This window comes from Pygocentrus nattereri, chromosome 15, assembly GCF_015220715.1.
Source record: "Pygocentrus nattereri isolate fPygNat1 chromosome 15, fPygNat1.pri, whole genome shotgun sequence".
Lineage (NCBI taxonomy): Eukaryota > Metazoa > Chordata > Actinopteri > Characiformes > Serrasalmidae > Pygocentrus > Pygocentrus nattereri.
Window position 1 is genome coordinate 6,706,756 of NC_051225.1, and position 280,000 is coordinate 6,986,755.

General features: G+C 40.1%; 13 protein-coding genes across 26 annotated transcripts in view; 5 read left to right on the plus strand and 8 right to left on the minus strand.

The window, feature by feature from the left end:
- Positions 1-13,435: 13,435 nt before the first annotated feature.
- vcam1b (vascular cell adhesion molecule 1b) lies at positions 13,436-24,664 on the minus strand. The gene is made up of 10 exons (XM_017701265.2): positions 24,415-24,664; positions 23,383-23,655; positions 22,379-22,684; positions 21,451-21,711; positions 20,349-20,621; positions 18,403-18,675; positions 16,980-17,291; positions 15,522-15,797; positions 14,999-15,259; positions 13,436-14,595 (listed from the first exon to the last, which is right to left on the minus strand). The coding sequence occupies exons 1-10, from the start codon at positions 24,461-24,463 to the stop codon at positions 14,438-14,440; spliced, it is 2,442 nt and encodes an 813-aa protein (XP_017556754.1). The 5' UTR covers positions 24,464-24,664; the 3' UTR covers positions 13,436-14,437.
- Positions 24,665-28,617: 3,953 nt separating this feature from the next.
- gpr88 (G protein-coupled receptor 88) lies at positions 28,618-31,239 on the minus strand. The gene has a single exon (XM_017701235.2). It carries the CDS (start codon positions 31,222-31,224, stop codon positions 29,812-29,814), a length of 1,413 nt encoding a protein of 470 aa, XP_017556724.2. The 5' UTR covers positions 31,225-31,239; the 3' UTR covers positions 28,618-29,811.
- Positions 31,240-32,295: 1,056 nt separating this feature from the next.
- On the minus strand, positions 32,296-104,792 carry cdc14ab (cell division cycle 14Ab). Of its 7 annotated transcripts, none has more exons than XM_037545340.1 (16): positions 104,246-104,792; positions 103,165-103,255; positions 102,776-102,851; positions 95,084-95,176; positions 84,365-84,444; positions 72,545-72,611; positions 62,292-62,354; positions 60,056-60,143; positions 58,560-58,790; positions 57,644-57,782; positions 54,710-54,878; positions 54,015-54,118; positions 52,949-52,996; positions 45,201-45,332; positions 43,150-43,585; positions 32,296-36,125 (listed from the first exon to the last, which is right to left on the minus strand). In XM_037545340.1, the coding sequence occupies exons 1-16, from the start codon at positions 104,340-104,342 to the stop codon at positions 36,096-36,098; spliced, it is 1,944 nt and encodes a 647-aa protein (XP_037401237.1). In that variant the 5' UTR covers positions 104,343-104,792; the 3' UTR covers positions 32,296-36,095. The 7 variants fall into 7 exon arrangements, with proteins under 7 accessions (XP_037401237.1, XP_017556757.2, XP_017556762.2 ...); XM_017701268.2 differs by having other exon boundaries at positions 45,201-45,335; XM_017701273.2 differs by lacking the exon at positions 52,949-52,996.
- An 8,231-nt stretch (positions 104,793-113,023) lies between these two features.
- rtca (RNA 3'-terminal phosphate cyclase) lies at positions 113,024-119,226 on the minus strand. The gene is made up of 11 exons (XM_017701278.2): positions 118,760-119,226; positions 118,316-118,416; positions 117,539-117,682; positions 116,596-116,719; positions 116,364-116,422; positions 116,123-116,264; positions 115,846-115,967; positions 115,675-115,733; positions 115,110-115,204; positions 114,878-114,982; positions 113,024-114,109 (listed from the first exon to the last, which is right to left on the minus strand). Exons 1-11 carry the CDS (start codon positions 118,802-118,804, stop codon positions 114,011-114,013), a joined length of 1,095 nt encoding a protein of 364 aa, XP_017556767.1. The 5' UTR covers positions 118,805-119,226; the 3' UTR covers positions 113,024-114,010.
- dbt (dihydrolipoamide branched chain transacylase E2) lies at positions 117,613-128,363 on the plus strand. Of its 2 annotated transcripts, none has more exons than XM_017701276.2 (11): positions 117,613-117,733; positions 121,341-121,464; positions 121,569-121,644; positions 121,823-122,004; positions 122,142-122,263; positions 125,090-125,336; positions 126,175-126,341; positions 126,432-126,509; positions 126,622-126,813; positions 127,017-127,088; positions 127,176-128,363. In XM_017701276.2, the coding sequence occupies exons 2-11, from the start codon at positions 121,347-121,349 to the stop codon at positions 127,341-127,343; spliced, it is 1,422 nt and encodes a 473-aa protein (XP_017556765.1). In that variant the 5' UTR covers positions 117,613-117,733; positions 121,341-121,346; the 3' UTR covers positions 127,344-128,363. The 2 variants fall into 2 exon arrangements, with proteins under 2 accessions (XP_017556765.1, XP_017556763.2); XM_017701274.2 differs by lacking the exon at positions 117,613-117,733 and adding an exon at positions 120,309-120,401.
- Positions 128,364-129,300: 937 nt separating this feature from the next.
- Positions 129,301-131,538, plus strand: LOC108429480 (tctex1 domain-containing protein 1-B). The gene is made up of 2 exons (XM_017701236.2): positions 129,301-129,457; positions 130,343-131,538. Exons 1-2 carry the CDS (start codon positions 129,452-129,454, stop codon positions 130,877-130,879), a joined length of 543 nt encoding a protein of 180 aa, XP_017556725.1. The 5' UTR covers positions 129,301-129,451; the 3' UTR covers positions 130,880-131,538.
- Positions 131,539-133,627: 2,089 nt separating this feature from the next.
- On the plus strand, positions 133,628-140,452 carry lrrc39 (leucine rich repeat containing 39). Its single transcript, XM_017701281.2, has 9 exons — positions 133,628-133,893; positions 135,069-135,256; positions 135,896-136,001; positions 136,095-136,251; positions 136,363-136,499; positions 137,628-137,773; positions 138,030-138,182; positions 139,891-140,030; positions 140,171-140,452. The coding sequence occupies exons 2-9, from the start codon at positions 135,129-135,131 to the stop codon at positions 140,242-140,244; spliced, it is 1,041 nt and encodes a 346-aa protein (XP_017556770.1). The 5' UTR covers positions 133,628-133,893; positions 135,069-135,128; the 3' UTR covers positions 140,245-140,452.
- Positions 138,437-148,199, minus strand: trmt13 (tRNA methyltransferase 13 homolog). 3 transcript variants are annotated; one of them, XM_017701280.2, is made up of 12 exons: positions 148,064-148,199; positions 147,854-147,903; positions 147,444-147,510; positions 147,247-147,309; positions 146,325-146,394; positions 144,984-145,090; positions 144,747-144,914; positions 142,870-142,942; positions 142,638-142,712; positions 142,127-142,541; positions 141,837-142,041; positions 138,437-140,447 (listed from the first exon to the last, which is right to left on the minus strand). In XM_017701280.2, exons 1-11 carry the CDS (start codon positions 148,196-148,198, stop codon positions 141,873-141,875), a joined length of 1,392 nt encoding a protein of 463 aa, XP_017556769.1. In that variant the 5' UTR covers position 148,199; the 3' UTR covers positions 138,437-140,447; positions 141,837-141,872. The 3 variants fall into 3 exon arrangements, with proteins under 3 accessions (XP_017556769.1, XP_037401299.1, XP_017556768.1); XM_037545402.1 differs by having other exon boundaries at positions 138,437-142,041; positions 144,747-144,890; XM_017701279.2 differs by having other exon boundaries at positions 138,437-142,041.
- Positions 148,200-148,800: 601 nt separating this feature from the next.
- Positions 148,801-187,731, plus strand: osbpl1a (oxysterol binding protein-like 1A). Of its 4 annotated transcripts, XM_017701283.2 has the most exons (30): positions 148,801-148,935; positions 149,056-149,112; positions 155,765-155,890; positions 156,063-156,148; positions 156,227-156,301; positions 157,731-157,842; positions 158,517-158,602; positions 161,427-161,571; positions 163,681-163,748; positions 164,880-164,924; positions 165,438-165,511; positions 165,674-165,737; positions 165,838-165,933; positions 166,076-166,198; positions 166,531-166,612; positions 167,270-167,376; positions 168,261-168,426; positions 171,554-171,743; positions 174,907-174,982; positions 175,362-175,496; positions 176,882-176,979; positions 177,351-177,533; positions 179,149-179,256; positions 179,512-179,601; positions 179,700-179,826; positions 181,006-181,119; positions 181,308-181,431; positions 184,179-184,269; positions 185,210-185,230; positions 186,754-187,731. In XM_017701283.2, the coding sequence occupies exons 3-30, from the start codon at positions 155,767-155,769 to the stop codon at positions 186,854-186,856; spliced, it is 2,913 nt and encodes a 970-aa protein (XP_017556772.1). In that variant the 5' UTR covers positions 148,801-148,935; positions 149,056-149,112; positions 155,765-155,766; the 3' UTR covers positions 186,857-187,731. The 4 variants fall into 4 exon arrangements, with proteins under 4 accessions (XP_017556772.1, XP_017556771.1, XP_017556774.1 ...); XM_017701282.2 differs by having other exon boundaries at positions 148,801-149,112; XM_017701285.2 differs by having other exon boundaries at positions 148,801-149,112; positions 165,438-165,499.
- Positions 187,732-191,801: 4,070 nt separating this feature from the next.
- ttc39c (tetratricopeptide repeat domain 39C) lies at positions 191,802-216,281 on the minus strand. Its single transcript, XM_017701287.2, has 14 exons — positions 215,604-216,281; positions 211,310-211,358; positions 205,972-206,100; positions 205,648-205,762; positions 203,860-204,229; positions 200,680-200,848; positions 199,788-199,881; positions 199,598-199,705; positions 199,265-199,374; positions 199,032-199,155; positions 198,329-198,426; positions 196,590-196,694; positions 196,040-196,078; positions 191,802-195,803 (listed from the first exon to the last, which is right to left on the minus strand). The coding sequence occupies exons 1-14, from the start codon at positions 215,753-215,755 to the stop codon at positions 195,714-195,716; spliced, it is 1,752 nt and encodes a 583-aa protein (XP_017556776.1). The 5' UTR covers positions 215,756-216,281; the 3' UTR covers positions 191,802-195,713.
- Positions 216,282-218,709: 2,428 nt separating this feature from the next.
- On the minus strand, positions 218,710-254,818 carry lama3 (laminin, alpha 3). Its single transcript, XM_037545603.1, has 38 exons — positions 254,368-254,818; positions 252,659-252,772; positions 251,407-251,525; positions 250,203-250,283; positions 249,919-250,016; positions 249,360-249,404; positions 247,668-247,819; positions 247,472-247,582; positions 246,823-246,934; positions 245,801-245,959; positions 244,256-244,452; positions 243,668-243,784; positions 243,392-243,546; positions 242,174-242,315; positions 241,959-242,058; positions 241,631-241,747; positions 240,536-240,706; positions 240,106-240,257; positions 238,586-238,771; positions 238,228-238,376; positions 237,952-238,114; positions 235,907-236,034; positions 235,657-235,795; positions 235,055-235,159; positions 230,536-230,690; positions 228,843-228,957; positions 228,046-228,186; positions 225,884-226,014; positions 225,510-225,644; positions 225,228-225,384; positions 224,050-224,159; positions 223,723-223,903; positions 222,251-222,406; positions 221,277-221,442; positions 220,775-220,905; positions 220,309-220,402; positions 219,958-220,077; positions 218,710-219,168 (listed from the first exon to the last, which is right to left on the minus strand). The coding sequence occupies exons 1-38, from the start codon at positions 254,548-254,550 to the stop codon at positions 219,026-219,028; spliced, it is 5,130 nt and encodes a 1,709-aa protein (XP_037401500.1). The 5' UTR covers positions 254,551-254,818; the 3' UTR covers positions 218,710-219,025.
- A 5,867-nt stretch (positions 254,819-260,685) lies between these two features.
- On the minus strand, positions 260,686-265,015 carry cts12 (cathepsin 12). Its single transcript, XM_017701228.1, has 7 exons — positions 264,839-265,015; positions 264,372-264,494; positions 264,102-264,266; positions 262,764-262,985; positions 262,445-262,613; positions 261,169-261,274; positions 260,686-260,821 (listed from the first exon to the last, which is right to left on the minus strand). The coding sequence occupies exons 1-7, from the start codon at positions 265,013-265,015 to the stop codon at positions 260,722-260,724; spliced, it is 1,062 nt and encodes a 353-aa protein (XP_017556717.1). The 3' UTR covers positions 260,686-260,721.
- Positions 265,016-267,978: 2,963 nt separating this feature from the next.
- ankrd29 (ankyrin repeat domain 29) overlaps positions 267,979-280,000 on the plus strand; it is a 13,858-nt gene continuing 1,836 nt past the window's right edge. The window contains exons 1-9 of one of the 2 annotated variants that reach the window (XM_017701290.2): positions 267,979-268,196; positions 268,766-268,876; positions 270,013-270,111; positions 272,258-272,356; positions 275,915-276,013; positions 277,155-277,253; positions 278,649-278,696; positions 278,971-279,066; positions 279,207-279,305. In XM_017701290.2, coding sequence (XP_017556779.1) covers positions 268,185-268,196; positions 268,766-268,876; positions 270,013-270,111; positions 272,258-272,356; positions 275,915-276,013; positions 277,155-277,253; positions 278,649-278,696; positions 278,971-279,066; positions 279,207-279,305 — 762 coding nt within the window. In that variant the 5' untranslated portion in view covers positions 267,979-268,184. Of the gene's footprint in view, positions 268,197-268,765; positions 268,877-270,012; positions 270,112-272,257; positions 272,357-275,914; positions 276,014-277,154; positions 277,254-278,648; positions 278,748-278,970; positions 279,067-279,206; positions 279,306-280,000 lie in introns of both variants that reach the window. The other variant, XM_017701289.2, reaches the window with a different exon arrangement.

Below are 280,000 nucleotides of genomic sequence, written 5' to 3' on the forward strand. Positions count from 1 at the left end.
CTAGAATTGTTTATTTACACTGTAAAAAAAAAGTTTTCATTTTAAAGAGTTAGAAACTGGGCTTCCTTCAAATTCTGATGTAGTTGAACATCTAATAGTAAACACAAAAAAAATCTGTGAACTTATAAATAAATAAATAATTAAGTTATTTGAACAATGGATTTAAAAGGTATTTGTAATAAGACTTGGCCATGTAGTAACATATTGTGGCCACAAGTTAATATATTGAACCCACAAGTTAATATACTGAGGCCATGAGTTAATATACTGAGACCATAAGTTAATATATTGAGGCCAAAAGTTAATATACTGAGGCCACAAGTTCATTTTCTCATGGCCACGATTTAGTAAATTGAAACCATGAGTTAAGTTTCTTGTGGCTACATGGCCTCAATATATTAACTTGTGGCCTCAATATATTACTTTAAGGCCAAATCCTATTAAAAAATAATCACCATGTCACCTTAGGGGTTCTGAAAGTATCTGCAGCCAAGTTAGTTTCATAGAACTGAAAACTTTTCAGTTCAGACTTTTGAATGGTAGTATATTGAACCATCAGTAGGCCATGACTTAATAAAGTGTGGGAATGAGATAGGTAAGTTGTGGCCAACGTTCACAACTTAATCGTCTCCTTCCCAGGAGTGCTCCCTATGGGTCTATAAGGCTGGTGGAGCTCCAGTGAATGGAAGTAGAAGTTTTCTAGTAAAGCAAAGAAAGAAAGAAAGGAAGAAAGAAAGAAAGGAAGATGGGAAAAAACAAAGAAAGAAAGAGAAGGAAGAATGGGAAAAAACAAAGAAAGAAAGAGAAGGAAGAATGAGAAAAAAACAAAGAAAGAAAGAGAAGGAAGAATGGGAAAAAACAAGGAAAGAAAGAAAGAAGGAAAAGAGAAGGAAGAATGGGAGAAGCAAAGAAAGAAGGAAAAAAGAAGGAAGGGGAAAAAACAAAGAAAGGAAAAAGAAAGCTATAAAGAAAGAAATGAAAGCAGGATGAATACTTTAGATAGCAAGTCATGGCCATGCCTTAATAAAGCGTGGGAATTTAATGACACACCAACAGGAAATGGACATAGCAACACACAAACTCAGGGGTGAGGTCACCACACAAACCCACAGAACTAAACCCACACTCCAGCACAGAACATCACAACAGACACAAGCAAATCACATTCTTCACTTGTGATGGAAGTAAATACAGAAGAAGTTTCTTTGGACCATTTCTGTTCATCATGTAAGTTCAACACATTATAAAGGGCAACAGGCCTTTTTCAAATTATGTGAAAAAATGGAAAACAGCAAAAATGGAGATGGGTTTTGACCCGACAGCAGGGAGATACGTGTATGTATATATATGTATGTTTTTACTATCTCGTTTCCAAAGTCCTCTAATGCTAGTTTCTGATATTTAAATCTACATTATGTAAGGCATTAATATACATAATTGAATTGAACCTGATACACTTGAATATCTGACTGTGCACTAACTGTCTATACGTCCAATACACCTATAACACTTGCCTATGCACATCTGGTCTACGTTTGACACCTGTACCTACTGACCATCACTTTATCTGTCTTTTACTGTCTTTGTCTTTGCACTGTTTACTATGCATCTTTTATTACTGCACTGGAAAGTTAGCCGGATAGTGTTTCGTTATACTGTACTGCCCTGTATTGTATAATGACAATAAAGTTGAATTGAATGTTACAAATAATATAGCTACGAGTACTGATTCCAAATATTTGAATGGTGGTATCAGAAATAAAGATATGTGCATACATATTTGCGTAGTATTTTACTCTATGAATCAATGCTTTCCACTTAAGTGCAGCAAAACAAGCTGTGTGTTTCAGTGGGAGGCGATGCTGAGGGTCATAACGTCCAAAACAAAATGCCTGTATAATGAAAGAACTGTTTGTACAGAACAGTGATCTGCTGAGGTTTGCAACATGTGCCAAGCATTTCTTCATCTCTGCATCTTTAAAAATGCCTCAGGAGATGCACGGTGAGGCCATAGTACGCGGTCATATGATGGGTTCAAACAGTATGCTTGAGATATCCATTGTGTTAAAATTGCACTTCCTGTCTCTCTGAATGAAATCTTGTTGTTCATGTTAACTTCTTGCGGGCCCCCATGCCAGGGCTGAACTGAAGCCAAGAGGAGATTAAATGAATGTTTCCCTTTTGTTCTACAATATCCGGCTCTTCCAATATATTCATCTTCTGCTGTTCTCATTTGCAAAAATTGTGTTTGTCCATTAGGAAATTCTAAAGAAACAGTTTTACTGAGACGTCTTCCCTGAAGCACCGTCTTGTGGCTGCAGTCAGTGCACAGTAAAAGTTATTTTTTCCTGTTTTCAAAATATCTACTTGGTCTTGGCATGAGTCCAGTGTTAAAGTACATGGACTAAGACTGCTGTGTTAGTTTGAAGTGTTTTTCCTGTTTGGCAGTGTTCTACATGAAGCTACACTCACGCTTTTGGCAGAAATCTACATGATAAAGAGAACTACACAGAAACGAGTAAAGCTGTGGGCTAAACCACATCAGCTCCTGGAAGGCCGTACGGTCCAGCACAGTTTCGTGACACCCGTGCTGAAACTCAAATCTAATATTAACGCTGTACCTTGTTTTGCAAGGTGTTTTGGAATAAAATTGAAAGAAGGAGCATTACTGAGACAGGAGACAAAAAAGAAACACACTAAAATAAAATATGGTGTGTGGGCTGCTGCGAGTCGCCCTGTAAAGCCTGAAATAATCATTCAAAAGTCAGAAGCAGCAGATCAGAGTTTTTGTGTTCACCTACATGTTGCATGCAATCACACCTTTCCACCAGAGAGGGCTCCAAATCCCCTAGTCTTACATAGTGTACAGTAAAAAGTGAAAAACATCCATAAATGTAAATTGAGTTTTTATTTTCAGTTTCAACACTTCAAACTCTGATGCTAAAAATCCCAAACTTCACTACAGGCAAATACTTAAGGTGTTTAAAGCAAATGCCCCTAGAGTTTTAAGACCATAGTGCAAGACATAGACCTAAACCACACATAGTGCAAGACCAAGACATAGACTATATACAGTGCAATACCAAGACCTAAATCATACACAGTGCAGGACCAAGACACAGACTACATATGGTGCAATAACAAGACCTTGTCCAGTGGTTCCTGCCCAATGTCCAGTTTTCAGGTGCCCCCAAGATACTCCGCATTTTTGCTTCAGCCCAACGTGCAACACATAGGGATGAAGATAAAGAAAAAAGATGGACTGTCTGGGGGCCCAATGACCTAGACTATACGTAGGTCAAGATAGTGTATTACCAAGACTTTGTACAGTACAGACCAAGACTGTATATATGCAAGACCAAGCCTTAAACCATGCATAGTGCAACACACATATCGCTGCTCTCTGAACAAAACCTTGTATCTCCAACATGGTAACTTTACAGGAGAAGGAAAGAAATATACTTTACTTTTACTGTAAATCAATGGAACCAGATGATTTCTAAGTCATTTTGGGCTGTTTCTTTTGGTCCGTTCATCGTTAAACAGGAGTTTTCAAATTATGTCTAAATTTGAAAATCGACAGAAATGGACATACAAGCATTGAGATGTGTGTAGACCAATATATGTGCACTAAGATTATATACATGTATGTTGCAACACCATGACTTAGATTATATACTATTATGCAGTCAACAAATGATGTTTGATGTAGATGCATGTGGATTGCAAGTACTAATAAAGTGCATTTCAATGAAAATAAAGGGGAGGCTGGCCTACAGAATCAATGGATATTCACTATACATTCATTTGCTTCCCAGGCATTCATGTTATTTCTGAAGTCGCTGTTTAAGATGTATTTAGGATGAGATTTGTCAACTTCATGGATGAGGTGAGCGGATCTTTACTTGATGCCATTCCTCTGAGAAGCTTCCCACATATGGATGCTGAACTCAGGCCTCGTGTTAGTTAGACCCTCTAAAGTTCAACACAAAAAGGCTCTTGTATCAGAGAAAGGCAAAATCAAACAATGGCCCGAAATTCCACGTCAGTTTATTTTTTGCGGAAGAATGTCTGGTGTGATTAAACTCAAAAAGTCAAAACAAACTTTGTTTTGCCAAGAGACTCTAGGATTACAAGCTCAGAGAGAAGAGAATTATTTTTCAAACCTATGTGGACGAGAATGTTCGTCCAAGCAAAGCTCAAAGCTGGCCACATGATCTGAGCTTTCACAAACTGGATGATCATCTGTTTTGAATGGCAGGAAAGGATAATAACCCACTCAGGGGTCTGTCAGGTCTCTCAGAAACATGTTGACATATGACATGCAATAAACCTCAGCATGTCCGTATGATACACTTGGAGGACAGCATGCCTGCTTATGAAAGTGTGCTTGTGTTTAAACACTGCAAGTTTTGAAGTAATACTCGTATTTTATTGTTAAAGTTTAGGTTTTAGTTGGAAACAAAAGGTTCAAGCTCATTAAAATGCCAAACAGATTTTTTACTTTCCATTTAGCTTTAGTCAAGCTCTCTTTCTCTCAGACCTTCAGGAGCTGAACCAGAGACCTAATGGTATATGTCCATTTGCCACATCCTATTCTTTTCAATGAATTGCTCTGCAGAATCGCACGGTGCAGCAAGATCTGCCTCACCTTGCAGCAAAAACACAATTTTTTCAACTTTATGCAAATGCCCTACACACTGCATTTAAGTGATACTTTTTTAATCCCACAAACGGGGAAATTCCACCACCGCATTTAACCCATCCGTGAAGTGAAATACCACATATGTGCTAGTGAATACACACACACTAGGGGGCACACTTGCCCGGAGAGGTGGGCAGTCCTATTCACGGCACCCAGGGAACAATTGGGGGTTAGGTGTCTTGCTCAAGGACACCCCAGTCATGGACTGTCGGCACTGGGGATGGAACCGGCAACCTTCCAATTACAGGGCCAGTTCCCAAACCTCCAGCCCACTTAGCCAATCGGGTAATTACAGACTGTCTTTCGTCACAAATGCCAAACCTAAATTTGTCTGATAGCTGAGAAACTGTAGTTTCTATCTGTTCACTGAAACCATGACATTTTTACAAATAATGAAAATATCTGGTTTTATTCAGACCTGCTGACTCAAGGATTTGGAGGGAAAACATTTGCTTGGTTTGAGCAGGAAGGCAGAGTTTAAATCCTGCAGAGCTTATTTGCTGAGATAGCTAGTTTGCTAGTGAGACGGAGAGCACTAACTTTCTAACTTGTGTGGATGAGAAAATAATAAAAGCATTAATAGCATACGTTTGTATTTGAGTCTCATTGCAAGCTTCTTTATGAGAGCAAACAGCATGTCAGACTGTTTGGTGCCCCAGATACGTTCAGTATGGTTCCCTCATTCCCATAACAACCTATATATAGACACCAGCGGTGAGTGGAATGCAGTGAGAAGAAGTGCAAATGGACATATTTACACATTAGATCAACCACCGACATACAACAACAAGAGGAAGTGGAGTCAAAAACTCACATTTAGGTTTACAACTGAGAAGATCACTAAATATGGAAATATTGAAAGTGACTATGCCAGAGCTCTTGACTGAAAAAGTCTCGCCTCACAGCAAGAATGGCCTGTGTTCGATTCCCCGGCCAGGACTCCCACAGTCCAAAGACATGTAGTCAGGCCAATTGGACACGCTAAAACGCCCCTAAGTGTGAATTGTATATATCTGTTTGCCTCACCTGCGATGGTCTGGAAGCCCGTCCAGGGTGCCTTCCACCCAATGATTGCTGGGATGGGCTCCAGGACCCCCTGTGACCCAGAAGGCTGTTTATATAGTGTGTGTGTCTGTTTTAAATTCCAAACGTCAAATGTCCATAATTTGAAACAGCCCAAAAAAGTTTATGCGTACCATCTTAAGCTTAATGCTTAAGTACTATTAGAAATCCCTAAGGAATCCTAGCAGAAATGATTTGATATCTGTGACCTGAACTGAAGGCCTTGTGCTAACAGTCATGGCTCTAACTTGGCTAGTCCACTTGTTCCTTCAGCATTAGTGCAGTACTTTGAACATGTCACAATAACTTTAAAATTGACAAAAGAATTATTATAAAACTTCTAGACTGTTCCAAATCTTTGTTATGTCAGTGTGTACACATGTGCATGCCAAATATTGTCAGCGTAAACAAAGCAGAGATCAGCATGGAGAGTGTTGAAAAGCTGCTGATAGCCGCAGATAGCTCTGCGTGAGTACGAGGGACCCTGGGTCATACGCCATCTGCTCAACCTGGGGGTTCTCCTGCTCCATAAATATTCTGTTATTGTTCAGCGGGTAATCAGAAAGGGGAGCACACGGAGGAGGCGGCAGCGCAAAGGACAGTGTCTCAGCAACCACCGATCACCAGGAAATACCAGCAGCTGGAAGCGATTAAAAGTGACAGGACGCAGCACAAATCACTGTACGCTGTCGTTTTCTGCTGAACATCTTCCTCTGAAGACTTACATAAGGGAGAACTCACTCAGGGGTCAAAGATCAGGTCCTACACAAATGCCTGACAGAAAGGCTTTAAATACAGACAAACAATACAAATTGTTGAGCTACTGCCTCTCATTTGAGTGTTTTAGTGGGAAAATGCACAACACAATGAGGAGACAAGGGGTCAAAGGTCACAACTGACCAAATCGTTGCTTTGAGTTACTGTTTCTCATTCGTTTGAGTGATTTAGGGGGAAAAGGCACAACACAACGTGCTGTCCCCCCCCACGCTCGACAGCTAGAGAGCAACGACCCGGCCAGTTATGGCGTCCACCATAAGCTCTGCTTTAGAGTTTAAACGCAGAGTGTGCCATTGTGCAAGAGTCCAGTTCACCAGTGCTCTGTAACACTCAGACTAATGCTGAGGAAATGTGCTGGGGAGGATAACCGGCACTTGATGGCTTGACCTTGTCTGATGTGATAGTGAAGCTGAAAAGCCTGAGAGCCCTGGACACACTCACATCTGAGCTAAAGCACACAATGTCCTTCAGAGGCTGCAGCAGGACCGAGATAAAGTCCAGACACAGTGGACAGAGTGAGAGAGACAGACAGACAGACAGACAGACAGACAGACAGATAGACAGATAGATAGATAGATAGATAGATAGATAGATAGATAGATAGATAGATAGATAGATAGATTTGAAAGTGGTGTTTAATATATAATGTCATGTTTATTGTCGTGGTCCCACCATGATAGACAGAAGAAAGAAAGGGGGGGCGGGTCAACACCATGAACCTCACAGTATCGCCAATAAAGGTCATTTTGACAAAGATTTGTCAGCACTGTAACTAAATATAGCTAGAAGTGTGAGATAGAGGAAAAGATAGATAAAGAGAGAGAGTGAGAAAGCTCCCTCTCTCACTCTTCTCTCAGTGAAGTGTTACTTCAATAATACACACAATGCTCTCAGATGTGGGTGTGTGTGTGTGTGTGTGCGTGGGTGTGTGTGATAAAAGCCCAAGAATACACTCTCATCTACACCTCCACTGCAGCACCTCATCTCCTCCCTCCACTGCAGTGGCAGAAAAAACGACCCGCTCTCTCTCTCCAGGGGCAGGAGAGCCAGCCCATCTCCATGACAACAGCCTGTTAGAGCACCATCGGGACGAGCGATCAATAGACACTAAAAAAAGGAGTGAGGAACTGGATTCAGGCTTGTTAGAACACTTTTTACCCTCATTTGTTTGCTGAGTCTAAAATAGAGAGAGAGGAAAAAGGTGTGATCTGTGTGTGCATTTATAGGCACTGCACTCCTTCAGCAGCGGAGGAAAGAGAGGAGAGCAGTGAAGCACCTGTTGCTTCCTACATCGTTATTGTAAAAATGACAAAGAGAAATCTCATTCATTCTCACCTGTCAGAGAAAATCATGCCCCCTGAAATACTAACAAGCTGTATTAAAAGGGAAGAAGGAAAGAGTTTGCAGTAGAACGTAAACATTGTCTTGAAGATGCAGTTTCCTCCCCAGCACATACACAGAAACTAAGCTCCACATCCCAATATAATGTTGATTTTCCATCTGAGACCAGAGTAACTCGCAGCAGAGCACACACACCATATTATAGCGTGTTCATGTTTCTTCATACTCAGTAATTCTACCAAAAATATGACATAGTGCAGCTTTAAATCTTTGTAACAAAACAAATGTGAGCAGTTATTACCATAGTAACGGGTTATGTCTCTAATAGTGCAGCTCTTTAATGCGTATCTCTACCACCCACCTCTGGGAATAGCTTGCATGTTGTTAGATTCCTGAGGTTTTTCGTTTAATGTTATGTTGCTGTGACATTTTGAATAATTTATAGTGTGAAAATGGGAAAGACCCATCACCGAACTTAGCGGCTTCTCTGGTTCACAAATGCCAGAACATTGAAGGTTCCCTTTGGCTTTCTCTTCATCAGACATGATTCATCCAGATGGAGACAAAAACACAGCAGACGGCTCATCGTTACTTTTTTTGTGCTACATTATCAGACTGCCTTTTGGACTCCGGCCTGCAGGACATTTCACAGCCTAATGTCTTCAATGTCTCCATCTAAACTATCTTTTACAGAAACATAACACTGAAAACATCAATGACACTATTTTAGTACAGTGTTGGCATCTAGTAACTGGGATTAAGTCGTTTCACTTGTCAATTCCAATTGTCAAAGTCTACAATCTCAAAGTTCTCATTTTATACCAGCGCAGCGAGAATGTGCTCTTCTAGTAAATGAATATGTTTCAGGCACATTTCATGCTGCTGATTATTTTTCTTTGCAGGCATACTGGAGTTTGCTTATTTGAACAGTGGAATAATGAAAGCCCCTTGCTAATTGTAGACTTCCCCCGGTTGGGCTGTTTAAGATCCGCGTCCTGTTCCAAATGACTCCACCAAAAGTAGCCCCCCGCTGCCTTTCATAAACAAAAATCTCTGATAGCCAAATTCCCAGAAAAAGAACCTAGAAGTAAAAGTGAAACAAAAATATGTATCCCAGTGGGAAGTTGGTAGGAATTTCCCCACCTCTGTAAATTCCAGCCAGATTCTCCCTACATCACGTAAGATCATAGCAAATACAACAGTAGGGCTGTCACAACTGCTCGGTTAATATCAACTGCTTGATTAAAAACAAAAAAAGCCATGTTTATCTGATTCTGAACTCTGAGGTCTTGTCTGTATGCCTCACTGAAAGAGAGGAAACTCAGCAGCACACTTGTAGTTACAAACTGTATAGATGTGAAGTCAAAATAATGGTTTGCTGAAACAAGTTGCATGTATATGAAGTCTTTACATTTAAACATAACAGGAGAACAGACTACTCCAATAATATACATTTAGTCTTTACCAAATTCACTGTAAAACTGCAACATACAGCATAAAGACTATTCCACCTAAATGTCTGTCACAAGCTTCAAATGCTTGAAATATTCACACTAAAACAGAACTGGTAGTACTACATCCAGTGTGGAGAAGTGAATGTACACCATCGTTAGCTTGGCACTAGCAGAAATTATGTAGAAGGATCTAGTTTAGATTTTTATCTTATTTTTGCTTTTAACAGAGACATGGTTAAACTCATATAGTGCTGATATTGTGTTAACTGAGACGGCTCCACCAAACTTTAACTTTTTAAATGTTTCACGCACCGGCAAGAAAGGTGGAGGTGTAGCAATGCTGTTTAATGATACTTTCCAATGCAAGCAGTTACCACTTGGTGATTTCACATCTTTTGAATATTTAGGTGCGATTTTAAAAGGGGCACAAAGAATATTACTAGTAACTGTCTACAGACCTCCAAGGTACAATGCTAATTTTATTGATGACTTCACAGATATGTTATCTTTTATTTCTACTGAATTTGATCATTTTGTTATTGCTGGTGATTTTAACATTCATATTGATAATCCCAAGGATAATTACGCCAAAGAACTCTATGATGTACTTGAATCTTTTGAACTTTCTCAGCATGTGACTGGAAGCACACATTGCCATGGTCACACTTTGGATGTGGTTATCTCAAAGGGTCTTAACATTTCAGCCTCTATTAAGGATGTCGCTGTTGCATTGTCTGATCACTACTGTGTATTTTTTTAAATGTGGACTTCAATCCACAGCAGTGCCAGGCAAGTTAGCTTTAAGAAAAGACAGATAAATGACAGGACAGCTGCACTTTTTGTTACCAAAATGTGCTCTTCACCTTGCCAACCATCTGGCTCTGTTGATACTCTGCTGGAAAGTTTCAACTCAAAAACTGCCAGTGTTTTGGATCAGATTGTACCAGTTAGAGTTAAAACCATGCAATGCAAGCAGAAAGCTCCATGGAGAAATGATGCTGCAGTTCAGCACCAAAAGAGAGAATGCAGAAAGGCTGAGCGCAGATGGCGTAAAACGAAACCTTCACATACATAAAGAGATTTTCAAAGATAGGCGGCGTGATTACAATAGAATAATGTGCAAAGCTAGACAATCCTTCTTCTCTAGCATTATTAACAATAATGTTAACAATAGCAAAGTGCTTTTCACTATGGTTGACAGACTAACAAACCCACCTACATATATGGCCCCTGAGCTAGTTTCAACTGAGAAATGTAATGAGTTTGCAAAATTTTTTAATGCTAGTATCCACACCATCAGACAAGCTATCTGTACGCCTACATCTACCAACGAGACGATTTTCTCTCCAAAACCACGCAAAAGCATGTTCAACATGTCCCAGTTTAGTGTTATTAATGAAGAAGGTTTAATTGATACAGTGAGTCATCTCAAATCATCCACTTGCAGTCTTGATACATTACCAACCAAGTTTTTAAAGAATGTCTTTTCCTCAATATTAGTGAACATTCTTCAAATAGTAAATTCCTCACTCATGTCAGGTGTATTTCCGAGTGCATTAAAAACTGCAGTTGTGAAGCCTCTCTTGAAAAAGAAAACTCTAGATACAAGCCTGTTAAATAATTATAGACCAATTTCTAATCTACCATTCATTGAAAAAATGGTCTTCAAGCTAATTATGCACTTTCTGTCCACAAATAGCTGTCTAGACAAATTTCAGTCAGGCTTCAGCCTAATCATAGTACTGAGACTGCACTAATTAAGGTTATCAATGACATTCGCCTAAATACAGACTCAGGAAACATGTCTGTTCTACTACTGCTCGATCTCAGCGCTGCCTTTGACACCATTGTCCACAAAATTCTCATAGATAGACTTGAGAACTGGGTTGGACTGTCAGGAACTGTCCTAAAATGGTTCAGTTCATACCTTCAAGGAAGGAACTTCTTTGTGGAAATGGAAGGTAATGTTTCTGAGACTGTGCCAGTGACCTGTGGTGTACCCCAGGGTTCAGATCTTGGGCCACTCTTATTTAATTTATATATGATTCCTCTAGGTGAAATCATGCATACTTATGGGATATCTTACCACAGCTATGCAGATGACACTCAGATCTACATGGCTCTCTGCCCAAATGACTACGGTCCTCTAGACTCACTGTGCAAATGCCTTGAGCACATAAACAAATGGATGAAACACAACTTTCTGCAGTTGAATAAAGATAAAACAGATTATTTTATTTGGGAATAGCAATGAAAGACACAGACTAGCTGCCTATCTAGATTCGAGAGGCCTAAAATCTAAAGAACTAGTACGTAACCTCGGTGTACAAATGGACTCACTTTTAACAGTCAAGTCACCAAATCAGCTTTCTATCACCTCAAAAACATCAACAAAATCAGAGATTTTCTGGCTAAAGCAGACCTGGAGAAACTCATCCACTGAAATGGAACCAGTTGACAGAGAGCATTAGAAGAGCCCCAACACTCGACACTTTTAAATCCAGAATGAAGACCTTCATGTTTGAGCCTTTAGCTCAGTTTAATCCACTTTTATCCTGTAACGGCACTCTTATCCTCATTCATTTAACTTATTTATATCTATTGTTTTAATCATGTTTCTTATTTTTATTCCAATTTTTTATCTCCTTCTTTTAAATTTGATTAACTTCTTTTAAATCTATTGTTTTAATTATGTTTTTTAAATTTTTAAATTTACATAAATTTTATTTACATTAATTACATTTTTCTGTATTTTTTCATTTGTAAAGCACTTTGAATGACCGTTGTGTATGAAAGGTGCTATATAAATAAACTTGCCTTGCCTATTTTTACTTTCAGTATTATACATTTTGTCTGTATAGTAACAAGTAACAAACTGTAAAACCATGTTAATTACCCAGGTTAATTACTTGCTGGTTAATTCTCTTCTTGTTACTTAATTTCATGCCTTGCTATTCCTTTGATCCTGTAGCACTGAAAATTTCCCCATTGTGGGACTAATAAAGGATTGTCTTATCTCATCTTAAATTAACATTATCGTAGCGGTGATACTGGGGCTGCTTATTAAGTAAAGATTTCAGAATTAAATACTGAAGCTTTACATTTTTTCATTTAAAAGCAATTTAAACCTTTTTCTGAGGTCCTGTTACAATGTTTGTATTGTTACATTTAACAAAAAAAATCATAATGAGCTCTGCTCTGAATGGCTCCACCCTATTCAGGCTGAAACCTTATTACTAATGGCTAAACCAATATGATCAGGTAAATATGTGTAAATGCATTGGGTTTTTATTGATTTGAAAGCAGGCTGTATGTATGGGGACACTGTGGTCATAAAGGGATGGACATGGTCAGCAACAATACTCATCTAGGCTGCGGCATTTAAACGATGCTCAATTGGTGGGGCCCAAAGTGTGCCAAGAAAATACCATTTTCACTTCTTGGCAACATTTTTCCAATCTTCTATTGTCCAATTTCGGTGAGCCTGTGCAAAGTGTAGTCTCAGTTTCCTGTTCTTAACTGACAGGAGGTCTTCTGCTGCTGTAGCCCATCTTCTTCAAGGTTTGACGTCTTGTGCGTTCAGAGATGGTATTCTCCATTCCTTGGTTGCAACAAGTGGTTATTTGAGTTACTGTTGCCTTTCTATCATCTGGAACCAGTCTGCCCATTCTCCTCTGACCTCTCACATCAACAAGGCATTTTCGTCCACACAACTGACCGCTCACTGGATATTTCCTCTTTCTCTGACCGTTCTCTGTAAACCCTAGAGAAGGTTGTGCGTGAACATCCCAGTAGATCAGCAGTTTCTGAAATACTCAGACCAGCCCGTCTGGCACCAACAACCACGCCACGTTCAAAGTCCCTTAAATCCCCTTTCTTCCTCATTCTGATGTTCAGTCTGCACTTCAGCAAGCTGTCTTGACCACCTCTACATACCTAAATGCATTGAGTTGTGGCCATGTGATTGGCTGATTAGCTATTTGTGTTAACAAGCAATTGTATAGGTGTACCTAATAAAGTGGCCAGTGAGTGAGTGAGTGAGTGAGAGTGTGTGTGTGTGTGTGTGTGTGTGTGTGTGTGTGTATTCCACGTAATATAATAATGTAATAAATATTTATTAGAGTGAAGACATTTTCCATTTACACTTACTTTTATAAAGGTATGACATGAACATACACCAACAAAGGAATCAGACATTCTAAACAGTAACTAAGACAATCATGACAATGGATTCTGAATATTACCAATCATTTCTGCTATTACATGTGTGAACAATGAAGGTCTTGCTAAAACATAAACACTACAGTAAAAACAGTGTCTATCATGTCTATTTCGTACTGTGTCTTGTGTGAAAACTCTGACTAAATTAGCTGCAATAGGAAACAATTATCTTCTGCAAAATAATATGTACATCATTTTCTCTGTTTCACATACTTCTGCTCAATCACACTTTCATTCTCTCGCTCTCTCACAAACAGAAATACACAAACAGTAATAATAACATGCGGCTCCTCGAGCGGACGCATGCTGTGCAGCATTCATTATCTCTCCCAAGCTGTCCTCTAGCAACAGCTGTCCACCACTGGAGCCTCATCAAACTTTCAGCTTCACAACAATGGAAAAGCAGGCACTGACAGTGCAGTTCAGATCAGAAGAGTCTGATTTATTTAGTGCCTGACTCCATTCAGTATTGTGTGTTTCAGTTAAGAATAGTCTACAGCTTTTCAATGTGGAGTCTGATTCACTTCAGCACAGGCTGAATTAGTTCAGCAGAGTTTGATTCAGCTCAGCGTGGAGTTTGATTCAGTTCAGTGGAATCTGATTCAAGCAGAGTCTGACTTAGTTTAGTGGAATCTGATTTTGGTCAGTACGTCTGATGAGCCTGATTCACTTAAGTGCCGTCTGATTCAGTTCAGCATGGAGTCTGATTCAGTTTAGTAGAATCTGCATCAGTTCAGCAGTCTCATATGGTGTATCATGGACTGATTCACTTCAGTCTGATGTCTGATTCAGTTCAGCAAGGAGGCTAATTCTGTTCAGTGTGGAGTCTGATTCAGTTTAGTAGGGTCTAATCTCACTCTGCATTTGTCCACACAGTCTACACAGTGGCTGGTTCACACTTGCTCAGTTGATAGAAGCCCTTGAGCCGCGCTCTCCTGAGATAGTCCAGCACGACGGCTGCTGAGGTCAACAGTCCCAGACCAATAAATGGAGTAATAAAGACATTCCACCTGGGTGGAGGACTGGAGAGTCTCTCTAAAAAGTAAACAAAAAAAGAGGATAAAGAAGTTAGAAATGACTTAAAACACTTTAACACTGTTAAAGCTTCCTCATTACTAAAACACTATTTTAAAGTGAGTTTGCCCAAAATCATCTTAACTAGAGCTGGTCAAGAAAGTAAATAACATGCAAGCACGGTAGTCATTCTGACAGACTGCAATACACTCCAGGAAGCACAGGGGGCGACAGAACTTCTGTTTTTCATCGTAAAAGTGTAAGACAATAATGAAACTTTGAATGTTGCCATCGTGATGGGGTAAAGTTGATTAATCAAATGACGGCTGATGTATCAACTGCTTGTTTAAATAATCAGTGATCGTAGCCTTAAGACAGCCTAAATCTCATTGTACATTCAGGCAATTCTTCCAGTGTCTCTTACCCATTACATGAATGCTGAAGACCTCAGTCTCGTAGCCCAGGGCGTTGGTGACATTGATCTGGTAGAGACCTGTGTCATTGGGTGTGAGGTTGATCAGTGTAAAGGTGCCGTTGGGGGAGTAGATATCTATCCCACTGTCCAACTTCCTGAGAATGATAGCAGGTGGGGGGAAGCTGACCGAGTGGCAGCAAATAGTGATGTTTTGACCCTCCTGCACCGATGTGGATGGTAACACCTTCACTGTAGTGTTTCTGGGAGGTGCTGTAGGTAAGATATAACAAGACAAGAGAAGGTCAGAACGGTCCACGTATGACTGGGCATCTATTTCTTGCATGTGAGATGAAATAGCCTGTTTAGAATAGTGTTTCCCAGTCCAGTCTTGGGAAGCCAGATTTCAATGATCAATGCTCTGTGTTTTTGTTCTTAATTATAACCACAGCATGATCATTATAGAAAAGGTGAATAGAAATCTCATATCCGGGAAGGTGTGAAGAGAGTATGTGGGCTGGTATATCACTCTTACCTTGTACACTAATCTGGGTGCTGGCTCTATGACTTCCGTATTGATTGACAGCCTCACACACATAGTCTCCAGAGTCAGACAGCTCAGCAGAGTGGATTGTGAAGAAGGTTTGAACCCCCACACTGGATGAGACTTCTGTTTCTTCACCGTCCAGCACCTTCCTCAAAATCACACGTCCCTCTGGAGCGCTGTCGGTTAGACAGGAGATGCTGATGGACTCCCCTTCCTTCAGCTCCTTCTGTGGGCTCACAGTGATGGTGGTCTGCCGTGGGGCATCTACAAAAACAGCAATACTGTTAGGCGTGACCAGTGTAAAATGATTTCCATGGTTACACTACACCCATTTCCATAGTTCGTTACACTCATTTTTATGATCACCCTACATCCATTTCTATGGTCACCGTACACCCCTTTCCATAGTTATGCTATAACCATTTGCATGTTAATGCTATGCTCATTTCCATGGTTACACTACACTCATTTCCATAGTTTGTTAGACCCATTTCTATGGCCACCCTACACCTATTTCCATGGTTAAAATACATCCATTTCCATAGTTTACTACACTCGTTTTCATGGTCAGCCTACACTTATGTCCGTGGTTACACTCCCCCTCCTTCCATGGTTATGCTACACCCATTTCCATAGTTATGCTACCCACATTTGCATGTTAATGCTATGCTCAATTATTACACAACACACATTTGCATAGTTTGTTACGCCCATTTCCATGGTTATGCTACACCCATTTCCATAGTTCGCTACAATCATTTCCATGGTCACCCTACACAATTTTCTCTGGTTACACTACATCTTTTTCCATGGTTATGCAACAGCCATAACTATAGTTGTGCTACAGCCATTTGCAAGTTAATGCTATACTCAATTCCATGCCTACACTACAGCCATTTCCATGGTTATGCTATACCATTTCCATAGTTTGTCACACTCATTTCTATGGTCACCCTAAACCCTTTTCTCTGGTTACACTACATTTATTTCCAAGGTTATACAACATCCATTACTATGGCTGTGCTACACCCATTTCCATGAATACACTACATACATCTCTATGGTAACACTATGCCAATTTCCATGGTCTTGCTATAGCCATTTTCATGGTTTCACCACACTCATTACCATGGTAACACAATGTATTCCCATGGTTATGCAACATTGATTACTATGGTTATGCTACACCCATATAAGCCTCTAAGCCAAGCCTATAAAGTTGCAAAGTGGCAGAAAAAACTTATTGGCCCCCTCCTGGTCCCCACTGAGCCAAAACTATGCCCCTTTCATTAGCCTCAGCACATCTGTGACACACACTCTTTATCAAGCAGCTTTATGCTACTAGTTCACCTCATGGCTTGCTCTGATGTAATTCTGGACATACAGTATGACCCATATGCATTTGGAACAGCACCTCAAACTCCCCAAAAGACTGCATTCACTCACAGTGCACTGGCAAGGTGATAAATGCTGTCTTCTCCACTAGCGCAGCAGGCACTCCATCCATCTCCAGTGAAACCTTACAGCTTATGTTCTTATCATGGCCACCCCCATTAGGTTTGTAGGAGAAGACTGAGCTAAGGTTCTGCAGTCCATTTGCAAAAGACCATGTCTGGGAAAACAGTTCCATCTCTCCATCCAGCCACTGCGTACGGAAACGGTCAGCAGGGAACACGTCATGAACCGTGCAGGTCAAATTGGTCATCTCACCCTCCAGAGAAGGTCCAGAGCTTTCAATGGTAGGATGCGAGGGGAAGGCTGAAGCAGAAAATGAGAAACACCAAGTGTGAACTTAAGGAGGAACCTGACCTACACAACCTGAACCACATCATTCTGCTGGAAAACGTAAACAAGCTTGCTCTTTCGTAAAAAGTGTGACCTCATTGCGGTTGGAGAGAAAGAACAGAACATTTCAAGAGCGATTCAGTGAGCTCAAACACAATAATGCTAAAGTTAGAATCGTAATCATGTAATACTGATGGCTGCTCCCACTTCAATAACCTTGAAGATGCTTTAATCACTGTTTCTCTCCATCCTCCCTATAAACTGCATCAGTGGCTGCTTCTTATCAATTCTGGAGTAAACTGCTTTCAGAACTATCAAACGGAGTGAATGTGTGATTACGTGTGTACTTATTCAGTGCTGTGCAGCAAATGTTGTCCTCTAGCTTAAGGCTGTTTTACTGAAGGCACTGATTTTGACCACAAAAAAGACACTGATACATTTCAGTAGATTACTTTAAATTACTTTATTTTCATTACTGTACTTTGTTTTAATGCAACTGTTTAGTGAAAAACTGTAAGCAAATTTATAGAATTCTATAGAGTCCTGACCCCAAACGTAGTCAAACAGACCCCAAACAAGCCCTTCATAGCTGTTTAGCTATGCACCCATACATCCATTTTCACTCTACACTATGCTCATTTCCTTGGTTACGCCACACCCATTTCTAAGGTAATGCTACTGTGGTTTTAATACATATGCTGCATCCATTTCCATGGTTATAGTATGCTCATTTCCATGTTTATGCTATGCTACACCTGTTTCCATGGCTACACTACGTTCATTTCCATGGTTACACTACTCCTATTTTCATGGTTACATTACACCCATTTCTATGGTTATGCTACTCCTATTTCCATGGTAACATTACACCCATTTCCATGGTTACATTACATCCATTTCTATGGTTACGCTACTCCTATTTCCATGGTTTGCTACACTCATTTCCTGGTTCCTCAGCTAATCGACTACACTTGGAGGTCATTGAGTGAGGGGTCATTGCTTGCTGAATGTCCAGTTCAAAACAAATACCCATGTTAATGATTTCCTGTCAACTCTAAAATAGTAACACTTCAACAATACTTACAGAAAATTTTCACCTCGGTGCGTTTGGACTTCACCACAGAGCCACACTTGACTTCACAGATAAAAGCTCCATCGTCTTTCGGCCCCACAGGCCCCAAGTTTAGCTGGGCCGTCTGAATGTCATTCCTCATGTATCTTGGCTTATCTTCCAGACCCTTCCACGTGAAGTGTGGGTGAGGACAGCCTGAGGCCTCACAGGACAGTGACAGGACTGACCCTCGCTCTAATGTGATCATGCTCAGGTCTGGCTCCAGGGTCACCTCCAGAGGATGAGCTGAAGAAGGTAAAAAAAGGACAGTATTTAGTCTGGGCCTTGTATATGACGATTATACACTGTTTAAAACTGGTGCACGGGTCAAAAAGATGAAAACAAAAGAAAACAAGCGCCTCACATGCCCAAACAGAGGGCCAGACTGAGCTGAGCTATCAAATATTATTAGCCAGACATGGTGCACAAGGCCAGGTTTGCTAAAACTGTAATTAGGGTCAGTTTTCTCAACACACAACACACCCTGTCCTGGGCTTGTTCTGGATTTTCACTGGATAATCCAAATTCACAGCATGATCTATTCCAAGGCTTAGTGTGCCTTTGGAAAACTGTTGGAAAACACAGTCTGTTTTGTCGCAAAGCTGAAAATCACACCACAGCTGTTCGCTTGGAGCTGACAGACTCAAGCTCACGATCACAGGCAAACTCGGACACATCATAGATCATTTGAGATGTGTTGCACAGAGTATCGTTACACAACATGGTAACAGGGTTGCTTTCTGTTTAGAAACAAACCAAATTGAGCATGTTCATTTCACTGGGACGTCCATTAGCAAATAAAACATCCAGCTTTATTCAGTGACATGTCACCACACTAGATTTTTAATGTACGTTTATTTTATTGTATTTTTCTACAGAATTTTTCAATTGCTATCAAAATGCTATTAAGATTTCATGATAAATGACTAACAGAAATGTTCCAAAATGACCTTAAAATAAAATCTTGTTACATTAACTCAGACAGTAACTTACAGTAAGCCCACTGTCAGTTTAGAGGACGACGCTTACAGTGAAAAGGCAGTTCTGCTTTTCTTAAAAAGGTATTCTAGCCCAAAAATTAATACTTAATATGTCACGTTATGTAATATTCTGCAGTGCAGCAGGGCATATGGGTTTAAGACAATTCACGGTCGTGCATCCTTTTGGTGTTTTTGTCCATCAGTGTTTGCTCAATACAATAACCAGCATGCATTACGCAAATATGTCATGTAACGAGTGGCAATCTTCCCCCGAAAAATCCATAGATGCACCACTGATGTATGAGATATTTGGTTTCCAACCAGTAAAATTAGCTGGTGTCTGGTGTCCCTCTGCGTTAGCCAGCTAGGGAGTATCATTAACCCATCCACCCTCTCCCACCTTCAAAATACACATTAGAAGTGTGTTTTGTAGTCTTTAAACCAAAAGCCCCACTCAAAACGATTGTAGCACGGCTGAATGAGGTGTGTAGGCATGTTTACAACTGATGCAATGACCATAATGTTCCATTTATGATTACGGCCACTGCGTCCCTTTAACGTAACCATGCGTCCAAATGTAGTGACGCATGCAGCTGTTTGAGGCACATTCCAGAAATCAAACCATCTTTGCTAAAGCTTGGCCATTTAATACTTTCCTTTTGCACTTTTCATTTCACTGCTCATGTACTTTTTATTTCATTTGGCTATTTTTCCCTACAGCGCAGCAGCATTCACTTTTTTTTGATAATAGGGCAAAGCTCAAAGCTAATGAAATATGTGGTATTAAAAGCTGTAGACATTTTCCCAGACAGAGATTAAGCCCGGTTTACTCCATTCATGTAATTCTCTATTGTACACTAATTTAGCTGCAGGACAACATTTACTACCCATGCATAAAAAAATCCCTTAGAACCATTTCAATACTGCCAAGAGACTCACCTTGAACAAGAAGCTGGACGCTGGCCTTCTGGCTGCCATAATCATTGAAAGCCTTGCAGATGTAGAGGCCTGAGTCATTGGCGCTGGCAGAGCTGTAAGGGAGGGAGATTCGAGGCCCTTTGTCAGACACCAGCTCAGTATCTGCTCCGTCCTGGAGCTTACTCAGGACCAGACGGCTCTCTGTAACACTGCTGCTCACGCAGGAGATGGTCACAGACTCGTCCTCCTTGGGCTCATTGGGTGACACAGATATCGCAGTGTTTGTTGGAGGACCTGCAGAATGAAGCACCAAATGAGTGAACCTCAAAGCACAGCAATGGGCCTGAATTGAACTAAATGAAGCTGATGTAGTGATTTAAAGCTGACAATTCGTTTAAAGCTCTGTGAATCTTAAAGTGAGTGTGGCGAAATGTGAGAGTCCATGGAGTTTTAAACTCTAAGCTCTGAACAGTCATAACCAATTTGACTGATTGTGTGGTCAGAGATTTGAATCAGCTTTAATTAAAGGGATGCTCCAACCAAAATGTAAAATTTAACCATCCTACTTCTGTTGTAAACATGGCTATTCCCCTCTTGCAGTGGTGCAACAGTGGTCTTTAAGTGGAATTTTCCGGTTTAAAGATTGGAAAATCCCCTTCTGATAATGCATCTCGAAGGTGGAAGTAGACCACAATACTTGGGGGCAGCAGGTGTAAAACGTTTTTCGCTAGCCAGCTAACTAATCAATTTAACAAAGAAAACAGGTTAATGCTATATCACATCACAAATGCTTGCAAGCACCACAGATATATATTCAATAGCCTCCATATCAGTGCCTAGCAGTCAGTTCTGGAGGGGTTCCCAGTGACAGTATGACTGTGTAATGCATGTTGGGCATTGTAGTGAAAGAACATAAATGGGCAAAAACACAAAAAACGAAGCAAAATTTTGAATTCTGTCAAACTGACAAGGCTGAGGGGTGCTACAGATTAATACAAACAATGTTAAATGCCAGATTTAGGCTGGAATTTAACATAATATTACTAAAGTAGAAGCTTTGCCTCAAGTGACAGTACAAATGCAAATGTAAGGTAGGCAACGGTACAGAAATGTTTCCACTAACCGGGAATGGTAACGGTCACTGTGGCTGTCCTTTTCCCAATCTTGTTACTGGCCTCACACTCATAGTCCCCTGCATCTGACAGAGACACGTTAAGAAAGGAAAGCTCCCGCGTCTCTCCTACTCTAACCCTCTGTCCATCAGGCCTGAGAAAGGTCCAAGAAAACGCCGGCTCCGGACTGCCGTCCGCTTCACAGGTCAGAGAGAGAGCAGAGCCAACCGGAACTGTGGTTGACCCAGACACTCTCACAATGCTGGGTGCAGCTGAGGAAAAGAGCAGAGGGCGAGAACATGAGCATCCTGTCCAACAGGAAAAACCAAATCTTAAAATGATCCAACCAATCTAAACAGTTTTACCCCTTCACTCCAAATATAGTCAATCAACCAAGACAGGTTTAGCGTCTGAAGCGCTTTAGTTCCTGCACTGGAGCTATGAGGCTAATACATGCTAATGTATGCAGATATATTTCAATATTTTGTTGCTGTCGGAACAAAACCTTGCATCTCTATGTTTTACAGAATTTTAAAATGCCTGTTACTCTTATATTGTTTGTAAATTTCATGATAAATGGACCAAAGGAAACGGCCCAAAATTACTTCGGGGAAAAAGTCTGGTTAAGTTGACTTACATTAAAAATAAAGCATGTTTTTTTCCTCCTCCTGTAAAGTTACCATTTTGGAGATGAGGTTTATATATATATATATATATATATATATATATATATATATATATAGATATATATATACACACACACACACACACACACACATATACACACACCTACATGGATTAAATATGTATAATGTCGATTTATAGAAAAATATATAAGGTGGTCACTTCAGACACCAAACACAATTACAAATGTGATTTCCACCCAACTGCTGTTTTAAGGCTTTGCTGTTAACAGTAAATTTGGGTTGATGAACTTACACAGTATAGTCAGGGATATGGTGGTCTCTCTGGTACTCTGATCTGGTGGTATGTCTTGTATCCCGAGTGAGGCCCGGCAGGTTATCTGCTCTCTGTCATCCTCTCTTTGTGGTGTGAAAGTGTAATAGGACCGAACAGTCTGCGTGTCAGGCTTGCCCTCCTCTTTGTGCAAGACATTGTCTCCCCGCAGCCATTCCACTTCCATATACTCCGGTGGATAGACATCAGTGACCTCGCAGGACAAAGTGCTCTCCACTCCTAACACTAAGCTGTCGTGCCCTGAGACGACTGGGTCCTTTGCGAAAGCTGAAATATCAAACCAAAAGCAGTCAGGGTTGCAGAAAGACAAAAATCACCAGGCTTAGTCATCAGGTTCAGTTTAGATGAACTTCTAATTAAAGAGGAATTCTGCTGATTCTTCCAAATGTCTGCAGAATTCAATCAATGAGAAAGTCGTTCAGAGTGGTCTGATGTAAAGTGGTTCACTGCGGAGAAACTTAGATTCAGATTTCTTTATAGCTGTGGTGGAACCAGGGGGGTCATGATGTCTCCAGCACAAATATAGCCATTTTTAAAAAATTCCATATGCACATTTCTCAAATTGCTTCTCAAAACTGCCATATGACAGTGTATTTAGTGCAGTCGTAGTCATTTAATGTGCTAACTTTCTGTGATGGATCTTTACAGGCATTTACCACTGCAGACATCTGGTTCCTACCACTGCTACTGTGAATAATTCTGACTCAGCAAGTTTCTCTAGAACAGAGCATTTCACATCAAACCACTCTGAAGGAATCTGCTCACATCTTAAACGTGCAATTACGCAGAAATCTTGAGAAAACAATAGAATTCCACTTTAACTGCAGGAGGTGGGTGGTAACATCTTCTTTTGCTCAAACAGCTGCTTTTACTTATTGTACTAACAGCACTTTTGCTGGGCTGTGCTTTAACATTCCTGCCTCCACCTCTGCAGCTGATTAATAATGATAAACTTATAGACTTACAGTACACTCTCACTGTTGCTGTCGCCTGTTTGGACACGTCCTTGCACTTCGCTGTACACTTAATTATGTTTTCGTGGTCTTTGGTCACGCTGTTGAAGATCAGAACTGATTCTTTTGGGGATGTTTTATAGTTAGCATACAGAGGTTTGTCTTCCAGAGAACCCCAGGAAAATTTCACCTCCTCTGGACATTCGCTCATGCTGCACTTAATTTCTTCTCTGTCTCCAACTTTGTACAGCACCATCCTTGGACTGAGGTTCACCTGCAAAGCAGCTACAGAAGAAATACGAGCATTTTCAGCATCGGGTTTAGAAGGTGGATTATTCTATTATGTCATACGACATTATGCACCACTGAAACGCTGAAAATCCTAAAGAATCCAGAAGTAAGCTCACGTTATTACACTGAAAACAGCAATGCATTCAATTTACTTGAGCCAAACTGTGATACAATGAATTCAAACACCAGCCAAAGGTATGCAAACTGAAATACAAAATTGTGTTGAGGTAAATTAGGCCTACACACTCAAAAATGATGGTTCTTCAAGGGATCTTTAGTAAAGATACAGAACCATGCACATTCATTGAACCCTTTGCATGATTACACATTCTGTGCATGATAGATAGATAGATAGATAGATAGATAGATAGATAGATAGATAGATAGATAGAACTAAAACAACAGCAAAAATATAGCATGCACTGCAAAAGAAAGAGTTCTACAAGAGTTATTTTCAGAAAGGGTCTACAAAAAAACATCTACAGCACATTGTTCATCAGTCTGAAGAACCCTTTCATGATGCAAGGAACTCTTTAACCATGCCAAGGATTCTCTGAGTGTTCATGGTTTTATATGGAACCCTTTTCCTTACTGAAGAACCCTTGAAGAACCATCAGTTTAAAGTGTGCATATTATTATTGTGTAAATGATACACAGACATTTAAATCAAGTAAATTCATCACCTTTTCAGTAACGTTTTCAATTGTTATTCACATTTATGTTCAGTAAGAACAAGAGAGTTCTGCATCTCACCTGCAAGTGGCAGAAGAACTGTCAGAGTCACACTTAGAGCTGGAAACATCCTGAAATACTGACAACTCCACTCAGCACAGAGATGCTCTGATGATTGAACGAGTTACTGCACCACAGACTCACTTCTCCACTGTCCTCTTTATACCCCCCATTAGGCAGTATTTGGGACGAAGGGGGTAGGAGCAGAGGAACATACGCCCCCGTAATGGCCAAATAAGTCGCGGCTGAATTCCCCTGGCCTCCATTCCTTTTCCACTGGGGAAGAATGGGAAAGGCACTCTAAGCGGGAGCTCTGGGGTGCGCCCTCTGCTGGTGAGCAGCGGGACTGCTCTCCCCAACTTCAGAAAAAGCGACCAAACTGCTCTTTTTCCACAAATTTGCCTTTAGTGGACACCGAAGAACTTAATTAAATGTTGTAAGCTTGTTTAAACACTGCGTGTAACACTCTCTCATGACTTTCACTTTAAAATCAGATCCCGGTCCTTCTCAGAAACGCAGCGTTTAAAGGAAGCCTGAGCTCTGCCCCTCCGCCTGAGGGGAGAGAGTGAGTGGGATTCTTTCAACGCGTCGTTGAATTAGGAGTGGAATTTTTTTTTTGCCAAAACATTTTCATATCTTAGAGAATGAAGGGAAACCCCAGCTTTCTTTGAACAATAATGCCTAGAGATACTGAGAACAACAGGTTTTCAACTCTGTTCTATACGACGACGACCAAAACACATTAGCATTAGAGCTGCATTAGCATTAGAGCTGCTAGTCAGCGAGGCGCTTCATATCTCACCACATAGTGGTCACCTTTCATTTGGGACACCTCAGTCACGTCCTGCCGGCTCAGGGGATCGAACCGGCGACCTTCACGGCCTCAGGGCGTTTTGTTTAGCGCATTTTCTGGGCGGCCCATCGGCATTTATCAGATTATTGGACAAAATTCCACTTATCATTGCTTATTTTCCCACTCACACTGCAATTTCCTTATTATTCCCTCCTTTCTTTACACTGCAATTTCCTTATTATTCCCTCCTTTCTTTTGATATTCTTTGTGAATGACTTTAGTAAATCATTTTAATCTAGCACAGTGTCAGAAACATTTTCTATACAATCCTTTTATATCAGGTTTCTTCTCCCCCAGTTGTCTCAATATTTGTCTTAGTTTATTTTCTAAAATAAAAGTCTGTGCGTTTCACAATCAGGATCAGAATCAGAAACCTTTATTGATCCCAGAGGGAAATTGTGGTTGTTACAGTTGCAACCATTTATGTAAAAGAATAAACACTTTATTTACAGCATTTTTTTAGCAGACGTTCTTATCCAGAGCGACTTACAACTTTACCCAGTTAGGTCAAGGTGGTGTTAGGAGTCTTGCCCAAGGACTCTTATTGGTATAGTGTAGGGAGCTTACCCTGTAGGGGATTGAACCCCAGTCTACAGTGCAGAAGGCAGAGGTGTTACCCACTACACTATCCAACCACATAATTTAATAATTATTATAATAAAACAAAGAAATTTGCAATATGTACACAAGATTTAAGTTCTTATGAATACAGTAAAGTGATGGTGACTGTGATAATACATATTAAACATCTAGTATAAGGTAGTTCAAATGATTGTACCTCTGAGTTATTGCACACAAGTATTATTACACATATGAACTGTTTGGTATTGAGTTTTGCACAGATGATCCACACTTTGTGAATCACACACCGGGGGATTAGCTATAGAGTTTTATGGCCACAGGTAAGAATGACCTCCTGTGGCGCTCTGTGGTCATTTCAGTAGAATGAGTCTTGCACTGAATGAGCTCCTGTGTCTCATCACGGTGTCAGAGAGTGGGTGAGAGCCATTGTTCACAATGGCCTGCAGCTTAGACAGCGTCCTCCTCTCCGACACGGCCGTCAGCGAGTCCAGCTCCACACCCACAACATCACCGGCCTTGCAGATCAGTTTGTTGAGTCTAAGTTTGTTGAGTCTAAAGTCAAAATAATTTAATAATCTGTTTGAGGAGATTAAAAACTAAGTAGAGGCTGTATGCAGGACAGTAATCCAGATGGTCCGAGGGCGGACCAGCAGTGACAGTCAGCGGGGTGCCGACCTTATCAAGCCAGCAGACAATATATGCTCACTGTCCGAGGAAATTACATATAAAATGGCCAGTAAAGATGTCTGGAGGTCCGTTCACCATGCTCCATGGTCAGTGCCACCCTGAAATGAAGCACGGCTACACATCTGGCTGTCCCAGTTATGGAAAGTGAGACCATCAGCCATCATTAATAAAGCATTAGTTGTGCTTTAGTAGTGACCAGTAATGACTGTCTGATGACGCTGCATTTAATAATGAGCGTATCTTGCTGTGAGAGGCTAATTTACAGTAAACAGGAGAGTGAATGTGAGTCCCTTCAGCAGTGCTGCTCTGTGAGCTGCATTACCACCCATCAACAAATAGTCAGCTACAATGGTTTTTCATGCTGACCAATTTTCTTCTACTGTTTTTTGCAGGTTCCTTTATACAGTGCTGCCTGGCTGGCTAGCTTTCTAATCATTAATCGTTTCAATACACACACACCTTCTAAGCCGCTTCTCCTTCTGGGTTGCGGGGGGTACTGGAGCCTATACCAGCTGAAATCAGGCAGAAGGCAGGATACACCCTAGACAGGTCTCCAGTCCATCGCAAGGCAGACAGACAGACACAATCGCTCATACCTAGGGGCAATTTAGCATGGCCAGTTGGCCTGACTGCATGTCTTTGGACTGCGGGGGGAAACCGGAGAACCCAGACAAAACCCACACAGACACAGGGAGAACATGCGAACTCCACACAGAAAGGACCCTGGTTGCCCGGCTGGGGAATGGAACCCAGGCCCTCCTTGCTGTGAGGCGACAGTGCTACCCACCATGCCACCGTGCTGCCCCAGTAAAAGCCCTTGGTCTTACCAGGCCATCCAATTCTAAATTTTCTAGCTATGCCCCTGCCCCCTGTGCTACGGCTCAAGTGCTCCATCCACACTGCTGGGGGTTGTGACCTGTTCTATTGTCCCTACGGTCTTCATGAGCAGTCATATTAGGCCACATGCAACCTATTCTATAATAAGACAAAGACAAATTTTCTCGATTTCTTTAACTTTATAATTGATCTGCTAACACAAGGAGGGCAAGGTTGTGGTCAACAGTGCAGCTCGGGTACTACATTTTGAGAAATTTGAGTGTGAGCTGTGTGATATGTTGTATCTGCTAACCTAGTGTTGCCATTCATCCTGTAGTTTTGTTGCTAGACACACACTGTCATTGCAATGCTGCCCAAAAACAACCGGCAACATTAGGCTGTGTAACTGACATCTGTTAACCTTAGACTGCCATGTAAACATAGCAACCTGCTGAATTTAGCAAATACCAAGCCACTGATCAAGCAGCCAGGACTTTCATGGGGCTGAGGTGCCAACCATAAGTCCACAGCGAAATCAAAACTAACTTGTTAGTTCATTCCTCAAGCATGACTCATTGTAGCTTTAAGTCATTTCAAAGAAAAATTTCATGTTTTGCTCTTATCTTCTATTGAAATATAATTACTTTTTCCTGCCTCTAAAACCTTTTTGGCTTTTGTTTAATAAAATCTGCTCCGGGCTGGGAGCAATAATATCAACTAATAATATGTTTCACCTCCCCCTCCCACCACCCCATCTGACACGGAGCAGAAACACTCAGAGACCCTCACTGATATGGTGTTTTACTTGGAAACGTGTCATGATACAGGAGGAAAATGCATTGAGATTAACATGAATGCCTGATTGAACAGAGGCCTGCTAACGTTTTCTAGCTGGGAATATGGCATCAATTCTTACTATTCAAAGCTGCTATACAGGCTGCTCCCTACTAGCAAAGGATCAGCACTTTTGGCCTTCAGTTCTACCGACTGCTGACAGTATGTTTTTCACAGTTTAGTAAGCAGGAGGCTATAACCATCTGATTTAGCACAAATGAGTAGATCTGAGCAGGTTTACTACGACTGAGAGGAATGAGTTAAGCATTCGCTGTAAGGCAGGTTATTTTATCTTTCAGCTCTGACACACATTGACCTGATTTGCCTGCCAGCTCTATTTAAAATCAGCCTGTAGTAAGGACACTATTACACATCCTAACCTGAAACAACCCAAAGATTCCCATTCATGAAAATACATGCAAGCACAGGGCAACAGACACGAGGACAAAATGAATCATTTTACAATTTATTTCCAACATGTTCATACAAATGTAGTTTCGCTTGAAAAAGCAGCAGCAGCGAATGGACTGTTTAGCAAAAATCCTCACAAATCTTACATTGTGCGTACAAAACAATACTTAAAAAACACTGGCTGAGTTCTGACACACAGTCATTGTCAAACCGCATGCAGTTGGTACAAACAGTGCTTAGGCCCAATGTGGCGTCCTAGCTGAGGCTATAATACTTGTGTTTGTAGTGTAAATTCCCTGTGAAGTTCAGTTTAGCTGTTGTAGTTTTTAAAAGGAGGAATGTTATTTTATTTTTAGCTGTTTTGGTCGTAGTAGCCTCCCCAGTATCCAGCCTTGAAGCCAGTCATATACAGGATACACCACCTATTAGCATTTCTTTATCATCATTTCTTTATCTAATGAGATTTTCTCTCATCAATAACAGAAACACATGTGCACTAGTAGTGAACAAGCACTACACTGTAAAAATAAGTTGTTTTAATAAAGCCTGTAACAAGCTTCCCTTAAACTGTTAGTTCATTGAAAGTCCAATAAAGTAACACAATCTTAACAACATCACAAAGGAAGTTGACTTAAGCAGAAAATGTACCAAAAAAAAAATATATATATATACTTATACAGTTTTAATTCATTTGAAAGGCATTATTTTCAATGAGTATCATTCTGTTTAGTAGCATTTACTTTCTTTTCTTTGTGGTTTTAGTGAAAAAATAGTCCTATTCAAATTTTTGAACATTCTGTCATTTTTAAGTAAATATTACTCAAACACATCCGCTACAGAGAGCAACCTAAAATGTATTATGAGCATACAAAATATACCATAACTTTCGCACAGGACACTTTTTATGTTTTCATTTTTTCCAATACTTTAAATTCAGCAAATAAACATTTGACTGGGGTGACCAAACTTTTGCACATGACTGTATGTACTAAAATACAGTAATAAAATTATCAGTCATTATTATAATCATCATTACTGTCATCTTTACTACCAGCACCATCGCCATCATTATTATATCCTCATTAACAATTTTAATATATATTATCTTCACACCACCATCATCATCACCATCATTACTATTATTACCATCATCATCACTATCAGGATTATCATCTTCATCCCCATCAGGATAATGATCATTATGAACGCGACTGAGTGGTACTGCAGGACTGGGCTCAGTTAGCCTGGCTCAGAAAAGCCCTGCGGCTACTCTGGCGGGGCAGCAGGTGCGAGATGCTGCTGACCGTGCTGGGCTCCACTCCCACTGTGGACCCCCTCCACAACTCTCCCCTCACCACACACCTCAGAGACCGCCGGAACTCCTCGTTCTTCCATGTGTACAGGAATGGGTTACACACGAACACAGTGCAGAAAAGGAGCCAGGAGAAGGTCCAGAGTGGCCCGGGCACACGGGTGAACATGGCAGCTGCCAGCGTCCAGCAGACGGGCTGGGTGGTTAGCAGGAACACGAAGCACACAGCCAGTACGCAGAGACCCAGGCGCCTGTCCTTGCGGGGGAAGGCACAGGGGAGACTGTTGACCAGCTGGAAGTTCAGGACGCTCACACGCTTCACGCTGTTCTGGACACGGCGGAAGATTTTGAAGTAGCAGTACAGGACCACGGCTGTCTGCCCCAGGATGGTCAGGGCAAGGGTGCCGGCTGAAGGTGGATGGGCCAGGAGCGGCAAGCCTATGGTGAAGGATGCTGATGAGGATGCTGGTGCTGATGCTGAGGATGCTGGTGCTGAGGATGCTGCTGGTGGTAGTGAAGCTGGTGACAGTGATGTTAATGCAGGTGATACTGATGCTGAAGATGCCAATGATGAAGATACTGTCGCTAATACTGATGCTGATGACAGTGATGTTGATGATATTGATGCTGATGCTGCCGTTGCTAAGGACGATGCTGACACTGACGCTGATGATAAAGATGCCAATGCTGATGGTGCAGCATCCCTGCATCCCTCATCCCTGGACCCAAAGCCCGTGATCCAGGGCAGCAGGGAGGCGAGAGAGATGAGCCACGAGGCCGCTATCATCCACTCCGTGTGCCTCTTCTGGTAGAGCGCCTGATACGTGCCGGGGCTCTTGGTGATCAGTACATAGCGGTTGACAGCGATCAGCGAGTGCGAGAGGAGTGAAACGGTGATGCCCAGCAGCAGCAGTGCCTCACGCAGCGCGCGCAGGGCTGGGGGACCCACCCCGCCCCCGGTGGAAACGGCCACGGCCTCCTGCGGCATCCACACGGCACACACCAGCAGGTCCGCCACGCAGCCGTTGACGATGAAGGCGTTACTGGCCGTGCGCAGCTTCCTGAAGCCCCCCACCACGCATACCACGGCCAGGTTGAGTGCGAGGCCGCCCGCGCACAGCAGCGCGTAAACTGCTGCCAGAGAGAGGCGCGCGGCACGCCCGTGCAGGCAGTCCGGAGAGGAGGAGTTCCGCATGGCAGCGCGCGTGAGAGAGAGCGGGAGATACAGAGGCGCGCGCCGAGCGCCGTCAGGATAAAGCACACATTTGCACCAGGAGGCGGAGGAGGAGGGAGAGAGACAGAGAGAGACCATACCCAACTCCCTCTCCCTCAACATACACGAGGGAGGTGGTGAGAGAGAGAGAGAGAGAGAGAGAGAGAGAGAGAGAGAGAGAGTGTAAGAGAGAGAGAGAGAGAGAGAGAGAGTGTAAGAGAGAGAGAGAGAGAGAGTGAGAGAGAGAGAGAGAGTAAGAGAGAGAGAGAGAGAGAGAGAGAGAGAGAGACAGAGAGAGAGAGAGAGAGAGAGAGAGAGAGAGAGAGAGAGAGAGAGAGAGATTCAGGTTTCCATGAAGGGGATGCTTCAATCGGCGCTGTTCACCATTAGTTTGTATGTATCGTTATATTAGCTCCTCTGTCAGTCACTAATTGTGATATGCGCGCTTCTGAACTCTCAGTGAGGAAAAGGAAAGAAAAAAAAATAAAGAAATCTCTTTTATTAGATGGTCTACAGCACGAAGTCCAGGCTGTAGCATATCCAGTTACGAGCAAATGTGATTAGAGCAGCTGTTCACTGCACCTGTGGGGGAGAGACGCTCCAGCTCCGGCTCATTTAGGCAGAGCCGGTCGCTTGGCTGAATTATGCTGGGAGTACTGGAGCAGCGTAAACTCATTAGATACAAGCATTTCAGTTCTGTGAAACTGAAGCTGTTGGTGCCTATTAAATGCTTAATATCAGCACACTGCATGTTTAATAGTGTGGTATGACTACTTACAGCAGAGGGATTTCTTTGTATGCCACAGAGAAAATGAGACACCCAACAACCCCTAGACCACTGATAGCTGTTAAAACACCAATTAAAGCCTTCATCCTTTAGAGAAAGGAGAAAAGCAAGTGCTTACGGGTCTGAAAGGATGTGTAGCTGTCAAGAGGCCCTCACTGGCTATATTTACACAGAATGATTTTTGCTGATCCGATAGAAAACATTCCGATTATAGATTAAGACTGAGGTGTTTATACACTATACTGCCAAAAGTATTCGCTCATCTGCCTGCACGTGCATATGAACTTGAGTGAGATCCCATTTTTAATCCATAGGGTTTAACATGTTGTCGTCGCCTGACTTTTACACAGTACTGTAGTGCATTTAATTCCCAAAAGCAAATGAATACACAATACACCACTTTTGCATAGAATGTCAAAAATTAGTCTTTTATTTTGTTCCTTCCTTTTAAAACCTATACATTTTTTGCCTTTCTGTGCCCGTTCACTGTATGCAATTATGAAATGCAAAATACTGATCTACATATAATAGCATAGTTAAATGCTATTTATATACTGCTCCAAAAATATATATATATATATATATATATATATATTTATATATACTGTATATGCAAGAGAGTATTTTACAGCTGTTATTTGTAGATTTCAGAGAGGTAGAATACTTCCATTAACAAGATTCTCCCAAAAACGTAGAAACGTAGAAAAAGCACTACATTGTCTGGAATGTACAGAGTGCTACAGGGCCAAAGAGGGGACAACAGTAATTTGTTACAGTCAGACGTAACACATAATTCAAAACAGACAAGAATAAACTGCACAATAAAATATCGCTCCACATCATCTCACAGACGTAAAGGCCTCCAAGAGCCAGTCTGACTCAAACATCAATGGAAAGTCACTAAAACAGTCTGTTATACATTGACTGGGCTTAAACCATTAGTAGGTCCAAGGTGTTAATATCTTATGAAAAACCATAGCTGCTGTCCATAAAGTGTACATCATATGACATTCAGTGTTACAAACACTCAAATTATCCTTTAACTGACATACAAAACATCTTCCACTGAAGTAATTCTTTCTAGGCTTCGTCATAGAGGAGTTTAGGAACAGTCTCCGCGTCTACTAATAGCTACATCCATCAGGTGCACTAAAAAACACAATCGGTGAATAACGTAGCTGGCTTTAAAGGAGCTTTCTTAGCATCCTAATGAGATCTGTGTGGGAGTTCAAATTACTGCCATGGAGATGGAGCGAGCCTAAAGCTTACTTAGTGCTGTTAAAGTAACACTACCTTATACACTCGGTGGACATGTGGGGACTGAACACTGCAGAAGCTTTCCAAAAATGAAGCATCACCATCGCAAACAATGATTGTGGTATGCAAAGGTTTGAACACTCCTGGTCAAATTACACATTGTGTTGATTTTCTGATTGAAAAATAGTAACACATCCTCTATAGGGATTTAAATATGGCTTTTTTTGCATTCTTAATGCATAATTTCTATTTATTTGCCAGGTTATATTTGCCACAGTTTTGCATACAGATGTATCTTGGCATGTGAAACAGCTGAAACTACACATCTAGACAAGTTTTTACATCTAATTAAATATTTATTCCATGTTTCATTTCAAATAATTTTGCTCATTACCAGCATTTCCTAATAACATGCATTATAAATAAAATTGAAATGTGTAGCAACACAGTGGGATCCAAAGGTCTAGAGATCACTAACAAAAATTTTCTGACATAATGTACGATTTATCAGTAGAAAAGAGTGAAAAGTAGAATCTTTCTAATATTTTCATGAATTTTTGATTTTGCTAGTATGAGGCCCCTCTTTTGCTTTAATGACAGCGTGCCTTTGGCCTGGACTCCACAAGTTTGTACAAAAGCCTCTGATGAGGAGATTAAGTCCACCCGAGAGTCGTCTGAACACGAGCTTCAACTGAGGAGAAGAAAAATCTGACCTTTCTATACGAAGGTCTTATGTTTTCAAATGCACAGCATTTTGAATAGTGAGCCGGAAACGGTGCAGAATTTCAATTATTTCTTCTTCATTTGTCATTACAGTTCTTTGTTCTTTTTTTCCTTAACCTTTATTTCTTTCCAGGTTTAAATAAATAAAAATCCCAGAATGTGATCTCAGACTTCTGGATGAAAACGTACACACATTTCCCCTCAACCTGAACGTAGTCAAGTTGCAGTGTTATGTTTGGTGTCTGCAGTTTTCCTCTATAGGTTTGCACTGGATATAACAGGCTTAGAGTGACTGACCTACATTACTTGCTAGACATGTCAAAGTATCCAAAATTTAGCTACTTTAAGGTACACCCACTGCTGATATAGGCTCTGGGTAACACAAGCACAGCTCATATAAACTCCACTGACAAGCACTGCTGAAGGAATGGAGCAGCCACAGATGAGCCCAAGGTCATCATGACCAGTACCAAGCGTCGACAAAGGGGTGTAAAGCACCCCAAGACTGGCCTGTGGAGCAGAATTCTCTGGAGTGATGTAGCTCCATCCAATAGCTCTGGCCTGAGCTGGAGTGATCCAGAACTGGTCATCCTTTTTGTTGCCTTTCTCCTGATGCTGCTGCTGTACAGACTCAAATTATTTAAAATCATAGCCACTGCTGTTTTTCTCCTTTTCTGTACTTTAATATTTAATACTACATGTTAAAACCTTATCCTCTGTTCATTTGCTCTTGTTCTGCTCTCCGGTGTCAACCAGCAGTGGATGGGTTCCTCTTTCGAGTCTTGGTTCCTCTCAAGGTTTCTTCCTCTCGCCCTTGCCACTGTCGCCATTGGCTTGCTCATTGCTCATGTTCTGTAAAGCTGCTTTGAAAAACTCCTGTTTGTAAAAAGCACTTTATAAACAAACTTTGACTTGACTTGATCATCCAACAACAGTACCTGACCTAACTAATGCTCCTGTGGCTAAACACAATCAAAATCCTCACAGCAATGTTCCAACATTTAGTTTAAAGCCTTCCCAGAAGAGTACAGGCTAGTACTGCAGAAAAGGGAGACCAACATCCAATTAATAGTCTTGATTTCAGAAGAAATGCAGGATAAGCAGATGTCTACATCAGCCTCATAACTTCAGCATAAAACTAGAGTAAACCTTAGACACCAAACATAACCTGGCCCAGTTACATTTGGGGTCAAGGGGGAAACTGTACAGCTGATTTTTTGTGGAACCATTAATTATCCTTTGAGTATTTCACTTGCCAAGACATCATTTTTTGCAGTGCACCACTTCAACAACAGTTTAAAATCCCCCAAAACAGAGATACAACCAATTTACATTATTCTAACATTCATGAACACTGCAGACTGGAACTCATTAAGAGGCTTGGAGGAAATTAGTCCATCCAATTATTTCATACAAACGTTAACTCCAAACATTTCACCCACGCAGAAAGTTAAAGAGTCATGCTGTGCGTTTTCCCTCGCAGATGGGAGCGGTCTCAGCAGGCTTCTACATATGCCATTATGTTTTTTCCCCTCTGAAGGTCTACAAGTCTGCATAAAAGCAACAGAGCTCCAGCCTGCACCTTAGTACTGCTTTTCACAACATGCTTTCGAAATATTATAGAAATTACTCTGCTATAAATTAACTTAGCCCTCATACTTCAGGATTGATATGTTAATTACACTCAGGTGATAGTAGCAAAAATAATGTTACCATAGAATAAATTTCCTTAAACCAAAATACAACATATACACTACACATATTTTAACAAAACGTTGATCAAACTTAAGATATGGATCAGATAAAACAGTATGGACAAATATAGTTTTTAAAAAATCCTTTCCTGTTATCTAAAAATAATAATCTTTCTTTAGTACAACTATATGGTCGTATATGTATATACAGACTACATCTATTTTAAAATAGAGAAAATGAGCTAAAAGCTGATGAGTGGAGAGCGTGCTTGACAGGATGGGAACAGTTTGTCCAGAGCAAATGGCCAGACTAACATATAGGAATACAGTCGGTAATAACCTGAGGCTACTCCAGAGGTCTCCTCATGTTAAAACATGCCTACAGAGAAGCAGCCAGCGTCCAAACAGCAGTATCAACAAGAACCTCCAGCATCACTCGCTTCCCTTTGTGTTCATGCGGCAGGCTGGAGGTCAGCGGCGGGTGGACGGAGGGCAGACAGCCGTAGGTCCGGGATCAGCGCAGGGTTGCTGCTTTAGTACTGAACATACTCTGACTGAAGGGACTGTGAAATGAAGTAAGAGGAGAGATAAAACAGTTACCAAGTGGAACATAATGACAGAAAACTGCATATCAAGATGCAGCTAAATGTTAGGCTGAAATGCCAAGCTTTGAGGCATTTCACGGCTTGGCTGGGGAGAGGAAAAAAAAAGAAAAGAAAAGAAAAAAGGAAAACGGATACAGTCAACAGAAATACATTTGCATTAAATATGTGCAAATTCTACTCTCTAACAAACCAACAATGGTTCTGAATATAGAAGTTGCTGAATACAGATGTACAACATGCATAACTGAGTGGTAAAAAAGACTGGAGAAAGTGTTTTTTTTGGGGGGGGAGGGTGGCTGATGGAGAGCATGGGAAGGGATTTAGGCTTCGAGAAATGGTGGACATCAGCAAACTTGTGTGGAGGGGAAAAAAAAAGGAAAAAATGAGAATGTAACAATGATAAGAGAAAGGGACCAAACAACAAACAAAAAAATAAAAATCTACATCTTGAATGGGTAAAAATGATTAAAAGCATGGCATACAGTGTCAGAAACCACATACGCAAGTCTACTTCAGATTATTTCACAAGGAAAGTATGAGGCAAGTATGTGTTTCCACAATCCTAATAGCTGAGGTATAAGCTTCCATTACTGGTCAGCTACATTAGCCTCGCAGCGCCAGTGCAACACTACAGAAGCAAATAGTCTTGTTTGCCTTGGGTAGGAGGAATTGGTGAACTGGACTTTGAAAACTGCCCTAAACCACAGCTTTAATTCTCAAAATGAATCCTGTAGCCTCTTTATGAGATGAAGACAGGGATGCTCGCTGGAGGTGCAACAGAACACAAATTGCTCCGAGGTAGAAGCCTGCGATTCAAAACACGCCGCTGTGTCACTGTCTTTTCGTTGTGTTCTTCTTCCCTGAAGCGTGTGGGTGGTTTTATCCTTTGAGGTCCTGTGGCACAACAGCAATGCTGCAAAACATCCAAATGCCTCCTCTGTCGGCCACTTGCTGTCTCATAACTAACGCCTCCAGTCTAGGAATGTCTCCATAATGGCAAAAACAGGGTGCAGTAGTGTCTCAGGACAAAGGATGTAGGCTTAAACTGGCTCTAAAATCAGTCTGCAAAGGGGGAGGAAAGCGTCAGGAAAATGAAGGGGATTAATCCAATATTTCCCTGCTGGCATAATTGCAAGGGGGTGTTTTATTTTTGAAAGAAACAGGAGCAACAACAAGCTGCTCAGGGAAAGTAAAAGGGGAAATTCACTCCTGGCCTTTCCCTCATGCCCGGAAGACCTTTTGTCAAGCACCTTTCGTCACGCCTAGTCTTTCAGGATATTCTGGTGCCCTAACAGCCTCTAGAGCACCAGCTGCACAAATTCAGCTGCTCCAGTTCAAGCCCTGTTACTTCCCTTCCTGAATTTACTACTCAGTTTTTGAAAGTGTGACTATTACATTACATGTATAACTAAGCAAATTCATAGGCAAAACAAAAGCTGCGAAGAGGTTGAAGTTGTCTGCACAGACTTTTGCTAATCATGTCTTGAGGTGAATTCAACTGTAGTAAACACTGAACGCTAACTGATGCCCGAAAGCGTCGCTAATACGCTACTCGCTGTGCATTTCATTCATTCGTTTAAATTGTGTGTGCATTTGTCAGCCACTTCCCAACTATATATAGGATTGTAACCAGAGATTCTTGAACTTTGTGACCGGAGGACCCTATTGATCCCAGACGGACACTGACCGCAAAGTGACAGAAAAAGTTATTACTACACTGAGATCAGGGAATACCTTGGCACCATTCCACATAAACAATGCAGTGGCACTCTGGTCTCAATTAAAGAGAGAAGAATCAGTTCTTGACTATGTGAATGTTTTATTATACAAATAAGAAAATCTGGAAACAACGGCGACCTGCTGTTCCTCCCTCATCTGTCAGCTTCTTATTTGTCCTGTCCATCATATCAGCTCTGTTGTTTCCTATGTTTTGATTGGCTGGAGCTGGAATTATTCATGAGATTTGTATCGTAGAACCGACGGTGCTGTGTACTGTGTTAGACAGCGTTTCAAGACAGCATGGGACATTTTACACACAAACTTTTCCATTGATTTCAATGAGCTTTTCTTGTCACTCTACATTCATCAAAGGTTCTTTAGTAAAGAAAATGGTTCTATATAGAACCTTCATGAAACGGGTTCCATACAGCACCAAAAAGGGGTCTTCTATTGTTACTACGTCAAGCTAAATAAAAGAACCCTTTTGGTCCTATATAGAACCCTTTGCAAATAGGTGCCATTTAGAACCCTATACAACACATTCTCCAACAATTTCAAGAACGATTTCACCAGGCAAAGAACCTTTTCAATCATGCAAATGGTTCAAGCGGCTTGGAAAATGGATGGATGGATGGATGGTTCTCTGAGTGTTTACAGTTCTATATATAGAACCATTTTCTTTATGATAAAGAAGCATTGAAGACCCATCTTTTTAAAAGTGTATAGTGTAGGGGAAAATAGCGTGGGACGAAGTGTTTCACTAGTGTGAACTGTTTCCAGTAGAACTTGGTTTTGGTCATCAGCACATTTTCACAGATGTTTCCCCAGATTCTCTCTGAAAACTGTTTTTATATTATAAAAGTAACGTATTTCATCATAAACGTTTCTGATTACTGAGCTGTTTCAGTCCCGTAATTCACTCCTACATTATTTCATTTCATGATGGCATATAGCAACATTTAGAAGCATTAAAAAAAAAAACAAAAAAAAAAACAAAAAAACACAGTTTTAGTTTGATGCAGGTATTTTTCCTGTATTTTGTTGGGAAAACTCATCAGGTTCAAACAACACAATCTTATTGAATTCATTGTGATCTACATAGAACCATCTACAGCACATTCTCCATGAATGTGAAGATCCCTTTCAACATGCAAAGAACCATTTAATCATGCAAAGCATTCCTTAAGTGTTTATGGTTCTACATAGACCCATTTTCTTTACTAAAAATCCTTGAAGAACTCTCTTTAAGTGTGTGAGTGGAGGGAGAAGAACTGTTTCAGCGATACTGCTCCATGAAGTTACTTCAGTCAGTGGCAACAAAGCTTCAATTTCCTTTAGTGGAGAGACGCATGTTAAGAGAGCTACGAGGGTGACTTGCAGTTCTGCACTATTTGCATGGACTGCAGGTTTAGCTTCTGACATCTCACACATCAGACCATTGTTCTTTTTTGTTTTTTGGCACAAATACACCAGAAGTAACATGATATACAGTTGCATGAGTAGGACTTAAAGTGGAACATACATGACAAGTTTCATATTGTTCAGGATTTGGTTCTTGGTCAGAAGCACACAGAGAGCCACCCGTTCTTCAGGAGCACCTTTTTTTGTTGCCAATACAGATTAAGGAGCTAAAATTTCTGAAAGACACCGGTTAATATAATTATATATGGTCAAAACTGAAACAGAACCACATTATGTTAGGTAAACAGAGCTTTACTAATGGTCAAATATGAAAGTCGATTTACGATCACAGTCACAAACTCGTAATATAAATACTGCAGCATCAGCATTCTTAATAGTCCTGTTCACTTCTGTTACTTTATGTCTATGCTAAATATTGCCTCTTATCCGGGATGCTCGTACTGGATCACCTGAATCAGTTGAGTAACAAGCTGAGGAGTAAGCTGTAAAAATATCTGCCTAATGATAAATATGATTGGAGGAGAGAGACTCTGCCAAATGTGGCAAATTTATTTTTCACCAAAAACTACAACATAAATTATCATGATCAAACAAATATTTTATTGGCATGACGTCTACACACATTTCTGATCAATCTGTACATAAAAAACCTCCAAAAACTAACCGTGTTGAACAGCCATTCATGTGACTTGGAGGCTATACTTTAGTCTGACTTGCTGTTTAGATGCTTCAAAACAGATCTTTATAACAACTGAAGTAACCAGTGAAGTATAAACATTGTAGTGCCGAAGTGGAGTGTCTCAGCATTCAGATTTCTATTCAGGTCTTATTATTCAAATGGTCATGTAAACAGCATACTCCAATTTCTTAAATTGGAGTAAAGTTTAGAAATCTGATTAAGAAATCTGATAAAGAGAGCTGGATTTTAGCTCAGTAGTCAGATTTCTCAGTGCGCATGAGCGAAAACAGACTGCAGTACTGGAAATAAGCAGGAAGAGTTGCTGTGAGATGCAGCAAAACACTTTTGGAGTAGCACTGAAACTAAATACATGCTTAACATAAGTAAATAAAGGATTTAAATCTTCTAGATGATGTATGCTCTTATTTTCAGGTAAAGTGGCTCAATTTAAAAAAAAAAAAAGAAAAGAAAAAAGCTGTGGCATGAATTTTGAGTTTTACATCATATTTACGTCACATCTTATTATGTGGCCAGTTATAAAGCATAAATCCAACTGCTGCCTGACTCATGTAGACCTGGAGTTCACATTAACTGATTACTCAAGTGCATGTAAACACGATCAGATTACTGACAAAATCGAATTTTCTGCAGTTATCAGATTATTAAGTGCATGTAAACACACTCAGTGATATTACCTCCTCACATAAAATTATAAATATAAAAGTATAAATATTCTAATGCAAAGTTTGAGCTTCACACAATTATTAGCAAATATGTTGATTTCTGCTGTTATGCTCAGCCTAAAAGGTAATCAGGGATGCCTTTTATCAGTGATGCTGCATGAAGTTGAATGTTTGTCCTGCTCAGCTGAAAGGAAAATATGCTTAATTTCACTTCTGGACATTAAATATTTATTGCCTGTGCAGAGAATAGAGCCCCTTCATAAGTCTGATGTGTGTGGGTTTATTTATAACATGAAAATGCTCAGTTTTAAAGCCATTTCCAGCTATTAACTTCAGCACATGGTCAACTATATGCAAAAAAATTAGACACAAGTCATCAGTATTACTGTATTCAGAAAGAGCAGAGGCGCAGATCATTCTGACTGTAACAAGTCCAATCCAATGAGTGATGACCGATACACTGAGACCTTTGGCTCAAACAAAGATTACAAACTAAATGAAAATGTTTGCGATCACTTACTATAAAATTTTTTGTTATTTTGATCAAAAGCACATCTTGTGCTCAGGCCTGGAGTACATTACATAAACAAGTTATAAATATCGTTGACAACAGTGATAAATCCATATAACCTAAACTAGTCGATGCTATATTAGCTAATCGCCGCTGAGGACCGACTATTAGAGCGCAGCTACTCACTGACATTAATTAAATGTGGATTCGGAAGCTTTGCAGTCACTGCGTTTAAATAAGCGCCTCTTGCAGCCTACGACACTCCCAGTGCATCTAACAGCAGCATGGGACCAGCTGTTAGTCCTGTTAGTGTTGGAGATGCATTAAGAGCAAAGACCCAGCGTTTAAGCCTGCACCACTCTGACAGAGAGACAGATTAGCTGAAATATACTGCTTTGTCGAGTGAGCGTGGGATGCACTCAAAACGGAGCGGAGAAGTTAAAAGGTACTGCATATCAGAGCGCAGCAAGGAAATCAGAAAATTAGTCTCAGCGCCGCAATCAATTAAAGCCCACTTGATGATGGCAATTAGGTCTATATTTGAACGCATTAATGAGCACTTCATTAGCAGGCATAAGAGAAACACACAGAGGGACATTATCAGAGGCATTAGAACAAGACTGTACATCTCTGAAATACGCAAATTACACAACAGAAAAGCATTCAGATCACTTAGAACGAGGTGGTTAGATGTAAGATTAAGCCTAGTTAAAGGCCAAATTCCATTATTAATATTGTCACTGTCTGAAGAAAACATGCCATCTCCATTTTTTCGATTTTCATTTTTCTGTATCATTTGATCATTTTTTTCCATTTTAGAGAATTAAAGCAAATGTTTAGTCTTAAATGAAATCAACACAACTGTTCCCTAACCCCAAAAGTAGCTGGCCATATATCGTAGTCCTAGACCAGCTCTCCTGGTAAGTAGCTTAGTGTGTAACTCCCTCCACGTAGAGGGTTGGGTTCGATTCCCCGCCCAGGCAACCACAGCATTTCATTAATCCTTTATTTTTTGCGACACAACATTTATACATCTGTATAGCATGATTAAGTCTACTTAAGACTGTCTCTGTCAAATGTATAAATGTAGCTTGCAAAAGAGAAAAAAAAAAAAAAAAAACATGAAAAAGTAATATTTCTCATTTTGAGACTGATTTAAGAATTTCACAATATTGTTAAATCTACTTCTACACATCTAAACTGGTGAATTGCCTTTTTATTTATGACTTATTCCACTGGCAGATGATCTTAATTGTTTTGACCACTCTTGTTTTAATAATGCTTAAAACAAGCAGAATCATCTGCCAATCGAATAAGTCGCTTCATACTAGATAAAAGTTATTTAAAACAAGTACAAAATAGAAATGGACTGAATATTTTTATAATTGCATGGACAAATGTAACAATTTCATATATATCATTAAAAATATTAGATATACCGACTAGATTTGAGTGATTTTCACTGGCCAAAACATAATTTGGAGCGTATGAAGTTAACGAAAGATTATAGTAACAGTTAGCATCATGCATACTGGATGCCTAAAATCCCCTTTTGCAATACCCATGCACAAAAATTTGACAAAACTGTTACATAATAATTAATAATAATACATTTTTATAGACAAAAGTATGTAATGGAGGATGCATGTTATTTGCTAACTACATTAACCTTGCAGCACCAGTGTAAAAATACAAAAGCAAAACACCAGGCATCATGTCTTGGCTGGCCAGCTACATTTTGGGGAAAATTTTGTGAAAACTTCATTTTAGGCTGAATGATGGCTTGAATTCAAATCTACAAAACAAACTCTCAAAGTATGAAGACCAATTCCAAGTAGTGGCATCAGTAAGTTTAGAATTAGGCTAGAGAACAGAGGAAGAGAAAGAAAGGGAGAGAGAAAGGCTGTGTAAGTGAAGGAGGATGCTGCTGTTGGGTGTGTAGGAGTGTGAATGGAGGAGCTCACTTACGGGAATGGAGCGGCTGAGGTAGCGGGCTGAAGGCCGGTTCAGACCGGCGGTGCCTTGATTCAGAGCTGATTCCTCAATGCCAAATCTGCCAGAGGTGGAGGACGCCCCTGCTGGGCTGCCGTGGTTGTGGTTCTGGTTGTAGTTGGTGTACGATGTTGTAGTTGGTGTACGACTTTTGCCTGGGCCGACCCCGTTGGCGTTAGAGCCATTGGAGCTGGAGTTATACTGATTGTTGTTGACCTCGTAGTGATAGTTGTGAGCAGCCAGAGCAGACGTGCTGCTCAAGGTTACACAGGGGGAAGAGGAGGAGGAGGAGGAGGAGAATGAGAAAGAGGAGGAGGACGAGGTCGAAGGCTGCTTTCCAGGGCTGTTACGGTCTCCGTCTGTCTCATACAAGTTGCCCAGAGAGGTCGCTAATCTGGAGTTTAGAGAAGAGCTGGGGGTGGAGGGTACACAAATACAGAGGGGTAGTAGGGGGGAGGATGGTGGACGCATCACTGCAACACAACCAACAGGTCTTTTTCATGCACATTTGTGGGTTTATCCCAGTTTGCTGGGGAAAATAGCTTCCAGTTAAACGAAAGGATGTTTCAAGACCTCCTTGAAGAATGTATTAACATTCAAATGTGGTTCAGCTGGTTTAAATATAATCTTCTACAGCAGTGGTTCGGTTCTGAAAGTGTGTTCACATTTTAGTTCTACCTGCTGCAGGTTTGTTAGCAAAAATCTGGACTGTCTAGGAGTCCTTGAGAATCGATTGAGAATAGAGCACCAGCAAAGTTGACTAATGGTATAAAGTTTTCCCCAATAATTAGTCATCTTTAAAGCAAGCCGCCTGTATGTCACATTAAGATTTTCACTAAAAGGCTTATGCTCATTAGGCCTAATGTGCTAGACAGATTCTTTGAATATAACTGCTACGCATGTTCGAATGTGGTTAACATGGTGGTCTTTTTTGTTTATCTTTAGTGATGAGCAAAATGTTTGCATGACTCACTAAAGAGGCTAACATAGCAGAGTGCAAGTGCATGTGCAAGGGGGGGGTGGTGCTCTTCACAGCCCCTTCCTCCTCTTGTGCTATTAGTGGCCACTTGTGTAATGTAGCCATGATGCACTTGCAAGTCCTGACTTGAAGTGATGTGCTGAACCATGACACACAGGGTTTATCTATTACAGAGGCTGTGATAGTTTAGTTCCAGCTTGCGTTTAACTGCAAGTTATTTTACCCAACAAACACATCGAACGCATGCACGAGTCTGCGTGAAAAAGACAATATACACCTGACAACCTATGCAACAAAAACAGGCCCATACAGACCACAGAAGCTTCTGTTTTTTTTCTGATGTCTACAGTGTGCGAGCAAATCTGCTTGTATGCGCTTTCCCAGCTTTAGCACCATGTTGGTCAATGTATGCTTTGTAAATGACAGATGACAGCTGATCAGATTGATTCATCAAAAAAAAAAAAAAATTAATTAATCTTGCCACAGCTGTCAGTTATGTACTCGGAACCAAAATAGAACAAATACACTCGTAACACGGATCTCAAGAGGCTGGTTTGTACAGAGAAAGGGGGGCAGAGAGAGGGAGAGAGAGGGAGTGTGCATGTGTAAGAGTGAAAGCAAAAACAGAGCGTGGTCCTGGCTTCAGCTCTCTCTCTATTAGATTGGCAGGAGGGAGTGAATCACCTACCGCATTAAGCGAACTGTCTCTATTGTACCTATTCTAAAGCGTGATATTAGAGCATGGGGTAGTCACAGAGAGGGAGAAAGACCACAAGAGGGCTGAAGGGAAAAAAACAAAACAAGAGAAAAAAGAGAAAAAGACAAAAGGGAAAGGAGTTAAAAAGAATTTAGAGTAAACAAGGAAGGAAGGATAGTCATTAACAAAGAGGCAGGAAACAAGAACGTGGCCAAAAATGACAGAAGGATGGAAGAGGGTGGGAGAGATAAGGGAATGGAAACGTGGGCCTAAAGCCCAAACAGGACAAGGGAACAGAATGGAGGAAGACTGAGGAGTTTGAAAGTAGAAGACGGCCATGGAGTGGCTCACCTTTTGAGTCTGGATGAGGAAGAGGAGTCCCGGCCGATTCTCTTGGCAGAGGCAGAGATGGAAGAAGAGGATGACACTTTGGAGGCTTTGAGGGGTGAAGTGGGACCCTGGGGGCTGGATCCCGCACTCAGTCTGCTGCGGAACACAGAGAAAACACCAGCTCTGTTGTAACTACTACAAAACAAAACTATTTTCTTCTGGTTTTCAGCTTTAACACCATTTTAAAACAGCTGCTCTTAAGATGTTGGGTACATTTCATAATGAATGAACCAACAGATATGCTTCAAACTACTTGCATATATAAAATATGATAAATATACATTGTTGTTTAAAAAGGCTGGAATCAATTGGTCATTAAAATGAAAAAGGCTGCAGATAAATGTGTGAAATGATCACATTACAATTCTAATTTGCACAGAGATGTAGAAGATACCAAACTGACAGGATAGCTGTAAAACACTAATAAAATTAACATCCACCATGCCTTGTATTTAAAACACAGTGATTAGATCTCATCATTTAATGCTCTCAAAACTTGAACTACTGAATATAACATCATGTAGCACCTTTTGGGATCTAGTGTGAATAAGAATATTCATAAGTAACTTAACAAGCGAGTCCAAACTTTTGAATGCTTGTAGATATAAAAGAAATATAGTCTTGTTACATTTACGGGTTACATTTAAGGTTAACAGGGTTTTTTCCTTCTCTTATAAAGTTTTCATTTCAAGATGCTAGGTTTGGTTACAGCAGTGAGCACATTTACATGCACTTAATCTGATAACTGCAGAAAATTAGCTTTTGACAGCAATTTGATCAACGCGTACATATGCACTCAAGTAATCAGATAACGGGAAAACTCTGGGTCTACATGAGTCAGACAGTAATCAGATTTCTGCTTTACAACCAGCCAAAAAACTCGCACCAGACGACGTGATGTAAATGTAATGTAAAACTCACCTCATGCTGCAACCACATTACCTAAGATGCAGTGGTGGACAGTAACTAAGTAAATGTAATTTGTTTCTGTACTTAAGTAGTTTTTTCATGTAGCTGTACTTTACTTAAGTATTTCCATTTTGGATTACTTTTTACTTTCACTCCACTACATTTCAAAGTCAAATATCAGACTTTTTCCTCCACTACATTATTCAAAATCTGTCGTTCCTTTTGTTTTTTGTGTGTGTAAAAACGTAACATGTCAAAACAAAAGAAGCGCAAAGCAAGAACACCAATCAGGGCCCAGCGGTCACTCTGTTCTGAGCTATTTTTGGTCTGTTGGTCATATCGACCCAGTGCAGCACACGGTTCAACATCAGTGCAGCAGCGTAAAAATGCATATGTCTACCTAAATTATGGAATTAACTCAACTTTGCGTAAATAGTCGTGACTGTATGAATTCAGAAAAAAGAAACATGCCAAACACTTTCATTTTATAGTAAATTAGTTACGGTTAGTTTATGTTTATGAACAGAGGCCTACAGATCAACATAGTAAAGGAAAACTTATTTGTGATCCTGAGTTTAAAGCCAGTTTTTATTTAACTTGTAACTAATTTACAAAGTGATCTTAAACTGAAACTTTGCTTGTGTGTAAAAAGTGATTTCAGAGCCACTCGGTTCTCCCTGATGGAAACTGTTTACCTTCAGTGTTTTGTGCTTCTGATCATTTTAATAGACGTCAGCGTCACTAATTAATGACGTTCTATTAAAAGACTGGTTTACCAAGAGAGACGCTGGAGGACTTTCACCTGAAATGAGTTCATGAAGCCAGTCTTGTTATAAAAATGATAACAGGACCAGATCAGAGCCAGAATTACTCTTTTAGTACTTTTACTTTATACTTAAGTACATTTGAAGGCAAATACTTTAGTACTTTTACTCAAGTGGAGGTCTAGAGTAAGGACTTCTACTTTACTGGAGGAATATTTTACCTTGGGTATCTCTACTTTAACTCAAGTACATGGTTTGTGTACTTCGTCCACCTCTGCTAAGATGATGAAGAATAGAAGACTAGAAGATGAATACTTAAATCCTTCATTTTGTCAAGCATGTATTTGGTTTCAGTGCTGCTCCAAAAGTGTTTTACTGTGTCTCGCACCTACGCTGCTTGCTACTACTTCCGGCGCCGGCGAGAGCGGCAGCCTGTTACAGCAGCTCCTGCTTACTTACGTGTTTTCCTACTTTTTCTCTCTCTGTTGTGAATTTCCCCGCTGTGGGACTAATAAAGGATCCTCTTATCTTATCTTATTTCCGGTACCGCTATCTGTTCTTGTGCATGCGCAGACTGAGAAATTCAGTTCTTTCAGAGTATACAATCACCCATATGTCCGGCTGGACACTGAAGGACGACCGACTGCCGAGCCCTCCTGCTACCCACTTCAGACCAGCTGCCCATGCCCCAGCTGCCACCACCTGCCTTGGACGAGCTGCCCACCCTACGCTGATGTTCTCATAGACTCCTAGTTATTCCTAATACCAATATTACTGCTATTAATATTAGTAATATAATCACTTGTAGGTAGTTTGACCAGAGGAGGATGGGTCCCCCTTGGTGAGCCTGGTTCCTCCCAAGGTTTCTTCCCGTTCTGAGGGAGTTTTGCCCACCGGGGGGGTTTCTGTACATTCTTACAGTCCTGTTGAAACTTAGTCTTTTCCGAAATTCTGTAAAGCTGCTTTGTGACAACATCCGTTGTAAAAAGCGCTATACAAATAAATTTGATTTGATGTGAGAAATCCGAAAGAAATCAGAGTAAGGAGCCCACATGCACTGAGAAATCTGATTATGGAGCTAAAATACAGCCTCTATCAGATTTCTAGACCTTACTCCGATCTTGGAAATCTGAGAACGCTGTTCACATGACCATTAGAATAATCAGGTAACTGCAGAAATTCAATTATGAGCGGATTATTGAGTGCAGGTAAACACACTCAGTGACAAAACACATATCTCCGGAAAGAGCCACAACTAAGACAGGGCTGCCCAATCAGCAGATTTTGCCTATGTGGATCCGTAACCACTGAAGTTTTTAACTCTATTCCAGCTCCCAAAACAGCTGAGCCAGGTGAACACTGGCTCTGGAACCGATTGACCCAGGTATGCCATAACTTAGAATACAAAAGCAGTATAGACTGAAAAAGTGAAAACCCAGAAAAGCATCCTCAAGAAAAGGATGCTAGAATGGCTTAAAAGGGGTCCCAGTGCTATTAGCTCCCAGTCTTCTACAAACTGACCCATTAGACAATGCAAACATGCTGTTTCAGCAGAACTACAAGAGACATCAAAGCAGATAATGCGCCTCATTCTGCACTACTATAAACAAAACAGCTAACTAAACATGCATGAAATGAGCTTAGTCCCGTTCTGGATTTTCCCCAGCAGCAGCAGCGTTGCGCGTCACATATCAAAAGACAAAACTTCTTATCAAAGTCTGAGAGTTTCCAATCTCACATCAATTAAACGGTGCCAAATGAACATCCTACAAAATAACAAATATACTATATTTGCCAGCTACACAAAACGTGCCTGAGAGCACTGGAGCCAGTGGGTTTGCCTACAACATGCTGAGAGGAACTGAAGTATGCATGGAATGGTTAAAACGATTACAAGATTCTTTCAAGAGGTCCTGATTTGGCAGGAGAGGGCTTCAAAAGAGCCAGAAATAACTGGGGAGTTCAGGGAAAGAACAGCAGCACTGGTAACAGGGTCAAATGCAGGGTCAAGGCTGCTTCTCTCTCCTACTCCTACTAAGGCCTGGGCAGCAACTCTCTACTGTAAAGCGCTGTGCTCTCTCTAATCCACTCACTTCAAGGAGAAAAAAAAGATAAATGGGGTTTAAACAAAAGAGCCTGACTGATTCATAACACTGATTTATCTATGGCTTCTCCATCATAGATTTATCTGCATTGATGGAAATTGAGCTGACAGAGCAAAGATAACTGTTGTATAAGAAATGTTATATAAGATTTCTAATGTTATATAAGAATTCAGGAACGTGAAGCTATTCTGAACAACCTACAAGCATCAGGAAAACTCAGTTTATTTACCTGTTATTTACCAGTTTTTGCGCTTTGCATTTTTTCTGCCAATAACTGATCAGATATATTTCAACGGAAACATATGATTAACAAAACTGGATTTTCATTTTAATTGGTGGGCAAGCAAGTTTAAAAGTGTGGTATGGTATAAAAATGGTTTTCTTTATAGTGGCAGCTGTACAGGATTGTTTGATATGAAGAAAGTTGCAGATGTGCTTCGTTTCATTTCACCCCGATTGCTTACTAGCAGCTCAACACCGAGTCAGAGCATTTTGCACACACACAGAGAGCCAACTGCACTCTCAGAAACAAAGTTAGTAAACTGTCACTTTGGCCTTCAAAGGCACATATAAGTATCTTTAGCCAGGGAAAATAATTGTACCAAAATCCACTGAATCCACTAAAACATTCGGTTATGAAAAGGTACAAATACAAACTTTTCACCTGGAAAAACTTAAGGTTCACAACTGGGCCTTAAAACCACTGCTGTACCTTTGAGGGTACCTTTTAATATTTCTATTATTTATTTACGTTTTGGACTTTTGCACAATTTAGTTGTTTCCAATTGCACCTGCTAATTAGGGCTCCCCCAATCATGTGATACTACCAACACTAGGACAACCAAGGCTAGGCTTCCTTCGAGACCTGTGAAGCGCCACCCCATCTTTCTGAACTGCCACAACACCACTGGACAGCCAAACGCGCTCGGAGGAAAGCGCAAACCGCCAAATCTGTTACATCAGCTAACAGACGTGATGGTGTGGGGTGGGGGGGGTGGGGGGTGTGGTTCATCCTACCCACCTAGAGAGAGCGAGGCCAATTGTTCTCTCTTGGACTCATCGAACTCACGATCTCCTGGTGACACAGCCAACGCTTAGACGGTTGTGCCACCCAGGAGCCCAGAACCTTTATTTCCAACACTGTGTGTGTCCTAGTTAATCTGATAACATCTTAAAACTCAAAACACTTCATTTTAATTAGGTTAAATCATTTCTGAGTTCCTTTCTACTTCAACTGTGGAACAGACAGAAATTGGTTAAGATATAAAATTGTTTATAAGCGGCACATTTTATAATTATTATTACATATTGTTTTGTGCTTACGTAAATAGAGTTGCTGTTTGGGGTATTTAGATATTTGAAAACTGACAATTAAATCATTACTGGCCAATGTTATTACCACAGGTCTTAACTGCTTAAAATTAGTAGTAGATATCAAAACATTTGTATTGACTGGACTGATAGGCAATTAAACATTAAACAGATAGCCACAAAGTCCCAGCGTGCTCACATGTCTCTATCCACCCATCTCTCTATACCCCCTTCATTCCTCATTCATATAACTGCTCTTCATTCATAAATCCATCCTTTTGTCTATGGCTTCACAATACATTCTACAGGGCCCATTCATTTTCTCGCTCTCTTTTCTCTAATAAACAAGTTTGGTGTAGTATGAAAACATGGTTAAACCATACAATTCAATCCCCAGCACGTGTGGTCTATGAGGAGTCATGGACTGACTTTTGACCAAGGGCACAAATACATGGCAGCCAATCAGACAGAACAGAGGTGTGTGAACCTCAGGCAAAAATAAGATGCAGAATACGGACCCTTTAACCATTATTATAACAGTGGCATTTATCACAAAAGGATGCAACAAGCTGAGCATTCTGACCAATGTAAGATATTCTGTGGCTTTATGTTGATGACATTTTAGCAAGTCATATTAAGGTCATCTACTGCAAGAGACATAATATTTATATGTAAGAGCAGAAGTGTGATACGGCATTATGTCCACATTTCACAGACATACACTTTGTCCAGTCTTTTCTCAACCCTCTCCCCTTTTTACTTCCTCTAACTTCCACTCCCTCACTCTCTCTCTCTCTCTCTCTCTCTCTCTCTCTGTGTACTCAAAAGAGTGGGAGGGCTGAGAGCTCTCTTCTCTCGCCACTCTTTGTGGAAAATTAATTAAGGGCCCAACCCTCATTCAAAAGAGGACGCTGTATTTGCATCAGAACTCAAAGTGCTAAAAAGCAGCCCGTCTGCATCATCACTAGCATCATATGTATCTGCATGCGATTGTTCTGCTTTCAGAGCGGGCGCTTTCAGAGTTTTATGCTGTGTTTCTTGAATTCAAGGGGCACAATAAGGACACTGTGCTGCATAATGTGTGTCTAAAAAGGGAAAGAGGATGCAGACAAGTACCTTTAAGGTGATATTTGTTTGCCCACACTGCGGAGAACACTGGCCTGAGCCAAAAAACGGTCCTGTTTATACCAGGACGCAGACTGCATTGTTACTTTTTTCAAGGCAAATATAGATTTAAATTGAGTTTGATAAAAAAATAAAATGGAAAAAAAAAACCTGTACTTATCTTGCATAACAAACAGTAGTGTCAGTCATCTTGAAGTCTGAATGTGTTCATACTTTTGTCCATTTTTATACATACACTAATCATACAGTGTCAAATAGTATTCCAAAAGTTTGTCTCCTGCTATTAGGGGCTCCACGTTGGCTGGCTACTCTACAACACAATGGACACGCTGCATCGCCTCACGCAGTGTCCAAAAATTTTAAACCATTGTTTTTAATGGAGGTGCACACACCGACGTGTGCCAGCGCACCGTCATTCTGAGCACTGTTCATCGTCTCAGCATGTCACAGCGTGCTAGATAGCATTTTGCCATCAGTACATTAAATTAAAGCCATGTTAAGACCACAGAAAGCCAAAGTAAATCACATGGCTAGTAATTTACACAAAGAAAGGAAGGCAGTCTTTCAGATAAACAAGTTACCTCAGCTAACATTGCTATTCCAGCCTTTTTCAGCTCAAAAACAGTTTGTGAAAAGGTGGTTAACTGATACCAAGTGTGATGGGTGATGCTGAGTGCTTTATTTCGTTCAAGTTGTACACGTAGAGTGTAAAAATAAAGCACCAAGCTACAAAAAAATTGGAGGTCCTCATCCACACGCAGCGTGTACCCCGAATCTGTATCTGAACATCCAACAGACAGCATAACATTCATAGGGTCCAACAGGTTAATTCAGCAAACCTGCATTTCGCCCCTTGCACGTAAACAAGTCTAATTCAGGTTACTCCACCTGAATGTGGTTTGAGAGGATGCTGAATGTGGCAAGTGCGAGACGAATTAGGCATGCAGTTTGTACGATGATAATTGGCAGGGTAAAAGCTTCCTTTTAGAGATGGCACAGACCCTTTACCAGATATCAGTGCCTGTCTTCTATTAGTCTGGTTTCACTCTGATAACAGCCAAAAATGCTGGATCATATCAGTGATGTGATCCTGTAACAAGTCTCCCACACTATGTGATGTGGAGGTGTTAGATGTGTAGTTCTTCCTGTGGGGTAGCAGAATGACAGTAGTTTGAGCATGAATGCCTACTTTTAGATGCTCCTCTTACGTGAAGTGCCTTAATTAAAAACAGCTCATTTTAAAAGACAAATATATGGGATCAGCTTGAATATCAGTATTAGAAAAGAAAATGTACCATGCCATATCTAGTTCCTTCACTTGTTAATTACTACAGACTACATTTAGGGTAAAGAAAATGCTGCGTAAATGGGTTTTCACTGAACCATCGCTTTAAGTGTGTAACAGATTTAAAAAAAAAAGGAAGGAGATGAAGAGAAGGAAAGGGAAGAAGTGAAAGAGGACGAAGAAATATTGTGATTGAATAGGGAAAAACACCTGAAAGGCTGTGATGGGGACCTGGTGTGCATTTTCATGTCTTCAAGTCTGGAGAGTGAGAGAACATTGAAAAGCTATTAGACGAAACCGAAACAAACAACGTGTTTAAACCATCAAACGGAAATTCTCCTTACAGACAAATTACACGCTCAACATACAGCAGCAGCTGCAAACGTCTATGCTTTTACACACACGTCCTAAACAGAGTCCTGCTGTTTACCAAATTGCTTGTGTTGCCTAGATAAAGCCTTAACATTGAATCAGGAAAGAAAAATCAAAGCGATAAGAAAATCAAATGATCTGTGAAGGTCCACCTGTCCTAAAGGAACAAAGGCAACGTCTCTATGAGACAAGTGACACTGTGTTTCTATGCCAACCACAGCTCTGCCTGCAAATCACACAATACAACGTCCTGTACCTATGTAATTATTTTAGCTCACATCTCTTCTTAGAGAGGCTAAAAATGTACAACACTCGCCTGCGTTACTAAAAGATAATGGAAGTTGACTGACTTGCAAATGAATGGAGAGCAGGGTTTAAAAAGAAAAACAAAATAAAAAAAAGACAAACAAAACAGCAGAGCATTAGCTCTTTCATGCAAAGCTTCCATACATCATGTTATATGAGCTTATTTGACCTACATGTATACATTAAAGCATCTGACTCCTCTGCTCTTTTTTAACACTACAACTAACAGAATTTGTCTACAAATACAGATTTATAGTAGTGATATTCTCTGGGAAGGAGTACAGAAGAGCATCATATTCATAAGCCTTTTATGACGACTGACAACCTAAAAAACACAAAGGCTGCTTTTGTGCATTTTGATATTTCACCCGAGCAAGTGTTATAAATGACTGGCGCTTGTTGCAATAAGGTTTAAGCCCATAAACTCCAAACTTATTATTCAGTTATTCATCTTAAAGCTTGTGATAACAGTTTTCCCCAAAGAGTATAGTTCACTCCTTTTCTTCTGCCTTCTCTACCCAGCCAGAGAGCAAAGCTCTTGACTGTCTGACTGTAGGAGGCCCTTTACCTCCTCAACTCATAGGAAGGAAGGTCTTACCTCAGAGCCCCTGTGGTTGCTGATCTGGGCTGCCTCCGGCCCTTTAAGGCACGCAGTTTGTCTCCTTGAGTCATGCTGAGACCATTATCACCATAGTCATTATTCTGTTCGAAAAAAGTCACACATCACTTGCTGGAGCTGTGCAATAAAGCTCAAACAGAATACTGGGATTTATGCATGTTGAATTATTCACACCAGTAAAATCCCTTCACATTATCAGGAAACCCCCAAACATTCAGTCAATCCCCACAAATTACCCAGAATATCAAGGGAGACAAAGTTTAATAATGTTTTAAAAAATACATGAACTAATGATTTTTGGTGTCCGACAGACTCTAAGAGTGACTCATCGGATTCAAGTCATGATTATAATGCAAAGGAGCATGAAGCACTGAGCAAGTGCTAGAAAATGTAAACGAATTTAGACAGCATCAGTGTATCTACAGTCTGACTGATTTCCTGATTTCCCTCTTACTCCAAATAATAAGTGACCCATTACTTAATTACAGACCCAGAATCACTGGCCCTCCAAATGAGAGCCTGGCCCATGGATGAGCACTTAAATCTACTATCAGTAGCATGAAAGTATGTATATCTGTATTGTTTACTCAGTCAAAGGCCTGAAGCCTGTACGTAAGCGGTGCTGAATGGTGCAGATGGAATGGTGGGCGTTTGGGCTGTTAGAGAGGACTGACCTCCTCCACCCGGTCCAGGCTGCTGGCTTTGAGAATGCTGGTGCTGATGGTCATGTCACCCATGCTGGAGATGAGGTGAGGCACGCCCACACTGCGCTCTTCATACACGCGCACCTTCTGCTGCTGAGAGCGATACACTTCACCCTGAGCCCACAGACTCACCTGCTTCCTATGAACGACAAACACACAGAGAGAGAGAGAGAGAGAGAGAGAGAGAGAGAGAGAGAGAGAGAGAGAGAGAGAGAGAGAGAGAGAGAGAGAGAGAGAGAGAGAGAAATAAACACAGGAAGATATTAATAAAGAAAGGAAGTGAGATGAAATACAGGCAGTAAGAAAGAGGGAACAGATAGGCAGAAAGAAAGACAGACAAAGAAGAAAACAGACAGACATATAAATAAAGAAATAAATACTGAAAAAGTAAGAAAGACAAAATAACTGACAAAATTTAAACACACAAAAACTTTAGGAATAAAAATATCGTAATATTAAGCAAAAAGAAAGCAAGACAGACAAAGATGGATAGACACAAGAAATGAAAAGACAAAAGAAAAAATGAAAGCCAAAGAAAGTAAGAAGAAAAAAGGGCAATGCAAAGAAATAAAAGAAGACAGACAGACTGGATGGATGGATAGATCTGAACATTATGTGCTCATCTCTCTTCTCACGCTGCTGAGTCCTCAGGAGGAAAGTATGCTGTCAGATAACATTCTCCTCTCGGCTACAAGCGCATTCTGACTCCTCACAATCTGCAAGCCTTTGTTCCAGCCATGCTTCGCAACACTTCAGCAAGGGCAGGCCTGCTTTAACTCACCACTGACAGAATCGGAGTGTGACCTGGCCTGCATGGTCAACACAAGCACGCACAGTCTAATAAGTCAAGCTCAGCTGAACGAACCACACTGGATCAGGGCCCAGAGTGTATCAGGCATATGCATCTGAGGAAAATTCTGACCCCCAATAACAAACCCAGAACGTGTCTAGGATCTGACAGAGCTTCCTCCTCTCCCCTGCAGGGGAGTGTGTTCTCATTCACTTACATAAGAGTCTTTCCTGTAAATGGCAGCATTAACAGCCAAAACTCCACATTTTTTTTTAACAGGAGATAAAATATTACAACCCAAGAAAAAATGCTGAAGGGGAATTTTCAAGAGGTTTCTGAGCACAAACACCTCAAAGCTGCAGGAGAACAGTGGGAGTCTTTCAATGGTCCAGGGACTGTGGGTTATCTGGGTTATAATGGTTGGTACAATGTGTCAACAATATAGCATCACATAATGTGGAAATGAGTTCTTGATACTCAGCACATACTCTAAAAGTTCGTTTTGCCAAAAATATACTAGTGAAAGTCAACCTGAAATCAAAATGGACCTCGATTTTCCTGCTCAGTCATATTAAGCGAGATGAAAATCACCCCATCATCTCATACCATTTAAAAGATAAACTTGTTTTCCCAAGAGTTGCTGCACAATTTGAACAAATGTAATACATTAAGACCTCAGTGTAACAAAAAATAAATAAAATACTACGTTAACCGGCACAACTATGCACACACTATATCATGGCATATATTAAAAACGTATTTTATGCAAACAGATTGGTGGGGGGGGGGGGGTCTTTATTATTAGTTCTTCTGACATTTAGCCCTTGATCAGTGGTCAGATTGACTATTCTGGAAATATAATAAATACACAACATGTATTTCAACATGGCCTTTAGGCATTATCTGACAATCTAATTAGAGAGGTCCTGATTGTGTTTTTTGCCACCCAATCTATTCAAAATCATTTAATACTGAGTATCCGTCAAAACAGAGTCCGATCTACCACACAGGTTATCATCATAATATTGCTACACCATTAAGATAAGACTATTCCAATTAATAGTTCCAATTACAATTAATACTACGGCAAAATCTATTCATTTCAGTGTGAGGATAATGTGACAATCAGGACTGATGTGTTTTTCCCCCTACTTTTTCAAAAGGACCATTTTAGAATGTGTTTACCGGCTTACGATTAAATTCGCTTATAACAGTCACAATTCTAAGAAATTATTATGAGACAATAAGTCACTTTTATGAGATTCAAAAGATATTATTGTGAAAAACTTTCTTTTTATTATGACAACTTCTTCCCCCAAGTGGCGGAAACAGTCTTCCACAAACATTTCAGCCATCATCGGTTTTAAACTGGAAATGTTGCACGCAGCCATTAAAGCCTAATGTTTCCACAAAGAAGTACAACCAGCTGTAACTTGAGGGTGAAAAATATTGTGGAAGGGTTTTTACTTCATGGTTTTTGGGGTCTCTAGCAATGCGCTCACATTTACACAGCCATATTTACACAAACGACGGCCAATTAAAAAAAAAACAAAAAAAAAAACGAAACACTGGAGCTACAAATATTACATATTTTAAGTGTCCTCTTTACAACAGTTCAACACTGCAGATGTTGAAACCCCTTAATTATCTACTGAAAAACATGCCTCACAGCTGCAGGCTGTGGACAAAGAAGTAAACAACAACAAAAAAGAAAAGAAAAAAAAAAAAAAAGAACAAAGGGTCTGGACTGGTTCAAGCTTATTTTAGCCAATAACTGATCCATTAATATGTGCCTGGACATCCCTAATTTTCAAATCTAGTTTCAATATCTATTTTAAGACACAACATTTTTTAAAATCTGCAGGAACCCTGTTTCTCCACCTGCACAATGTTTCATATCTTCCCTCCCCCTCTAGCTTTCAAAAGAAACCTGTCAGCTAGCTCAGAGACAGATGCAGTGTTTCACTAAAACCCGTCATGCTACAGAAGGAAAATGAGTTATGATCCAACTTGAGTATACAGTCGTTTAGTGTGAATGAAGTACTGTAGATAACTGATACACTCAACAAAGAATGACATATCACCCCTAATAGGAAACAACTAATTCTACTCACTCTTCTAGGAAGTGTTGCTGTGGGCCGATAACGGAGCCGGGTCTGGAGATACGGATCCACGCTATGGCTTCAGCCGCAGTGAACCGGTAGTGCTTCATCAGGTAGCAGCCAATCAGAGTGCCTGTCCTGCCCAAACCCGCTGCACACAGCACAGAACCGCATGGTTGAAATGGTTGGTTATGGGAAAAATCTAACTCAAAGAGGCAAAAGCCCAAAACAAACATAAGTTGTGCGATTGCGATATGCCTCAAGTGTCAATGTGTGTGTAGATTAGAAGTGTTGAGAGCAGTGCTTCTGCTGGGTAATCTAGGCGTCACTTGGTGCATTCCAGAATGACTTCCAGAAAAAATGAGTGAGAAATAATTCACACAAGTTATGGGATATTTACTGTAGCTTCTAAAGGTTAAGAATGCTGAAAATTCTGGTAAAAGGTTACCAAGGTCAATGTTGAGCAAAAAAAAAAAAAACCCATTGTGGCCTACACAGCAAATTTTGTTGCTTTTCGTTAAACAAGCTAGCTGCTGCTGCTTTATTCCATCTGAATGCCCATTATCTATTCAGGAAATGTATATTAATCACAATTTATTGCAGTTATTTTTATTGGCAAAAAGGTTCATCACCCTCAAGCAAGCATATAAACTGTTGAGAATTGTATTTGACACTGGGACTTAGATCCTTTTTATTCACTGTGGGGAAAACATGCATACAAACACAAAAAAAAAAACAGATGGAAGATAAAAGCTAAAAATAACAATAGACCTTTAAGGGTAAAAGCAGAATGTCTTAACTGGACACAATCACAAGTGCTTGGTCAGTTGTATTTGAATTCTGAGCCAACACTGCCACCAACTGGACAAAACTGTCATTCATCAGGGGAAAAAAAGCAGCTGGAGGTCAGAGAAAGAGTGGAACGCACCTTTGCAGTGGACGGCCACGGCACCGTCGGTGCTCTCGCAGATATGCAGGAAGCGGCGGGTGATGACATCACTTGGCGTGCTGCCGTCCACGAAGAACAGGTCGTAATGGTCGAAGCCGGCATCTGTGAAGCGCTTGGCATCATAGATCTTCTTATTCAGGCGGATGATGGTGGTGACGTTGTGCTTGCGAAAGTAAGGGAAATAAGCCTCAGGTGCGTGAAGAGGATAACCTGGAATAAAACAGAACCATTCGTCTCTGTGAGCAGGAAAAATCTCTCTAAATTTAGCTCTGAGTTTACCTGGCGTAAGAGTTTTTTAGAGGACATCTCATGGGTACAGAACTTAAGTTGGAACTTTGCTGGTTCTACTGTTTAGCTTATGGGGGTTATATTATACAGAGCTATTCTGAGGTGCCAGTTTAATGTGTACATCTCCATTGTTTTTTAATCCCTATTAGATCAGAAACTTAAAAGACGCCCATCTCTCGCCTCCAGATGGAGAACACAGTTTATAAAACGGTGAGCTTTGTGTGGCTTGATATTTGAGTGTCCAATTTAGGATTTAGGGCCGTTAATGCTGTCTTTTGAGAAAAAAAAAATACATATACACCTGTTATCTTCTTGAAAAATAGTGTATTTAAAAATGTAATAATGTTAATAACAAACAAAATAGAGGAAAATTGTATTTCTGAGCCAAGTGTACATGGTGTTTTATAAAACCCAGCATTGCTGTTATGACGTTTGTAACTGTGCCCTGTCATTGTCCCTGCTCTGAGAAAGGTCCACCACCCAAATGGTCAGCGATGGTTCCTTTCCATTGACAGGGCGCCCCAAGTCAAATACGTTTGTTCATTTTTTTTTTGTAAGTTATATAATAAGATAATATAATAATTATCTTAAGTTAACATGCTTCTGCACAATTTTGGTGCACAATTTACAGTTTATTTGCTGAATTTTACATATCGTGGCCTGTGCAAAAGTTACGGCACACTACACTTCACGTTCCATTCTTTCCCCAAACAAACAGAAATGAAAATAAAAAGAAACTGTGCAGTAAAACGTGTTGTACTTCGAGTTTGTTCCCTGTAGAGGATGAGTTAACTTATTTTCAACTAGAACAACAAAACACTTAATTTGACCTGAGGTTTTCAAAAGTTTGCACAGAACTGTATGATGCTGGATAACAACACACAGGCTTCTCTCAATACCTGTAAACCTTCAAAGTGCCTCTATATGGTAGGTGTTACTGACAAATAACCAGTGAATATAACCAGTTCACCCTAAACTGACAACTCTATTCTTGCACCCACAGCTCCATCTAGTGGTAAGCACAACACAAGACCCATAAACAGGAAATCCAGTTTTTTGTTCATGTTGCACCACGAAAACAAAGACAAATGTTACAACATATTTGTTCTCTTAGGTACTGTTGTGCACATAAAGGCAAGGAACACAGTGAACAGGTGGAGCTGTAGTTGTGGAAACGTGCGGCTCACCGTTTTCTACTTTGCTCTTTGGGTGCGGCCCGCTGAATGCCAGGAACTTGCCGGGGACAATCCAGTTAAAGTCTCCATTCTCCACACGCTAAAGAGGGGACAAAGAGAGAAAGAGTGAGAGATGCAGGTGTTAGAATGTTACGAAAGGTGCTCAAGGAACGAAATGTGCTTCCATGCTGGGTTGCACAAGGCTGGCAAAGCCTTTTATGAAAGGGGCAGTGGTAAAAGCAGGTAGGGCACAGCAGGTAAAGGAGAAACGAGGTGGCACATCTTACATAAGCTGATGGCAAAACCACCAGGCAGAAAATAATGCACTCGACATCACCATAATAACTCGGAGAGCCACATCAGACTGGCAATCAGATGAGCAAGTTAGGTGTGTACAAAAGGTTTTGCTTTCAGAAGAGATAAACCTGATGCATGTTTCTGATTAAACTGCTTACAGCCAAGCTTCTCGTTGGGTTAAAGCTTCATATCAGAGCACTGGAGTGGACGTGGTTATGTAAGGGGTTTGGGAGCTGCTGAACGGGTTTTCTGGGCGCCCTGCTGTTCATCTGATTAGTGAACAAGTGTCCAACTATATCCAGTTCTAGACCCAACATCTCTAGATGTGGTTTTAGGCCTGGGCCCTTGAATATCACTGAATGCAAAAGCGCTTACAGAAGTGCTGTAGACAGTGCTAGGCCTGCAGTTTCAGAGCACCGCTGTGATTTTAGGTTCATGTTCTTTAATGTCATGGAAAAAGAGCAGCAGCTCAAGGTCTACAATTTCTGTCTGTGTGTGTGTGTGTGTGTGTGTGTGTGTGTGTGTGTGTATGTGTGTGTGTGTGTGTGTGTGTGTGTGTGTGTGTGTGTGATATATATATATTTTTTTGTTTGTTTTTGGTTCGGTTTACGTTTGTGCCCCCTAACGCCAAGGTGAGCTACAGCACTTATGACAATAAGTTTTTAAACAATTAATTCAAAACCTGCCATTTGTTTATCATTAACGTACAAGTAAATAAAACATCTAGCATTAACAATCATGTACTTTTCAACTAGATTACCATGGCACAGAATCTAGGCACTGAACTTTACACAGAGGACCAAATAAAACAATTAAAATGGATATTTTCACTTCACCTTTATATTATACAGCGTTACTTCAACTAATATGGATATTTCATGATGGCTTATCTTCAATGTGTAGAAATGGCTCTTTGTGCAGAAGTGTTTTCTCTGCAGAGAACGTTAAAAAAAAATTCAAGGCGCCCAAACTTTTGCATATAGCATGGTTGGAGCATGCGGCCGATGGTTGGTGGTTATAACTGGAAGCAATGTTCACTATGGAAATCACATGATTTTCATGTTCACACAATGGAAATGCTACAGAGTTACGGAAAGTAATAAAGACATTCTGATGAAGCTTATTTAGTCCTACAACAACATGCACTGCTTGTTTTTTTAATCAATTAATTACTAATAACTAGCTAGAATAATGTGATTAATCATGATTATTTGAATCGTTTGGCAGCCCTAAAGCCTACACATTCCAAAAAGCTAAAATACCGGAAACATTTCCCAAAGGAAAAAATGTTCGATTGTCTCAGAAATACAAAATCAGATCTCAACGTTGTATCAACGCTGTATAAAAGTATTACCGGTTTTCTAATTCTCTCTCATACCCCACCCAATGAAATAATTAACATTAATATAAGAAGCTCTGCTGAGGAACTGAGAAAAGCCTGATCATCTTCTAGACTGACAGACTGTGGAATGATGACACACAAAATAGAGCTATGAGAAAACGATACGGTCTTGAACTTTTCTTATGTAAATATTACCTAGATAGGACTGTGGTGAGACCAGTCGTGCATGAGATAATGTACTGAATACAGAGAGAAAATCTGAGGGTTGTTTCTCAGGAACTGAAACTGTCTCAAAAGTCTCACACGGATTTAAAAAAAGAACTCAATGATCTTAAGACATGAGCTTTTGTTTTGTTCAGTTCTATCTTTTGGGTTTAATACGTCATCCTAGACAATATGAATTGATTTCATCTTTTTCTTTCTGAAACATTCATGAAAGGAACATCACGATTTCAGATCCATATTACACCTCATAGTGTTAGAGGACACGAGCTTAAAACCACAGCATGACCTGAAACCACAGCACACAAACTGCAGACTTGGAGCTGCAGTGCAGCAGATGGACGTCTGAACGTGTGAAAACGTGAGCATTTCAAAATGAACAGTTACCTCATAGTGCTCGTACTCAGTCACATCAAACGTGTCGAAGTTCAAGAAGCCGTGCTGCAGGGCCTAAAACACACAACATAAAAACATTTTCCAAATATCACACGTCTATCATGTAAGAATATGGACATATCCGGATTGACAGGAGGAAAAAAAGCACAATTAGTGTTAAAAGCTGTGTATTTCTGTATCACGCCCACACTTGAGAACTCTCCCAAAGCTCGAGTTACACAGAAACAACTCGTGTCCAAAATAATGACAGCTGTAAATGAAAATAAGTTAACACTTCTTCTACAGTCAACAAACGTATATTAATTTAGTTCACAATTTCTATTGATCTATTCTATACAAAGTTTAACACACTGGACTGAATCTAAAATGTGCCACAACCTTTGCTCAGGCCATATTTTACACTTTTTCTTGTAAAATGTTCAATTTAGCAAAAAACAAAAAAAAAAATGTGCATGTTTTAACTTATTTTAACTTAGAAAATCAACAAAACATGTAATTTAATCAGGGGTGCACAAACCTTGGCATACAACTGTATATGGACTATTGTACTAAATTAGTTCAAAGCGTGGCTCCATAGTAAAAGTTTTTCCCCAACGTTTTGACATGTTTTTGGATTACTTTTAGTTTAAAGATCTAAATTTATCATGAGTTTTTTTTTTGTTTTTTTTTTAAAGGCTGGGCCTTATTTTAGCCACACCACTGCATTTTATTGCATTTTATAGCAGGAAGTGAGACTGTATCCCTGTCCCTCATGGCCACATGGTGAGCAGTTGGGTCCCATTGTTTAAGTAAATGTATCAAGAAATCTGAAAATCAGCGTGCAACGTTTAGAACCATCACAACCGAAAAACATTGGTGTTTTAATGAAAAATATTACTTTTTTTTTTTAAATATTACTAACTGTTCAAAAGTGTGTTTGCTAGTCGTGTTTGAGTTCTGCTCAAAATGGTCACTAGAGCTAAATGGTCACTACTGAAATATTTGGTAAAGTTTTGTTGTTTATTTTATAAAAACTAGTTATTGAACACTCCATTTTGTTACTGCCAAAAACACACATAATTAAGGTTTAGAGTCACTCAAAGCAAGAAGGATTTTAGTCTAAAGCCCATTCGAGTTAAAAATCCAAAATACATTTTGAACTCTGACTTCGAACCAGTTCAGCAGAACGATCCCTATACATACATATCTGAGTACTACAAGCTTCTAATTATAACTCAAATCTCAATGGTGCTTCACAATCATTATAGCACATGATTAAAGTGCAGAGCCCTCAGTTAACTTGATGTTCTGCCACTTTCCCACCTACTTTTCTCCAGGGTATAATTTTCTACTAGGCCTCTGAGTAAGCGTACTTGTGAGAAAACACTAACGCGCAGCATAAACGCAACTTCCTCGTTATCACTGAAATCACTATTGCAGCCACAGTACACATGCAACCTAACACAAAATCAGATCAGCAGGGTGTGTGCTTCAAACCGTATGACCACACCTCCACTTTCGTTATAACTACAGGCTAGACATGGCCAAAGTACACATTCTACACTGCAACAAGGCAGCTGGCAACTGAGTGAACAGGGCGGCACAGAGGGACACAATTTACGCAGTATAAGAGCGAAAGAATTAAGAATAATTTGCACACTACAAGCTACGGTCATGTGCAAAATTTTGGGCAACTTCAAAGTTCTAAGTGAAAGTAAGTTCATACACTCATACATCTTATTCATACACCAGGGAACAAGCGTAAATATGGAATTTTCTGTAAATTTTTAGAGCATAATTTTCTTTATTTGCTGAGTTTAACAATATTAGTGGGGAAAAAAACAGAACATAAAATAATCCTCCACTGCATTTGCTCTCACACCCAGAAGCACAAGCAGACACACTTACAAACACAGTGACAGCATTTGAGTTGAAGGTCCAATAGGAGAATATCATGAAAGAGTAGTTCAATAAAAGTTGCAGTCTTAGTACATTGGCATCTTTCATCTGGCCACAAAACTGTAATTAGCACAGTAATAAAGGCCGGAACTGCAATGGTCACACAAACTTTACCGTTTAACACTTTGGTGTCTGCAGCTTCTTAGCTTTGCTGGACTGTATGAGAGCTGAGACACTGATTGTGCTTTCCGAGAGACATTAAGCAGTTTTGTCTGATGCTTTCTAAAACAAGCAATGCAACTTAAGCGGCTTTGTACGCAGACATGATATGTGCTTGCACATCGAGCGCGTTCAACCAGTGCAGCTCAACAGCTGCGCTTCTAGAACAACCTCATGTATTATGTACAACTAATTATTTATGCAGGAAATCACATCACCTGACAAAAAATAAGTTAAAAAGTTATCTGGGATCTATTACTGTGGTAACTTGTTTAACTTGGACTTGGAGCCCTCTCGTCAGCCCCCTTCTCAGAGAGGATGAATCTGATTATTGCGATCGTGCTGAAAAGCAATTCAAAAGAGAGCTCGCTCAAAACTTCGCAAAGGAGGTGTCTTCCAAGGGCGCGAGTGAATAACCTACTACTGTCATCACATCTTCATCAGTACAACGCTGATTTTGCATTTGAGACATAAACACTGAACCAGACCTTCTTTTTGTGACGTTATATGTAAAAGATGTATCACGTGGTGTGAAAAATCTGACCTGACATCACTTTTAAACAATTTTTAGGTTCAATGGGCGACTCAGGCAACAATAATAATAATAATAATGAAAAAAAAAAAATCATAGCGTAGCTTCAAGACTGATCAGTCAAAAAGTTATTTAAAGTTATTTAAAGTTAAAAATATAAAGATATATGATAATGAACTGACTTAACATACCAGGGGGTCTCAAAGTCAGCCCTGGAGACCCCATGTTCTACACACTTTTATATTTTCTCCACTTTAATAAACACAAGAACATGCACAGCATACGGTTGGCAGAACTGCGAACTGAACTATACACTGGTTATTGTTTATAATTAATCTCTTTCATGACGCATGCAGATGTTCAGTTTCCCTATGACAATCATAAATGCATATTGTGAGCTAATTTATCACAGCAATAACATCATATTCCCCACCCATAGGGCAGATTTCAGCATTTACATGCATTTACATTTGCATTACATGCTCTGTGGTAATCGGGGGAAAGGGGTCAAACACCTCAGAGCTGCAGAGAGATCCCTTCGGCTGCTGGTGGATGACTCATGGGTTAAGTGAGGCTAGCAGGCTAATGTCATCGATTAGTGTGGAGACTGCAGACAGGGATGAATGGGCACAGAGGACGTGCTCTTAAAGGGACAGCTCGGCTAAAAATGCCAAGACGGCCAATAAGCAAAAAACATGCAGGCAAAAAAAAACACACAAGCCCACACTTGTTCACACAGCAGGTGGCAATGTATGGCTCCTTTAATCCTCTCTGTTTTAACAGCTGTCTATGTATCAGGTACTGAAATATACACCCCCCTCCCCCCACCCGCCAGGCTGTACTGGTTATGTAATCGTTCTATGGTCCTGGGCAACTCTAATGGTCTTGGCCCCGCTGTTCTCCTCGCTCCAGTGGTAATTGGACTAAGAGCTTACAGAGAGAGGCCACTAGTGCAGTATGAATGATAGAGGGGCTTTTCTTAATTACAGCACACATGCTGTAAATGCCAGTCTGCTACTACTGCTCCAGTCATCTCAAGCCAATGCTCAGACTCAGCCTGAAGCACTGCTCAGGAGGGCCAGCACGACCTTTTCTAATGTCCATCACTCAGCCCTGGAGAATTTGGACAGAGAAATACAAAATTACAATCCTCAGGTAATCGTGAGGAGGGTGGGGGGGGGGGCGCAGAAGATGCTGGCTCAGAATTTGGCCTAAGAATTTGTCCAGGACATCAGCCAAGACATGTTTGGAGTCCAAAATTTCCTGTTTAAGTTCTGCACTGGAGCTACAAGGCTAATGTAATCAGGCCCATACATAGACATTTTGAGAGGCAGGGGCTTGATGGGGGTGGTGGGCGGAGAAGAGGCTGAACATGGACAGCAATTTTCAGAGGAAAGCAAGTCTAGTGATAAAGGGGAACGCCACCAATTTGGCAAAAAGTACATAATAACTCAATGGTTTAGATGTAAACAAAACCACTAAACCAATAAATAATAAATAATTTTGCAAAATTGGGGGAGTTCCCCTTTAAGAGTTTTCCAAGGCATACAAAAGCACTCTTTACATTCAAACACAACAGGTCAGAATCACAGAGATGTACTTTTCACAGGCAGTTGGTGCTGCACCAGAGGGGGCACCTGAGAGCTAAAGCTAAAGCTTGAGGAATCTGAGACCACCCCTATCCTGTGATGAAGCTGAGCCTCTCCTTGCTGAACTAGATCTTGAAGAATGTCCCTACAAGGCATAATTACACTACATGCTGAACAAAAAGGCATTTATATGGTCTGAGGGCAAAAGGAAAGCAGCTCAACCCCCCCAGGGTCCCTCTGTGCACATTCAGACATACTGTTATCTATAAAATGGACAAATGGATGTTGCATAGCGTAACAGTAGTAGCAGTCATGTCAAAGCCTTGAGTTTGTCCATACTTTGGCCCATTGACAGATAACAGCATGTCAAAGTGCAAAAAGCCATGTAAGAAACTCCACCTGAGGCTATTTAAAGAAATGGTTGCAAAAATGCTACTAAAAATCTCCAAAATCACTACAAGTCATTACAACAATCATTTCTGTAAATGATTAAATCCAGGCAGCCTCCAGCCTGTTGTCTAAAACTTCACTTCAGCGGTGAAGTTCTGTTCATTTTCAAAGCTCACTTTCAAGTCTGTGTGACGTTAATGCAGACCTGGATGCTGGTCTTCTAGGGTTGAGTGGGTTGAGAGAAATTTTAGGGATGTATTTACAGAAAAGATTTGGGTGACAGTCACGGTCAGTCACATGACTCCAGTTAGAAGCAAAATTTGTACGCCAATCAAGTTTTAGCTCATCATCAACATGTGGGATAAATGAAAAATTGGCATAAATGTGATGTTTAGCCAAACTACTGCTTTAAATAATCTCAAATAGGCTTAAACTCAAATGCCACAGTATAGACAAAAATTCAGGCTTCACAGTGGTGGCTATTACTGGGTAGCTTTGCGACAAAAAAAGAGCTAAATTTGAACACCTGGCAAACAGACTTGCCTATGTGGTTTCCAAATCTGCATGACGTATTATTCCCTATTAAAATGGGCCACATCATGGACAAAATTCAGCTTCATAGTGGTGGCTATTACTGTTTAGCTTTGCAACATACACTTTTAAAGATAACAGCATGTCATGCAGTGTCAGAAACCACATAAGTCTATATTCTTTAAAAATGCATTTAGCTTGACACTAACTGGTGGGGTATTTGGGTTTAAGGGAAACTGATTTTAACCAAACTATTCAAGGGTCAACACACATCAGCACTGAAAGGTGAGACGTATTCCGCAGTATTGCAAGTCCATTTCTCAGCCTACATTTTCAACCTTTCAAAACTGCTGTGAGGGACCATTAACAATCATAAGAAAAGCTTCAAATCTGGCAGTACTATTCACACTCCGCAACACCTGCTGGCTCACAATTAGTGCTTAATCATGTGGATAAAAGCTCAGGCACTGAGAGCTCTGAATGTTTCATTAATGGGCTGTGGTGTTACAGCGACTGATTACAGTCACTAATCTGCTAATGGTCTGTTAATTAAAGCTGGAGACAAAGCAACTGCCATGCTTTCTATAGAAAAAGAGTGTGATCTGAGCCAGGTTAGTGCGATAGCACACAAAAAAAAAAAAAAAAAAAAAAAGCTCAGAAGCTTGTTTGGCACGTTCACTGGTGGTAATAAGTGTGGTATGTTTTAATAAAGTCAGGAAGGAGGAGGAGGGGAATTATTCTGGGCTGAAAAGACTTGTTTTTCTTCATGGGTGCACAGTTGAGTTTCTCTGCGTTCTTTTCTGACAGAGATTGAACAAGTCCTTCCTGCACGGCAAGATGTGCTCACATGAAACCGCTGTGAGGGTGTCACCAGCACGTAGAAACCACCTCAGCGCACAAAAGCAAAAACAAAGATATGCCTTGAAGGGAAAACGTGCAGCTTTTTGACTTGGAAAAAAAAAAAAATACTATTAAAATCGTACAGTAATAATTCATATAGAGCAGCTATTCATGAATGACTATTTTCTCAGAAGTCAAAGAAAACTTGCATTTCCAAACTAATATCTGTGGATATTGGAGTTATTATGGAGTAGTAGAAATGGCTGGGCACTGTGAGCAAAATATTTTGCCTACAGTCCAAAATTAATACCTGCCATGTAACATACAAAGAATGTTGTGGCATGCGTCCAGCCCCACAATGATGGCCACGAGCAGGAAGGCAGGAAGGCGGGGCCAGAACACCCAGAGGTGATGAACCTCGGCGAGGACGGCAGGGAGAGAAGTGTATGAGAGTTCAAACTGATAAACAATGTGCGGTAAAGGGAATGGAAGTGAAAGAACCCATTTGGGTGTTGTACAGAACCCCTTTCAAAAAGGTTCTATATAGAACTGTCTAACACATTCATGCATATTTACCATCAATCTGAAGAACCTTTTCATGATGCAAAGAACCCTATAATCATACAGAGGGTTCTATTAGTGTTCATGGTTCTATACAGAATCATTGTCCTTACTAAACAACTCTTGAAGCACCATCTTTAAGAGAGCATTTAAGAAAATCTGTGCTTTTGATGGAATATATGGATATAATGGAATATTTACTTATAGGACAATTATAACAGGATTACTGTCACCTGTGGTCATTTATACACGGTTCATTTTATAGCAGATAAAAAGTTTGCTGGGATCTTTATTGACAGATAAGAGAATGCAGTCTGTAAGATTAAAAAAAAAAAAAAAAAAAAAAACACCACACACCTAAGTGTGGAGGGGGTGGAGCACAAAGCCCTAGCTCCCCCAACCAATGCAAGTCACGAGAGTGATAGCGGGAGGAGGAGGACGAGCACGCTGGTGCACCACAAGAGGCACCAGAGCAAGGAGCGAGGCTCCGAGCTCCGCCACCCAGGCCTCGCCCCATGTTACGCAGCAAGGACGCTTCACTACACCTCACGGTCGATGCGGGCGGCCAAGCTGCCAGCTGGGGGCGGTAACGAGGAGGCGGAGCTGCAAGCTCTCGTTCCCTCTCGGCTCTTTTTAAAAAAAAAGGCGCTTACCTGAGCGCCCGAGCCAAGAGGGAACGAGAGCTCACCCCTCGGCCTCCTTGTGGTGCATGCCACAAATTTGTACACTGAAAAAAATATCTTGCCAAGGATTGATTCAGCTCATATTACTCATTTTGAGACCGCTGTAAAATAAGATTATTCGGTTTATTTCTAGATGTGTCTTACTCCTTGTAAGTCCTTTGTCTCATTCAACAGGCAAAAATTGTGGGTGTCTAAAGCATAGTTTCATGAAATAAACAAGATTATCTGCCAACAGAATAAACCAATTCCTCTAGATAAATGGCTTAAAACAAGTAAAAACATCTGAAAATAAACTAAATCTTATAACAATCTATAAAACTCAACAAAGCTGCACATTACATAACAAACCAATGTTAGTTAAATCCTATTGGGTGCAGTTAACTAAAAACACTGAGTGCTTGAGAGGTCCATCCCGTTTTTGTGCATGAGGGCACTATTTTAAGCTAAAAACAAGTCGTTTGGCGACCTCTAAATAAGAATGCTGTCAGCAATCACATATCAGCAAGCAAAATCTTGTCCAAACTAAAGTGTCATTTCAGTGAAACGAACAAATGTTTGTCACTGTGACAGATGACATCGTCACTGAGGGCAAAGCACCTTGGCTAATTATTGTTCAGGGAGTGGGAAAAAAAAAAAAAAAAAAAAAAAAAAAAAAACCTGACACCAGCTCACAACAACGACAAAAGGCAATTACGCACTGTCATTCATCACGCATGTATGACAATGCTGAAAATTCTGTAAAGCTGGGCGTGAACTTCACAACTTAAAGTCTTCTAAAACGGACAGCATCACAAATGAATATGGGGTTGAGAAACACAGGCATCACAGTAAGAGCTGGAGAATTTCACTAAACTGCCAGCTGATTTATTTTGTGAAGAGAGTGCCTTGACATTGCGATTGACATAATTCATTATAAACATAACAGAATTATAAACAGGATAAAAACTCTTCTTCGCCTTCATAGGGATCTTTTTGTTCTCTCTCACACTACAGGACTTGAAAGTTTTGAGTCCTAAAAATTAAACATTGGCCTCCAATCAACCCGGAGCCTGACTGGAAGGCTAAAGATTGACCTGTTTCTCCTCCAATCTAATCTTCCGTGCTGTCAACTGTTTCTGATTGAGCTCCCATCCTGTCCGATTGTGATAAATTTGTCTGAAGGGGCAAATTCGGGGTAAAATTGGGCCAAAAATCGTGTAGCATGAGAGCAGCTTGAGGCAAAAGCATCAGAACTGAAAATACTTCACAAACCTACTAGTTTATAGAAAGGCCTCACTTTCATGCTCATTTCCAATAGTTAATTGAACTGAGGTCCATACAGGGCCAAAACAACCTGGCCATGCTCCACCCACAAATGTTTTTTCTTAGCTACTGTTGCTAGGTTGGACAAGCTCTACAGACTAAAGGCAAAAATCCTATTCAATCTAAGAGTCATCGTAGGACAAGACAGGGGGCAGTTTTCTGTTGTGTTATTGAGCTATCGTTAGTACGGTGACATTTCAATTGCAGTCTGACTAGTTTCAAGTAGCCACAATCCACCCAAAGGAGAAATGTCTCTCTGAAGATCAAGTTCTCGTTATCTGAAGGAAAAATAAAGTATTTTGTTGAAGGAACAGTTCTGTGAAAAATCTAATTTAACCAATTTCCCCACTTACTCCAGATGTAGGTCTGACATGTCTGCCTGAATTTGTTCAATTTACAAATTTTGCTTCTTTCGTTTAGGACTGGAGCTGCAAGGCTAACGCTGCTAATAAACAGTAGAACTAGTAGTCAACCAAACAGCACAAATAATTCCTGTAAAAATGTGTCAAACATAACCAAGATATCTTTCAACACACTTGAACTGCATCCATTTCCACATTAATGGCATGCAGACTTGATGTGGTTTAGGGCTCAGCATGACTTGCTGTGGGCTCTGAAAATGAACTATACACTTGTCTCGGCTGATCCGGTACGTCTGGGTTAAGTAAAATATTGTGTACATTTTTTTTTTTTTGCCAAACCATTCCATTAATGAAGGATCACTGTGTTCTGAAGTCTCTCTCATCAACCCACCTTAGGAGAAACAAAGGGATTAATATCAGCATTTTCTTCCAAGAGGTTCTGGAGACAAGAGTAGGAGTTCTCCTTTACAGAGACAGACAAGGGGTTCTCAACTTTTTTTTCGGTGCACTCCCTTTTTTTTAGGGTTAAAATATCTTGGCGACACCCAGACCCCCTCTCCCTTCCGCTGACCTGGTGGGCCACCTCACATGCACACAAGTAGACGCAAGCACAGACGCAAGCGGAACCGATTTGGGGAGGTTTTGGAGGGAACATGCAGTCCAGCAGGCGATTATCATTGGCTGGTTAACAAGTTTGTTTTTTGCAACTGTAAGTGACAAGTGACCATCTGTTGACTGAAGAATGCTGAATCCTCCATTCAGTATTTTTCAGAAAATCGTGGCATTTGTCCTCTTGTTTAAAATCAGCTGATGCTTCCCATGTTCGTGACCTCACACGGTTAAAGTTCACCTAGACTTAACGCTAAACTGCAGATACACGTTTCCCCACATTCTTGCGTCCTTTTGCCCCCCAAGCATACTGGCTATTTTGCCAGGCAGATTTTAGTAGTGTTCTGCTGACTGTAGTGTCACGGCCCCCTGGTTAAGAACCCCTGTGTGAAAGATCGATTTCCGATCATGTAGAGGAGCCATATACGAAAATTATGAGATTCATACTTTTGCGATGGAGATATTATTCAACTGCAGTGGGCGAGTTAAGAAAATGATGCCATCTGTGAGACAACTGTCTCATACGGAGTTCAAACAAGACTCCAGCCACATCTCTGAAGTGAATGAGGTTAATGGGATCTTATCACAGAATATTTCTTTCCAAGATGCAAGGGTTTTGTCTACGTTCAGTAAAGACTGTCCAACCTATAAACAATACATTATCATGACAGAATCTTTTTCCAGAGTAAGGATGTGTCAATTTATTTCTCTTATGACGTCCACTCTTATGCAAAGAAAGACATCTTACCTTCCTGATTCCTTGCAAGCAGTCAAGAATAGTCAGGTTGTATGTGCAATTTCCAAATGACGCGTCCCTGAAAAGAGAGTAAAAAGAACACGTGAGAAACAGAGAAACCCGAGATTGAAAGTATAAGAGAATGAAAAAGAAGGAGCGATAGAAGTGTGAAACCGAGTACATGAAAGCACTTCTGCGTCTGACATCATGTGTGCTTTGCAGACAGTGAAATCTTTTTATTCACTTCAGCAGCCAGAGGTCACAGGTTTGTTTCTGTGGACTCTCGTTTTCCCCCCGTGGGAGCAAAAAGAAAAGAAAGCCTGGCCACATGAACAGTAAATGCACAGGCCTAAAAATAGACCAGCAAACACTGTGAGGGTTTATACAGCCGACCCAGATCATAAACAGTACCTCACTTTTAAAGAAAGTAAACCAGCACTCGCCCACAAATGCAGGGAAATGGGTCACAAGGTCTCATCTACAGATGTGGGCGTTAGTATATACACAGAGAAAGAGACACAGACAAAGACACAGAGAGAGAGAGAGAGAGAGAGAGAGGGAGGGGGAGAGAGAGAGAGAGAGAGAGAGAGAGAGAGAGAGAGAGAGAGAGAGAGAGAGAGAGAGAGAGAGAGAGAGAGAGAGAGAGAGAGAGAGAGAGAGAGAGAGAGAGAGAGAGAGAGAGAGAGAGAGAGAGAGAGAGAGAGAGAGAGATTATTTATTTGAAGAAAAAGGAAGCTTGGTGTAATTTTACTGTCTGTACCGCACTGCAGTACAGATTGCGAATACAGCGCTGTTTGTTTCAATAATTCTGAATCAAACCAAAATAATCAAACCACTGCACAATCTGAGATTGATTCATCAAATAATTTGCTTAAGAATCAGAACTAAACAACATCTGTTGTCACGTTTACACGCCTATAACAAATATATGACTGCTCTATTAAATCAAACGGTAAAGCACAGTGCAGTGGTGGCGAGTGGTCAGCTCATCAACTGACCAGCTCTAACTATTTAGCATCATAGGATCCACTGGTTGCTTTAAGCGTATGCCTGTTTAGGTTTAATTGGTGATATTTTTGGGAGTAGCGGAAATGGGTCAGGCTTCTGCAGGGATCCTGCTCCTGCCACTCCACCCGTAAGGCTGGGCTAATTTCTGCTTTTTAATTAAAAAGTTACAATTACAAATTTCCCTGGTAAATGAAGGAGTTTATTCCTGGAGCAGTTACTGGCAGCACTGCTTGCAGAGACGAGCTGCTTTTTGCCACGTTTTACTGCTTTTAGAGGGCATAAAATCTCCAAACTTGGTTATTCAATTAGATTTCACTAGGTCACGGTTTTGCTTCCTTTTTTGGTAGGATTCAGAACTGCTTTTTAAAATACACTGGAAATAAAACTTTCATACCTAACCCTAATATATAAACAGCCTGATATTCTCTTGAATATTACACTTAAGGCCATCATAATTATGTAATTACAACAGATTAGTCAATTAAAAATAAATTGAAATTTATTATAAAGGTTCTGAAGACTGTGCAAAAGAGGAAGTACTAGCCCTCAAATATCTTGTGTGCATCACTAAAAAAGGGAAACTCACACCAGCAGGATCTCACTAATGCATGCATGTTTGTAGTTCTACATTTCATGCATATAATCTAACATTAAATGTTTTTTGCTTTAAATTAATTGAAGCGGATTACTTGATTAATGATCTAAATAAGTGCTTACTGATATAATTAACAGTGACGGCCCTTGTTAAAATGATAATTTAGTCTAAAAAAAATGAAGCATTTAAATCAGCACTTTCACATTAATGCATCACAGTGTAATACCCTTGAAGAATATTAAAAGTACTGAAAGTTCTGCGGTTCTAAGTCAGCTGGACTGCTCCTCCAGACAATGACCGATGTATGAGCCAAAGCACATGAATTAAACAAACAGTCTCAGGATTACATAACACCTTACCTCTATAACAGACTGAACGCTATCCCTCAGAACAGGAAAAAAAAAACACAGAAAATAAAAGCCAATGTCTGTGTAATCGGCCTAAAGAATTACAACCCTGTCCACTGGGAACATTACACAATATGACTTGCACTGCTAAGACTCGGCTGCAGACGGATTTCGCTAACTTGCTTTTGAAACCACAATCGAGAAGACAGACAAATCTCTCCGAAAAAAAAGGGAAACTAAGCCTATTCTTTCAGTTAAAGTTGCAGCTGAAAGGCTCAGAAGAATGTAGGTGTTAACCACAAGGCATGGAACACATGAGCTCACGTGTGAAACGGCACAAAGCCAGACGCCAGCTGACAGAACCAGGAGCCACACGCCTCAGCGTTACGCAACCTGAACCATACAGCTGATCAGATAATGCACAGATACTGATCCACAGCCACGGTAAAGGCCTGAGATAAAACACACCACAACGGTCGAGGGCTCAAACGGATTAAGAGGTCAGCATCAATGAATGATTCACTTCTAAAGGATAAACAGCGCAAGCTTTAGCCCAGTTTATTACAAAGCAGAATGAAAATGAAGAAACGGGACCTGGTGGACACTAAACATATTAAAACGTCACAGCCCAGGTTTAGAGACAGGCTGTTGGGCCCAGACCCAACATTTTCATCTTTTGTTTCCCCCTGATGTCCATTTAAGACATTTTAAAATTTTAAACATTTTTTAAACTGTGATTTATTTCAAATGTGATTTTTTCAGTGTTCAGGGCGGCACGGTGGTGCAGTGGGTAGCGCTGTTGCCTCGCAGCAAGAAGTGCCTGGGTTCGCTTCCCCGGCTGGGCGACCAGGGTCCTTCCTGTGGGGAGCTCGCGTGGGTTTCCTCCAGGTTCTCCAGCTTCCTCCCACAGTCCAAAGGCATGCAGTCAGACCAACTGGACATGCTAAATTGCCCTGCAATGGACTGACGACCTGTCCAGGATGTACCCTGCCATCCACCCAATGACTGCTCCAGCTCCCCTGCGCCCTGGTAGGATAAGTGGCTTAGAAGATGTGTGTGTGTGTGTGTGTGTGTGTGTGTGTGTGTGTGTGTGTGTGTGTGTGTGTGTGTGTGTGTGTTTCAATGTTCTCTAATCCCTAACAATTAAACAGGTTGTTTGCTGCTTGCTTATGTGTTTGACATTGTATGATACTATTACCCATAAAAGTGAACACATACATGGTGTATAAGCCATATTTAAGGCTGAATTTTACCCACAGTTTTGTCCATTTTTATAGGCAACACTACACTTTGTTTGAAAAGTAATTACTTCTAAATAAGTCCTGATTGTTTCCTAACAGGATTTTCCCTCCTCCTCTGTATCCTCCTTTGTGGAAAGGCCATGTGATACAAGCAGGACACTGCTGCACCCCGGCCTGAGTGACATCATATGGAAACAGAAGGGGGAAAAAGAGGAAACCATGTGTAACAAGACTGGCTAAATCTGGGCTAAAACGCAATGCTGAGAGTGGAAAGAGAAGGAAAGGAATGACCCTTGAACTAAACCCCACCCTTACACTCTGGGGAAAGGGTGTGGGACTCCTCTCTTGAGACCATGAAAGATCATCTTACAACACATTGAAGTGGTTCCTGGATCAGATTTGGAAAGTACAGCAAAATTTCATCCTACTGTCACTTTCGTAAGAAAAGCTCATGAGAAAAACCTCAAACATCACAAGACGTGATGGACCAACAGAAATTTTGCAAGTTATTTTTTTCTTTTGAGTTAAAAGACGTTAGATGCCAAGATATTCATCGATGATTTCAGAGAGGCAAGGCTTTATGAGATGTAGCGTACTTTCTGTTTTTGAGATATGAAATTTACAGACACGGTACAGATACCACCATCTCTTTTTAAGCACAGCCACATAAATCCAAAGAATAAAATAAACAACCAAACACAAAAACTTTTCAATGAGTGAATCTAATGGCTATTCTGCAAACACCTCCCCCTCAAGTCTGCTCAGTGTCACTATCTCTGCCGGATTTCCACCACTTTCCCTGCTGTGGCACGCCAAATATTCGAGCAGCTTGACATCTCTCTCTCTTCTTGCATAAGAGCTGTTCAATGCCAAGCCCCAAAGCCTTAGTGCTGCAGATTAGAGCTTTCTTACACAGCTCTCTGGACCGCTGCCACTTCACTCCCCAACCCCGGCAGCCACTTCCCCGAGAACACACCATACAAGCCCATCAGAGGGTCCTGAACTAATGGAACTTGCAGTCATCCTTCAACAAAAACAAGTTCTCGAAGGTTAGCATACTTCAGCCGCTGGGCTAAAAATAAGACAACAGGTCTTTTGGGCGTTCCCTTTTCTCGTTCCATTGCTCAATGGGTACAAATGACTCTGCTCTACTCCTCGGTGTGTGAAAGTCATATTTTTACCTTCAGATGCTTTTCCTCACCAGCATTTCAACTTAATAACAACAACAACAACAAGCTATTAAGTGATGAACAATACAATTATTCCATCATTTTATTCCAAAATTTGATCCCTACTTTCAAATATGAAACATTTTGGATGCGAATGTCCTTTTAACTTCATTCTCAGTGTGAAGTACTATTAGGATTAGTTTTACATGGAGATGTGAGGTAATGTCTACTTTTAGTTTTACTACTGGACGTCTGTAACGTTCATGACCGACTTACTTAAATAAACCTAAATCTAAATCTAAAAATCTAAATGAGAGAGATGGAAGTGAAAACTTGGGCCCAATCCCATTTCACGCCTTGCCCCCAACACTTAGCCCTACCCCTCCATTTAGGGGTACGGTTGTCCCGATTGTTGTTGAGATGGGTGAAGTGTTGGGGCTATTTGGCCCTTCAAACAGAGATTTTTCAGAGGGGATTTTTACGGAGGGTTATTCCTTATTGACAGAAAAGAGCACGCAGTCTAAAAAACAAAAACAAAAACAAAAAAAACTGGGACTAAAACCCTGACCAAACAGTACTTTATACAGCTTTCTAGATGATTGAAGCATCATCTACTGTAGTGTCAAAATTAAATTTCTTAATCATTATATCCTTATATCAATCATTATATCCATCTATTTAAAACAAAATTAGATGTATATTACTGAAAACAGTAGTTATAAACAGCAGTATACCTTTAGCATTCAGGGTGTGGTATATAGTAAGACTCTGCTCTTGCATGACAAGTTTGTGCTGAACTGTAACGGGCAGTTGAGGTCAACATCACAGCTAAAAATAGACCCTGTGAAAGTGGCCATCCAAAAATCCATCAAATTTTGTTCTTGGCACAACAGCAGAAAAAAGGACAGCTGCAGGGAGAGAGGGAGAGAGGGAGAGGGGGAGAGAGGGAGAGAGATCCATTTGGATAAAGTCTGAGGCCAGCACAACCGCTCCACAGCAAAAGAACCTCTTTTTCATTTAGAAGCAAAGGCGAGCATCTGAATCACATTCCAGCCGTCATTAATCCCTTTATGGAAACATACTAAACTCTTCACCTTCACTTTCGTTATTAAGCTCCCAGATCCAGTGACCTGACTGCTTTACTATGAAACTCTTTCAAACCTGCTCAAATTCTTCCCAATAAGAGAGTGAATTCAATTCTTTCGCGCTCATTAGAGGCCTGTCCTTCACCGACAACACAAGTCTATTTAGTTCCTGTATTAACCAATTCCATGATATTACATAACCAAGTTGCTGGGTTGTGTCACCAGGGGTGCCATGGCTACCGGAGTTATGAGAGTGGCACGCTGACAAAGCGCTTTTCATGGCCAGAAGAGCTCTACAGTCACTAACAAGCACAGCCCTGTGATGAGACAAGAGCCCAATTAACCCTAAGAATGGACGGGGCAACAAAAAAACCCATCAGCAATGGTGAGGAAAACCAATAAGGACTGATGCAAATGTCCTCAAATTTGGACCTAGACTCCAAATCCAGTCATAAACTTCATCCCTGGCAGTTATAATCTGTACAGTCAACACCAATGGCTGCGATTTGAATGCTTCATTACTGAAGCCTCAGGACACCACCGTACAAACGCAAACAAACTGCTGGGAGCTTTAGTTTAAAGCAAAGTTTCAACCAAATATCAATATAAATAATTGAGCCCCTCCAAGGAAAATAAAACAACTTATCAGTTATTTTGTTTACTTTTAAGGTTGCACAAAATAAAGTCAAATTATGCTTTATGTTTTAGTGGCCGCTTTACTTTAAATACAAGTCATACACAATTGGATGCCACGCTTATATGATTTTTACAAAAGATTTCACATATACTGTTATTCATTGCAAGGGCTCAACTGTCTTGTTGGCAAAAATGTCTCAAATTAGGGCTATGCCAAAAAAGTAGCAGGCATGTTTACAAAAATACTGTAAAAAACTATGTATAGTCATTTTTATTCAGCATTTCACATAATGCACTAAATACACTAAATGAATTCAACAGACTTTCATAAAGTCTGTCAGTGTTCTTTACTGAAATTTCTCATGATCACCATTAATATATTCCTATTTATCTGAAATACCCATTTTCTATTAACTCAGAATTTGAGTTTTTCTTTTTAATAGATAGCAATCAGAAATATGTGGATGTCAGAAACCACACAGGATATTGGAGTGGATTCCCCTTTGTTGTTTATTTGTGCAATAATTGAGATTGAAGAGTGTATAGATATAGTAATACAGTTAAATAAATAAATAAAAACGTATCATACAAAACTCCAGGCTGTAAGCAACTAAAGGAGCATCCTTGGCTGTCTTGGCTGACTGGCTACATTTAGGATAAGGGAAACTAAGAAAAATCTGATTTTTGGTGGAACCATTGCTTTAAAAAGGGACAATTCAAAAGTGCTAGAAAATGAGAACTGCTTCTTTGAGATTTCCACTAGCCCATATAATAACCATAGTACACTGATCACTGATGCAATCATTGGTGTAATGACTAACCAAAAAACTGTTTGCTCATTAATATAAAACATAATTAAGGCACTGACGAGGGCACTACTGAGCAAACCTGGAGGCAAGATAAATATTTGCGCTCCTGCAAGTTCGGACAGGCCTGGAGGATCAGATACGGCTGTATCAACACCGTAACTCAAACCTGACTACCAGACGAATCTGAAGCTAATCTCCAGGACCATAAAGTTTGAGAAAGACTGCCAAGGGCTTCGGAACAAACTCCCACGCAGTGTGAAAACAGCACGCAGCACAAGTGGAGTGAGAGTAGCTAATTAGAAAATCTGCCGCTACACATGTTTTTCACCCACATCTCAGCTCAGAGACTCTAAAGCTAAAACTGAGGGTCAAGAGTAGTGCAAAATCCCAAGTGATGAAACATCGCTGTCTAAAATAAGGCTCAGAGAGATGAAAATAAACAACTTCTGGGAATGTTTTCCCTCCCCACTACATTTTCTGAAATGCAAGAGTTAACAAATCTTCTGGGAAACCACTAAATACAGGTCGATAAAAGCTATTCAGCTTCTTGTTCAGCATTACTGATTTACAGTTATAATCTCTTACTGAAGGTCAGAGCAAATGGGTCAGCTCAATCTTCACTTGGCTTGCACAGTTTCTGTGGTGGTCTTCAGAAGCTAAACAGTAGCTGTTCATATTTTTGCACACATATAGTCGAAGAAAGTTTGCAAGTTCAAACCACAGATCTTTGAAAGCGTCTTAAAAGTTTACAGAATGGTAGATTTATTGTGCAGAATCCTCAGTTCATTAACTTCAGTCAGTAGGAGCTAAGGCTGAACGATTTGGAGGACAACTGCAAACTGCAATGTGTCATACCAGTACTGCCACTGGATCGAAATGTGATTATTTTCTATAAATTAAGAGTCCAGGTCCCCCGTGCGGTGCGCGCACGGTCGGTTGCTAGGAAACAGATATGACAGTTGATTGTCGACTTCGATCGAGTAAGTTAAGATTTCCTAACCGGAGAGAAGAAGCTATAAGACAAGATTCCCCAATAAAGAAAAAAACCTGACAGGTCAAGATCTTAAGACAAAAACATTGGAAGTGTCTGTAATACGGCCTCAGCAGATCCATTTTTCCAGTCTGGAGGCCTTCGTGCGGAATGACGGGTGCAAAACAACGCTAAACAACAATGGACAGAAATCAAATTGCAGCTCTTCCAATCTGAAACTCGCACTCTTTCAAAACTACAGAAACAATGAATTGCTCAGGCCAACTACTGCGCTGAAGTTAACCCAAGACCCATAAGCCATGATCATACTCGGTATTAACGCCCATCTCAAGTGATCTGGTCATAAGTGGACAGCGTATCGCAGCGTACACCTGGAGTTTCCATTTATCTCGTCTCCAGTGACCACATCATAAATATTTTTCACGATGTCGCAGCTAACGTAGCCAACAAGGAATGAACTTACCACCAATTAGCCTAAACTGCATACCTGAATAATCACACATTTGCCTCCAAGACTAGTAATCTCAAGATAGAGGTGATCAATTTGGAAAAAACACATCACGATGCTTAAACATTTTCATGATATACATCAGAATACCGTAAGAGACCAAACAAAACACCTGTTTGTTGCTTGAGGAGGAAAAAAAAAGGAGGCAATGCAGCTGCTTTCGTCTCTGTGGTGAGGACACAGCTGATTAAGGTGGTCATATGTTGCTGCTGCTGATGCGTTTAGCATTCACTCTACAAATTTTATGTGGTAATGTATGTCCCTGACCACCTCCGGTGCACTAGACTTTCTTTATGCCTGTATGAGACACTGTGCTTTTATAAATCAGATGACCCAAGACTTGTTAATGGCAGGTGGGAAAAGGACTTTACTATTCCAATGCGCCACAGCTTAATCACCTCTTCTACTGCACGGACCTGTTAGCAAACGCAGGCATCGCATTAAACATATTCTATTCTATTTTACGCATTTGTAGTGAGCTTTGATATCTAACACTGTATCTAACACATCCAAAATGCATGGAAAAAGTAGTTTAATTCATGTTTTAGTAGTCTGCATGTCATCATTCTGCTGTATTTGCACTCAACTCAGAAAGTAGTGTTATTAATACAGTAAACCATTCCTGTTTGCATTGTTGGTCTTGCATTTTGTTGTTTAACATGCCATATTTATTGTTGATTTACATGAAAACATGATGCTACTAAAATGGCTTTGTGGCAATAAAAAATTAAAATGTTATTATTATATTATTATTATTATTATTACTGAGAAGAGGAGCAGGAGTGTGCTTAAGGTTTGTGTGCTACTGATGGACTGGTCAGAAACCAACAGAATACTAAGTATATCAAACTGAGGCACTTATTCTTACTGCTTGTCTTTATTTGGATATTATGCTTAAAATCAGCAAGATGGACAGGACGTTGGTGCATAATACTAACATCTCCACAGGACTTTCCGCTGTTCTGAGCTTTAGCAGGGGGGCGTCTTTGAGCCTGCACTGCAGTAAAGGCACAGAAGCAGGCTGGAGCAGAGATGGGACGGCCGCATGGACATGACTCCACAGCTGGCCTTGCCAAGTCACAATGTGACTTATTCATTACCAAGAGGCTGAGAATAGGGCCTCCGTCCTATTAAAGACACAGTCAGTCATTCTCTTTGTCACACTACACACACACACACACTGTACCCCCCCTACACAGGCTAGAAGTAGATTCCCATAAGTACAGATCAGCTTTCACATGTGTACACCATTCATTTCAGGCATAATTAACACCTGACCTACACATAGCAAAACGCCACAAGGTTCCCTTCCATTCTTCTTCTCCTTATTATTGATTATGACAAACAACAACAACCACAACACTAATATGACTCTAGCAGTCAAACAAACTGCTCAGTTTCTTGATAGTTTCATACACTTAAAAGGGATCTGTTCCTTCTATTCACTTAAAAAAGAAAACTACAAAAACGAGGACTTGCTCTCCAATTCCAACACATTTTTATGTGTATATGGACATACTGAATTAAAATCATTGAATAAAATCATCAAAATTTGCAGGCACCCCTGCTTAAGGTGGACATTTTTTGCCAGTTTAAAACAAAAAGAAATGCAGTAAATTACAATAAAAATGCATTTGCAAATTATCAATGAAAACAGAATAAACTGATGAGAAACTGGTGAAAAAAAAATACTCATCAAAGAAAAAAAAAAAAAGCAAAAAGGTGGTACTAGACTATAAACAGAGGGTGCTTACAGCTTGAGCTACTGATATATTTGCTGTCTCATGCTTACAATATAAAATACAGCCATAAAGCTACACAAAACAGCACTGAGACGCTGCTCAACAGGAAATATTTCTCTGTAAACTTGTTCCACAGGGTTTTTATGAATTCTGTTCTTTTGGACAGCAATGCATTGTTATGCATTTCAGATTTCAGTCATTTACGTCAGTTTAATATTGCAGCTGAGTGGACACCTGCCAACTGACACATTAGAAATGGAAGACTCTCCATGCGTTACTGGCATACCACTAGCCCCTCTTCATAAAACACAAACAGTGCTACAACCTCCATTCATGTGGGACAGAATCTTGTCTTTGACCCATTCACAAATCCTACAGCACAGATTCTCTCTGGACACCATCTGTTCTGTCCTGTTTTCATTCATTCCCTTCTGTTTACCAGCCCTCAATTCCAAGTTACTGTCTATTACGAGTGTAATAATTTCAACAACGTATTGAAACCTAAAGCTATCGCTGACACACCCCTCAACCTTGTCTTGTTTACTGTCTTTTGTGGAAACTGTTGTCAATGAGGAAATCTAGGAACCTGGGTGCACCCAATCAGAGTAAAGTGGGCAGAGTGGAGGGGCAAGTTTTATGCATGTCCCCAGACTCAAATGACTGGGCTTTTTTTCCTAAGAAAATGCTTAGAACTTCCAAGAGACCTTATTTCAGAAATCAACAATCTATTTGAATCTTTGTCTAACAACCAAAAACAATATCGATCTTAAGAACATGTACCGTCTATACTAACTGAACTAATCCACACAATCAAGGGCAGCACTCGCACTAGCAGCATGCTCACCTTCACTTAAGGGCAAAGACCCTCTGGATTTTAATGTTCTAGGTGGCATGTCTATTTGGGATAAAGCCCAACTCTACACAGGCTGGATTACATCAGCCCCTGACCTGGCTGTACTATAATCCCAAATTAAAAGGCAGAGATTGGCAGTTGGCAGCAGTGAGATAATCTAGCCCTGTGGCAATCTCTGGCATCATGTAACACAGCCAAGTCGACTGTTTGTGCTTTTGTCTCTGTTCAAACATGACCGAATTAAGCACACTACAGAAAACCGTCAACTGTTGGCAAAACTGAACATTCATAGAGAATATGTTGCCCTTCATTTATTTTCTGTGGAAAATGTAGCTCAAGCCTATTAAAATCTGAAGCAGTAACAGGGCCAGATATTTTATGCCAAGGCAAAGCAGATTAGAACATGGCGTGCCAGGAGAGAAGTAATGATTGGGCGATGGTAGGGAAGCACCGGCTGCAATCTGGATAGGATGCTTCTTGTTTTGGCTTTCTGACAGCAGTGGTTGGTGTGGGACATTTTCTGACATGAAGCAGAAAACAGGTCATAGACAAATCCAGAAACACACACAAAAGAACAAGGTGGTGTTCACGTGCTTGAGCCAGAGTCTTTTCTTCTCCCAGTGGCGTGAGGGGGTAATTATGGGGCATTTGATGTCTGAGAACGTCACACTGTGGCTCAGGTGACTCACAAATAGGGCAAGAGAACACAGCCTCTAAACACAGAGCACAATAACAAGCGCACATACGCATGAACACGCGCCTATTCAGACCGGCCGAAAGAAAAAACTCTTCATTGCGGAGTTAATGGCAGGGCCACATGCCGCGTAACCTGGGTGCTGACTGCTCACCTGAAGGGCAGGTATGAAGCGTTGGAGCCGGAGATCAGAGCTCTGTAGGCCTCCTCCGGCGTCTTCTTCAGGTAGATCACCTGTAAGAAACAAAAACATGATATGTAATTAGGAAGGACGAAAGGAAATGAGTGAAGCAGGGAGAACAGAAACAAGAAAGGAAAAGTAAATAATACAGAAAAAGAAAAGGTCCCCCAGGCCCCAATGACGGCTGCAAGAGCTGGCGAAGAGACGTGGCCCGAATCCCTAACACCACCAAGTGACGGGAGTGACAGCAGGAGGAGGATGTTGATGATGAAGGCCATGAAAGGCATGAAGGTGTGATGAGAGTCCTGAAACTCCACCGCCCCTCAATCACTCGTGGTTCTCCTCTCTCCGCTGTCATCGCAGGGCTTCGACCTCACTCTGGGTTCTGGCTCCACCCTCCTGCCAGCTCTCGGAGTCGTCATCAGGGGCCTGGGGATGGATGCATGCCACAAGAAGTACGAAGCAAAGAACAAAAAAATATGGAAAGAAAAAAAAAAAAAAATAGAGGGAGAAAGCATAAGGATGAGAGAAAAATTGAGAAAAGGATTAAGAACAAATGAAAGAAAAGGTGGATATAAGGAAAGAAAGAAAAAAGATGAGGGAAAGAAAGAGGGCATCAGCATGAACATTATCTCCGCTTATTCTGTCCTGAAACACAGACAGATCTGAATCAAATGCTGCCATTTTGATCATAAACTGTAAATGAAAGCCGAGATACTCTGTCTCGTGATTTCCTTACACTGACCGAGTTAAACCCGAGTTAAACTTCGCTGAGGGTGCTCATCCTCCTCAGAGGAAGTGCTCCCTCACTCCTGCACTAATTACACCCCCCCACACCCCCCCCTCCTCCCTCCCTTCTGGGAAGAAGGTGACGAAGGCGGAATGTGGCACAGAGACGACACTCAGTGGATCAGCATAAAGAGGCTTTCTCAAGCTGGGACGACTTGTCATGGTACAGTGCGGCCGGCGGACGGAAAAGGTCACTCTCACAAACACACTGCGGGAATCGGCGACTCATCTCTACACTAACACCTCTCCCAGACAGAGTTCGTGAGAACATGACACAGAGAGGGAGAGAGAGACAGAGAGATTCTAATGAGATTTCAGCTCATCGACAGCTCAGTAGACTAATGCTGGTATCACGACTCCAGAATATTCCAGTACAGCTGTGAAACATAATAAAGCCTTGATTAGTTGTTGTATAAGAGAACTTGCTTTATATAAATAAGATCTGTTTCATAAGAGGACAGTATTTTATACTGCATGAAATATAATAAAAATTAAAACAAGCCCACAATGAGGACAGAACATCCATCCTTGGAAAATATCCCCGTCATCTTACAGCACCTTCCTCACAACATCAGCTTATAAGATACTTTTAGAAATGTACTTTTCTAGTGTTGAATGAAATGGAAACATTAAAATAAGGAATAAGCCATTCCTTACTTTGACTGCATCAAATAGACACTACATTATCGTATCGCACTGAGAAATGGACTTTGTGAATCATTGGATCCCTGATGTTTTGGTGTATTCAGTTTCTCATTTTCTGGAGGTTTGTATTCACCTTCTGTGTGATGTATTACACATCATGAAGATGTTTCCAAGCAATGCAATGCTGCATTTCTTCCATTCCGCCAATGCAGTATAACAATATTTGAACACATCTTCATAGGTATGGCAATACTGCACCAGCAAAATACTGCATTTTTGCCATATCGCCAATGCATAAAATACAGGTATTTATCTAGAACTAGTCTTCAAATCCAGTTTCTGATCCTGGATATTGTAATCAGTTGGTGGTATTACTTAAAACCGCCAGTCAGTTCCAGTGATGACTAAATCCAGAACCAGAAACTGGATCAAAAGGTCTAGACTTAAACCTCGAACATCTATAGAAATGCTCTTTTAGGTTCTCATGGTAGTAGTTCTCAACCCCAGTCTGAGAGCCCCTGCATTGCAGTTTTGGTGTAACTAACTGATTTGGCTCATCAGCTCCCCATCAAATCGCCATCCTGTGTCAATAACTCTGCAGATCATTGGCAAAATACATCGTCATCATGAAAAGAAAGACGGAAGTTTCCTCAACTGCATGTGGTACATCATGGAAGTATGGTAACACAGCTGATGGAAGGCCAAGGGTCCAAAATATTGAACCACGCATCTGTGTGGAGACTGGCTGTGCTCAGCAGGAGGCCTCCAGCTTTGTTATTCCTGAACGAGCTCATAAAATATGGAACAGCCAGACAACAAGATCCGCCTGCAGACGCGCAGATTAAGCGCTGCAGCCATCAGAATGGAAACCATGTCTACGTTCGTGTTCATGTGTTCGTTTTCATATAACTTCAGACCAAAAGAGATATAAATATGCAGGAAAAACAGGGAAAAATTAATAACCTGCAAGAACAAAAAAAAAAAAAAAAAAAAAAAAAGGATTAGCTTTTCTCTCTTTTTTTTTATTTTAAAAACAGCCCCAGAAAACTGTCTATATAACAATATATAGAAGTGATGCTTTCCACACCTCTTATGTTCAGTCTTTGAAGTTGGTTGCATTTTCTTTCTTATGGTGCTGGACCATGCAGTGATGTTGCAGCCTGGACACTAGGGTGTTCAGTCTATAGATCTGCAAACAGCTGCAGTGTTTCTGATTTTCTTTTCTCAGTAAGAGCTCCTTGACAGCTACAAATCCTTTCAGACCCATGGCGCTGAGTGGTCTTCTCACAGTGGAAGGATGGACAGAACCATCTGTGGATGTTTTCAGATCTGAAGCAGCTTGATTTTCTCCTTTCTCTCAAAGATGAAAGCTTTAAGTGCTGTTTATCTGATGGGGACATTGTTTTGATCCACCAGATCTTGCATGGTTGTTGGGAGACCCATTTTCTCCAGTTTTGTGCTTGTTCCCCCCCACTTTTCCTTTGCCAGGGTAATGAAGGGTGGTCTCTGATTTATAAGCATTGTAGGAACTAATGAAAATTACACCTCCTCATGTCCTGACACAGCCTAAAAAAACATTTGTGTGTCCACCATGTGACCCACTGAAAATGCTGCATCCCTGTGTCCAGCTGTTCCACCAACTCCTTTAATCTGCCTCACATGGAAAACCAGGGCAAATGTATTAAAGGGCAAAGAACATCTGCATTTGGCAGAGGAGCCCAGGCCACACATGACAAGATCAATAAAAACCCTCTTAGAGCATGAACATGGAGCCAGGCACACACATACATGCACATGCATAGGTAATGACCATTATGGTTCAACTCAAGACCATATCAATCCGTCAATGACGGACTGATGCTGCACCTGGCTTTCCTGCATGAGCTTCACTAGATAAGCATTTATCAGCAACATGGGACACCAGCTGAACCAGGCACAACAGCAACCGATGGACAGATGAGCTTACAGTCTAAGAGAAAAAGATCCAACCGAAGACTCAGCCTGGAGAGACGACTTAATAAGCGGAAGTTCAGCACAAAGAGAGCTCTGCGGTCAGGGTTTTTTGTAGGCTGCAGGTATTTTTTTTTTTTCGTTTTCAAAGGGAGTTAATTTAAGCCCAGGATCAAGGTTCATGCTAAATTGAGCCTGACTGCCAGGGCGTGCATATCCCCGAGAGACTGACGTTGAGGAAACAGTCTCTACTTAGAACAGCCACTATGTGGCAGATAATTAGCTTAAACACTGAACATACAGCCCCCTCCACTTGAGCGCTAACAAACTCTACTCACGACATGGAGCGATGGTGATACTGCATTCTGCAAGGGAATTCTGGGAATGTGAACATTTCAAACGCAAGATAGGATTTTTTTTGTGGAATCACTTTCATAATACGACTAATAATTTGGGTATAAAAAAAAGAGCTTAATACTTGTTAATTAGGTCATAATACCTTAATCACCAATAAGCAGCTATAACAACAGTGCAACAGTGACCCTTTATATCTGAGGAACAGGTTTAATACTGACTGACTTAAAAGACAAAGACAAGTTAAGGGAATGCCAAAGATCTTTCCAAATTTCTGCATAATTCAGATATTAACAAAGTCAGTAAGAGTTGTTTGATGTGAAATGGCCCATAGAGAAACTTACCGACTCCTTACTTCACTTTATATTCTTTATTTCGTTACAGTGGTGATGGGAACCAGTGAGTCGCCACATCTATGCAAATATAGCCATTTTATTTACTATTCAAAACCACCAGTGAAGCTACAGTCTTGTATGCAATGCTGATGATGGTAAACCAGTGGTAATCCTGAATAAGTTTCCTTTGGGGTCTATTTTGCCTTATAACACCCTGCATGTAGCCTTCCATCATGAATTTTGGTGGGTTTTTTTTATATGTTTTAGACCAAAGTCTTCACAAAACTGCCTTAGATGTCAGGCAGCAAATTCACAACCACTTCATGAAATAACTGTGAGGAAGCCTTTAGAGCCATTAAAACTCCAACATTCATCACTGCCAGTGTGAACAATTCTGACTTAGTATGTTTCTACAATGGAACATTTAATAATAATAATAATAATAATAATAATAATAATAATAATAATAATAATAATAATTTAAAAATCTATTGGAATGACTTGACATCAACCATTTAATTATAAAGAAATTAAATAATTGGTTGAATTTCCCTTTTAGTAACATCAAGAGCCTTAGTTTAACAGTAGAGATCAATGTGAATGTAATGAGTAACCTTAACTGCATATCTAATATCAATTAGTAAACTAATTTTAATCCATTCAGAAAGCCTTTATAAAACACAGCCTTACTGTACAGTGGTACACTTTCTTCTCCATAACTTATTACAAGGCCTTTTTATTTTGTTCCTGGAGGTTTTCACACCCCTCTTTAGTCCTTTAAGGCCTTTAAGATTGATACGTAAATGACCTCTGATCTGATAGGCCGCCCTGCATTGCACCTCATTCAAAAACCACACTCAGAGCTGAAACACTGAACTTCAAAGTGAGTGGGTGGAGCTAAGCTGCTACAGGCTATGAGCAGAAGAGATGGATATATGTAATGGAGCTGGTTCTCATGACATCACTGAAAAAATTAACCACAAACAGGTCATTTTTGCTGCTTAGTTTCCATGTATAGACTGCATGAGCTGTGTAGTGAGCACTACCTTTAACAACATGTTTACATATTACCAAAAAAGGAAGGGGACAGTCTTTTTTGAGACCTCTGACAAAGTAAGACCTTTAAACGTCTTTAGACGTCTGTAAAACTGTAAGGCGTGTAGTTATGAACATGAACAATAGAAGTTACTGAATAATTCACAGTAGTGCACAAGTGAATAGTAAACCTAGTGCTTTAAGGGAACACAATATCCCTGGAATACAATCTATGAAACTGTAATGGAGGAATTGAACATCATTCCTCCAAAAGAAATCCCTTCAGGTGGTGTTATGATGGTGGTGGAGCCAACATGTGGGACCAGAATTTCCTACAGGTGCTAAACTGAGCTGAGATCTGGAGACTAAGAGTCATGGCACAATTTACATCACTTTCAAGCTTATCAAACCATTCAGTGACCCCCCGTGCCCTGCGGACGGGAACACGGTCATCCTGAAAGAGCCAGGTCAACGGAGGACGATGATAACGCATTTTATTTCAAACACTTTTAATTTGGGTAAAAATCTTAAGACATTAGCCATTTCCTCCACTTTTCCTGCCAAATTTCCTCAGGTCTCAAAAGCAAAATGTGTTAATCTCCCAAAGTATGTTTAGCCCGCTGCTCTTTGCTTAGGAGACCCAGTCATTTTGTTTGTTTTTGTTTGTTTGTTTGGCAAAATAAACAGATAAGGGATGTGATGAGGCAGAACAGCCCATCTTCTTTCTTTGCACGTCATGGAAGTAACTAGTCACTCATCCAACATAGTCGGTCAATGTACCAAGGAAAGACGTCACAGTGGACCTCAATGACCCCAACAAGCGCACGGTTTACCCCAGCCTGACTGTCCTGCTGAAAGATGATGCATCTTTAAAGCCACAGGGGTCATATTCCAGCCAAAGAAAGACATAACTGTGTTAAAGCAGTCTAAAAACCTGAACAGAGAGTCAAGCAGTTGGCGTAGGAACACCAAGATATGCTCCAGAGAAAAACGCAGGAAGACACTCGTACAGACTCACAGGGTCATGGGCAGTGAGAGGACCAGCAGGTTGCATTTCTTAACCTCCTCTATATATAAACACACCACGTAGTGCCTTCTACACTCCTACACACAGTGGAAATGCTGTAGAAACTCACACGTTTAAATACAGCCTTTAACGCACTCGACACAGCTGTAGAAGTGCTAACAGGATGTGGGATTTAAGTTCAAGTGAATAAACACAAATTCATCACAGCACCGTTCTACCTCAGCACTCAGTCTAGAAAATAATCCAGAGAACTGCAGAGCTGGTGAACCACCAGAGTCTAGCTGAATGCTAGCAGGCCTGTAAAAACCAATTTTCTATGTAGGTTTTCACAACATTTCAATCATAGAGAAAGTTTTTTTTTCACAAGTTTAAAAACCTTCAGCCAACATCAAACTTTATAAAAAGCTGTTTTCAAAAATAATATATATATATATATATATATATATATATATATATATATATATATATATATATATATATATATATATATATATATATATATATATATATATAAAGGGCTGTCAAAGTTAACACATTAAAAAAAAATGTTAAAACACATTTCCACAGTTTTTCACCCTCACATTCATTTAAAGCACTAAGGGTTGAAGCCCAGCTGCAACACGCTGTATTTTGCTATGACAGAATACAGGATAATTAAATGTTGAATAAATGATAAGCACACTAACAAAAGCTCAAGCAAGGTTGAAAGCTCCCGTTTGCAACCACTGAGAACTGGAAACTATTCAGTCTATTAATAGCAATGAACTACACAAAACAATGTGATTAATTGGTTTAATTACTTTAGTGTATATTATATATAATATATAAAGTGTATATTATATATAAAGTCATTTAATGCAAAAATATCAAACTAATATACATGTATCTTTTTAATTTTTTTATTCAATAAATCAAGTTTAACTGAGTATCTACAACAGCCCTACTTGCTACAGGGCTTGAAGCCTCAGACAGGCCTACGCAGATGGAGAGAACACCAGGCGACAAACTCCAGCGTCTACACCGCAGATTAGGGTTGCAGATCTGGGACTTGTCACACATCCACAGGGATCGGAGTAAAAGATCTTAGCGATAAGCACCACAAAGCTGTGGGACTTCACAAATACCAGCTCGGATCACTTCCCTCTGCTGTGAAATGGGCAATGTTGCCTTTACTTCAAAGTTCTGGACAATGGTCTCTTTGAGGAACACTGGAGAAGTATCTCCCATCCAACTTCCTTCCTCTGTCCCATTTAACGGTCATACATATTTATGATGACTAAACTGCCTCACTCTTCTCACTCACCCTTTATCTTCAGAGTGATCATGCTGTTTAAAAAAAAATTAGGTGCTCTTTCACAGACCATCTTAAAGGAGTAGTTCACAAAAAAAAAAAAAAAAAAAAAAAAAAAAAAAAAAATCTAAATCGAAATTTGGATACTTAATCCAAACATACTCAAATCAGCCAAGACATGAATCAAGCTGTCCAACAATGCACATCTGAAGACAAGAATTATGCTTTAAGAGGGGTTAAAGGAGAAATTAACCCCCTTATATAGTAATTCAGCCAAGAGTTGCTCAGTGTTGGAAGTTTGCTTCTTTAGTTTTGCACTGGAGCTGATATTTAATAGAAGATTATACCATAAAAATGAACACTGTCCAGGCTGCATGGCAGAAATCACCACATCACACCTCAAACCGCAGTGAGCTGTCTATAGACAACACTTCACAAAGCTGTACGTAACCATTAACAACTTAAAGGACTGCAGAGATTAAGAATGCAGTTTGATAAACGCTTTACTGTTCAAAAGTTTGGAATCACTTTTTATATTGAAAGGGAATGCCACCAATTTCTCAGAATTACTGCATAATTAAGATGTTAACAGCCAGAGAGGCTGGTCAGAGTGGCTTGATGTGACATGCTGTAGAGGTTTCTAGAGAAACATGCCAAGTCAGAAGTGTTCACAATGGTAGTGATGGTAACCAAAGATCTGAGGAGTTCAAAGCAGGGCTGGGGAACTGAGGACTTCAGTCCAGCACTGTATCGAGCACAAACTACCAACTAAATCGAGCAATTTACTGATGAAATCAATCAGGTATGCTTGAGCAGGATGTATTTTAAAAACACTTTTCATTATATTAAAAACCCTGGTTACCATCAACACCATTTTAATGAAATTTTAGTCTGTAAATGTCTTTACACTGCATATATTATAACACACACACACACTCATACAGTCACACACACTCACACACTGACCATCTTTAAAATTGAACCGTGTCTGTACTTCATGTTTATAGAGGACAGGATGTGATACAGTGTCAGAAACCACATGGGAAAGTCCACCTGAGAGAACTTCATAACTTGATACTGCATCACGTTAACTAACCGGGTTTGATTTATCAACTAGAGTCGAGGTAAAAGAGTGAAAACTTTACACATTTTTCACCATTTCTTTAATATAAATATATAAACATAACCTGAAAACTTACATCTGATGACACTGCTATGGATTAAAATGCAGCTACCTTATAGAATTCACATGTCAGTCGCTGACGAAGCGGATGAGTAGTCTGCGATACGGTGACCCACATTATCATTCTATTATCATATAAGCACATCACCACAACAGCGCTCGGCTAAGCAGCAGTAGCCAAGCTCCTCCCTCACTCTCACGGCCACAGACTCGAACAGTGGGGGTTTTTAAGTGCCGCTGGTTAAGAGGCAGCAGCTCTGCTGAACAGATACCATTCACAGCTGCTTGTGTGTGACTGGTACTCGGCAGATGGGGAGGCTTTATGGTGGAGGAGTGGTGGATGAATGGACGCAGAGAAACAGGACACACTGGCATCCGGACAGAGAGAGAGAGAGAGAGAAAGTCTGCGCTAATGTGTGTGGACAATGTGGCGGACTATCGGTCCATCAGCAGCCTGTTCTCTCTGTCTGGTTGATCAGGGTGGTGGGTGGAACTGGGAGCACAGCTGAGACAGTGTCTCACACATACGCACACACACAGACTAGTTTTTGTTCAAAGACAGGACAGAAGGTCATAGGCATGCATTTATTATATACACACACACACACACACACACACACACACACACACACACACACACAGGAGAGTAGGGTACCATCTAAAGCAGGGCAGAATGTTATATGGACATTTTATGAAGCTCAACAGGTTCCTTTTGTCATGTTCTCTTATCATAGCATCTTTTGTAACGTGTATTTTGACACCACAAGAGTAACCTTTTTCATCGTAAATTGTTTTCAATCACAAAGGTGTGTGCAGAAGTCACAGAATTCAGCCTCACACAGCTATCTTATTTTAACCTCTCCCTGTGATGCATGTAATTCTTCACTATTTGGAAGCATGTAAGAAACTCGCAGCACGCTAAAGTCCAGTCTTCGGCACATTCCTATGCAAATTTAGTGTTTATTTGCTGAATTAAACATTTTGAGGGGAAAAATAAACCATAAAATACGGCTTGTGCAAAAGCTATGCCACATTCCATCCAGTTTTATGATATGAAAATATGATATTAAATATATTTCGTTGCCCCAAATTTGTTCTTTGTGAGAATGTGCTGACTTATTTTCACTTAGAGTCTCAAATCATGTCATTTGACCAGGGGTGGTCAAACATACTACTGTAAAAATGCAAAAACTGATATGTCTATAAACAGTGTAGGAAAGCAATATGTAATAGCCCTTAAACATGGCTATTTAACCATTACCCAAACTCGGTGACCAAAAAAAAAGGAGGTGTACTATTTATTAATTAAATAAAAAAAATCAAAGTCATGGTCGTTTTGCTGCTCCTACAGATTTGCCCCACATCATTCTGATTATCCTACAAGTCAAGAAACATCTGTCCTGAAAACATACAAAAACAAGCACATATATACACACACAGCTGTGACTAGCACAGATGTCAAAGAGCACACAAAAGTGTTGCACAGCCGTGCGCTGCACGCATGTCGATATTAATATGTTGTGAATACAGGCCCCTGTCTGGCTGCGCCTGCAGCCATACAAAACACCACGATTCCAGTGTCTTTACTGTCAGTAACAACCAAGTGAAGTGAAAAATAGATACCTGAATGATTATCACATTGAACCCACTTATTTGTTGTGTTTAGATACAGTTATATGCAAAGTTTGACCAGCCCCAGTCTATTTACATGCTTTGTTGATTTTATAAACGAAAATAAATCAGCATATACAGAGAATTTAAAATGGTACTCTTCTGCAAATTTCAGTGCACAACTTCTGAACATACCAGAAAAAAAAAAAGAAAAAAAAAAAAAAAAGAAAAACCACCACAGGCCACACTGTTCAACTAAAAAGTGCAGAAGTGTGTTTTTTTGTGTTGATTATTTTCACTTAACACAAACAATGGCATCCAGACTTCTGCATATGACCGCATGCATGTAAAAGTGTAAAACATTGTTTGTGCAGCAGTGCAAAAGCTCTACGGACGACATTATAAAGAGATAAATGTGTGAGGGGGGCACAAGAGTAAAGATCGATTATGTGGAGAGAAAGTGGATACTCACAGCATAGGCACCGATTAAGACAGCAGCGTTAGCCCTCTTGCGCTGGTCAAAGCTGGTGTAGTGCACAATCCTCTTTCTGGTCAGTGTGAAAGACTAGAGGGCAACACAATGGAATAAGAAAGGTTAAACATATAATAAATATACTGCACCAGCAAATATTACACTGTGACATATTTCAGAGCCAAAAAAAAAAAAAAAAAAAAAAGCGTCATATGTATATAAAAACAAAAAGTTGTACGGATTATTCACAATGGTTAATATAAATGTAGATTTCACGGCAAAGACAACCGTTTATTAGGACTTATTACGACATGTTAGGTGAAGAAGTGAGTATTTCATACCTGACGATACTCAACTGTCATTCATCCCGGCTACTAAATCCGCAACAACTCTACAACGCCGAGAGGCAACCCAACGCTTTCTTTTCCCTGCTGAGCTCATGTGTTCAGTAGCTAACTGAGCAGAGCGTGCATCTGGAATGCTCGCACCAAACAAGAGGGAAATACAGACAGATGCACCAGCATCTGTCCCAGCTGTCGCTGCAACCCCAAGCCTTCAGGCACGACAGGAAAGGGAGCAGCAGGTGGGCTGCAGGTGTGTGTGAGAGACAGCTTTGCATTTTAGTGTCAGAGGGAAGTCTGATCATGCAAGGAGCCAACAAGCCGAGACGAACGCTCCTGTTTAATCTGCACTGGATTTGAACCAAAACGGCCTTGCAGCATCTGCTCCTCCACTGCAGCACATGTGGCAGACAAATATCCACAGCGTTGGCGTAAAAACTAGACCACTCAGGAAGAGGAGAAAAAAAAAAAAAAACCCCACACACACACACTTTTCACTAGTTCAAGGGTAGATAGAACAAATATTGAATCTAGCCTGTTCTGGTTTCCAAAAACAGCACAACATCCAGTGCATTCTTAAAATTCCACAATGCAACAACAGGCAATGTAAAAACAACGCACTCCAGAAGACACACACAATGTACTGCGTTGAACAGAGGCTGCACGACTAATCGCATTTTTATTACTATTGTATTATGACTTAACAACAGATGCATCGTTAAAGGCTGTGATGGCATATCAAATTACATTACACATGCACAACATCAGGAGAGATTTGATTAGATTGATAGGAATATGCCGTTAACAAGGTTTGGAACCCTGTCTTCTTGCATGTGTAGAGCAAATGACTTAACCACTCTGCTATAGAACCAGTTACAACACACATGCACAGCTCAAAAGCTACTCTATCCTCAAACACAAACCTGTGAAAGCGCTTCAAATGTGATTGTTAGTCTCACTTCCACTGTTAGTGCTCTTATGCTCTGGTGAGCTTCAAGCAAAGCACTCGACTCCTGAAAAGCTTGATTAGCTGGATCAGGTGCGTTTGATTAGGGAACTAAACTCTAGTGTGGTAGATCTCCTAGCTCGCTGATTTAATAAAGAATGTGGTTTTATAGATTTGAACTATAACAATTGTTCAAAAGCATTTCTGCAGTTTTTTTACCTTTAACTTAGGATCAAAAAGAGGACGTATCGCTGGAAATCTCCAGTTGCCCTCCTTTTCACATATGGCCTAATACATAGCCCATCAACGTAACTTCTGGGGGTCATTTCAAGTCTAGGGCTGTCACCAATTATATGCAACTGCCTGAACAATAACAAAAGCATCTAAAATATTTTACTATAATACAGGAAGAAAATTCAAATGAACAGGTTTATTGGGCCCCGTCTTAGAGACACTAGCAGAAAACTGTACTGAAAAAAAGTGTGATTATGCAGCAGATTACACAATTCACAGTAAGTTGCTAGGGTGCTGCTAGACTAGTTTAGGGTGTTACTAGAATAGTTTAGATGGTTGCCAAGGTGTTGCTAATCTGTGATGGCTGGTTGGTAATTGCTACCTAGTTGCTATGGTATCTCTGGTGGCTAAAAAGAATGCTCCATTTGATTGCTAGGCTGTTACTATGGTATCGCTGGTGGTTCCTAGGGTGTTGCTGGGTGGCTTCTATGGTAACTATGGTGGTTGCTAGGATGTTTCTAGACAGTTGCAATGACCTCCTACATGGTTGTTTGGGGGTTGCAAGGTTGCTAGGTAGTTGCCATTGTATCCCACAAGGTTTAAGGAGCTATATAAGCAGGGTGCAGAAAATTTGCCCACAAATGTTAATTGCCTGCGAATCCCCGTCAGACTGATCATACCAGAGTTGGAATTACACCGATATCTCGAAAACGGGATGAGTTAACAGATAAATAATCAGCAGAAAAATACAAAGATGAATATATAACTAATAGCAATAATGTTGTACAATTAATCATTTAATATTCATTATCATGCAAATTGCAAGGTAATATTTGTCAATTTATTAACAAAGTAATTCTTAATAATGATGGCCCTAATCATACCATTATCGAATGCAAGTGATGACGGGAAACTTGCACCGGCAGCATTTTCGAGTCACTGAGTCAATACGGAAGACCAGGAGTCATTTCTTAACAGATAACCAGACAAAAACCCAGTATGTCACAGCAAATCGGGGCTGTAGGCATGCACAGGGGTGCAGGTGCTTGTGAAGAGATAAACAGACCATCAGTATAGAATAAAATAAGTAAATGAGTCAAACCAATGAAAACGGATGGAGCTAAACAAAAATATCAAGTTTAGCAGCGTTTATTAGCCGATGCTTTAAAACACTTGCTTTGAGACTGCAAAGCTCCACTCAGCAAGGAGGGAAAACTGGCTCAGCACAACTTGCCACACATGCAACTTTAAAGCACTGTAATTTAATCAATTATATGTTCCCCTGACAATAGAAACACACTCCTTTCCTCTCTTCCACTTCCCTCCTTGACTTTTGTTTTTTTTCACATGCAGGCCCATACCAGCGAGGGTTCAGGAAGAATGTCGTCCCCATGGAGACACAGAGTAAATGGTAGAAACACAAGGCGGGGGCAGACAGACGCGGTTGGGAGGGCGGGTGCAGTGTGAGAGCGTTTAAGAATTAAACAGAAAAAGAAGGGAAACACAGAGCTTCATGCTTCTGCTGGAGGACTTTACCTTTAACAATCCGAAACATGAACACATGAGGTAACTACACCTGGCCAGCTTCAGAAACACAGAACAGAACACACAGAGACAGAACAGGGATTATTTCAACCCCTCCATTAAGGGTTTGGTAGAGGGCCACAAGTGACGAAGATTGTCATTTCACAGACACAAGAGCTCCCCTGAGCTTTGGGTTCTGTCCTCTTCAATGACCTGTCCTAAAATTAGAGTAATTGGCAACTGAGGCCAGGAGGTTTAATCAATTATGAGAGCCCTAATAGCTCACTTTTCACATGATGCTGAACTCTGAAAACATTTAAGCAGATTTACAGAAAGACATGATGTTCACCGACAGTAACACTAATTCAGTGCTTCATAGCAAAGGCGCCAATCTAAGACCTCCCCATGTACATTTATCCCTTCATTCAAAGAACAAAACCCTGAAGAACACATAACCCTACAACATTTGCACTCCCATATGAGATTTTTCTCTTTACAAGCAGACATGTAAAGAGAAACTAAAGATTTTTTGATTTAGGTAAGATTTCATCACAGGGATGAGAAATTCCATGTGAAAATCAGAACTTCTCACAGTGTTGGTAATAGGAACCAGAGTTTAATGCCTCCTAAAGCAATTTCACAAAGTTTTTACATAAAATGGTTATGAAATGTGACACTGATTGATTAATAATAATAATAATAATAATAATAATAATAATAATAATAATTTGGGAAGGATGTGGCCAAACTTTTTTTTTTAATCTATTCATGTTAGATGGGTATGTGCAGGGTCTAAAACGGCAATAAGCATCCAAAGAAAATGTATTTTTACGTATTTACCAGCAGTACAAGCAAAAATTCAGAACACAGGTTGAATGATTGTTTTGAACAGTAAATAAAATGGCTATATTTGCATTGTAGACCCCTGGTTCCCATCACCACTGTAAAGAAATCAAATTAGGTTCCTCTACATTAAACCATTTCACATTTCTCCAAATCACTCTGAATAACTGTTTACATCTGAACAATTGAATTGCATTAAAAGAGAGAAAAAAAAAAGAATCTGTGGAAATCCCCATTAGGACCTGGAGGCCCAGAGCATTGCACTGTTTGGTGACCTCGAAACATCTTATTCCACCCATCACAAGCTTGATAATGGACTGACACCGACACTAAACTGTGAAGAGCAATGGGGGACTGTAAATAACCTCACCATTCACGCACACAGATATTCTGGGAAGAAAACAGGCAGTAATGGACAATGTGTGGTTAAATAGAACACATGCTGTCTTACTGACCAGCTCTCATAAGCAAGTCTACAGAAATAAAATCATAGTATGAAGAGGCAGGTCACAACCATGGAATTTCATTTGACTCAAAAATAGCTGTAATCAACAATTTGTATACTTTGCTCATTGCAATATGCAACTGTTCAAAATTTCTTTAGAACTTATCACTGAGACGTAAACAAAGTCATTCAGAGTGGTTGATGTGAAAAGGTTCACTGTGGAGCTCTTTACAGTGGTGGTGATAGGAAGCCAGAGTTGTGATGTTTATAAGGCAAAGCTTAGGATGTACATTCGGCCAAAAAGCTTAATCGCAAAACAAAGTCAGCGTATTCATAATCATGTGCAAAATGTGTAACAATGTCCTATGGGGGAGCTTTTAGATGCATTACATGAGCTGGCTGTCTGGTTGCCATTACTGCCACTGTCAACAGCTCTGACTAAGAATGGAACATTTCACACCAAACCACTCTGAATAACTTTGTTGACATCTAACTGTAAACAACTGTTTTGTTTTGCATAAAACTGCGACAAAATGATGGAACTACCCTTTACAGTATGTGCCTACAGCGGCCAAGCTGGGTGATTAGCTTATGTGCTTTCTCTTTATTAGTAAACAGTAACTCTGAACTGAAGCTCAAGCTCAAATAAACAAACATTACCCACTGCTGCCCTCTAAACACATTTTAGCACCGGTCTAAAGTTTTGCTTTTGCAAGCCCTACTGTACGTCATAGCTCAATACATTTTTTTCCTATTTATTTATTTATTTATTTATTTCTCTCAATCCCACGGATGAAAATTCACATTTTCTTTGTTGTGATGGAAACGTGAAGGCTAACAATAAAAAATAAAATAAAATACTGCAGTCAGCTCAATTATTTGAACAGGCCTAAATATCAATAGACATAAATCCATAAGTGACACCAACCTATTTCCATGGTTACCCGAGGTCAGCACTTCAGCAGGTGAGCTCTTACTTCATTTTTAGCCCCCTCTTGCTTCCGAAACCATAACTATGCTCTTGGTAATGGATATTCAGTGATGGGCCCAGTACATAAAGGTGGTTCATGTGATCTGAACAAGATGAAGCTCCTCCCTAACAGCATCTATCACATCTGCTCCAGAGGCTCTCTTACCTCATATCCCTCCTTTTTCCGGAATGCTTGACCTAGCCGCTGACCCTCCCCCACTCTGACTAATGCGCCCAAAGTAGCACTCAGGCACTCGTCTAATCCTTCTATGGCAAATCCTTGGAGAAAAGCAAACCCCGGTCATGAGCCAGACACCACTGGATGCAGCTAGACCAGATGAATGGCACTCTACAGAACGAAGCAGCTGACTAAGGAGACGAAACACTGTAGTGAACCTGTTGCACACAGTAACTGTATAACTGAGCTGTGTGAAATGTTCACTAACTGGATCGCATTTCGTCTCAGACCTTGCACATGTGTATATATTCACATCTCTTCAAGTCTCTTTTCATAGCTTGGCTTTTTAAAGGGGAATTCCACCAATTAAAATGATAATGAATTCTGAATGGAATGGTTTTGATGTGAAACGGTTCACCGTGGAGAACCTTACTGACTCAATTTCTTTATGGGAAGCGAGGAGTGTAACGCCTACAACGCCAAAGACGTCATTATATTTTTGCTGTAAATAGAAAGCATGTGTCTTCTGATGTCTTCTGTAAATATAACACACATATTGACATGCAAGTACTAATAACTGGAATATAATGATTAGTCTGAAAAAACATGTATATGTTATCTATGGGAGCTACTTTGCCCTGTGACGCCCTGCTAATATCCCTCCACCATTAATGCATGTAAAAAGGCTTCAGGCAAAAAAAAAAACAATGTGGCATGCATAAACATTTTGAACCTCTGGTTCTGATCACCACCACTGAACAGCGCACGGTGAAGTTTCTCACAAACGGAGCACTTACAATTAGACCACTGTCAATTTCGTGTTTACACCTTAACAATTAATTATGCAGCAGTTTTGGAAAAACTATGAAAATCCCCTTTAATAACCATTTTCTAGCTTTTATTTTATATCTCCCTCAGTTAAAATCGTATTTCTTCTAGTAATATATGGTGAGGCTTGTATATTTATGCCCGTCACTGCACATTTGCCCCATCCGTTTTGCTACTATTTGCACTTCAGGTAGATGCTAACCGCATTTCGTTGCCTTGTATTTGTACTGAGAAATGATGTGTGATTAGTTCGCTTGGAAATCAACGCTTTAAATAATAAATAAAATTGGCTAAAACAATTCTAAAAAGGTTTTGCAGTAATTAGCAGAGCACAAGGCGGACTTAAACCCATAGAAGATTCTAGAAATGTGTACAACATGAAGAAATAAGATCTAGTATATTAGAATGTATAACAATTTATAACATTGAGGACATTGTTGTGCAAGTTATTACTCCATTTAAAATAACAATAAAAAAAAAATTAGCACAGCAATGACTCCAATCTTTTGAACCCTATTGTACGTCATACTCACCAAATCGTACTGTTTGCATGTGCAATATAGCTGGTGAAATAGAGCCAATTCTGACTGTAAACAAGCAGCTATGCTTTTATAAGGTTATTATTTTTTTATGGTATACAGGCTGAGAGATGGACTGAAGTCCTGCCAAAAAGTGCAGGGAAAGAACACTTGAGCTTTTCTTAACAGCCAGCACACAACAACTATCTAGGGGGCTTCATGTTGGGCATGTGTGGAATCATAGCAGGCTCAAGCTCAAGTGTCAACCAGGCTTTCTGGACTTGCTGCTTTCTGTGCAAACGCTCAAATTGTGATTACTGTTAAGTTGAGGTTACACAAAGTGCTGAGTAACGAGGAGGCTCTCAGCCAAGCGTGTCCTGTGATCCTGGAGGACAGTGTCGGTGTCCAGACCAAAGTGCCAGCGTAGCTCTAAGACAGGTGAGTCAGAGTCTAAAAACAAAAAGGCTTACACCGTGTTGGCAAAGGCTACCATGCGGAAGAATTTCACCAGCACATCATTTACAGAGGAGGAATTAATTTAAAGAAGAACACACTGTTTTACAGTCATGAACGCCTGTAATGCAGCAAACTCTGGCTGCCTCCGCAGACTCGAACTTGATTGAGGCCCTGAAAGAGGACCTTCTTTGGTGCTCGTTTGAATAACAGATCGCAGCTTGCTTGCGTTGGAAGCTACCCTGCGACCCACACAGCGCTGAAGTAAAATGTCAGCATGTAATGCATTTGAATGCCAATGACATTACAAATGCAGACAATGAGGAGGAGTGGAATATCCATGAGTTGCCGTAGCTGCATACTGTACATATTTTGTGACAAAGCAAAAAAGATAATGGTGAGTATCTCTCACCTTCAGCTTCTTGTTGAGTTTACAGCAGTATCGATACAGCATAGCAAGGTTCAGGGGCCCAAAGTCTGCATAAAAGCTTCAAAACAAACAAACACAAGCAAAACTTAACTTCAGACTGCTCTTAATATGAAAGAAGACAGTTATTTGGAAACGGAGCCTTAATCAGAGACTGAAACACTTTAATTACATGTCTCAAACTTCAGTCTATTTATAGACTCTCCTCTCACAGCACGAAACGGTATAAACATTGCCAATTGCATTATGTAAACGAGGAGGAATGGGGAAACGTCAGTTTGGTAGTTCTGACTGGATGGGAAAAAGTCCCATTATACAGTTGCACAAGTGTTTCAGGGTTGCTGGGGGAGGCTGGGTGGGGAGACCACACTTACTTTTCATACACAAACTCATCATCTGTGCAGAAATAGTGTGTGTTCGCTGTGCTCTTCGGTTTGCTTCTTAACGTGGCAAAGTAGAGTCGATCTGGGAAGAAACAAACAAAAGTGAGTATGAGAGAAACTGCGCTGAAATCAAGAGAAAGCTTGAAAGTCTGGGGTAATGAAGCCAAGATTACATGAATTTGCTACATGATGATATTTTTATAATATTACATAAAAGTTCCATCATGACACGCTTTTCGGAGAATGTCATGGACACAGCCAAAGAACACTTCAACACAAACAGCGCACAATTATTCCTTTTTAATTGGATTTAGTGCAGCGCTGTTGGTGAAGAGTTTAATAAAAATGACTGTACTCAAACTATAACAGGGTATTGCGAAAGTCTGAGTACTGCGATACTGTATTTTTGCCATATCGCCCATCCCTTTTTCAGCCTTCCACACGAGTACAGCGTCAGCCACAGTATCTGTTTGCATTACTAAAACTAATGACTAATGTGTCACAGACGGTCTATTTTAAATGTAATGCTAAAAAAAAAAAAAAATTACATAATTCAGGGCGTCGCAATTTCACCACAGCATTGTTGAAAAAAATACTTTTCTTTAATAAGAGCTCTATTTTGCACAAGGACATGAGCCACTTTGCAGTCTTTTATTCTGGAATTAAGTTTGCATTTTTTAACCTGTGTAGTATCAGTCAAAACGAGGCTGAAATTGGCCGTTTATTCGCATTTTCTGCTCCACCTTAAACAGTACAGCGCCAGAATGTCACTGCTGCGCCATTTAAGGTGAACCAGAAGATTATAAATACTTACACGTTTTAAACAGCTGGCGAATAAGAAGCAGATTCGTTTTGTATTCCATTTTAAAAACACAAAGATATCGAAAGGCGAATCTTCACCGCAGAATTAAATATCGTATCGAACCGGTAAATGTATGTATCGTTACACCCCCCCCAAAGTTACTCAGGCTGCTCTGGTTTGTTTGAGTGGGAAGTTACCACAGCGCTGCACCGACGCTGAGCGCTCTTCACCCCGGCACAGCGGTGAATCACGGTCACCTAACAAACTTACCTTGAATAAATTCGGAGGCTCCTAACAGGTCATTGTCATCGGCCATTTTAAACAAAGTCGAGAGAATAGTGGAGTGCTTTAGGTTGTCCAGAGTCATGGGCGAAGCAAACAAACCAAAACAAACCAAAACAAAACAGCTACAAGTTTTCGAGGGGAAGCTGTCCGCTCGCTTTCTCTACGCAGTCTTCTCCTCCAGCCAACTAGTTAAGTTAGTCCCCAGCACAGCTCAATTTCACCATTTTAAGCCCGAGAAACCACAAACAGCGACGACTCAAGCTCCTCTCGTCGCCCTTCGTTTGCTTAAAGCCGCAAAAACAGTTGCTAACATGCTAAATGTGCCCAGCGGCAACGGCAATGAATGGAGAAGCGGTTAGCACGAGCGCGCAGCCTGCACCGCGGTCCGTCCACAAAGTGTCGAACAGGTCCGAATAAACTCCCTCGGCGCGATATTCCGACTTCAGCTGCAAACTACGGAGAGATAAAGTCCTCGCACCGCGCTCTCTCATCCTCAGCACCGCCTCCGCCGAAAGGCTCCCCGATCCGCCACGCTGGGTCCGAATGCGCGTAACTGAACGAGCGCCTGGAGAAACATCTTAAAGGGACGTCACGTGGTACACGGGCGGCCAATCACAGCGCAGAAGACAGCTACTCGCGTTCGAACTCAAACTGACCAATCAGACCGCAGAAAAACATAAACCTGTAATAAAGTCTGGAAGTAGTGATTAACTTTAAATGGGCGCTTCAGCCAAAAGCAACATGCCCACTCACCTCCTACGGCGGTGCCACTGTAGCCCCAGGGGTGAGATTTTCCTGCGTGGAGGGCCTACATGCCGCATTACGTGTGTATTTTATGATTGCCCCGCCCCCTCGCCCCGTGTTTCAGTCTCAAAGGGGAAGTCGGTAGATCTTTCCGAAATTTCTGCATGATGCAGTGTCTGAGATGTAAACACAGTCGTTCAGAGTGGTTTGATGTGAAAATGTGAAACGGTGCACTCAGATCTCTTTACAGTGGTGGTGATAGAAAGATGTCACGTCTGCAACACAAATATAGTCGTTTTATTCACTATCCATCAGTGGTGGACAGTAACTGAGTAAATGTAATTAGTTACTGTACTTAAGTAGTTTTTTCGTGTATCTGTACTTAAGTTTTTCCATTTTGGGCGACTTTTTACTTTCACTCCACTACATTTCAGAGTCTAATATCTGACTTTTTACTCCACCACATTTTGAGAAATCTGTCCTTCCTTTTGGTTTCTGTGTGTATAAAAATGTAACATGTCAAAACAAAAAAAGTGCAAAGCCAGAGCACCAATCAGGGCCCAGCGGTCACTTTGTTCTGAGCTGGTTTTGACCTGTTGGTCATACCAACCCAGTGCAGCACACGGTTCAACGTCAGAACAGCAGTGTAAAGATTTGGGAGCACATACGTCACCTAAATGATGAACTAACCTAACTTTGTCTAAATAGACCACAATATAGAAATATATACGCATGTGCAGTCGTGACTGAATTCATACAAACACTTTCATTTTATAGTAAATTAGTTACGGTTAGTTTATGTTTATGAACAGAGGCCTACAGATCAATACAGTAAAGGAAAACTTATTTGTGATCCTGAGTTTAAAGCCAGTTTTTATTCAACTTGTAACTAATTTACAAAGTAATCTTGAACTGAAACTTGCAAAAAGTGATTTCAGAGCCACTCGGTTCTCCCTGATGGAAACTGTTTACCTTCAGTGTTTTGTGCTTATGATCATTTTAATAGACGTCAGCGTCACTAATTAATGACGTTCTATTAAAAGACTGGTTTACCAAGAGAGACGCTGGAGGACTTTCACCTGAAATGAGTTCATGAAGCCAGTCTGGTTATAAAAATGATAACAGGACCAGATCAGAGCCAGAATTACTCTTTTAGTACTTTTACTTTCCTACTTAAGTACATTTGAAGGTAAATACTTTTGTACTTTTACTCAAGTTGTGGTCTAGAGTAAGGACTTCTACTTTTACTGGAGTAATATTTTACCTTGGGTGTCTCTACTTTAACTCAAGGACATGATTTGTGTACTTCATCCACCTTTGCTATCCAAAACCACCAGTCAACCTACATGTGTCTCCTGAGTTTTTATGTGTAATGTCGATGACGGCAAAATGGTAGAAAAGCTGAGCTTTCTTGGGGACTACTTTGCCATAGAACACCCTTCTTGTATCCCTCCACCATGAATGGAATAAAATAAACTTTAAATTATTAAAACAGTTTTTAGCCCAAAAACGTTGTCATAAAACAATGTCCGAGACATCAGGCAGTGAATTCATAGCCATTTTATGTAATAACTGTCTATGAGGGAGCTTCCTATCACCACCACTGTGAACAGTTCTGACTCGGTAAGTTTCTCTAGAGCAGAGCGTTTCACACCAAACCTCTCTGGATGACTTGTTTACATCTTAACCATTTGATTATGCAGAAATGTTCGAAACAGGCTGTTTTTGTTACTGTCTGCTAATATATGTATATATGTAAATATGTATTATGTATGTATTATATGTATTATACTCAGCTTAGATTCCATACATGAACTGGGGGAAACTGCTATGGTTTGAAACTTCACAAAGCATAATTTTTAAAAACAGTTATCTATGACAAGGGCAACTGTATTAGTTTGATTACATCGCAACTATTTAATTATTTAGAAAAGTTTTAATAATAGTGGACTTCCGCTTTAAGTGTTTATAACTGCGTGAACAGTTATATCATCTAAAACATTAAAGTCCTTGTTTCTACGCTCATTGTTCATTTTATCAGCTCTACTTACTGTATAGCTGCACTTTGTAGTTCTACAGTTACAGACTGTAGTCCATCTGTTTCTCTGATACTTTGTTAGCCCCCTTTTATCCTGTTCTTCAGTGGTCAGGACCCCCAAGGACCCTCACAGAGCAGGTACTATTTGGGTGGTGGATTATTCTCAGCACTGCAGTAACACTGACATGGTGGTGGTATGTTAGTGTGTGTTGTGCTGGTCTGAGTGGATCAGACACAGCAGTGCTGCTGGAGCTTTTAAACACCTCAGTGTAACTGCTGGGCTGAGAAAAGTCCACCAAACAAAAATACCCAGCCAACAGCGTCCTGTGGGCACCGTCCTCTGACCACTGATGAAGGACTCAAGGATGACCAACACAAACTATGCAGCAGCAGATGAGCTAACGCCTCTGACTTTACACCTACAAGGTAGACTGACAAGGTAAGAGTGGCTAGAGTGGACAGTGAGTGGACACAGTGTTTAAAAACTCCAGCTGCACTGCTGTGTCTGATCCACTCGTACCAGCACAACACGCACTAACACACCACCACCACGTCAGTGTCACTGCAGTGCTGAGAATGATCAACCATCCAAATAGTACCTGCTCTGTGAGGGTCCATGGGGGTATTGACCACTGAAGAACAGGGTAAAAGGGGGCTAACAAAGTATCAGAGAAACAGATGGACTACAGTCTGTAACTGTAGAACTATAAAGTGCTCCTATAGAGTAAGTGGAGCTGATAAAATGGAGTCAGTTAAAAGAAGGTGGTTTTAATGTTATGGCTGGTCAGTGTATCTGAGCCAGGGTTAAGTTTTTCCATATTTGTCTCCCTCCATTCTCTGTTGCTCCTGAGACCCAAACACAAGAGTACACGAAGATCACATATCCAACCCCTTGTACCAGGTGGCATTGTGTTTATCCAGGTCACCCACAAAAACAAGCGGTGAGAGTGAATGAACCGTGCACGGGTCGGATCCCTGATTATCAGCAAGCTCACGCAAGAGGTGAGATATAGGTCAGATGGTCAGGATTTGAAACCACAATTAAAATTCCACTGAGTCTGTATATATATATATATATATATATATATATATATACACTCACCAGCCACTATATTAGGTACACCTTGCTAGTAAAAGGTTGGACCCCCTTTTGCCTTCAGAACTGCCTTAATTCTTCAAGGTGTTGGTGAAAGTGTTCCTCAAATGTTCCTCAGAGATGTTGGTTGGTTATTTGAGTTCCTGTTGCCTTTCTATCATCTGGAACCAGTCTGCCCATTCTCCTCTGACCTCTCACAGCAACAAGGCATTTTCGTCCACACAACTGACCGCTCACTGGATATTTCCTCTTTTTCGGACCGTTCTCTGTAAACCCTAGAGATGGTTGTGTGTGAAAATCCCAGTAGATCAGCAATTTCTGAAATACTCAGACCAGCCCGTCTGGCACCAACAACCACGCCACATTCAAAGCCCCTTAAATCCCCTTTCTTCCCCGTTCTGATGCTCGGGCTGCACTTCAGCAAGTTGTCTTGACCACCTCTACATGCATAAATACATTGAGTTGTGGCCAACAATTCTGACTCAGATAGTTTCTTAGTTTCTCTACACCAGAGCATTCCACGCCAAACCATTCTGAATTACCCTGTGTCCATCTTAATGACTGAATTACATACAAATACATTTCCATCATGGAGGCCCTTTAATGTGGAAGGATTCCTGTTCTGCAGCCATCTTTAGTGGTATTTACAAGTCTTTCAGCCTTGCAATGGGCGGTCATTTCCAGATGTGTAGGCCAAGTAAGGCCAAGCAAGGTTTCAAGAATGAGAATTAGTCTTTGTATTCATGTGTTAAGTCTAATTTTTTGAAAACAAAATCAAATTGATTGTACGAGCACCGACAATTCACAGCAACAAGTGTCATTCTATCACACATGCAGGCAACTTGAGTACAGTTATACCCAATGAGAGCCTGTTGTCCCTTATTGGGAACTCCCATTTATGTTTCATAGATAAAATCTGTCCTACCTCCTATTAAGGAGATCCAGACCTTGTGCACAGTTGAGTCTGGCTGGCTCCACTCATTATTCTCCTGGCTTCTCCAGGACACAGTGTCTGACATGCCTTCATGGAAGGTTGGCAGAGCGAAGGTTTTTTTCAGGACCCCTGACTCCTTAGAATGACCAAATCCTTGCTGCGTTATGGGCAATGCTGAGCCTCAACAGTCTGCTGTACAGCGGGTCTGCGGGGACACAGTGTGCCAGTGGAACAGAACAGTGGAGATTTGGCTCATGTGACTCGCTCAGGTTTCCTCACATGGAGCTTACATTACAGCCCCAGCGAGGTGTGACTTTCAGGCTTCTTCAGGTTTCTTCACCAACTAATCAGCCGCCTTCCTGTTTTCGGGTGCAGATATGGCCCAGGATTGATGCTGCTGTGTCCAGCATCTGGCCTCGTCGTGTGAGTGTGATGCTTTCTTTCTAATATCCCTTTAGCTCTTGCTTTGTTTATTGATAATACTCATGCTAGCGAAGATGACTTGATACTGTAAAGCTGTGACATCATGGAAAAGCAGCAGACAAGCCAACCTGTGTCACTGGGGAGGGTGGGGGGAGTCATGTAATGTGGTATTGTGGCAACCCGTTACAGGCTATGAAGGAAACAATAAAGCAGTGCTATAGCAGTGAGTTCTAATGAGGTGGTCAGCCTGTCAGGTTATTTCAGAAGTCCACTTGTGGTGATGTCTGTTGTCTTTACAAGACCAATGACATTTACTACAAACGCAGCCAGTACAAGTCTGACCTTTGCACCTATGTATCAGCTCCTAAATAACAAGAAGATAGCAGGCCACTGTTGGGCCTCTGATGGCAAGGCTAGCGGCCCACTGGCTTTTTGCTCAGTGTTTTCTGGCCAGCCCACTGGGGGTTAAGCAGAGTATTACACAAAATCCCACTTTTCATCACTCATTTTCCACCCACAGTCCAATTTGCTTATATTTCCTGAATTTCTTTTTCTACCTCTGTACAGGTGATTGTTTTAACATTAACAGTGTACACTCACCGGCCACTTTATTAGGTACAATTGCTTGTTAACACAAATAGCTAATCAGCCAATCACACGGCCGCAACTCAATGCATTTAGGCATGTAGAGGTGGTCAAGACAACTTGCTGAAGTGCAGACCGAGCATCAGAACAGGGAAGAAAGGGGATTTAAGGGACTTTGAACGTGGCGTGGCTGTTGGTGCCAGACGGGCTGGTCTGAGTATTTCAGAAATTGCTGATCTACTGGGATTTTCACACACAACCATCTCTAGGGTTTACAGAGAACGGTCCGAAAAAGAGGAAATATCCAGTGAGCGGTCAGTTGTGTGGACGAAAATGCCTTGTTGATGTGAGAGGTCAGAGGAGAATGGGCAGACTGGTTCCAGATGATAGAAAGGCAACAGGAACTCAAATAACCAACCAGAATCTCTGAGGAACGTTTCCAACACCTTGTTGAAAGTCTGCCACAAAGAATTAAAGCAGTTCTGAAGGCAAAAGGGGGTCCAACCTTTTACTAGCAATGTGTACCTAATAAAGTGGACAGTGAGTGTATATGCAGCAGGTTATATAGCTGTAACCAATCTAGCAAAGTGTTTGTAATTGTCTTAGCTGTGCACTTTTAAAATCAGTTAGAAAAGATTATAAAAATGGACAGACCTTGTGTGCGGCACCTAGATGGTCTGAGGGTGGACCAGCAGTGGCACAGGGTCAGTGAGGTGCCAGTCAAGCCAGCGGACCAACATATGCTTGCAATCTGGGGTACAAATGTGGTTGTTGATTGTTCTTTAAGGTTTGTTCTTTAGTTTTGCACTGAAACAAAACCATAGAAGGCCATAGAAGCAATTAGCATAGTGCTAACTGCCTGCCTAACTCATCACAAACTTGTGTCAAAATGTACCGAGTTGCCTCAAACTAGTCTTGCCTTTCGGTTTCGATTGCTGTATGAAGGGGGAGAGCAACTCATTCCATTTTTTTTTGCTAAGAACCACAAAGAATATTTAAGTAAGATCATTTTTACGATCAACTTACACATCTGCTAATGTAGCTAATAAGTAAAGAAGACTGATACCAACACTTAGCCTTGTGCAAAATGCATACACAAACCATCACACATGCAAGGTAATATCGAACAGACTTGTTCACGTGGTTTCCTAACAGTGTTGCCTACAAAAATTGGCCAACATATGCTGAATAGCTAAACAACAAAAAAGTAGGCATATTGAAGCTTTTGTCCATGGCGGTATGTCAGTATCAGAGACCACATAAACAAGTCTATTTGAAATGATATATAACTGAAATGATAATAACACAGTTTAAGACAAATGTGATGATTTAGGCTGAATGTCAAACAGTTCTGGTTAGCTACCTAAGCTAGTAGCTTCAGTGCACTCTTAGCAATAAAAGCAGACTTCAGACACAAAACATGTCTAGGCTGTACTATATTTTTATATTTTTGAACTATATAAAGAGGGGTCGAGTATATTTTCAGGGCAGCCCCTTTAACTGACCTTAAACGGCAAAGTTCCACAGATTTTTTACATTTTCATGTAACATGTAAACAAAGTCATTCAGAGTGGTATGATGAGGAAGTAATAAAGCAGTGAATTACCAGGGTGCTCTAATAAGGTGGTCAGGTTGTCAGCCCACCAGGTTATTTCAGAAGTGCAGCTTCGGGGGTCTAAATGTCAGGATTTCTGTTCTGTCTTTAAGACTAATGACACTGACTGCACAAGCATCAGCTGAGGCCTAGCAAGGTTATCAGCTCCTAGATAGCAAGAAGACAGGTCACTGTTGGCCCACTGATGTCAAAGCTGGCGGCCCCCCTGGCTTTTAGCTCAGCGTACTCAGCTGGCAGCCCACTGGTGGTTAAGCAGAGTATTAAGAGTATTAGATAAAATTCCACTTTTCATCACTCTTGTTCCACCCAGTCCAATTTACTTTTTATATTTTTAACTACATACAAGGAGTTGAGTTGAGAATATTTGATTGGTGTGTGTGTGTGTGTATTATTAATTCATAATGAATAATAAATCTTTACAAACATATTGCTTATAATGACAACTACATGTAAGAAATAAAGTGATAGCAATGACAGAACAGAAATAAACTCCCTAATCCTGCCTAATCTTCGCTCACTGTGCTCAGGTCCCCGCTGCATGTAATAGTAGGTGTATGTTTGTGTTATTTAAAGGGCCACAAGAAAAAGGCAAGGCTGCAGACCATAAGCGATAAAACCCTGTTACATAACCGCCGGTCCAGAATAGTGTCTGCCTTTCAAAACAAAGGCCAGCTGTTTTTCATCCAAACCTACAAGAGCTTATGCGTGATCTGGAAAGTCAGGATTTCTTTTAGGTAACACATTTATAATGGTTTCATGTTTGTAGTACATTCCTCTCACTTTGTGAAAAGCCCAAAGCTGAATGCTCGCCTGGTGTACTTACAGCGGACACTGCAGTGCAATTGTGCTCTAACTGTAATGTTATTTTCTCCATGTCCCCACACTGCTCTTGGGGCACCGGTTCACCCTTTTCAGGGACAGATGTAGAGGACAGCCTGGGACTCTGACATGACAGGACGCTGAATACAGCACATAGGCCGCTCCCACCAGCCCCCACCGAGGATCCTCTCTTGCGAACAATTGCGGATGCACCCTTCCCAGGCCCAAGGGCTCCATGCATATTCATTCATCTCGCATGGGGCTGCCCCATTCTTTTTTTTTTTTTACACCCTATTGTCTGAGCATCTGCTGGGGGTAATTGTATTGGTCCCTGAGCACAAAGGGGAATAGGCCTCAGGCAACAGCCTTAAAGTTGCACTCTTTGCAACTGACACTTGTGAGCCATCCCCACTGTTGGGTAAACTCAGATAACAGTGTATTTTTAACAAACATGGCACTTAAAGGATTTAGTGAGCAAAGCAAGGCCAGGTTGAATGCCAGGCCAGAAGTATGAGCACACCTTCTTCTTAGCACTTTATTGTGATTTGTTTTCTTCCAAAAATATCTTAAAGCAAATAAACAAGAGGCCATTGTCACCTACAGTAAAGCAAAAACAAACAAACAAACAAAAAAAAACATTTGAAAATCCCAGGCTTACCATAATCATTACCTGCAATCCCTTCTCATAAATAACAAGTAGTAAATTAAACCTGCCTGTGGGACTGTTATTTTTAAGGGATTTCAAAACAAGTTTCGGATGTATACCTCCCACCACCTCACAACAGCTCAAATAATGAAGAGGAAGAAAAAAAAAATAAATCGAATAACAAAGCATGATGCCATTCTTTCAATACAACTTAAATAATTTACAAAAAGACAAAGCAGCTATATAGACTCACACTTTTGCTCAGGGACAAGAGAACTTTCCTCCTCCATGTACACATAGTGCACTATATTCAACAGTGACATACATGAATATTACCAATTCCATGCAAATGATTAGGATACTAGCTGTAAACTTGTTTGGATTGTGGTAACAGAGGGATTTTGAGAAACGTTTTTTTAAGGCTTGTGTTGACAGGTGATGGCAAACGGGACAAACTCTCAGAGCCATCAGGCAATAAGAGGATCAAGGTTAAACTGGCTGGTCAAATACCGCAAAGAGTCTAACAAACTATTTTAAATGCAAAAGCTCCAAAGACAACTCTTCGTTACAGTGTAAGGCAATACCCTGAGTAACAAAAGTCATTCGATAAATGAGAAGATATTAAAAAGGGAAAAAAAAGCGTGGAGAAAGTGGACCAACCCAGGGTCAGTTCAAAAACCAATAAATCAAAAATGTTCATTCCGTGCAGAAATGTGAAGAGAACGTCAGGTTGTCCTCAGGCCATCCAGTCAGCTACAGTAGTGTGTTTCTGCTACATGAACCTCCAATTGCCTCCGTTGGGGACTCCCCTTACCTTGGCTGGAGATGGGCCAAGGATCCCCCCCAGCACTTACAGGTTAGAGTTAGTGGCACCAACACCCTGGCACTCAATGATGTAGGTGTCATTATTGGCATGCTCATCATCTGCTTTGCGTATAACAAACTTGGCCTGAAAAGAGAAAACAAGTAAGAGTCTGGAACACAAAATACATTTCACAGCAATTTTACTGACTTTGTTTTGTTAAACCTCCTAGTGATACAAACTAGGGTTGCATGATAGGATTGGAATCCTATCGGTATCGGTAATAGGTACTTAATAGGAACACTGGCATCAAATATGTTTAAAATCAGACATATTTCAAGCCAATACTTGATTTAGGGATTGATGATAAGAAAAAAATATATCATGATACTTAAAGCAATTCAATAGTCAATACGCATCATAATATTTTGATACAGACCAAATCTGACAGTGTTACATTTAAAAATTACTATCATAAACTATGAATTGAACACTTCACAAACCATGCTGCACTAAACCCAATTCATCAGGCCTAATTCTGCTCTCAAGTAATGAAACATGCAGGTCAGTATCGACGATACTCACGATATGCTCAGAAACGACATTATGAAAATTACTCATATTGCCCACCCCTAATCTGATGACAAATACTGCACTTCAGAAGAGCAGAACATGTGGCTTGCGATGGGCTACTGTGCTAAAGCATCTGCATTTTATTCATTTTATTAGTTTGTACACCTACAGAAGTAAAGGTTAAGATGGTAAGAATTTCTGTATTTTATAAATGTTTGTGTGTGATGGAATCAGATATCCGCACCTGCCCACAGTTCTGGTATTGGTGCATCACTAAGACAAGGTGTTTTATTTTATTTATTTTACAACTTAATATCTCTTACCAAAAGTATTTTATGTTACCTTAGTGAGCTGCTCAGCAACATGGATGGCAGTCTGTGTGTGTAGAGTGATGGGGCCGGTGCGCATTCGAGACGTGCCCTTAGCCAAGGCCATGAAAATAATCAGCTATAAAAGAGAACAAAACATTTAACCTCATGACAAAAACAACAAAGCCTATGAGTTGGTGTTGAAGCAGTAACAAACATGTGCAACGTATAAAACTGCTTGATTTCAACTGGTTGTTGGTCCTGACCTGGTCTTGCAAGAACTCGTCTACACAGCCGTTGTGCCGGATGTTCCTCAGGAGCATCTCAGCAGCCTCAATACCCACTTTATCCGCATACACGCCTGAAGAACAGATCAATTAAATCTTTAATTCAACAAATTAAATTTTCAGCATCTGTGCTTATAGTTGATTAACTTTTAGAGAAGACAAAGCCAAAACTTCACTGCTACGGTCACTGTAACAATTTCAAAAATACTACTTAATTTAAAAATCAACCAGGGGAAAAATAATAAGCATGTCACACTTACATTTACGTACAAACCACACAAATAAATTAAGCAGCACTATCGCTGTCTAGATTATCACTCTGTTTATATGGAGTAACACCACCTTATCTGTTCATAATTAATCTCTTATAAGGTCAGTAGACAGAAAACATTTCACTCTACAGTGCTGCCAACTAGTGGCAAAACAGCAAACTGCAGAAATTAGGTAAACTGTGTGCATGTAATGTTACCTCAGGCTGTCAACATTATTAACCAACATGCACTGTGAAAGTCATTCCACCCTAAAATAAGAAGGATGCGCTCACCTTTCTTGCCGAGGGACGAGCCAGCAAATATACAACCGGTAGAGGACTCTGCAACGATTCTGTGCAGAACAAGATACAGAAATCATGCAGCCATAAAATGAATTTAATTTTCAGACTTTTTAACAGAAAATTGGAGGTAAAGCTATTAGTTTGTTTTTCGTTTTAACTCACATAATGCCGTTGCCATTGCCACAGGCCTTGTCCTTCTCTTGCAGAGACTGAATATTGATGTAGAGATCCTTAATCTCCTTTCGGATAGTGCGCACTGCTGCAGTGGACATGTCCTTCGCCAGCTAAAAACAAAATGCCATTCAATCACGATTTATTATTTGTCAAAACAACAAGACATAAATAAAGATACAAATACATTATGGTACAAACTAAGCAAACTTGTTGAAATGTCTTGAAGGTCAAGCTCTAAAGGCAGTCTGGCTTCTGGGAAAAGTACCTTGAAAGGCAGCACGCCAGCCACGAAAGCACGGCCATAGATTTTAGTGATGTTGCCTCTCTCAGTCATGTTGATGGGACTCAGCTCTTTCACTGGGTTTACCTTTACAACCACTTCTCCACCACCCTTTGGGTAATAACCTCTGTGAATAGCCAAAAAACATAAGATAAGATTCAGTTACAAATCGTGCTACCAAGGACAATTAATATTCAATGCAATTTTATCAGAGACAAAGGCTTACCTCATTCTTACATCACAGTCAAACTGCATGCCAAATTTCTCTGCGATGGGTTTAAACACCTATGGAAAATTTGGAAACATGAATTTAAGTACATCATCTAGAGGATTTCACTTACTGTGAAATACAAGTCAAAGATCTTTTCAGACTTGTAGAACAATAAAATCTCACCATGGCTACTTTATTTCATAATTTTATCTGAATTAGTTTTATTTTTTTTTTAAAAAGGTGATACCTTGATTGTGTAATCAATCTGTGGTGCCATCTCTGCATTGGTGCCTCCTTTCAAGCAGAGCTCTGATGAACCATCAGCAAACAAAGCACAGGGAAGTGAGACCTGAAGCAGAAGCCCAACACTCCTACAAAACAGAGAAAATTACCTACGGTTAGTTCATAAGCTAGAATTATTCTTCATTTTCTACCTATTGTTGCTCGTCAGGACTGATTGTAAGACGTTCTGGGAACGGACTGTACAAAGACTTATTAACCTGTGACCTGCATGAAGACAGGACATTATGCCACCTACTCCACACTATCAGACACGTAACCCATCTTCCACTTCCAGTAACTCACAATAGAGAGATACAATCCAACAGTCTTCCAATTTTAATATAATTCAAGGAATCTATACATCATAGGAGATACAGGGCCAGTTTCCATAGCCCCAGATTAGGCCCAAGATACCAAGATGTTCACTACCGCAGGTCCCTCCTTCCTGCTGCTGCGAGACTGTTCAACCAACACTGCTCCCAGTAGACCACACACACATAAAATACACACTTCTATTCAGAATGCAAATATTTTTCATTGCGCAATATGTTCATGAGTGCAATACAGATCATATGCAACTCCTATTTTATTCTTATTCTGTTGTAAATAGTCTAGAGATTAAACTTTTATTATTTATAATGTTTATACTGTTTATACTGTTTCCTGTTTCTATTACTGAGTGCCTTACTCTGCTGCTGCAGTAATACTGTGAATTTGTGTGTGACTAATAAAAGATTATCTTATATTTTTCAAAAAAAAAAAAAAAAAACTAACATCCCCGACTTTGTGATACAGTCTAAGAGGAAGCTGAATCCATGTCTGAGAATCTGACCCCTAAAACTCCATCTTAATTTTCAGCAAAGGTCAGCAAAAAGCACAAATTCTGACACCACGTGCTCCTCACTTACCCCGCGGTGTGGGTGTCCGCAATGTAATTCTCGCCTTTTATTTTCCCAGCAGTCAACGTGATCTCTGAAGAGCCCACCGTTGCTCCCTCCAGATTGCCATCACACATGTCCCTGATCAACTGCAACCCTGACAGATGCTGAGGCCTACCGAGGTGGAGGGAGGGGGGATAACAATGGAGGAAAGAAAAGACAAGCGTGAGTACATGGGGCTCCCAACTGTAGACTTTCCTGTTGATACCAATGTGTTCACAGCATCAAAATCACAATACAAGACCCCTTCAACACAAGCACATTTATTTTCTGACATGAATACAGCAATAACACTCACCGAGACACAACATGGCAAAACCACTTTAAATACATTTGAAATTGCCATTAAAAAAAAAAAAAAAAAAGTTGGAGCAGTGAGTTAGCAGAGTTGGGGTAATCTGGAGTGGTGCTTGCCATGTGCGAGTGCTGGGACTAACAAAGGCCCCTATTCAGCTTCCACTATCCGACTATGTTGGAGCAAATGTAATGTTTTGAAGTGCACTGTGTCAACGTAGGAACAAAGCATGACGCTTTAGGGCCTCATCGACCACCTATGACAGTCTGAAAGCGAACTTGAAGTCGTGTATGGAGGTCAGACTCAGCACAACCAACTTGGCTTTTGTTTGATGGTTCACTGTTGAGTTGGGGAGGGGTGAGAGTGCCTTGAAGAGGATGACTCGGTTGATGCAGTGAAGTCTAACGCCAAGAGCAGCGAAAAGAGGCTTTATGTGGAGTATTTCACGTTACCTCAGCCCTGGTGTGCTTCTGCCTGCCCGGATTTTGCTGATTTTGATAGAGGCGCCCTGGATGCAGCTGAGCGCAGCGGACACCCTCAGGATCTGTCCACCCTGAAAGAGAGAGAGAGGACGGGTGTCTTTCATGCAGCACTCGGGGTGAATTTAAGAGAATTTAAGCGATGTTTAACCAGCTAAAAACGACATTTAAAGAATGTAAGGGGTTAAACGAGGCTAAAGTTGCCTTAATACAGCCTGTTTGTCGAATAAAAAGGCAAAGTAGCGAACGAAGATGAAGTCGGCTCCTTTCACGAATTCTCTCGTAGCACTTTAAACGGTGCAGCAGCTGCATGTTAAGCATGTACGCTTAAGGTGGTAACCCTACGGGACATTTCGGATGAAAAGCCGGCGAAGAGGGAGCCAACTTCAGCCCCCAAAAGTAGCGTTGAACACTCACCCCTTCCATCACACTTCCGTCCATTTCGTACGTTGTTGCGGCCATTTTTGTGGAATCCAGATATAATTTACGACAAAATATCGACGGGTTAAGTAAGAGTGGGAACTCCTGACGGCGGAGGAGGTGGTCAATAAGAGCTGCTGTGCTTTTTGGGGGAAAAAATGCCCCCAGTTTCACTCGCACCTTGGGAATTAGCAAACTAGCTAACGCTGCACCGGCGAGCAGCTCCCAAACAATGCAGGGCAGAGAGCCGAAGCGGCGGACAACTCACTCCACACAGAGCCGGGAGTAGTCCGGAGAACAGTTCCGAGGGTCTAAACTAGCTCTTTAAAACAGGTACGAAATATCTGGGGCGACGTAAAGAGACAAAAATAATTAAATTTCCAACCCGGACGCGACGCAACGCGACTCTCCCCCAACTGCTCTGCAACTAGTCTGGCCAGTCCCACCGTTAGAGCACAAAGGCGCATGCGCAGTTGTAACTCAGTGACGCTATTTGCGCATGGTTAGACTGACGCTCAGAAACAAGCACGGTCACACTTTACTATAGATTTAAAGAGAGATATATATTTTTTAGGTTCGATACAATGCTCGACCACCAGGTTAAAATACGATTTTCAGCATTTTTTGTCAAATGGGAATTCCACCGATTGTTTTTTTTTAAATGTATCCATAATTCAGTGGCTGAGATGTAAACAACGTCTTCCAGATTGATGTGACGTGAAGAAAAACCTGCTAACTCAGATTTCCTCACAGCAGTGGTGGTAGGAACCAGGGGTCCCAATGTTTACAACACAAATATAGCCATTTTATTTACCATCCAAAACCATCAGCGAACCTCCACGGGTCTTTTGTCATGCTGATGATGGTAAAATAATGGTCAATCTGGAAAATTACTTTTCTTTGGACCTCAGAACACCATTCAGCTTTCCCTATACCATGAATGGTTTAAAAAAATGATCAAAACAGTAATCAGTCGATGTCAGTATCTCAGATATCAGGCGGTGTCATTCAATTCCGTTTATTCGGTTCATTTTTATTCCGTTCCATAAAATAAGTTAGTTATGTCTGGTGGTAAGATAATAAGATAACATGCCCTTATTGTCATTACACAGCGCACAACGAAATTGAGCAGCAATCCAACGGCACTTTCTACATAGCTACAAAACAACTAAACATAAGGCTAAAGTATATGAAGCGCAGATTTAAGGGAAAAAAGTATAAAAAGTCTTAAATATAAAAAGGAAAAAGGACAATAAGGTGAAATGTGAATTAAATGGCTGTGATATATTGAATAAAATGGATAGAAATCGACAAAGCAGCGCCGTGTCATACAAAGAAACAGCCGCAATGAAAGTTAAGATCATCCAACAGCTGCTCCTGCGGTTGTTGTTCTAACGTCTTTTTTATTCTGTGGACGCTGATCTGAAGTCAGTTTTGCGCTCGCTCTCACAGCGCTGTCGTGGGGAAAGTGGACACTCCGGGCCGACTCCAGATCAGCGGAACAAACTCGCAGCCTGATTGGTCAGTAAATCGGGGCGTGATCATTTCGTCACACGCACGTATTAGAATTCTTAAGGAGAAGAGAAACATGGCGGCGCTCACGACCGTAAGAGGCTCGCTCCCGGTTCTTAGACGCCTGGTGGGTTTTGCACGGCTTTTTCTAACACAGTTTGCAGGTGGACAAAGCTAACAGAACCGGACCATGTTTATGACTTACGGGTTTAATAGAAGAACGAGTCTTGACGAGTTTAGGCCAAGTGCATTATCGGGCGAGCTAGCGGACTCTTAGCCGGGCGGACAGAGAGAGCTGCAGTGGTGGAGACTCGAAATGAACAACAAAACGGTGTAAAACACTGGCCAGCATATCAGTGGAAGCCCTTTCCCAGAATTAAACAAATCCAGGACCTAAGTACTGCTTTTACATTGTTAAGTGAATTGCTGTGCCACTATTTTGAGATGTTAAACTATAAATTTGTGATCTCGTGATCATCTTGAGAAATTTCCTTCTTACTTTTTCATATTTCACTCTTTTTTTATGTGAAGCATTTTTAGTGTGCACACTTATTGATGCTCATACGTGTAGTGTAGTGGATAACACCTCTGCCTTCTGTGCTGTAGGCCCACCCTACACTATACCAATAAGAGTCCTTGGGCAAGACTCCTAACACCACCTTCGCCTGCCTGTGTATAATCATCAAATTGGATAAGAGCGCCTGCCAAATGCCGTAAATGTAAATGAACATTTATAAAATGTTGAAGCTTGGACTGAGTCTATGTAGGTTACTGTTAAGGAGAACTATCACATTTATTTCAAAACATTTGATTGCAATCACCCTTTCTATTGAGGGATGTGGTAGAGAGTGGCTGATAAGTTGTGTAGAAGCAGTCAGTAATGATGTACCTATGAAGTGCACTTTATGGTAAGTGTACCTAAGAAAAAGGCCAATAAATAAACCTTATATATTCTGGTAGCTCAGTATATAAGCGCTACTTGTCATTGCCAGGTGAATCACTACTCTGCTTTCTGTGAGTTGAACTGTATCTGTCTGTGTTTTTGTTTCTTGTGCACTGCTTGCAGGTCTCTATGCAATGTCTGCACAAGTTCTGCTCCTCCAAGGTTCTGAAAGCACCTTTTGTATGTGCACCTTACTCCTATTCCACCACTCTTTTGCAACAGCATAGATTTTTCAGAACTAGTTATGGTAAGTTTGAGCTTTCTATTCATGAAGCACTGTAACTGTTATTACATAACTTCTGCATCACAGTGCATTATTTATTTTTGCAACTTTGTTAATGTCCAATACAGCTGCAGCAGGACCCATTTTGCCATTCAAACTGTCAGATATTGGAGAGGGGATCATGGAGGTGACCGTTAAGGAATGGTAAGTTCCTTAAAAAATGATATCAGGTTTTAAATAATTAGCAGGACACCATGAAGCTTTAAACACAAATGAGGAAACATTGAACAGAGACAGTAGAGGATTCTAGAAAGAAAAGTTATGTTGTGTGAGTTGAGTCAGATCTGACTTTTAATTTCAGTTTATCTTTTCTCTTCGCAAGGTATGTGAAAGTAGGAGACCGAGTATCTCAGTTTGACAGCATCTGTGAAGTACAGAGTGACAAAGCTTCTGTTACAATCACCAGCCGCTATGACGGAGTCATCCGCAAACTCTACTATGATGTTGATTCCATTGCATTTGTGGGCACACCGCTGGTTGATATCGAGACTGATGGAGGCCAGGGTAAGTACCCATATGAAAAATGTGCTCATTTGTGAAAATGAGGATTAAAGATAGCACTAAGGGGAGTACACAGTGTTGAGATTTATCCTGCCCTTGTAAACACTACATGCCATTTATTCAGTACTATTGTCTGGTAGCTCCAGAGGAGGATGTGATGGAAACACCAGCTCTATCTCAGGAGGAACACACCCACCAGCATATAAGAGGCCACAAGACACAAGCCACCCCAGCAGTGCGTCGCCTAGCCATGGAGAACAATGTAAGTGACTGTCAATCTCATTACATAGTAGGGCTGGTAATCACTAGAGGCCTCATGAAAGGACTTATCACACTACTTGATCCACAGTTTGAGTTTATTGATATTTTGTGATATGCTAAGTGTTGTGATTTACATTTTGCCTTCAAATTATACATCCAAAACAAAACCTTCTTGGTCTCACCAGAAGGACATCGTATGGACTAATAAATTCATGCATTTTCACATTATATTCCAATGCTTATATGTGTGTTACTGTGCTTGGACAATGGATTTAGACAATCAGTTATTGTCTGCATAATTATTGTAATAAACAAGATCATTGTGATCCAAATTCAGTATGTGCTATAAACCATATTATTACCAACAGGGCTAGCTACTAATATTACATAATAGTTTATTACATAATAACCGTTTTCTGTAGGGTCAGGCAATATGACAATATTGCTGTTGTCAGGAGAAAACCTTATATCTCCAAAACGGTAACTTTACAGGAGAAGGAAAAAACCTGCTGTAGTTTTAATGTAAGTCAATGGAACCAGACGTCTTTCTAAGTCATTTTGGGCCGTTTCTTTTGGTCCATTCATCATGAAATTTACACACAATGTAAAGAACAACAGGTCCTTTGGCATTCTGTCAAAAACTGAAAAATATATAAAAGATATGAGGTTTTCTTCCAAATGCAATACTGTGTGCTCTACAATACATTACATATTTTCTGTATCATCAGCACTGACCAGCAATGTTTTTCATTATAAAGAGAGCAAAATTAGTCTTCGTTTAACTGGGTTTATTGCCGCACAGTATGCAAATAAAATGTAAACAAAATTAAAATGAAGCACTACTGTTTCTTTTTTTCTGTTTTAACTGATCAGATGTTTGAAAAAATAAATATTGCGACATATTGTGTATCATGAAAATTTCTTGAAGTATCACAATATTTGATTTTTGGATTATCGCCCACCTTTAGTATTCCTCCATTTAGCATTAACATGATGAGCATCTAGTGCTTCTCTGTGTTGGCATCCTTCATCTGCACAAGCTTGTCCATTTTACTGTGTACCAGACAGCAGATCTCATGCACTGAGGTTTCTTTAATTCTTTGGCAGACTGCAATCTGCATTATAATCTCTCCACATGCCATCCGAACCACGTGTGTTTGGAGGTAATTAGTTGATGTTCTGTAATTCTATAATAGCCTGATTGTTCAGCTTATTTCTGTGCTCCATGATGCTTTGAGTGACTCATGGACAGAATGTGTGGCAAAGCTTAAACAAACAATATGTTAAATGCTTATAACTTATAACGTCTTCATTGTGTTTACACTGAGAGTTGGGTGGAAAATCCATACAGCAATGACATTACAAATCAATGTCTATTGTAGAAATCTGGCTATGACGGTGCTCCCCATATGTTCAACTTGGTTTGTTAATGTCAAGCTAGCAGGGTTAGTTCGGCACTATATTGATTTTTGTTGTCAGCTCTAGTTTAAATAAAGACATTTTAAGCTCATATCAGGCCTGTAATTAACATTCTACTTTTTTAGGTCTCAGTAACTAACTTTAAGTAACTCTTTAAAGGCTTTAACTTGAAGTCTGTCTTTTATTATTGTAGCACTGGCCTGCTACCTGATTAGCTTTGTGTTGATCGACTCTGCCTACTCTAGTGAGAGCAGAGAATAGAGGGAGTCTATTTGCAGCAACCAGTGATGTTCATGTTGGAAGTCTGTTGTCTGGCTGCATTGTAAGGTCACAGATTTTCACTTGGCTATAGTGACATTTTGTCCCAGAATGCCACAGAGACATTTAAAGGGACAAAACGATGACTCTTGTGTGTGTGTGTGTGTGTGTGTGTGTGTGTGTGTGTGTGTGTATATAAGTGTACAGTACCATAAATTAGAATCAATGTACAAAGGGTTATGGTTTAAAAAAAAAAAAAAGAGAAGCAATAATAAAAAAAATCACATTACATGAAAGTAGGAAAGAGAAAATTTGCATAATTGAGGCACTTAAATTCTCATAATAATAATAATAATAATAATAATAGTAATAATAATAATATCAATCATCTTAATACACATTCCAATTATAAAGTGATAAAACAGCATTAAATAACCCCCATGTACCGACACTGTCTTGTTACACAAAATATTACGGTACTGTTTTTTTTTTGTTTTTTTTTCTCCCACAGACAGAAATAGATAAAAACTCATTCCAGTTCAAACGCACTATGAATATGTGGCAATATATCAACACTGTATGTTTACGTCTTGCGACAGAAGGGTTTTCTAAAGGTTTTATTGTTTGATCCCAGTCCCAGATTGCCTGCCAAAGATAAATGAAGAGAGTGGAGATTCTCAGCATGGGATGCTTGTGAGCTGGTGATGTAATTAGAAGCTGATGACTTTACTACAAGCCCAGAACTTGCTGGGCTCAACAGGGACAATAAAACGACAATAAAAGGAGGTCATGATTGATGACTGTTAGCCAAAGTTTGCTTTGTGGGTGCAGGGGAAGGCTTCTGTCCCTTCCTGGGAAGAACGAAAATAAAATTGTCTGTTAAATCCTGACACCCTCACATAGTTCTCCAGAGTGGAGTTGTTTCCATAGTCACTGGTGGGGGGGGCAGGGCAGAGAACCGAATGAACTGAGATTCAAGGAGAGCCTGAGACTGATAAGACTTCTCGACAGTATGATTTTATTATGAGATTTTTTTCACTGACCTTGTTTGTAGCCTTGGTGACTTGCAGGAAAGTCATTGTGTTTAACCTCATTTCAGAATTGTGTGCTTTATGTACAGTGAGTGAGTGTGTGACTCCTCTCTTATTAGATCAAGCTAAGTGAAGTGGTTGGGTCTGGAAAGGATGGGCGCATTTTAAAAGAAGACATCCTGAATTTCATAGCTAAGCAGACAGGAGCCATCCTGCCTCCAAGCCCCTTCCAGGAGATCCAGCCTCCTCCTCCTGCACCAGCAGCAGCAGCCAAACCCCAAGAGAAGAAACCTCCTCCAAGCATTCCTACACCCATCGCACCGAGGCCTGTATTCACGGGCAAAGACCGAACTGAGCCTCTTAAAGGTGAGAATGATGGTGGAGAACAAAAATATAAGGATGCACTGAAATTTCAGCCAAGAATGGTCAGAAAGGCCTTTTTTGGTTTTGGGTTGAAATATTTAACAGAAATAGGCCTCAAAATCTAACGCTTTACTGATATTAGTGATAATTGGAAATTTCTGAAACTGGTCATTTCAAACTGTTTGAGCAGCAGTTTGAATTGAATTGAAATGTCGGCGTCATAGGACTATTTCACAGTTTCTGTGAGGGATGATAGTAAAGCATTTGTAATTACTGTTTATGAATAGTATCAAGATCAAGTATAACACTCGATTCCATGGGTGAGACTTGATTCCACTTGAAAACATGTTTTGCTTGATGCACAGAATAGAGCAAATGTATAACAACCATAATGGAATTTGGTTGAAGTTCTTTTTGATGGCACATTTGATTTTGTAGGATCATACTGTAGCCTACATACTGTAATAGTTACATTTACTTTATGCCAACTGCTTTCATTTATTGAGCCCTGTTTGTGCTTTTGAATGGACCTCCTTTATATTAACATTGTTTACTTACACTTAAGTAATTTTTATGTTTCACTCAAAAGCATAAATAAAAAGGAAAAATAACCCAATTTTTTGTTTTTTGTGTCCAAATTTTTGATTTTAGCCAACAGTTTAAAATTTGGTGCATCACTCCTAAAATAATGTAGTTTGAAATAGCTGACTTAATTTACATCTACAGCTTTTAGCAGATTCTCTTTTGTAGAGCAGCTGCTTGTGGAAGTCCAATGTATCCTCATGCCATTGCATTTTTAAGATTGTTTTACCGTCTTCACTTCTCTAACATTTTAAAATAGGTTTTCAGAAGGCCATGGTAAAAACCATGACGGCAGCTCTGAAGATACCACACTTTGGCTACAAGGATGAAGTGGACCTAACGCAGTTGGTGCGCCTTCGCTCAGAGCTTAAGGGAGTGGCTGAGTCACGAGGAGTGAGACTCAGCTACATGCCATTCTTCATCAAGGTAACAACATTTTGCTTAGGAGTTCTAACCTGGGTGAATAAAATGCAGTAAGTTGTGCTGAAATGTCTAACAGTTCTGTTTTACAAAAAGGCAGCTTCTCTTGGCCTCCTCCATTTTCCGGTCCTGAATGCCTCTGTGGACGAAGCGTGCCAGAACATTACCTACAAGGTTGGCTCACATTTGAACATCCACCTCACTGATGCGTTAAATTAAAGAGAAATTTTATGTTAATCTTTGTTTTTTGGCTCTGTTTTTAAAAAATGTTTTATTCTTTACTCAGGCTGCTCATAATATTGGCCTGGCCATGGACACTCCGCAGGGCCTGCTGGTGCCCAATGTGAAGAATGTACAGATGCTCAGTGTTTTCGAGATAGCTGTGGAGCTCAATCGGCTGCAGACTTCAGGAGCGTCTGGGCAGCTCGGCACGGCGGATCTCACCGGGGGAACGTTCACACTCTCCAACATCGGCTCAGTGAGTGCGCCTGAGTGGAAATTTGTTGTTGACTCTACCCAAATATGAAAAAATTCTTCCTGAAACTGACCCATGAAAGTGTGAAGAATTCCTATTGATAGTTTAAATATATTTAGCTCAAGATTAATTATGTCTAAAAAATGTGGTTTTTAACACAACTAACCTAGCCTGCACCATTTAATGTTCCAATCCTTTCATTTCAGATTGGCGGTACCTATGCAAAGCCTGTGGTCCTGCTGCCTGAGGTTGCAATTGGTGCTCTCGGAAAGCTTCAGGTTTGTGGCACTCATCATAGTGAGGTTAAACCATTACAGTCTATCGTTACCATTTTAAAGCAATGTGGTTTGCTTTATTCCTGCCAGGTATTACCTCGGTTCAACGCAAAGGACGAAGTTGTGAAAGCACATATCATGAACGTGAGCTGGTCTGCAGATCACAGAATAATCGACGGAGCCACCATGTGTCGATTCTCCAATTTGTGGAAGTCCTATCTGGAGAATCCTGCCTCCATGGTCCTGGACCTGAAATAAGGAGGTGGCGTATTGGAAAGCACATCCAGCTGTGTGAATCACTGGACTGGAGACTGACTTGCATTCTTGTGGTTGTCTCTCTGATTGTTACTGAGCTCCTCTTGTTACAGGCCATCCATGTTTATGGTTTCTCATCACATGGATGGTTGCACATGCCAAGGACACTAACTCCCTCCCAGCTGTGAAGCTAATACCACATCAGTAGTCTCATATGGGTCACTGGTTGCACATGCCCTGATCTGCACACATGTGGTGGGAGGCAAACAGCACAAGACTACCATCATTTTCCGTTATGTTGTGCTTTTTCTGTGTCTGTGTAAACAGGATGTATGTGTGTTGCTACAGGTTAAGACCCAGCCCCTTTCTCCTTCAGCCTTAACGAGGTAGGATAGTTATAAGTAAGATCACCTGTTTTGATTGTGAATGTGGGGTTAATGAGCTCAGTGTAGCTGTAGGTGGGCTGACGTCCATCTCCTGATCATTTTTCAACACTTTCTTGAACTTGAAAGAGCAAAAATAGTGTCACTTTCCCTGAAACAGCATTATTGCACAAAAGGCTTTAGAGTGTGTACATTATGGGATGTGGGGCAGTGAACAAAATCTCATGTATCTGTTATCCAGGCACTAACTGTGTTTCTGTAACATTTTAACTGCTTTTCTATTTGTCGGATAATGTTTTTAAAGATGAAATCTCAAATTTGGGGTGCTATATGTAGTTTTAGAATGGGTTGGTCATGTGGGTGTATTGTACTGTATATTTTATCATTGAAAAATACAGGCATATGTATGACAGCACAATTTATCCGTTAGGGGTTTAATTTTATTTGGATTTTGAGCCGGAAAGGTAATAAATTATGCCATTATCAAGTGGCAACTGATTTATGTGAATCTGCTTTTCATTTGACCCTTAATGTTTGTTTTAATAAGCCTTTCTTACTATATATAGTCAAGTTTCTGTATAATTAAATCATGGCTGAAGTCAGGACTCTGTGCAGGCCAGTAAAGTTCTTCCACACCGAACTTGCGCATCCGTGTCTTTATGGACCTTGCTTTGTGCACTGGTGCGCAGTCATGTTGGAACAGGAAGGGGCCGTCCCCAAACTGTTCTCACAAAATTGGGAGCATGAAATTGTCCAAAATCTCTTGGTGCTGAAGCATTAAGAGTTCCTTTCACTGGAACTAAGGGGCTGAGCCCAACTCCTGAAAAACAACCCCGCACCATAATCCCCCCTCCACCAAACACTTGGCACAATGACAAGTACCGTTCTCCTGGCAACCACCAAACCCAGACTCGTCAATTGGATTGCCAGACGGAGAAGCGTGATTGGTCACTCCAGAGAACACATCTCCACTGCTCTAGAGTCCAGTGGTGGTGCTTTACACCACTGCATTCGACACTTTGCATTGCGCTTGGTGATGTAAGGCTTGGATGCCACTGCTCGGCCTTGGAAACCCATTCCATGAAGCTCTCTACGCTGTTCTTGAACTAATCTGAAGGCCACATGAAGTTTGGAGGTCTGTAGTGATTGACTCTGCAGAAAGTTGGCGACCTCTGCACACTATGTCCCTCAGCGTCCGCTGACCCTGCTCTGTCATTTTATGTGGCTGAGTTGCTGTCGTTCCCAATCGCTTCCACTTTGTTATAATCCCACTGACAGTTGACTGTAGAATATTTAGTAGTGAGGAAATTTCACGACTGGACTTGTTCCACAGGAGGCGTCACGGTATCACGCTGGAATTCACTGAGCTCCTGAGTGACCCATTCTTTCACTAATGTCTGTAGAAGCAGTCTGCAGGCCTAGGGGCTTGGTTTTATACACCTGTGGCCATGGAAGTGATTGGAACACCTGAATTCAGTGATTTGGATGAGTGAGTGAATACTGATGGAAATATAGTGTAAGCGGAAATGTGAAGGAAAAAATGGTGGAGTTTGCCTTTAAAAGTGATCACCCAGTATAGGAGGTGGAGCTAATGAGACCAAAACCTGGGCTCTTGGTCACTCTACAGCCCATATCTGCTCTAGCAGAGCTCCTACACTTTCTCAATACAGGCTCTCGAGGCAGGAGGATTATATCAGACAGGTGTTCTGCTAAATGTGAAAGGAAGACATGTTGGTATGTTGGTTTTTATACTTTTACAACAATTATTACAAATTATGTATGATGTTTCTTCCATTATGATGTTTTCTAAGGGTATTCTTAGTTATGCAGAAGTAAAACTAGACTGCTGTAAACGTAACCTGAACAGAAATGCAGCAGATAAAAAATCTTTATTAAACTTTTTAGTACAACCAGCATCTATCAGCACAGGAACTGATGTTGGGCTCTAATTTTCCTGTGTTTGGCAAAATGCTAAAGCTCATTTAACAGAACAGAACGGAATTAAACCCGAAGGGAGGACAAAAATACACCATTGAAAAAAGATTGCTCATCAAGGGTTCTTCTGTAAAGAGACTGGTTCTGCTTAGAACTGTGAGTTCTGTATAAAACCGTTTCATGATTGGTTCTTTGCATGGTGAAGCTCTTGGATTGAAGGAGAATGTGTTGTATATGGTTCTATATGGAACCTTTTTGGGGGAAATGGTTCTATATAGCACCAAAAGGGTTCTGCTATCGTCGCTATCGTTGTACAACGTTCTCCATCATTCTGAAGACCCATTTAAACAGTTACTTATAGAACTCAAGGTTCTAAAGAGAACCGTTCCCTTCACTAAATATCCCTTAAAGATCCCCCTACTTTAAGAGGGCAGTTAAAAAAGTAGAAATTCGCTAATTGGCCAGCTTTTTATTCGAATTTCCCGTTCCACCTTAAATGGTGCGGCAGCTACATTAGCTGCTGCACCATTTAATGTAGCGGTTGTACCATTTAAGGTGGATCGGGGAATTGGAATAAGAAGCCAATTTAAACCTCATAATATCATCAAAATACTTAATTTCATATATTTTTAAGTACATGAAGTTTGTAATATGCCTTATTTCTGATGTTTGGTGGGTGCACAGCCCCGTAGCTCCGTCACGTGCTCAGACAGAAGGGGATTTGGCCGTGAGAGTCAGAAGTCCAGAGTGACCATTAAGGCTGAAAATGACTCCAAGCAACAAAGGAACAGGACAAAGAAGAACGCAGGGGCAGTAAAGACAGAAGAGTCCATCCCCTGGACACGGTCCATCACCATCCACCCCGGAGAGAGCGCGTGGCGTCCGTATCAAACAGCTCCACACCGGCGCTTCCCCAACGAGCTCGTACGCTCGGTCATGAAGAGCACAGTGGACGCGAGGCTCGGCTGCCTGGAGTACACCGCCAGCTGCTCGGCAGTAGCCACAGAGCTGTCCGACAGCATTAAAGACGCAGCCAAACGTCTCTCATACGAGCGATATAAACTCATTTCCTACGTGGCCATCGGGCAGCTCCGAGACTCTGACGTCACATGCTCAAGCAGGGGGGTCTGGTGTCCAGCAGCGGACACTTTCACTGAATACGTCTTCAAAAACGAGCACCTTTTTGCCCTCTGTATACTTTTTGCTGTGTACCAGGAATAGGCTTTAAAGGGGAAGTCCACTGATTTTTCAAAATTTCTGGGTATGAAATGCTTCAGTCTAGAATTATTCACAGTGGTGGTGATAGGAACCAGACGTCCACCTCTAAAAGCTCCCTCACTAAAAGTTCCTACATGAATTGGTTGTGATGCTTAAGACACTGCTTCATTATAGTTTTGTGGTAAAATGATCTGAAACATATTTTAATCAATTTATTTTAAGGGAGAACTCTCCTGATTTTTCATTAATCCTACATTATTAAACGGTTGAGATGTAAACAAAGTCATTCGGAGCGGTTTGATGTGAAAAGCTCCATTGAGGAAAAACTTGCTGAGTCAGAACTGTTCACTATGGTGGTGATAGGAACCAGACGTCTGAAGCATTTAATGCCTCTAAAAGCCCCATCACAGAATGTTATGACTTGAAATTGTTATGCATACTCAGCCTGATGTCTGAGACATTGTTTATGGTAGTTTTATGATAAAATTGTGGCCTAAAATGTACTTTAATCAATTTATTTTAATCAATATTTTATAAATAAATATTTTTAATCTATTCTTGGTGGAGGGATTAGGCAAGTTGACACCCCAAAAAACCTTTTTCAGATTTTTTACTGTTTTACCATCATCAGCATTACATATAAAACCTCAAACAGTCGTGTAGGTTTTCTGGTGGTTTTGGACAGTAAATAAAGTGTCTATATTTCTACTGTAGACATGGCGACCCCTGGTTCCCATCACCAACCCTCTGAATGAATGTTTGAATCTCACGGATGGAATTGTTCTGAAATTTTGAGAAATTGGTGGAATTCCCCTTAAATCTATGCACGGTCAAGGTAAAATAGTCCCCAAACAAAGTTTTCAGTTTCTCTGCTATTAAACCATTTCACACCAAACCACTCTGAATGACTTTGTTAATGACTCAATGAATTGAAAAATTAGTGGCATTACCCTTTAAATGTGCAGCATCTTAATTTAAGCAACTCGGTTTGAACAACGAAAATGCTATTAAGACTAGTACAAACATAAAATTTGACATAAAAACTTAATTCTAATTCATATTTTACTACTAAGTAGGTATTTTAGCATGTAAGATTTCTGTTCTCACTCTTATGAATGCACCCCTGCTGTCGGACCAAAACCTTTTATCTCAATTTTTGGTGTTTTTCAGTTTTTGTCATCATTTGAAAATGCCTGTTGTCTTTTACATTGTGTCTAAATTTCATGATGAATGGACCAAAAGAAACAGCCCAAAATTACTTGGAGAAAAGTCGGGTTCCATCGACTTACATTAAAAATGAAGTATGTTTTTTCCTCCTCCTGTAAAGTCATTTTGGAGATACGAGGTTGTGCTCCTTTTTTTCCAATTATTTTTTTATTGGGAATAATGAATGTTTTATTTATAGTGCGTTATTCACATTGGCATTTTGAAAGCTGGTAAATAAAAATGTTTGAAGCCCAATAAAACTCAGTGTTCATGTACATTTTTCCCTGAACGTCCTGATCCTCTGAATTAAGGAGTTGAAATACAAACAATGCCACATAAAAGCTAACAGCAAGCTTGCACTTTTACATTCGCATGAGAGTAAAGCTGACATTAAACTGAAGCGGACATCTCTGTTCCCAGAGCCCTGTGTTCAGCTCTTTACATTATGCTTCAATAGCAGGCCAGGATGCAAGTTAGCGAAGAAAAAATTAGATTATAAATCTGGAGTATATGGGATTCCCCAAAGGGGATCTGGTGATGGCAAGCTGACAAGAGCTATAAACAGTACTGAAGGGCAGGTTCTGTCATTGAGAATGTGCCTAAAGAGTGCAGTGTTTCGCGAAGTGCGCCAGCTTTGGTAATGTTTTGCAATGTTATTAATAATCTGTTCAAACAAAAAGGATGAATAAAATAAAGACATGCTGTATTTAAACACGTTCACTGAAATATTCAGTTTAGAATGCGTTTTAATAAGGGAATCTATATTGAAGCAGCACATACATAAACACCAAAAACAGATTTTATCTTGTCCTAGGTCCTGGGAATTCAAGATCGTGGGAATATAGGACCTTGGGAAAATAGAATCCCGGCAATGTTGGACTTTGGAAAAATGTCTTACTGGGAATGAACAAATTTGGGAAAATAGGGTCCTGGGAATATAGGACTTTGGGAAAACAGAATTACGGTAATACAGGAGAAAATAGGATCTTGCGAATATAGGAATTTCAGAATATAGGGTCCATGGAATATGGGATTTTGTGAAGATAGGATTTTGGGACATAAATGACTATTACTACTACACATTTTGTAGATTTTCTCAGTGAAAATCCTCTGGAGAGAAGAAATATAAAATGTAAAATGTGCCATAACTTTTGCACAGGCCACGCTTTATGTTAGATATGTTAAATTCAGCAAACAGTAACTGTTCGTTTAAAATGTGCAGAGGTGTGTTTTCTGTAGAGGACGCGTGAACTTTTCACCCAGAACATTTGACCGGTGATACCCAAACTTTTGAATCATGTTATGATTGTTAAATAATTATATTTCTAAGTTCAAATACAGGCCAGATTGGAAAGCTTAGACTAGTTCAGGGATGTAGACTAAATGTCTCTGCAGTCACATGATGCCTGCTATGCTTATGAGCTCACTTGACTGCCAGAGCCTGTCGGAGATACTGTCCATTGTTGATCTGGCTATGCCTGCTCCATTTATTGGGGGTCTTTTTGCAGCCGTGTGTGTCAGGAGGCAGCTGCTTTTGTGCCAGCACTGCCATGTGACCTCACTATTCCCAGTGTTGGCTCTAAATTTAGACCTTGGCCAGAGTTACTCTTCATGTGGGAACACCAATGACAAACACCATCAGGATAATTGCTTTTTAAGCAAAGCTGGCACTTCTTTCCACACTTTGGGACTGTTAAGGGAATTTTGGTGCCAGTGTAACATTGATGAGATCTGTGTGCAACCAGAGAGAACAATTCAGGACTGGAAATGTCAAGAGACAACGCAGAAACTGAGCTGAGCTGATGAGAGAGGTAAGTGCTGCTGTCTTTCTCAGCTGTCTTTAAATGTTACAACAGCAGTAGATTTGATTTTAGTAGACTATAAACAGCTTAACCATCTTTATTTTGTGTAGTATGAGTTTTATAGCTCCATTTCCATTTAGTATAAGCTTGTCTGCTGTGTTAAAGAGCCCCTATCCTGCATTCTTACGTGTTTTATTTATGTCCCCCTGAGGTTCACTTAGGATACTTGTCATCTTATGCACCATAAACAACCGTAATTCATTTTTACTTTCTTACTGCACCTTTAAGACAAATACATGTAAATGATCTCTCTTCTGATTGGCTGCTTTATGCACAAAGCACCCCAGGCCGAAACACTCCTTATAACACCAGCATGAATGGGCGGAGCTTAACTGCTGTAGGATGTATGTAAATGATAATAATAATAAGCGGCAGCTTAAACTGCTTTACAGATGAATGATTTTGCGACATCCGCTGAGAAATATCTGACACACAGCTGGTCAGTCTGTGTACGGAGCCTTGATCATCAGAAGGAAAGGAAATGTATAACTGGGTGTCGTCAGCACAGCTATGAAAATGTATATTATGTTTCCTAATGACATCACTTAGAGGCAGCATGTACAAATAGAAAAGCAAAGGCCCTGAAACTGAACCTTGCGGCACTCCACAAGGAATGACAAATCTTTTTGATGAATGATTTCCTATTGAAACCATGAACCGGCTATTGCCTTAACATGATTTAAACCACTCTAAAACTGTGCCCGAGAAGCTGACCCAGCCTTCAAGACACTGGATTCAAATCTTGTGGTCAACAGTATCAAAGGCTGCACTAAGATCTAATAAAAGCTAAAATTTTGTGCATCAGCGCTGAGCCTGAGGTCATTCATAACATGAATCAATGCTGTCTCAGTACTGCGGTTAGAATGAATTGGTTTTTATGATGTCACAAAGAAATGGGCAGCTTAGTGTCCATGTATGGTCTGTGAAGTGAACTATTTCATTGGAAACAATGTGTACATACTCAATCAAACCCATTCATTCTTTTTATGAATTAGCAATTTTAGTATATTTTCATTATATTGGGCCCTTTAGCATTCATTATAGTTCCTATAAAATGTTTTAGTAATGAAGAGCACATTCTGAGGTCACACGCTCTTGTCTTTTTATTGTACCCCTCTGCTTAGTAACGCACAGCAGAGCTCCAGTGGTCACCGTGGGGGGAAGTGCACGTGTGCAGGGTCCTCATGACCGGGGTGACGGTGTGCTTTGGGACGGTGAACTCCATCAAGGCTCTGTGGGAGACGAGGATAAACAAGAGCAAGGATGATCTGAAGAGAGAGAAGGAGCAGAGGGAGAGGGCAGCAGTGGGACGGTGAGTGATGCTCATCCCTTCACCTTCAAACCGCAGCCAAGGAGTCGGTCAGTCAGTCAGGTTTCTTTCTAGTGTTACAGCAGCTTTCTCCAGTCTTCAGCTGATGAGGTGGCGTTTTAGAGCGTTGAAGGCCAGAAATGGGCAGTGACTACTTATATTCACTCATTTACATGGACTTAAGTGATGTGCTTTCAAATGATCACTATACTTGTACTAGTGTTTTTCGCAAGGAAAATAATCTACGTTTTTAAGTCACAGCCGCCAATTTTCTAATTTGGTTTTAAAGGGCAATTCCACCATATCTTTCAAAGTTCCTGCTTAATGTAAACAAAGTCATCCAGAGTGGTTTGTGAAACACTCCATTCGTAGAGAATCAGAACGGAAAGACATCTGAAGCATTTAATGCCACTAAAAAAGCTACCTCAAAGCATTATGACTCGAAATGGTTGTGAACATGTTTGCTGATGTGTGACATCATTTCATGTTAAGTTTTTATATAAAAGCACAAAAGCATAAAACTTTGCAGAAGAATGGGTTTACATAAATAAAGCAAGCATTTCCGTCCTACTGAACCTGAAAATAACACTGAAAGCTATAACTAGTAGCTGTTTTCATTCTGGCCCTTCATCTCTGACACAGGCTGGCAGGAGCATGGGAGGACAGGATCACCTTGGCCAAATTAAAGGAAAAAGTGGTGACGGAGGATGGGAGGGTCATCCTACGCATTGAAAAGGAAGAATGGACGGTACTATGTAACCCTCTGAAGTTCTGAACTACTTGTTTCATGCTCCACTATGTTGCTTTTCCCACATAGCATTTCACAGATGTCCTGTTACAGACTCTCCCTCCAGCGCTGGTCCAGCTCACTCACATTCAGGAGTGGCAGCTGCACCGGACAGGCCTTCAGAAGATCCCCCGCTTCATCTCCAGCTTCCAGGGCCTCATCGTGCTGGACCTTTCTCGCAACTCAATCACAGAAATCCCTAAAGAAATAGGTTAGTGTGCTGTGTAGAGTCCTGCGTTACCTCTCCTTCATCTAAGTCTACCACTGAGCTTTCATACTGCCATGAAAATGAATGGAAAGTGCTGGATGGTCTCCTCTGCAGGTAAATTAACTCGGTTACGAGAGCTCCTAGTGAGCTATAACAGGCTGAGCTGTGTGCCAGAGGAGCTGAGCAGCTGTGAGAGTCTGGAGAAGCTGGAACTGGCAATGAACTCAGATATGGACGAGCTGCCTGAGCAGGTATAATGAAACAGGCCAGTGCTCCGACTGCATCCACTAGCTTAATTGCATACTATATATTCAGTGTAAGATCCTACTTTTAAAGGGGCATTTCACAGATTTGTAACTTTTCTGCATAATTAAATGGTGATGTAAACAGTAATTCAGAGTGGTTTGAGGTGAAATGAAAAAGTAGTTCTAGAGAAACTTCAGAGTCAGAATTTTTCATAGTGGTGGTGATAGGAACCGGATGTCTGAAGATCTTAAAGGGAAACTCCGTCATTTTTCAAAATGTCTGCATAATTACATGGTTGAGATGTAAACAGTCATTCTGAATGGTTTGGTGTGAAAGGCTCTGTTCTAGAGAAACTTATCAAGCCAGAATTGTTCACAGTGGTGGTGACAGGTTCTGGACATCCACCTCCAAAAGCTCCCTCACACAGTTATTACATGAAATAGTTTATGTTAAAATTGTGGCCTTAATGTAGTAGACATTGTGACTCCTGGTTCCTATCACCACCATTGTAAAGAAGTCAAGCAGTCAGTAATCAGAGTCAGTAAGCTTCTCTACAATGTACAATTTCTCATGAAAACACTCTGAATGATTCGTTTGCATATTAATCATGTAGACATTTTTAAAAAAAACTGGTGGAGTTTCCCTTTAGAGCCTCTGAAAGCTCACTCACAGAAAACTATTAGATGAAATGGTGACGAGTATGTCGCCTGACATCTGAGACACTGTTTTATGATAGTTTAGAGATTACACTTTGGCCTAAAACACATTTTTTAGACCTATTTATGGAAGAGAATTACAGGGTTTTGAAAGGTAAAATAGTCCCCCCAGATTTTTTTAAAAGTACAACCATTATTGTATCATTATTGCCATCACATATAAAAGCTCAGAAGACACATATAAGTTCACTAGTGATTTTGGATAGTAAATAAAATGGCTATATTTGTGTTACAGTATCACAACCCTGGGTTCCCATCACCACCACTGAAAAGAAATTTCTCTGCAATAAAACATTTCACATCAAGCCACTCAATCACTTTGTTTGCACTTCAACCATTAAATTATGCACAAAGTTTCCAGAATCTACAAATTTTTGTTGTTTCTAATATTCACAAAGGAAAATCTTGGTTCCGCAGCTCAGCAATCTTAAGAAACTGTACCACCTGGACCTCTCCATGAACCAATTCACCACAATCCCCGAGTGCGTGGTGAGTCTCCCTGCCCTGGAGTGGTTGGACATGGGAGGGAACAGGCTGGACAGATTACCAGATGACATCCACAGGTACCGTCGTTAACTATGTTTATTCACCATTAAACCCAACTCAGCTCTTCTCCTCTAGATCTATAAGGTTTAGCCACAGTTTACTGTTAGAGACTCCAACATCAAGACCCTCAGAGTCAGGTCAGATAAGGAGTCTCTAAACTCTCTGCAGGACGGAGATCTCTACAGTCAGTGCTAACATCCTTTATTTGAACCAACTGCTGGGTATGCAGTTTTAAATAATCCGTCACAATTGTGTTATATTTTCATGATCCAGGATGGAGAAGTTACACACACTGTGGCTACAGAGGAACGAGCTGGAGTATCTGCCAGACAACATTAGCCGCATGCCCAGTCTGGACACACTGGTGCTCAGTAAGAACAAGCTAAGGGACATCCCTCCACTGATGGAGGACATGACAAACCTCAGGTGACGCAGTTTTCTACGTCTACTTAAAAATAAAGGTGCAAAAAGCGTCCTTTGGAGCGACGCCAGAGAAGAAACACCCTTCTTTTGAACCCTAAGCTGTTGAATACGTTATAAAAATGAATAATTCAACTGTGTAAATCAAACCCTTCCAATGAAAAATCTTATATTCACCATCCCACCTTTTTTGGATTATCAGTTGTTTTGTTTACCACTTTATTTTATACAACCTTTTACATCAAAAAGCCAAACAATGCTTTATGTTTTAGTGACCCCTTTATTTTAATAGAGAATCAATCGATGCCATACCAGACAAAAAATATCACATAATACCGTTTTTCACCGCAAGGGCTTTCTATAAAACTACCTTTGGATTTAAGGCTGAGAAACTAAAATGTTAACTAAGGACCTTAAGTGTTCAGGTGAGGGTGAAGAACCTAAAGCAAGAAACATTTAGGCACCGTTGCATTTAAGTCTTTTGATTTGAAATGCTTCTAGTCAGAATTGTTCACAGTGGTAGTGATAGGAACCACATGTCAAAAACGTTCCAAGGCCTATAGAAGCCCCCTCACATAAAGTAATTAGGTAAAATATTCATGAATATGCAGGCTGCAGATTCTGATCATAATCGGATTTCTGCGGTTAACTGATTATTCAAATGGTCATATAAACAGCACTCTGATTTCCTAGATAGGATTAAGAATTCTGATAGAGAGAGCTGGGATTTTAGCTCAGTGGTCAGATTTCTCAGTGCAGGTGGACTCTTACTCTGATTTCTTTCGGATTTCTCAGACTGCGTATGGGTGGATGAGACTGCTGTACCGGAATTAAGCGAGCACTGCTGCCGCGAGACACAGCAAAACAGTTTTAGAGCAATGCTGAAACCAAATACATGCTTAACGAGAGAAAGGATTTAAAAATTCATCTTCTAGATGATGTATGTTCATATTTTCCGGTAAAGTGGCGTGAAAAAAAAAAACAGCTGTCATAAAGTTTGAGCTATACATTTACATCACGTCTTCTTCTGTGAGTTTATTGGCTGGTTGCAAAGCAGAAATCTGATTACTGCTTACGCAAGTCAGACCTGAGGTTTCCCATTATCTGATTACTCAAGTGCAGGTAAACACGTTGATTGGATTACTGACAAAAAATGATTTTCTGCAGTTATGAGATTATTGAATGCATGTAAACGCACTCACTGACTTTGGCCTAGAGACTTTCATGAGGGAGAGATACTTGTAGGGAGCTGTGGGGCAAATTAGTCCTCAGAAAATTTTGTTTTCAGATAAATCACAATTTCACCATTATCAACATTACATATTAAAACTCGCAAGACACGCATAGGTTCACTGGTGGTTCTGGATAGTAAATAAAATGGCTATATTTATGTTGTAAACATCACAAACTCTGGTTCCTATCTGCACCACTGTAAACAATTCTGAGTCCGTTTCTCTACCATTTCACATCAAACCTCATCTTAACAACTGAAATTGGTGGAGTTCCTCTTTGCAGCTTAGCATTGGTTTCGGTGAGAATATCTTTTATATCATTTCATTTATTTCTTATTGAACTTTTGGGCTTCATGCAAGAACAATACAGACAAAAGCTCCCATGTTGACAGATTCTAGACAGAAGCCGAGCGAATTCCAATTTTATTGATGAATAAAAAGAATCATGTATAAATGAAGGTTTTACGATGGTTTTTTGGCAGGTTTGTAAATTTCAGAGACAATCCGCTGACCTACGACGTGTCTCTGCCAGATGTGAAAGAGGACGTGGACGAAGAGGACGACAGGGAAATGTTTGGCCGAGAGTTCATGCACCACTACATCCACGAGGCCCGCAAAAGAGGTTACGCTATACTCAATGTGCACCGTGCGCACAAATTCTAAAAGTTTTCATACAAAAATGACAAAATAAAAATAAGTATAATAAAATAAAGCTAAAATGAAAATGCCTGTGAATAAACCTGATTTCAATCTGTGTTTCAGATTCCCAGACTTATACCTCTGTGCTAAATGTGACGCTGGATGGTGGTTTAGAGATCACTGCGTCGTCACTGTGACGTCCTGCATGCCACCGTCTGCTCTGCTCTTTCGTCCAAGGTGGCCTGTCCTGTTCCATCTGTCCTGCACGTCCTGTAAAGCCTCTTCTGCATTTTGCCTCTCTAGTCAGTGCACTAGGGGGCGCCATACTGCTAATTGTGCTGTTGTGTCTGCTTACTGTGCCAGCTGCTGCCCGTCTGTCCAAATGTTCATGGCAAAAGAACTGAACAAAAAAAAAAAACAATATTTAGTCACTGTCATAACAAAGTCCTCATGTCTCAGAAAAGGACACCTTAAAATATGATTTTTCCATTTATAAATGTAGTTTCTGATTTTAATATATGCCAATGTAACAAGTCATTTTGGACTATTTCTATTAGTCCTTTCATTATGAAAGTTCCACGCAGTAAACCTCTAAAGTTGTGTGTTCTCATGTCCATTGAAAGAACTTGATGTCTAAGCTGTTCTTCTCTATGGAACAAATGGAAGGCCATGCGGTAAACACACGTTCCAAAGCTGATGCATTTTGTTCTGCGTACACTTTTCCCTTTGCACGTCACTGGACCCTCTGACTTGAGAGGTCATTTAGCAGTCGAACTATACATAATGCTACAAGCAAGCCAACACTGTTGTGCACTGAAATGACATCACATGAAAGTAAGTCCAATTCTGTACTTTAACTCCATTTTAAACCAATTCCAGCTACACAAACTGTGAGCTAGAAATGCCAAAGCATCTTAACTATCACACTGGACAAAGCTTGCGAGGGGTATTTTGGAGAGGTTGTCAGTTTCATGTCATCTGTTTGAGCAGTAGCATTAACTTGCATATAACAGTACTCATTTTTGACTACTTAAAGCTGCACTATGTAAGGTTCACATTGCGTGTTGTGCTTCAGACCCCTTCCCCGAGTAGATGAATCTGATGATTGCGATCAAGCTGAAAGAGTATTCGAGAGAACTCGATCAAAACTTGGTGAAGGACGTGTCTTCTGAGGAAGAGAGTGAATTATCTACTATCGTCATTATCTCTTCATCATTAATGTTGATTTTGCATGCGAGACCCAATCGTTGAGCCGGGCCTTCTTCTTGAGCCTGTGTCTGCGACGTTAATGCGGAAAGATGTATGTCGTGGTCAGAAAACACAAAAACCTTCTGACTTTTAAATGATTCCTTAAGGCTTTGGGGATTTACATGGTGACACGTAGCAGCACATGAAGACCATATTTTAGCATTTTTTTTATTTCGCTCCCGACTGAGTAATGATACTTCTTTCAATCATACAGACCGCAGATTTAAGAACCTCAGAATTCAGAGGATCTAGTAAAATTTGAAATAAAACGTATGTAGGATAAAACATACCAGCTTTGGAACATTTTTGTTGTCAATTTTCGCAAATGCTGTTCACTTTTCCCCTTAGAGAACACCAGCTTAGACTCAGAATTCCTTATATGGGCACAAATAAGACTACAAAATGATGACACGGCTTCAGAAGTCTATATAAAGCGCAACTGCCATTTAAAAAAAAAAAAGAGCTACAAATGGAGTTCTGAGGTTTTGAGATGACAGCAACAATATGCTCTTTTCTGCATTTATGTAATGTTTGTATGTACGTGTAATGCCTGTTTCCAGCATTAGGGGGCAGGATGTTAGACAGGAACAGCAGTCAGAAGCACATTCTCTAAAGACACGTCTCTGGTGGTGTAATATCTAAGGTTGGACTTGAAGCCTCTTCGCTGAAGGTAGTGCAGCCTGCCATGGTCGATCAGCATCTTGCACAGGCGTCCAATGTGCTCTCGCTCCTCTGCTGACACAGCACTAACAGGGAACAGAGATTCAACAGTTATCAAGAAGACAATGACCCCAGCAAGTCTGCGGAGTGTATTTGCTGAGCCTTACTGACCTGTTAAGGTTATCAGGTACTGTCTCATCACTCCCGTCATGCTCAGCCTGTTCTTCTTCGTCTTCTGTTATGCTGACATTCTCTTGTAGGGATTTCTTGTGGGCATGGCTAACTCGACTCATGCCACAAGTAGCCCAGCTGGACATGCGCTGGAAAGCAGCAAACTCTCTAGGTCCGAGGCCTCGTTCTCTGAAGAACTCCTTCCCCACGTAATGCTTCCAGTCACAGCGATGGTGACAGCACAGGGCAATGGCAACTCCTGATACTGCAAGTTGTCCTCTAATTTCTTTGTCGTCTGCTGGGATATCGGGCGCCGTTTCCTCCTCGGCTCGCTCACTCAGCTTTATACGCTTAGTGGGGGGCTGACTGTCTTTATCTTTAAGGCCATGCTCAAATAAACATCTCAGAGCCAAGTCTGTGTGTAGAGAAAGAAATCCGGTAAGAGCTTACAAGGAAAAAGCAAATAACGTGAACGTCAGAATTATCGGAAGAGGTCATATTCCCTTCTCACCAGTTGCTGCACCACACAGGTGTTTACCCACTGCAATCACAGGAAGCCCCTTTTCTCTCAAAATGGGAACTTTTCCTATAGAGGTTTATGGGAAAGAACAAGAGTGTCACATTTATTTCCATCCATCCATCCATCCGTCTGTCCGTTCACTCTTTGGCATCACCAGGAATAAACAAACTTCAGCAATCAACTCCGGTTTGTCATGTGCGGGTGAGACTGCCAAGTCACTTACTTAAGTCAAGGTGCTGAATATCAACTTGCAGCCTGTCAAATGCTGAGTCTGTGTTTTTGTGTTTGCCATCTACCTTAACAAACAAGAAAATAGCATTTTAGCAAGAAAAACAGAGCTGATCACATTTCACACGTTAAAATGAGCCTTGAGGAAAATAAAGAAAGCCCAGTGCGCCCATCGGTAAGCCCACGCTTCTCTTTCCTCACGCTTACATACCATCTAGAGTAGAGGTGGGAGGTATGGCAAAAAGGTGATAACATGATACTTCAAGAAGTTGTCATGCTATGTCATAACATTATGTAAGAACGCTGTCATAATGTTTATAATTTAAATCGATAGACAGACCACGTTATTAAACCCAGAGGGAAAGTCGTCCATTACAGCAGCACCAAGTAGAGCAATGAGCAAAATTATTTCCCTGCGCTATTATACAGATGCATAAATGAAAAAGGAGTAAAGATATATAACAAAATATGCTAAAACAACCATAAAATAGAATATGCAGTACAGAAATAAGTTAGTAAAATGAGTGTTCGCATGAATGTTGTGCAGGTGACAACGCAGTGTAGCATGCCATATGGCACGGAAACAATAACATACGCTAATAGTTGTGAAATATGGCTGGGTGTATAAACAAGTGACAGTGCAATATGCAAGGTTTATGGACGTATAAACAAAATGGCAGTGCATGGTAATGAGTAGAGAGATATAATGTCCAGCTGGTGCTCAGTACAGACAATAATGTCTCGCACAGTAACGACGTTGCACAGTGCAGATGATCTCCTGTATCCGTTACTCAATATTTGACATCTGATAGGCTGAAACAGAAAAAAGCAGTTCCACCTTTGAATATACTAGCAAAAATTAAAAGTACACTGATGTGTGTACAACACAGGGGTGGGAGATGTGGCAAGAATATGATATCACGATACCTAAAGACAATATTTTTTTTTTCACAATATTCGATACATATCACAATATTTTGGCACATAGACATAATGCAGTAGTGCCACATGTAAAAAACTGCCATCTAGAACTCAATTTCTTTAATATTTCACATTCTGTCCTGCACTAAAACTTAGTAAACAGGACTAATTATGTTCCTTACTAAAAAAAAACATTGTGTATCACGATAATGATAAAATAGTCATACTGACCATTTTCTAATTGAACATTTCACATACTTCGCTCGAAATTACTCCATTTGTAATGAAGCATTACAGAGCAGTTGGAAAGTTTCTCATAATAATAAATGTCATTCTGCCCAGCCCTCACATATAGTAGCTCCATAGTATTTATAATGGATGGAGATGTATTTTTTTGCATTCTGAACATCCACATTTTGAAACAAATAACACTCAAATATCCCAGTGAGACAATATTTGATGTTATTACGCATAAAACAACAAACACAGAAAGTATTAGCATGTCTTTACTGCAGACACCAGACTAAGAGGTGACCTAATAACTTGAACAAATTTGTGTAAAACCCAATATCAGAAATACTAAGTGTGGATATCTTCACATTAGAATAGCATTCTATATAGTTAATAACTAATAGTGTTCTAATACATATATATTTAAACTTAATTGGGTATTTAAATAAGGCTTTAGCTTATAGGTCTGTAACATACTGTTAGTTTGTGTTATGAAATGAGAGATGTTGAAATTGTGTCTCATGTAAAGTGTGCCCTTGTTTATATTGTTAAATTCGGACAAAATATACTTATAGTGCCTGTCAATATGCTTTGCCGCACCACCCAAATATAGCCTGTGTGTGGGAATCACTACACTGGTGCTCTAAATATCAATAAGCTTACCTACAGAACAAAAATTGGGCTAAAACAGCCCCTCATTCTAATTATTGTTATGCATACCTTAAACCGAGTGCTGGATCTCTCCACTAGCAGAAAGTGGACGTCCTCAGCTTTCTGAAGTGCGACATGAATCCAATGTGAAAGCTTCCCTTTTCCAGCACCAAACTCAACGTAGCACCTGTGAGGACCGAGCAGCTCCAACGCCTCCATATTCCCCAGGATTGAGGCCTGTTACAGACATATTATGACTTTCAACTTGACAAATGTTTTAGGAAGTTTAGTTGTTCTGATTATTACCTGTTGCTTGAGGTGTTTGAAAGCAAAGTTGCCATTTTTTGGATCGCTGAGAGCTTCATTTAGGGCTGGATGAGAGAGGATGCCACTGACAGGTTTGATGCTCAATCCTGAGAGAACACAAAGTGCAATGATCATGTTAATCATCTGGAGAAAGTCCAAAACATTTCCCAACACACTTATTACACTGAGCAGGTTTACATGCACTTTATAATCTAATAAGTGCAGAAAATCAGATTTTGTCAGTAATTTATTCAATGTATTTACATGGTTGTGGGTAATCAGGTAATGGAAAAAAATTGGGCACCCCAGATGTTAAGAAGAGCCATTAAATCAAAACACCTTGGGAGCCACAACATTTTATGTCTATTTCTTTTTGGTGTTCGAAAGTTTCTCTGGAAACCAGCTCGAGTGATGATGAATGCAAATAAGTCCATTCGTCTCTGAATCATTGATGTTTGTCTTAAATCTCTCTCTTTGCCATTTAGTTGGCTACTAGCTAGGTGAGACTGCTGTCTGCGTTGCTATGGTGACCAGCAGCCAGCCTTCAGGTTTAAATAGTGAACTAGAAGTTCTACACTAACTCCAGCATTTAAGACCATTTATTGTTAAAACTGTCGAACAATCAGCAGAGCTTTATTTTACTGCAAAGGAGGATCATTTTATTTTTATAATTCTGCTGTGGAGCCACAACAGAGCAGTAAAAGAGCCACATGTTGCCGACCCCTGATTTAGGTCTACATGAGTCAGACAGTTATCAAATGCTTTGCAATCTATCAATAAGCTCTCAGATGTTCAAACTTCATACCACATTTAAAAAAAACAAAACATGGGAGTTACTTTATTGGCACATATGAATATTAATTTACATTTACAGCATTTAGCAGACGCTCTTATCCAGAGCGACAATACACAGAGCATTCAACAATAAACTATAAAAACACAGTGCAATACAATAATATATGAAATATGATGTGAATATGAATGTAAATCATATAAAAGACTAAGCACATAGTTGCTTTCATCATTGCTCTAAAAGTGTTTTGTTGCCATTTTGTGGGTGCTGTGTGAAAGGCAGCTCTGTCCTTTGTTTGACTAAGAAAACTAAAATTCAGAGTATCTTTATCATCTGATGATGGCCCTAATCTGATCTAAGGAATTGGATTGTTCTGTTTACATAATGAATAAACTGACAAATGTCAAAATCTGATAATGATCGTATTATTGGTGATCATTTGTGCCTAAAAATCATATTAACTGGTGTTACAAGCTTCTATAAGCCTGGCTTTTTCCCCCAGAAAGATCACGAAGAGCATGATATAGTCAAAGGTGTGGCATCGTTACCTTGCAGGGCAGTCTTCATTCGCCCAATCAGGTCATCCAACTCCTCTTTGGTTCGATCGGCGATGGACACCTTTAGTTGATGACAGCATATTTATTAGTGAACACATGCACACATGTTAAGATTTAGGTGAAATGGGTGCGCGACACTCCAAAAACATAACATTATGACACTTAAAATGTTCATAAACACTTGTATTGAGATATATTCATAAACTAAATCTAAGGCTTGGAAAAATGCTGGAATAAAACGCACCAGTAAAACAGGGGCGCCAAATTTTAAAGGCTGCAAAAAACTGAATACAATGTTGCAGAAATAAACTACTTAAAAAGGTAAAAGAGAGAAAAAAAAACACAAATTAAAACAAAGTAAAACAAATAAATAACACAAATGTCATAATGGGCTGGCATCCTATCAGCTACTTGTTACTATACTAGGCAGTTATTATACACCATTTGTGGTTAGGATTGGGTGATATGGCAAAAAATCTCTAGTACTTTATATAAAAGCATTTTCATGATACACATCACAACATTTTGACAGAAAGACTGAATGGTCTCATGTTCCCACATTAAAAAACCTCCATAAAAACTATCAATGTAATACAAATATTATTTGTATTCAACATTACATGCTGTGCCACACTAAATCCAATAAACAGCAGCAATTGTGCTCTCATGCATTGCTCTTTACCTACTGATGGCATCCATGATCCATTGTTGCTGTCTACTAGGCTCTTAATCTGTCTGTTTTATGATCCATAATATGATCCACTAATCAGTGTTCTAAAAAGTACTAATGATATACTCAGAAAAGAGTACTGAGTACTGATACACACTTTATCACGGTAAGGATCATTACATTACCCGCTCTTAGGTATTGCATTAGGTGAAAGCCATTAATCATGTGTGTTGCAGTGGTCACCTCATCTACGGCATCCTCCTCTTCATTTATAGACCCAGCGTTGATGTCTTTTACATAGTAAACCTATTAGGAAAACCAAACAAGATCAGGAGACAGGATTAACTGGAGTAGTGATTGTGTCAGGCGCATGCAGGACGTTAAACAGAAGAATATGGTGGATAAGAAGTTCAGCATGAATGTAAGGATGTAGTACTCACAGGCTTGGGCTTCTCCTTTGAGTTGCACTTTTTCAGATGTTTCGCCAAACTGTCTTCAAACACAGTGCTGTCCAATGAGAAAAAGGGTCTTAACATAACAGCCTTGCTGCTACTAGTAGTGCTGGGTATCGAAATCCTTTTATGATAATAACAATGATTTCAACACTACTGAGGGCTAAAAAATCTAATTTAATTGAAGTCTTACCAGCAAAAGAAGATCTTAAAATAATAATGCAAACAAAAATAATTACATTTAGTGATGTAAGTTACTGTAAATTATATATATTTTTTGTTCACTTATTTATTTTTATATTTGCTAAATTGGCCTATGGTGACATTTGATTCTTGGCCTCCAAACAGTGAAGCACTTTTCCCTTCACAGTGATCTTCAGTGTGTGGTGTGACCTCACTGTTTAGGGTCCAGAGGGCAGGGGATCCTTTTCCTCTCGCTCTCTTTATCCTGGGAGACACAGAGACAGAAGATTAAGCAAACGCAGAGCAGGAGAAGCCCGCTGAGCTGAGGCAGCGCAGGTAAACACAGCGGCGAGCTACAGCTAACAGTTCACTCATCAGAGCTGCGCAGACACAGCGCAAACTCCGCGGTAAGCTGGCGCACGTACTGCATTCGCGTGTTCACCACAGAACGTTTTTCCACGTCCAACGACCATTTTACAGTAGCGTTTCTTTTTCACAACGTAAAAAGCGCATCTTCCAGGCAGAGGACCCGCCACACCGTCAGAAGCCGTTTCAGCCATGCTGCCAGACTGTCCCAGCTTCACGATTCAAAATAAAAGTCCCAGCTCGCACTGAGCTGAAACGTTGTTCAAACGTTAAAAGAGCGTTAAAAGAGATCAGTTTCCACTGTGACAGCCAGAGAAACACACAGAGTGCATTGAGAAGAAGGAGGCAGCTGGTCAGCTACGACTTTATGAATACATCAATGAATGAATGAAATAATTGATATATTTGAAGAAAACAGGTACGATCTGAAAACAAATCGTTGTACAGTGGCGCTTTTATTATTTTTTTCTTTAATTTAAAAAAATGTGATAAATAACAAAAACATTTAAATGAAGATGACAAATTCTTTCTACATATAAATAACAATATTGACATTATTACTATATCATATCATATCATCATACATTTCATCATACATTTGAACAGTTTAGGCTATTTCTGTTATTTATCATTCTAAGTGATGTTAATACTCATGCAAAGTCTATTAGGAGGAGATCGAGTTTTCTAAGAGGGGTCGATGTGGCTTTCAGTGTTTGATTTTCAGGTCGGCTTTTATTATGGCTTATTTTTTTCACAGTGCGGAAGGACGGTTTGTCCCGTGTTGACTCTGGTCAGCTGGGAGGAGGCTGGACCTGCTATTGGGCTGTAACGTTGGGTTACGCTGGTGGGCTGTGTTGGTGGTTTTAATTTGGTGTTTTGGTCCCATTTCCCCAGAGAACTTCGAGACCTGAGCGTCGTCCGTGCATGTCGGGTAATTGCGAGAGTGCAGCGCTCAGAAAAGCACATGCTGGTTCAGTTCTCTGTTCTCTGATCTCTGATCTCCAGCCTGAGGAAAGAAAAGATTATCTCATTCTCAGTTTCTCATCTTCAGCTGTCAGGATACACCTTCAGACGGAACCCAAAGCCATGTGTTAGACCTCAGAGCCCGGTAAGTCCTCAGTGTACGGATATAGAAACGGCATGTTCGGTTCCTCAGTGGACTTAATCCCAACTGCCCCATTCCTTCATTGATTTAGGCAGTAGGGTTTTCACAATGATGTGTTTGGGGCTGGAACAGAATAACAAACTGCACTTATTCTGTGTTTAAGCCGTAGGAAAAAGAGGACCTTTTAGCTTTCATTACAGTGAGGGTTTGTGTACTTTACTTGATATAGTTTACAGCAGTACTTGTATTCCTGAAGGGGAATTCCACCAAATTATCGAAATTTGTGCGTAATTGAGTCGTTGAGGTGTAAACAAAGTCACCCAGAGAGGTTTGATCAGTCACTCAAATCAGTCTGTATTTAACACCCCCCCCCCTTATATATACTTTATAGATTTATGACAGTAAATGCACAACAAAGATGACACTATCAACATAATACAAAAAAAAAAAACAGTAAATAAGACAGAATATTAACAAATCGAAAAATCTAATTAAACTATTTGGCATGTTAGCAATAAAAATAGATCAATTAATAATCTAAATTGTTTAAGAACAAAAATAAACCACAAAGTAATACAAAGTAGTAGCTTTTAGAAGCTTTAAACTTCGCCCTTTAAATGGCGATTTTCCTGACAAAGCTATATCAATACTCTAGACTAAGGAAAATTGTTGATAACTGATAGTGCTTTAACCTGATTTATTGTTATGATCATACAGATATCACTACACATGCCAAATGCTTTACCACTGCTGGTGTAACTTGGACGCAGTGTCAACAGCCTGACTGTTAAAGGGCCAATGCACTGCACTTCTTACTGAAGTAGACTTTCAACATTTGTGTGGATTTATGTGCCCAAATTCATAATATCATAATCATAATTCAGATCATAATTCATTTTTATGTTACCATTTGCCTAAATCTCTTTATCTCTTAGAATTAAACTGGCTGTTTTTGTCACAGTGCCTTTAAGACTGATATATGCAAATGAGTTCTGTTCTGATTAGCCTTCAAACTGCAGTCTGTCTCCTGCTCCTTGTAACTTAAATGTGGATTGGTGACTATATGTAAATGTAAAAGTGAACTTAAAATGGGCTGTTTTTGCAGCTTAGTCTCCACAAGTGGACTGTATGTGTTGGGGAATGACCAGAAACTTTAACAGTGTGTTCTACATCAAAACACCGTTTTTTTTATTTATTAAAAGAAGTAAGAACACTTCGGTTGTCCGTGATACAGACCCTTGTTTTGAAACAGCTTTGTCACAATAATGGTGAAGGAACATCCTTAGGCATCACCAGAACCAAACTGAGTGTTTACAAAAGTAGGCAGCCTGTCTAATGTATACCAAAGTGAGAAAGTAGAGAGAAGACTGGGTTTAGGCTGGGGATAATCTTACGGCGCATGATGAACACACCTCTGTAAGTCGGCCTGGCAGTTATTATCAGACAAAGGACGAATGAAAAAGGGCAGGTAGTTTATATTCACGTTATAGCCTTGATCTTTGTACTTTATCATAGTCTATAACAGAGGTCACTAACAGGTGGACCGCGCGGTCCGAGTCCGGACCCAGACGCTGTCCTATGTGGACCTGGACCTATAACCGATAAACTATGGAGAATAATTTAATTTTGTTGGGGTATTTTAATCGACGTAACTTCTTTAGCCTTTACGGTGCCACTTTAGCTGCCCCGGAGACTCACAGACCAATCGCGTGCATTACACATATCACACGTGACGCTACTCAGCCAATCAGATCAGATCCGAGGCGAGAAACAGCAGTCGGAGAAGAAAGTCAATCAGAGGGAAGTTATTTCACTTGTTGAAATATCACTGAGTTGTACTTGATTTGACATTCACTTGTTGACTGTATATGATGTTGACATATCTACTAGGCTACTTCAGTAAAGAGTATATGGATCATGAGTATATGAATCATGATGCAGGTTAGACATTGTGATCTGCTGGATCTCTGCTTGAGGACATTTTCTCTAACTGGACCTTATTGAATTTTAATTAAAGACCCCTGCTCTAGAATATGGTATTTATAAAGCATGCCTTTCATTTCTCTCCAGATCCATCTGTGGTGTAGGCCTGGTTTTGTTTGGGCCGTCTGCTCTTAATAGATGCCTTCAAGTGCTCACTTGGAATGCAGCCCATAAACATTCCGGCTTCTCATACAAAGGGAGCTTTATGGGATTAGTTTGCTAGTTACATGGTTTTTAGTCAGCTTGGAACAGAGACACCCAGGTGTTATAGATCTGGTGGTGATATAGTTTAATTACCCTCATGGCCTGATGGCTGTGGGTAATGCTGTGGGTGATGCTGGCATCTTTGATCTCTTTGCAGACTAACCAGAGCCTAAATATTTTGGATTTGATATATTATTACATAATCACATGATCGCAGTCATTTTAACTGATTGTAACCTGTCGCCCATTTCAATACCGTTTGTAACAAACCCTCATCCACCTGGCCTCTTCATTTCCCTTTGAGGGAATCCCTGGTGCCGTCTTAAGGGACGTTCCATTGCTATAGTAGCTCAAGTGAAGTGCGTTGAAAGAGCTCTCTGAGGGGTGATTGAGCGAGGGAACACAAGTGTCGGCTTCAGCAGCAGAACATGCCCAGAAATCATTGCGATCCGACACATTTCCCTCAGACAGACAGAGCTTGGCCAAAAGTATGTGGACACCTGACCCTCACGCCTATAGGAGCTTGCTGGACATCCCAGTCCAAAACCAAGGGCATCAATATGGAGTTGGGCCCCCATTTTGCTGCTGTAACAACTTCCACTCTTCTGGGAAGGATTTCGAAGACTTCTGAGTGTGTCTGTGGGGATTGGTGTCCATTCAGTCAAAAGAGCATTTCTGAGGTCAAACACTGGTGTTGTACCAGAGGGCCTGTCTTACAATCACCGTTCCGATTCATCCCAAAGATTTTTGGTGTGGTTAAGGTCAGGACTCTGTGCAGGACACTGCAGTTCCTCCACACCAGACTTATCAGACCATGTGTTTATGGAGCGCTCTTTGTGCACAGGGGCTCAGTCCAGTCATGTCGGAACAGGATAGGGTCTTCAACAAACTGCTGCCACAAAGTTATAAGTGAAACATTTAATTGTCTAAAATGTCTTAGCATTAACATTAGCCTACACTCAAAAAATATCTAAGCCCAAAAACTTCTGTATTAATTACATTACATAAATGTATGTATTAATTAATTACATAAAAATTTCCATTCAATTTAAACGCATAAATCCAGCGTAAAAAATTGTATTATGATTAGTTTCTCCATCATAACCCTGAATGAATTAAATAAGGTTTAAATTAGAAGTGATTGTGGGATTTATGCAATTCTTTTACAATTCCAACTGAACTACTAATTACAGCAGATGTTTATGAGCACAACCATAAATGTCTATTGAGGTGTGGCTCTCACGCTGACCATCACACCAGTTAGCCAGCGAACTAATCGGTCACTTCATACCACACTGACATGTCGAGGTCAACTACAGTTACAAACACCGTGAACTGCTGATTTGAACATTAATGGAATATATCGTTTTATATCGCTGCTGTCGGAAGAAAACCTTGTATCTCCAAAATAGTAACTTTACAGGAGAAGGAAAAAACCTGCTTCACTTTCAATGGAAGTCAATGGAACCAGAATTTTTCCCATGTCATTTTGGGTCATTTCTTTTAGGCCTCTCATCACAAAATTTACAAACAATGTAAAGAGTAACAGAGACTTTCAAATTATGTCAAAAACTGAAAAATGCCAAAAATGGAGATACAAGGTTTTCTTCCGACAGCGACGATGTTCTGCTTTATAATAAATCACTGCCACTATTTATTTAATCTACCTTTTGTAAAAATGACAGCAGACCTAGCGTGGATGCTAGCTAGTTCTCTGGTGTTTGTCTAGAGCTTCTCTCAAAATAAGCGAAATGAAACATTCGTATTTGGTCAAAACACAAATTAAATGAATGTGCATCACTGTTTCATTGCAGGTGTGCTGAATAACAAAGGATGGCAGGAGATTGTAAAAATAAAAAGCGCCGTTTCATGTCCACCATGTCATGTTTCCTGGCCGATGAGGCTCCTAATATGATTTAGTGGGAAGATCTAAAAGGTCAGCTAAATCAGTTTGGGCTTTATCCAAATTGAGTTGCTTCTAATGAATATAAGTAAGTAAACTGTAGTTTTATGTAAAATATTATGTAAAAAAATCAGTAAAGGGCCACCTGTGTAACAGCTATGACACACATCCGAGTGGTTAGTCGAAGTCAAAAGTATTGAGAGGGCCTAGTTTCAGCAGCTAAGAGGCAATCAGGCAGTTTGTCTCCTTTATTCGTGTACTTCAGTAGATGTATACACTTAACAAAAGTCACTTAAACAAATTAATGACAATTATTTATGTGGCAATTAATCGTCAGCCAAAATTTCATGAGCGTGAAAGGCCTAGTAAAGAGGTCAGGGTTAGGCGGGATTACCCATCGCCTCTGCCGGCCCACATTTGATTAGTCACAGTTTCACTTTAGTCTCGTGGAGAGCCGGTCTGTTAGGCAGTGCTCATTGTTGAGGAAGATGAAAAGTAGTAGATCCTGCCTTGTCACATCTCTGTTTACACATTCACTGGGAGAAAATGTCTGGCTTTCATTTTAAAAGCCTTTTCCTTAAATGAGAGGTCGGCTCCACTGCTCAGGCCATTGCTCTGAGATGTTATTGTTTCTTGGAAAGTGAGACTGGACATTGCAGGACACTGTATGGCATGAATTCCATAATGTGGAAAGGCTTGGCGCTCATTCCAGGCTTTTTTGGGTTCAGATCTATACATTAATAGTATGTTATTTGCCTCCTTCACTGGTAGAAAGATGGAGCAGCATTACAGTGGTGTAATAAAGTAAAAGTATTAAATAGGACTGAAAAAATTGTTTAAGGTGGTGTAGCTTTTTTGGGCAAAATGCATTCGAACATTAAAGCAGCATCATGTGCGCTGCTGCCTTGTGCCTGAGAAAGATCACAGCAGCATTTTTATTTCCTTGTCAGAGCAAGGAAGTCACAAGACAGTGGTTTCTGTGCCTCCCTCCTGATTGCTTTGCAGAAATGAGAGCGGTGCTCATGGTGCTGCTTATTAAGAGAGTCAGCTGTAGGGATTGAGCAGGAAAAAAGGCAGAAACAAATAGATGTCGCTGCTGCAATATCCTGTCATTTTCTGTCGCATGGAGGATCTTGTGCTGCTGACTAACGTAACACATCTTAACAATGCATTTCTTCCCCATCCCCAACCTCTATGTGCTGATTGTGATGGATCATGTGGTTCTAGAGTCATTGTCTGAAATGGCCTTTGGACAATACAGCAAAAAGAAATCCTAATCCTTCAAGACATTTTCACATTAAAAATGGTTCTATACAGATGTGTGAACACCCAGAGAACCCTTTGCATTAGGGTTCTTTGCATCATGAACAGGTTCTATCTAGTTTTATATTGAAAACGGCTCTACATAGCACCAAAAAAGGTTCTTCCATTGATACAGGCTTGACACCATAACAATGGAAGAACCTTTTTGGGTGCTATATTACGGAACCGTACGGAGCCCCACTGATGACATCCTGTATAAATAAAAATAATGCGTGGTCACACCTTATTATCGCATGGAATGAGATGATTAAGTCGTGGCCATGACTTGGTTAGGCGTGGGAAAGAGATCATGGCTTACTAAGATGACTTAATTATCTCGTTCCACGCCTTACTAAGTCGTGGCCACGCATTAGGATCTCATTCCCACGCCTTATTAAGTCGTGGCCACGCATTATTTTTATTTATACAGGATGTCATCAGCCAGGCTCCACAGGGCGAACTCAGTAAGATGTGGGAACGAGATATTTAAGTCTTGACCACAACTTAGTAAGGCATGGGAACAAGCTCCTAATGCGTGGCCACGACTTAGTAATGTGTGGGAATGAGATAATAAAGGTGTGACCATTGCTTAGTAAGACGAGAGAACGAGATCATGCCTTATTAAGTTTTGATTATACATGATGTCCACACATTAGGACCTTGTTCCCATGACTTACCAAGTTGTGGCCATGACTTAAATATCTCGTTTGAACGCCTTGGCCTCATGTTACTTCTCTGTACTGCACAGAATCCTTTTCATAAAGGTTCTAGAAAGAGCTCTATAAAACACATTCTCCAGCAATCTGAAGAACCCTTTCACGATGCAAAGAACCCTTTAATCATGCAGAGGGTTCTTTGAGTGTTTATGGTTCTATACAGTTAATATGCATTACATTATGAGCACCTCCTTGTTTCTGCGCTCATTGTCCATTTTATCAGCTCCAATTACATCTGCTTACTCGAGTCAAGTCAAGGGACACAGTGAGAATCGCAGTCTTGTCCATAAATAACACGTACTTTACGTTACATAATAACTTGACTTTATTGAGGATCTTTGGTGTTTTTTGAAATTGTTTCTTTCAAAGCATTGGTTCTGGAGGTCATTGGATTTTAGTGATGGCATTCTTTACATTCTGTACACGAAACATTTCCAATACCAGCCCGCAATTTCAGTATCAGCGCATCCCTAACAATCACGATAATATATCTTCATATTGGCCACACCCACTAAACTGTACTGTATCTCCTTTTTTGCTCTTAAAGTAATGGAGGAGCTGGACCCTGAGGAGCAGTTCCTCCGGGATGCCAGAAATGGGAACCTGCATGGGATCCAGAGGCTCCTGATGTCCAAAATAAAGGAAGAAGCTAAATTTGACATCAACTGTAAAGGTATGATGGCTTCTGTTTTTAAGAGTTTTACATGTATGATGTGATTCCACTCTTTTCAGCAAACATTTCATTTTTCTATATCTGATCTGAGATCATATCGGTCTCAAAAATGGTTAAGAAGTGCTCATAGGTGAGCCACGTTTACATGAATAAGGGCTTATTGTTGTTGCAGGAAAGAGCAAATCCAATTTTGGGTGGACTCCTCTTCATCTGGCCTGTTACTTTGGGCACAGGGATGTGGTAGAGGAGCTGTTGAAGGTAAAATCTTTGGAAATGTATCAGAATGAACTTTTGAGTGATGCAGTTCTAAAACTACTGTTCCCTTTCTTTGTTCAGGCCGGAGCAGATGCAAATCTGACGAACAATGTAGGAGACACGCCGCTACATAAAGCAGCCTTTACAGGAAGGAAGGTACATGGTCACAGGCTTTGTTTCCAGTCTTGATGAGCGCTGTAGAGTACTTATAGAGCTTAAGCCCGGTTCCGACTCCTTTTGGGATGTTTTAAAAGGCAGCTTGATCAGCTCTGCAGTTTTTGAGAGGATTTGGAGTTTTAAACCGATGAATATGTTTAGTTTTATAACTAAATCAACACACAACAAGCATAAAATCCCTTTGAAATAAATAGTAAAATTGTGAACCGAGGAGAGAGAAGCTCCTCCGGTAATTTGAGGTTCACTCATATCTGTAAGACTGCAGCACTGAATGTTATAGTAATGTAATAAAGTGTCCTCCAAGATATGTTATTATCAGCACAGCATCAAAGGGAAACCTTTAGAAAGTCATGTGTGTTCACACTCCAGGGTTAACTCCAGACCCCCTGACTTTGTCATAACCAGTGTCCACTCCAAATGGCCTGCGTTCCTATGTGTTCTCAGTTCTTTAAGTTGACCAACAAGGCAAGTGAGGATTTCACTAGTCTTGTCCATAATTAACCCTTGGTTCATGGTTCATGGCAGGGAAACTGACCAGCTCTGATTTCTTTATACTGGTAGTGATAGGAACCAGATGTGGAGTCTATGCAAACGGTTGGCGCCCCTGCTCCAACGACGTGCTTTTTGGATTCCTGAAGCGAAATTAAATGTTAAATAAGTTAAAATATACTCTACAGAGACACAATTCTGCACATTTATTGCAAAATTACTATTTAATTTTTAACTTTTATATATTAAAGTGAAAAAAGTCAAAGTGTGTAAATGTGTTTTCCAGTATGTGAACTAAAATGGGCAGAAAACGTCATTTGACCGAGGGTCTTAAACTTTTGCATATGACTGGAATGTTGGTGGTAAAATAGTGGTAAATCTGAAAAATAGCTGTTTTCTTTGTGGACTGTTTTACCTTACAGTGGTCTGCATGTGCTGTACCTCTCCACCCTGTGTGGGTTTTAAAACAATGTTTCAGACCAAAACAGTGTCGCAAACCTATTGTAAAACACTGTTTCAGCATCATTGATCGTATTTGGTTCATATCACCACCACTGTGAACAATTCTGAGTCAGTACGTTTCTCTAGAACAGAGCATTTCACATCCAACCACTCCGAATGACTTTGTTGACATGGATTATGCTGAAATTTTTAACTTGATTGAACATTTTTATGCAGTTTTGATTGGTTGCAAGTACTCTGTGTGGCTTTTTATAGCAGTACTTGGCTGCAAGCATCAGTAAAGCAGCTGTAGCATGAAAAACCCTGTGCTGAGGCTCAGTGCTTATTCGACTGACCGTTAAACTGGCTGACATTTATGAAACACATAGGAGCTCAAATCTGTCCTTAGAAGCTGTCCTCGTTCTCGTAATCTCCATTGCATCATGTTATTGACATCTGTTTTAATCACTTTGTGTAGGAAGTAGTCATGTTGCTTCTTCAGTACGATGCATGTCCTTCAGTCATCAATGGGACAGCACAGATTCCAAAAGACGTTACCCGCAATGAGGAGGTCAGAAGCATGTTGGAGGGTGAGCATGAAGACTTCTCACATTTAGAGTGCATTAAAGGAATGATGTGGCGAAAGATAAGATTTGCAGTTTTCCACTTATCCCGGATGAAGTCCATCAGCCAAGGTGTGTTTGGTGTCCCAGTTGTGCTTCTTTAGTTTAGCACTGGAGCTTTGGGCCTAACGTTGCTGACTAGAATTAGAAGTTAGAAGTGGAAGAAGCCCTAGAACACTAGAAGTCAGTAGTCACCCAAATCGTTTCTGTGAATGCATCCCTAAAACGTCTCTGGACCCGCTCACACTGGATCTATGAGAGAAGTTTAGGTGATGTAGTTATAGAAAAGATTTGTGTGTCTGTTGACTCATGGTGTATGTTAGCTACATTAGCCTCTTAGCTCTGGCACTAACCTAAAGAAGCAGAATTTGGACAGCACACATGTCCTGGCTGACCAGCAACATCTGGGGTAAGTGTAGTAATGTGGAAATGAGATTTTTTGCCAAATCATTCCTTTAAGGTTGAATTACATACAGCCTAACATTACAGTGATGTTTACTAGTGTGTTGTTTTATGATTTGTCTTGTGAGGTATGAACCGGGTACCACAGCTGTGAATGTTCACATGATCTTGATGCATGATGCTTGTGTTTTTGCACAAGTCTTCAGTGATGTAAGCTGTGGTTGTTTTTCTCTTGCCAGCTGCTGAGAGGACTGAGGAGAGGAAGTTGGAGGAGCAGCTTTTGGAAGCAGCGCGAGAGGGAGCCACAACCACCCTCCTGAAACTGGTACAGCACCTCAAGACTGGCCTTCTTTTAGGGCTTGTGCCTATGGCTTGACCGTAAACAGCAGTGAATGTTTGTAAAGACATGCAGTCAGAATCACATATAGCCTGTGCTAAAGCAAGAAAAGGCATTATTATTGTTTCTTCCCTCAGTGTAAGCTGTTTATGGCTAATGCCTGTCTAAAGCAGGCTGTTAATCTACTTCTCCAAGCCTTGCATTCCTGCCGGGTGAGCAATGTTTATGTTGCTTTCCTGCGCATTCGGTCTTTGGGTAACAGATAGCTGCTCTCTGAGTGATCTGCCAAAAAAACTATGCCTCTGGTGTGTTATTTACAAACATTTGGGGACATCTAGCTTTTCAAAATACTTTCTTGAAATATATATAATGCATTTTGAATATATATGTTCTTTTAGTAGCAATTGTTTGGGGGAAAAACCTGTCAAATCGTTCTTTAATCACAACCTGCCCCTCATACCACAGAAAACACGTTGATGAACATGAAGCTTGAAGATAAATATACACAGCGGGTTGGCACATAGCTGCTTTACGCTAACAGAGGCTTCGGAAGTCATTTTCCGGTACCACTTTACAATAAGACTTTCCTTATTAGATGTTTCTGCATGGTTTAAAATAAGTTTATTAGTGGTTATTAATTAGGCTACAAATACCTGAAAATCACTAATAAGCAATTATAACACAAATAAAAAGGGCAACAGTGGGCTGTTATAGCTGATGATTATGAATATGTGATGAAACTGATTGGTTTAAAACTGACTGATGTAGAAGACAAGGCAAGATAAATCACCAACATACAGATGAATGTGAGCGCAATGCTTGGCGAGCAGCGGGGGTCTCTCTGAAAGCAGGATTATGGCTTAGTCAGATAACTTTATCCACAGTTCGATCTAATCCTGGATTTTCTGTCGCACGATGGAGAATCTCTTTTATCCAGGATGCCCTGCCATGACCACTTATGCTGCACACCAGATCAGCTCCAGAGTTATGTTAAACAGATCTTGGCCAATCGGGACGAGCTTCTGACCAATCAGGGACTGACGGAGGTGGACCCCTCCAGTGACTTTTTTTTTTTTGTCCTGTGTGACTTTTGTGAAGAATATAATGAAGGAAGCAGATCATACTAGATAGGTATTAAGATTATAAAGCAATTATAACTCCATTAGGCAACAACACTAACAGTGTTTCTTTTACTGTTATAATTGCTGTACTTTCTACATATTTACGTAATTTGCCTTCTTTGAAAAAATAACTTCACTCACTCGACTCCTCATGTCTCACATGAACGAACGGGCCTCATAACAAACGTTCTTGCATGCACAAGCTCGAGGATTAATCATAGCCTGAGTATCTTATTTTGGCTTAACAGATAGTTTTTGTAAAACAAGTTAACAGCTGTTTCATTTTTTAGGTTTTATGAAGCTGAGACTTAGAACTCTGTCTCTGTCATACATGCTTTGTGAGACAGTCCCCTGGTCAGTGTTGCCCTTTTTACTTTTACTTTTAGTTTCTGGTCTAAGCCCTACAGTAAGACTACACTTAAATCCTTAAGACTACACTTAAATCCTTAAATCTTACTGGAATGTGTCACCGATTTTCCTCATGTACTTGACAGTTACAGCGAGAAAATCCACATTTCAGAAGAAGGAAAGGTGTACATGTCCCAGTGGACATATACATTATTAGCTAAATAGTGCTCTTTTAATATTACAATCACAAACAAACAATTACAAAAATGCAATATTTTGTACTTTTTTTGTGTTTTTGATCACCTCTATGCTTCGTGCGTAGACTTATGTCACAGTGCTGTGCAAATGTCTTCAAAAAAAGTAGCTGATATCTTATGAAAATGAAGTTTGGCTCACTTTCACTTTGAAACACCACATACACACTAGTGAATACACACACACTAGGGGGCAGTGAGCACACTTGCCCGGAGTGGTGGGCAGCCCTATCCACGGTGCCCGGGGAGCAATTGGGGGTTAGGTGTCTTGCTCAAACACACCTCAGTCATGGACTGTCAGCACTGGGGATTGAACCGGCAACCTTCCGGTCACAGGGCCAGTCCCCTAACCACGACTACTGCAAAAGGGAAGTTCCACCTCTGCATTTAACCCATCCGTGAAGTGAAACACCACATACATACTAGTGAAAACACACACTAGGGGGCAGTGAGCAGTGGGCAGCATAATTCATGGCGCCTGGGGAGCAATTGGGGGTTGGGTGTTTTGCTCAATCGTTTTGTGAACACGTGAATGCAGTACGTGTGCCAGCTTACCGCAGAGTTAAGCTCAAGGACACCTCACTCATGGACAGTCGGCACTGGGGATTGAACCGGCAACCTTCCGGTCACAGGGCCAGTTCCCCAACCTCCAGCCCATGACTGCCTGTTAAAGTGACCCTTAGTCCCACAACAGGGAAATTTCACCTCTGCGTTTGACACATCCGTGCAGTGAAAAACCACATACACTCTAGTGAATGCACACTCGCCCAGAGGGGTGGGCAGCCCTATTCACAGCATTATTCAGAGTACTGAGAGATGACATCTGGAAACGGTTAACCAAACATAGTAAAATACATTAGATTACTCATTATAGTATTAAAGTTGTCTTTATTGTAACGTTAGTGTTTTTCTGAACAGGTGAATACTGTCTGATCCTATAAACAGCTGTTTAAATTTCCAGGCACCTAAAACACCACCGCAGTACTTCATATTATATCAGTTTTCTCATTCAGATCTTGTTGTTAGTTGTTAATGATGCCCATTTAAGCTTGTCTGATATCTTGCATGATGTTATTCTGTCTTTTGTAGCTGAACAGAGAAAACCCTCCAAACATTAACTGCACGGATCTTCTAGGGAACACGCCTCTACACTGCGCTGCGTACAGGGGTCAGAAACTGTGTGCAGTTAAACTGCTCCAGAGAGGAGCCAGCTCCAACATCAAGAACAAGAATGGTAATGCAAAAACACAAGGAGCGCCTCCTCTGTGAAAATGAAATATATTCATATGTGCCAGTATATTCTATTTAAGCCCTTCAAATCTCAGGCTTATTACTTACTACATTTACATTTACATTGACAGCATTTAGTAGACGCTCTCATCCAGAGCGACTTTCAAAAAGTGCTTTGTCTATCTAGAGAAAGTATCTATGCTAGGTACCAATAGGTTAGAGAGAAAGCCAGTCCTGAGCTCAGATACTGCTAGAAACAAAAGTCACTGTTTATACCCAGAGAAAAACAAACCACATTGAACACAGAACAGTACAATACACTACACTACACTACACTACACTACAATACACTACACTATAATACAATACACTACACTACACTATAATACACTACACTACACTACACTACAATACACTACAATACAATACACTACAATACACTACACTACAATACAATACAATACACTACACTACAATACAATACATTACACTACACTACAATACACTACAATACAATACACTACACTATAATACAATACACTACAATACACTACAATACAATACACTACACTACACTACACTACACTACAATACACTACACTATAATACAATACACTACACTACACTATAATACAATACACTACACTACACTACAATACACTACAATACAATACACTACACTACAATACAATACACTACACTACACTACAATACAATACACTACACTACAATACAATACATTACACTACACTACAATACACTACACTACACTACAATACACTACAATACACTACACTATAATACAATACACTACAATACAATACACTACACTACACTACAATACAATACACTATACTACAATACACTACACTACACTACAATACACTACAATACACTACACTACAATACACTACACTACACTACACTACACTACACTACAATACACTACACTACAATACACTACAATACACTACACTACACTACACTACACTACAATACACTACAATACACTACACTACAATACACTACAATACACTACACTACACTACAATACACTACACTACAATACACTACAATACATAAATGCAATACAATAAATGAAAATCAATACTTAGTTCAATGCTCATTTAAGTGCTGTGTAAAGAGATGTGTCTTCAGTCTGTGCTTGAAGACCACAAGACACTCTGCTGTTCAGACAGCCAGTGGGAGTTCATTCCACCACCTGGGTTCCAGTACAGAGAACATTCTCGACACTTGTCTTCCACGCACCTTGAAGGATCAAGCCGAGCTGTACTCGAAGCCTGAAGGACTCATGGCACAGTTCGAGATTTCACCATTGCCATCAAGTAGGGAGGGTCTGGTCCATTTCTGGCAAGCATTAGGGTTTTAAATCTGATGCGTGCAGCTACAGGAAGCCAGTGAAGGGAGTGGAGTCACGTGACTGAACTGAGGAAGATTGAAGACGAGCCGTGCTGCCGTATTCTGGATGAGTTGCAGAGGCTTGATGGCCTGCATGGGAAGACCAGCCAAGAGCGAGTTGCAGTAGTCAAGCCTTGAGATGACAAAAGACAGCACTAGCACCTGGTCGGCCTCTCGAGTGAGAGAGGGTCAGATCCTCCGGACGCTGTACAGGAGAAACCTGCATGACTGAATTTTCTGCATGCGAAGTTTTATTATTCAGTATCTACAGGACTTCACTTCACTGAGCTATTCTTTTGTTATAGAAGTGTGTAATAAAGCTTTGGGCTCACCGATGGGCCCTGGCCAGTTAAGGTGTTAAATATACATTTTTTTGTCATGGGTTGTTATAGTAAATGAAAATCAGAGCCACTGATCTAACTGCATTTGTTGTTTAATAATGTTGTTACATTTGGGGCCATAAAGCAGTGAGAAAATGTCCATGAAATGCTGCTAGTTGACAAATCTGTATGTTGTACAGTGACTATTAAAAGTGAAAATGTAAAAAGTGAAAAAAGAAGAAAGGAGATCATCAGATTGCAACACAGTTATAGTGCAACATTTTATTTGCTCACTCTTTTCATCTTTAAAGCCGTATTGGAGGAGATATTGCACCTTGCCCATTGGATCGGTTTTCTGTGTGGCTTATTTTCAGGTCAGACTGTGCTTGACCTGGCGAAGGACGCTGAGGTGAGGCAGATCCTAGAGGGCAATGTAATGAAAGTGAGTTCACTGCACGTCCTCACCACAGCATGCATGCATAAAGTGCTTTGGGCCGAAACACTCCTTATAACGTCATTGTGAATGGGAGGAGCTGAACTGCTATTGGCTGAATAGGTGGATGTATGTAAATGTGTTGGTTTGCATGACATCATAGAAACAGTGAATTCAAAACAGGCTGCTTTTGCAACTTCGTTTTCATGTATAGACGGTATGGACTGGGGTAGAAAGGGTATGTAGAAAGGGATTTTTAAGACTTTAACAGTGTTTACATACATCAAACTCAAGAATGTGAGAATGTAAAAATGTATAATGTATACAAACAGTTATTTAGTTTGTTTTAGTATTAGCCTAAATATATATTACATTTCAGTAATTTGATTGTGATTTTTAAGAGACAGTTCAGTGTACCATGAAAATTCACCATGATTAATTTATTAATATTTTGGTATGATGCAAAATTATTTTAGGACTGCACTGGAGGAACCATTTACACAGTAAAATATAGACAATAAAAACAATACACCATGCTTTTCTTACATTTGAAAATAGGCTTTTTAGTTTAGTTTTAGTCAATATGTTCAGGTTTTTTTTGTTGAATGTTATTATAATTGATTATAATGATTCATACAAAGTTCAAGTTGAATTGTCACCAATAGAATGGTAGATCATGATGAATTAATGCATTTTTACACCTCTATGTTTTAGTAGTTGAAGCGACACACTGCCTCTTTACATGTAACTTTAAACAAAGTAATATATTGCTGCTGTCGGGACAAAACCTTGTATCTCCATTACCTTCATTTTTCAGTTTTGGACATAATTTTTAAAAACCTGTTGTGCTTTACATTGTTTGTAAACTTCATGATGAACGGGCCAAAAGAAGTGACCCAAAATTACCTGGAAAAAAAGTCTGGTTCCATTGACTTACATTAAGATAAAGTAGGTTTTTTCCTTCTCCTGTAAAGTTACCAATTTGGAGATGTGCAGTTTTGTTCCAACAACAGCGACGTACACATTATATTCACATTGTCGTGTGCATTTAACACGTTTTACAAGATTTGCTGTAGGTGCCTGATGTTTGTCGTCCTGTCTAAAAAAAAAACACTACACTGTTTTTCTTTTCATTTTCAGGGTTTGAGACGCTATGTTCAGACGTTTGAGGGTCCTCTATGGAAGGTATGTTGGAGATCATGGGTCGAAATCTCTGACATCTTAATATTTGATTATTAGAGAATTATGTTTCATTAGAAAACGGTTCAGTATGGGCTCCCCAGTGGCGCAACCGTCTAAGCACTGGCCCTATCATCAGGAGATCATGAGTTCGATCCCTGGAGATGCTACAGCTGATGTAGCAGGTCTGTTGGTTGGCGTTTTCTTCCGAGCGCGTTCGTATGTTCCGTGACGTTACGTGAGCAGCAGTTTGAAAAGAAGCGGTGGCTGGTTTCACAGGTGTCGGAGGGAGCCTGTGCTAGCCTCACCCTCCTAGTGTTGGTAGTATCGTGTGATTGGGGGCGTCCTAAGTAGCGGGTGGATTTGGAGATGACTAAATTGGGGAGAAAACCGGGTAAAGAAAAAAAAAGAAAATGGTTCAGTGAAATCCCGCATTTCATTTTGTTTCGGCCAGTTAGTGCATACTTTATTAAATATTTTAAGCAATGTCTCCAATTCTGTCCATTGTACCTGTTTCAGAGCACCAGGTTCTTTGGGTGGCATTTCTACTGGGTGGTTCTTCAAGATGGAGTCCTATCATGGTACTCTAAACAGTAGGTTTTCTAGAAGCCCCACATTTCAAATTCAAACATGCCCCACAGTTTGCAGGCACAAATGCAGTCGTCATTATGGTTACAGTAGGACGTTTATGTGATGACGGATCTATTCATTCTACTGTTTCTTAATGCTGATTTGTTAATGTTCTCCTTTCTCAGGTCTTATGCAGCGTCCAACACTCAGAGGCAAGGCTGCAAACCTCTAACCCAAGCCCAGTGTAGCGTAAGATTGATAATTAATAAAGAAAATCTAATTATTATGCACATATCCTGTATTATTGAAACATTCAATGTCCTAACATCCAGTTTGACCTCTTATGCAGACCAAAGAGAAATGCTATTTTACAGTAAGGTGCTTTGACGACAGTGTCCATCATTTTAAAGTTTCTCCAAAGAGTGACCCTGAAGCCGCCCGAAAAGTGAGTGCACTTTGTATTATTTTCACCGTAGAGAATAGAGGAAATGTTCAGACATCATGGTTTAAGTATTTAGAGATAAGTGCCTGCCTGTGATCGTTGATCATGTGTTCATGTTGTGCATGTCGTGTTTGTGTCTTAACAGAAATGGCTTGACGCTATAGAGGAGCACTCAGCCTTTAGCACACATTACTGCTCACAGGAGCTGGCCAGTGAGGAGGATGAGGATGAGCTGATGTCACCGGGAGAGCTGAATGACTCGCTGCAGGTGAGGAAAGAGCAATTTATCTCTCATTATCACCTATTTCGCTATCCGTGTTTACTGTTAGGCAGCTTTTTTCCATTTTAATTCCAAAGCGCTGCGCATTTATTTGTAACAATTTTGGGTGTAAGCAGTTTTTGAGAAAGAATAAATCCTCGACTATGAAAGTGTTGTTCTCTTCTGCCATCTGCAGCATGCTTACTCTGTAACTTCTCATTTTCACGACATTACTCAGATTTAGAAAGTGGTAGTGGTGACTAAGTGTTTCTCTCTCTCAATTTCTTTTTCTGTCTCTGGCTTTTCTTCTCCTTTTTTTGTCGCTGCTCTTCCTCCCACAGCGGGCTCAGACGTGCCACGGGAAGTTCGAGATTGAAGTGTTGGCTTTCCTTTCAATGGTGAAAGAGGATGGACTTGCTGAACGTGAGAACAGCAGCAGTTTTGCTTCTAAAATGTTGTTTGCATAAAAAAATAAAAATCTTGGTTTTGAGTGGCTCTGGCTAATAATAAGGGCCAGGGAAAGATTTCAAGATGTAACTTTCCTCTGTTTAGTAGAGCTCAACTAATGCGGTGGCGAGAAGACAAGGTGCTCTAGTAAAGGGGACGGGATTGGTTTATGATTTGCCACAGTGGTCCACATTAGCTTAACATGAAGACAAGAGGCACAGTCCACTAGACCAACTTGAGGCTAAGCTTTGGGGATGGAACAGTTGTTTGTATGATGAAGGGGGAAACAATGTGCTGTAATATTGTAATAATGAAACATACAACATACAACATGTGCACTGTAGAGAATAGACATTCCTAATGTTCTTACATTGTTGCACCAAAGTGTGCAAATGATAAACACTGATCGCCTCACTACCAGCACTCCTCCTGCCTCATAGCCTTAGGGATGTAGTAATTGGTCATCACTTTTCTTCATTTGAATACAAAATATTGAGAGAAGAATTGTGCCATGTCCAATAAATTGTTATTAGAATTCTAAAATTTTTAAATGGTATGGTTACTAGGTCTTATACCACCCCGTATACCCTGCTGTGTGTGTGTGTGTGTGTGTGTGTGTGTGTGCACGCGCAGGCCTTCCAGCTGCCATGTTGCAAAAGCTGACGGAAGTATCAGAGGCATCCAGGGAGACTTGTTCAGCTCTCCGTGAGTGCCTGGACCTGTTCTCTAAACGGCAGGGGGTATGGATCATGCATCACCACACAGGAGCCTACACACTTAAAAATGGTTCTTCAAGGGTTCATAGTAAGAAAATGGTTCTATAAACACTCCAAGAATCATTTGCATACTTAAAGGGTTCCTTGCATTGTGGAAGCCTTCTTCAGATTGATGGAGAATGACATTGCAACAATAGAAGAACCCTTTTAGATGCTATATAGAACCCATTTCAAAAAGGTGCTATCTAGAACCATACACAGCACATTCTCCATTAATCTGAAGCACACTTACACCATGCAAAGAACCTTTTAAGTATGCAAATGGTTCTATATAGACCCATTTTCTTTACTAAAGAACTTCTGAAGAACCAATTTTAAGAGTGTATTGTTAAACAGAACAGTGAGCAAAATGCTAATGCCCATGTTGTTTGGTAGCATAATTAGCATCTCTTAATGTTTTTTGTTATAAGAGGGCTCATCTGAAAAACCTTAGATGGGAATTTACAAAATTTACAACGTTTCTGCATCATTCAAGCACTGACTGACCATTCCAGACTCCAGACCTCAGCATCGCTGAATGTGTTTGGAATTATTTGGACCTTTTAGAAGCAGAAAATGCAACCAACTTCTAAGACTGAACTTTGGAGGGGGGGTGATAAAATATCCCTGCAGATTTCTCAGCTCAGAGTGATTGAAATGTGATATTCTGTTTAGTTGTTGAGGCTTTTGTGTACTTTTCTGTTGAATTTATATTTTCTGCTTTTTGTGTCGATGTTGAAAGCTGAATGAGTTGGACTCAATGCCCCGACTGGGGATTAAATAAGTGAAAGGTGAATTGGTGCTCGTGGCAGAAATTTTAACCCTCTACAAGGTTTACTTACAGTGTTTTTACATGTGTTATTGTGCAGGTGTGCAGTCTGAAACTGGAGCAGGAAGTGGAGAAGAATAAAATACTGTCAGAGGCTCTGCAGACTCTGGCGACAGAGCACCACGAGCTGGAGCAGTCTGTGGTTCGAGGCTCCTCCCCCCGCAGTGCTGTGGTCAGCGAGGATGACTTCTATGATGCTGTCTCTGGTTAGTGCTTGAACTCCTTCCTTTATCTGACTCAGTATTATCAATGCAGTCTGTGTGCTCACTCCACCTCTAGATTCATGCATCATAAAAAAAATTAACAATAACTTAACAGCCATCATGATGATCACTGATTGCATCTATAGTACTCAGGAAATGCTGTAGACACTGAAATATTGACATTAAAATAAATGGCATTGTACTGGCACCTGCCCTCTGGCACCTCCTTGTTATGATTATGCACAATTGTATCTGATTTTGTTGCTTTGTACACATGGGCCTTTTCATCCTGTTGTCATTGTTGGGGTCTTCTGTAAAGGGGTCAAACTCAAGTCATTTGACAGTTACACAGCAAACATATCCATAGTGAAAGCAAAAGACTGGCGAAAACGCAAACATAAATACAAGACTAAAGAAATGACGAGGTCTATATATGTACACTTTGGGAGCAGCTTCTCAGACCCAGATTAAGACCTGATTCACTGCTGCTCCTGCAGTTTAGTCCAAGGCAAGTTTTAATCCATATCTGCGAAAACGGCTTAAGTGTCAGTTTCCTGGACCCAGATTAGGCCTAGTAGAGTTATATTACATTTTAATGTCAATGGTCACCTTTGGATTTTTTTTCTGAACTGTCTGATCCTGGAAACTGGCGTTTGGGCATAATCCTGAGAGGGTGGTGTTGAGGTCGAGCCAGGACAGGGACTCTGACATTTATTTAAGATGTAATTAAACAGTAAGAGGATAGTAACTTTATTATAAGTAACAATAACCACGATGTCCATGAATTTGTTAGTAGATTTGTTCACTGTGTGCTGCAGTCTTACAAATTATGGACCTTCAAGGGTCCTTTGGTAAAGACAATGGTTCTATGGAGAACTTTGAACGCTCAAAGAGCCCTTTGCATGATTAAAGGGTTCTTCACATTGCAAAATGGTTCTTCAGGTTGATGGAGAATGGGTTCTTCTGTTGTTATAATGTCTTCTGTTGTTCTATTTTATTATTCTATTGTTTCAAGGTCAAGCTTGTAATAATAGAAGAATCCTTTTTGGTTTTTTTTTTTTCCCCAAAAGGTTCTATATTGAACCATCTATGACACATTCTCCATCAATCTGAAGAACCCTTTCACAATGCAAAGGACCCTTTAATCATGCAAAAGGTTCTTTGAGTGCTCTTGGTTCTATATAGAATGATTTTCTTTACTAAAGAACTCTTGAAGAACCATCATTTTTAAGTGTGTAGAATATTCATTGAATCAGCTGATCAGAATAGTTTGCATAAGCAGATTCAGTAATGTGAACAGCGGTTGGAGCCAGGCAGGTTTCAGCTCTGACAATTTCTTTGCCCGGTCTAAATACGTTTAAACAATGGAACACCAGAGGTTGTGTTATGGTGAATAGAATCACAGCTGTAATTTGGTTGTGGATGATGATCACAGCCATCGTTTTATTTGCAATAACTTGTGAGGATCTTGTTATTATAGTGTTCAATTGACCTCTGAAGTTGTCATTCTGTAATCAATGTCATGCCCATATTACGAAATTGGTGTTCAAGCAGGTTTGCTGTGAAGGCTGTGAAAAATGAATGCTGTTGTCGAAAACCTTGTGCGCTGTGGTAAACAAACTTGTTCCAAACCCTATACCAGGGGTCTTTAATTAAAATTCAATAAGGTCCAGTTAGAGAAAATTTCCTCAAGCAGAGGTCCAGAGCATCATAATGTCTAACTTGCATCAAGATTCAGTGCCATATACTGTTTACTAAAGTAGCCTAGTAGGAATATCTGTATCTTATACAGTCAACAACTAAATATCAAATCAAATAAAGTCCAATTCTGTCATATTTCAATAATATTTATTGTTAGTTTTCTCTAGATCACATCATATGAAATAACTTTCCTCTGACTGCTGTTTCTCGCCTCGTCCCTCCCCTGTGTGGCATCACTCACTTGAGTCTCAGAGCTCATCGTAATGCACAGATCTGATTGGCTGAGTAGCGTCACGTGTGATATTTATACCCCATGCGATTGGTCTGTGAGTTTCCTGGGCTGCTAAACCAGTACTGTAAAGGCTACAAAAGTTACGTCGATTAAAATAGGACCACCCCTTCGAAATTAGATAATTATCCATAGTTTATCGGTTATGGGTTCAGGTCTGCATAGGACAGTGACAGGGTGCGGATTGGGACCGCAGTCCACCTATTAGTGACATCTGCCCTATACGTTTGTTTTCTCCTCTAACGTCCTTGGATCTTTAGAATTATGAGCTTGTTTAGCAGTCAAAATAGAAATAACGCTACATCCACACTACAGTCCTGCTCATTGAAATGACACCACATAAAAAACCAACACCAGCTACTCAAACAGTAGCTACTACTGCTAAAGCAACCTAGCTACCAGGTTTGACCAAGCTTACTGTTTTGTTGTGTGGTATTTTGGTGAGGATGCCAGTCTTATGATGGCAGTTCAGCGCACAGTAGTGTTTGCTTGTTTGCAGCAATTTTCCTTTTTCAGCTCCTTAACAACCTCGTTAATCAGGGGATCCAGTGAGGGGTGGAAATAAGATATGTGTACAGTAAAAAAATGGCATCGTTGGAACATTTTTGTTTCACAGTAGCAGCAATTTTTGAAGATGCCGTTCCTTTTTTTCATAGAGAAAATCAGCTTAGACCTGCAGTTCATAATACAGGCTTGAAGGTGGCAACAGAATGATGGCCCAACTTCAGAGGCCTTTTAAACAGTTCGGCAAAGTAAGGTAACAAAGCCCTGAGCATGGTGTCAAAAATATGTTTTTAAATATACATTCTTTAGCCAAAAGTACTCCCAGTAGCTTAGAGTAAAGCAATCATCGTTCCTTAGAAAGCACTGGTCAGCTGACTGATACTAGTGAAAAAGACACGCTGTTATCAGGTATAACATTAAGGTCGTAATACTTTTCAGTCTGTTTGTGTGGTTGGGACTAACTTAGGCTCTACAAGCATAACATATGTACTCTCATTGCTCATGGTGATGCAGCTAAACTCTTAGTGTAATGGCTCCTTTAAAGGCCACTTGATCCCCTGCTCTGGTTTCATCAGGTAGCCTGGTACAGTAGCAGTTTGTCTCTTTATCTGTGCCTTTTCTCTGTGTCTTCCACAGACTCGGATTCGGAGCGTTCATACAGCGGCCTGGAGGTCAGCTGCTCGCTTGAGGACGGAGAGGAGAGCAGATCCGAGCTGTACTGTAGCGTCCGCAGTTCTTTTGGAGGGAGAATGTCCCAGGAGGAGCGACGAGGTGATGAAGAGGAGGAAGATGAGGGGACCAGAGTGAATGGAGTCAAGAAACACAGGTGAGTTGGTGGACACATGCACACTCACATTAATACATTAAAATCCCTCCAATTTAGTGCCATAAAGCTGTAATGTGCTATTTTATCTCAGTGTTTGTGGGAAGATATATGTGAACATGTTCCAGTTATGATTCTCAACACTTCCCCTCAATATAGAATAAGTCATGGTAGCATTTGGACTCAGAACCTTAGTTATTGCAGTTATTGGTTTAGAAATTGGTGCCTGATGCCATAAATAACAGCATTTCCACTAAGTTGTATTGTTTCTCCTGTTTTGTTTTTGGTCGTATCTTGTGGTGAATAATTTAGATGGCAGTAGGCAGAGGAGGAGCTCTCAGTGAAACAGTTAAAGATTGATGAGATGGCTGAACGTAATAGCTAGTAATTTGAACTTTTCAGATACTGTGTGTCGACTGACAGACTGTGTGTGTTTGATGAAAAAGGCTTTCTCAGGGGGGCTGATGAAATCATGTTTCTGTCTGACTGAGATAGCTGTACATGGTTATTTTTATGTAACAGGACAGCTTTGGACAGCTTAGCAGTTTGTGTCTTTAATAATGTTGTCAATTCCTTTTCAGCTGGACATACAGTGCAGGTGACCCTTGGACATAGATCAGGGCTACGCAATATAGATAAATGGCTAGTATACTGATTTGCTATATGCCTTGCGATAAATTAAACATGTATCGGTCATTATTTTGATCAATGTAAGTTACTTTTGCTGGATTACATGTGAGGTTGAACAATTTAATGAGCAATCTTGAGGTTATGGTTGAACTCCCTAACAAGCCACGGGCCCAAAGTCTTATCTGTAACCTAAGAATTGCTCCATTAGTTTGCATTGAAGTCCCTACAGTTACTCAATAATAATCCTTAGTATGAAATAAACCTGGAAGGTTACATGATTGTTCTCTGTAATTAAAGCTCCAGATCAATGGAACCAGACTTTTTCCAAGTAATTTTGGACCGTTTCTTTGGGTTCATTCTTCATGAAATTTACATACAATGTAAAGAGCAACAGGCATTTTCAAATGATGTCAAAAACTGAAAAATGACAAAAATGGAGATATAGGGTTTTCCTCCTACAGCAGCGATATGATTCATGTGTGATTGTGTGCTCATAGCACGCAATAAAAAATGTACCCCAAAAAACATTCTAAGTAAGAGGTAAGAGGGCTCATTTGCATATTGCAGCTTTTTGCATTTTCAGTATTTGCAAAGGACAGTATCACAATTAGAATTAACAGATCAGCCCTGGCGTGGATTTCACCCAATTCCCCAGTGTATGTAGGGTTAAGATTCCTTGCAATGCTACACTCTTATGCCTGAGATGCTCTATATAAGAAATGATGCAAACAAGGTTTATGGTTTAAGGATGATTAACTAGTAAATACGACTTCACTCCATTAGTGCTCATTCATAGATACACCCACCACATGGAAAAAGAAAGGTGCTGCTTTTCCTTTGCTGTGTTAAAAAAACACATAGATGCAACAAAATCTCACCAGATATATATTTTATTCACATTCACTGCAAGTTTAGTGTATTTCACTTGTGCAAAAGGTGAAAGGTTGCATTATACTTCACATCTAAGATTCTTATGTCATCTAGAACTCCAAGTGTACTAGTTGTAAATACGACTTTGCCGGCCGTTCGAACACAGTTTACGATACCCCTTGAGTGCAGCATGAGAGCAGTGGTTTTAAGAAATTCTCTGTGCTAAAAGTTCAAAATTTCTTCATAATTCAGTAAAGATGTAAACCAAGTCATTCAGAGTGTTTTTGAGCGCAGTGGTGATAGGAACCAGGGGTAGCAATGTTCACAAAGGTTATTTACCCTCCGAAATGGTACGTTTTTATATGTAATGCTGATAAGGGTAAAATAGTTATTTGAAAAAAGGTTTCACTTTCTGTGAGGTAGTCTTTAGAGGCATTAACCTCTTATTCTCCAGTTTATATTTGGGTTTGTCCATCTGAATTTACGTGACCAAATCATAAGGCAAATTAATCAGGAACTGCATGAAATAAATGTACATTTTTTTTTTATTTATTTTCTATTTTTATTTTTAAAAGCTACCCTCAAATTAACAGAAAATATGATTTATGGTCACACACATTGCTATATGCCAAAAATCTTAGACACTCTTTGTATTACTTTATAAAAATCATTTTTACAGAGCAGATAATTTTTACAGAGCAGATCACTGAATAGACGCCGTCTGTTTATAGTTTATAGCCCAGATTTGTGGAAAAACGGGTCGACTTTCAGAAGACAAAAAATTGCCAGTTCAGCTTCTTTTATTATAAAGGTTTAAAATGACATCACCATCTATTTGACTGGAAAGAAGAGTTACAGCCTCATATGATGCTCCGGCTTCTGAATGTAGCTTATGAAATATGAAAGTTATGAAGAATATGACGAAGTGCGTTTTGGAACCACTGGTGGTCTCCAGGAGTTGAACTGTTAGCTGGTACCGAGGTCTGGATGCACAATTCTGACTCAGTAAGTTTCTCTAGAACAGAGCATTTCTCATCAAACCACTCGAAAGAACTTTTTGTCAATCATGCAGAATTATTGAAAAACCATTCAAACACATGATTCAACTCATCAGCTTCAACTGGAGAATCTGCTGGAGCGTTAGGAAAATCTAATGAAGCTAAACTTTCTTTTCAAGCCACGTACCTGAAACTGATAGGGGTCAAGAACCGGTTTGAATAAGATATAAAGCATCTATTACCTGAGTGACAGTTCCTGTCTAGACAAGCTTTGTCTCTGTGTTTGGATTGGTCAGGATTGGTCATTTACCACATGGAGTCCCTTTTGACTCCAATTTGAATAGAATTAAGTTAGAAATGACTAGAAAATTCTAGGAGGGCCTAACCCTGCTGTTGAAGAACCCTGCAGCAGCAGGAGTTTTAGATTAGGGCTGGAACTAAACTGTGGAGAGTGGTAGTTCTAGGGCTACACAAGGGTTTTGCATACTTACATGCATTTTCTATTCAAATCTAATGTTTAGTAACAACTTTAATAGATACTTTGCAGTTTTTCTGCCTTACTTTGTGATCCCTGATTCTGGACTAATACAGGATTTTGGGAGAATAATATTAATCCAGTCATTTAGTCCACAAGACTTAACCAGTTGTTGTTTTTGGTCTTTCCCCAGAACAAGTTTGCCTGCCCCCATGTTCTCTAGAAACGACTTCAGCATTTGGAGCATACTGAGAAAGTCCATCGGAATGGTAAAAATAAATGAATGTCTATTTTTCTGCCTAATTCTTCTTTCAAACCACTGTTAGCTGGCAGCGACTTGTTTCTCAAATACTGAGGAAAATTTAATGATTAACTCCTTTGTAACATTTTAACAGTGTCTTATAAATCCGTCCTCTTTGTTCTACAAGTGATTGATCAGCTCTGTGAAAGTACTTGTATGAAATTCTGTAATCAGTATGTTCAGTCATTTAGTGTGGAGAGCATTACACTGACTTTCAGATTAGGAATCAGACACTGCCCCTTGATTCCATGGCATTGGGGTTTCGTGTGTGACCCCCTTGCATGCTCCGTATGACAGTCGTAGCTCTACTCTAACCTTAACCCACACCTTTTCTCTCTGCCTCCTAGGAGCTGTCTAAGATTACAATGCCGGTCATCTTCAATGAGCCGCTGAGCTTCTTACAGAGGCTTACAGAGTACATGGAGCACACCAGCCTCATCCACCAAGCTAATGAGTCCACAGACTCCATTGAGAGAATGAAGGTAACGCAGTCAGGGCCCTTCAGATCTGGCCTATAAATGAATCTGATAAACAGATAGTAAGGATGAATATGTAGTACTAATGAAGTGATTTTGTGCTAGTGTTGTTAAAAAAGTGTAATCAGTTATTCCGAAGTTAAAAACGAAGTCTGTCACATGCACAGTGTTTATATTGAGCTTTACTCAAAGAGACAGGTAACAGAAATAGAGCTTAAGTGGCATTGGTTAGATTCAGTGAGACATGTATTGGATTGTTTTTTTTTCTGGTTGGTCTCAAGCAAAATCAATGTGCAAATTTAGGCCAGATGCCATTTCTGCCCCTTGTTTTCAAATGTCATCTTGCCCCTTGGAACTGAGTTAAAAGGTGAAGAGGTTGAAATCATCCTTACAAAATGGGACCCTCAAATAAAGAAGAGTATTACTTAATTATCGGGCTACTAGCACTGCTCGATAGGCAACCCTGCCAGTCTGCAGTGACAGCAGAGGAGGGTGAAGTTCAGCTCCTGCTGGGCTTTAGTTACATTTAGATTCAGATATTCACCAGCTTCTTGTTTGTATCCCTCCATTCCACCTTAAATGTTTTTAGCTACCGAGACACCAGCATGCTACTAACACATTGAAACCACATTAAACTGAGATGATACTATGGTTATCGTAATTTTTATTGTAAAGTCTTGACAGTTTTTCAGGGTCTTTTTTTGTCGTTATGCTCTGGAGTGAGTCTCTGAAAAACCTCTGTTTGGAGGGTCATGTAGCTCTAACATTTCACCAAACCCCGCTATCTCAACAAAAACTGGGACACCCTACCCCTAGGCGTGAATGCGCAAAGCGGAGGGGTGATGGCTGGGATTTGATGGCTGAGTGGTGGGGGAAAGGGGTGAAGTGGGATTTGGCCTTTGAGTAGTCTTTCACTGGACTGCATGGTAGTGTATCCCTGATTCCCATCCCTAAATGATAGTTGGTAGTCAGGAAATACAGTTGTCTATAAGAGCATTATTATGTTCAAATCTGCCGGTAACTGATTGTATGAAACCTATTCCGACTGCGCAAAAGTCAAAAACCACCCTTTCATTTATTTCATTTCCAGTCAAAACAGCTTGATGTACAAGCTGTTCTTTGTCAGTTTCAGAAAAGGAGCAGAACCCATATTTAACAGGAGATTACACACAAAGAACAAACTATATCTGATCTTTCATTATTAAATTCATCCATTCATAAGAAGCAGAAATGGCAACCAACTCGTAAGACTGAACTCGAGGTGTTGTTTGTTTTTTGAGCTTTCTGAAAGTAGTTCAGCTGTATTGTTTCTCACAATCACTGACCGTTTTAAATTATGCTGCCTCTGTTTTGTTCGTGAGTGTTGAAGTGATGCTTATGTGTGCTTTTAGTGTGTGGCAGCGTTTGCAGTGTCGGCTGTGGCCTCTCAGTGGGAGAGGACGGGTAAACCCTTTAATCCACTGCTGGGAGAGACCTACGAACTGGTCAGGTGAGCTTAAATCACACCACACACTCCTGTGTTTGTGGTAGAAACACTGCACAGACTCTATATCGTAAAACCTTTCCAGGAAGAAATGATTTTAGTATCACATCTGTACATGTTACTCCTTCATGATGCATCCTTCGCTTTGCTGAATGAAAGAGTGTCTTAGGGACATGCCCCATGTTAAATTTCTGTATTTACTGTCTGTTATCTGAGCAGCGGTTGAGTATATGGGTTTGCATTCGCTGTGTGGATGCTTTTCGGAGCTTAAGGCAGGGAGAGATGGTTCCTTTTGAATTCTGAATGCACTGAATCACACTCAGCCCTCATCACTTCACATTACAGGAAGTATTTTACTTATTTATTTCATTTTTCAGAGAAGATTTGGGTTTCCGGTTGATATCGGAGCAAGTGAGCCACCATCCTCCAGTTAGTGCTTTCCATACAGAAGGCCTGCAGAAGGACTTTGTCTTCCATGGCTCGATCTACCCTAAGCTGAAGTTCTGGGGCAAAAGTGTGGAAGCTGAGCCGAAAGGGACCATGACTCTAGAGCTGCCCAAGTAAGCCTGCACAGCTCTGCAGCGTCGCGATGGGTTTAATCATCACTCTCCATCCAAATAGAACTGGGGGAAAAACTCTTGCTTTTTGACCATCTTCACATGTTCTTCAAGTTTGCAAAAGTTTTGGTGCCCTGGTCAAATTACATTTAGTTGGTTGATTGTAGCGGAAATAATTTAACACACTCCGTCCTCGCAGAGAGCACAATTCTGCACATTTTAATGCACAATTTCTGTTTATTTGTTGAATTTGATATATTGTGAAATTTGGCATGTGCAAAAGCAAAGGTGCATTTTAATATTTAATCTTTTTCAACATGTTATTTTCAGCAAATAAATAGAAGTTATTAAAAGTGTGTTCTCTGTGGAGGATGTTTTCCTTTTCACTGGGGTATTCAAACTTGTGCATACAACTGTATGTAACTGTTTTTTCTAGCATTTATAACTACAAACACTAGAAGTGAAAATTATTATGATAAATGTCTTATACAGCAAGTTAGTTCTGGCCACGCGAGCTGATTGGTTGAGCAGCATTCTAACTGTGCTGGTATTTCACCATAACATCACAGGTTTTTCATAAACACTGTATCGCTCCGCTAAGATGCCGTCGCTAAGCAACAACTTAGACAGCTATAGGAGACGCTCAAGCCATTTGAACGTTTTCACTTCTTACTTTGCCACAAACAGAAAACGGACACTTTTAAAATCACATTTGACCGACAGCCGATTTGGTCCGCCTCTGAAGAAGAGACGACACTAAATTCCCAAACTGTCATCAACTGTCATTCAGTCGGCAGCTGTGACAGAAGAACAGCTAAAATACCTGGAATCAGCCAGAAATTAACCCGATACCATCGCCAGACATGTAGTCATCTTCAGAGTCGGACCAAATCAGACTGAGCCATAAAACTGACCCAATAAAAAACAGAAAAGATGCTCAGTAATGATGACAGTTTGGGAATGTAGTGTAAGGAGCGGAAGCAACAAGCTGCTTGTTAAGGAACTATAATATTTAAGAAATGGAGCACGCGATGTTGTGTGTTATCACGAATAACCGTAATGTTATTTTGTGATAACACACTCCCTCTCCTGTCCTGTTGCTTAAATATTACACTTTTCTGAGTATATTGTGGGGCTCATCAGCATTTCTAGAACACTAACTGCATGTATCATGAAACAGATTTAGACCAATTATAGAGTTTGTAATACACAACAACAACCAAAGTATCGCAACTGTATCAAAAGTATTACTAAACTGAGTAGTAATATGTAGCTGATGTCATCTCATTTTGCCGTTCTCTTATTTTATTCATTTATTTTTTTCATTTCAATTCAGTTTGATTTTTTTCCCCCTCATTCTTTCATAAATAGTTTATTTTTGCAAATAAAAAATGTTAAAGTAATTTTCCTCATAGGTTTTTATAGCCTTTTGCAAATGTGCTGTTTTGCTGGTGCATTTTGTCTCAGAAAAATGAAATATTGTGATATACGTTGCGTGACTTTTGTGTTGTGTTTAATTTTTGCCATATCGCTCACCAAAAGTAGACAGTGAGTTCGTTTTGACCAGCTATAAGTCCATTGGGCTCCTCCCTAATGATTTTGTGTCACTTCTTTCCAGGTATAATGAGGCGTATACATGGACAAACCCGACGTGTTGCGTTCACAACATTATTGTAGGACAGCTATGGATTGAGCAGTACGGCAATGTGGAGGTGATAAACCACAGGTGAGGGGAGATGGAATCACTGATGTTGCCTTGTAGCAAATACTCTATAGCTTAGCTGATCATTGTGGGTCGCTGATCACTCCCGTCAGTCTCTGCTGTTCCTGTTATACACAGCACTTATTTATTAAGTAGTTAATGCGGACGCAAATGTGGAATAAATGCTGTTAATGACCTACAACACTCTGAACCATGTCTGTAGTGTGTTATAGAGCCAACATGACTGCAAAATTTTTGAACGCTCTGTGTTTCCAACAGGACCGGTGAGAGGTGCTGCCTCAACTTCAAACCCTGCGGCCTTTTCGGCAAAGAACTTCACAAGGTCGAAGGTTACATCCTAGACAAGAGGTAAGTGCTTTATATGTTTAAATTGGTATTGTATGTGTATATTATCATCCTCTCACCTTGTCATTGCGTCTGCACATCTGTTTCTGTCTCTGATGCAGTAAAAAGAAAGTGTGTGTGCTGTATGGGAAGTGGACGGAGTGCATGTACACCGTGGACCCTGCAACGTTTGAAGCTCACAAGAAGAATGATAAGAGGGCTGCAGAGGAGAAGAAAACCAGCAAACAGGTGTAGTCTCCTAGATACTGAGTGGAGGAGGGGTGTATAAATGCATCAGTATAATGTGCTGTATTAGTGTGAAGGTTCAGCTGCACTGATTTCAGAAGGTTAGAGTCAGGGTTGGGGGGGTTCAAGGGTAAAAATCCCCCCAGAAAGGTTTCTTTGTTGTTTATATTGTCTGATTTCCAGCACTGTTTGAGTATTTCCTCTGGCTACATTTGTGTATTTCTACAAATAATTCTGAATTGTAATGTGTACCATCTTTAGGTCCCTTATTATTCCGTATAGAGTCCCTATAGATTATAATTATATGTATTAATATCTAGCAATGGTGGTGATAGGAACCAGGGGTCGCCATTGTATTTGCTATCCAAAACCACCAGTATCTTTGGAGTTTTCATATGTAATGGTGATGATAGTACAAGACTGATAAACTGAATCATTGGGTGTTACTTCCAACAAGTATGTACCACTAATCTCAAACATTCTTAGCTCAAAACTACCACAAAACAATGTCTCGGGTATCAGGCCACATATTTATAACCATTGCAAGTTATAACTTTCTGTAAGGTACCTTTTAGGGAGCTTTAAAGCCTTGGATGTCTGGTTCCTTTTACCACCACTGTGAACAAGTTTGAAATTCTGATTTCCCCCAAATGATCCATTTCTCATGAAACCACTCTGAAAAGCCTTGGTTTACATTTCAACCATTTAATTGTGTAGATATTTTGATGATTTGGTGGAATTCCCCTTTAAATTTCATTCAGCGCACTTGGCTCTGATTAAATATTAAAGTGCTTTTGAATTTCAGGATTAAGAAGACCTGGTTAAATTATTGAGGGAAGCAAAGGGTGTTTGACCTCCAGGATCAGGGCATCCATATTAATTTTAATGTTGACATTTAATGCTTGTAGTGTAATAATCTCACCAGCTTTATCACTGTTTATGTAGCAAACACATTTCATACTGTCATTCAGTACAGAGTGCTTTAAAAAACAGAAATATAAATCAGCATAGTGTAGATAGATAATACAAATAGATTCTATTAAAAAAAAACTAAGAGAAAGTATGATGTATAACATGAATGTCTAAATCATTAATTCATGTAGAAAAAAATAACTAAATAAAAGATGCAAGAAATAACTTTGAAAGACTGAAATAAATGTAAAGTCCTCACATGCTTCTCAGGGGTCCAGCGCAGAGGCCGAAGAGACCCCGCAATCAGGAGGCGACACTCTGGAGGTGATTCCAGGCAGCCAGCTGTTGTGGAAGATCACCCCCCGACCAGCCAACTCTGCTCAGGTATCCCACCACACCAGCAATCTCTCCCACCCTCACTCATTCATTTATTCCTCTTGTCAAAGACAATTTTGGTTTAGCAGGTATTACAGAATAAAGGTCTGTTGTCTCTGACAGCTGTTGGAAAACAGTCAGTCAGCAAACCGTATAATGCAGAGCCTCATCTCTCATGGGCCTTGTCTCTGTTACAGATGTACAATTTCACTACGTTTGCCATGCAGCTGAATGAGCTGGATGAAGAGATGGAGGCTGTGATTCCCAAAACAGACTGCAGACTGAGACCCGACATCCGCGCCATGGAGAACGGAGACATTGGTAAGGCCTCAGATCAAGATTCATCAGACAGACTGTCATATTTGTATAACATAAGGGCGACGTGATTGTCAAGCCAGTGCTACGGTAAAAGCTTCACCCATGGGAGACACATTCTTAATCTTTGGTGAAAACAACATGAGTGACTCTGAAAAGCTCTGTGCAGAGCAGAGCATGGTTTCCCTTCAGATTGGTAAAAAACAGTACATGAAGGTGTGTGAACTGAGTGCAACTGACAAAGTCCCAACATCTCGTGTAACTATCACTACATCTGTTGTCAACTGGGTCTTTTCAGTGCACCCAGAAAAAAGAGCTGTAAATACATTTCATTACCTGCCTTCCCTGCTTAGACCAGAGACAATACGCATGCTTTCTGGTCAAAAGCTCTTTGTTCTTGCTGGTAGTTTTTGACATATGTTTAATAAAATGCGTGCACAGCGTATAAATTGCTTCTTGTTAAAGCAAACAAACAAGAAAGCGGTTAAAGCCTAAAGTTGCAATGTGCAAGATCCAGCAGCATCTAGCGGTGATGGCCATCATGTTTTGATGATGAGGATTCACCCCCTCTTGCTTTTCCTTGTGCTAAATATTAAGTATGATTTTTCATTTTTTCAAAATTGGGGTTCTCAAACTTCTCACAACACAAAATGATGAAGCAGCATAGACAGCGACCATTGACTCTTCTTCTTTTCTATGTCATCCAACCAATCCACCAAATTCAAGCTGCCACTCCAATAAACACACAGAATATACTCCTATATTAACCCTATTTAATAGAAAAATAGCCAAAATACTGTCTAATTCACTCGAAATACTGTTTGAAATAACTTTGAAACTAATTTGTGTTCCAGTGTCTAAAGCAAGCAGGACAAAAGCAAGTGTTGTAGGTATTGATACACTGTGGAAAATTAAGCATAGTATACAAATCTTATATAATATTTTACATTATACATGATTTAATATCTTGTTTATTTGAGATAGATTTTGGGTGGGCGCCGTTTTACATAGTTAATGCAAAGTACAATGCAAAACACAGAAGTCAGTACAACTGACCGATATTTGTAACCTTTTAAAACTACGTGTAATTAAAAAAATATAATAACAAATTCAAATGTGTGCATTTAAAAAATATATTTAAAAAGTAAATTTTTTGCCTGTTTTCATACACTGGAAAAATCTATTTGACAAATACATTTGGAATGAGGTGCCAGTTTGGGTTGTATGTTCTGGGCTACTGTAGAAACATGGCGCTGCAACACTGTGGCCTCTGTTGGAGGAGGAGCCGCTCCCTATGTAGATATGAAGGGCTCGTTCTAAGCTAATGAAAACACAACACAGTTACAGGTGATTATACGTTTAATGAAAACATGGCTTTGTATACTGTATTCCATTTCTGCTGATAGATCCTCCTAAAACTTACACACTGCACCTTTAACCATGTGAAGTTTCCTAAAGGTTGATGTTACTGTAGCTGTATGTTGCCTTTTTTTAACTGCACGTTAAAAGAAAACAGATTTAGACTTCTTTTTGTGCATCTTAAAGCTGTGGATTATGAGTTTAAGGGCGTTTAAATCCTCTAACATATTTGACAGTAGCAATAGATAGAAATAGCATAGAAAATAACAGAGGCCAAAATGTCCTTTTAATTTACAATAGACATCAGATGCTCCGTGACCTTCTGTGAGGTTGAGACTATTGTTTCAGGATCTGCACAGGGAGAAGTGACGTTCTTCTAGTTTATGTAACTTATTTCCACTTAGAAAAACACGATAGTATTGTAAAAATTAGCAATAGTCCTGATCTGTGGAGCCTTCAGCATATGTCAGGGGTCGCCAACCCAAATGTTGAAAAGACCCATTTGGCCCTTTCAACAAAAATCAAACCACCTTGGGAGCCACAACATTTTATGTCCATTTTACTGAAGTAACACGTTAGCATCTTGGCTGTAAATATGTCTCAGTATGTGCTGATGTGCTAATACAGGCTAAAAAGTAGGATATAAATGAAAACACTGACTTACTTTGCTTCTAGCTTTGGCTCAGATATAGCCGTTTTTCTCACATCTCGGCTGGGAAACTGTACTTGTAATAGTTTCTTATAACAATCGACTTTTTACAAGGCTGAAGTCGACTTCTCATTCGCCAGCTTCTTGTTTGAATTTTCCTCTTCCACCTTAATTTTCTCAATCTGAGGCGCCAAAATTTAACTACTGCCCCATTTAAGGTGGAACGGAAAAATTAGAATAATCGCACTTCTTAGTGTTTGACAGTTTATCGTGGCAGATTAAATGTAGCAGGAAATCAGCTGGAGTGATAATAAATGCAAATAAGTTCATTCATCTCCAAATTATCGATGTTCTTAAATCTTTGTTTCTGCCGTTTCGTTTTCTACTAGCTAGAGACTGTTGTCTGCGTTGCTATGCGACCAGCAGTCTGAACACCAGTCTTCAGGGTTAAAGGATGAATCAACAGTTCTACGTTAGCTAACGTGTTTAAGACCATTTATTGTTTAACTGTGTTGGATGATCAGCAGAGCTTTATTTTACTGTAAAGGGGGATTATTTTATTTTTACCTAAAAATTTAACTCAAAAAAGGGCAGTAAAAGAGCCGCATGTGGCTCCGGAGATGCATGTTACCGACCCATGGCATATGTGAAAAAATATGATGCAGAAATTGCAGGTGATGCACACGGATGCATTCAGAGTTTTAATGATTCGCCTCGTTTTGACTTCTTACCTCGGTGTAAACAGACCTGGCGAGTCAAGAGAAGAAGCGCCTGGAAGAGAAACAGCGAGCTGCACGGAAGAACCGCTCCAAGTCTGATGAGGACTGGAAGACGAGGTATTACTTCATTGCTTCATTACGGCACACACTGAACATTATCTCAGTGTCACTCCCGTATGATTCAGTCACTCTCAAGCTCCTTTCTGCAAAATGTACATAGGGTACATACAGTGACAGTGCCCTTCACAGATATCCGCTCCCCTGATAGTCATGATCTTCTCAATGTTCATGTTATTCTTAATAGCTTATCCTTCTGACCTTTCATTCAAAATATTAGCAAAAATGTAACTTTTATTTAAGGTATGATGAAAAAAACAAAATCACGTCATGAAATACATTTTTCTTATAACTATTTGTACCACTATTGTTGGCAGCCCTACAGATTCTTTAGAGTGAAATCTAGCTGAAGTATTTTCCCATTCATATTTTGTTTTAAAGTTCACTTGCACGATTAGGAACACTTAAATGGTCAACGATGACTTTGTACATATGGAGAATATATATAAGATGAGGCCAAGTGCCATTTGTCATCCATCAGTATGAGAAAGACCAGAGAGAATGGTAATGATGTGTGACAAAAAGGTTGTCAGGAAATGGCTACAAGAAAGTAGCTAAACAGTTTAACGTTACTGGAACTTTCAATGGGACCGTGCTCTGTGGTCAGCTGAGACCAAAAGGTGAGAGGCGAGTTTGCAGTGGATTCAAAGACAGCCATGCAGAAAAGTACCTCGTCCCCACTGGGACGTGTGGTGGTGGATCTGTGATACTGTGGGGCTGTTTTTCTTGGACAGTTTATTCAGATACAAATATTTGTTTATTTGGGGTGCCAATATTTCTGGAGGGCACTGTAGCTATGTATTTAAAATATAACAAGAACACAGCTTCTTCTCTGCTTCTCATGTTGGCTTCGTTGGTGTTTTGTGGCTAATATTAATTTTTATTTCTCCCCCCTTTTATTAACCTCGTCATCTGTGCTGCGGCTTTGCTGTGGTGGCAGAGGCTCCGTCTTTGGCCCCAGGTTTGAGCTGAATGCTTTGTTGATTTTTGTGTGTTTGCTAATTGAACAAGCACATATATCAGCAGAGTACTGAGAACCTGATAAAGATGAACTTTTAAAGAACTTTATGCAACGGGTTCTCCATCATGGAGGCTATACATGTAGTAATAACATGCTTAATAATAATAATAATAATAATAATAGTGATAATAATTGGTGTATTTAATTTATGCATGTCCTCTGTAGAGGCTGTGTTTTATTTTCACTTAGAAAATCAATTTAAAAAATGATATGTATATATAGCCCTATCCACAGCACCCGGGGAGCAGTTGGGGGTTAGGTGCCGTAGGTGCACCTCAGTCATGGACTGTCAGCTCAGGGGATCAAAGGGGATCCCTCCGGTCGCAAGGCTGGTTCCCTAACCTCCAGCCCACAACTGCCCCCAAAATGTTGCAGTGTTTGTGAGAAAATAGTCCCAGCATATTTGCCAAAAACTAAAAAATATGATAAATAAAAGCCTGTTTTCTGTGACGCTGTGTGTTTGGATATAGTAGTAGGGCAGGAACACAGTAGATGTCATGATTAATGAGCGTCCTAAGGGTCTCTTTATTCACGCCAGTAGTGTGTGACCTGTGACCAGTGATGCGGTCACATCTTAAAGGTCCAGTTAGGAATTGCGGTCGACCAGTCAGTTGTAGGTTCTGCTACAACACACTTTTTTATGTAACTGTGATGAAGCAGGGCCGTTGAATCTATGCTCGTTTTGTATACTTTCTGCTGTTGAGATTAAGCTGCTAGTTCAAATATAATTTGGTATATTTTGCCCCATTTGGGTATAATATGCTTGGGAATCTGTTACTGAGGGCAAAAATCAGCCCTTAAAAAGCGTTCATTCGTACCTTTTTAATGTTATCATGATAAATTACGTCTCAGTACCCTTTTCTGAGCATATCGTGGATATTGTCAGTACTTAAAGAACACTGACTACAAGTTTCATTACAAAGGGAGCATGTTTAATTGGAATTAGTACAGTTTGTAAAATATTGAATAAAAATCATTGTAGTCACAGATTTATTATTATTATTATTATTATTATTATTATTATTATTATAGTGCTTTTATATGTGGCACTGCAGGTTCTATTTTGTCTGTTCCAATGTGAAAATGTCTTAAAGTATTGCAATACAATGTTTTTTTGCATCCATCGTTCACCCCTATGTGCAGGTCACTGGTACTCCAGGATTTAGAACCACAGCTTTAGTAAATATTACCAATGTTTACATTTACATTTATGGCATTTGGCTGACGCTCTTATCCAGAGCGACTTACAATTTGATCATTTTACACAGGCAGGCCAAGGTGGTGTTAGGAGTCTTGCCCAGGGACTCTTATTGGTATAGTGTAGGGTGTTTGCCCAGGTGGGGATTGAACCCCAGTCTACAGTGTAGAAGGCAGAGGTGTTAACCACTACACTATCCCAACCCATGTTGTCGATATGACATGCTGTACCTGATAACAGTGCTGTCTTTTCTGTCTTTGAGCAGGTGGTTTCATCAGGGCCCAAACCCGCACAACAGCGCTCCAGACTGGCTGTTCTCCACCGGATACTGGGACCGAGATTATTCTGAAGTGCCTGATATTTACTGATCTACTGAGCTTCGGCACCACAGACAACATGTACAATAAACTTGTCCTGTTCTATTAGATTCTGTCCCTGAGTGAGTGCAGACCCCCTCGATTACTCAGAGAAAACAGTGTCCTGACTCACTTCTTCATACAGGTGGTGAATGAGTTATACATGCAGGTCAGGAGAGATGATGACCACACGCTGGCCTTGGGCAACATCGGCGTAATGTTTTCAAAATAGCAATAATGATCAAAATTGAGAATCCATTCGATTACTTTCCTGTACAGACAGTTCTGTGGTTCTCATTGGTAGCATTTTTGAACAAGGTGGATGAAATACAGTAACAATCTCTGTCTAAACCGAAGTGCAGAGCAACGCTCAGTTTTGAACTATGCACATGTACAGAGCCGTAATGGAGGACAGTCACTGCTCGCTGCTGCTGTTTATTTCAGAGCTTTATTTTTTTTTATGAGGTGACCCTTCCGGCTGTTTTCAGGTCTTGTATTTTAATGATTTTACTGTTACTCTTATAAACATTTCTTTTAGTTTAATGTTAAATATGGATTTGTTTTGGTGACTTGTCTTCACAAAACAGCGTCTTCGTACGAGTACAGGTGTTAAACCTATTCTCAAGAGTCCAAGACTGTGAAATACTTGTTTATCATAAACTGTATATGGCAGCATATGACTAAACGAATAAACAGCAGTCGCTGTAGTTTTGTTTTCGGGCCGTTTGAAGAGGTTAGTGCAATTGATTTTAACCCATGACCACTTGTTTGTTTATTTTATAGATTGACTTTGAGATGTAAATTATTTGTTTGAATGATGTTGTGTATATTAGTGAACTGTAAAGCTACATTTACATCACTGTGAAATAAAAACCTAGACACAAGCAGATCTGTGAGATTGTTGGGGAAAAAGAATTCATATTCAGTAACAAGGTAAGTTGTGATATTCAACACACAGATACACCGACCAGGCATAACAGTATGACCACCTTCCTCGTTTCTGTGCTCATTGTCCACTTTATCAGCTCCACTTACTGTATAGCTGCACTTTGTAGTTCTACAGTTACAGACTGTAGTTCATCTGTTTCTCTGATACTCTGTTACCCCCTTTTACCCTGTTGTTCAGTGCTCAGGACCCCCATGAACCCTCACAGAGCAGGGACTATATGGGTGGTGGATCATTCTCAGCACTGCAGTAACACTGACGTGGTGGTGGTGTGTTAGTGTGTGTTGCACTGGTATGAGTGGATCAGGCACAGCAGTGCTGCTGGAGATTTTAAACTCACTGTCCTACCTTGTTGGTCCACCTTGTAGGTGTAAAGTCAGAGGCGTTAGCTCATCTGCTGCTGCACAGTTTGTGTTGGTCATCCTCTAGTCCTTCATCAGTGGTCAGAGGACGGTGCCCACAGGACACTGTAGGTTGGATATTTTAGTTGGTGGACTGTTCTCAGTCCAGCAGTCCACTGAGGTGTTTAAAAACTCCAGCAGCAACGTGGTGTCTGATCCACTCAGACCAGCACAACACACAAACACAGTATTTGAGGTTCGATCCATGCCATGCCTGCCATGCTGCATTTCTCGCAGGCAACACTGAAGATTACAAAAGGTCCAGATATGACCTGCATAGATCTATGAGAGAGGCCAAGAGACAGTATAGGCTGAAGTTGGAAGGCTACTACACCACCACGGACTCCCGGCGCATGTGGCAAGGACTACAGTACATCACCCACTACCAACAGATGAGCAGGGCGGTCACAACCAGCCACACTACATTACATGATGAGCTAAATGAGTTTTATGCTCGCTTTGAGGCCTTCAACCCTGGCTGACCGAGAGACATGGCCACACTAAATGACTATCGCCCTGTTGCACTCACCCCAATCGTGATGAAGTGCTTCGAGAGAATAGCCATGACTCACATCCAGGAGAGCATTTCAAAATCTATAGACCCTCTTCAGTTTGCATACCGTCGGAACAGATCCACAGACGATGCAGTGAACACAGCCCTTCATACAAAACCTCACACACCTGGAGGGCAAGGACACGTATTTCAGAATGCTCTTTATTTAGCATTTAACACGGTCATCCCACACAAACTCTCAGAAAAGCTCCTCACCCTCGGTCTGACACCCATCCTCTGTAACTGGGTGCTGAACTTTCTATCAGAGAGATCCCAGTCAGTCATGCCAGCCACACATCCAGCACAAGAACAGTGAGCACAGGGGTCCCCCAGGGCTGTGTGCTGAGCCCCCGTCTGTACACACTCTTCACCTATGACTGTGTGGCCTCCCAGAACGGCACCAGCATCATCAAGTTTGCTGATGATACTACAGTCGTTGGACTGATGACTGGTGAGGATGAGACAAAGTACAGGAAGGAGACGGCTGAGCTGGTAGCCTGGTGTCATGACAACATTCTCTCCTTGAATGCAGACAAGACCAAGGAAATGATTGTTGATCCAAGAAGGAAGCGGGAGCTGCGTACACCCCTGTACATTGGTGAGACTGAGGTGGAGAGGGTGAAAACCTTCAAATTCCTTGGAATCCACATCAGTGAGGATCTCACCTGGTCACACAACACACAGGAAGTCCCAGCAGCAACTCTACTTTCTGAGAAGACTGAGGAAATTTGGCATGCCAGCCAAAATTCTCAGCACCTTCTACAGGAGTACAATCGAGAGTGTTCTTACCAGCTCCATCATGGTCTGGCATGGAAACTGCACTGCTCAGGACAGAAAGGCTCTCCAGCGTGTGATCAAAAGTCCATCTCAGGAGCAGCCTTCCCCTCACTACAGGACATTTATCACGAAAGGGTCATCAGGAGGGCACACAACATCATCAGGGACAGTACACACCCCCAGCACAGTCTCTTCACACTCCTACCTTCAGGCAGACGCTACAGAGTGTGTAACTTTGCACATACTGTCCATTTTTACTTTTAACTACTGTTTTTAGAGTTACGCTTTTTTTTTTTATTCTCTTAAGATTATATTTGGTGAATGGAGGAACAGCAAAGTAAGAATTTCATTGTAAAGTGTAACTGCCTGTTCTGCTGTGCATTTGACAATAACACTCTTGAATCTTGAATACTAATCCCCCTGTCTTCCTGTGTTATTACAGTTAGTCCAGCCTATTTCTTAAGTGTCAGGTTTGTTTTCTTGTAGCAGCAAATGTGTGGTTGAACAAACTGACAAGAACACTTGTATTTGTTTTCATTTTATTTATTTTTTACAGTTTGTCCATTTCAAGGAAGAAAACACTACAGACAGGAAAGCCAGTTCCTGTGATACTGATCAGTTCCTTCATTCAGATGTCAACCATTACCCCCTGAGAATGAGGACTACTCGCATACTGTAGCTGCGTGGACAAAGCCCCAAAATCTGAGCCTTCTACTGCATCTGTGGTCCAGAACTGGTATTGCTGGGTTTTGTGTGATTCGTTCATATTTCAGCCACTGACGTATGTAAATGTTTGCAAAAAGTCTGAAAATAAGCGTTTTACAAGAGCTTTCAGAAACGTTGTAAATATAGACGTCTTTTGGACAGGATGGCAGAGTTGGAAGTGAAATACATGCCTATGGCACATTAGCTGGTTTAGTTCTGGACCCTACACGTGGGGGTCTCAGATTCTGGGGTAGATTCAAAGGTATAGATGCACAGGTTACTATTCAGATGGTCACAATGTATACAGGTATTCAGAACACGTTTTAATTCAGTGCGGCTGTGGACAACTTGCAGAAACACCACTCACTCACGGTACTATCTCAGCCGACACTGAGCTGCTGCGACCGTAGGGTACATAAAGTTAGTTATGGTTATGCAAATATTATCGTCTATTCATCTTACAACAGAATACAACGGCTGGGCATTGACCACTTAACAAACACACAAAAATCTGTTAAACCAAAAAGTGAGAGGTTGATTTATTTTCCATGTTTTGAGTGTTCTGTATGTATTTGCCAGTGTCAGTTAAGGGGGTCTGCAACTGTGGAAAAGGAAGAAACCACATTTGCCAAGTCCTCCATCCTTCAAAGTGCGTCATGGGCCGTGAGGTACAACCCTACTTCAAGTGTACTTCACTTTAAGATGCACTTGTCAATGACATGGTCAGCTTTGAAATGTAAATGAACGTGGCTGACTTTGCGAATGAGGTGAGAATTCAAGAGAGAAAGTGAGAGTGAAGTAGAGAGCAGTGGTCATCAACATCTCCCTGGAGATCTGCCCTCCTGCACAATTTGAATCTAACCCTCATCTAGTACTCCAGGTCCTGCCCATCAGTGTCTTCAGGAGGGGATGTAATAAGCTGGAGTGAAAAGCTAACAAATAGCTTGACTGAATCAATCGGCCATTCAAGGTACTCTACAGAAGTCAGAAACTACCCTTTAATTTACTCAATTTCTGGCCAAAAACGGCCAAAAAGTACAAGCTATTTCCTTTTCAGCAAACAACAAATATATATTTAACATAAAATCACACAAAAGCCTCAATCACTGTTTAATATCAGTAATTAATATCAAATATGTCTATTTAATTTGTCCACTCTCTACTTTAGCATCCTATTGCCACCTTAATTTGTCCACCCTTCCAATCTTAAAACCAAGCACAGCTGTGTCTGCCTAACAAACGCTGTTCCCAAAGACTCGCCGATATTGTCCCCTTTACAGACTCTAACATTCACACTACCCAAACTCACCCAAGCTGCCACACACATTTCTTTCTCATCACATCCAAGATGCATTTGCATAAAGAAGGAAAACTCAAAAGGAACCAATGGAAAAAAAAACAGGAGTTTCTAAAATTAGAGTGTAAAAAAAAATAGGACTCCTAACAACAGTACAAGACCTGGTAGACACCAAAACTGTCCTCATCAGATAAACAGCACTTAAAAGCTTTCATCGCTGAGAGAGAGGAGAAAATCAAGCTGCTTCAGATCTGAAAACCTCCACAGGTGTTTCTGTCCATCCTTCCACTGTGAGAAGACCACTCAGTGCTGTGGGTCTGAAAGGATGTGTAGCTGTTCGAGAGACCTTACTGAGAAAAGGACTGTCGAAAAACCTCAAACAAACAAAAAATATATATATTTTGCACTTGGACACTGAAGCTGGATATGCGAGATGTGGAATAAGGTTTAACAGCCAGTCTAAATTCGTGATTGTGATTTTGAAAATGAGAAAATGTAACCAACTTCTAAGACTGAGCTTTGGAGGTGTGGAAAAATATCCATGCAGGTTTCTTTGAAAGACTGAAAGCAAGTCTCCTGAAAAGAGTGGAAGCTGGACACACAATCGGGCGTCAATTTCTGCTATGTTCTCGGTGCTCTTAAAGATGCTGGAAAATGAACAACTTGTACTTAATGGCTGTTTTGTCTGGAAATGAAATAAATCAAAGTGTGTTCTCTGACTGTTTCACAACACTGTACATGACAAAAATCTTAAGAATAAATGAAATAAAAAACCACCTCAATGTCATAATAGCTTAAATTTCATGGCATTTCATGACGAAAAGACCAACAGAATTGTTCAAATGCAAATCTTATGTTTTTAAAAGTTACACTAAGAATGAAGAGCTGTTTAAGAATATTTATCCTTCTCTTATGAAGTTAACATTTCAGAGATGAGAGGTTTTCTTACAACAACGATCATTTAATACACACTTTTGAGGGGGTGCATTGTCTTTCTGACACCTGTGTAGACAGTTGATGGCCTCTGTAGTCAAGCTTTGGGAGTCTAGTCATTCAGAGTGGTCTGATGTGTAGGATTGTTGTCCTTCTTCCACTTATGAAATGAACTGAATTTTCTGACTTGTGCAGGTGTTATAAAGAATTTGAAACAGCCCATATCTACACAAATGGGAGCTAATTGTGTATCAGTATCATTATAATGCATATTACCAGCCGGTGGGTCTCATGAAAATCTTCCGTATTGTGTTAAAGGGTAAAGCAGCCTTTCCATGCACAGAATATCTCAAAGATGGCCAATATTCTGAATAAGTAGTACTTCCATTATAAAGCACACTCTGATGACAAGCAATCTAATAATCTTGTTTTCTTGCAAAAATACCCGCTTTAACAACATTATCTGTGTGCTGCTCGCATCCCTGTATAAGAAAATAACGTTATATTTTCCCACAGATGTTTCAGGGTCATATTCGCCTTCATCTGCAACGCCATAACTTCAAATCTGACTGGAAAGATCGGCTCCAGCAAGCGTCTAAAATCAAATTCAACACATTTTACACATCTGAATCTTGAGTCCTGAATAAAGGGAGATTAGGAGGACTATAGTAATTGAGGATTATGTGTCATGAGGTCTGGCACCATAAGGTAAGCCCTGATCCATGACTGCACGCAGCTTACATGCAATGTAGTGCATACAACACAAAGTACTGCTGCTCAGTGCACACAGTAATGTGTTAACTGGAACAAGAAACTGGCAAGAAAATTAGATTTTCTATGGTAAAGAGTGTTGCCTGGGTCTGCTGCATCACAGAGCTAGCAAGAGTTCTCTTCTTCACGAGCAGGTTCAAACCCACAATTGCAAATAACATGCTTCGAAATGGCTTAAAACCATTTTCAGGTCATCTTCAGGACTGTGGCCTTTTTTGGATTTTCTGGCCATTTTGAATTTAAACCGGTGTTTTTAAGCATGGACAGACACAGAATGATGTTTACTTAACCAACTGACTGCTTGCGAAATTACTGACCCAACTTTTAGCCTATCACAATAGTCTCTAAATACTCCACAAACCTGCAGTGAGAACGGTGGTGGTAGTATATCTGTCAAACTTTTTAGACTAAAAAACGATGAAAGTGAAAATGTAAGTGTAACTGTAAGTGTAATCCAGGCATGCGCTATCCTCATCTTCTGAAGGGTGATGGTGTTTTTGTTTCATTCCTAAACCTGAAAAAGTTTTGGATTAAACTATTTGGATGACCACACTCTCAGCTCAGTGTCAGAGCTATTAACAAACCTGTGCTGGCTTAGTTCCTTATAGAATAGTCTGTTTACCCAGTGGCCATCTTGGCAACGCCCCTGGGCAGTTATTTCCATACACCACCAGGCTTCTACATCACTGAACAGGAAGAGACCTGGAAACCTGAAACTACATTAACATTTCAGAAACCATAATCACTGGTCAAATCTGACAAAAATGTAGCATTTTGCTTAAATAGCTGTTGAAGCCCTTCTTCGCTTAATTTACCTTTACTCAGTTTGTTCATAAGCTATTTTTATGTTTTCTCAAAGTCGTGTGATATTTATGTCAGTAGAACAGCAAAAGAAATGGTGTTTTCTCAAGATCATTGGGTTGTAGTAATGTCATAAATATCTTGAGAAAACATTTATGTAGTGTAAATAATACAAGATATCGAGAAAACTGAAAATATGAAAATAACTCATCTTGGAAAAACAAAACAGTGCAAACTATGTAGCAACTGAGCATTTCTCTACGATGAAGAAGAACTTGTCTTGCTTGCAGCTTTACCAAGAAGCCCCCTGGCTGTTTTTTATTCAAGGGTGGGACTTTCACTGTGTACAGACACAGATTTTCCCATTCATTATTTAACCAATGAACTGTCTCCTCCTTTATAATGTCTCTAGCTGTCTCTAAGATAAGCTAAACTTTTACTGGGTTACTCTCTTGGCTAAGAATTATTTTAACATCATCTCATCAAAAAAATAACATTACAGTATCAGTTAGCTTTAACTTAGACTGAACAGATGTACAGCATTAATATTTCTGTGTAAAGATAAATATTAATACACTCATATGCATGTCATCCATGCATTGTTTCATCAGAGTTTGCTGAAAGACCTATTGTTAAAGATCACAACATCACATCATCATAAAACATCGCTCTGGTTAGTTCAAGTGTTAGCTTTAGTTTTGGCTCATCTGAAGGAGCAGCTATTGACGCGTCAATGTCAAGTAACTAAACAATTTTGAACAAATTCATTGTTCACTTGGAATTGGCCTGCATGTACATTGTGTCAAACATGAGTGTCTGCACTGAACATCTTATAAAGCTGGTTAATGTTTGAATGAAAACTGTCCTGCTCTGTGTGCTTCCAACTTTTCCTTTGTATTACTTTACTTTTCAGTCTGCTAGTACAAGTTTTACAAATGCTATCAGGTAGCCTGCACTGAAAGTTTGACACATGTACTGATAGTAACTATGAGACAAAGACTTTCTTAGAATTTTGCAAACAGTCAATTGAGGAAAGTATTCCTAACACAGTGTTTTCACAGCACCATGCAGCACTCTGGAACTGGAGTAAACACTACCTCTGAGTCAGAACGTGCTTATTTGGATTCTGATTCTTGATTTGAAATGTGATGCCTTAATCGGAATACTGCCATCTTCTGACCACAATCATATTCCTTACCCTGTGTGGAAACATAGTGTTTCTCATGCTTAATTCCTAAATATATATGGTCTCTAACAGGACAGAGCAACCTAACTAGGGAACCTTTTCTGCTGGGTTCTGACCCTTTCCAACAGTCTGTGGTTTGAATGTGGGAATTAATGGAAACCTTTAAGAGTTAATTAATTTATATATATTAAAAAAAACGCTAAACTTAAGCAATGTTTTCTACTTTTTTAGGCACAGACTACCACATAATGACAAATACTAACTGAACAACTACTTTTATGTGAGTCACTGAGCATGAGCAATGTAGAAAGGAAACACTACAGGGTTTCAGTGTTAGAGATGTAGCCTATAAATCTCTTCAAAACTAAGGTTTCTTCCTTTTTGTCTGTCCAAACAAGAAAAGAATAGAACAATGCATTGTTGTTTCCAATGGCTTGCATTTGAAAAAGTGCTGGACAGGAGTGGTCACTTTACGATACATATCCTGGGTCAGGCAGGGTTACTGGGGGACCACGTCCTTCAGGGAGGCGAGGGCTGAGTGGATTCGCACATGCAGTCTGTTCTCAAAGTCATAGCCTGCATAGTTCTCCTGCAAGCACAGGCATGCTCAGCAGTTAAGCTCTGTTTCATTTATCTGGGTAGCGTATAGGTAAGAACCACCCACGATGATCAAATATTATTTAGTGCTTTAGGCTGTATGGCTTTTTTTAGACATTACCGAGAATCATTTGTAATCCTGCATGCACCCTATCATATTAATCATCTGGATATATTTAATATTTGAGAATTAAACGTCTGCTGAATCAGTCCTCCGCATTATCTTACCTTTGCCTGAAGCAGCAATGATCTCCCTTTACTCAGAGTCTACAAACAAACAAACAAACATTTACAGCATTTTATCTGCAGTATGTTTTGTACTTGCTGTAATAGCAGCAAAAGGACACTTTGGTTTTGGTGACAGGTGGCCAATTCATCTTCAGTACGTCATTGTAATATTCCAAAAGGCAGGAAATTTGTTGATAAAGTAAATAGATAAAGCACAAAATTACAAAAAGATAAAACACAAAATTACACTGTGGTAATATATCCTGTATCAGCCTTTTAATCCTTATGAGAAGGATTTCCTGATTAAAAAGCCTCAGTAATCACTGAAGTGATACATATCATGGTAAATCCCAGGGATTACCTGTCTCTTGGAGTTTTAATCTGAAATGGGGGCTATACTGCTGGCTCAATTTGTGCTCTGCAATTTACTGCACTGCATGCTTACAAACTACAGCTTTAGGCATCAACCCCTACTACAGTCAATGACATTGTTTCCATATAAAATCTATTTACTAGTCTACTTCTCTTGTTCTTAAGTTTAGAACCGTACCTCAGGTTTTGCCAGTAACACGCAGCCCAGCTCATAGTAGGAATACGGCTGTACATAAGAGTTGGTCTGTCGCCCCAGGTCATCCCTGGCTGCCATCTGGTAAGACTGTGTGGACGGGACAGAAGATGCATGAAAAACATTTGAACAATCGATCACCCTGCAGAGCTCCTGTTTGAGCTGGATTAGTTTAACCTAAAGAGGTACTATAGTTTAATAATCAGTTCTGCCTTTAGCTTGTTTTGAAATCTGTTATTTTAATCTAAACAGTCTTAAGTGTATGCAGGCACAGAGTGTCATAAGGTCCTACTAGCATAGGCTAAAAGATTTAACATAAACGGAAGCGCAGACATGCTTTGCTTTAGCTCAGCTGTAGCTGCTTTTCTCACATCTCCGGCAGGAAACTCCGCAAAAGTAGAACAGTTTCTGCAAAATGTCTCTCAACATTAATCTTTCACGAGGCTGAGGTCAGCTTTTCATTCACCTGCTTCAATTTCCCGTTCCACCTTAAATTAATGTAACTGCTGCACCATTTAAGGTGGAACGGGAAAATGTGAACAAGACGTTCAAGGCAATTAAGAAACCGAATTTTTTAGCGTTTGACAGTTTCTCGTTGCAGATTAAACGTATCAGGAAACCAGCTGGAGTGATTATAAATGCAAATTAGTCCATTTGTCTCTAAATTACTGATGTCCGTTTTAAATCTTTCTCTTTGCCTTTTCGTTAGCTACTAGCTAAGCAAGATTGATATCGGCGTTGCTATGGTGATCAGCAGTCTGCACGCTAAGCTTAAGGGTTAAAGGGTGAATTAGCAGCTATACATACAATTCCAGTGTTTAAGACCATTTATTGTTAAAACTGTTTTGAACGATCAGCAGAGCTTTATTTTACTGAAAAGGTGGATTATTTTATTTTTATCTAAAAATCTAATTCTGTCGTGGAGCCGCAACAGAGCTGTAAAAGAGCCGCAGGCAGCTCCAAGCCCAAGTGTTGCCGACCCCTGCCTTAAACAGTTTTTATTCTGGCATGCTGGATAATTTTGTATATTGTACAGTGTTGTGATGTTTTGTTGTCAGATTATCAGGATGGCCAGGCCAGTTTTAGGGTGAGTTTAAGAGATGCTAACTGGTGAAGGCTTACATCTTGCTATATCAGCACTGTGCAGTGTGAGAACAGCACATTATGGAAAGTTAATTCAGACTAAAAACATTTGGGATGTTGTTTGAAAGCATCGCTTCAAGATATTTTAACACAATTTTGGACAGAGAATTATTTTATCATTATTTTATACTGTTTTTATTTTATTTGTCTGTAATCAACTGACAGCTGTTATTGTCACTACATGTAATGTGGCCAGCGCTATGATGATGTGTGTTGTGTTTGGTCAGTCCTTGACAGAAGGTTCTCACACAGTACTCACATTTGGAAGATTTCCCCTATTACAGCTCTAACAGACATGCTTGTGTGGTGTGTTGTTATTTAGCGTGTCCTAGTGTAATGCTGACATGAACATCTGGTTTACAGCCTTTCAATTCTAGATCGGTGGGAAATTATAATGTAGATACTTTATCCTATACAAATTCAATTAAATCTAGCAGAGCTAGAGTTTCAGGCATACGTATGGTCTTCTTCTTAACACTAACGTTAGACTGAAGACGCATCTAACTTCTGCAGTAAGATAGATTTGGAGTAGTGTTGGATACTAGGGCTGCTTTTTGGAAATAAATCACTGTTCAACAAACCTGGATGGCATCCTTAATGTTTCCAAGACATTTCTGAATAGCACCAAGAAGCAGGTGTTTTAAGCCCTGGCAGGATGGGTCACCCAGACCCTGCAGCACTGAGAGAAAAAAGGGGTGAGAGGTTAAGACCATCAGAACCAAACTAAACTTACAAGCAAACAGCGCTCTAAGTAACATCTGCTCCCTCTTAGCCTCCTTCCTCAGTTACATTTGTTATGAGCCCTTTAAGAAGTATGAACTAAGTTTGAATGCTACTGCTGGAAATTTGTACACTGGATTTTTAACCTCTTCAGGATGTGTCATAGCTCCACTATCTAGAGCAGGGGCGTCAAACTCAACCACTAAAAGGGCCATATTAAAAAATCTCAGCAAACCCAGTGGCCAGTTGTGGTTTTGTTTGATTTTTACTTCTATATTATACATTTTACTTTTAACATTTAGCCATGACCAAAATGGGCCACTGTTTATTCAAAATATTAGAGTTTTGCAAAACTGCCTATTTACTTGAACTAGACACCAGGCATCTTTTCTTTCTGTATAACTGCTGACATGCATCTCAGGGTGAAACAGGCTTATAAGAATAGAAAATTAAAATCGTTTCACGGGCCGAGCAGGACTGAGTCATGGGCCTGACTTGGCCCACAGGCCTTGTGCTTGACACATGGGATCTAGACGTTCACCCCAAACTGCAGGTTACCTTTACCTTGGCTCATGAGTTGGAGTTTGGAGGATGAGCAGTTTGGAAGAGCCTTCCACAGATACAAGACCTCAACAACTCCCAGAATGCAAAGCTCCTGCGTGGCAGACATCTTCCTCAATCGCTCTGCCTGCAAAGTCAAAAGTCAGAGCATTTAAGAGAGTTAGTAAAAGCAAGAGGCCTGATTCCAATCATATCATAACTGTGTTGATACTGTTTACTAATAGTAACAGACTCACCCTCTTGAATGCAAACTGCTCGATCTGATTGTTCTTGCGTTTGAAGAGCTTATGTACGTCTTTGAAAATTGCTTTCGCCCCCTCTAAATCACCAGACGCACCTTGACATACTGGTGAATGGAAAAAAAGACAACAAGCGGTTCAGATTGTTTAAGTTAAATAAATAAAAAAAGATTCATTTCATTTCTTAATTTCCCAAACAGTCTGCACATTTTGAAATGTTACCTCAACGTAATACAACTGCGATTAAATTTGACATACTTCCAGTTTGTAAGTCAAACAACCATCTTACTGTCTTGTCTGTCTTCAGGCAGGGAAGATGATGAAACTTACCTCCAGTTAGGTAGGCGTAGTAGCACTGCGACCATCTGGATTCATTCTTCAGCCTTTCAAAGGCCTTATAAGCATCTTCAAAGTTCATCTCGATCATACTGCACCAACCTGAAAAGTAAAACAACTATTTATAACATGTTCAAAATGCATTGTGTGTCAATATATCAATATATGTAGGCAAGTATCATACCAATCTCATAGAGACACACGTGCTGAATCTCTCTTTGGTCTGAGGCGAACTCCAGAGCATCGTGGAAAGATGCCAGTGCACTATTGATCTGGCACTGAGAGAGAAAAGCATTCTCATTACTGATGTGGGGAAAATATATCAGCAGAACTTCAACAGTGTTTCATTAAAGGTCTGAAAAAAATTCTATGTTACAGTGGGCAGAATGTCACCTCTCAGTACTACCACACCTCATTCATATGCTGGGAATTACTGGGTGTAGAAATTGTTATAAAATGCAGATTATAGTACATTTTTGATTCTTATTTAAGTCTTTAAGCAACTAGACAGTGACTCAAAAAGACTATATATAGGGAACATGTAAAAAGGCGTATGATTACTGTACTGTACACTCTTAAAAAGATGGTGCTTCAAGGGTTCTTTAGTAAAGGAGTTGGTTCTATATAGAACTATGAATACTCAAAGCGCCCTTTGTATGATTAAAGGGTTCTTCAGATTGATGGAGAATGTGATGTAGATGATTCTATATGGAGCCTTTTTGAAAATGGTTCTATCATGGAGCCAAAAGGGTTCCTCTATTGTCACGATGTCAAGCTTATAACAACATAAGAACCCTTTTAGATGCTATATAGAAACCTTTTCAAAAAGGTTCTATATAGAACCGTCCATAGCACTTTCATGCACGTTTTCCATTCAATCTAAAGAACCCTTTCATGATGCAAAAAAACCCTTTAATCATGCAAAGGGTTCGTTGAGTGTTCATGGTTCTATATAGAACCATTTTCTTTACTAAAGAGCCCTTGAGGAACCATTTTTAAGAGTGTAGTTCACCCAAAACAAATGTATCTATCCATAAGGCAAAACTGACATTCGGCCTGACTTCAGGACTACTCACCTCTAACCTCTGCACTCGTCCCCTAAAGAAGATGAAGAGAGAGGAGTTTGGGTAGATCACTGCTTTCTTCTGCAGGATGGTCTTGGCCTCCATCAGTCCAGCCCTGGAATCAGAGCCATCCAGAGCAAAGAAGGGCTGCACTACCGTGTGGTACCACAGGAGGGCCAGCCTGAGGGAAGAAATAGATGAGTGAGTGGACAGTTAACACACGAACACACACACACATCTTCTAAGCCGCTTATCCTTCTGGGTCACAGGGGAAGCTGGAGCCTATCCCAGCAGTCATTGGTTGAAAGGCAGTATACACCCTGGACAGGTTCCAACTGATATCATTTAATTTATTAAAAGAATTAACTGTTTTAAATAAGTTTCACTGAACAGTGATTTACTAACTGATAATTATCGGTTGTCAACAGTGAACTGTCACACAAAACTGGTCCTAATGGGGTAAAACCACCAAGGTCTTAAAGGGGAACTGCATCATTTCTTTTTTCAAAATAGTGTGCATGATTCAATCATAATCGTACCTCTAGAGTGTTTTGAAGCGAAATCCAAACTTACAAACTTTGATTTGCTGACGAAACATAGCAAAATGTTTATTTAAATGGAATCGGTGATGCACTGAACACTCTTGCTGTCCTTCTAGCATATTCTATTACAAAAACTTTACACTAAAATACTTGATGTACATTAGAAGACTGACAGACACATCTGTGTACATTTGTAAACGACTTTGTTAGAATAATTTTTAATATAACAGGCTTTATATACACATCACTGCTGATGGGATAACAACCTTTGACGCCCATCAAATGAGAGAACATGTACCGCAAAGCCCGCTGCACAAACTGTTTCACACCATTTGAACGAAACATGTCATTTAGTCCTGAAACTGTAACAAAACACTGCACAACATTTTGAGATTGACCGTGGCCCACGGGTCAGAATGTCTATACCCAGATGTGGGTCTCTGACAGTGTTGTTACAAGAAGTAATGCTTTACAGTTTTACAAAGGGAAGAAACGAGTGGATTGTTAATCTAACTGGTGTAGCTGATATTAGGCTGTGTTTTGAGGTTCTTTTCTGGTGGGTTTTGTCTTGTTGCCATAAGACACTGGATTAAGCACGCTTAATTTCAGTGCTATTCTTAGATCATCTAGTCACAAGCTGTCAGCTTTTGGCAACTAAGCTACTTGGAACCAAGCTCTGGTGCTCAAAAATCTGTTTGGATAAATACATATTTTGTGCATGCCATGTAATGTAGTTCACAAAAAATTAGGTTTAGATGCAGAACTACGCAGACTTTTGCTCTTAAATGAATCAAGTGCCCCGTTTGTTTTCATTGGCTGGATGTTTTTCAGCACAGCAGACTATGTAGAGCAATGCCCTGTCTCTTTTAGCTTGACCTCCATGAATATCAATATCTTACATAACCATGCTATCAGTAACAGTGGCGAAATGAGAAGACATAACTGAATACACACTCACTTTCACATAAAACGGGAGCTTTGGTGATGGAAAATGTGGATGTATCAAACACACTGAGCCGTGCTCAGTGTATGTCTGAAACTCCGGTAGTTCTGCATCAGCTTATTTATTATTTATTTACGCCTGCAGTTGCATACGCTCAGCTGGCAGCATTACATAACACATGCTGAATACAGTTGAATGGGTTTGTAGCTATTTACAGCTTATCTCTAACTACATTTGCATCCTTTGAGATATTCTGAGCTTATCTGGAACCAGGTTTACTGCATGTGTCTCTTTAAACCTCCATATATCTTCCTCTCTTGACTATTTTCCAGTCATTCAGGGCTTTTGCCTTTAAGCAACCCTTTTCCAATCTCGCTATTATCGCTCTGTTCAGCTATATTTAACAATATGTCAACATTTCAAATGACAGACAACAAAATCTGTCACGATAACGTCAAGATCATGCAGCCTATGAAGCAGCTCCAGCATCAATGGGTTTTGTAGTTCAGTTGTATTTTATTCATTACAGTTAAATTGCTCAGCCAAATACTCTGCTATTATTTTGTATTTCTGGCTACTCTACTGTAGTTCCTGAGTGGCACATCTGTCTAATCATTGGTTCTATCACAGGGAAGTTGAATTTGATCCCCAGCTATGCCATAGCCCATAATCAGGAATCCAAGACAGCATAACTGGCTTCACCCTCTCTCTGGGTAGGTCTAATGATCCTTCCTCTCCCCCATCAGTCAGTGGATAATGTCTAAGAATACATGCGTTAATGAGCTTCTCCTGGCGCAGGTTTACGGCAACTTCCGTGCTAATTCCCAAAATCACATCCACGTGCTGTACAAATCAAAAACCCAAGGCATTTTCATCATTCAGCTACCCACCAGGACATTTAAGCTGTACAGAAAATACTGCAAATTTTACTCAGTAAATCACAGACAGCAGAGAGAGTGGGGGAATTACTCTACTGCAGCCTTTCAAAGGCCCCATTATGAATCACTGTTAAATAAATCCCAGGCTTATGACATACTAAGGCTTATTATTCAGTAACTACAGGGAATTCAAATGAGCTACTACTAGTTATTCTTAGGTTATAGATGTGTGTAGTAAAACCGTTGGCCTGCTGGTGAGCCACAGTCACTGAAGGGGTTAAAGAGTAAAAGTAAATTAAATATTATGTGTACACACTATTTAATTTGATCTGTTACCTTTTTCTATAGCACACATCTTAAATATGAATCCCAATTTCCCAACATATTTACACTGGTTAAAAGAAAATCATATCTCTGACACATCGCCGTCAGGTTACCTGTACATCATCTATTCTATCCAGTTACATCGCCCTGTCGCCCAGGCCTACTAACCAACGCAGGTGTCTGTTAGCTGACATAGTTTGTGTTTTCCTCCAAGTGTGCTGTGCTGTCCAGTGATTCGTATTCATTTGAAAAGATGCATTGATGCTTATTTTGACATCACATACTTGCTTTCACTCTCCCAGTTTGGCAGCATCATGTGATGGGAAGACCTAGTTAATGAGTGGAATTAGCAATGACTAAACTGGCGATCCAACATTTTTTGAATGCAACCAGCAGATACCGCAGGTCTGCCCTCTTCCTAGCAAATCACAAAGAATCACACTTTTCTTTGCAGTCCTGTCGGGAAAAATATGAACATTAAAAAAAATGCGAAAGCAAAGCTTACGTAGCCAGAGGTGCTTTCATGTCTTTACTCTCGCTGGCATAAGCCAGAGATGCCAGCCCTTGGTGACGGTCTCCAGGGAAACCCAGCAGGTTGACTATCTTCAGCAGGTGTGGAGGCACCATAGAAATACAGAGGTGGAAAAGGCCGTAGCCGAAACTGACCGAACCCTTCAGACGCCCCAGGGCCTCCTCTGTTACCCCTCCGCTGCCCTCTGCCACAGCTGTGTTGTGGTTGGCCTGATCAGAGGCCAGCTCCCCCTGCTGGCTGGAGGACCTCCGGCGACACGATTCCTGAAGTTGGCTAATGTCACTGTAGCATTTGTTGTACATCTTCCAAGCCTTGCGGAGGATCCAGCCTCCTTTGATATAAGCTGAAATAAAAGAAAAATAATATTATTGCATTACTCATAGCTCTGACATCACACAAGCTCTGCTTCTCTATGGACTTGTATTAACACACATAGTGAAGGACTCTGGAAAATTTTATTTGAGCAGAAAAGAAAAGCCAAATGAAATACAACTTTTCCCATCACATTTCAAGTCACATTTGCATGTGGTTTCAAATCCATTTCAAATAGTATCGCTGGGCATATGAGTGTTAATGTTATAAATTAATATCTGCTGATGTCGGCTGAAACAGAAACAAAAATTCAGGACACGTGGGGCCATAAACAAAAAACAAAAAACAAAAAACAAAAAAAGTTTACATAAAGTAAACTTACATAGAACAACAGGGAACAACAGTTGGTCATCAAAGGCAATTAAATCTATTATTTTTTTGTCACGCTTTGCAGTGTGAACTTTTTCAGAATTTCAAAAACTGTGGTTTCATATGCCATTAAGAGTGCTAGTCGATGTAATAGTCAGGACTATCCTTTCTTGAGGGGAAAGGCTGCTACACGTCACACAAAACGGCCTGCAGTTGGTCAGTCAAATGGCCTTTTCCTGCCAAACTAGGCAGTTCTTTTCCACAGTAAACTATGAAGCACACCAGACTCGCTTACAATATAATACTGCAGTATTCTTGCAAGACTACAACCTGCAAAATGCAAATGTGACTAAGGTCTGGCCACAGAAATCAGATTGGGTCATTTGTATCTTGCAATGGAGACATTCCAAGGGATTTGAGAAACATTCCAGTTTGCCCTGCTGTGTGAATAAAGCTTATTTTTCCAGAGAAAAAAGATTCCAATCTTTTTTCTAAATCAGATATGATTTTTCTGCCTTGATTTACGTAATTGTGTCTTGAAGATACACTATAGTGCCAAAAGTATTTGCGTGTCTGTCATCACACGCATATGAACTTGAGTGAGATCCCATTCTTAATCCAAAGGGTTTAATATGATGTCGGCCCACCCTTTGCAGCTGTAACAGCGTCAACTCCTCTGGGAAGGCTTTCCACAAGGTTTAGGAGTGTGTTTATGGGAATTTTTGACCATTCTTCTATAAGCACATATGTGACGTCAGACACTGATGTTGGACGAGAAGGCCTGGCTCGCATCGCAGTCTCTGCTCTAATTCATCCCAAAGGGGTTCTATCGGGTTGAGGTCAGGACTCTGTGCAGGCCAGTCAAGTTCTTCCACACCAAACTCGCTCATCCAGATCTTTATGGACCTTGTTTTGTGCAGCCTTGCATACAGTACAGGTATATACTTTTGTTTCTTAAATTAATTCATTTGATCTTCCATTCATTCATGGTACAAAGTCCTTCCCATGCCTGAGTGCTCTTTAAAGCCAGCTAATGCCAAATCAATGTTAAGGTTTAAAAAGTGTGTGAGTGGATCACACCTGAGAGTTCCTGTTTGACGAAAGAGAGTACAGCGAGGTAGACCTGGCAGTCAGCCACAATGATCTGCCTCTGGAGCCGGTCCACTACCGCCATCTCTGACCTCTGCGAGTCCATCTGGAGGGGGAAAGAATAGAAATGAACCTGGCAAGCCAAAAAAGCATGTGGATTTACATTATGGATGACAGTATGATGCAAGATGCTGTTCTCTCTCTCTCTCTCCCTCTCTCTCTCTCTCTCTCTCTCTCCCTCTCTCTCTCTCTCTCTGTCAATAGCACAGCACATTCCGAACGCCCTTCCTAGCACTCTTACAATCACATACTTACACTCTTCTTGATCTTATTACGGATGGTCTCAATGACGCCAGTATTATCACTCTCACACAGCTTCTCTGTAGTTCGCAGGTCATCGCAAGCCATCTGCATCTTCTCCTCCTCAAACGTCATCATGGCATTCTGCACACACAAACACACATAGTTAGCTTTTCCAAGTCCAGCAACTTTCAGGTTTTGACTCATCAAAATTAATTCTAAGGATCGAAAACAGCCCGTACATGAGTGGCGAACTGTGACTTTAAGTCAAGGTCAAAACAAAACAAAACAAAAAAATAAGGTTAAAAAAAAGTTAATTTCTGCTAGCACCCCTATGAGACTGTAGTAGTATGCTAGTGCTAATCTTACAGTGATTCCCATAAACACTTTTTGCACATTCTAGATTAAACGCAGACATCCAAAACATGTAAAAGACATTGTCTTGATTTGAAGCTTGTAACCGACATAGTAACATATTTTATTATTTAGTAGTTTTACAGTGACTCAGTAAAGATTTCAACCCCCTATCAACCCCAGTTTTCACTCAATCAGGCCCAATGCAGCTAGATTTACTAACCGATTATTTCGAAAATACCTTCCAATCTACTTTAGAAAATGTGGCGCCACTTAAAATAAAAAGGATAAGGGAGAAAAAGCCCCATGATACAACGATAAAACCCATAGCTTAAAACAAACAGTTCGGAAACTAGAGCGGAAATGGCGACAAACCAAGCTGGAAGTGTTCCACTCTGCCTGGAAGGACGGCCTTATGGAGGATAGAAATGGGTCCAAAATAGTCAAGAAATAAATTACCAGATTTAATTTTAAATCTCGCTGACTTTCCAGTTACACCTGGCTCAGCAGCAAAAAATCTTGGCATCATAATTGATTGAGATTTAGCATTCGACCAACACATAGGCAGCATCACTAGGACAGCTTTTTTACATCTTCGCAACATTGCCAAGATCAGAATTAAGAAATAAGAAATAAGAATAAGAAATAAGAAATAAGAAATGCCCTGTCCCTGCGTGATGCAGAAACACTAGTACATGCCTTTATTACTTCCAGGCTAGACTACTGTAACGCACTACTCTCAGGATGTACGAGCAGGAATCTAAGCAAACTTCAGTCCAAAATGCCACAGCCAGGGTCCTCACTAAAACTAGAACATTTGATCATATCAGTCCAGTGCTATCATCACTTCATTGGCTGCCTGTTAAATTCTGTATTGTTTATAAAATTCTTTTATTGACATATAAAGCCCTACATGGTCTCGCTCCTGGGTACCTGCAAGACCTTATTTCCTATTACGAGCCATCACGACTACTCAGATCCCAGGGTGCTGGCTTATTAACAGTTTCTAGAACTCATAAGGCTGCAGCTGGGGGAAGAGCTTTTTCTTATAAAGCCCCCAAAATGTTCGTGACTCAGACACAGTCTCAGTCTTTAAAACTAGGCTGAAAACTCACTTGTTCAGTTTAGCTTTTGGTAGATAATGTTCCCCCTTACATAAAGGCAGCAGATCCAGGGGTCCACGGACACAGGGAATTATAGTAAACCGAGACGCTGGTGCTGTCGTCCCGCTGCTCACACACGGTCACTCAGGTTTGTGGACGGAGGAGCGGAGGGATGCCAGACTGTCTCAGAGTGCTGCCGTGTCTGTGCGTAATTCTGGTTCTCTCCTTTTAGTTAAGCTGTCATAGTCAGATCTGCCGGAGTCGTTAGCCACACTCTGGAAATGTTCACGTTCCCTGTTTCACGTACCAACAGACAGAATAAAACTAATTCCCTCTCCCTGCCTTTTTTCCGAGTATACGACCGTCTACATGCCCGGCCGGACACTGAAGGATGATTGACTATCGAGCCCTCCTGCTACCCACTTCAGACCAGCTGCCCACGCCCCAGCTACCGCCATCTGCCTTGGACGAGCTGCCCACCCTACACAGATGTTTTCATAGACTCTATACTTATACATAGATTATACTACTGCCATTAGTATTAGTAGTATAATCATTTGTAGGGAGTCTGACCAGAGGAGGATGGGTCCCCCCTTGTGAGCCTTGGTCCCTCCCAAGGTTTCTTCCTCAGATCTGAGGGAGTTTTTCCTTGCCACTGTCGCCACCTGGCTTGCTCACCTGGGGTTTTTTACATTCTTGTTAAAACTCTGTCTTTTCTGGAACTCTGTGAAGCTGCTTGGTGACAACATCTGTTGTAAAAAGTGCTATACAAATAAATTTTGATTTCACTTGAATCTAATTACCTCGTACATGCAGTGCCAGAGAGAGACGTCATTACATTACCGGCACAAAGGCCGCTTCTCTGCTCTGGGACTGAACCTGCTCTCCACGTAGGTGACAACTTAACCATTCAGCCAACGGGGTTACAAAGCATAAACTCCGAAATATTGGACCATAACTCAGCTTAAATGGAAATTCAAATAAAACCTGCAATCAGCAAATGGGGAAACATGCAGCACACAGGCTGCTCAGGCTCTGCTGAAGCTTGCTACCGTACACCTCCCTACGGTCCTTCAAAATAAGAGTCCCTGATCAACTAAGATCGTTATTTTTAAACTAAATACAACCTGACGTGTCTGATGCCATAATAAGTAACAAAAAAAGAAACAAGAATAGGTATGCTCTTAAAAAATAAATAAATAAAGTTGAGGTACTCTTTTTTGTTTTGTTTCTCTGCCCTTCAAATGCACTTGCAGCTCTGATGTACGCAGGTGTTAGTATTTCAATGCTTTCTATTTTGCATTATAGTAAATGCTTTTAGAATTTTGTATTTTGCTATTTGTTTAAAAAGGGATTTAGGAGAGGACAGTTGGATATCTGTTTACACGTCTTTTTTGAACACTGCATTTTAGGTCAATATCGTGCAGCCCCATAAGACTCCCTTTGGTGTAATTTCAAGAGTGGAAAACGGAACAAAATAGCCCAATAAACACACTATGCCAGGTTTGTAAGAAAATCTTTAAGCATAGAGGAGCAGAATTCAGGCACCATAGGCTCATTAACCTTATTAATGCTAGCTAAATATCACCTGATATCTTGATACTGTGATAGCCAGAGAATATTATAATGAATTAATACTGCCAAGCAGTTCTGTATACACACTAGTTATTAAAACATACAGACGTTGATATAATATGGACTGTCATGTAAATTCATTGGTTATGGTCAATACAGTATGAGGATCATATAAATTCATATGCTGTTCATATGGTATTGGTATTCTAAGTATTAACACTTAACAGTGATGGCTTTATTATTTGTTTAAAATGGCAAAGGCAGCGTCACTCAACGTCCACACTGTTTCATCGATGCATAAACAGCAAGTCTATCCATTTTCTTTTGTAAACATGCACTGTTATAAAGCAGTGCTGTAACAGGGGACGAGAAAGGGAAAAAATGTGCTAATCGGATTGGAGGAAGTTAACACAATTGAGCTCACAGTGTGTGGTCCCAACAAAGAGCCTTTTCTTAAGACACAGAAATGGCCTCTTTCCATTTTTCAGCTGCACTGCTGCACGCAAACCAGGTTCGGTTTGAGATGATCTAACCAGGGGAGATAAGCCCATAAAGACGGCATTGCAAAAATAAGAACAACACACAGCGAATCTAAAGGGGTGAATGAAACTGAAGTGGCAGATGGCTCCGGCCCTGCTCTGAATGAAATGTAATGTAACCACTCTTTGTTGAACAAATGAGTTTCTTGAAAATTAAATGATATGTAATCACTTTTTGTACCTGGCCAGTGAACAAATGAACCCTTTTCAGTTGATTAATGTTAATCTTGTCTTGTGTGCGCCTCTCCTCAGTTATCTAATGCTATCTGCTGCTTCTGAGGGTGGAGAATGACATCACTGGTCATATTACTAAGCGGCAGCCCTGCTTCCACCATATGGAGTCACTGCCTGGGCTTTTTCTGAATCTCTGCTGTGGAATATCTTTGTCTCTGCCTCTTTGTCTCTTTCTCTTTCTCTATCGCTTTCCTTTGCTCTTCCTTTTTCTCTCTGTTTCTTTGGTTGGATGTCCTTGGCGTAACAACACGATGCTAACCGTGCCACATGTGGCTGTATCGTGTTAAAGGGACGCTCCAACCAAAACCAAACCAGATTTTACTATCACTACATCCGTGGTAAGCATGCCTGTGCACCTCAGTGGTTCCACAGTAGTCTCCAGGAGAAGATTTCACTTAAAGACTGGAAAAATCTGATGATGTATTTTGAAGGTAGAAGGAACTTTTGGAAAACTGGCATTTTTTGTTAGCTGGTGAACGCAAAAGGAAGCTAGATAGTTAAATATCATATGAAATATCATACATAATTTCATACTACAGATATATAACTGAGGTATCTGACAAAATGGATAACTTAAATGGCAGAAATGACCCGTAAGATGAGGAAAACAACACGGTCAAAACAAGCTAGCAAGCTAGCTAGGTTAACTACCTATCTAGCTAGATATGTTAGCTCAGTTTGGCTCCTTTTCTCTGACTGAAAAACCAAAAAAAAATCACCTCTGGTGTCCATTCTGTGCTGAATAAATACAGAATTATCGTTTTATTATAATTTCCTTCCATGTAAGAGCTACAGTAACGCTAGCTTGGCTGTATTTAGTTGCTAGGCTAGCGGTCAGGACTGTCTGACATCAGAGGGATTCCCAGTTTTTACTGGTGGGCATGCTGGGTAGTGTAGTGAGAAAACATTTATAAACAAAAACATAAAAAACAACTGCGAACTAGAATATAATAGGAATATAATGCTGCGCTACAGAGTTCTGCTTAACGCGACAAACTGCGTACTGAACTTTTAACATTTCAACTGGGCTCTCATTACCCAATAAACTCAGTTACTTAATAAAAATAAAATCACTGATTAAAAACGCACCTTCTTGATGAATCTGCAATGATTAATTGGCGGTTTCAACCTCAGCAAGACTACAAATGGTGGGCTGCTGTTCGGTTGAGTTTAGTTCTATGGCTCGGCCTTGATTTACCATCAAAGCGTTTGGTAATTAGCTCAATTACGATTATAATCAATAGTGCCAGCCCTGTGCTTACACAAACAAATGTTTCTCTCAGCTCATCACTCCTGCAGCTTTATTATAAGGGGGACATCTGTGTGAAAAAGCAGAGCTATAACCACAGACAGGTCGTGGTTTACCATATTTAGCTGCAAGCTGCACCAGTGCAGCACAGGCTTCTCAGCGGGGTCAGTTTTCTCTGCTTCAACACACTAATACTGGTCTTTACCTGATGATCTGAATCAGAGAAACTCTTCCCTATTACAATGATATAAGACTGGCTAGTAACCAACACAGGGATAGTACAGGAGGTACATACTGACCAGGAAGGACACAAAACTGGCTCCGAAGCTCATCAGTGGACTCTGGGTCCTGCAAAGAGAAAGCATAACATCAGAAGAGAAACAGCAATGTTGTTAAAGGGAGCATATCCTACATTTATCATGCATTTAATTTTCTTCCCTGATGTCTACATATACCATTTTTTTTTTCATAATGAATTTTTTACATGATCCTTTTCCAATCTTTCTTAATCCTTTCTGTTGTTCTGTGCCTTTAAGACTGATACATGTAAATGAGCTCTGTTCTGATTGGCTGCCCAGTATTGTGCCCCATTCACAGAGCAGTCTGGGCTGAAACACTCCTTATCACTTCAGCGTGAATGGGTGGGGCTAAACTGCTGTATAGGCTGAAAAGGGAGATATATGTAAAACGGTTTTTGTGACATCACAAGGTTTCCATTAGACTGTATGGCCTGGAGAGAGAACAGTATGTTTAACAATGTTAACAGACTGCATCAAACTGTTTTATTTTATGAAAGGATCTTGTAATGACTATATGCATGCTAATTTTAATTCTACCCTGTTCGGGGTAAACTATAAAAGTGTGAAATTACTGTACAGCTTCATTTATACAGCTCCACAGACACAGCAAAGAAATGGAAATCATACATACAGCTTGTAATAGACATTCCAGGTGCAGGGTTCTTACATACAGCACAAAAACTGTATTCTGCAAAAGTCACTGGACAAACGTCTTTGCATTTATTCCAAATTTTCGTTAGTAAGACTAACGACTCCCTAAACAGAATGAAGGCTTGTTATGCCACACAAGCAAAGATGCACTGTACATATACCATGGATCCAGGGCATTGCCACACATGAGGCCTGTTAGACCATACTGCTTCTTTCTGGGATAATTTAGCTACAGTCAAATTTATGAAGAACATATAGGGATACGCAATATGGCAAAAATATAACATCACAGTACTTCAAGACAATTTCACGTCAGTCAACATGCATCACGATATTTCATTTTTGTGAGATTTTCCAATTAAACCAATTAAACAGAACTAATTATTTTCTCATTGTAATGAAACATGCAGTTGGTCAATATTCTCTAAGCACTGACTGCACGGTTAGAAAATCACTGTGATGCAATTTAATGATAAATATAATCAAATATCATACTCTTGTCCACCCCTATAAGAACCTATACAACACTGTGACTGATAATTAGCTGACAGATGGCCCTGGCCAAGTGCTGACCCCACTTCTCCAGCTGCTATCCCTGTTTTGAATGAAGCATAATGCTTTCACTCTGTGTCATTGTCTGGTGAACAAATGAACCATTTCTGTCAATCAATATATGCAATTTATGATGATTAGTAGTGCGATGGACTGGCGACCTGTCCAGGGTGTATCCTGCCTTCCGCCCGAAAACTGCTGGGATAGGCTCCAGCACCCCCCCCCACGACCCTGAGGAAGAAGCGGCTTAGAAAATGGATGGATGGATGGACGGATAGTGTTGTTATCTAATGCTAAGTTAACCATGCAAGGCTGCACGCTTGCCGTTTAACAGAGTTAATATCTCCTCTTTAGCTGGTGTCACTTTTTGAGATTATTGTAAGATTATTGTGTTGGTGAACAAATGGAGCACTAATCTGCAAATGTCTCATGAAATTTTCTCCTTCTTGTTCATCTAATACTAAATAAACCCCCATACATGCACTGAAAGCTTCTGCTTTTATTGTAGTGCAGAGCTGGAATCCCTAGTTTTACTGGTATCCCACTGACCAATGCAGTCGCTGTTTGTAATAGGTACATTTGATGAGCAAATGAAATATTAATACACAAATGTTTATTATTATTTAGCATTTCTGTTGATTGACCTTTCATATGGGATTCTCTGCTTCTCAATCATTTAATACTACACTAATCATGCACACACTTTTTTTTAACAGAGATGTGCAAAGCTGGTATCCTGTCTTCCATTGGTGGCAATGTATTGAGCTTAAGTCATTAATATGTATAATTTATGATGGTCAGTCTTATTATCTAATGTTACGTTAACCATGCAAGCATATGCTTGTATATATATATTAAATAGACCACAATATCACTTCTTCAGCTGGTATCACTGCTTTTCAGCTTAATGTAATGCATTCGCTCATGGTAAATGGTGAACAAACAGAATACTAATATTTAGCATTTCTGTTGATTAGTCTTGTCTTATGGAATTCTCTCCTTCTCAGTCTGCCGTGTGTTTTGGGCCTCCCTCTTCTTCAGCAGTCATCTCATACAAAATGAAGCATGCATGCACAGCAAGCCCAGTGTTTAGACATATTTTTCTGTTTGAACAGCGAGAAGTCCCGGGACTTTACTACATCTCTATGAAAGCCCATTTGTGCCACTGGAAAATTTAGTAAGTGATAATAATGAGCTCATTTTCCATATTCATGGCTTAGTATCTCACAATTATGACTTGTTATTTCATGCTAATATGATTCTATATCATAATTATAATCAAATATTTTCTCATAATTATGGGAAAGTAAGTCATAATTATGGGATGCCCAGACACAACTGTGATATAATCAGTATCATGAGAATGTTAAGCCATAATTAAGAGAAAGCAAGTCATAATTTAGGCATAGTCAACATTATGAGAACGCTAAGTCACAGTTATGAGATGAGTAAGTCGTAATTATGAGATTGCAAATCGTAATTATGAGATAGTTAGTCATTATGACATACTAAGTCCTAATTATGCGATGAGATATGTCATGTTTGAGATTATATTTCATTAATATGTGATATTAATTCATAATTTTGAGATTGAATTTCATTATTATGAGATATTGAAATTGCAGTTCATTACTATGACATACTAAGATATTCAGTCATAATTATGAGACTGAATTTGATTATGAGATACCAAGGCATTAGATTTCATTACTATGTGATACTAAGTCATAGATATGAGCTATAATGTCCATTATGAGACTGAATCTCATTATTATGAGACATTAAGTCATAGTTATGATGTAAGTCATTGAGATATCATGAGATTTTATGTACAGGTAAGTCATGACTTAGCCATTATTATGAGAATGGCAAGTCATAGTTATAGAATACTAAGTCATAATGAGTTATTAAGTCACATTTATATGATTGAATTTCATTATTACAAGATACTAAAGTCATAATTATGGAATATTAATGAGATATTAAGTCACATTTAAAAGACTGAATTTCATTATTATGAGATACTAAAGTCATAATTATGAGACAATAAGCCATAATCATGAGATACTAATTAATAGTGAGATATTAAGTCACATTTACAAGATTGAATTTCATTATTACTAGATACTAAAGTCATAATTATGGAATACTAAGTCATAATGAGATATTAAGTCACATTTATAAGATTGAATTTCATTATTACGAGATACTAAAGTCATAATTATGGAATATTAAGTCATAGTGAGATATTAAGTCACATTTAAAAGATTGGATTTCATTTTTGCGAGATACAAAAGTCATACTTATGAGATACTAAGCCATAATTATGAGATATTAAGTCATAATTATGAGATACTAAGCCATAATTATGAGATACTAAGTCATGCTTATGAGATACTAAGCCATAATTATGAGATACTAAATCATACTTATGAGATACTAAGCCATAATTATGAGATACTAAGTCATAATTATGAGATACTAAGCCATAAGTATGAGATACTAAGTCATAATTATGAGATACTAAGTCATAAGTATGAGATACTAAGTCATAATTATGAGATACTAAGTCATGATTATGAGATACTAAGTCATACTTACGAGATACTAAACCATAATTATGAGATACTAAACCATAATTATGAGATACTAAGCCATAAGTATGAGATACTAAGTCATAATTATGAGATACTAAGTCATGATTATGAGATACTAAGTCATACTTATGAGATACTAAGCCATAATTATGAGATACTAAGTCACACTTACGAGATACTAAGCCATAATTATGAGATACTAAGCCATCATTATGAGATACTAAGCCATAATTATGAGATACTAAACCATAATTATGAGATACTAAGCCATAATTATGAGATACTAAGACATAATTATGAGATACTAAGCCATAATGAGATACTAAACCATAATTATGAGATACTAAGCCATAATTATGAGATACTAAGCCATAATTATGAGATAGCCATGATTCTTGAAAGCTTTCTCATTACTGCGACTCACTAAACGGCTGTATAATGAGAAAGACGGGCTTTCCTCTCTCATATTTCTCGCCATAACCTCGCAGGCCTACCTGTATCTCCTGAAGAGCTCGTCGCTCTCCTTGAAGCCGTTGTTGAGCAGCATGTTGATGCCCTGAAAGGCCAGCTCCGCATCCTCGATGTTCTCCGCTCTCTCCTCATCCACCCGCTGCTGCTGCTGCTGCTGCTCCTCCGGCCCCGCCATTGTGTTTGCGCGCCGGCTTCTCTCTCAGGCCGCAGCACGATCGCAGTGGTCAGCTCGCATGGACTGTGCAGCTACGCACCCGAATACAAAGCAGAATAAAGCGCAGACTGAGCTCGAGACGGCGTATTTCGTCCAGCACCCCCTACTGCACGCGCGGCTTCTCTCGTCTCCTCGCGCCCTGAGCTCCTTCATCCAGCGAGCGAAGCACAGCGCTGTAGACCGACCAGACCCGGCGATCAGATGGCATTTCGCGACATTCACCCGCTAGTCACGCGTCGTTTGAATGAGCGCAGGGCCTGACCTCACTAACCCGGCCGTCTGCTGCAGGTTCCTCATGATGATTTATAGAAGAACAGCCTCAGTGCAGCGCAGCCACCATCCTGCTAATGGAGGTGGTGCTGGAGTCCATACAGTCCACAGCACACGGTCACTCCTCATGCATGTCCTGCCCGAGATTGCAGTGCCGTGGAGGTGCAGTCAGTCCCTGAAGTCACTGGGTGGCACACCCTTTGCATCCAACTGTTCACGGGAGAAAAATCAGTGACGCTGCACGCAGCCTTAAAGGGGAACTCCACACATTTTTCAAAGGTTCCACATGATTAAGTGGTTCAGCAGACTGATCTTGCTCGTAACTTCAGTCCAGCAAATCTACACCTGCACATATAGACTGACATCTTTTACATCTTCTATCCATATCTGGAATATACACTATATACACTTCCAAAAGCATTCGCTCGTCTGCCTTCACACACATGTGAACTTGAGTGAGATCCCATTCTTAATCCTTAGGGTTTAATATGATGCTCAACTCTTCTGGGAAGGCTCTGCACAAGGGTTAGGAGTGTGTTTATGGGAATTTTTGGCCGTTCTTCCAGAAGAGCATTTGTGAGGTCAGACGCTGATGTTGGACGAGAAGGCCTGGCTCGCAGTCTCTGCTCTAATTCCTCCCAAAGGGGTTCTGTCGGGTTGAGGTCAGGACTCTCTGCAGGCCTGTCAAGTTCTTCCACACCAAACACGCTCATCCATGTCTTTATGGACCTGCTTTGTGCACTGGTGCGCAGTCATGTTGGAACAGGAAGGGGCCGTCCCCAAACTGTTCACACAAAGTTGGGAGCATGAAATTGTCCAAAATCTCTTGGTGCAGAAGCATTAAGAGTTCCTTTCACTGGAACTAAGGGGCCGAGCCCAACACCTGAAAAACAACCCCGCACCATAATCCCCCCTCCACCAAACTTTACACTTGGCACAATGCAGTCAGACAAGTGCTGTTCTCCTGGCAACCACCAAACCCAGACTCGTCAATCCAAAGAACACGTCTCCACTGCTCTAGGGTCCAGTCGCGGCTCGTTACACCACTGCATTTAACACTTTGCATTGCGCTTGGCGATGTAAAGCTTGTATGCAGCTGCTCAGCCGTGGAAACCCATTCTATGAAGCTCTCTACACTGTTCTTGAGTTAATCTGAAGGCCACATGAAGTTTGGAGGTCTGTAGTGATTGACTCTGCAGAAAGTTGGCGACCTCTGCGCACTATGCCCCTCAGCATCTGCTGACCCCGCTCTGTCATTTAACATGGCCTAACACTTCGTGGCTGAGTTGCTGTCCTTCCCACTCGCTTCCACTTTGTTATAATACCACTGACAGATGACTGTGGAATATTTAGTAGTGAGGAAATTTCACGACAGGACTTTAATGATTTGCATGGGTGAAACGATATATTTTCCTTGGGGGCTATTTTGCCTTATAATGTCCTGCATGTGCCCCTACACTAAGGGGGTAAATGGGTTAAAGTAAATGGATTAACAAGCTTTATGCCAAAACTTTATCATAAATCTTTTATATAACAGTGTTTCTTGTCGGTCTTTACCACATTTTCTGAACTCTGATTTAATGCTTGACAGTTTGTAATGGACACAGCAGGTTCATAGTGGTCATATATACTGTATAAAAGTCAAACTGCTCAGGTTTTTGAGCATCCTGTAAGCTGACCAGGCTCCCTTGTATTGGACACCCTCTGCGTTTATTGAAGATCAGTTAATAAAAAAACACATTTTATTAACTAAATTTCATACAAATCATGTGTCTCTTGTGCATTTCTGTAGTTCTATCAGTCCAGACTGCTTGTCTTGAGATATTGGAAGGCCTGTCTTGTAGTGTGTTGAGTACAGACACGCCTCTCAAGTGCAGCGGAAAATATGCCACTAGAAATATAAACACCATACTCAGAGAGATGCAGAGATATGGAACGAAGGAGAGAGATGAATGGAAGGAGAACGAGAAGGGAGAACAGGAGAAATGTAGTGAGAGAGAGCAAAAGAAAGAGAGAGAGAGAACAAGAGAGAGAGAGAGAGAGAGGCAGTGAGAGAGGAGAGCCTCAACATCAGACTGCTCTCTGAGGAGACCCACAGACACACATTAATGCACACACCACATCACATAAATAAATTATGACAGACCCTTTCAGTGTCTGTGCTCACAGTATACCAGCATATCCGCCCCTCAGTCTACATAGATTTATGCCAAGAGGAACCGGAAGGGTGTTGGTTTAAATGGTATCAGTGTATGAATATGTTTGAGCTGCCAGCAAGCCCGTTTCTGAATATTCAGGGGCCCTAAGTAACATCCTCCGAGCCTATTCGGGGGCCCCTCATGGCTCCCATCCCAGTAAGATTCTGCTCTATGTAAGAATAGACTGAATTTTAATGAAGAAAGCATGTAAGAAAACCTCTTGACTCACTGTGTCTTTTTCACAAATTACAATAAATGCATTTTAAAATGTATTTTCTCAGGGGCCTGAGGGTGTCTTGGGGGTCCTAAGCAACCATAACGCTTACCGCAAGAAACGGCGTTGGCTGTCAGTAGCACAGCTCATCACAAAACTACTGATTTTAATTTCAGCCCAATTATTTCAGAGCAATTTATCAAAGTACAAAGGCGAGACCAAGTCATTCTTAATCAACAATAAAATTTATTTTTCCATTTATTGTTTCTTTTATACTAAAAATATGAATGATCAATTCACTGGCAAGGCAGCGATTCTGATGTACCAAATATTTGATTCAAGTCATTCTTATGCTTGTGACAAACCCTCATTACTGTTAATTATTCAGGAAAAGTCCTTCTGGCAGAGTTTAGGAATGTCGGATTCTACAAGAGGAATCGCAGCTTTGCTCTTGGTTCTACACGTTTGCCACCATCTCTAAAATCACCCAAACATAACCTCAAAATTTAATCCGAAAACTCTTGTCCACTGCGGGGTCCCACTGGCCTCCTAGTCTCCTGGACACTCGCTAGTGTTGACAGGGCCGAACACACTGGTAACAGACTCAAATGAAACAGCAGCCTGGTTGATCTTCACGTTCCTCATACAGCCCACAAAGGAGCTCCACACTGGAACTCTCTTACGCTTCGTCTCTGCAGTGACAGTGAGAGAGAATAGACGTCCATTAACAAAATAACAGTGTATAGTTACAGTTATTTGAGTAGATCAACATACAAAACACATGAACACTCAAAGAACCATCTGCCTGCTTAAAGGGTTCTTTGCACTGTGGAAATGTTCCTCAGATTGATGGAGAATGCATGGTATATGGCTCCATGGACAGTTGAATGAGGAGAACATTCGGCCGCCTATCAAATAAATATATGATAACGGCACTGTTAAAAACTTTAAATCCTTTTTGGTCACCAAATTACCGCCACAAGTCTCATACAGCACCATCCCAGTGGTGCCCCAATCAGATTTTAGGACTGGAATTATCCTTTTTATAAAGAACCATTTACAATGCATTCTCCATCAATCTGAGAACCTTCTCACCTTGCAAAGAACCCTTTAAAAATACAAATGGTTTGTTGAGCGTTCATGGTTTTATGTAGAACCACTGTCTTTACTAACGAACCCTTGAAGAACCATCTTTTTAAAGAGTGTATCCTTAAGGCGTTCATCCCAAGACCAAACTTACACGATGTTCTCTTTCCTCTAAATGTAGTAAATCAGTTTGATGCCTCATGTTAACAAGTAACGGCAGCTTATAGCCAACATGTTAATCCTGTGCAAACTGCATGCTTCAATCATCACACGTTGTTATGTAATCTCAAATAGACTTGCTTATGTGGTTTCCGACTCTGTATGACACACTGGTATCTATAAAAATGTGCTTCTTTAGGCTGAGCGAGAAGCTTGTCTACTGTTCTGAGCATTACCTGGGACGCCCCCGATGTAAAGGGCGTCATGAGCCTGGGAGTGATGATGCACAGAAGGTCCGACAGCGCTATTAGAATCTTTGCCCACCGTAAGCTTGACAGAATTTCCATTTTTGGTCACTGGAAAAAAGGAGCAGTGTATACAGTGTTAGAGAATCACTACGTGATGTATTATAATGTAAATGTCCTCAGCAGTCCCACTGGGCCTGTCCCATTTCAGACACAGAGCTGGTTTGACCAGTGCTCTAAGAGAGAGAACAGCCAGTTTTCACTCCTGATTCTTCTCCTCAGCTTGTTATCAAGTTGAATAGGAGCAGGAAAAACACTAAACCAAGAAAACACCACCATCACCTTTCACGTGGTGGAAGGTGTGACCACACAGGGGTGATGGAGCAATTACAGAAGTGCTGTAGTCTCCTGCTCCCTCATTCATCTGCACCACCATCTACAGAAACACAAGCAGCACAGCCCAGTCAGACAAAAGCCTTCACACACGTTTCAGGAGCAAATAATGAAGATAAGCTGTACATTAATCACTGCCATTATTCAAAGGAAGCTACGCCAAAAGCTAAATACTACTAACAGTATACACTACGTAGCATATAAGCAGACAAGGCCTAATACTCTTCAGTAAAAATGTATTATAATTCATTATAGTTAATTAAATATACAATTAAAAAGGATTATCGGGCTTAAATCCAGTGAGTGCTTTTTGAATCCTGTTTTGTGGTTCAGTGACTGTTTTGAAAAGTTCGATGGGTAACATGAGATAACAAAGAAGATCGTAGCTAAAATAGGAAAACATGAAGAGACTCACCTTGGCCTTCTTTAGGAAGACACTGAGGCTGTGACCATGATGACCTCTGCAGTGAAACAGTAAGCCTGTCACGTTTCTAGGGCGAACTTCAAATGTTATGTTGAATTCAGCGCCCAGCACAAAGTACTTTTCTGAAAATAAGAATATAAAAAAACAACATAACAACAGCTAAATAAATAAATAAACAACAACAACAACAATAATAATAATAATACTTCTGCTTTTTCTTCTTATTATTTAGTTTCTATTTTATTTAATAAAATATGTATTTCCTTCATATAGGTTTAATAATTATTAATGATGTAATAATTTATGTAATGCTATTATTACATAATACTATATTGCTAATGTATATATTATATTATACATTACTATATTGAGCAGCTAAATCTCCAAATGAACACTTTTATATGTAGCAAACTTTTTGGTAAAGTAATGCTTCAAACTTTTTTTCTGTCGATCCAAATTAAATGAACTGTGACTTTGTAAATAAGATTCAAACCTAAAACTGCATAAGAGCCGTCGCCAGCAAAGTACGCCCCCTCCACTGCTGCCTCATCAAAACATGGAGCTCCACCATGATTGACTGCAGGCTCTCCGATGAGAAGATCATAAAACCTGACATCACGGATACACCCAATCACGCTCTTCTTAGGGAAGGGTTTGCCCTAATAAAGAACGAAATGGATGTTCTTAGACAACGGACATCCACTGTCATGCCTTCTGACACGTGTACACAGGCAGGTTCGTCACAGACTGACCCTTAGAAGTCTAAGGTTGTTACTGTATATTTGCTCCATGTTTGATTTACATTATAGAATAATTTCAGTGTTTGGTTAATTACACAGTTACATAATCGTCCATTCAGTATAAACAGGTCTGCTTGTTTGACTTTTTTCCATTTGTTTAAAAAAATGACAAAAACATGGCAAAAATGTCAAGGATGGTTTTGCTCTTGCAAGTCAAAACACTTTTCCTCAAATTCAAAGGATCTCCTTTTCTACCTACAGGCATGGATGGCACTGGAAGTTTAGAATCTGCACTTTTTACAGAGCTTCAAGTTAGAAATAATTCACCCAGACACTGCAGTATCGCTGACCAGTGACTTCTTAGGGCTCATTTACTTTGATCAGATAGGAGGTCGGTTCCATCTCAATTCATTCAACTCAGTTAAAACTGAGAGCTGAAACTAACATCATACATGACAAGCACTATTTAAGCAGGACGTTTTTATTACATTTTATGTGCTGACTTTCAAAATCGATTCTTTGTTGACAATATAGACTGATCCTCCATCAGACAAACTGTGCTGTCGACCTGAGCTGTTAACTTCACAGAGTGAAAGCAGGCCTGTTATAGAGAGCCCAGTCTTTTGAATGTCTGGCTGTTTTCCACCCACCGAACTTTGAGCACTCTATGGTCAAAAACACTAAGTCACTTGTAGTAGTAGAAGTAGAAATCAAGGTGTGTACTTGCCTGAGTTCTAGCAACTGTCTGAACCTGTCCACTCCCAATGTAGACAGGAGCCTGCAGCCCCATAGAAATCCCTTCATCCTGTTGTAGCTGTCCATCCGGCACCCGGAAGCCATCCACTACAAGGTGGGCTGTGTGCTGCTCAACACTAAATCTGATCTGCACGGATAACAAAATTATGAAGATGCCCTCAGATCCCAGCCACAAGTCTAACACAGTAGTTGCAGAGCAGAGCACTAAAACTCTGATCCTAAAAGGCCACAGGGCCTTATTTCCCTGCTCCAACATGTCTGATTAAACCCAGCAATGAGGGTATGAGATGAGTCAGATGTGTTGGAGTAAGGAAAACCTCCACAATTGCTGAAACTTCTCAAGAGTATTACAAACTATGTACTTTATTTGAAAAGTCAGTGATTTTTTTGGATCACAGCTTGTCTTAATGTGGGTGGAGTCAACTAAATCTGCTACACAATAAGCCCTAGATGACTTTTCTATTGTTTCCAATGTCTGATTAATGCCTCAACTTGCAAGCGCCCAGGCTTCAGTTCCTCAGTCTCATAACTACACAATTACACATTAGACTCATAGTAGTTAGCAATTAGGTCTTATCAGGTCTTAATATTAAAGGTACAATGTGCAAGATTTTGTGACATCTAGCAGTGAAGTTGCACTGAACTTAATACTCCTCCCCCAACCCTCCTTTTCCAAGCATATAGTACACAACTAAAAAAGATGGTCGTTTGAGGGTTCTTTATCAAAGAAAATTGTTATTTTTATATATATATAAAATCTTGAACACTCAAAGAACCTTTTGCATGATTATAGGTTATTTGCATTGTGAATGGGTTCTTCAGATTGATTGAGAAGGGCCATTTGCATCATACAAAGGACCCTTTAATCATGTATAGGGCCCCTTAAGTGCTCATGGTTCTATATAGAGCCATTTTCTTTACTGGAAAACCCTTGAAGAACTTTCAACGTGTGGTGGCTATCATGCTTTCGCTTCTTTGGTGACGAGAAGTCACCCTCCATCCCAAATTTATCATGACTTAAAATGGTTATCCAGCAACAGCAGCAACCACTGCTTCGTCTTGTTTCTATATCACCCAACCACTGCTGTAGCCCCATCAAATTCAAGCTGCTGCTTAAACGTTAAAGTGCAAAAGGCATCTCTAGAGCCAGTGTTTGGTTTGTCCATTCTGGGCTACTGTGGAAACATGGTAGCGCTACATGGCAGCCTCTGTTGGAAGAGGACCCACCCCTATGTAGAAATAAAGGGCTCATTCTCAGTTAACAAAAACAAAATAATTTAAAATTAGGGATGATTATACACTAACCAAAACATAGTTTTGTATAGTATATTCTATTACAGCTTATAGATCGGCCTGAATCGAAGACACTGCACCTTTAATGGCTGCATAATGAGCCTGCTTAGTGCTTTCATTATGGTCCCAAATATAAAGGAGTGAGCATACATTGTGCCAGTCGCCATTATTAATCTTCTTTTGATAGTGAAGCAGTCCTCCTCCCCCGACGGAGAGCTTGACCCTGCCACTGGTTATGAACAAAACCACTTGAGAAACACCTTGATTGTCTGCGATGTGGAGCAGCAGACCACTGGCTGACGTGGTCCGCACGTCCAGAGAGAAATGGGGTCTGGGAGACACAAGACACTATGAAATTTTTATCTTATTTGCTGTAGTATTATGGGAAGCAATCAAAACGTGCTTTCTATATGTTGTCATATGCATTATTTACTGCGCCTATTTGGACAAGGCAGATCAATGAAGAGCACGACTTACCTGAAATTGAGATCCTCTGGTTGTATGCGGTACTGCAGCTGACTGCTGGCACTGAGATGGTAGGCCTGGATTAGACCGGCTGGCTTGATACAGTCTGACTGAAAGGAATCCTTTCACAGTAAAAGGTGTAAAATGCGTACATTAGACATTATTCTGCACATGCCAGAAAGGAAAAAGAAGCACATAATATACATTGGTGCTGTTTGCTGCTGTGTGTGAAGCGGCTGGTATGCGGATCAGCACCTCCAAATCTGAGTCCATGGTCTTAGCCTGGAAAAGGATGGCATGCCCACTCCAGGTAAGGGGAAAGGACTTGCCCCAGGTGGAGGAGTTTAAGTATCTCGGGGTCTTGTTCACGAACGATGGGAAGAGGGATTGTGAGATCGGCCACAGGCTGGGAGTGTGTAGTAGTGCGGTCACTGAACCGGACTGTTATAGCTACAAATTATACTAATCGCTAATACATTCATTTTGGAGCCCAGTTTCTTACAGTACACAACTACGGGTGATGTTTACAGGAAGGATGAGACCCACTGTGCCAGTGACCAGACCCGTGGTGACTACCAACAACAACAACCTACCGATTCACTTGCTTCATCTTACAGTACAGTGCAAAAGTTGTAGCCATCAGGAAAATAGCTGGTAAATTTATCCTGTCAGTGTTTATTGTTTTAAAAAAACAAAAATTATGGTAGAATAAATACAAACAGACAAATAAACAAATCATTGATTGACATTGATGACAAATCATCCACACACTTAAAAGCAGCTGGTTCTTCAAGGGTTCTTTAGTAAACGCATAAGTTCTATTTACAACCGTGATTTCTATATAGAACCATTTCATTAAAGTGGTTATTTGCATGGTGACAGTTCTTCAGTTTGATGGAGAATGTGTCATATATGGTTCTATATAGAACCTTTTTGAAAATGACTCTGTAGCACCAAAAAGGGTTCTTCTATAAGCTTGAAAATTACAAGGTTGAAATTACAACAATGTAAGAACATGCAAAAGACCATTTAAGCACGAAATGGTTCTACGTAAAACCCATAGTTCTAAACAGAACCATTCCTTTTACTAAAAAAATCCTTGAAGAACCTTCTTTTTTAACACATGCATTTCCAAAGCTCTCCTTGAGGAAGTCCAATAGTTACAGTTACAATCTTTCTGCCTGAAATACCTTTTGGACGTTCGGCCAGTGAACTGTCCGTCTGTGTTTAAAGTTGCTTTTCTCAGTCATGGACAGAGGAGGGTGCTGTGCTTTACAGTATCCTAAAGACACGAGCCCAGTCTGACTGAAAGTGCTCAGATCAGCTGGAATGTAAGTGTCCCCCAGCCTACACGCCAAGAGAAGACGGAGACCTGTTATGAATGGCCATTTCCAGTGTTGCTGTAGTGGTGTGCGTGCATTCTACTACTATATCGGTAATAAGGTACAAACAAACAAGATAATGCTACTAACCTTCTCATGTAAAAGTTCCTCAGGCAGCCCTGGAATGTCTCCTGTCCTAAAATAATATCTAGGTCTGTGGGTACGGTGGCTGAGGCAGGTGCCTGTTTCTTTCCAATATCTGAATTATCAATATTTAGCTCCATTCTGAAAGGAAGCATATGACGAAAGATCTCAAAATACGAATTATGGCAGCTCCTGTCAGTCATTCAGTTTAGCAAATCATTTAAAGACTAAAATGAGGGCTTAAATGTATGTAATTCAGATGTCAAATAGATGCATAATACAAAATAAATAAATAAAATACATATTACATCAAAAATTTTTATTGATGTGGACATGATGTCGATTTAGAGGATCGGTGAGCACCCGGGCTCATTTGTTACCCTGTGCTGTTCCTGAAAGCCGTCACATAGTGCCATCCTCCCTCGTCATATCTGTGTTTAGATTTCAAAGTGTTTGTGCTGTCTGTCATCTCCACGTGGCCGCCAACCAGAGACAGTTTGAATCCACTGTCCTGTGGAACAAGTAATCATGACTAGACTGCTGTCTATAATCATAGCCAGGTCATTTGAAATCATCTTAGCTGTTGACAGTTTCTTGCTCCTCCTGTTTACATTTGAACAATGTTTTTAAGACCCAGTGAACCTAAATCTGTGTTTTCTTTCTAATTAGGTCAGTTACGGTCCTGCAGGCAGACAGTAAACATGTGCTAAGTTTACCCTTTAAATAATGTTGCAATGACCAATAAATGGTATTTCATCATATTTTTACCAGCCTTGCAACCAGAAGGTCGCCGGTTTGATCCTCTGAGCTGACAGTCTATGACTGAGGTGTCCTTGAGCAAAGCACCGAAGCCCTAACTGCTCCCTGGGCGCTGAGGATAGGGCTGCCCACCACTCCAGGTAAGTGTGCTCACTGCCCCCTAGTGTGTGTCTTCACCACTGTGTATGTGGTGTTTCACTGAATGGACGGGTTAGATTGTGGAGGTGAAATTTCCCCATTGTGGGACTAATAAGGGTCACTTAATTAATTCATTAATTAAATTCTCCCCTCTGAATGTAAACTGGGTGGTCCTATTCTTGGGTAATACTTACGTAAGCATTTCCCTGATCAATAACGAGCTGACATCTCTTGCCCCGCCCACATAAAGCAGTTTCAGAGGCAGAGAGTCTTAGCGAGCTGAAACTAATCCAGCATACCAGGCTAGCAAGCTAGACCACCCGTCTGTAGTTCATTCATTTATAATTACGGTATTTGGCTGACGCTCCTATCCAGAGCGACTTACAATTTTGATCATTTTTTCACATAGGTAGGCCAAGGCGGTGTGAGGAGTCTTGCCCAAGGACTCTTATTGGTAAACAAACACTGTTTGTTTGTCGGTTCCTTCATTGATGCAATGCTTTGTCCTTTTATGGGTTTGCTTGTTCATTCATCTGCACATTTGTTCGTCCATGGCTTTGTTTTCATTTAGTTACTGTCACATAAAAGCTGGATGATGATTTTAGGTCTGTATGAGGGGCGGGCCACACAGTTCTCAGATAGGTCTGATCAGCACGTTTTATTATATTTGTATCGAATATTTTTTCATTTAAGCTTTGCTGGATGTTTAATATAACACTCAAGTTTAGTGTCATACAAACATTTTTTATATTATACTCTGTGTTTTCTTAAAACTTTAATGCCTCATCAATTTGGCATTCAGAGTTTTACCAGATACGGCCCGACGGTCTTACACTCTTAAAACCTCTTATAGTGTTAATTAACACCACGTTTTTATGTTATCACTATTTCATCACATTTATTGTCAGGTCACAAAAGCACACGGTATTTCTGACTGGTAAACACTTTTGTGTCAAAAATCTGAACACAATGCAGTCCAAAAAAACCGCAAGCGATAAATTAATAGAATTTTCACACGCATGTTCGTTTAAATAGAGTCAGTCTTCATCGCCTTCAAAGTGAAAGTGCAATTCATGTTGACATTTTTTCAATTTGTAGGAAAAACGTATTTTTAATTGAAAGATAAGACATATTTCCCCTCAAATTCACAGTGAATGTGTTTATAATCACACATATCTCTCTCTCTATATACATATATATATATATATATATATATATCCAATTTACTGCTGAAAGCCGAAAGTCTTAGACGCTCTTTGTATTATTTCATAAAAATAATGTTTACAGAGCAGATCACTGAAGAGACACCAGCTGTTCATAGTTTATAGCCCAGATTTGGGGAAAATTGGTCGACTTTCAGTAGAAAAACAATCTGAGTTCAGCTTCTTTTATTATAAGGGTTTAAAATGACATCACCGTCTATTAGACTGGAGAGAAGAGTTACAGCCTCATACGACGCCCAGCTTCTGAATGTGGCTAATGAAATATGAAAGATATGAAAAATACAAGGAAATGCATTTTGGAACCACCGGTGGAGCTTAAGGGACTACCTGGACACACTATTAAAAAAATAACACAACATCTGTTCTGAAAATCTGAGAAGGTGTCATGATATTCAGGGTAATTTTCAGAGTAGAGCACTCACCACGTTGCCAGTGTGGAGCAGGAGGCCGCTGCTCTGGGTGGATTTGAACCCTAGTGAAACCATCGTCCCGGCATCTGACTGTGTGATATTCTGACCAAAAGAAAGAGCGCCCCCCATCTCCAAAGAAGCTTCACGCAAACCCTACAGCACCAAGAACCAGTCATTTTATTCAGCATACCACTTCATTCAGCAAGGTTATAGCAATATAATAATATATAAGACATTATCTCCCAGTGGTTCCCATTACTACAACTACTTCTGGCCAAGACTTTTACTAAAGCCATAGACTATAGTAAAGCTAAATTAAGCTTCATGATAAACACGTATGTGACAGTAAAGGTCATAGAATATCCCAGTTTAAACTCTATAAAGGTAAATATTATTCCATATCTATAAAATATCCATTTGTTTTTTGTTTCTTGTGGGCTATATATTTTATACATTGCTGATTATTGATATTTAGCACTTTTTTAACAGCCATGGGGCCATGGATTTTATTCAGTACAATAAAAAAGAATTTAATGTTTGGGAGAATACTTCAGCTAATTTAGGGCTTTTAAGTTTAAATTTTTAAAAATTACAAAAGTCACCTTATTATCAAGTTTATCCTCATTTATGCCAAGTTAAGTTAGAAATCCCTACAGCTGGCTGACCCTGGCTATGTCAGTAAAACCCATACATTTCCTCACTCTGGTCCAAGCTCACAGTGAGAGAGACTGAAATGAGAATTTATTTGAGCTGATTTCATTAAAGGGGAGCTGTTCCAAATCTTACTGAATGCTGTAAGTCAGACTTACCAGTAAATCCACTGGACAACCAGGGACAATTCCAACTTCCTCAGTGAATCTGACATAAACATCCACTTCAAGGCTTTTCAAGCATCCTCTAAATGGTGGGTAGCTGATGTTATGTCTGACATGAAGAGCAGGATCCACAGTTAAGACATGTAGTAACTTCAAATTGTCAACTGATAGGTCAAATCAAATGATCAGAAACACTCTTCAAAGGATATCAGTGAAAAATCTGATAGTAAAGCGCACGCACACACACACACACACACACACACACACACACACACACACACACACACACACACACACACACACACCTGCGCTCACACACGCGCACACACACACACACACACACCCACACACACACACACACACACATATATATATATATATATATATATATATATATATACTTTTTTTTTTTTTTTTTACAGTGTTTGGGGTGAAATGTTAGTCAGATTGAGAGCAGTGGCATAAGTTTGTAGGAATTTGTTAAATCAACTGAAAAACAAAATTATATTATTAGTGAATCCGCATTGCAAGATGCTGAGATTGTCGTTGAGAGTGACAAGGCTGGACAAGATTAGAAATGAGCAGAGCAGAGGGACAGTGAAGGTGGAGCAGTTTGGAGATAAAGCCAGAGAGGCCAGGTTGAGATGGTTTGGACATGTGTTGAGGAGGAATAGTGGATATATTGGGCAAAGAATGTTGGAGATGGAGCTGCCAGGTAGAAGGAGAAGAGGTAGACCTCAGAGAAGGTTTATGGATGTAGTGAAGGTGGACATGGAGATGGTTGGTGTGAAAGTAGAGGAGGCAGTGGATAGGACAAGATGGAGGCAGATGATCCGCTGTGGCGACCACTAAAGGGAGCAGCCGAAAGAACAAGAAGAAGTGAATCCGCATTGCAAAGCATTTTCTATTCTTTTATATTCTTCTTCTTCTTCTTCTTCTTTTTTTCATTTTTCTGTTGGATTTTTGTCTGCTAACTCTGTCCTGCAGTTTCTGAGATATCTACACTGTTCCAGCATTTCCAGCCTTTCGATCCATTGTTTGGTTTTCATACAACATTATAACTTTTTTCCCATAGGAATGAACAGGGTGCTAAAGTGGCATGTCCATCTACTGTACGTCTCACCGACCAACGATACTCAGTTTCACATATACCCTCAGGGCAGGCCCTCAAGCACCAATTCAATGTTGTTCTGACCTACACTCATCTGTTTTTCATTTTTTTTCATCCCTCGTTTCTCCTATAGGCGTCCATTCATTTTTGCCGTATTATTTCTTTTATCCAACATACACCAAACTACATGTACTCAGGTCAGGTCCTCGAATTGAGCAATAGTGACCTGCACTCCTCTATGTGTCGATTTATCATCCCTCATTTCTCCCATACACTCGGATTCATTTTTAACAACAACTAGCAACCACTTGGCAACCCTCTACCAACCACTCTGTGTACAGCCCTAGTGCCACAGCAAGTGCATCTGTCTTGACAATTCATTACAGCTATATGCTATCTGCCATGACAGGTTCAGGTCACTGTCAGTGTTATGATGTAGGGTTAAAGTGTAGTGTTAGCTAAATATGTTTTGGTTTGACTCTCAAATATTTAAGAAAAACTCTAAGGTTTCTTATTAGATGTCCATAACGCAGTATCAGTGTAGGCCAGGCATTCAGACACTAAAACTCCCATTACCTCACAGCTGTCGCTGCTGGAACGCCTCCTATAAAAGCTTCTGTCTCTGCAGACTGCAGACTCCAGTAGTCGATCCAAACATTGACTGAATTCTCAGTAATGTCGACCCGATGTTCAGTGGTGCTTTGGAGTATTCGAATTTGGTGGTAGTACACCTACAAGAAAAAATGAAAAGTGTCTGAATAGTGATGTGTAAATCATAATGTGCATCATGCAGGGGGAGGGCGCATGCCACACATAAGCTTTAGGGGTTATAATCATACTGAGGATGAGGTCGGGGGGGGGGGGGGGTTAACTTCTATAATGGAAAATGGAATTAGAAATATTAGAAATGTGATGTAGAAGAAGAAAAGAAAGCAGTTGTGAAACTATTGGGTCACGCTTTATAGATGATCTATAGATATTTAATTGATAAACTTTCTGGTGATAGTTGATTATCAATAACGTTAAGGGTCAGGTTAGGTTTAGAAGTAGATGTAAATTTTGAGTTTAGGGTTAGGGATAGATTTAATTGTGAATTTTTCACATGCAACTTCAAGTTCAGTTGTATTTAATACATATTTGGTTGAATGCTAGTTAAAGACTGAGCATCCACAAAGCAACTATAGCGGACCATCCAAATAAAGTGTTACCAACTATTGTGTAACAATTGGAGAATGCTGCAGTATTTTGTTGCTGTCGGAATGAAGCACTGTATTGCATTTTATTTATTCAAAGAAATTTCAGGTCACTTTATTGGTCCGTTCATCATGAAATCTTGGCACATTGTGATTTCAAATGAAAAGACTTCTATTGTTACAATCTTGACATCATAACAACAAAATAACACTTTTTGGTGCTATATAGGACCTTTTTCAAGAAGGTTCTAAAGATAGCCATCCTCCATCAATCTGAAGAACCATTTCACCAGGCAAAAAAAACATTTATGCATGAAATGTTCTAAATAGAACCCTTGAAGAACCATCTGTTTTGGCTGTAGATGATTTTAGGGTTGAGCAATATGACTATATATATATCGTTACTGGGATAAATGATGTCACAATATACACATACATGAACATACCGTGCATATCATCAGTACATGTAGACACTGACCAACTGCATGTTTCATTAGAAACAGAGCGAAATTAGTCCTATTTAGCTGGATTTAGTGCGCACAGGATGCCAAGTATTGTTTTCACAGTTTTTGATTTTTTTTTTTTAAATGCAGCACTACTGGTTCAATTTTCTAATTAGATGTCTGGAAAAAATGTATCCTAACATGTCGTGTGTCATGAAAATCATTGCAATAAAAATCAGTTTTTATCTGTTTTTGCCATATCGCCCACCTCTATGTGCTACGATACATTTTATGCAATTAAAATGCATGAAAAGTTTTTTTATGAAGTATTATTTTTAATGATCTGCCCCAAATGAAAACCCAAAGTGGTCTTAAAAGCTCCAGAAGGCATAAGTAGGTGGACAGTAACTAAGTAACTGTAATTCGCTACTGTACAGTAGTTTTTTTAGTGTATCTGTACTTTACTGAAGTTTTTCCATTCTGGGCGACTTTTTACTTTCACTCCACTACATTTCAAAGTCAAATATCCGACTTTTTCTCCACTACATTTGAGAAATCTATCGTTCCTTTTGGTTTCTGTGTGTATAAAAACGTAACATGTCAAAACAAACGAAGCGCAAAGCAAGAGCACCAATCAGGGCCCAGCGGTCACTTTATTCACTTTAAAATACTTTAAAATACACTTTAAAATTAATAATATTAGACTAGAAATTCAGTGTCACTCACATAACATACCTATAGACATAGATGAATGCTGCACCAGCTCTGAGCCACACCTAGAGAATTTTATCCCAGTTATAGAAAAGGATTTGCTTAATATAATTAGCTCATTAAAATCGACGTCATGCTTATTAGATCCTGTACCTACACATCTATTTAAACAGGCACTGCCTAAGGTTGGGAACTCATTACTAGATATAGTCAATTCATCTCTCAGCTTGGGCTATGTACCTAATTCTCTCAAATTGGCAGTCATTAAGCCCATCATAAAAAAGCCAAATCTGGATCCCTGTGAGCTGGCTAATTATAGACCGATTTCCAATCTCCCCTTCATAGCCAAAATTCTTGAAAAAATAGTGTTTAAGCAGCTGTGCTCTTATTTACAAAACAACAGCATTCATGAAGTTTTCCAATCAGGATTCAGACAAAATCACAGCACAGAAACCGCCTTGCTAAGAGTAACAAATGACCTACTTTCTGCACTCGATAGGGGCAGCACTGCCATTCTTGTGCTCCTTGATCTCAGTGCTGCCTTTGACACTATAGATCACGCTATTTTGCTCAATAGATTAGAAAATCTTATAGGAATTAAAGGATCCGCCCTCACCTGGTTCAAATCCTATCTTAGTGATCGCTACCAGTGTGTTCATTTAAAGAATAAATGCTCTTATCAGTCTAGAGTTAAATATGGTGTCCCACAAGGGTCAATTCTGGGCCCAATACTCTTTACACTCTACATGCTACCGCTGGGTAAAATAATCCGTAGGCACGGTATTAACTTTCACTGTTATGCAGATGACACCCAACTTTACATATCAGCTAAACCCAATGAGGACCTCTGTCTAAACCAAATAACTGATTGTATTAGAGAAATAAGAAAGTGGATGACACTTAATTTTCTCCTACTAAATTCAGATAAAACTGAGGTCCTCCTACTAGGTCCCAAACTTGATAAAATCGATAATATTGTAGTAGAAATAGATGGTCACCTAATCATACCAGGTAAAACGGTGCGAAACTTAGGAGTCATTTTTGACTCAGTTCTTTCATTCGATGTGCATATATGCAGCATAGTTAAAACCGCATTCTTCCATCTACGTAATATAGCTAAACTCCGCAACATACTCTCTCATGCAGATGCTGAGAAGCTGGTGCATGCATTCATAACCTCTAGACTGGACTACTGCAATGCTTTGTTGGCTGGAAGTTCATGTAAATCTTTGAATAAGCTCCAGCTGGTTCAAAATGCAGCTGCTAGGGTGCTCACCAGAGCTAGAAAATTTGATCATATTACACCAATCCTCTCATCCCTACATTGGTTACCTGTTAAATTCCGTATAGACTATAAAATACTCCTTTTGACGTATAAATCTCTTAAAGGGCTGGCCCCGCAATATCTGGCGGAACTCCTTATCCCTTATAACCCGCCACGTACACTCCGCTCGCAAGAGGCCGGCTTATTATCAGTCCCGCGTATTAGAAAAAACAACGCATTAGGTAAAGCTTTCTCTTATAAAGCTCCGCAACTTTGGAATAATCTCCCTATTAATATACGGGACTCAGACACACTCTCAGTCTTTAAATCCAGACTCAAAACATTTCTTTTTGAACAAGCTTTTAGATAAATTTATCATAGCGGTTCTCTCTAGCTGTAGCCTGCAGCTATTCTACTATTGTCCAGTGCACACAAACTTAGTCTGTACTGTTGGTCTCCCTTTAACGATTTCTCTTACAGCTCACACACCAAACACAAACCCTGTTCTAATCATTATCTTTCTCTTTTTCCCCTCATGTCCTGAGCTGCTGTCTGGAGGTGTCCATCCAGGGTCCCTGTGCTTTTTCACAGGCGTGCCCCGCTCTTCAGCATAGTATAAAACCATTCTAACCTCTTTTTCTTCCCTCCCATTCTGTTCTCTCTCTCTGTCTCTCTCGCATGCGTCGAGATGTTCGGTTGGCCTGTCTGGAGGTGCCGATTCGTGTTTGCAGCACTCTGGAATCGGCCCTGTCCCGCTCAACAGGGATTAACACAACCCTTCTAACCTATCTTTCTTCCCTCCCACTCCGTTCTCTCTCTCTATCTCTCTCACATGTGTCGAGATGCCCCGTTGGCCTGTCTGGAGGTGCCCCATTCGTGGTTCCAGCGTTCCAGCCATCTTTTTGCACTCTCTTTGTACTGTTGTTCTTGTTTCTGTTCTGTTTCTTCTGTGCGGGTCGACCCACGGGGGTTGGGTTCCTCGGACTGAGCCTTGGTCCCTTCTAAGGTTTCTTCCTCTTAAAGGGAGTTTTTCCTTACCACTGTAGTCACCACAAAATTGGCTTCACTGTGGTGATGCTCATAAGAGGCGTGGACCTGTTTTTTCTGTAAAGCTGCTTTGTGACAACCTTGTTGTAAAAAGCGCTATATAAATAAACTTGAATTGAATTCTGAGCTTGTTTTGACCTGCTGGCCATACTGACCCAGTGCAAGCAGGGTGAAATTGTTGTCACTGGCTTTTTAATTAATTAATTAATTTTTAAAAATGAAATTTAAACTTGTGAATAAGACTTTTGGCTAAGTTGCAAATAAATCTTAAACCAAAACTTGTTTGTTGCAAATAAATCTTAAACCAAAACTTGTTTGCAGAAAGTTATCTCTACCTTAACTCAAGTTCATGATTTGTTTACTTTGTCCACCTCTGGCAGAAGTTAACTAATTTGACAGCGACAGTAATTTTGAAGGCCATCTTTGGCGGTTCTTACCACAGGGAAGATGTTTCTATTGCTCTTTTCAGTTCTGGTTTGGTTCCCTTGACTTATCCGCAAAACGACAAAGCCTTCCTCCACAGTAACTGTGAAATGAGTGTCCTGTAAAAGCAGGGATTCGATTAGAGATGTTGTCACATGTCGACCCATATGAGAAATGTATCTGGAGAACTGTTTAAATATTGAGATTTTCAGACAACACGTGAACCCAGAGGATTTGTATGCTCAAGAGAATGTCACAAAATGTTGTTTTCCCCCTATGAAGCACTTTGTAACAGAGATGCATTAAAAGTTAATCATCCTAGAAGATTATTTAGGTCATAACTGAAGACTGTGGCTGCTTTCTAAAGTCAAGCTGCCAGCCAAGTGAGCAGCAGCAAGACAGAAACAGTGAGCACACGGAATTTACATGATTCAAATTATGTACAACATAGTTTCCCAAAGCAAGCAATACAAACGATTGATTTGATGTAGATTGATTACGTACATATTTGAATTGAATTGGAATTAAATTGAATGCATTTCTTTGTGTGTTTAAATACACAGCAAATTGACCATGCTTTTCATTTCACGGGTACCTCCTGTGTGTTGCAGCTCACCTTTTTACCCATAAAGAACAGCAGGGCATTCTCTTGTCTACTTAAGACAAAGAATTTGACAGTTCTACTTGTGCCTGCCATGTTGACCCTCCCGTAGCCTGTGCCATCAAAATACTGCCCCACCTGACGGACCTCACCTCTGGAAGAGAAAAGAGAAATCCCATTAAACAGGACTTCCACAAATCGTACCATACATGACCACTATTCCCATCTCTTTTCTGTGTCTGGCAGGAGGAATTTTTCCAGTTACCTTAGACATCTGTCTGTACGTGCTATGTTGACAGCGTTCTGGAAATTGTAGAGGCCGAGAATGTGTTCATTTAATGTGGAAAATTCAATGCATCCTCTGAATTTGGGATATTTGAGCTCCTTTGGTGGCTAGAATTATAAATCCAAACAAGACAAAAGTAGCAATCAGTTCTAAACCAAACTGAGATTGAGAATTTGAAAATATCTTTACATTTGCACAGAATTAAACAAGCTTTTTTAGTTAGTGTGCATGTAAGCCTAATTGATTCTATTCTGATTATGTCTTATTCCAGGCAGAAACACTCCCAATAACTGGAACGGGTGGGGCAAAGGAAAAATGAAATCATTATTCCTCATCTTTTCTGACATACACCGATCAGGCATAACATTACGACCTATGTCCTTGTTTCTATGCTCATTGTCCATTTTATCAGCTCCACTTACAATTACAGACTGTAGTCCATCTGTTTCTCTGATACTTTGTTAGCCCCCTTTTACCCTGTTCTTCAGTGGTCAGGACCCCCATGGACCCCCACAGAGCAGGTACTATTTGGGTGGTGGATCATTCTACCACGTAGAAACGAGGAGGTGGTCATAATGTTATGCCTCATCAGTGTATCTGTGAGTGGCAAAAATAGGTGAACCTTTAGGATGAGCAGACAGTTTGAAGGTGAAATTAGAGTCAGATGATTTCAATCAGTGGGATGGTAATCAGGTGTGAGTGACCACCCTGTTTTTTTTAAAGAACAGAGATCTGTCACAGTCTGATCTTCACAACACATGTTTGTGGAAGTGTTTGGCACAAACAAACAAGATTTCTGAGGACCTCAGAAGAAGAGTTGTTCCACCTCATCCGGCTGGAAAAGGATATAAAACCTTCTCTTAAGAGTTTGGACTCTACCAATCCATAGTCAGACAGACTGTGTACAAATGAAGGAAATTTAAGACCATTTTTCTCTCTCCAGGAGTGGTCAACCACCGAAGATCACGCCAAGATCAAGGCGTATATAATAGTCTGCTAGGTCAAAAAGGAACCCAGGATAATTAAGTTTAATAACTAAAGGTCATCCGCCCGAAGACTGCTGGGATAGGCTCCAGCACCCCCCCGCGACCCTGACGGAGAAGCGGCTTAGAAAATGGATGGATGGATGGATGGAACTAAAGGTCAGTCTCACAGTGGCTAATGTTAATGTTCATGAGTCCACAATCAGGAGAACACTGAACACTGGTGTGCATGGCAGGGTTACAAGGAGAGAGCCATTGCTCTCCATAAAGGACATTGCTGCCCATCTGCAGTTTGCTAAAGATCACATGGACAAGTCAAAAGGTTACTGGAACAGTGTTTTGTGGACAGATAAGACCAAAATAGTTCTCTTTGGTTTCAACGAGAATCTGTTTGGAGAAAGGAAAACATGGCATTCTAGCAGAAAAACCTTCTCCCATCTGTGAAACATGGTGGTGGTAGTATCATGGTTATGGGCCTGTTGTGCTGGGCCAGGACAGTCTGCCATCAATGATGAAACAATGAACTCTCCTCCTAAGTCCTGACGTTAATCCTATACAAATGTTACGGAAGGACCTGAAGCAAGCAGTTCATGGGAGGAAACCCTCCAACATAAGAGTTGAAGCTTTTTTGTATGGAAAAATGGGCTAAAACTCCATCGAGCCAATGTGCAGGGCTAATCAACAGTTACCAGAAACCACTCACAGATATGTAAAATTTTGGATCATTTTCCTCAATAAATAAATGACAAAGGTTAATATTTTTGTCTCATTTGTTTAATTTGATTCTCTTTATCTGCTATTACTACTAGGTATGAAGATGTGATTAAGTTTTAGGTCAAACTTATGCAAGAAATATAGAAAATTCTAAAGGGTCCACCAGTGTATATGCAAATGTGTTGTGACATCACAAAAACACTGCTTTTCAGCTTAGAAACCCATATATGAGCTGCATGAAACAGGGATTCTATATCAAACTCTTTCATTTTCTAAAATGATATGGGCCCTTTGGCTGGAATTCTGAAGTCAGTCTCATTTACTTACAGTGAAGTCATTTGGATAGCCTCCCACATACAAGACCACCTCATCACGGTCCAAATCCAGCAAGGTAACTGTTGTATTTGCTTGATTTGTCATTGGTGGAAGCTTTTCAGGCGCAGATGAAGTGTAGGTCTTGGTGTAGACGACTTCTGCGTCTTGGTAAACTCTAAAGCCAGAACAGTGCAATACACTGAATAAAACCATTACATGCTCATTCAAGGTGCCTTCTGAGATTTAGCTTTAAACATCTATCAGGAAAAGTAATGGTATTGATTTTACCTGCGGAAATCCACTCTGTCCATAAATGAACTGTTAGTGCTGGACTCTGTGATTTTACTGGTCTTTATTTCATGGAGTATGCCCCCCAGTTTGTACACACAATACAGTACACTGTTCTTGACCACCATACCGACATAGTCCTTCTGTGTCTGTAGGTGAACAGGTAGCGGATAATAATAAGATCTACACGTAATACAAAAGGAGCCGCACTGAAAAGTGTAATGACTGAATGTACTTGACTATAATATCTTCATTACCTCAGCGCAACTGTGTCTTTCAGTTCACTTGCTTTTGGCAGCAGTAGTGTTGTTTTTATTGGAAATGATGTACATATTTGAATCAAGTAATTGTAACTTACATTTTTGTTTCCCAGATAAAGGACAAACAGATTGTCTTCCTCTGCACTCTGGCGACGCCTGTGTTGGTGTAGTTTGGGCCGGTGGAGTGTCAGGTTGAGAGCTGTGAAGGCTCGTAGATCTTCCAGGTTTTTAGGTGGACGAAGCTCTATGTGGCTATTGCCAGAAAACAAAATGGGACCCCTAATCTAGAGAGAGGCAGAGAAAAAGATCTTTAGATGTGAAAGACTGTGGCCCAGAGTTCAAATAGTTCATCCGGACTGAACATATATTGTTGAAGAAAATGTTCAGGGTCTCAGTGAAAAATCAACGTTAAGCTAGGTCCCCAGCATAGTAATGACATGAACATTTGTCCTTTTTTAGGTAAAAAATTAAAGTATTTCCTATTTAACAGTTTATCTGCAAAAAACTGTTAAATACAAACAATCCATAGCCTGCGAATTTGGTCCCTGGCGATGCTATAGCTAATCCAAGTGAGCACAATTGCTCTCTGTTTGGGTGGATAGGATGATCCTCCCTCTCCCTTCAGCATCTCAGTGGCTTCTGTTAGCTGATGTAACAGAATTGGCAGTCACTGATCTCCTTCAAGCACATTGAGACGACCAATGCTGTTGCATTAGTGGTAGTTTGAAAAGATGCAGTGGTGGATATTACATGACACATCGGAAGCACATGCTGGCCTTCATCCTCCTGCTGGTAGTACTGTGTGACTGGGGGTGACCTACGTATTAGGCGGAACTGGACAGAACTGAATTGGGAGAAAATTGGGGGAAAATTATATATACCAATCGCTGCTGTCAGAACAAAACCTTGTCTCTTCATTTTTTGACATAATTTGGAAATGCCTATTGGTCTTTACATTGTGTATGAATTTCATGATGATTGGACCAAAAGAAATGGCTCGAAATTATTGGGACACAACATCGGGCTCCACTGACTTACTTTAAAAGTAAAGCATGTTTTTTCCTCCTCCTGTAAATACATATATATATATCCTCCATAGCTTGGACCTCTTCATTCCTATTTAGTCTTACGTTGAACACAAACTAGCACTCCAATGGTTTTCAACTGTTTGAAGCCATCAATGCTCAATGCTGAGTGGAACAATATTGGCACTTCTTTCTATAAAAGGTTGTCAAGACTTCAACATTTAAAGAAATCTAAGAGAAAAGCTATTCCATTCTATGTTCCTTTATCTTTTAGTTGAATGATTTATAAAGACCATTAAAAGCTTACTGTATTGCCTTTCCACATTACATCTGGCATCAACAGTGTGGCAGAGGCTAAGGTAGCTCGGTAGCTCTGCTACTCCAGCAGTATTTTCATTGCTTCCTTTGGATATTTTTAATACATTCCTCCAATCCAAGGCTCTTTGTGTCAAAACCACTAGAGCACATGGTTTACTAAGTTAAAGATCATTCCTCAATGTATAGACACTGGCATCTGAAGGAGCTAAGACAAAACACAACCTAAACAAACCATCTTAAAAATAAACCCATTCTCATCCAGGGTGACAACTCACTCTGTTGGCCATATCTCTGGTCTTCTCAATCATGTCCTTGATCCTCATGATGCTGTCGGACATATTGGTTCTGGTGGGCACCCAGCTGCTTTGATTCAACACCTCAGCGAGCGTATCAGTGACTTCAGGAAAGACTTTGTTCAGCTCAATAACTGGGAAGAAGCACATCAGAGTTTTCCTTGGCACTTTTTCCTCAGTGCTTCTTTGAATATACAACACATGGATGGGCATAATCTTTCACTCTTAATGAACTTAGGGCTCTCGGCAAAACCTTTCATTTGCGTAGAACTAACGCGAATTAATCTCAGTCCATTTAAACCACGGCCTTAGATCCTGCACTAGATTTTATTGTTGCCTGAAAGCTTGCCCCTTTATTTTGCTGAACTGAAATCAATAGCATCAGTCAAATGCTTCATTTGTTGAGCCTCACATGTTTTGTTGACGGTGTTAAGTATATCATCCATGTTTGAATCTCCACCAGGAACACGGATCTTGTCCAGTTCATCGCTGATGTCCTCTAACCGTGCTGTAGCATTGGACACAGTGTTATTGGCAGCCTGGACAGCATCCATTGCCTGGTTCACAAGGGCATGAATATCATCTGTGTAAAAAGAAATGGATCCAGTAGATTGTTAAACTAATTACACAGGCTGGGTGAGCTTTTACATTTGCAAAAGAATATTCTCATATATCTGGTCGTACACTGATAGAAATAAAGGTCAGGTACATCGAGCTACAAACAATTTAAATGTACATAAGGTATAACAGTGGTTTTAAGGTTCAATTATGTGCCTTAAATACATTTTTCCCAGTGGAAATGCACATATTTGTACTTTTTTATATCTGAATGTTTTAAAACAGAGCAACAAAATAAAAAGCCTAGTGTAACGCAGAGCGATTAGGAGGAGGATGCACGTGCTGAGAAAAGCAAGATTTATTTGGGGCAAATCCAGGGTCATGGTTAAAACAGTCCAGGGTCACTGAGCCAACACGGATTGAATGAGGGACAGACATGACAAAGGAACATAGGCTAAACACAAAAACAGAGACTAGGAAATATAACAGGGGCTAGAAGATACAATACCGAACAATACTTCCAGTACATCCAGCCTACAAACACTTCAAACAATACATACAGCACAAAGACCAACACAGACCAGGGCAAACACAGGGCTTATATAGCACAAGGGAATACAAGGGATCACAAGACACAGGTGGAAAACAGGTGGAAAAAATCAGGGGAGATGGAGTCACGAAACAAGGGGGCAGGACAGTGAAGAATCAAAACAAAGAAGCATGTGGACGACTGGGAAGTAAACACATGGCACATGGGGGAGTGGGAGAAGCCAATCGTGATACCTGGGGACAAGACGGGGTGTGTGGAGTCAATACATAGTCAATACTAAGAACATATCATTTCAATGGATTATGGTACAGCTATGTCCCCCAGCTAAAGGTATTGACATGTACCCCTGAGGGTACCACCCCAGTGTACCGTTTTATAACTTTATTTTATAGAGCTCACCTCTATTGATCTCATTCAACATCTCCTCCATAGCTTGGACCTCTTCATTCTTATGCTTTCCTTCAGCCTTTGCCTTGTCCAGACGGTCTTTAATATCAGCATATTTTTGTGTGGCCTCTTAAAACAAAAGTAAAAACACTAGATGAAGATTTAGTTATCATGGTCCACGTCATATATAGGCATAACGTTAATGTTGTTCTAATAAACACAGGTTAGAATCTGTTGCACTTTAGAGTAAGTGTATCATTTATTATGTACAACTAAGTATAATGACAATGATATTTAACATCCAGAGCCATCTGGATGTGAAATAACACTGGAAAGACACCTGCTAGATTCTTCTCTGCTTTCTCAGCTTTGTCAAGCAAACTGACTGCAGAGTTCTTCAGTTCTTCTGCCTTCTGAGTCAGATTCTGTGCTTTCACATTCTGTTCAGAGTGAAAATAATCAAAAAAAGAGTGACGTAGCCACAACTGTCCAACATTATGACATGATTAACTAACTACTCACTGACTGCTGTGTGTTTTCCTCATTAGCACTCACCGCAAGGGCCTGGTCTGCAGCTTCATGAGCTTTATTTGCGGCTGCCTCAGCCTTTTTAAGAGCGTCAATGACCTCTCCATAAGCATTGATGGCCTCTACAGCCTTTTGAACAGCTGAGGTGTTGGTGTAATTCAGCAGAGACCTAAAAACCATTTGGACAACAGTTATACAGTGCAAAGTGGTATCTTGTGAGGTGAAATCATCTTAAATAGAGTCAAATCTAATATTACAATATAGCATTTTTGCAGTGTACTTGAATGTCTGTAGCTAAGCACAATAAATTTAGATCACTTCTTTTAGATCTTTAAAGGTTACAAAGCCTTATAAACACTATTGCCAAAAGTTTTCAGTCATCATCCTTCACACGCGTAAGAACTTGAGTGACATCCCATTCTTAATCCAAAGGGTTCACAGCTACGACAGCTTCAACTCTTCTTAGAGGACCATAATGTTTATGGGTGTTTTTATGGAAATTTTTGACCATGGATGAGAAGGCCTGGCTCGCAGTCTCCGCTCTATTCATCCCAAAGGTATTCTGCGGGGTTTAGGTCAGGACTCATGTCTTTATGGACCTTGCTTTGTGAACCGGTGTGCAGTCATGTTGGAACAGGAAGGGACCATCCCCAAACTGTTCCCACAAAGTTGGGGGCATTAAATTGTCCAAAATCTCTTGGTGCTGAAGCATTAAGAGTTCCTTTCACTGGAACTAAGGGGCCAAGCCCAAATCCTGAAATACAACCCAACACCATAATCCCCCCTCCACCAAACTTTACACTTGGCAAAATGCAGTCAGACAAACACCGTTCTCCTGGCAACCGCCAAACCCAGAGTAGTCCATCGGATTGTCAGACGGAGAACCGTAATTGGTCACTCCAGAGAACACGTCTCCACTGCTCAAGAGTCCAGTGGCGGCGCTTTACACTGCATTCGACGCTTTGTATTGCGCTTGGTGATGTAAGGCTTGAATGCAACTGCTTGGCCATGGAAATCCATTCTATGTATATATATATATATATATAATCCATTCTATCTATATATATATATAAAATGTATATATAAATATATAAAGGCAAGCTTTCTGATGAAATAGAGTGTAAGACACTAGATCAGAGCCTTTTGTACCATTGAAATGCTTATAAATAAGCATTTATATATATTTATAAGTATGTAAGTTGTCTTTACTGATATATGAGCTGAAGCTCTAATGTGTGAACGTACATTTGAAAGTGCATAGCAAGATCCATGAGATACTGGGCATGTTCCTCTGCCTCTCTCACGATGCCGTCCTTAGCAGTGGCCCTGGAAAGCTCATCCAGTTTTTGCTTTAAACCCCTTTCTGCTCCGTCCAGCTCAGCGGCAAGTCCTGCGAAGTTCTGAAAAAGAAGTACAGATTAACCGTTGCTGAGCAAACATGCAGAATTTGTTCTTTATGTTCAATACAAATGAACATAAACCATCAGTGCTGTATCCTAAAGTGTTAAGCCTCCCTCTTACATTTCTTAGGTCTTCCATCATTATAAGAACACCTGTTATCTCTCTCAGTGTTCCTTTACTCATCGCCACATCAGCAGAGATGGCCTCTTGCTCTTCCTCCAGCATCTTATGACGTTTCTGGGAAAAATACAAGGGTGATTTTACTTGTAAGCTACAAAACCCAAAAGAGCTTCAGACAAGAAGATGAGCAAAGCTTTGGGAAGTTACGTTATGGTTTACATAAAAATGACAATTCATGAAATCATGACATCAAAATTGCAAATTGTAGAATAAAACAGTAAAAGTGAGTCAAAAATGGTTCTTTTGTGAATAACTATGGACACATAAAGAAACAGCTTAATGCTTAAATGGCTCTTTGCATGGTGAAATGGTGCTTCAGATTAATGGAGAATGTGTTTTGGAGAACGTGACGTAACTTTAGTAGAATCTCTTTGGTGCTACATAGAACCATTTTCAAAAATGTTCTATATAGGTCCAGATACAATACTATTTCACCATGCAAAGAACCATTTAAGCATGGGAACGGTTCTTTACTTAAGTAAAAGTGTTTTAATTTGGATTAAAAAGTGCCTGTTGAGGTATGATTACCAGAATGTGTGAAAGACTGGCCTCACTCCTGTCATTCATCACTTTGGTCTTGTTCACGGTTCTCTCTGCCTTTTTCAGTGCATCTTTAAGATCTTTAAGCTCAGCAATCCAGGACATGAGGTCTTGGGCGGTTCGATCAGCAGTGGCCAGAGTACCGTTCAGAGGATCGGTCAAGTTCTTCATGATGTAATCTAAGACTGTGAGGGGGAAAAGCACATTATTTGCTAGTGACATCCTGTATAAATTAAAACTAAGGAGTAACGCATGGCAACGAGATCCTAATGTGTGGCCACAACTTAGCAAGGCATGGGTGGGAACAAGATAATTAAGTCATGGCCACAACGTATGCTAACCATACATTAGAAGACTTTGAAATGACTTTTAAAAGATTAAAGTCTTACACCTTCTCACATCTAAAGACAGTGTCATGGTTTTCCTTCCAGTCTGTAGTGGTACAGACGGGAAACACTTTGGGTGAGCATGTAAAGATCTGAGGCTCAGAGCAGTTCATTGTAAAAAAAATAAAAATGAAAGATAAAAAAGATTGATGATTCTTCCATAATGCTGTTCTTAAAGCCATCTGCACATTTCCTTATGTCACCGTTACGCTTAGTGAACCTGAAATATTACAGCAGTCAGTTTACATTTCTAAGGTAATGTGATTATTATATTAAAGTGGAGCAGATTTGCTGCTTTTATAGAGATTTCAGTCAGTCACACACACATTTTCTCTCTCTCTCTCTCCCTCTCTCTCTCTGTCTCTCTCTCTCTCGCTCTTTCTCTCTCTCTCTCTGCCTCCCCCTCTCCCCCTTTCTCTCTCTCTCTTTATCTCTCTCATTCGCTCTTTCTCTCTCTCTCTCTCTCTCTCTCTCTCTCTCTCTCTCTCTCTCTCTCTCCATGCCTTACTCCACGACTTAATTTAAATTAAATTAAGTGTAACAAAAGCCCAGCAGGAGCTGAACTTCTCTGCCTCCTCTGCTGTCACTGCAGACTGGCAGGGTCGCCTACAGAGCAGCACTAGTAGCTCTTAATGAAGTAATTCTCTTCTTTTTTTGAGGGTCCCATTTCCCAGGGAAGATTTCAAGCTCTACCCATTATACCTCAGTTCCAAGGGGCAAGGAGACACTTGAAAACAAGGGATGGGGTAAAACGAAGAAATGGGATTGGGCCTAGGAGAGGGAGTGTCAAAGTGATCATCTCTCCAATTTTCTGCATTCGTGTGTTGCTTTTGGGGGAGTTATTAAAGGATTTGCCGTATAAACACGTTTCAGTGGAGCAGGAAATATTGCGATATAGCATTACTTAATGATTATAAACTGAAATATCCGTGTGAGATTATATGAAGATCCAGTAAGTGTGTTTTGCAGTACACAGCCATTCCAGGCGCATGTACCACAATCATAGGGTCAGGGTTGGGTAATTGAATACAAGTACTGAGAATATGTATCCAGAAAACTGAAATTACGTGTCTGTATTCAGTCAAAGTTACATTTTATTAAAGCAGTATTCAGAAAATGGTATCCAGAATTTCCAAATATAACCTACGTCTCTGAGCTTCCCCGAGTTCATCCTCAGCCAGTCTCCTCTGCACGCTGCAGTTTTGCCTTCTCATTTGTGCCACCATCTGCCTCGCTTCCTCCAGCATCCTCGCAACCTCTTTGCTGGGTGCAGTGATGTTAGAGACTTTCAGTTCCTCCTGGAGTTCTAGATGGATGGATGGATGGATAGTTAGATAGACAGAAAGACAGAAAGACAGACAGATAGGTGTATGCATGAATAGATAGATAGATAGATAGATAGATAGATAGATAGATAGATAGATAGATAGATAGATAGATAGATAGATAGATAGATAGAACAGAGACAGAAAGAAAGACAGACAGATAGAGCAGACAGACAGATAGATAGAGCAGAGACAGAAAGACAGACAGATAGATAGAGCAGACAGACAGACAGACAGACAGACAGACAGACAGACAGACAGATAGATAGATAGATAGATAGATAGATAGATAGATAGATAGATAGATAGATAGATAGATAGATAGAGCAGAGACAGATAGATAGATAGATAGAGCAGAGACAGAAAGACAGACAGATAGATAGAGCAGACAGACAGACAGACAGACAGATAGATAGAGCAGACAGACAGACAGACAGATAGATAGATAGATAGATAGATAGATAGATAGATAGATAGATAGATAGATAGAACAGAGACAGAAAGAAAGACAGACAGATAGAGCAGACAGACAGATAGATAGAGCAGACAGACAGACAGACAGACAGACAGACAGACAGACAGATAGATAGATAGATAGATAGATAGAGCAGAGACAGAAAGACAGACAGATAGATAGAGCAGACAGACAGACAGACAGACAGACAGACAGATAGATAGATAGATAGATAGATAGATAGATAGATAGATAGATAGATAGATAGAGCAGAGACAGAAAGACAGATAGATAGATAGATAGATAGATAGATAGATAGATAGATAGATAGATAGATAGATAGATAGATAGATAGAGAGGATGGACGATGGACAGATGATTTTTGTTTACCTTCTATTCTTCTCAGAAGCTCCTCAGTGTCAGTCAGCAGGTTTTGGCCCATTTGCTGAGTTTTGTCTGAATCGTTTAACACCTCATTAGTGACTGATGAAGTCAAATCTGCCTGAAGAAAAACGTTTGAAATCAAACATTTTCATGAACTGGCAGTGATATTAAGATGTGAGTGAATGTTTTGTCTGCTGTTTGCTTTGTCCTGCATGTTTTACACAGCAATATTGACTGTTTATTTTATTTGAAGCAACAATAAAATAAGAACTCAATATATCTCAATATACCAGTTTATTTATGTATATGCTCCATATTGCTGTGTTAGTATGTGTTGCTCAATTTTTCAAAAATATAAAATAACATATTTTACTGTCTGAACAAATCTCTGAAATTGTCCTCAAAAGGAGAAAGAAAAAAACATTATTCTCTTTGATGTACAAGAATGTAATTAGATTTTATTCAAAGCCTATATGTACGTTTTTATATTTTTGTGTTATATTATTATTATTATGAATTATTATTATGCGTCATGCACCAACAAGTAGATTATTAATGCACCTCATGTAATGATATTAATATTTGAACAGAGTTGATGTTTGAAACAGAGTAAAAGGAGTTTTTGGAAGTTCATGAAGAGCTGCAGCGTGAATACCTTGGCCTTGAGTGTTCTCAGGTCCTTTCTGACCCCGTCCACGTCCGACTCTAGTTCTTTCATCTTCGGCTCCAGCAGCTGGACAGATGTGTTGTACTTCACCACTAACACCTGACATGGTAAATCAACCCAGTTTGAATGAGAGAGGAATAAATATGTGAAAAACATTGTCATACTGACATTTATTTGTAGCTACCTTTGCAGCAACAATGGCCTCTTCCAGTTTCCTCAGAGCAGCGAGGGAATCAGAGCTGTGCTTAAAGCGCTCTAGATCGACCTTCAGTGTGTAGAGCTCAGAATCCATCCCCTCCAGATCCTCCAGCAATGTCTGAACACAGCTGTCACACTCTAGAAGAGGAAAGCACGCAGGTTATTCGGTGAAGTGGTCATCTGACCATAGTCCACAACCACAATGACATCACAAATAGCAAAATACGCTAATAAACTTCACACACATCTCATGCTTATAAAAATAACTTTCTTTTTTAGATGTTTAGAGTTATTATTGGCATTTTTCTGTGCAACTTCATAATTATTTAGGTATAGCTACATTATTACAACATTGTGTGATGAATTGTCTTTACACTGTTAGAAATAAAGGTTCTGTGCTGGTACATTTACCGTTCATCAAGGTACAAACAATGTAAATGTACCTTCAAAGGTACAGCAGCGGTTTTAAGGTCCATTTAAATGAGTTTCTCCAGGTGAAAAGTTCATATTTGTACCTTTTCATAACCGAATGATTTAAAACAGAGCCATTTGATAAAAGCTTGGAGGCGAGACAGGGTGTGTGGAGTCAGTACAGCTTAGAAAACATCATTTCAGTAGTTTCTGGTTCAGTTATGTTCCCTGACTAAAGGTACTGAGATGAACCCTTGAGGGTCCCACCCCAGGGATGAGAGGGGTCCTGTCCCAGTGACAGTTTAGAACATATATTTCTGGACTTTTTCTCCATTTCTTCCAGTCATGTGAATTCTGTTTAAATTCTATAATAAAAATATCTAAATATGATTGAACATAATATTACAATTATATAATATAATATTATTATAATTACTGTACTTATTATATTAATATTAATATTCATATTCATAAAATATCGCCTGTGATGTTCAAAAGCACTTTCTACAGACTTTCTGTTCAGATTTCACATATGAGAAAGAAAAACTAAAAGAATTATTAATCTTCATTCACCCACAAATATTATTACTATTAGTTTGAATTAAAGTTTTAACAAGAGTGCAGATTTTAGATATTAAACAGAGTTAAGTTTTAGTTATTTATGGGAGTTCAAGAAGAGGTGCAGGGCAGATATTTAACAAATATTAAACATATATTTAACATTCCAGGCTCATTACATACTAAGGCTTATTATTTGTTAACTAGGGACTTCAATGCAATCTAATGGAGCTTTTTTAGGTTAAAGAACTGTGTAATAAAACTTCAGGCCCACAGTTTGGGGGTTAAACTAAATGCAAAAAGAGGCCTTTGAAAGCGAACATGGGGGATCTAAAAGTTTAAATATTTCAACCTTTTAGGATGAATCACTGGCATTGCTATCAGTTTTGAGTTATACTGAGTTATACTAGGGCTTATTATGCAATATATAATCATTACACTGTCAGTAACTACAGGGGCTACAAAGCAAACTGGCTAAAATACTCCTTGAATATAGAAGTATGTAATAAAACTTTGGGCCCACCAGTGAGCCCTGGCCTTTCAAGGGGTTAAAGTTTTTGGGCCAATGGAACTGATGAGTGCCAAAAAAAAAAAAAGAAAATCTGTCAGGTTCATAAGAAACAGAAACAGTAAACTGTGCTGGCATATGACTCTTCGGGACTTCTACTGAACTCTACTGCTGTGCTTATTCTGGGAGATGAACACAAACCTTGGCAGTCACCATCAATGCTGGGGTTGTTTGGATTTTCACACTCTATAGAAACACAAAAGACAAGAAACAGTCATAACACGCTGATAGTTCTGGCACACAAGCTTCAATATGAGCATATGCAGTTTTATAGGGGGTGGCCGGTAACTGCCCTCTTAAATCTAATTGGCAACCCCAGATGCCACCCCAACATTTCTGGCACATCATTGCCTTCCACTTCAGTGTGGGGCAGGCTTTTTTGCGCCGTTAAATGGAGCACCTTTAAATATTTCGCTGTTGGAGAACAGCCATTGAACCTCTTTTCACCCTCCTCCCCCGCCTCGCACATTCACATTCCCAGTTTGTCTCGTCTGTCCTGCTTTTAAGGGGAAAGTGGTCAATCTAAGGAGCAACTGTTCAAATTCTGTACAACCCCCTGCTCATGCATTCACGCTGCCACCCTGCCAAAACTCCCTGCCACCCCTGGTAAAACATGCTGAATCCACCACTTCACATAAAGCAAAATATGCTATAAAAGTTTTATATATCTCTTAAAATTTCAGGATTCATGTGTTCTTACCGCCTGTAAAGGGGTCGCATAAATAGCCATCATCACAGGCACAAAGCTGGCAACTCCCTCCACCCTGTAATGGGTCACCATAGTAACCAGCCGCGCACCTGTGTGGATACAGAGATGTCACTACAAAATATGCAGTCAGACATGAGTCTGTCACTGACATGATTATTTAAAATAAAATAATGAAATGCTAGAACTTCAGTGTAAATGATGCAATCACGTTGTTTTCCAGTAGTTTGGTTAAAGCAGCGAGCAGGTTGTGGATTAATGTCTGATTGTACACACACCTTTCACAGCGAGTTCCCAAATATCCTGGTTTGCACAGACATTCAAGCTGATCTCCAATCTTCAGACAACCGAGTGCAAAGCTGTGGGAATAAGGTGATGATTTGGACAAAAAGCTTTCAATGATCAGCTTTCAATTGACCTCAAATATAATTGAAAAGTTTGCTTCTCTAGTTGAGCACTGGAGTAACATTAATGGAAGATTATGGTCACCATTACTTTTGTAGATAACAGGATGTCATACAATGTCAACAAGTAAGACAGTGTGAGGTTACTTATCAACTCGACACACTACATGCAAAATGTAGCTGAGGTGTATTTACACTCATCTTGCATTTGTTATATTGGATTTTCCTCTGTGTGTGTGTGTGTGTGTGTGTGTTTTGTTGAAGGCCTCTTCCGCTTCTTTCCTTAAGAGAGGAAGCTAATGTACAGAATAATGTCAAGGTTATGAGAACAGTGTTTGCCAGAGGTATCTGTTTATGTTGAAATAAGTTTTTCCAGATGTTTCCTTATGGGATGTATGGATGTGTGTGTGTCCCTAATCATCTTATGTGTGTTTGTCTCTAATGTATGTGCGCACATTCATTGTATATAAACCAGAGTCACTTCGGACTTTGGAGGAGATCCCAATTCGGCCTTCGGGACTCTAACAGTGCTTTAACACTATCTTATTAATTTGGAATAAAGTTGTTCATGTTTAAATCCAGATTTTGTCTCCCCACCTACATAACTGAGAATAAACAACATAGCCTATCTTATATTTCCTGCTAGCTAGCTTAGCCTAGTTTCACCTGTGCAGATCTAAAAAGGCAAACATTTGATGTGAAACATGTCCTGATTGACTCCATACAGGGAAAATAACATGTTTGCTCAAACTTTCACATGAAATGCTCTTCATGATTCATGATTCACTTAGAGAGCATTTAACGAGGGCCCATTTTAAGCATTAAGGAAGGGGTTCCCACAGCTGAGTTGGCAGTTCAACCTAAATTCTTATAATCTTTGCTTTAAATGACTTTATAATGAATGACTAGCTTCCAGATGTGTTTTTAGACAGCTGGCTTCATGCTATGATTAGAAATCAGCCGCAAACATATCAAACGCTTCACCATTTAATCATGTAAGCTGCTTAGCTATTAACATCATAAGGGTTATAATGTTTCTCATGTTACATGATCCATTGTGTAATTACATCACACGCACCTATGAGATGGATCTGAAAAGGGACATGGACACACTTGGCACGTCCTCAGAGCTGCGCTGCCATAATAGCCCTCCGCACACCGCTCACAGTGGTCCCCAGCTGTGTTCAACTGGCAGTTCTAGAAGACCAAGCACATATCAAAACAGCATCCAATGAGTTAAGATGGGAGTTAAATTATTACATATCCACTCTAATATTGATTAACCAACTCCCACATTGCTCATGGCCTCTAAGGATAAATAAGCATGATGTGAAGATTTGCAGTAGAACCTTTCAAAATGTTAAGTAGAGCTTTGGTCTTGGTTCCATGCAACTTCTTAGTACCAGTGTAGGATATGAAACAGTGCTGAAATGTGCTGTTCCTGGGTGTCAGGAAGATCATTAAGCCTGCCAAGGATCCACACATCCAAAGGAGTGGATGACGTTTACATTTTCCAATGTACTTAAGGATTTCAGCCTGAACTTCACTGGGCAATATGCCAGTATTCGTCATTATCATGATAAACAGTAAGTTACAATATTCTTTTCTGAGTACATTGTGGATATTGTCAGTACTTAAAAAATACTTTCCAACTACATGTTTCATGACAAACAGAGCATTATTAGTCCTGTTAAATTGGAAAAAGTGCAACACAGTGTGTGAAATGTTGATTAAAATGATTGGGTCCCTAGCTTTTAATAGCATTTTTTTTAAATGTGCCTCTATTTAGTTGGTTTTAATTTACAAAATGTAAGAAAAACTAAATATTGAGACATATTAAGTATCCCGAAAAGTTCTTGAAGTATTGTGTTACATTTTTCACAACTTACATTACTGTACAAAAAGTGTATATTGGAATAGTGCAACAATGTTGTATACTAATATATGTATTGTGTATATATCGCTGTTGTCAGAACAAAACCCCGTATCTCCAAAATGGTAACTTTCCCATACAAGGAAAAGCATACCTCCAACAGCAACAATAAATATACTACAAGAGGGCTGTGCATCTAATATTTTCACTCCCCTTCGTACCTATGTAAATGCGAAGTGACAATAAACATGATTTGATTTTGAACTCAGTTTGTTGTTTTCTAAATGAAATGTGTCTAATTTCATGTGTGAAAGAGTGAGCCAACCCAATCAGAAATCATTTACCTAGATCAGACTTAAAAATAGCTTGTTTAACTAAAATGGATAAAGAGAGGCTGAAAATGATCAAGTACAAAATAATAAACTGGATGGCAACAAAGGCAAATGAAGGTGCCTACCCGGCACTTTCCTGAATTTGGGTCACACTCATGGGACAGGCCATTGCAGTTACAGGGCACACAATGACCTCTGTATGGTCCACTTCTCTCCTTGTACTGTCCAGGGCCACATTGCTGAGAAATCACAAAACAGAAGGTGAGGTTACAGTCACTATTCACATAAAAAATCTAGATAAAATATATATGAATATGGGTACATAAATGAAAAATATTGTGACGACCGGCGGCGAGACTCAGAGGCAGGAGACATGTTCTTTGCCAACAGTGCTCTTTATTTAGTTTACTACTTGCTTACTGCATTCAACCTGCACGGAGAGTGAAACCAGACTACTCAAACTGGGGAAAACCGCGCCCAGGCCATCAGGCTAGCTGCACTTCTGTCAGAGGGTGAAGAGCCACATTTGCATGGCCCCTCCTACTCTGACTGGAGGGCCGCAACGCGACCAATCCAGGAAAACCCAGTGCTTGCCACAATATATAAATAATACATAGGCAAAAGCAGGAATCACTGTATGCCTGTTAGCAAACTTTAATGCCTGCAGTCATGAGAGGCTCTGGAGGTATGGCCATGCATAAAAGATGCTTTACATGTTATTTGTGTTATGTTGTGTTAGACAGCTGGCTTTAGTTTAGTGCCCACAGTAAAACAGAAGTGTTTGACTGGTGATGACTCCCAGCTATTTGTGTTGTGTTACTATGTGTCTTTCTGACTGGTGTTTAATAAAAGAGCACTTCTTGCAGGAGGATGCCCTTATGCTCTTCCCTTTTTCTTACTCTACATTGATACCACAGTGATGTCAGAAGTGGGGTAGCACCCCCAACATTGTTTCAAACGTCTTCAAGAAGAATGGTGAAAGAGACAGAGCTTGGTGAAAGACCATGACTGTGGGGACAGTGTTGCCAGGCTCCATGGCGCAGGAAGGTCCAACAATGGGGTCAGTCAAAGTGAAACCATCAAAGGTCTCAGCGTGAAAGTGCCAAGGCAAGCAGTGGGATGGTTGGTGGAGAGAGAGAGCGCCTGAGCCAGTGGATAAACGCATGCCAGCTGGGCGGTTAAGTGATGGCTGCAGGCCGTGGATCAAGTGAAGCATGGATGACAGACAGCACATTGCATTTGCCATCACAGGCTCGCCAGTATCCCTACTGTGACCAGGCTGCTCACGCACACTGAGCACACCAAATGGCTGGAAGGCAAACATCATCCAGTTTAGGTCAGTCACCACTGGCAGTCATGTGGCCACAGGCGTTTACTCAGGCGCTCGTTGCCATGTAATGTGTGCTCTGCAGCATTTGTGCTGATGGGGACGGCTTGCACCCAAGGACCTGACTCAAGTTGAAGAGATATGCAATGTTCTACTACTAGCTGAATGCTGTTGTGTGGCATTGCCATACAGAGGACCATGCGTAGAGGCTCATGGGATGGCTGTGACAAACCATGCTATTTTGTCAGCTGTTTTTTATAAATAGACTGTATGGACTGGGGAGTGAACACTGTTTTGAAATGAATCAAAACCAAATCACTAGTATGCTTGATTATTAAAAAAGACCTTTGGTTTTCTAGGGTGTGTCACGGTCCATGTTTCAGGCACACAATGGGATCCTGGCATACACTTGAGCTAGAAATATATACTATAAAATAATAAACCATTCATTTTTTTCTTATTCCTATATGCCCACATTTGAGTGTTAAGTTGTGAATGGCTCGTTACCTGTGTAATTGCCCCGGCAGTGTGGTTGTTGTAAGTGGGGTCACAGTGTTGTCTCAAAGACCGCTGCAGTCGATGTTCAGCACTGTGCCTGTACCGAACATGACTGGATGGTGTCCCCTGGTCAGCAACACAAAGCCAGAGTCCAGCCATGCAGCAGAGCAGAAACCCCCACATGCAACTCATCCTGCATGTACTCACTCAAAAACTGAAATCTGTTATGGCTGCCTGTTTTCTCCCCTCCTGTGTACAATGTCCAGCCTGTTGCACAGACTTTCCTTCACTGCAGAGATCCTCAGTCCAGTCAAACACATTTACTCATCCCAGAAAAGTCAGTCATCCAAATCCAGACGCTGAGAAGACTAAGAACAGTGGAAAACCTCCTGGCACAGGATTGCCCTCCTTCTCTGGTCCAAAGATCGTTTCTTATCTTTCTCCTTGTCAGGGTAAACGTGATAGTGATGCAAACTGTTTAGAGACTTGGCAGAGATTAATCTGCTTACATGCTAGTACAGGCACTGGGTGACTTGAGAAACATTTCTTGCACCAATATTTAACTTCCTTCATTTACAGCCCCTCCCAATCCCTGCACCCCACAGTGCTGATAACACAATTATGAGGAAGAGGATGCCTTTTCTTTACTACATTAAGTGTGTTTTTGTACTGTACAAACTGTACAAAACCGAGCAGGTAGATTGTGTATATGTGTACTGCTTTTATTGTGCTTTTTCTAGCTAATTCCTACATATTCAATGAGTAAAATGAACCTCCTACATGAGCATGGACTCTCTAATAAAAATGAAATATTCACATCAGACATTTGGACAAGCGGCAATGAAAAGACTCCACATAAATTTACTGAATCATTCATTGATTCATTGCCTTTATTATCTCTGTCGTTTAGTGTTTACAAACTGTGGGAGATACAAAATATACATCACACTTTCAAGAATGCAAAAAAATAACCTCAGCAGACAGAAGAAGGTTTAACTCTTGGTAAACCAGTCTTTTAATAGAATGTCATTAATTAGTGACGCTGACATCTATTAAAATGATCATAAGCACAAAACACTGAAGGTAAACAGGGATCCCCATCAGGGAGAACCGAGTGGCTCTGAAATCACTTTTACACACAAGCAAAGTTTCAGTTTCAGATTACTTTGTAACTTAGTTACAAGTTGAATAAAAACTGGCTTTAAACTCAGGATCACAAATAGGTTTTCCTTGATCTGTAGGTCTCTGTTCATAAACATAAACGAACCGAAACTAATTTACTATAAAATGAAATGGTGTTTGTAGAAATTCAGAAAAAAGCCGCGTCAGTCTCGACTGCATATGTGGACATATTTCTATGTTGTGCTCTATTTACACAAAGTTAGGTTAGTTCATCATTTATGTTGAACAGACTCTCCCAAAGTTTTATGCTGCTGCACTGACATTGAACCGTGTGCTGCACTGGGTCGGTATGACCAACAGGTTAAAACCAGCTCAGAACAAAGTGACCGCTGGGCCCTGATTGGTGCTCTTACTTTGCACTTCTTTTGTTTTGACATGTTACGTTTTTATACACACAGAAACCAAAAGGAACGACAGATTTCTCAAAATGTAGTGGAGTAAAAAGTCAGATATTTGACTCTGAAATGTAGTGGAGTGAAAGTAAAAAGTCGCCCAGAATGGAAAAACTTATTAGTACAGATACACAAAAAAACTACTTAAGTACAGCAACTAATTACATTTACTTAGTTACTGTCCACCACTGCATCCAAGAGCACAAAGGTCTGAACAGTTCTGCAGTTTAAGAACACATAGACTTTTTTAGGACATTTCTCAAGAACACATTTAAGAAAAAAAGCTTTAGAAGCTAAAGGTGAATGAGGCCCAGTGTTCTAAAACTCTTCTACGATGTTCTAGAATGTGTTATCTAATCCGGTACGGTTCCTGACTCATATTCAAAATACAGGTACAGAATATATTAACAATACAGAATCTGTATTCAGTACGAGTTTCATGTTGTAAAGGCAGCATTCAGAGTACAGTTACCTTTTAGATTTTTAGGAAATTAATATTAGAGTTCTTACCCACTAGATACAATCTTAACAAAAAGACCTTTAATAATGGCTGTTTAACAAGGTAGCTCATGATAAAGCCTGAGTAGACTGATAAATCAATGTGATCGGTTATTAATCTCAGTGTTACTGAGCTCTGCTAAAGCCTGAGTAGACTGATAAATCAATGTGATGATCAGTTATTAATCTCAGCGTTACTGAGCTCTGCTGAAGCCTGAGTAGACTGATAAATCAATGTGATGATCAGTTTTTAATCTCAGCGTTACTGAGCTCTGCTAAAGCCTGAGTAGACTGATAAATCAATGTGATCAGTTATTAATCTCAGTGTTACTGAGCTCTGCTAAAGCCTGAGTAGACTGATAAATCAATATGATCAGTTATTAATCTCAGTGTTACTGAGCTCTGCTAAAGCCTGAGTAGACTGATAAATCAATGTGATCGGTTATTAATCTCAGCGTTACTGAGCTCTGCTAAAGCCTGTGTAGACTGATAAATCAATGTGATCAGTTATTAATCTCAGCGTTACTGAGCTCTGCTAAAGCCTGAGTAGACTGATAAATCAATGTGATCGGTTATTAATCTCAGCGTTACTGAGCTCTGCTAAAGCCTGAGTAGACTGATAAATCAATGTGATCAGTTATTAATCTCAGTGTTACTGAGCTCTGCTAAAGCCTGAGTAGACTGATAAATCAATGTGATCAGTTATTAATCTCAGTGTTACTGAGCTCTGCTAAAGCCTGAGTAGACTGATAAATCAATGTGATCGGTTATTAATCTCAGTGTTACTGAGCTCTGCTAAAGCCTGAGTAGACTGATAAATCAACATGATGATCAGTTATTAATCTCAGTGTTACTGAGCTCTGCTAAAGCCTGAGTAGACTGATAAATCAACATGATGATCAGTTATTAATCTCAGTGTTACTGAGCTCTGCTGAAGCCTGAGTAGACTGATAAATCAATGTGATCAGTTATTAATCTCAGTGTTACAGAGCTCTGCTAATGCCTGAGTAGACTGATAAATCAATGTGATGATCAGTTATTAATCTCAGCGTTACTGAGCTTTTTTTACAGTCGCCTCAGTAGCAGACATATTTGCGATAAAATCAGAATCACCGTTGTAGTGGACTCACGGGGAGCAGCAGTGGACTGAAGTAGACAGTGAGAGAGAAGTTAAGAATTTTTGAAACATTTAAATGATTCTTCATGAAACAGAATAATAACATGAAGAAAACTGCCAACCAACAACTGCAAGGAACTGTGTGAATTAAGTAAAAAAACCAAAACATGTTTCCCAAGTTCCTTATCAAGATACATTATAAATGTTTTCTAAATGTATTGCGAACATGTGACTTTTTTATGTACTATAATGGAATATGTTACTGAACACATTTAGGACAAGTATTCAGTATTCAGCCATCACTACTTTTTAAAAAGTATTTAGCCCAACCCTGCTTGCTTCATCAGTAGGCCACAGTGCAGTCGGGTGTTTTGTATTCATGTATCTGTTGCAGGTTTGAAGCTCATTGGCTGAATACTGACAGGAGTGGCCAGTTCATACAAAACATTACAGTGTGGCTTTACTACATTAAGCAAAACTCACGATAATTGAATAAAACCAAAAGAAGTGTTTGTTACTAAATGAAGTACATTTCAAATGACTAGTTGAAATTTTAAAATATTTTACAGTGCATTATTGCAGTCTGACTGTTACACTGTAATGTTGTGTACCATAGTTGGTGTGACCAAAATAAACTGAGTTGCTGTGCAGTTTGTTTCTTTCTCTTCTCTTCTTGTGGGAAAGAATGCAGCATCTGTAGTGTTCTCACTTACACGCTCAAATGAGACACAACACTTCAATGTGTAGCCTTGTGCCTTTCACTGGTGTTGTGTGAGAATTAGTGGGAGGATCTGGAGTGTGAAGCGTGCTGTGAGGGTGTTTGCTGTGGGCCTGTAAACTGTGGAATGAGTTTACTGAGTGGGTGTGGCGAGGAGAGAGCATTAGATTAGCATCCCCTCTTACAATGAGCTGTGGGTAACAAATGTCCTATATGGGTCCAGCACATGGCAATCAAAACAAAGCCTATCCATCATGCGAAAAATGGCCAAACTGGTATCAGATCAGTTACACTGTGTCTATGATAGTGTGGAATAACAGAACTTTACTCAAGATGTGTATAACTTTAACAGTGTTCCCTCTACAGGTTGACGGGTGTAAGTACAGTTTCTAAGCCTCTGAGATGCCAATAGAATAGTTTCTCTGCTCCAGCTCCAGTTGGGTGTCCAGTTTGTTTACACCTGGTTAACTAATTAATTCAACTTCACATCATTTGAGTGTTCATAGATATGCCTGCCACATGGAAAACCAAAGCATGGAGGTCCGCTGAATACACATATCCTGATTTTCTTTGATGTGTTAAAAAAGTGCATTGATATAATAGAAGCACATCAGGTATATATTTTACATTCACTGCAAGATTTTTGTTTTTACTTGTGTGAATGGTGAAAAGTTTCGTTATACATCAACAATATACATACATACATCATATCTCATAAACACATATATCATATACAATCCAGTTTGCCAGTTGCATATGTGACTTTGTCAGCCCTTCAAGCACAATTTATGACTGGGAACCTTGGTATTTCACAGCTGCCGACACCATTTGAATGCAGCATTCTAGATAACTAGATAAACTAGATATAACATACTAGATAAACTATCATAGACCAGCATGGCTGGTTACCAACAAACCCGCATATGTTGTGTTTTGGTTCTGGTATGCTGGTCAACCAGCATGACTATGCTAGAGTGATTGCCTAATGCAGACCCAGACCAGCATAAACTAGCAAAGACCAGCCTGAAATGCTTGCAAGCCTGCGCTGTTTTTGTTTTTCAGCAGGGATCTGCATCATGGTCCTCGTATGCAGCAAGATGCATGGCAAGTATGCCATTAAGAGCCAAAGCATCTTAAAGCAATCACTAGCATGCATAAAAAGTGCCCACACAGACGTGCCCAAGACTTTTTTTTCCTGTGGTCTACACACGATTAAAAGGTGAAAATCTGCCATCTACAGACAGTATGACATTTGACACCAATATTTCGAGTCCATCTAAAGTGTTGGAATGTCAAAATGTAGCAACGTCACCTGTAGATGGCAATATTTACTGATAGGCAAGTACAAGAATGTCTCCAGTGAGCCGCCTCAGAGTCCTTACATTAATTTATATTCGTTTATACAATAAAGGAACAAAATTGTCACTGGAGTAGTGAAACCCCACCTCACCTTGGCCCTAATCCTAACCTTAACCTTAATGCAAAACCTAATTTTAACCTTCACCTTGGCCCTAATCCTAACCTTAATGCAAAACCTAATCTTAACCCTCACCCTGGCCCTAATCCTAACCTTAACCTTAATGCAAAACCTAATCTTAACCCTCACCTTGGCCCTAACCCTTACCTTAACCTTAAAGCAAAATCTAATCTTAACTCTCGCCCTGGCCCTAATCCTAACCTCAACCTTAATCCAAAAACCTAATCCTAACCCTCACCTTGTCCCTAATCCTAACCTTAACCTTAATGCGAAACCTAATCTTAACCCTGACCTTGGCCCTAATCCTAACCTTAACCTTAATGCAAAACCTAATCTTAACCCTCACCTTGGCCCTAACCCTTACCTTAACCTTAATGCAAAACCTAATCCTAACCCTCAACCTGACCCTAATTCTAACCTCAACCTTAATCCAAAACCTAATCCTAACCTTCACCCTGGCCCTAATCCTAACCCTAACCTCAACCCAAAGCCCAATCTTAACCCTTAAAAACTATTAATGCCCCCTCATGAAATTACTTGTTTCAACCAAGCTGATGGTCTGTAATAGTTGAAAAGTAATTATTACATTTTTGTAGCTACTCATGAGGCACGGGTGTAAAACTGGTGTAAAAACAGATGTAAAGGGTCCAATAAAGACCTTAGTGGGGTTGCACGCCAACCACCCCCTCACACGCCTGTTATAGAAAGTGCCATACAAATGAACTGATTTGACTTGACATGTACCGGAATGACCAGTTTACACATTTCACTTATCCGATCCAAACTCTTCTTAAGTTGAATTATGTATTGAATTGAATTGTGGACTGAACTGGAGAATCCAGCTCATGTTGTGGTGAATTTGTGATGGTGGTATAGGAAACATTCTTCTTAAAGATGCTTGTGGGAACTCTGACACAAAGAACTGATCTTATAGGCTGAGTTATAACTTAAACACTCTTTATTGAGAGATACAAAGCCCTTATACAATGGGGTAAAGAGCATAGCTGGCAATGCCGCAGGTGTTTTTGCCATTGCGGATCATTCGCATGTATCCTCCCTCACCCCAGCTTGTGCCCCAGCTGTGGAAAGAGGGAAGGAATATCACTCAACATCATAGAAGACCTCAACTTGACCAGTGGACATTAGCACTTAGTGGTGCTTAATGCTGGTCCTGTATGCTTTAGTGTACTAGCACCAAGAATTGAACACACTGTATTAGAAGGGGTGAACTCTCTGACCTCCTAATAATTTCAGTTCAAGGAAACACTGGCCTACAAGGGTGTCAGTCTCAGAGTTAACATTTTCCCTGTTGTAGTTCACAACATTCAGCTTCTTCCATGCCCAAGTTGAACAGAATATTGTACAGCAGAGTAAACACCAGAATCCATTGAGACACATGAATAGAGATATGAAGATAAGCTCCCACCTGTTTTTGATGAGCCAGTAATCCTGGCCACCCTCAGAGCCAAAGCCAACCAAAAGCATGGCATGGCTGAGGTTATTTGGATTGCAGTTAGGCTCCTCATAGATCCCTGCCAGAACATATACAATGAATGTTAATGGTAAAGAAGAATCGTCGCTCGTTAGGCTCATCAAGGGTGCATGATATGGCCCAAACTGACAGGTTTGGATCGTGCTGCTACTTGCAGTGCATATTATAGCTGTCTGTGGTCTCAGAACTGCAGTAAAGGCCAATGTTGCAATAACAATCAACAAACAGTATATTATGCAGTGCTGACATTTATAGTGCCCTCTGGTTATGATATGACTCAGCTGAAACCAATATATACTAATATGCTTGGAGAGCTAAAGGGGAATTACAGCAATTTTGCATAAATGAGCTGTTAAGATGTAAATAAAGTCATTGAGAGTGGTTTGATGTGAAATGCTCTCTTCTAGAGAAACGTACCAAGTAGGAACTAGATGTCTGAAGCGTTTAATGCCTCTAAAAGCTCCGTCACAGCAATTATGTGAAATAAGAAGCGTCTGGGTTCGATTCCCTGGCTGGGCAATCAGGGTCCTTTCTGTGTCAGGTTTGCATGTTCTCTTTATGGGCTCTCTTTATTCCTTCGGGTGCTCCAGTATCCAAAGACGTACAGTTAGGGGAACTGGTTATGCTAACTTGCCCCTAGGTGTGAATGTTTATGTCTGTGTGTTTGCCAAGTGGTGGGCTGGTGGTCTCTCCAGGGTGTTTCCTGCCTTCTGCACAACGAGTGCCCCCAGGAATATTAGCGGCTTAGAAATTGTGTGTGTAGTCACAAATATTCTGCCTGAAGCCTGAGACATTGATTGTTCTGAGATATGGTTATGGCACAAATGGTATTTCTTTCAGATTTGCCACTACTTTTACTACCAGTTTTGAGCAATCAGTGGCATTTCCCTTTAATATTTTTATTATCACATATATTAGCTTATCGCTGCTGTGGGAAGAAAACCTTGTATCTCTATGTTTGTTGTTTTTCAGGTTTTGACATAGTGTCCTTTACATTGTGAGTAAATTTCATGAAGAATGGACCAAAAGAAAAGGCCTAAAACTAATTCTGGTTCCATTTCACCTACATTAAAAGTAAAGTAGTTTTTTCCTTCTCCTGTAATCACTTTGGAGAAACAAGGTTTTGTTCCGACCACCAATGTTTGTTACACAATAAAGGATTCTAACACATTAGCTGCTGAATAACTTCTCAAAAGCTTTTACAGCTTACCTGAGCTGTAGAACATAAAGCTTGAGTGGTCAGCATCTACTGCAACAGTAATTGGCCCAACAACCGTCAAGGCATCAGCCAATGCCTGTTCATTCCCATTGGGAATAAACCTGTAGTCACTGATGTGGGCAATAACTTGGTTGGGGTTATATAAGCAGGGCTGTGTGTCCTAATAAACAAGTAAACACAAATAAGGTAAGCGGTTATTCCTCACAAAACTCCATATTAAAGTCATTCAGAGGAGCAGCTTTTCAATAGGCCATTCTAACATGTCAGGAAAGCACAAATCATAAATCACTAAATCACACAGTCCACTTACCACAGCAGTATAAGGGTAAGTATTGGTGGCCTGCAGCCCCTTGCTGACTACATAATCATAGGCGTTCGCCATCCAGGCCCCACTGCAGCCATACGTGCCATAAGACCTGGAGCAGTCCACCAGATGCTGCTCACTTAAGGACACCAGCTGACCCGTGTGCTTGAACATTTGGCCCTCAATGGCACCCGTAGTGCTGAAGGCCCAGCAGGACCCACAGTAGCCCTGAGCAGAGATAACAAGAGTATTTAAAGGGGCCATGTAATAGAAACAAACTGAAACTATTGAAATGTCCTTTCCTTTTTTAATTAAAAGTGTGAAAAAGGTTTGATATAGGAATTCTATATAAGCGCTGTCAAAAGGTTCACTAAGAAAGTCTCCTGTTTACTTCTAAGGCCTAAAGAGTTGTCAGAAAATAGCAATGTAAACAAAAATACATAAAACTTTATGTACATGAATTTTGGTTCGTACAACTACCCATTAAACCATAATAAAATAGGCCACATAGGACATAATAAAATAGGCCACCTTGCCTGTTTAAGGTATAAGTAACTTCAGGCTCTTGCAGATGATTGGGTAATAAATACCTGCTTGGTGTGCGACAGGATTCATAGATTAAGAAAAGGTGATACAGTGTGGTGAATGTCTCGTCTGATGTGTGGAAAATGGGTCACCAAGCATATTTTAACGATTGACAAAAAGGAGTCATTGCATTTGGTTGTGTCAAAAGCCACCGTGTGGAGGAAGTAACCGAATTCGCAGGTGTATCGAAGCGTCCGGTCATACGGGTTTATCAGCAGTGGTAAAAATCCCAGTCTACAGCTCATTCTCGCCAGAATTGTGGTCAAAAGATGAAACTGATGAACAGGGACCGCTGGCGTGTTTCACAGCTTGTGAATAAAAATCGCTTCCCTGCTGAGTGTTCTTTCAGAAATTGGTTGTGAGGAAACCTGCATTGACTTCTAGAAGCAATTCAACTCCTTAAACATGCAAGGTGACAAATTCTTTAGGTACACATTGAACATTTAAAGGGTCCATATTCTACAGCTCTCTTGTATTTAGTGTTTCTTCCTGCGATACATTTATTGTCATTTTTTGTGGTTTTATGTACCAACAACATGAGTCATTTTTACATTACTATTTCCTAACCTCTCTTTATTCCTTATTATTAAACAGGCTGTTTTTTGTTTCTTTGTCTTTACATGATATGTGTAAATAAACTCTTCAAACCTTTAATGCACTTACAAGTTTTGCATGTTCTAAGCTGTCAGATGCTGATAAACCAAACAAATTGTGTAGTAGGATAACCAACATTGGCAGCTGGAGAGAGTTAAACCCCACCTGGTCTTTAACCTCAGTGACGTGTCCCGTCAACCTGTAGTCCACTGTGGACGCCCGAAGTCTCTTAGCATAGTAGCGCAGCTTCTTCGCAGAGGCGACCTTTCCTTTCCTTTTCACCTTGCTGTTAATCTTAGCTCCCTGTAACCGCTTATATTCATGTTTAGTCTGGATACAACAAAGAACAATAGAGATTGTTAAAAAAAATCAGTGTCTTTGAAATTTGTGGCATCCGAGAGCTTCCTCGATATCACGGCCATATGTTTGACTTACCAAGTCACCGTATTTGTTCATTGCCATGGTAAAGCTGGAGATGCCAATATGGAATTTTTTGTTGTTTTCGTCAATCATTCTCCTGTTTGTCTCCCAAATGACCTTTCTCTCCATGTCATCAGCCTTTGGGAAAAACAGAATCAGGTCACAAGAGTTCAACCACAAAAAAAAAAAATCATAAAGATTCAGTCGAGGGAAGCTGGGAAGCGTTTGACATTTGTAATCTGTGTGTGAATCCAATATGTGAACAACCTTCTTCTCAAAGGGAAGCTGCAAAATTGCCACCTGACTCAATTGTTGTGATGTAAAAAAAGTCCTTCAAAGTGGGTTTAATGTGAAATGGTGCATTACACAGAAACATCAAGGGCCCAGTATTCATTATTACTTTGAGGCTGTGGTCTGTTATTAATCTGTCTTTGTGATGTGAACTAATGTACATTGCTGTGTCAGGTGTTTAAGACAGACACCTCTTCTTCATACGTCACTCTATTGGCTTTCTTCCACAGCGTCCAGTCTGTTGGTGACTCTTCCTCAGACTCTGTTGTTGCTCTGATGGGTGCGGACACAAACAGGCCGAGCAGCACCGTCCTGCTAAACAGCTCCATCCAGTGGACTTGACGTGTATCTGTCCAAAACATGAGCATCCGTCACTCATTTTCCCTCTCTCTGCTCTGCTCTTACGTCTTATAATCTCCATTTTTAGATACGCTCCTGTTCAGAGGTTTGGGATCAATGTTTTTAATAATATGAAACCAATTTAGTTGCAGATACTTACAGAGAAACTGCTTAAGTGAAAATCTTACACAATTAAAGTAGAAGTATGGAGTCAAATCTACTTGAGTGAAAGTCAAACGGTATCAACTTTTAAACACACTCATGCAAATAAAAATATGAAGTAAATCTGTTGGCAAATAAAAGAGAAGTTTTCTTTGTTTGCTGGTGTCTGATGCGGTGACTATTGGGGCAGTACTCATCCTCGTGCAAAGACAAATGTGGGTGGGTTTATTCTACACTGATGTCAATTTTGTTGACTGTTTTAACATAATTAATACATTCAAATGCATAAGAACTCGACTGTTCAACAAGACAAAAACAGAAAATTATTCTGGCCTTTAAGATCTGTAACAAGGTCTAAATGAAAATGAGTAAATAGGATGTTTTTGTTTTATCCCAGAACTGAAATCAAGGTGAAAAGTCCAAGTATTCATCCATCCATCCATCCATCCATTTTCTAAGCCGCTTCTCCGTCAGGGTCGCGGGGGGGTGCTGGAGCCTATCCCAGCAGTCTTCGGGCGTAAGGCAGGATACACCCTGGATGGGTCGCCAGTCCATCGCAGGGCACCAAGTATTCAACTTTTATAATTAAATAATTAAAGTAATACTTAAGTATTGCAATAAAGTACAATTACTCAAGTTTTTCCCACCCTGGTAATATGTTAATCCTATGTAAATTCACAAGTTGTACAATATTTAGTAAAAATGTCAAATTTTATACGTGTAGTGTTTCTAAATGACTGAGCTGCACAGCGTCACTTATAATAAAATTAGTGTCCAGAATGCATCGTGTTTCAAAAGTGGTAATCAGTTCTCTAGGTAGATAACATGAGAAAACAGGCAATTATAGTATATTATTCATTATTTAATTCTTTGTTGATCAGAAATAGCTTAAAATATTACAAACATCTAAAAAATACCTTCTTGTGTCTAGATTATAGGAGCTATATTGTCAGATTATTAATATGACAGGTCTGAAATTTTTTTTTTAATAACACAATAATAGTGTCATATTTAAGAACACACTTGGCATTGCTCTGCAATTTTTCTGTTTATTTCCTGAGTTTAACATTTTAGAATTGATCAAATATAACATAAAATATGAAAATGGGCCATCACTTTTGCACAGGACACATTTTAAGTTTTATTTATTTATTTACTTATTTGAATATGTTAAATCCAGCACTTAAGCAGTAACTGTGCTTATAAATGTGAAGAAGTGTGCCCTCTATGCAAGATGTGTTAACTTATTTTCACTTCAGCATGTTATTGGACTAGAAGTGCCCAAACATTTGCACAAGGCTGTCTCTAAGAGGATTATGTGACACACAAAATCAGTGTTCAGTGAATACAGTGGAAATAGAATCAATCCTGAATCGAGTCTGAACTGTATTTGCTACTCACCTGGCATGTTGTTGCAAAGCACTGTCCAGAGGATGGATGGCTGGTCAGGTCTTGTGCTCTGTTGGAGGTCACTAAAGTCGTCTGGCTGTTTATATACCGTGTGAAAGGTGTGTTTTTACCGTCTTGGCCAGAAATAAACAGAGACTGGCCTTAAATAATAAGCTTTGTGTCTCAATAACACCCAGTTCACTCTAATCATACACGTCTGTGCAGTTCAGGCCTGACATCACACAGGCTTACACGTCAAACGCTGCGCTCAGGAAACAGGACGCCACCAGGTGATTTTATTCAGCCCTGCAATAACTACTGCACCCGCTGTCATTGCAGTGAACTCTTCCCTGTGTGGCAGATCTAATGATATCCAATGAATAGGCATGGTTAAATTGCCCATTCACTATCAAATCCATGATTATGGCAGTTTAAATGATACACACTGATCCACGCTTTCCTTTTGTTAACCCATCTCAGAACAGTGATGTTCATGAAGACCTGCTGAGGATGCCAGGACCTGATGTCACACATTATGACATCAGCAATAATGTGTTATCATATTTCAGCTTCTCATATAATCAGTCTGTCATATAATCAGGATTCATTTCTTTATGTTTAATCATTTTGTGCTTTGAAGGTGTGCAGTTCATGTATTGAAATGATTTGCGGGTTTCAAGGGCCTGAGACGAAATAATATTAAATAAAACCTTTTTTCTGTATGTGTGTTTGTGTGTGTGTGTGTGTGTGTGTGTGTGTGTGTGTGTGTGTGTGTTTGGCGATTGCCAGGAGAATGTTACCTGCCTGACTGCATTGTGCCAACTATAAAGTTTGGTGGAGGAGGGATGATGCTATGTGGTTGCTTTTCAGGGGTCGGCCTAGATGCCCTTAGGGATCCCCTCAAGTGAAATCTTAATACTTTAGCATACCAAGGAGCCATGGGTTGCAAATCATAACCATGTATAACCATTTCAAGTAATAACTTTGTGTGATGTAGTTTTTCAGAGGTACTACAACTCTTCAGACATCTGGTTCCTATCACCACCACTATGAACAGTTCTGACTCTGTCCATTTCCGTAGAACAAAGCATGTCGCACCAAACCAGTCTGAATGATTCGATTTACATCTTAACGATTTAATTAGAAACTCTGAGCATGCAGTCGAATTCCCCTTTAACCCAAAACTAATATTTCATCTTTAACCAAAAATGAATAATCTTTTTATTATTTATTTTTCAAATAAAAGCTGCAGATATTAGGGGAAAAAAATGATTTGATGTATTTCATTTTTTCATTCCACATTTCTTCAAAGAACAAACATATTTTTTCCATCATGAGCCAGTGAGTCCCCGCAAAGAGAGAAATACGTGAGGGAGCGCGTGTGTGTGTGTGTGTGTGTGTGTGTGCGCGAGAGAGAGAGAGAGAGAGAGAGAGAGAGAGAGAGAGAGAGAGATTATGTCGTCACACCGTGAGGGCAGCGCAGAGAGGGAACCGCTCCTCTCCTCGTCCTGTTCTGCAGTAAGTGTTGGCACCTCTAGGCCTCTTTAATCCCCAAATTATTCTCCTCAGACCCCAGAAAGAACCACTACAGAAAACAGGCTGCAGCGCTTCTGCACATGCGCGGGATGAGGCTCGAATGAACTCAGCATGTCTTTCAAGGTAAATGGCTTCGTGAGCATAACGTTACTGCAACAACATCAGCGAGCCAGTAGCGGAGATTACACTGCATAGCATGCAGGAGAAACAGCCTTAAACAGCCCCTACAGAGGGGATCTGGTGCAGGAGCCGAGCAGTGAGCCGCATGCAGGGGGGAGGAGGCTTCTATAGTCCTACATTACTATCATCAAAGATCATATTAAGCTGTTTTGGTACTCATAGTCTTAGATCGGCAGTGTTTATAAAGGTATTCACTTAACAGTTTTGCTCTGCCATGTACCGTGTACCACTGTGCACTGCTTATAAAGCATAGGATTCATCTACTGTGGTGCATTTGCACTGTGAGTGATTGCATTTGCAAAGTGATTCATGGTAGTGCAGTATGGTAAAGGCTCTCATTTAGTGGATAGTGCACAACAGTAAATGGTAAGAAGACATATAAGTTCCTAGAACGTATATGCAGCATATACATACAGATATGGGCTATTAGTAGGTCTGTATACATATAGGTATTTTAGCCATACTGTGACCTGTCACGTGATGAAAGCACACTCTGTGTTTGTGTCTGGCAGAAGGAAACGCCCCTGGCCAATGCTGTGTTTTGGGCAGCCAGGAAGGGGAACCTAGCCCTTCTTCAGCTACTGCTCAACAGTGGACGAGTGGACGTCGACTGCAAAGACAGTGTATGGAATCCGTCCTCATCTATTATTAAAGGCATGACTAAGAGATCAGATCAGTCAAGTCCTGCATGAAGCATGTAGACTGTTTGCAGGGCAAAGCAATAAATGTATGATAACTGCAACGTGATATTATTCCTTTAAAGTGAGGCTGAACCTCAGTGTCTCTGGCCATGTTAAGCCAATTTTAACCTACCACAACAATCTTTAATCATAGTCTCATGTCTTTTACCCACCTTGAAAACGCCTTCTGGTTTCTGATTACATCACCATGCACCAGCAGGCAGGGTAAAATAATATTAACCAATAACGTCATGTTTCTCCATCGCCTCCTATCATCAGCTAGCTCGGAGACCCTCCCAAATGCCAGGCCTAATTTTGAATGTGATTTTCATTTTAAGGTTTCGTTTCGGCTCTTTTAAATCTATCGCTTATAATCATGTTTACATCATGTTTTGAACTTATATTGTCCTACACCTTTTTAAGTTTTAGTTGGAATTATTTTTGTCAGGCACTTTGAATGACTGCAGTGTATGAAAGATGCAATGTAGATAAAGTTGCCTTGCCTTGCTTGTCACAATGATGAAATTTTAGCTGATGATTAATTATAGTTTAAATAATTGGTATTATTTGCAATAAAAAAACATCAAATAAACCAAACATTACTCACTGCCGCCTACTAAAGTCATCATTACCAAACATCAAATACACAAACATTACTCACTGCCGCCTACTAGTCATCATTAGCAAACACCAAATAAACAAACATTACTCACTGCTGCCCTCTAATGGCGTCATTACCAAACATCAAATAAACAAACATTACTCATTGTCTCCCTTGAAGGATGCCATTACAAACATCAGTAGAACAATTTAAGTAAGTTCTACTTGTTGTGATGTAAGCATGTTATTGTGAAAGCTAACAACTATGGAAAATAACTGCAGTCAGCTCAAATGATTCCCATTATATAGTAGGTGATTATCTAATAGTGACAGGCCTACCTGATACTGTATTTCATTTGGAAATGTATCACAGTATGGAAGGAAAATCTGTTGCAATTTCCATTGACTTCAATATATAAGTTGAGCTATGCCATTACTTTAATACTAATGTTTCATTGTTTCTGTGTCTTATTGACCAGTATGGCACATCAGCCTTGATGGTGGCTTCCTACAGTGGTCATTATGAGTGTGTGAGGGAGCTCATCATGCAAGGAGCAGAAATCAACCTGCAGAGAGAGGTACGAAAGCCATGTGTGCTGAGGCTGGAGCTGAGGGGGAGGGCTAACTAGAGATGTTCAGCATTATTAGTGATAATAATCACTTGATAATATCACCTTAAGGTTACAATTCATGTCAATTAGTTTAGTTACATGGCTGGACTTGGTTGGGTCTGAATGGACTATGATGAAAATAAAGCTTATTGTCACTGCCATAACAGAACCACTGATTATTTTACAAGAGAAAGAAAAAACATTCTGAATTTCCACTGGTCCGTTCACCATGACACATTCACGCTATGCAAAGGGCAGCTGATGTGCTCAAACGGTGGTTTAAAAAAATAGAAAATAAGTTGACTGTCTGTATTTGAAGCATGTGCTTTCAAGACTTTAAAACGCATGGTTTCTATTAAAGAGCCCTTAACATACATTTTTCTTGCATTGCATTTTCCCCTGTGAGGTCTACTTATGACATTTCTGTGATGTTATGTACCAAAAACAGTCCTACTTAATTTTACACAGCATAACAATTAAACATGTTGTTTTTGTTACTGTGTCTTTAAGACTGATAAATGTAATTAACCTCTGATCTGAGTGGCCACCCTATATTGTGCTCTATTCAAAAAATAGTCCAGACTGCAATAATTAGAACTTCAGTGGGAATGGGCGGAGCTGAAGTCCATATATGTAAATCTGTTGTTTTTTTGTGAAATCACAAAAACAACAAATTTAAAACGTGTTGTTGGAGCCTAGTTTTCATATGGACTGTGTGGCATGGGGAGTGATTGGTATATTATGGAACTTATACAATGTTTACATGCTAAATCAAACTCTTTTTATTTAGAAAAAAAGTATTTTTGTTGATATGGGCCCTTTAAGACTTGCAGCTCACTCATCATTCTTGTAGTCAGACAACTTTACTGTCACCGCTCTATCCTAATCTTTTCTGTAAAAGTTACACTATATGGACAAATGTATTGGGACACAACTCTTAATCATTCGATTCAGGGGTTTCATTCAGTCCCACTGCCACAGGCGGTGCACCTAGCCATGCAGTTTGCCTTTACACACATTTGTGAAGGAATGGTTCATACTAAAGAGCTCACTGAATTTGAGTGTGGTACTGGCAACTGCCAGGAGAACATTACCTGCCTGACTGCATTGTGCTAATTGTAAAGTTTGGTGGAGGAGGGATAATGCTATGGGGTTGTTTTTCAGGGGTTGGTCTGGGACCCTTAGTTCCAGTGAAGGGAAATCTTAATTCTTCAGCAGACCAAGACATCTTGGACAGTTTCCAACTTTTGGGGACAAACCTTTTCTGTTCCAGCCTGACTGAGAACCAGTGCACAAATCAAAGTCCATAAAGACATGGCTGGGTGAGTTTGGTGTGGAAGAACTTGACTGGCCCTCACAGAGCCAAGACCTCAACTCCATCGTGTCCTTTTAGGATGAACTAGAACAGGCGATTGCGAGCCAGACCCTCTCATCCAACATCAGTGTCTGACCTCACAAATGCTCTTCTGGATAAACGGGCAAAAATTCCCCCAGACAAACTCTTGTAGAGAGCTTCCGAGAGCTGTTGTAGCTGCAAATGGGGGATCAAGTCCATATCAATGCGTATAGATTTAGAATGAGGTGTCATAATAGGTGTAATATGAAGGTGTCCCAATACTTTTATCTATACAGTGTATTAGTAAATGTTTGCCTCTCTTGAGAGGAACACATGCACCTTCAGATCCTGTAAAAACGCAACAATTCAAATGGCAGGTGGGTTACTGACGTGGAAAATATCCCTGCTTCATAAAGACAAACGGAAAGACCTGCTATTTGATTGCACAGGCTGAGCCGGTCAGGCTCCTGTGCGTTTGTATTATGGTATTATACTTTTTGCATTAACAAAATTAGTCTCAGCATCCAGATTCATCCTGATTAGTATCATCTCCAGATTCACTTGCTCTGGAACACTGCTGCACATGTTGCAGGTTCAGTGAAGCCATGTGGAGGATTATAGTACAATGAGGGGTTTCACTAATAGTTCATCTTAAGGATCTGTGTCCTGTGGCTGATGATAACGTTTGAAGGGCGTGTGTGTTGTTGCTGACCTTGCGCAGAGCTGAATGACCGTGTGTTTAAAACTTTTTGTGTATGTGTGTTATTGTTTCTTCAGACAGGCTCTACCTCCCTGTTCTTTGCAGCACAACAAGGACATGATGAAATCGTCAAGCTTCTGTTTGAGTTTGGCGCCTCCACCGAATTCCAGACCAAGGTAAGCGAATGTGCCTGTGATCATATTATAGTAATTCTGATTCCTCAGGAAACTGTTCAGTGTATTATGAAATCTAACAGTGCGCTATGATTTGATTCTATTCAGTTATTTTGTTACAGGTCAGATAAAAAATCCCCTGAATATGCAGTTGTGACTTGAGAAACTATTCACACAATAGTGGAATATAGACAAAATAAACACACATAAAATAAATACAGTAGTATTTGTGCAGTACTCTTCATAATCCCAGTGAAAACAGCCATTAAGAACAAAAAGAGACATATTTTACAGAATATTATGCAGAATACATGTTTAACAGAATCCTCAGCAAGTAAAAATAAGTTTACTTTGATTTACTTTGATTATAGCATCTGTTTTTTTTCATTAGACTTTAGACTTGCTTTGAGTTTTCAATTAAACCTGCCGGGATATTTTTCCACACCTCCAAAGTTCAGTCATAGCAGTTGGTTGCATCTACAATCCAAGTAATCCCAAACACATTCAGTGTGGATTTTTTTTTTTTTTTCAGATCAAGCAGCTTCATTTCTTCCTCTCTCTCATAGATGAAAGCTTTAAGAGCTATGGGGACAGTTTTAGTGGTCCAACAGGCCTGAAATGGTTGTTAGGAGTCCCATTTCTCTGTAACTTTAAATCATTTTACCTCCAATTTTGGAAACTCGTTTCCTCGTTAATTTTCTTTGGCTTCTCACTTCTTTATGCATGCGGAGCATCTTTTATCTAATGTAATCAGAAAGATATCTTGTACTTAATAGCTGTTTTGACTGGAAATTAAGTAAACGAAGGGTGGTCCCTGACTTTAGCATAGTACTGTATAGCAAGCATTTTGTGGTATTTGTTTGTATTTGAAAGACTTTTATTTTAGCCAAAAAATATACTGTTATATAATATTGTTGTAACTGGTTAAAACTGACAGCAGTTTTTCCAGAATCAACACAGTTACCACCTTCAGGCCAATGCATCTCACTGCATTCGCACTGTAGTTTTTGTTTTTTTTACCAGTATGGCACAACAGTCTATTATATGGATTATAAATGTCTTCCTAAGTGTAGTTGAGGTTGTGCTTTTGAGAAGCTGGTGTCATGTTGTGTACAGGAATGCTGATGAGTTATGGTAAGGTGTTTAAAAATGCAATGTCAGTTGTAAATATCATAAAGCTTTTTGACAACGAAGCAAGATACTGCAGAATACTGCCCAGTCAGTTTGTATATGTATGTGTTTATTAGTGAAAGACAGACAGAAATAGAAAGAGTGAGCCAGAGAGTTGACCCAGAGCAATTAGAAGGCAGGAAATGTGCTGACCAGTGTTCACTGTGAGTTTAATACCTGCTTTGGCAGAGCAATTTCAGACAGACTGGATCTGGATTAATTACAGTGATTACTTCTCTCATCCCAGACAAAGCTGTAATTTTTGTCATTGACACTTTCTTATGTTCCAGTGAAAGACAATCTGTATCGGACAGTCTCTCTGTAACTGCAGACAGACATGTTATTAGCTCCTGTATTGCCATTATAGCATCTACTGATAGGCTATTGTCTATCTGACTGCAAATGACACTTCATTGCAAAAGATGGTATCTTGTCAAGAGAAATGATCTTAAATCTAGTCAATATATATAATATTTCCCATTTTGAGATGCTTCTATGCTTATTATAAGATTATTTAGCTTATTTCTAGCCATTATTTGCTTGTTTTAGGTATTTTTAAAAAGTAAAATATTCTCACCATACTGGCAGATCATTTTGCTGGTTTCAAGCACATTCCTTAAAACAAGCAAAATTATCAGCCAATACAGTTAGATCATTTTACTTCATAAAATTACTTAAAAACAAGTATAAAATGTCTAGAAATAAGGTAAATAATCTTAAATTAAGCTTACAACCATCTCAACAGGAGAAATATTAGATTTAATTACTATATTCAAGATTACACGATATCAGTTTTTGCAGTGTTTGTTATATATAACGCATCCATGTATTTTTTTGACAGCTTAATCAGCTAAACCTATGTATGACTCATTAATTGTGGCTAAATTTATTGGCACCCCAGTAATTTACACCATATCTTAGGAGGTAAACTGAAGCAGGAAATAAGGCTTCATCTGGAATAAATGATGAAATAGATTTTCAGCTGAAAGGTGAAGAATGTTAAGTAGTAGTTTCAAGTTGGTGGCAAGTCTCACTGATAACAACAGTAATAATAGGTTGTATTTGTGTCGCACCCTTGTCAGACCCAAAGATGCTTTACAACATGTAAATAATAATATAGACAACTCATCAAGAGGCACAGATACAATCAGACACTAAATTATAAGAAACTTAAAAATACAAAAGGTTAATAAAACACAAAGCAATGATTTGCAACAAGCAACAAATTGGCACAGGCAATTTAAGACTAAGAACATTGTAAAATGTTCAAAAAAACATCTTAAACAGATGATGCATCCATGCATGGGTATTAAAGGAGCATCCAGGAAAGGCTTAGTCTTTTATTATGAGCAAATAATCCAGCAGTCTAAGAACAATTTTCTTCAACTAGCAAGGATTTGGGGTATTTCACCCCCTATGGTGCTTAATATCATCAAAGAACTTAAGGAATCTGGAGAAATCTCTATGCATAAAGGGGGAACGTTGAAAACCGCAACTTTAAGCCCACGACCTTCCATCCCTCAGATGGCACTGTGTTAAAAACTGGCATGCTTCTCTGATGAATATCACCACATGGGCTTGGGAATACTTAACTGTTGACAGTAAACACTGACAAATGCAAGTTTCTTTATCCGCAAATTCTGCTATCCGCAGCAGAAGCCATATGTCAGTAATGTTCAGAAACACCACCCACTTCTCTGGGTTTGAGCTTGTCTAAAATGGACTGATATACAGTGGAAAGGTGTACTGAGTCCGTCTTTCATATGTAATGGAAATAATAATGTTCGCAAGGCCAAAGAAGAAGATGACCGTTCAGACTGTTACCAGCATAAAGTTTAAAAGCAAGCTACTGTCATGTTATGGGTGTGTATTAGTGCCAATAGTATAGGTAACTTGCACATCGGGGAAGGCACCAGTAACTTTGAAACATGTATATATGTTTTGGAGCAACATGTGGCACATTAGGAAGCGACAACGAAGGGCCTGTGTGTTCATGCCACTAAAGATTTAATTAAAAGAAAATGTATCAATGAATGTTTTCAATCCCCAGCAATTATTAAGTACTGTTAAAAGGGAAATTACTGTTTACGTGTTTCTGTTTTTATTGGCCTTTTAAATACTGTCCCAGCTTTTTTAAATTGAGGTTTGTACTAGATGCATAATTGTGTCTTTGGTGACAATTCTATCTAGATCTTTTACAGAAAAATGCATGTTGTACTACATTTTGCAAATCAAACTGCTAAATAAAGGTATAAAGGTATAATTAACTGCTTTATTCTGTTCATTTCAGAATATATATGTGTGCTAGTAAATCTGGCTAGGATTGAGAGTTGCTCATGCTTTGGTTGGCAGACAAATAAATGTGTTGTGTTTGTGTTGTGCTTTGCGCAGGATGGTGGTACAGCTTTGTCTGCAGCCTGCCAGAATGGACACTGCAAAGTGGTGGAGACTCTGCTGAAGAACGGAGCCAATGTTCATGACCAGCTAAGTGTGAGTCCACTCTGCTCCATCTGAATGTGACTGTAGAAGCTCTGTGTAGGAGCTCTGCCAGCATCTCTTGTTTCTGCCATATCAGCGGTCACATGCTGATGCCAGGAACCGAGCTGGACACAGTCTAAACACTGAGCGCCTGCATGTCAACACAGACAAGAATAGCTCTCTTTAGAGCCTGAGGGATACTGTTGGAAGTGCAAATGAGAATGAATAAGTAAAACACTTTAAATAAATAATGCTGTAAAGAAATATATGTTGGAAACAGAGGTGGGTAGTAATTGGTTACATTTGTCATTTATATTTGTGCTTCTGTTTTTAAGTGCATTTGCATATAGAAAAGCAATTTTTTGAGTAAAGTTATCTGGCCAAATTTGTTTTTCACATGAAGTCTCTAATTATTAAGTTGGTTTGAAGATTCACAAATGCTTATAACTCTATCTCTCATTCTACTACGGTATACAATGGCCTAGCAACTCCTTAGCAACTGCTTGGGTAGCTTAGCTACAGCCTAGCCACACCTTAGCAACCACCTTAGCAACAGCCTAGCAACACCTTAGCAGCCAACTGAGATACCATAGCAAGAGCCCAGTAACACCTTAGCAACCTCCCAGACAGCTTAACAACAGCCTTGCAACACCTTAGTGACCACCTGGGATACTATAGCAACTGTCTAGTAATGCCTTAGCAACCACCTGTGTACCATAGCAACTGCATAGCAACACCTAAGCAACGTCCCAGACAGCTTAGCAACAGCCTTGCAACACCTTAGCAACCACCTGGGATACCATAGCAATTGCCTAGCTATACCTTAGCAACCATGTAGAATACCGTAGAAACACCATAATGACTGTCTGTAGTTACTACATAAACCCACTTAAGTCATCAGAAACGATCACCAGTGTTTTAAAACTAGATAGAACTGTTCTATAAGCATGTATTCCTGTATGTGTTTACTTTTTGTGCTGGTGCCAAATACAGACGTCCATACTCGTGTCATATTTTTCAGTGTGGGAGGTCACAGAGAAACTTTACCCCAGTGTTTTCCCTTCAGCCACTAGCCATTCATTCCATATATGAGTATATCTTATAACCTCCTTGCTGGTTTGGCTCACAGTCAGTTTCTCCTCTCACGTTACAGGACGGTGCCACACCCCTCTTCTTAGCCTCCCAGGAAGGTCATGTGACAGTTGTCCGTCAGCTGTTGTCGTCTGGAGCCAAAGTGAACCAGCCTCGCGAGGTGAGGGATCGAATCTGCTCATTATCCTTCTAAGCTTCACTGTTTTCAGCTGTAGATATACATGTACATTAAAATGATTCCATAATAACATTGAAGATGGAGTCACAAAATGAAAGGAGCATTCCAACCTAAAACAAGACTTTAATATGTTATTTGTTGGTATTTGGCCCAGTTTGACAAAATTCTCTGTTTCTATATTGTTTGCATGTTTTCATCAGCGCTCTCTCACTACATTCAAAAAATTTGCACACAGCAGACATTATGCAAATACATCATACAGCCATTGGGAGTCCCTGACAACCAGTCCTGACTGCTATACTGGCCACTGATCCATAGCCTAATAAATACAACCAAGCTGGCGTTAGTGCAATGCTTACCACTGTTGTCGAACAATATTGTAAAGAAAACAGTGAGTCTAGCTTTATTCAGCACAAAATGGGCGCCAGATACCGTTTTTTTACCCTTTCTTAGGTAAGATATCTAGACAGCCAGGTAGCTAACTACCTTTCTAAATACACCTTCCAGCTTGTTGTTCTCCTTATCTGACGAATCATTTCTGTAATTTCAGTAATCCTTTCTATCCACTATAATGATGGTTTAAAGACAGTTACTACAGCTATACGGTGGCAATAAGCTGTTGAGCTTCCTAGCAGTGACGTTAGCCACCTGCTTTGCTTTTGCGTTCACAGCTAACTGGAAAAATGATATGGTTCTCCCACCTTCAGGATACATCATGAGAAGGTGTTCTGTTAGTCTGTAAACTGGAAAATCTTCTTATAGAGACTACTGCAGCGCCACTATAGAGTGCAGTAATCTATTTGCAACAGCTGTAGTGATACATTTTACGCTGTAGTTGCATTTTTCATTTTGCCCCTTTAAAATTCAAAATGACCCAAGATGATAACTGTAAAAAAAAAACTACACACTGCAAATAGATGCTGTAAAAAATGTAGAAAATGACTTTTTTGTGAAGTGATCATGTCTTACGGTTTCTAGGAAACTCAAATACTGAATAAAAGATCTAAAAATGTACATGATTACATACATTATTATGTATAATGTTGCTGTTGTCGGAACAAAACCTTGTGTTGCCAGTTTTGTTGTTTTTCAGTTTTTGACATAATTTGAAAATGCCTGTTGCTCTTTATATTGTGTGCACATTTCCTGATGAATGGACCAAAAGAAACGGCCCAAAATGACTTGGACAAAATTCTGGTTCCATTGACTAACATTAAAAGTAAAGTATGGTTTTTCCCTCTCCTGTAAAGTAAAATAACAGCAATTAATAATATAAACGGCAGTGAATATGACCATAGGTTTTGTTTTGGAAACTAGGCTTTCATTGATTTAATCATGCCTTTTTGTCTGCTCCTTTGTATTCCCCTGGCACTTCAGGATGGCACTGCCCCGCTGTGGATGGCAGCCCAGATGGGACACTGTGAGGTTGTGAAAGTTTTGCTGCTCCGTGGAGCAGATCGGGATGCTGACAGAAACGTATGATGCTGAATCTTACAGCATCATTGAGTTACTCAACAGAACTATTCTAATAATTAGGCGATTTTTTGTTACCATCTTAAGATTGAGACCATCAAAAGCGTCCCTAATTGCCTATAATTATTTTCTATGTTTCTATATTTTCTACATAGCACATATACTAATACCATTGTTGTGTCAGTCTCACATGTATTCAACTGCATCTCTCATTGCATGTTGAAAGGACGGCTCCACAGCCCTTTTTAAGGCAGCGCACAAAGGACACTGCAAGGTCATTGAGGAGCTCCTCAAGTTCAACCCATCACTCGGCCTTCTAAAGGTACGAAAGACCTCAGTAAATATGCTTAATGTATTTCACCATATCATGACCGTATTATACACACTATATATAAACATTCATATGTAGATATTTAGATATTTAGGTATAGATTACACAAGTTGTTTTGGCATGGTGTTTAGAATGGTTCCACAGCTCTTCATGCTGCAGTCATGGGTGGAAACCTGAAAACTGTGAAGCTTCTGCTGGAAGCAAGTGCTGACCCTACTTTACGTAACAACGTAAGTATTCACTACAATTGCAGCAAACTAAACTAGTTGCTTTACTGGTATTCAGACTTAAGATTCGGTTCTAATGTAACTTCCATCCTCAATGTTTTCAGAAGCAAGTGATTGTTCAGAATTGAACATTGTGAAGTTGATACTGACCTCTGCTGGCCGATACACAGTAACACAGTGACTTTTATCATATATACACTATATTACAGAAAGTATTCGAATATGAACTTGAGTGAGATCCCATTCTTAATCCATACGGTTTAATATGATGTTGGCCCACCCTTTGCAGCTACCACAGCTTCAACTCTTCTGCAAAGGCTTTCCACAAGGGTTAGAAGTGTGTTTATGGGATGTTTTGACCATTCTTTCAGAAGTGCATTTGTGAGGTCAGGCACTGATGTTGGACGAGAAGGCCTGGTCTCTGCTCTAATTCATCCCAAATGTGTTCTATTGGGTTGAGGACTCTGTACAGGCCAGTCAAGTTCTTCCACACCAAACTCATCCGTGTCTTTATGGACCTTGCTTTGCGCACTGGTGCGCAGTCATGTTGGAACAGGAAGGGGCTGTCCCCACTCTGTTCCCACAAAGTTGGGAGCATGAAATTGTCCAAAATCCCTTGGTCTACAGAAGCGTTCAGAGTTCCTTTCATTGGAACTAAGGGCTGAGCCCAACTCCTGAAAAACAGCCCCACACCATAA

Excerpts from the sequence above, each read along its gene's own strand:
- cts12 (XM_017701228.1), bottom strand. The coding sequence starts at position 265,015 with ATGCTCATGTTTTGGACAGATACACGTCAAGTCCACTGGATGGAGCTG. Across the intron at positions 264,267-264,371 it reads TGAACAAATACGGTGACTTG|ACTAAACATGAATATAAGCG; the intron begins GTAAGTCAAACA and ends TGTTGTATCCAG. Across the intron at positions 262,986-264,101 it reads TCACTGAGGTTAAAGACCAG|GGCTACTGTGGGTCCTGCTG; the intron begins GTGGGGTTTAAC and ends ATCTCTGCTCAG.
- osbpl1a (XM_017701282.2), top strand. The coding sequence starts at position 155,767 with ATGGAGGAGCTGGACCCTGAGGAGCAGTTCCTCCGGGATGCCAGAAAT. Across the intron at positions 156,149-156,226 it reads TGGTAGAGGAGCTGTTGAAG|GCCGGAGCAGATGCAAATCT; the intron begins GTAAAATCTTTG and ends TTCTTTGTTCAG. Across the intron at positions 181,120-181,307 it reads GACCAGCCAACTCTGCTCAG|ATGTACAATTTCACTACGTT; the intron begins GTATCCCACCAC and ends TCTCTGTTACAG.
- gpr88 (XM_017701235.2), bottom strand. The coding sequence starts at position 31,224 with ATGTTGAGGGAGAGGGAGTTGGGTATGGTCTCTCTCTGTCTCTCTCCC.
- vcam1b (XM_017701265.2), bottom strand. The coding sequence starts at position 24,463 with ATGTTTCCAGCTCTAAGTGTGACTCTGACAGTTCTTCTGCCACTTGCA. Across the intron at positions 22,685-23,382 it reads AGCAACAGTGAGAGTGTACT|CTTTCGCAAAGGACCCAGTC; the intron begins GTAAGTCTATAA and ends TTGATATTTCAG. Across the intron at positions 20,622-21,450 it reads AGTGACCGTTACCATTCCCG|GTCCTCCAACAAACACTGCG; the intron begins GTTAGTGGAAAC and ends TTCATTCTGCAG.
- dbt (XM_017701274.2), top strand. The coding sequence starts at position 120,351 with ATGGCGGCGCTCACGACCGTAAGAGGCTCGCTCCCGGTTCTTAGACGC. Across the intron at positions 120,402-121,340 it reads TCCCGGTTCTTAGACGCCTG|GTCTCTATGCAATGTCTGCA; the intron begins GTGGGTTTTGCA and ends CACTGCTTGCAG. Across the intron at positions 121,645-121,822 it reads GAGGTGACCGTTAAGGAATG|GTATGTGAAAGTAGGAGACC; the intron begins GTAAGTTCCTTA and ends TCTCTTCGCAAG.
- ttc39c (XM_017701287.2), bottom strand. The coding sequence starts at position 215,755 with ATGGCGGGGCCGGAGGAGCAGCAGCAGCAGCAGCAGCGGGTGGATGAG. Across the intron at positions 199,156-199,264 it reads AGCAGTTTGCATTCAAGAGG|GCAGAGCGATTGAGGAAGAT; the intron begins GTGAGTCTGTTA and ends TTGACTTTGCAG. Across the intron at positions 198,427-199,031 it reads ACTCCAACTCATGAGCCAAG|TGCTGCAGGGTCTGGGTGAC; the intron begins GTAAAGGTAACC and ends TTTTTCTCTCAG.
- cdc14ab (XM_017701268.2), bottom strand. The coding sequence starts at position 104,342 with ATGACTCTGGACAACCTAAAGCACTCCACTATTCTCTCGACTTTGTTT. Across the intron at positions 62,355-72,544 it reads GCTTGCAAGGAATCAGGAAG|GCCCTGCAGCACGGCTTCTT; the intron begins GTAAGATGTCTT and ends TGTGTGTTTTAG. Across the intron at positions 43,586-45,200 it reads TCCTCATCCAGACTCAAAAG|CTCTTCTCTAAACTCCAGAT; the intron begins GTGAGCCACTCC and ends CTCCACCCCCAG.
- lama3 (XM_037545603.1), bottom strand. The coding sequence starts at position 254,550 with ATGAGTTGCATGTGGGGGTTTCTGCTCTGCTGCATGGCTGGACTCTGG. Across the intron at positions 251,526-252,658 it reads CAAATTCAGGAAAGTGCCGG|AACTGCCAGTTGAACACAGC; the intron begins GTAGGCACCTTC and ends TTGGTCTTCTAG. Across the intron at positions 241,748-241,958 it reads AGCAGAGAAGAATCTAGCAG|AGGCCACACAAAAATATGCT; the intron begins GTGTCTTTCCAG and ends TTTTGTTTTAAG.
- lrrc39 (XM_017701281.2), top strand. The coding sequence starts at position 135,129 with ATGACCGGGGTGACGGTGTGCTTTGGGACGGTGAACTCCATCAAGGCT. Across the intron at positions 135,257-135,895 it reads GAGAGGGCAGCAGTGGGACG|GCTGGCAGGAGCATGGGAGG; the intron begins GTGAGTGATGCT and ends TCTCTGACACAG. Across the intron at positions 136,002-136,094 it reads TTGAAAAGGAAGAATGGACG|ACTCTCCCTCCAGCGCTGGT; the intron begins GTACTATGTAAC and ends GTCCTGTTACAG.
- rtca (XM_017701278.2), bottom strand. The coding sequence starts at position 118,804 with ATGGCCGCAACAACGTACGAAATGGACGGAAGTGTGATGGAAGGG. Across the intron at positions 115,968-116,122 it reads CTGGCGTGCTGCCTTTCAAG|CTGGCGAAGGACATGTCCAC; the intron begins GTACTTTTCCCA and ends TTTTGTTTTTAG. Across the intron at positions 114,110-114,877 it reads TTGCTGAGCAGCTCACTAAG|GCCAAGTTTGTTATACGCAA; the intron begins GTAACATAAAAT and ends TTCTCTTTTCAG.
- trmt13 (XM_017701280.2), bottom strand. The coding sequence starts at position 148,198 with ATGGCTGAAACGGCTTCTGACGGTGTGGCGGGTCCTCTGCCTGGAAGA. Across the intron at positions 147,511-147,853 it reads TGCCCTCTGGACCCTAAACA|CACTGTGTTTGAAGACAGTT; the intron begins GTGAGGTCACAC and ends CTCATTGGACAG. Across the intron at positions 145,091-146,324 it reads AATGAAGACTGCCCTGCAAG|GATTGAGCATCAAACCTGTC; the intron begins GTAACGATGCCA and ends GTGTTCTCTCAG.